Source organism: Lycorma delicatula, chromosome 10 (assembly GCF_047948215.1).
Source record: "Lycorma delicatula isolate Av1 chromosome 10, ASM4794821v1, whole genome shotgun sequence".
NCBI classification, from domain to species: Eukaryota; Metazoa; Arthropoda; class Insecta; order Hemiptera; family Fulgoridae; genus Lycorma; species Lycorma delicatula.
This window is the reverse complement of record NC_134464.1, coordinates 34,198,030-34,407,905: the sequence shown is the minus strand read 5'-3', so window position 1 is coordinate 34,407,905 and position 209,876 is coordinate 34,198,030. Positions and strand designations below refer to the sequence as shown.

Sequence of the window (209,876 nt, the reverse complement as noted above, 5' to 3'; positions counted from 1 at the left end):
CAGAAGAGTCTCTAAAGAAACCTGGTATAGTAAAAGCTATCTCAGATTCAGGTAAAGTTTAACAAATTAATAAATTAAACTATGAATATATTGCAGGCATTAATCAATTATTTCCAAATTTAAAAAAAACTTATTCAGTTTTTCGGGCTGCTTAAAGAAAGATGTACACTGCAAAGTGCATATTAAAATTCAATTTTTGAAAAATTTTTCAAGTTTGAATTTTATAATCAGATCTTTTGATGGCTGACTATAATTTTATGGACAAATAATTTTTCATATAATTTAAATTATGTAACAATAAATAGGCTACAAAAATTACTGAATACTAGACCAAAATCAAATTTTGGTAAGAAGTATTTTTAATAAGCTATTTTAATCTCCATTACATAAAAACTAAAATCATAACATGTTTAATTAAATATGTTACATTCCCTTAAAAAATCAAAAGGTGAGCATTAAAAATTAGACCCATTTTTAGTAACTTGACAGTTTCTATTGTGCTGAAATAAGCAAGCTTATTTGGTCCTTGAAAAAAGATATGATTGAAATCTGTGTTCACATTTTAGAATAACCACTCATTTTACAATATTTGATGAGATTTTGGAACTAGACGAAACTATGTATAAAATAATCATTTTTACCTTTTTTTCTAACATTTCTTAGTATGAATGGCTGATTCATACATAATTTAGAAGTCTCTAAGATACAATATGGTAGTAGGATATATAATCCAGTTTAGTTGAGACCTATTTCATTTCCTCTTACAAAATTTAAAAAGTGGTTTATATAAATGAAGTTGTATTTCATAAGTTAGCAGTCTTTTTAATTAAACACCAACAAAATAAAAATAGTGCCCATAGAAAGAAGTGAAGTACTGATAGCATTAAAAATTAAATGCCATTAATAGTCTTCATTTGTTCACCTACTTTAAAGAAAATAAATGAGTAAATTCCTTGTCACCGTGAAAAACTCAACAAATTTTCATACTTATGTATATTACACAAAATAGTCACTATTTTCAAGTAATGAGGGTTTAATAAAATTATCAGTTAATTACAGTAATGGGATTTTAAAGGGGAATATTTGTCATCTCTCATCTCATATTTTCCAAAAAAGGGGAAAAAACTGGTCAGGTAAAAAAAATAATAATTAATTAGTTTATCCAAAATCAGAACTTTTTTTATAGAGAGTGAAATTTTTTTCATATGATACCAACTTCAGGTAATATTACCTTAAAAATAATATTTATTGATACAGTTGCACACTGTGACGGTTAGTCAACCTTTTCTGAATTTAGAATAATCGCATGAAAACTTTTTTATTCCAGTTTAAAATTATGTAATCAAATTTGTACAAAAAGAAAACCGAGTAATTTTTGTTTAGTTTAATATTAACTATAGTTCTGAAAATTAGTTAATAATACTGTAAGTGAATTATTCATCTGTTTAACATGGCCTGTTGGTATGTATAATATATAGAATTATAATTATAATTTATAAAAGCCAATAATTGTTGGTAAGCGATTTTATAAATTATAATTATAATTCTATATAAGTTAATTATTGCCCATAACAACCAATCACAAAAAGCTAATTTATAGAATTCCTATTCAGTTTAGATAAAAATTTCATTTCTGTTTCTCAACATTAATTTTGCTATATTGTTTTAAAAAAAAAAACAGAAAATTTTTAATTAAAAAAAATAATGGTTTGCTAAATTTTTAAATTAAATAACAAAATACGTAGTGGCAGTTCTAAATCAAACAAAGGTATATTAATCCATCATAGCAGGTGGCTATTTAAAATATGCATTATTTGGTAATTCTTTTTTTACACAATTGATGAACATGTTTTATATTTCTGCAGTTTGCATATCTAATTTATGGATAATCTATTAATAGGAAGAATAAAATTATAAGAACTAATTTTTTTTTAATATCTCACAAATTTTCCATTCAAAATAAACAGTTTTATATTTAATGTAAAGAAAAAATTACCAGACTATATTTGTAGACAAACATTAGAATTATTAATAGAGCTTTATACAACTCTATAAAGGTCTTTCATCAACATTAAAGAGGATAACACTATTATTTAAATTATACACATTTATAAAATAATAACACAAAATAATAGAATAAATTCTGTCGTATCATACATAATCATGAGTTATGCACTCATTCTTGAACCTGATTCACCACCCTTAAGTTCTTGATAGTAACTGTATACTACTAAGAAAAGGTATGTTCTTATTGCTGAAAAAAAAAAAAAAAAAAAAATAGTAGAAAATTTATTAAATTTATTTTATTTTAATGTTGAAATGATTTGTAGTAATCTGTAACCTAAATTAAATTACACTTTGATGGTCAATCCTATTCACTCAGACACTGATTATGCAAGAGGTTTGTTTAAGTTTCTAGCAAGAGGTAAGTAGCATTAGTTATATTCATTTTATTGAAAGTAAGATGAAACATTATTAATATGTCACTTACACTTACACATATTCACATCAGTGCATTGATCCCAGAATTACCAAGGTTGAAAAAAGTGGCATTAATGAGTAAAAAATTTAACTTTGTGCTTATTATAATTTTTATTGTTTCGTTTATATATCAAAGTCATCATCATCATAAGTGGATGGATACCTTAAGGTCAAAAAATTAATCAATAGTATTACATTAAGGTCATGGGAAAACTTTAAAATAGTAAGAAAAACAGTTGAATTTGTTCATAAACAACAACTGGATTCTCCTAAATAATGTTAACTGCATAAGTGTTAACCTTATTCAGTGAGCAGCTTCTGTGTCATACAATTACAAAAATTTGAATTTTCATGAATAAGATATTGAAATCACTGACTTACCTGTGAATGAAATTTAATATATACATACAAACTTGAAAAATATTAACCAGAAAAAACCTTTACTATTTTTAATGCAGCTTTTACTACTTCTGAGCTAGTTAATAACATCAGAAATCTCATGATGGTCTTTCATAACAATTTACTAGGTAAAAGTCCTGACATAATTCCCTATGAACATTGACTGCATATGAATTTTGTTTAACTCTAAAGATTCTCTTTATTACATATGTTCTACTGTGCATGGAACGTAAAAAAAATCTCTTATTTTGGATTATATTGCCTCACAATACATAGCAAGCAACTGCAGTCAGTAATTTGTCTAATTTAGAATTATGCATACAATAGTCTTGAGAAAATACCTTCAACAAGACATAAATAAATAAAGTACATTAAAAAAGTTTACATTTAAAATCATTTAAGCAATTTCAAAAAGCAACTTTGTACAAAAAGTTCAGAAAGAGGTTAAACATTTTTATAGCTGATCAATATCAACTATGTCCAATAATTAATTTCTTTTACCAGGTCTTTGATATTACGTGCAACAGTCTTCTGATGCAAATAAAATCTGATATACTAATTGGTATTTATGATTAATTCCACTATAATTTTAGTTAACTTGTTCATATATATTCACATAAAATTTAGAGATAACAAGCAATGAAAACATATACATACACAAAACTTTACAGGTCATCTTGACCGCCATAGGGGAAAACACCTTCCCTCCAACCCCTCCTTTCTTAGCCCTCATGGGCTTTACTGGAAGTCATATTTGAAACCTTGGCTTTTGACATATTCCAGTCCACCTCAGCCAGGATGCCAAAATGCGAATGCCACAAGAGACATTCCCATCGGTGTACTACTATTTAATGAACTGAAAACAAAACATATTTTACCGAGTCTTAAATAAGACTGAAAGGACTTAACTCCAAAAAAAAAGAAACTGAACTACTTATCCGTAGAATCAACCATAATACACCACAATGATTTTAATTCACTTACGCTGGTCAAATTCAATATAATTGGATAGCTAAGTTGTCATGTACTGAGCCAAAAAAAAGGTCAATCAAGATAGTAATTATGCTATTAAAATCTATAATATGTTCCATATTTTCATGAAATATAAATAACATATGTATATAATTTTTATTTACCTTTTACAAATAACCTAATATGATATTACCCCACATCATCATGAGTCATAAAATGAGCACTAGGAAAGTTTTGCAATGCGATGGAATAGATCATCACAGGTGGTTACAAGTTAGCACATGTTTAGTTAGACAGGTTCCAATCTGCATTGTAACCACTCTAGTCACTGTCTCAGTGTCATTTGATTTTTAGTTGTTAGTAAAATGAGGTAGTGATGTCAATATGGTCAAAAATGAATTCCAGGCCAATTTGCATGTGAGTTAACTGTTGATCAGTGATAGAGGAAATGAATATTGTACTTTGAGAGATTGTTATCATCATACAATAATATTTAAGTGGTACTGTGTTTTTGAAAGAGGAAATTTTGCCATTGAGGATGCTCCAACATCAGATAGATCATCTTCATCTGTGACCGAGGGATACAATGCTGCAATATAAAAAGATGCTTGGGAAAGACAGACATGTGACCTACCACAAAATAGAGGTATCCTTGAGCATTAATGTACCAACAGTTTTTGCTATTCTACAGTATCACTTTTTCAAGTTGAAAGCTCTGTTAAATCCACATTCATTGTTATCCAGCATCCTTTGCAAAACTTTCCTAGTACTCTTTGTACAATACATAAGATTAAATAAGAATACATACATAAATATAAAATAAAATGTAAAACATAATACAAAATAATATCATAATCTTAAAAAAAAATATGAGTAATTAATAAAAAATAAAAAGAATGTAATATAAAGTACAGTAAATGTTCAAATATTGTACTCCTTCTGCCTAAAATGCAGTGTTTTAAAATTAATATTGGGGTTTTAAAGCTGTTAAAGTAATATTTCTCAAGTTTCATGTACATTAATTATACATGAAATGAAAGAGCAACAGAGAAGCTCTGTTTCCTGAACCTTCCGCTTGAAAACGCTAGTAGCAAAGATGGCGACCCTCTTTCCAGCAGAAAACATTCTGTATTTTGCAGTTTGTAAAGTGAGAATCTGTAATTACAATTCAACATGAGGCCATCTGAAGTTACGTTATGATGCCTGAATGACAATAATATTCAAATACGGTACTAACATTTTGAAACCATTGGCTTTATTTGTAAAGCGAAGAGTACAGGACGATCGAGTGTGTCTGAAGACAATGTTGAACATGTAAGAGTCTTTTGTGCGTAGTCCTAGGAAACCTTCCCTCAACTGCAATATGAACCACAGAACTTTATTTGAGAACAAGATGCCTCCTCATTGACATAATGCTGTACGTGATTGGTTGAATGAAATTCTCCCCCACTGATGGATTGGTCACAGAGGACTAGATATCAGGGCTTGTTTGTCATGGCCTCCATGTTAGCCCATCTGACCCTGTGCAATTGTTTTCTTTGGGAGTTTATAAAGGGTAAAATGTATGTGCCACTGTTACCAGCTAACCTCCCCGACTTGAGACACAGGATTGATGCAGCTGTCCCATCAATTACTCCAAACTTGCTGATTAAAGTATGCGATGAACTATCCTCTCGGCTGGCTGTGTGCCATGTGACAAATGCTGCTCACATTGAACACTTATAGGAAGAACTGTTTGAGTTGCTCTTTCATTTATGGTATAATTTTTCAATGTAAGTAAAACTTAATAAATATTATATAAAACCCCAATATTCATTTTGAAACATATAATAATAACACTAATAATATTACATAAACAAAAAGGTCTGGCCAAATTAGAGGGTTTACTTTTTTTTTTGTCTTCAGTCATTTGACTGGTTTGATGCAGCTCTCCAAGATTCCCTATCTAGTGCTAGTCGTTTCATTTCAGTATACCCTCTACATCCTACATCCCTAACAATTTGTTTTACATATTCCAAACGTGGCCTGCCTACACAATTTTTTCCTTCTACCTGTCCTTCCAATATTAAAGCGACTATTCCAGGATGCCTTAGTATGTCGCCTATAAGTCTGTCTCTTCTTTTAACTATATTTTTCCAAATGCTTCTTTCTTCATCTATTTGCCGCAATACCTCTTCATTTGTCAAAATCAGATCCACCGATCTGATTTTTAACATTCTCCTATAGCACCACATTTCAAAAGCTTCTAATCTTTTCTTCTCAGATACTCTGGTCGTCGAAGTTTCATATAAAAGCTACGCTCCAAAAATATACTTTCAAAAATCTTTTCCTGACCTTTAAATTAATTTTTGATGTAAACAAATTATATTTCTTACTGAAGCCTCGTTTAGCTTGTGCTATTCGGCATTTTATATCGTTCCTGCTTTGTCCGTCTTTAGTAATTCTACTTCCCACCAAATAACAAAATTCTTCTACCTCCATAATCTTTTCTCCTCCTATTTTCACATTCAGTGGTCCATCTTTGTTATTTCTATTACATTTCATTACTTTTGTTTTGTTCTTGTTTATTTTCATGCGATAGTTCTTGCATAGGACTTCATCTACGCCGTTCATTGTTTCTTCTAAATCCTTTTTACTCTCGGCTAGAATTACCTTAAATTTTTCTTAACTTTCCTGTATGCTCCGTCTATTTTACCAATGTTCATTTCTCTTTCCACTTCTGAACACTTTTCTTTAATCCACTCTTCTTTCGCCAGTTTGCACTTCCTGTTTATAGCATTTCTTAATTGCCGATAGTTCCTTTTACTTTCTTCATCACTAGCATTCTTATATTTTCTACGTTCATCCATCAGCTGCAATATATCGTCTGAAACCCAAGGTTTTCTACCAGTTCTCTTTATTCCGCCTAAGTTAGCTTCTGCTGATTTAAGAATTTCCTTTTTAACATTCTCCCATTCTTCTTCTACATTTTCTACCTTATCTTTTTTACTCAGACCTCTTGCGATGTCCTCCTCAAAAATCTTCTTTACCTCCTCTTCCTCAAGCTTCTCTAAATTCCACAGATTCATCTGACACCTTTTCTTCAGGTTTTTAATTAAACCCCAATCTACATTTCATTATCACCAAATTATGGTCGCTATCAATGTCTGCTCCAGGGTAAGTTTTGCAGTCAACGAGTTGATTTCTAAATCTTTGCTTAACCATGATATAATCTATCTGATACCTTGCAGTATCGCCTGGCTTTTTCCAAGTGTATATTCTTCTATTATGATTTTTAAATTGGGTGTTGGCAATTACTAAATTATACTTCGTGCAAAACTCTGTAAGTCGGTCCCCTCTTTCATTCCTTTTGCCCAGCCCGTATTCACCCAGGGTTTACTAACAAAGAAAAAATCTGTCATAAAAATTAGAAGATACAAGAAAGATAAAGTAATATCCTTGATTGATTGACTATAAATACATATGGCACAAAATATAAAAATATTCAAGCATAAAATTTAATATTCAGTATTATTATTTAATATGCACTAAAGACATCCTATGAAAAACAGAAAAATAAAAATTAAGTAACATATTTGTCATTAAAAAATTAATTGAAAAGTATAATCACATTGCACCTTTTCAATACCAACAAAAAAACTGATTTTTTAGATGTTAGGGAAAATTTTCTTTATATCACAATAAAATGATGACAGATGAATTAAAATTAGTAACGTTACATGCTTTTTTTATGAAACCACTCTACAATCCTTGCAGGTATGAAATCAATTAAACCGTTTTTCAATTGCCAGACCTTTTTTTAAAGGGAAAATTTCTCATGCTGTAAGAGATTTTGATAACATTTAAATGTGAATTTGACTCTGGCATCTTAAAATCAAAATATAATCATAAAATTGAATGATGAATGCGAATTTGATAATTAAAATATTTATTTATAAATAAATACTTTATTTAACTGAAAGGTCAGGTAAATGACTGCAGTTCACAGGGTCATTATCTAAAGACTTTACACTAAAGAAGTTCATTCTTCCTGGTTAGCAGGATTCTACAGAAAATTTAAAGAAAGTTTATTCTCTAAGTTCATGGCAAGATATAAGAAAATTAATTAATAAAATGTAATATTAATTGTTTAAAATAAACAATAGAAACTTTTTATTGTGAAAGAAATTTAATGACATAAAGATAGCTACACAAACAAAATTCTAAAACTGGTAGAAATCATCTTCGTGACACATATATCTCAGGAGTAGTATCACACACACTGGTCTGAAAACTAACGTCATCGTTTAGGAATCCTTCAAGAAGTCAGAACAAACTTTCAAGATATAAAAATGGATATTAGAAACATTTGTTAGGTGTCTGATAAATATGAATCACGTAGCCTAAATATTTTTTTAAATAACACTTATTCCTTAAAAATAATAATATACATCCCTATCACCAGACTACAGAACTGGTTTTGTGTAACAAAGTATATGCCTTTGGTGTACTAGAAAGAGCCTTAGTATGTTTTGCTTACCATTTTTAATATATTACCTACATGTTTATAAAATTTATTTTTTTTTAATAGAACTGTCACTCTGTCAATGAGTTTTAAAATAATGCTGATTAAAAAACATCAGCAATAAGTTGTGCAATTCTGGCTGCAGACAATTTCACCCTCAATAGCTTACTACTTAGGAGGAAAATTAAGTGGAACATTAAAGTATGTAAATGTACAAATAAAGAACTCTACTGGTGATCATTTGAAAAGTTACCACATTTATTATTCAATAGCTATCAGTCCCGTCATATTTCTGTTTGTTCCTGCAAACAGAAATATGACGGGAAATTCTTTATTTTTTTCGGGTTGTCAATTAATGGTAATTAAATGTTACTATTGCCAAGATTTTTGAGTTGAGGTAGATGTAGTGGGTGGGTTCCACTCCTTTGAAAATAATTTTAAAAAGGTTTCCCCCAAGAATTGTGTAGATGCCTGCAAACAGAAATATGATGGGACTAATAGCTGTTGAATAATAAATGTGGTAACTTTTCAAATGATCACCCGGCATTAAAAATTTATTCTTTTCTTTGAGTAAAATTTTAGACCCATGGTGATTGCATTTCCTACCTTAAACAGCAAAAAAGAAATACGGGTTTTTGCTTTCACTTCTTTATGGGATTTAGAATAAGATTAAACACCATCCAAAGCATTTTACATATCTCAATAACACTGTTTATGTGCAAATTTGAAAAACCAAAATTATACACTATGGAAACCCTTATCGCAAAATAAAAATTTGTTTGAAATTCATTCACTCTCTCAAGATACAAATAAATGAATATATAAAGAATATTTCACATATGCATATATATATATATTATATATATATATATATATCAGGCCTGTCCATAGCCTGTCCATACCAGAAACACACTAAAATAGGTAAAATGAGCTTGCAAGATATGTAAACTTTTTTTTCTCTTTGGTTCTCTGTGTTGTGTTTAAAATAACATATACAATAAACAGCCCTTTTTATCATGTGAACCAGTTTGAAAATTAGGCATAGGAAGAAAGTAAAAAAATCAGAGCAAGACATCAAAAACCCTTCAACCTTATGAGCACAAGTGTAAAAATTATTTTCACAAGCAGATGAATTAAATGCTCCACTGAGTAGATTAATTAATAAAGTTACAGCTCAGGAACAAATTATTAAGTAAGAAAAATATTAATGTAGTGAGTAATGGATGTTTAGAACGTTTTAAAGAAGAGGGGTGTATTCTTTTGAATTTTTGGAGAATGGGAAAATCTATTAAATATTTCTCTACTTCAATAATAAACATTCACTTTTCTTTAAATGAAATCAAACTACATATAAGTGACTTAGAATTTAAGTTACAAACTTGCCTAACCCTTTGAATTTTTCAATAATTTAAAGTTTTGATGAAATCTTCAATTTATTCATATAGTTATACTTGTTTAACTATATGAAGTTTCTAATAAAATAAATCATATGAAATGATACTTCATAAAATATAATTATATTAATAAAATGCCACTGACCCAAAGTTACTATTTGTTGCAAAAGAGCCAAATTAATTCCAATATTAAATATATAAACCAATAGTACAAGAACACTTAGGACCAAACCAATACCAGTGAGTATTAGCCAAGGTAGCATGTAACCTGGACGTTTCTGTAATAAACATAGAATAACACAATTATAATTTTCATAAAAATAAAATTATACGTAACAAAAAATGACTTAATATTAACACAATTTTACTTATTTATATAACACACATTTATTTTTATAGTATATATAAAACTTTAATATGTTATTAATATTAATACTACTTAATGGAGAATAATTATTTAAAATATTCAAAAATTATCTTGACCAAAGAATGCTTTTACTTATATAACTATATTAAAATTTATAATTTTCTGTATGTAAAATGATTATTTGCAACATCTTTGTAATACTGATTGTAATAAATGATTAGACCTATGGAAAGCTGGTTAAGATTTTGAAGAAGAATATCAACCTAAAGCAAAATCTTATTGTGATTCACACAGTAGATCTTACTAGATGTATTCTGTTGGGGTTTGTATTGGTAATTTGACTGTAGCTACATTTTTGTTATCTAGATAATCTTTCATCCTAAACAATCTCAGTATACAGGAATTACTATTGAATAGATTAACCTGTGTACAACACAGAATAAATTATAAAAAATTAGATTGTAGGATGATAAGAATAGATTCATATGTTTTATCAGTGGATAGAAATTCATTGTGTATCCTTAAATACATAAGAGGAGAATACCTAAAAGGAGGATTCTCTTACATAAACCCTCAGTACATCTTTTGAATAAGGTATTTTCACACTCATATCTTCCTCTGAACAGTAATGGAAGCTTGATTCAACTAAAAAAGACATCAAACCAAATCAGTTTCCACTGTGGTGGAATCATAAATTCCAGTATTGTTAATTATAGCCTCTCTTGTTGTTAGTAAAAGGTACTTACTCTATCATACTTTCTTGATTGCAGTATACCTTAGTGTTTAAAATTTCCTGGGTTCCTTGTCGCTAAACATAATTTAATTACTCGAGCCAATTTACAAAGAGATAATCACAATGGTATCAAATAATCTAGAAATGGTGACTGACTTGCAATAAATTTTCTTACTGCCTCAATCTGAATCTCACTTTAATCATTTCAAAAACATCGAGACAAAAATTCTTTTTGATTCAACTTATACATCATAATTTTAACTCTTTACAAATAATTTAAAATATGACTCGTAAAGAAACACCTAATGTAATTAATCACAATACAAATTAATTTCTCACCATAGAATTGGGTTAACAAAAAACATCAAGTTGATTTGCAACAATCATTATCTGATTTTTGCTTTATAAAAATTAACTAGAGCAATTAAAAAACAAGAAACTGAATATTAAAATCAGATGATTTGCATTTTAGCCGATTCATTTTAATTAAAGTATAAATATGTGAAATTAAACCATCTGGATCTACTCTGCTCACACATCATTCAGCAAGCAGACAATATTATTCTTACACCAAAAAGTCCACAGCATATTTTATATGTATGTATTATATATATATATATATATATATACAAACTGACAACTGACTGTTAATTTACCATATTTTTACATGGAAAAAGCAAATGAATGAAAAAATTTAAGGCTGGAGTAGCACTTTGGGATGAAAATTGCAAAAAAAAGCATTAAAATTTTCTATTCTTTTGTTTAAGATAACCATCGAGTAATAGCAATCAATAAAGCATACAGATTCATTACAGAAAAAGAAGTTTAGCTTTAAAAAATAGTATAAAACAATATAATGAAATTCTAATTAAATTAAATGTGAATAAAGGCGAATATGTAAAATGTTAAAAAAAAATGAAACACAATACCACCAGAAACTGCAGAATACTGTTATTTAGAAAAAAACAAGTATATAAAAACACATAAATTAACAGATTATAGTGCAAATTATTTTTTATGGACCAAAACATCTTGTGAACATGAAAATTAGAAAAAAACATGAGTAAAGCTTTTGAAAAATAATGTTTCAAAAGAATGTGTAAGGAATGAATGATAAATTATAAAAAGAAGAGGTTATAAAAAGAAAATGTAGAAAAAGATGTATTATAATGTAATAAAAAAGCGAGATTAGTAGGGCATTACAGTGACCAGGATTAGTGAATTTGGTTCGTGAAGGAAATTTAGTGATACGAACAGTAAAGGAAGATAAAGATTAGAATATATGAAATTTATGTGTTTAGTCTATAGAAAAAAGTAATCAGTGATATAATATTGTGGCAAAATATAAACTTGAAAGAAATATATCAAACCGATAAATGACTTATTTAAATATTTAAAATACTGCTTTAAATATGAAACAGTTAATACTTACTTTGTAAACACCGACAATAAAGAACACAACTATTAACAAGGAGAATACCAATATTATACCAACGACCACAATTACTGCTGCTGAAACTAAAAAAGAAAATAACAAAAATTATAAAAATGAAATTCCTATAATAACAAATAAAATAAATTAATATTTATAAAATAATTTTAATACTTGTATCCTAAGATGAACTCTTCTGTTTTATATACTTTAATAAAACCTTTTTTAATAAGAAAGAAACACTCCATTTACAATTATAGAAAACATGGTTTTACACCCTCTTCTGAGCTCTATAATTTCTGTAAAACACTTCTTTAGTTAATAATTTCAAAAAACTGGAATAATAATAATAATAATGCTTTATTTTCAATATTTCATTTTATAATATATAATTTGTAACATATAATAAGCACACATTCTACCACTTAATTTAAAAATCAACACCTGGAAAGTTAAAGTAGTAAAATAAAACAAAATATTACTATTAATGAAACAAAAAACACTGCTTAAGAGAATGAAGAGGTAAAATATTACTAACTGTAAGATTAGCACCATTATTATTGCTAATACTACCATGCTATAACAATTTTATAAGAAGAAACAATTTCCTTCATTTAAAATAAAAGAATCAAATTTATTTTAAATATCAAAATGTAATTTAAAAAACAAAAACTAACAAAATTGGAATAAATTTCAAAAAATAGCACAATGTGTTGTAAAAGTAAATATAATTATCAAGTATTCATTACTATTACACAATTTAATTTGGAACCGAGTGTATAAAAAATTAAGAAATTACATTTACTTTTATTTTTCATTCAAATTCACAAATTAAATTTACTTTTTAATCATACAATGTTAATACTTATTAAATTCAACTTCATTCATCTTAACTTAAAACAACTGAAACTCAGGCAGAAAGTAAATGTGAAACATCAACATCAATAAATAAAAGACACTTGTATTAATTTTCAAAATTGACACTCTTATTTTATATAAAAACACTATACAGCTATTTTGATTCGAATGGAATTGAACATGTATACTGTACATGTTACTGTAACATGTACATCTTCGCAGAAGGTACATATTCTCCTTTTCGTGTTTCAAAAATACTGATAGTTTTTTAATGTTAAAAATTTGTATTATTTTTTATTGTTACATTACTGAAGATGAAATGGAAAATATATAGTGTTTTTATATAAAATAAAGTGTCAATTTTGAAAATTTATAGGCTTTTTTATTTTTATAATAATTGGAAAATTAAACTCAAGATATTAAATTTTTTTTTTAAATATCAACATCAATATTGAAACTAAAAATGTGAAATACTGTTACACCTCCATACATAGCATTACAATAATTTTCAATTGAAATCCTAAAAAGTTGTTAGTTGAACTTCTGAACTAGTACCTATCTATAATGCCACGTATGTCTGCAATAGGCTGCCAGCTTATCCCATTCCTTTTTGTTCAAAAAGTGTATAAATAAATCACACAACAGCTAGACTGACCCTAGCCAATGACTGCTCCCCTCAGCAAGGACAAGGTATTGAACAACAAAATGAAAAATATCCTCTTGCTCTTCTGTATTACATAATAAATAGTACAAATTTATATCCACAACTCACAGCTTACAATTAAGATTGATTAGCTCACACCTTACTTTCATAATCCATTTACATTAAAGTGCAAATTAATCCAAACATAGATATTATTTAATAAAAAGTAACTTTATTTAGAATAAAAGTCATATAATATGGAAATATGTAGTAATTAATATGTCCTCCTTTATTCTTAATCACTTCATATACATTATTTGACATCGATTCAGCAAGTGTACTACACATTATTTTGACTTCATCATGAAACCATACGAATATTATTTCTTTAATAACGTAAATTTTTGTGATATATTTCATTTTTGAGAGCTGTTTTTTTGACTACTGCCGAAAAAATAGAATTTTTTTCCTGTGATATGTGGTTAATTGAAAAACACTAGTATCCAACAATCTAGTATTCAAATCCATATAAAAGTAGCCTTTATAAATAAATTTCTTCGATAGCTATTTCCCCATCAATCAAACTTTGTAACATATTTATCATCTTAGTTGAGAAACGATAATTTATTAAAAAAAAAAAGCTTTCCTAATGATTGAATCAAATATGATAGAAAAGTCTACAAAAAATTTTAAAACATTGTCTTTCTTTTTTGAGAACTTTAATTCAACATTTGCAAAATAACAAAATACTGTCGTACTAGAATATTCCTTCTGGAAGATGGTCTGAAACTCATTAAAAATATAATTTTCTTTCTTCTATAATTTTCTTTCTTTCATTAAAAACATAATTTCTCTAATAACTCACTTATTAATCTTTTTAACATCCACTCAGTAAATAGTTAAAACAATTATATATATCCATACTAGAGATATGTCTGTAATTTTACACTGTTTCAACTCATCCTTTCTTATGAAGTGGAAAAACGATGGAAAATTTAAAACTTTATGGAATTTTTCCTAATCTGTATGTATTATAAAAAAATCTAAATTTAAGAAAAAATATCAGGAGCATTCTTGTAAAATTCAGACAGGGTGAGATCTCCCCAGTGGCCTTATTATTTTTTTCTCCTTTAATATAACTTTTAATCCCTCCATCAGAAAATCTCAAACCACCAATGAATTTGATGGTATAAGAGCGAATATTAAAAAAAAAAAATTTCGCGAGTATTAATTGAATTACTTATCTGTTTACTTTTATTCTTAAATACGTGCAGGTTTTTTCAAAATCTCTAAGTATTTTTCGAGATAGCAAACGTGTCAAAAAAATCCGGCTGATAATAGGTTTGATCTCACATAAGACTTACACTGATTTCTTTTAATTTATATACATTTTCCGACGTAATCAAAATTTTTACGTCTACAGATTAAGAAACGATAACAATTCATTTCATAAATTAAAACATTTCTAAACAAACTACGGTTGTTTAATGTTATATTTATTTGCCCTTGGCTGGCCAGCCTGTCTGTCCATGCATCTATCATCACCACCTTCTGTACATTATCCTTGGTATTAAATTTTATAGGGTAATTTACGTTTATTTAAAACTTCATTATTACTATTCCAAAATACTTTGGAAATAACGCCACACATTCAATCTCTACTATATCTTCTTTTTCTATGCGAAATTTTAATTCAACTAGCTTGTGGTCAGAGTACAGTTCGAGGATAACCTTGAATCATTTACATACTCCAAGAACAAAGGCTGCTTCCCTTCAATTTACAGACGAACCCATCACACTTACAACGTCATTTCCCCCTCTACTTCACCAGGAGTCTATTAACAACAGCCTAGCACAAATGTTTACTTATATCCAGAACGATAATTCCAACGATATATACCAACGATAATTCTTGCGTATTACCTCGAGAGTCTTTTATCCTTCGTATAATATTTAAAGTGCCTAATCCAATTTTATCGAACTTTCCTGTTCATTTGCGATCTGCATATTTTTTCTTCCGTTACTACCCAAATTTAAAATTAAAATACCCAAATTTTGCAATTAAAAAAAAAATCATACAAAAAAATAAAAAATTCGAGTTTCGCTTGTCACCGTTAAGAACATCTCAACCCCGTAGGGGAAGACACCCGCCTAGTGACGTTCCGGTCGCCACACCACCATGCCCTGTACCGTTAAGAACAACCTTAATCTATCTTTTGAATTACTTATATTTACTAACTTTATTTTTTTCGTTAAACCTAAATGTCCTCTAAGTTCTAATAACAAGCCTCACTAGCCCTACTGAAATAAGAATTTTTACTTCCTGGCACCATTTTAAAATGAATTCATGGAAATATTTCTCTACAGATTACGTCCTCTTCTAAAACGTTTAAAAAATTTTAAAAATTAACCTCTTTAATTTTACTTTTTAACCCACAAACATTATTATTAGTAAAGAATTTTCACTACCAGATGCTTCAATATATTGAATAAGAATATCTATCTAGTAGAGCCGCGGGAAAATCATACACTAACTACGTGCACTTGGCGTTTATCACGAGTCTTTCAATTCGGTTCGAATAATTCATATTTAATAAAGTCTTCTGCTTTAATACACTGTTCTATGAAACGACCATTAACTTAATATCATTCGACCAAAAAATTTCACACCCTTCACCGAATTAAAATCGTAGGCGACGTACAAATTTACATTACCAACTTCCTTAATAATTTATTTCCGTAAAGTCAGCAATTTACTTCGTTTTTCTGATTTCTTTTGTGTAATCGCGATGTACTACAAATTTAGTATTCCACAGTTTTCGTATATCTTGAAAATCATGTCAATATTTCCGTCATGAGGCAAGTGCGCGATTATCCAAGTATTTAAAGTTTGTGCACACTTCAATATCACTCGCATTACCTACACATTAGCACAAAATTCTTTTACTTTCAACGCGCAATTGCCACCTTATCATCGTTCTGTATTTAAAAATAATATTGTAACTTAAAACAGGAAGTAGATAAATAAAATTAAAAGATAAGTATAACAGTTAATAACAAATAAATAAAAAAAAGACAAGATAAGACATTACGTCAAATAAATAGTACAGTCAATTTGTATTTTTATTTGAAAATCCTTACCTACCGATTGATGTTTTTTCGATATGTTAGGGGTAAAGAGGGAAGCTTAACTCCAAATTTTTAATATCCCCCTACCATAGATTTTTGAAAAACTCGAAATACTCAAAAAGTTTTTGAAATGCGTTTTTCTCTGAATCTATGCATTTTAGAGAAATGTTTTTCTCTAAACAAAAAATGTAGAGGACATTCTCCTCTACAATTAATGTCTTTGAAGTTATGCCGTATAATTTGAAATTGAAATACTAGGTGGCGCTGAAGTTGTAAAAAACGTGTTTTTTTCGGGGTTTTCACCGGTAAAAATTGTTTTTCGTCTGCATTGCATTTGGAAAAGTTGTTAATCTCAAATAACAGACAACTTTTATTTAAAAAATTTTCTTGTACGACTTACTGTTTTGGAGCTGTAGCTTATGAAAGTGTGAAAATGTTGTGAATCGGGCAAGTGTTCGAAACCGGTCTAGTTGTTTACAACGTTTTTTACAACTTCAGCGCCACCTAGTATTTCAATTTCAAATTATACGGCATAACTTCAAACACATTAATTGTAGAGGAGAATGTCCTCTACATTTTTTGTTTGAAAAACGTTTCCCTAAAATGCATAGATTCAGAGAAAAACGCATTTAAAAAACTTTTTGAGTATTTCGAGTTTTTAAAGAATCTATGGTAGGGGGATGCTAAAAATCTGGAGTTAAGCTTCCCTTATCACCCCTAACGCATGGACAAAAGATCAATCGGTAGGTAAGGATTTTCAAATACAGCCTATTTTGATGACAAATTGCTTGTACTAAAAGGGGAAGGCGTTAACTAAACGTTATATAAAGAGACTAACAGAAATTTAAAATTACCTGCACAATAAGTTTTGACAATGGAGTTGTTCCGAAACGCGTCAACATATAATAAAAGAATGAAGCTAAGAAAGGTAAACAGTACTAAACATAGAAATCATAGTGTTCTTATCAGAAAAGATAATTATTATCTTAATAAAACAATTCTGTACAGGTAACCTGAGTACACATGAAAAATCATTTGATAATTCTGCGCAGCTTTGATCTTTAAGTCAATTGAAGCGTGTGTGCACATTGACTGTTCAGGTGTTGGGCCAATCTCTATTTCAAACACTGTTGTACGAGGGCCGTTCAGAATGTTCTCGGCCTAACACAGAAATGGCAAAAGTATTACCAAATGACTATTGCCAAGTATATTTCATTAGATGGCGTTCAGTGAAGTTTCAGTGGCGTGCATTTTGATCTTACGTGATCGAATAAAGAAAACAAGTTTTTGATTCTGAAAAATGGAGTAAAATTGCGGGCAGGCTGGATCAGAAAAGCATTAGTTTAGCATCGCCTATTTAATTATTTGAGAAGGTATAATAAATACATTTATTTACGTAATTCATAACATTATTTATAGGTAACTTTCCGTTAATTTTTTTCCCCAAAATGAAATCATTTCCTATTCAAATTGTAATATTTTTTCATTTTGAAAAATTATTACATACCAATTGAACGGATGGAACGGAACACAAGAATGGCGGAAGTTTCAATATTTCTCTCTACAGATCGCAGAGCCTGGACAATGTCCCTTGCTGCTGTATCTTTCTATTATCGGGCGGATTTCATCGGTTATTTAGTGGCGGTTATAAATTTTAAGTTTTATTTATGGACGGATTTGGTAATTTGCGTTCCTATCCGAATGGACCAGCGTGAAATTTATTTACCGGTTCTGACAGTGAAAGACTAAGCTTTTGAGCCTAGTAATCCCGGCGTGATTCCCCTTCAGTCCATCCGCTCTTCTGTACCAACACTTATGGGCTAGCAGGAGTGCGCCTACCGGAGCCCTAGTTATTTAGAGAGAGAAATGCGCCCCGTTCTCCGGAGGGAGTCGCGTATGCTGACTAAATGAAAATGTGGTCTCTTCGTGGAACGGTGTGGGGTGTCGTCTAGCTTTTTATAGATTTAAAAAAATTTAATTGCGAAAACGGTCACTTACGCGGCCGGAAGTTTCGCGCGGTTTCCATTTATAGGTTACGCGATATGGAGGCTCCTAAGCCTGGTTTGTCATTTCTTGACTCTCGTACCGTCTCTTCACGGTGGTTCGTTTAATACGGCATGAGGCCGTTTTCTTATACTCTGTGAAGTACGGTTCTCTCGGCAGATGTCCCGGAGATGGCCGTGTTCGGACACGGCCGCTCTCCCGAACAGTCTGCGTGCCTGCGCCTCCCCCACCTCGGATACGGTGTGTAGTCCCGCATCGTAGCGAAGAGTAACGTTTCTGACGAACCACGGTGCTCAACCATATCGTCCGCAACGCTATGTTTTGGACGGCTTCTAATTTATTTTGAAGCGTGGAGTTCGACAAAGCTCCCCATGCCCGATAAGCATATGTTAGAATCGGCAGGACGTATAGCCGAAAAATGAGCAATTTGGTCACCAGTGGATATGGGCTGGCACTGTACAGTACTGGGTACAGTGAGGCCCTGACGGCCTTTGCCCTTTGGGTCACATATTTAGCATGTTCATACCAACTGAGGAGACCAATAACTATTAAAATCACGTAAAATCGATCCATATGGGAGGAAAATGATGACGCCATAGAATTTTATAAGTACCTATCTAACATGAAATTTGCCACGCCACTCTTACTTAGATATGGCAGACCCTAAACTTTCTGCGGGTCTTGTATGTAACCCACCGGGTTGGTCTAGTGGTGAACGCGTCTTCCCAAATCAGCTGATTTAGAAGTCGAGAGTTCTAGCGTTCAGGTCCAAGTAAAGTCAGTTATTTTTACACGGATTTGAATAGTAGATCGTGGATACCGATGTTCTTTGGTGGTTGGGTTTCAATTAACCACACATCTCAGGAATGGTCGAACTGAGACTGTACAAAACTAGACTTAATTTACACTTATACATATCATCCTCTGAAGTATTATCTGAACGGTAATTACCGGAGGCTAAACAGGAAAAAGAAAGGGTCTTGTATGTAGATCAGATTGGCTAAACAACGTAACCCGACATTAGTGCGTCACCGTAAATAAATTGTTTCCTGATAAATTAATTCTACTCATAAACCTAATGGGGTCCCATGAATTATATGACCACCACAATAAATATCTGTCCATGTTCGGTTATGAGATAACAAAATAAACAAAATATTTTTATTATAAAACCTATCAAACTTAACCTACGCTCGCTTCGCTCGCTAGTCAAGGTTAGCAAGCGAAGCGAGGGTAAGTTAAGTTTGGTTAGATTATATTTATACTTTTAGATTTACCCCCAAACTTAACCTACGCTCGCTAACCTTGACTAGCGAGCATAGGTTAAGTTTGGTAGGTTTTATAATTAATAAATAAATAAATATATATATTTAAAGTTACCTCAAAACCGAACATGGACAGATATTAATTAGATATTTATAGTGCTGGTCGTATAACCCATATGACCCGCCTGTTGTTTGTACGTGGGAATGCGGAAATGTAATTTTTGTAGCGTACGAAAAATGCCATGGCTGACTTAGATTTGAACCCGGGATCCTCGGGTGACGGGTGAAAGGCCAAAATGCTACCACTCCGCCATAGAGGTATTAAGATATCATAGATACAATCATCTGTCACCCACAGCTGGATGCACATAACTTCCTGACATCATGTTTTTATTTTTTATATAGGGAAAAAAGGACGAAAGAGTCGCGCTCTTTTTTTACATAAAACTAGTTTAATAATTTTTTATTTTCTAAAATTTTGTTACGGTTTAGATCAAGTTTTTTTTCACAGAATTTAATAGTTGTCAGTTCGAAGAATTATTTAATTATGTACGTTTTAAAAGATTGAGGTATGGGAATCTAGTCTTCACAACCATGAAATCTAACGTATAATCATATGGTACACCGTGTGTGTGTGTGTGTGTGTGTGTGTGTGTGTGTGTGTGTGTGTGTGTGTGTGTGTGTGTGTGTGTGTGTGTGTGTGTGTGTGTGTGCGCGCGCTAATGGATTCTCAGAGTTATCTTTTTTCCTCTTATATCTGATGAAGGTCATATTGACCTTCATCACATATCCTGGTTCGTAATAAGATACCAGATAAACTGTTGCAAACCTTTACAGTATTTCTTTTGTCTTGGTAGAAAAGATGGAATTCAAACACAAAATTGTTGACGGTAAATTCATATCTATACTTTTTATCAGTAATTTAGAAACTTGAGAATTACACATGATAAACAATATATGTACTGTAAGAATATTATGATGTTCTCATAATTACTGAATAAGATTAGTCTTTCAGACATATTTCAAGTTAAATAGATAAACATTGTCATTTTAAAAAGTAAATGATTAGGATTTATTACTTGAAATAAATTATCTGACATTTGTCATCTAAATAGTTATAAAATTATTATAATTATAATATATTATTATGTATAGATTATATAATTATATAGGAATACTATATAATTGTTGGTATCCTTCATAGTTACCAACTAACTAAGAATTAGTATTAAGTATCTAGCAGATCAATTTTTACGATATCATTAATAAAGAAATATAAATGAAAAGTAATATTTTTTTAGTAATGTAGGTACTACAGAGTAAGTTTTTTTTATAGTGAGGATACAATTAACGGAAAATTATCTAGAATTGTACCATGGCGTTCAAAAATCTCATTACTAAAAAAACATTCCACTAAAAAAAATCCAATGTCAATGAAATGAATGTTGAATGAAACAAACAAGTACAGTCACAAGAAAATCAGATCTTAAACATTTGTAACAAATAAAATTCATTATGGTAAAAGATATATCTGCTTAATGTAAAGATATATTTTTGCTGTTGGAAATATCACAATTAATTATTAATAGAATTTCTGATTATGAGTAGTAATACTTCATGAAAGAAGTATTCTTTAGTACATAAATTCTTCATATTCAATTCTAAAAAAAGAAAAAAAAAGTCATGTGTTAATGAATGAATACGTCATGTTATTTTATTAAAGGTGTTTTACAGAATGAACTGGTTATTATATTTCCCGTTTCTTTTAATTAACGGCTTTAAAATGATCAGGTAACATTTTAAAGCCTTCTAAAATAAAAAATTGTAAATTAAAATAATTTAATATTTTTGTCGAAGAATGTCGTAAATAAACCGAAAAAAGTTTACGGAGGATTAGAGCTAGCCAGTTTTTATATTAGTCAGCATGCTATTTCCAGATCAGTTCGATTCCCAGCAAGGATTTGACATTTTTTAGATATCAGTTTAATTTAATTAATAAAAAACTTCTTCATTCATCTCATCTTCCGTGTTAAATAACAAACTAATCATCTCAAGTCAAGTGTTTACCATTTTTATACGCTTTTATTTAACTCTCTCTTATTGTGTCTGGCGTTCTACAGCTGGATGATAAAAAATTTGCCGTCCATTTTTAACCTGCTCCACCATAAGCTAGCAAGCTCAAAATTTTCATACACATTCATTGTGAATGTCATACAATATGATGAAAAAACGGAAAAGATATCACGAATAAGTTTTTTTTTTTTTTTTTTAATAGAGTGTGTTGTCTGCAACATGCTTCTTTATTTATTGCTGGACAATGTGCGTAAAAGTCGCTTCCAAATCAGCGAAAAAGTTCCAAGGTAGTTCTTGGTATGTCAATCATGTGTTACGCTAAATTAAGCATATAACCTCAACCTGAGGTTGATAATTTCAATGTTAAAAAGTTCTCTAGACAGTCTATCTGAATTAAATTTTTACAGAATATTCGGTGGTGTAATTTGCAAATTATGTAAACGATCGCGTTCTTGTCTAGCTTCGCTTTGTTCCGTCGTTCTAATTGTTCTGCTGGACTTATTTGTGAGTGTTAAAAAGGATCACGTTAAAATCGACCGTTATGTAACAGTTTTGAATTTGAAGCTACTGTTTCTGATAAACGTTGTCTTTTTTCTTTCTTTTCCTATTTAGCCTCCGGGAATTACCGTTTAGATATTACTTCACAGGATGAATGAGGATAACCCACCGGGTTGGTCTAGTGGTGAACGCGTCTTCCCAAATCAGCTGATTTGGAAGTCGAGAGTTCCAGCGTTCAAGTCCTAGTAAAGCCAGCTATTTTTACACGGACTTGAATACTAGATCGTGGATACCTATGTTCTTTGGTGGTTGGGTTTCAATTAACCACACATCTCAGGAATGGTCGAACTGAGACTGTACAAAACTAGACTTAATTTACACTTATACATATCATCCTCATTCATACTCTGAAGTATTATCTGAAAGGTAATTACCGGAGACTAAACAGGAAAAAGAAAAGGAAAAGGATGATATGTATGAGTGTAAATGAAGTTTAGTCTTGTACAGTCTCAGTTCGACCATTCCTGAAATGTGTAGTTAATTGAAACCCAACCACCAAAGAAGAACACCGGTATCCACGATCTAGTATTCAAATCCGTGTGAAAATAACTGACTTTACTAGGACTTGAACGCTGGAACTCTCAAATTTCAAATCACATGATTTGGGAAGACGCGTTCACCATTAGACCAACCCGGTGGGTTGATAACAATTCGATTAAATATTAATTGTTTTTTTATTTATTGTTAATTCAAGTATTGTAAATTAGTACCAAATTAAGTAATAATTTTCTCATAATAATAAACCTAATAATTTTGACACAAAATTATAACATCACTTTTCTCCCATAACTCAACTATTTGTTAACCGATTTTAAAAAATAAAATGTCATTTTATTCAAAATAAAAGGCTTAATATTTTAACATAAAGTTTTATAAAACTAATATTTATGGAGATATAACGGATTGAAAAATAAACATGGTTGCCGTTTTATAATTTGCAAAGGTATTTAAGTCCTGTTTTTTTTTGTTTTTTTTTTATTTCACAACTTTATTACAAAGACGCTTATCAAATATTAATGTGATTCATCTATCCGAACTTGAGATATAGAATTTTATACAAAAATAATAAAATGGAGGACAGGGGGAGAACGAAGGAGAAATTGCCATTTTTCCTAAGGATATATTTTATTTAGTTTTACAAGTAGAACCCGAAAAAGTACCGGCAGCCCACCATCTTAGAAACATTCTGTATATAATAGAAAGACATATTTTACTTAAAAATAATACCTTTATTAATTTCTTGGGTTAACCCAGTGATTACCAAACTTTTCGCGGCGTTCTTTTTCAATTAAAATTTTTCCATGGCGCCCTACCCTTAGTAAAAGTATAACTACTCGTAAGTAAGAGATAAAAATAAATAAAACTCCTTCATGTTTTTTTTTTTTTTTTTTTTGCTTTGTTAACATTAAATTAATAATTCTAAATGTCTTGGTTCAATTATGAAGCTTTTACAATATTTTCGCGACGCCCCTGTGAAGAGGCCGCGGTTCCCAGGGCACCGCGACGCGTAGTTTCGGAATCACTGGGTTAAGCAATCAACTATACAAACTTATAAATTAAATACACAACGTTTCACTTAGAATTCTCTAAGCTTCCTCAGGTGACGTTACACATTTATACACACATCACACAAAATTCTCTTACGTACAAAGAATTTAACTGGTAAACCCATCCTAGATAACAATATTTTATCCCTACCCTTGTTGTAATAGATCCCCCTTCTCATGCCAGACATCTTATCTTTAGATAATTATCTCTTTATATAACCTGATTGCTATTTTCTGTGTATTAAAGTCTTTATTTTTTTCAAAAATTACAAACTTTTTTTTTGTAAACTAAATTTACAAAATAAATACGATTTTTTAAATTAAATTAACATAAATGTTGCTTAATCCGGCTATGTTCGTTCTATTGTTGACAGCGTTTGTATTTTTTGATATATATCACTTCTAGAGTGGTCCTTTTATATGTATTATGTTCTTTTATACGTATTTTTCTATATAAAACCATTTATATCGGGCGATGATAACGCATAGGCGTTTTTACCCTCCAAAAAAAAAAAACAAATTTCGTGCATTGAAATCGAACGAGTGTTCATGTTCTGTTGCATGTTTTATGAGCGCTGTCACTTCCTTTTTTCTATATTTATGGGCATCTATTCTTTTTTTAAGGTATTAAGATATTTGTCCGTTACAATCTTTACACGGAATGCTGTACACTACGTTGGCTTGTTGATTTTTTTCTATCGGCGATTTCAATTTAGAAAACATACTATTCATATTGTTGCAATTTGATGGGCTATTATGAAATCCTTTTGTTAACAATTTTTTAATATTTTCTGATAGATCTGCGACATATGGTAATCCAGCATAATTCTCACTCTTATTATTTTTATTAGGACGGTTGGTTGATATATTATTATAGTGTTTATTAACTGTATTTTTAAATATTTTATTTATGATATTTTCTTTATAAATTTCATCTACGCTAATGAAATCTACAAATGTAATGTCTTTCTTTCTGAAAGTTATCTAGGTTAAGGAAATAAATAATTTTCTTCACAAACTGAAACTATGTTAAGAGAAAGGTTTTTCATAATTCTTTACAATATTCATCAACAATTTCATTTTACAAATAAGAAAAAGCGTACAAACTCAAATAACTCACGATTGGATGGCATTACCAGAAGTACGTGTACATAAAAACTATTATTTAATTAAATTTCATATATAACCAATATTTGAAATAACAATTAAATATTTAAATAAATAAAAAAAAAAACAAGATAATAAACATAATTCTAAACAGTCGTTATGAACTAATGGAATTTAACCCTTATTGTCTATTATCACTAATTTTTCTTTGATTCATTTCGTAAATAAAACACTCACAAAAATTTAATTATGACAAAACATTTTTAAATCAACCATCAACCAAATGGAAATAATGGGATATATTTGAACAGTCAATCGTAGTTTAATAAGATATTGAAAACGTTATTCATTGAAAGAGTTATTTAATTTGTGTAGTTTCATTATTATAAATTAATTTTATAAATAAAACAATTTAATATTTCTTTTCCATTAAATTTAAATTACATTATTTTCTCTTTTTAGTGCGAATATTACAACCACTATTATATAATACATAACATTGGTTTATACGTTTTAAATAAAAGCATATTTAAAATCCATATATATACATTTTTTCTCTCTAGTAAATGATACATAAGGAATAAGATGCAAAAAGAAATAACCTTGTTACACTGGCAACGTTGTACAGTTTTTTTAGAATGAGCTTTATAAATTGAACGCAGTTAACGAAGAAAAAAAAAGTGTATTAGCGTTAATAATGTGTCCACATTTTTATCAACACTGTATATATTTAATCCAATACATTATAGCCCGCATCATATATGATATTTTTATCAAATTACAAATACAGACTATTGGTGAAAAAAAATTTCACGCGGGTTGTAAATAAATCATAAATCAATAGATTAGCTGTGCAGATGAATGCAGCTTTTGAGTGACATTTTTTATAGTATCTGTTCCTAGAAACGTAAGAGGCTCGGCTGATAAATTATGCACATATATGCGTAGCGTGAAAATGAAAAGAGATATTAGAATGAAATAAAAAGTGAATAAAAGTACAAAACCTTAGCTACAAAATGTAGTATTTATTTTTCAATATAATCCCCGTTTATACTGATACACTTTTCCCAATGTGTGACAAGTTTTTGCATTCCATCACTGAAAAATTCTGGCGCTCTTTTTCGGATCCAAGTGGCCACAGCTTCCTTCACCTCATCGTCAGTGGTGTATTTTCATCCCTCTTGAGATGAGGGAAGAAGTGGAAGTCGCACGGAGCCAAATCCGGCGAGTATGGCGGATGCGGAATAGGCTAAAACTTCAGCTTGCGGAGACCCATCAGAGTTTGAGCGGTACCCGTCGTGCACAGATTTTACGGTAACCCAATTCATCGATAACCTACTCGTTCTTTAGATGTGCCTAACTGAATAGCGATGCGTTGCTGGTTGATTCGCCGGTCACTTTGAAGCAAATCATCCACCTCCTTTCGATGCTTCTCGTCAGTAACAGAAACTGGTCGTTCGCTGCGAGGTGCGTCCTCAATTATCGCATTACCAATTTCACATTCGCGAAATTTCAATGCTCACCTATTCACATTACTCCTGTCAACAGTTTCACTACCATAAAGCGCTTTTAAACCATGAAAAATATTCATAGGATTCACATTTTCTTCTGTTAAAAGTTCGATCACTGTTTTAACCGTGTTGACATATCGGCCGAACTCGACTCCATTCTAACTGCTTCTGAAAACAAACCGGTAAACGGATTTCAACGCATTATTGCAGGTTTATAGAGGGGGATTTTATCTATCATGTGCTGCCACACCCAACTCGATAGTACCTTTTATCTCTGTGTAACACGCTAGTGTGCAAAATTTATCAGCCTGGCCACGAACTGTATTGGGTCAACTTTTTTCTCTATGTAACCTTGTTAATTGTAATTATGCCTTTCGTGTAGTAATAATACGTTTAATTTCTTGGGATCTAATAATGAATAATCAAGCGAATCTAATGCATTTAGCTAAATATTTTGAAAATCTGCTGAATTGCCCCGACCCTAAAAAACCTTTAACTTCCAGAAACAATCATAGAAACTCTCAAATTTTGCAACCACCCAACGCAGAGGAAATAAAAGAAATAATAAAATCTCTTAAAAATAAATAAAACATGTGGAGAAGACAGTATAGTTGCAGAAATGCTGAAATATGCAAACAATGAAGTGAGCGAAAAACTGAAAAAAAACTTTAAAGAAATCTTTACAGAAATAATTCCAGAAGATTGGAAAAACACTTTAATACATCCCCTCCACAAAAAAAGGAAATAAAACAAACATCTACAACTACAGAGAATTTCAATGTTATAAGTCCCATACAAAGTCTTATCCAAAATATTAAGTAAAATACAACAATAGAAAAAGAAATCAAAATATCAAGGTGTATTTAGACATGGAAGAAGTTGAACTGAGCAAATCTTTAATCTAAAACAAATTTTACAATATCAAAGAATTAAAAACGCAAAGTTAGTTACAATTTTTATAGATTTTAAGAAGGCCTACAACTCCATCCGCAGGGAATCTCTACTAAAAATCCTTGAAGAATTTAAAATAGATCCGAAGACAATAAAAATTATAAAAGAAACATTAACAAACACAAAATGAGAAGTGAAATTCTTAGGGGAACTTTCAAAATTAAAAATGAACTAAAGCAAGGAGATGGACTGTCTCCAATCCTCTTTAATTGTAACCTAGAAAATGTTGTAAGAGAATGGGAGAAAGAACTTAACAAAAAAGTGAACACTAAAACTAAATTCATAAATACAAACATTCTGGGCCTTCGCAGACGATATTACAATTTTCGCAGAAGATATAGACAAGGCTAAAATCAAAATTCAAAAACTAAGCGAATGTGCAAGCAAAATTGGTCTTCAAATTTCTTATTAAAAAATTAATTGGTTTTCCAATGATAAAGAGATCAGAACTCAAACCCTTAAAATTTCCGATAACAAAAAAATAAGTAAAGTTAAAAAATGTAAATATTTGGGAGAAATCATAACACCAAATATACCTGAAAAAAAAGAATGGGATAACGAATAGAATACAAAAAATGGAAACTGCCTATCATCTCACAAAGAATATTTACAATAAAATATCCGTCATATAACTGCAAATTGAGGCACTATAGAACTGTAGTCCTACGTGAAGCACTTTATGGGACAGAATGTTTGTAGGATTTTTCAGAAAAATAGCAAAAGAAAAAAAATTTTTTAAATGTTTATGGACCAAAATATGAAGATGGAATTTACAAATTGAAAAGTGAAAAAGATATTTACAAATATACAGAAAAAAAAGGGAATTTAATCCTGAAAATAAGTTTACAGCTTTTTGGACATTTATGCAGAATGAACAACCAAAGATTGACAAGCAATAAGTGTTCTGCCAAAAAGGCAAGTTTTCACATGGTTGCCCTCCATTCTGCTTGATTCTATGCCATCTGTTTCATTTTACAGCAACTTTCTTCCCTTTTTATATTGTCTACCAGCTTCATTTGTTCCCAACCTTTTGCTTTCTTCCCAGTTACAAATCCCTCCAACGCAATTACCAACAGGCAGTCACGTCTCAGCCAATGTCCCAACCAACTGCATTTTATTCTTTTTATTATTTAAACAAAACAAATATTTAATTTTTACATAAATAGAGCCACAAAGACAATGTGGTTTAAAGAAATAGAAACAGATCTAAAAATATTAAACATTTTTAAGGATTTGTGTAATACAGAAATAAATTTAGAAAAGTGGTTTGAGAATCTAAGTTTCCAGAGAGAGAAATAAGAAGGATATATTGGCTATATGACACATCATTTCTATGTAAACTTCAGCCAAAAAATTGGTAATGAAAATCATGCAACAATATCTCTACTTGTTTTCAAGATATTAATCAGTAAAAAACCCTTCTGACTTATGTATTTTTATTAATTTTTAATAATTAGATTTAAACCAATCAGGTAAAAATAAAAATCACTTTGCTTTTCTAGTAATGAAAACATATTTATTAACTTTTATACCTAATGTTAATAAAAAAGTGAAAGTTTTTATTAGTTGTTATTATCAATATTATTAATAGCAGAGAAGTAAAGTGAATTTTTGTTAATATATCTTATTTAATGTAATACTATAAAATAAAGATTGTAATAGAAAATTAGTAAATGTAAAATTTTCGTGAATTTTATTGTTTGTTCTTTTGTGATATCAAGGAGTTGTCCACAATACAACCTCAAGGAATAGGCTTTTTATAACTAATATCTTGAAAATATACAGATATCAATTCTTTCAATTAGTTTTAAAGGAAATGATGTGTTATGACTACAGTGCCACTTTAAAAAAATAAAGTAGAATCCAACAGATGGAAGCTATAATTTTAGAATAAGTTAGGAAATAGTATTAGAAATAGTAAGTCTGAAAATAGTAGAACCAAAATAGAAATAATATTGATCAGGATTCTCTAAATTAACAAGTGTAGAAAATAATAAAGGGAAAACTTCCTTTACATATACTAGGTACATAAATACATCATACATGTATTTATAAAATATGCAACATTACTTTTTTAACATGAATCAAATTATGTCTTCAATAATCCCCTTAAATTAAATTAAAAAAAATTGCAAATACAAACTTCAAAACTGTATAAAAACAAATTTAAAAGTTATACCAAACAAATTTATCACTGAACTCAATGTACTGTCATAGCCCTTTCACAAATCATCCTTAGTAGACATTCAGGAATATTCAAAGAGAGCTTTATAAATACTCTTGGAATTTGTAGGCAGCATGACACCTGTAGTGCCAGTTAGAGTGCAGTTCATCAAGAAAGTGTCAAGCTTGGCTTCAAGTGTTCATATGAATATATAATTTTTTTTATTACATCCATTTTATATATCTGATTTAAATCTAGAATTTGAAATTATTTATATAATAAGTTTGTATGTATCCTAATTTTTGGAAATTGGTAAGCTATTTTCTCAGAGGGTTTGTATGAATGTTTTTGTGATGAGTTTTTGTTTTATTTATATTTATTGATTTTGATTTTATTAATTTTGTTTAGGATAAGTCACTGGGTATACTGTTATACTGAAGTTTTGAAGAAAGCTTTTAAAAAAAATTGATCATAAAATTAAGTTTGGTATAATGCAAGAGTTGAAAGTTTGCCCCTCGCCAACTGCTCTGTCTAGTGTACTAGTTTGCTGTTTGCAAAACAGCAAACAAATGTGTCATGTTATTAGTAATCAGATGATGTAGTAATCTGGTTAAGTAGTACAACAAATCTATGCTCCGTCATAGTAAGCGAACAATTCAGTTGACACAGACAGGAGGGCAAGCAAACCTTCAGCTCACTTAGTGTATATCATTGTAAAAAATTATATTTTTAAGTGAAATAATTTACGTCTATTTTTAACATTGAAAACATTTTATATTTTTAAAACTCATTTACAGATTATAACATTTTTACTTTGTAAGAATTATTTAGCTTTTCTTTCTTTTTCCTGTTTACTCTCCGGTAATTACCTTTCAGATAATACTTCAGAGTATGTATGAGTGTAAATGAAGTCCAGTCTTGTATAGTCTCAATTCAACTATTCCTGAGATGTGTGGTTAATTGAAACCCAACTACCAAAGAACACCGGTATTCCACAATCTAGTACTCAAATCCGTGTAAAAATTACTGACTTTACTAGGACTTGAATGCTAGAACTCTCGACTTCCAAATCAGCTGATTTGCAAAGAATTATTTAGCTGACTTTACTTTACTTTACTTGACTATTTAATATGCAAAATTTTATTGTTTTTCTATATCATAGCATAACTATTCTGATAATTTTTATTTATGTCAGCATACATTCTTTTTCTAAACAAAAAGATTATACAGCAGATGCAGCAGTAGCAAAGAGAGATCACAAGTTAGTTATCTGACACCAAGAGACATCAAATGTGACAGAATAAATTTTAAGATAGAAAATAAAACTTTAAAATTTTCTAATATAGATTAAGCTTAGAATTAAACACATTTTTATCAGTAGGAAACAAACGTAATTGTTTTGAGTTAACTACATTCCCTGGTACACATTACTTTTATTAAAACATGTGTTACACATTTTTACTTTGTGTAGTGCATACAAAATGAAATACATGTAATGCTGAATGAACATTCCTAAACTCTTTCTGTTTATAATATACTGGTACAGCAACATAATTAGTAGGTTTGAGTAGGATATTGGTTTAAGTACTGCGCAATGCTATAATAAAAAAATTTAATAAAGCACTTCTTTTCACTTCAACAAAAGACAAATGTGGTTGTAGAAAAAAATCTGCCACAGGATCGTTTATAAATAAGAAAACCCATAACATCAGATTCAAATGGTGCTAAATACCTATAGACAGAAATGGAGGAAATCTTATGCTTTTTAATGACCATCTTTTATGACAAATATTTTTAACATGTAAAACACATGTCAAAATATCTTAATATGTTAATCTGTAACATATTAAGATAAAAGTTTGAATATTTTTGTTGTCAGGAATAATAAGCATCAAATTAAAATATGTCACAAACTTACGTCTGTCTAACTACCTAAACTTAAAACACGTACTACTATGCAAATTAATAGGGAAAAGCTACTTTTTTTCTCTAAACTGTAATGAGATTGCCAGTTATGTCTGACACCACCTTAAAATGGTTTTGTCAGCCTTGAGGTGGTGTAACTGTTCGACCTTGACAATAAGAATGTGTTAGACTGGTTTTAAAGTGGAACTAGTCACCTTAGCTTCAGTTGTGAGCCTTTGTGTGTGGCAGGTGAATGTTAGTTTTTGCACTCTGCGTAACATGTGGCTTTTGTAAGTTTAAAAATGAATATTACTCCAAGGAAGTGTGCTAAAATTACTGGTCTTAAAGATCAAACTTCTATGACAATGAGAGGTATAGCTTCTGCAATTGGTGTGGGCAAATCAAGTGCATCAAGAATTATGACAACATCAAGAATCCAGATCATCATATCCAAAAATAAGATGAAAATGTGTACGCAAACGTTAAACAACTCAAAGAACTGATAAAATTCTAACAAGAAATAGTAAAATTAATCCAAGGAAAACAAGCTCAGACTTTAAAAGAGATTTATTGGTAACTGCTTTTGATGTTAGTAGTTCAACAGTGCACCATAGGCTTCTGGAAGCTGGTTAGAAGGCAAGAAGACCAACAAAAAAAACAATTTTTAACTCCTAAAACGAAGAAAAAACATTTATCATGGGCCCAGAAATATAAATCATGGACTGTCGACAACTGTAAGGAGCTAAATTTTAGTAATGAAATTCATTTATTTGTGCAGGATTACAAAACAAATGTCGTGAGACAAGGAGCCAGTGAACCTTTGTGACCTGAGCATGTCCAACAATCTGTAAAACACCTTCTGAAACACATGTTTTAGGGGTTTTTCACAATAAATGGCACTGGAAACTTAATTCCTGTTCAAGATGTGATGAATTCCACCAAATACATAGATATATTACGATGTAGGATTATTCCATAATGCAAACTTTTGACGGGACATTTCAACATGACTTAAACCCTTGTCATAATTCAAAATTGGTCAAAACTTTCATGCTGGATAATCAAATTAATGTGGTTCAAATGTGCTTCCATGATAATGAGCGTGGACCATTCAAGAATATATGCACTAATCTAAAGGATTCAATGCCAAAACGTCTTCAAGAGGTCGTTTCTGCTAAAGGAGAATGTACTTTATCTATTACATGTATTTATCAGTGTATATAAAGGCAAAGAATGAATTTCCCTTTGTCCCAATTAATTTGCATAGTACAGTACACCTAAAAAAACACGTAAAAAAAAAGAAAAACGTTAACAAAATAGCACCATTTCATACAAGTACTATAAAAAAGGGAAACAATTTTTGAAAGAATAATTCATTCATATGCTGTTGAAGGCAAGGAACACTCAGTACAAATCCAACTGAAAATTTATGGACAATGTACATGTATAATTAAAATTACATTTTATTAAACAACAACTGTATTAAAAACTAATTTCCAAATTTATGCAAATACATCTGCAAATTATAGGTATTATATATATTTCTACTATTTTTAAGAATTTTTTTAATTTGGCTTTGTTAGGGGGACAAATTTAGAACTATTAATATCAATACAGAATAGTTTAAATAAAAAAGAAAATTTTGAGGCTAGTTTCTTCCTTGCATAAGCATACTTTTATGCTGTGTTGTTCATACATGTTTAAACTTAAAAAAATACAATAAACTAATTCTTATCTTACTTTATCAGTCAGATATTGTTATGACCAAGAATTGCCAAAAGTCTTTTTGAAAACTTTTTGAAAATTTTAAGTTGATTTTGAAATCATGTATTTATCACAATCAAGAGTTTACGATAAACATTTTTTTTACATATAATTAAAAATAATTGATATATAATTATGGCATAAGGAAAGTCACTGCCACACACAAACTGTGAAGCATTTTTTATGAGATGAGCATTCAGACATTATTTCAATTAATAAATAAATATTTTACTCGTGTAACATTTATATTAGTCAGACACAAATATAATTATATGATTATAATAAATTGGTAGTACATTTTCATAACTTACTATGTCTGAATTCAGGAGGTAAATCTTTGTTATCAGAGGAAACAGTAGTGAATATAATAATAACAATAACAAATATTAAAGATGCAATAGTTAAAAAAACCTGTCAACAAACAAAAAAATTAATTAATTTAATTAATTAAATAATTGCTTTAAATAAATAGATTTTTTCAGCTTGTCAGGTAAGTCCTGCATTTAATATTTTGTGAGGCCTGAGTAGAGCAGTAAACTGCTAGCATCTACTCTCAATTTTATATTCCATTAAAGCTGAAATATTTTTAATAATTTATAAAGTAGCTATTAGTAATTCTGTTAACTTTATAATAGGTGAGAGTTAACTTAACTAGTAATTTTCATTACTGGCATTCCAAGACATGTTAATTGACGCAAGGTATTTATTTAAAAAATCTTAATAGTTGAAACTATACTTTATAAATAAGTTTAATTAGATTACCAAATTCACATTACATTCAATTTTATTTTTGTCTTTGCTTTTTAATGTGTAGCTTTAGTTATCAGGGATGTTCTAGAACACAGTTTAATACCTTGTAATAAAAATCTACATTTTTCATAAAATGTTGTCAGAAATTTAGAGATAATTTTTAATTAATGTTCAAAAGTTTATATCACTCCTTTAAAGCAGAAATTCAGTATCCCATATTTCTGAAAATTTTGCAGCTTTGGAGTGAAATTAATGTTCCATTTTGTAATTGAGAAAACTAAGATATAAAAATAACCTTTTGATTAAAAAAAGGTTGCTGTATTAAAAAGAAATTAATTAGTTAATTAAGATACAGACAAATGTAATATTTATATATTAAATTCAACAGATCAAGTTGTATTTGTTTACCAGCATTCAACAGGATTTATTTTTTTTTAATATATGAGGAAAATGTAGATAATATATACTTCAATGTTGTGCAACACCACACCTCTTTCTCAATAATTGTTAATTTTTTTCCTATTTAACTTCAGGGAATAAAGTTGTATTTGTTTACCAGCATTCAACAGGATTTATTTTTTTTAATATATGAGGAAAATGTAGATTATATACTTCAATGTTGTGCAACACCACACCTCTTTCTCAATAATTGTTAATTTTTTTCCTATTTAACTTCCGGGAATCACCATCAGATATTACTTCAGAGGATGAATGAGGATGATATATTTGAGTATAAATGAAGTGTAATTTTGTACAGTCTCAGGACGACCATTTCTGAGATGTGTAGTTAATTGAAATCCAACCACCAAAGAACACCGGTATCCACAATCTAGTATTCAAATCCATATAAAAGTAACTGCCTTTACTAGGATTTGAATGTTGGAACTCTTAACTTCGAAATCAGTTGTTTGTGAAAATGCGTTCACCACAAGACCAACTTGGTGGGTTCAATAATTGTACTAATATAAATTTACTTTCCTGCAGACTATAAGTACATGCTTGTTATTTTGTTTTATTAGAATTAATACAAAATTTTTACACTTAATAATATGGTGTGTTTTGTTTTTTATTGTCACAAGTCTAAAAGTAATAAAACATACCTTAAAATTCTATAAATTTATAATGCTTTATAACTTTATCATTGAAATAAATTAATTATCTGGCTGCTACCACAATCTGTTGATGTATAATGAAACTATTGTTTCCACGCCATATTTCATTGACGTGTTTTTAATCTTGAAAATATGCATTTATTTCCCTAAAATTTTAATTTTATTAAACTTTTCCATCAACTCAAAATTATCAACTATAAAGTTTAGATGTATCTAATTATGTATAATCTTACTTGCTACAAGTGCTAAATAATTAAATAATAATTAGCACTTAATAATTGCGTAAGTACTAATCTAATGAGAGGTTTTAATTTTAGCCGGCGGCTAAAATTAAAAGTGTCCAAGGGAAACTAGGTGTGACTAGGGAAAAGATCCAGGTCTCCCGGGTCACTAAAACAAGGGACCACGGTGTCATCTTGGAAGTCATAAGTGACCGGCAGGTGAAGCAGCTGTTGGAACCCGACGTTCTGACAAGGAACGGACTGAAGGCTCAGCTGCTGGCCGAGCGGAGGCCGCAAATATTGGTATACGATATGCCAAGGGTGGAGGAGCCCGAAATCCTCAGGGCCGTGCATGGGCAAAATCCTACATTGGATATTCCGTCCGTCGAGGATTTCCTTCGGGAAACCAAGGTGGTCAGGCAGGTGGAGAGGAAGGAAGCCCCAAAGAGCCACTGGGTGTTGGAGACCTCGCCAAAGATAGGTCTTGGTGGCCCGTGGACGTGTGATTTTCGGGTGGATCTCATGTAGAGTCGTCGACCATATAAAGATCCCCCGGTGCTACAAGTTCGTTTCATAACTGTCTACATAATTAAAATAAATACCAAAATGTTTAAAAGTGTATATTTCAAGTGTTGTTTTTGAAAGATGTTAAGTAATATTCTCAGTTTTAGTTTTTTATTTCAATATCAACATACAATCAGTAAGTAGTTGAATAACAAATCGATAAATTCGATAATTAGCAATTATTTAACATTTTGTTACTTCTTGTAAATAAATAATCAGAGGTACTGTCCGCGGCTGCTAAGTGCGCTATAAGAGCCGAGCAGCTAGTAGGTTTGGCCGGCTACTACGTAAGATTTCATTTATTAACAAGGTACCCTACCGAAAAATAATGTAAATATAACGAAAATATGCATCATCACTAGATTTTAAGGAAAATATGCGATAACCGGTGAGAATGGGCTTAATATGCAAATGCATATAATCCGGTCTCTAGTCATTTCATTTATGAAATATAACATAACATTATGAATTATTTATATAAACCAATTATAAATATTTCAAGAAATTATTGTTATGCAACTATCATGATTATTTTTATATCGATTATAATTACGTATTTTGTTTCACGATTACAAAAATTTATTACATTAAAACTATTAGTTTCAGCTCTGCGGTTTGTGGCAAAAGAAAGAAAAAAATTATCAAGTCTTTTTTTTTATATTGTTTTGTTGCAGGTAGAGACAGAGTAGAGGGCACTGTGATCATTTTTTTTTTATAAAATGGCGTCAATCCAGGAGAATGCGCAATGTGTGTCATAGTATCACGAGTAGAAATTACCGATTAGTGTGCAGCGAATGTTAGAAGGGAATACGGACGACCAGCACCTGATATTAAGAGTATCGTGGCGTAGTATGCAAAGTTTAAGGAGAGTGGAAGTGTAGTTTACCTTCCGCGAACAGGACGGCCATCCGTTAGTGAAGAGAAGAAGGTTGAATTTGTGCAGCAAGCACTTCTACATAGTCCTTCTTTCCAAATCTACCCGTTGTTCATCTCGTGAACTAAGGATTCCGCGATCAACAGTGCACAAAATTTTACACAAGAAACTGAGGTTCGACGCGTATAAAGTTCAGATATTGTATCTGAAATGATATTGTATCTGATATTGTAATATCTAGAGCAAGATGACGACCCTCGTCGTGCCGCCATTGCGCCCGAGATTTTGCAACGGATTGATAACGCAAAATGAGTACCTGCAGCGTGTGTGTTTTTTAGACGAGGCTACTTTTCAGGGAAAGTAAACAGGCATAATGTGAGAATATGGGGCTCAAAAAATCCGTACTTTTTTTAGGAAAAAAATTAGAGATTCTCCTAAAGTGAATGTGCTGTGCGGTTTGATGCACAACATAATCATAGGTCCCTTCTTTTTCATCGAGCAATCAATAACAGGTAGCATTTACTAGGATGTGCTGCAACACTTTGCTATACCTCAACTAAATGACTTGCAACCTAGGGTGGTTTTCCAGCAGGATGGCGCACCACCACACTGGGAAGGATTACTAGTTCGAGACTTTCTGAATGAATCATTTTACGGCAGATGGAATGGGCGCGACGGTCCCACTCCCTGGCTATCAGGATCACCAGACATAACTTCTTAGACTTTTTCCTCTGGGATTATGTTAAGGAAAGAGTATATGCAACATCCGTAACCGATCTGGACACATTGAGACGGAGTATAATTGAAACTGTTGCTAGTGTTACCGAAGAAATGTTGACCAACATATGTCGTGAAATTGATTATCGGTTGGACATTCTACGAGCAACAAAAGGCGCACATGTTGAAGTTTATAGACATGGTAAAAAAACTGATGATTTTTTATTTCTTTTGCCACAAACCGCACAGCTGTAACTGTAATAGTTTTTTTGTAATATATTTGTTTATTCAAAGAACAACTTTACGGACACCCTTACTGTAACGCTGTTTATTTCTTATAGTCCTTTAACATGAAGTTTTCAATTGCGGTTGAAACACCTTCTAAAGGTTAATAACCGTCCAGAACTAAAATATTTTTAGGGGATTCCTAGCACAGCAGTAAGGTAACGATAACTTATGCATAATTTTATATTTATGTATAAAAATAGTTTCGTTATTATGATTTGTTTTCTACGTATAATTAAAGTCTAAAACTGTGACGACTAAGTACAGTGCAATTCTAATAAACCAGATGAAGGATTAAAACGATAGCAATTTTCAAAGTGTCAAGAAGCATTCTAATCGGAAGTGAAAACGAACAATTTTCTCCTTTATAATGACGCACTAATTTTATATAGTCGACCACAGATGCTAAACACGTGTGAACTGAGCGTTCCAATTATTTTATAATATACAGAAAAAATCGACGTCCGAGGCCACCGTACGTCTGGCGCATCCGTTTCAATCACGAGCCAAAAAGGTCTACGTCTAAAGGGGGCAAATCTATCGTTCAGTGTCTTGTAAAAATTACAAGACTTGTATATGTACTTTCCGTTAATTAACCCACCACCTGTTTGAAATCCTTTTCTCTTAATTGAAATCGTAATACTTTTTAATTAAAAAAAAAAAAAAAAATTATAAACTTTGCTATTAAATGTGAAATGTGTTTACGTAGGGAGAAAGCTCTAAAGCTACAGAAATTCATGTAATCAGCTATTTAATATTGCTCTGTCAGTTTTACGTTTCTGTTGAGGTTTGGAAGAATCTTACGATTTTCAGCGGTATTTGAATGTTCACCGTACTTGATAAACAAAATGTTCAAAGTGATTAACTGTAGAATGTTGGCATTTGGTCATGATGCGGTATGCTGTTATAAGTACGCCATTTATCGTACACAATTTTTGTTCCTCGGGTTTGATGATCGCAAATCGCAAATAATTTACATTAAGATATTAGCGACGAATTATTTTTACGTTTGCTTGTTTTTCTCTGAATACCCGTTGCTTAGCCGATACTTACCGAAATTATATATACAGAGTGTTTCTAAAATGGTGGGCTAGCTATACTTTTTCGAATTCTAGCTTGTAAAACTAAACAAAAAATATCCTTAGGAAAAATGGAAATTTTTCCTTCGTTTTCCCTCCCCCTGTCCATTTTGTTATTTTTATATAATAATTTATATCTCAACTTCGGATAGACGAATCACATTAATATTTGGTAAGCGTCTTGGTAATAAAGTTTTAAAATTAGCAAAATATCAGGACTTAAATACCTTCGCAAATTACACAATGGCGGCCATGTTTATTTTTCGATACGTTATCTTCATAAATATTATTAGTTTTACCAAAATGTATGTTATTTGCTAAAATATTAAGCCATTTATTTTGAAAAAAAAGACATTTTATTTTTTTAAATCTGTTAACAAATAGTCGAATTGGAGAAAATTGATGTAATTTTGTGTCATAATTATTATTAAATGATTACTTAATCTGGATAATAATTTATAAAACTAGAATTAACAATAAATAAAAATAATTAATATTTCATCGAACTGAACGTAAAGTGGTGGACATGAAAACAGATACGTAATTACATCGATTTTCTGCCGTAACTCGGCTATTTGTCAACCGATTTTAACAAATAAAATGTCATTTTGTTCAAAATAAAAGGCTTAATATTTTAACATAAAGTTTTATAAAACTAATATTTATAGAGATATAACGGATTGAAAAATAAACATGGCCGCCATTTTGTAACTTGCGAAGGTATTTGAAGTCCTGATTTTTTGATAATTTTACAACTTTGTTACCAAGAGACTAACCAAATATTAATGTAATTCGTCTATCAGAACTTGAGATAAGAATTATTATAAAAAAATAACAAAATGGAAGACAGAAGGAGAACGAAGGAGAAATTGCCATTTTTCATAAAAGTATTTTTTTGTTTAGTTTTACAAGTAGAATCCGAAAAAGTATAGCCAACCCATCATTTTAGAAACATTTTGTGTGTGTGTGTGTGTGTGTGTGTGTGTGTGTGTGTGTGTGTGTGTGTGTGTGTGTGTGTGTGTGTGTGTGTGTGTGTGTGTGTGTGTGTGTATTACATGAAGTAGCAATTCATTTAATTCGACGTCTTCACCCGGACCTCCAATAACCGCAGGTCACGTTAACAATTTAGACGTACAAACCATGTGTAAATAATTATTTCTGCTGTTTAATTGTATTAGAATGAAAACGAAGTTCTACTTTAAAAAATTTGATGGTTATCAGTTCAAAAAAATTTCAGCCGTACTGAACTATATGTTATAGTGTTACATATTTTATATTAGTGACATGTTATAGGTTATATCATGTCAGTTAGTCCGGAACAGTCGAACAGTTCGATTGTGTTGTGGAGAGATAACTTTGTGCTATTATCTGAGTTTAAAGTTTAATATTTACTTTAGTGATTATAAATAGAAATTTTATATTTGAAAATATGTTTTGCAGTGTATGTGCTAATTCTCTTAGAATCCAGCTACCTCAAATTGTTTACAGTGATTGTGCTTCAATATATCATGTCTCATGTGTTAATATGAGCAACGAGGATGTTAAGTCTTTAAAAGAGGGAAATAGAACCTGCGGATGTGAAAAATGTTCAAGAAAAAAAGGTTAACTATTACCTTGCAAAATGTGGATGAAAAAACATTAAATTGAAAGATGTATTTAATTTAATTAAGGATTTTAAAAGTGAAGTAAAAGAAATGGAGAGAAACTTGGGCGGTTCAATTGAATTTTATTACAAACAAACAGGCACAATTATTACGAAGTTAGATGATCAGGAGGCACAACTAAAGGAAAGTAACAAGAAAATTAAAGAGCTTACTACTAAAATGTTGTCACTTAAAAAGAAAAATTTGGAGCTTGAGGTTAAATGTGAAGATTTGGAACAGTACTCCAGAAGGAATGATACTGAAATACATGGAATACCGCAATCTAAAGATGAAAATTTGAATTCAATTATTGAAGACGTCGGTATGGCTCTTAATTTTCCCATTGAGAATAATATAATTTATATTTGTCATCGGGTGCAAAGAAGAAATACTGAAGGAAGAGCACCTATATTCTTGTGAGATTTGTGAGAGCTTCTGACAAGGATGAATTGATGAAGAAAAGAAAGATCAATAGAAATCTTTCCACGCGCCATATGGATAAGCAGGATGACATTCCGCTCTACATGAGTCTTAGTGTCGGAAGAAGAGTTTTTGGTAATACTAAGGCTATCAAAAAAAAAAGTTTTACAAATATCTCTGGATAAAAAATGGAAAAATATTGACTAGAAAAGACGAAGGAAGCCCTGTAATAGTGCTTAAGTCATTATAATATGTTGATTCTTTGTAGAATTATTTTGAGAAGAGAGGAGTTATATTTTTGTTTAAATATTTTTCTGACGGATAAGTTTGTGTTTTACATTGAATATTAAATAGTGATAAACATTTTTATTTAATTCATCAAAATATTAGTAATATAAGGAAAAATTTTGATTTATTAAGAAAGGTTTGGGCATACGATTATGAAAGGATTATTTTTGTTTTTATAATTGCAATAATAACTATAGGGCAGGTGGCACGTGGAGTAGTTGCATTTGTTCACAAAGAAATTGACTACAAGTCTATCAATTTGACATTATTATCTGCAGACGGATTAAGACTTGAATGTACGCATAGGAATTTTGATTATATTACTGTTTGTTTCTATCGTTTTAATTTTTATCCAGAAAGTATTTTTGTAGAGGAGGTTAATTCTTATTTACTGAATCTGTAATAATCTGTTTTTTGCTGGGTATATTAACTTGAATGTTTTGTCTGATAATTAACGACAGATAAATATAAATTTATGTTAAACAGCAACGGTCTACATTTGCTGACTAATGTTGTTACTCGCAGAGCTAGTGGAACGTGTATTGATCATTTAACTCTAAGAATTATAGATAAGCATATGTATAATGATTATTATTTTGTTTTAATGACGAATTAGATAATGGAATTACCGGTTACTTCACGGTTATTTAAACGTTGATAAAAGCATAATTGATAAAGTAATAAGAACTGATAAAAATGTAATTAAATCAAAAATAAATTTTACTAAACTCAAATTAGCTTTGCAGAATATAGAACGGAATAATTCATATAAACATACAAATGACGCTGCAAATTATTATTTTACACTTAATCTTTCTGACTGCGTTTCTACGGCGACTGCTTTTTATCATAGTTCTAATAAATATAAAATTTTGAAACCTTGGATAAATGTTAATTTAGTTAAAAAAATTGAAAAAAGGAATAGGAAGGTAAAGAATGAACCTCGGAATAATAGGTTGTTCCAGTATTATATTAAATACGCTAAATCTTTAGGTGACCAATTAAAAAGCATTGAACAGACGTATTTTAATAATAATATAGATAAATGTAAGGATATATGGGATATAATATCTGTGGAGGGGAGTATTTTAAGTGATAATTATTTTGAAATCCTACTGTTTTTATAAGTATTTTCTAGAAATACCACACAAAATTAAAGCGGAGCTAGACAACATAAATGATTCTGACGGAAGTGACTTTAGTAAATTTTTTAGGAAGGAGTCTCCTATGCTTTTTATCTGACTGATGCTAATGAATTACTTGATATCATAAGATCTACGAAAAATAAGAAATCGGTTGGATTAGGTGGGTTAGCAGTAAATATAATAAAAAATTGCCGGATATAATATGTCATCCTTTGGTCTATATATTTTAATTTAAGTACGGAATCAGAAGTATTCCCTTCTCAAATGTAGAAAACTATAGTAGTGCCTATTTTTAAAAGTAATGATAGGAAAATTTTATGTAACTATAGACCTATTGCGTTGTTGCCAATCCTTTCAACATTATTGGAGAAACTTATTAAAAAAAGGTTAGTAAACTATTTAGAAAATATATTTTTTTAGCGGGAATCAGTTTGGGTTTAGAAAGGGGAAAAGTACTGAAATGCATTATTGATCTTTTTATCTAATTTAATTCATAATAAAAACGATGGCAGCAGGACAGCAGGTGTACTCCTGGATTTTAAAAAGGCATTTCATGTAATTGAATGGGAGAAGTTATTAGAAAAGCTTTGGTCGGCTGGAATTAGAGGCGTGTGCAATAACATGTTTAAGTCTTATTTGAGTGGTAGATACCAACAAGTTACAGTCAATAATGTACTTAGTAGGGGGTGGGCGAAGTAATTTATGGGGTTCCCCAAGGATCTGTACTTGGACCGGTGCTGTTTTATTGTATATATTAATGATTTATGTAGAGGCTCTTTTCGAGGGCACATGATCACCTTTGCAGAAGATACGGCACTTTGTTACCTGTCACCCTCTCAATCTGAAATTAAAAATGACATGGAGGCTGATCTGAGGATCAAAAGATGGTGGCTTGTGAGGAATGGAATTTCATTAAATGTAAGTAAGACAAATTAAATGAACATCAATTTGCAAAGTACGGCAGAAAATGTTGGATGTATTAAATATCACTAATTGGGATGTAAGGTGGATACTGGTTGTTCATGTGAAGATATTTTACATGCTACATCTGTGAAATAGTTGGGCATTAATTTGGACAGTAGACCATCCTGGAATGTTCATATTACTAATCTCAAAAAGCAATTTCGTGTTTGTATAAATAAATTCTATTATTTAAAAAAAATATTGCCCTATTAAGAGTTCTGAAATCACCGTATTATGCTTTTGTACAGTCAAGGTTAAAGCATGGAGTGATACGTTGGGGTGGGGTGTTTTTAGATCTGTTTATATTGCTCAGAAGCATGTAGTAAGTATAATATTGGATATAAGTAGACGACATGAATCCTTTCCAGTATTCAAAGCTCTTAAGATCTTGCCACTGTGTCATATATATTTCTATAGAATACTAATGACGTATTCTGAAGGATAGTACTTGGTACTTTGGTTACGAGGCTTTTGCGGCAAGCGGATAGAGTAGTTCCTCCTAGGCCAAGAATTGAATTATTTAAACGTTTTTATTCATACTTAGATCAAAAATATTTAATCACTTACCAAGGAAATTTAAATCCATAGTAGACTCTAGGTTTTCACTATCAATTTATGATTGGTTGTTTTCAATTGAAGATGTAGAGAGTGTTTTTTAACTGATTGCCCTGTGATTGTGGGTGGAATCGACAACTGTAAAATGTTCATATTTTAATTTTTGTTATCATTATTTTTCTTTCAATTGTTTATCTAGGATTAATTTCATTTTTAATTTTATCACTGTATTCTTGTATTGTATTTATGATTCTGATTTAAGCTGATTTTAATATGTATGTATGTAAATATAATCTTGTGACTAGCTGAAATTTTAGAACTGCAAGACTTGTATCGTGTAATTATTTGTTATATCCACTTGGAAATTTACACTTGACCATTATTCAATAAACGGTTAGTTTATTATTTTGCTTATTGAAAAGTCATGGATGGTAACCTCCAATGAAATTATTATTATAGGAGGGTACCTAGTTCCACAAGATTATGTAAAAATTGTTTACTTTTATTATTTTATATTGTTTTGTTGTATGTCTACTAAGCTTATGTATTAAGAATTTATAACTGTAAGTAATTCTATTTTCATTTGTAATCTGTTTATTTTGTGGAATAAAGATTATTATTATTATTATTATATTATTACGCGACGATGTCAACATTTTTACGATAACGTGTACCGGATTAAACCTCTATTAGGTAGTAGATAAGATTTAAATTTGGGGCCCCATGAATAAGTTATGCGGAGAACTTCAAACATAATATTATGCATTATTAAAAATAAAATAGAAAAATATTTACTTTTTTTTAAATTTATTATTTTTATCTTTCCTGTATTACGGGCCCTAGACATTTGTCTTTATTGTTTATTTGTAAATCCGTCACTGATAACAACACTTATAATGAAATGGTGCTATTTAAAAGGTGCAAATAAAAATTTGGTTAGTTATTCTTTATAATATTATGGTTTTTACGTAATCAAAAACTCTAAAATTAAATCTCTACATAAATCTTTATTTATATATATATATATATATATATATATATATACACATAAATAAACATTTTATTTCCTGGCGAATACAGCTGGAATAACTATACTAAAGGGGTAAGTAAGATAATATCAGAAATGGGGTGTGGGTTTTTGCAAATCTTGATTCCTTAGGGTACAACTAGTTCATCTGGACCATTCGTTTTCAAAGTGGGCAATAACGCCCCCTTGTGGGCGCTGGAGGCTTTCAGGGGGGATTGGTAGAAGGCCACAGAAAATTGGTGTGTTTAGGCGGTCTAGAAAGGCAATAGCTGATTAAAAAAAAAAAGGCAAAAATTATGTTTTCCTGACATTTCAAGCTATAATTAAACACCTACTATAGTAGTTCAAAAAATTAGTATTAGTACAATTATATTTAATGATAAAAAATAATTGTGTTCAAACTACTTTAACTTTGCAACCAAGAGGCTTTAGAGAGAAGAATAAAAAAAATTAAAGCTTGAATACTCTACTTTGACAGTATACTTCAGATTTCAAAAATCATAAATTAAAAAAAAAAATCAGTGAGAAGTTTTAAAAATTTGAAAGTTTTCTTTGTGTTTGATTGAGCGCATGGGGAAAACGAAATTTTTAGTAAACTGCATTAAAATCGTGTAAAAGCTTAAGATTTTAATTTCTTTATTTGTATATCTCTTTCTGAAACGAAATATTCTACTTTAAAGAGAAAAGGCCACTTTTGTCTTTAAGGCTGCATATCCCCCAATCTAAGCAACGCATTGATACAAATAAATATGGATTATTATCCTTCAACAACGATGACTTGCTTGTTTACTGCTAACACTTCGAGAACCTCACGATGATTTCAAAGAACGATTCCAGAAAATTTTAAATATGGACATCCCAGACAGGGTGTTGGATCCTTTTTCAAACACAGCAGTCTCATCCCAGTTAGAGAACAACTTGAACTGACTGACTTGAACAACTAGAAATGATAACAAACGAAGAAATAAAAATAAAATTCAAGAATAGCTACCAAGAATTTTGGCTGCAAAAGCCAATCCCGCAACTGTAACCTAAATTATGGTCGATTGTTCAACAATTTATGATAGCATTCCTATCGTTGCATTCGTCTAAACGTGGATTTAGTGTTGTGGCAACGTTGCTAACCAAAAATAGAAATAGGCTGCATGTTACCGAACGCTGTGACTTACAGCTGTTTTTAAGTAAATTCGAACCTGATATAAACAAAGTAGTTAAAGCACATCAGATTCATCCTTCACATTAATGTAAGTGTAATTTTTCAATTGAAAGCTTTGTTTTAATTAATGTATTGTACACTTACTATATAGATACAATTGTAATTTTTTTGAAACCAATTTTAATAAAAATACTTCCAAATACCATTAGATACGCGTTAATTGCTCTCATTTAAAATGTAATTTTCAACTCAGAAATAGGAAATGCCATTTTAAAAAATAATTTCAATTGCTATTTTTAAAGCGCATCTTAAAAACAGCAATTGCACTTATTATTTTTAACAGATGGTAAGTTTAAAAATTTGGGGGCGCTAGAAAATATTTGAATCTCGATGTGGGCGGTGGGTGAAAAAGTTTGAGAGTCAATGATCTTGACCAAAAACTATATGTTTGTAGCTGCGATAAATAAAGTCAACATCTTTTTTCTAAATAAATAATCTATTATCAAACATAATTTTTTTTGTGATTAGGAAAAGTTATGAATATTGTCCAGTTTAATTTATCAACTGAATTTATTCTTTAAGCGTTACGTTAACAATTTTGAAGCTCGTATGACTGCCTGACTCCGTGACGCGAGTGTTTGCATCTCGGTCTTTCATTCGGAGGTCTCGGGTTCGAATCCCGATCTGGCATGGCATTTTTTCATACGCTACAACAAAATTGCCATCTCATCCTCTGAAAGTAATACCGCTTTAGCTACTGCTAAATATTATTATTTATAATAAGTAATATAAATAATGCTTTTTAGCAATTCCGCTGGTCCCAGAAGCTAAAAAAAAAAGCTCCTGTGGTTTAGATGTACTACTACTCAAATATATATATAAAATGAATGATCACCTATGAATTTAAATTCTTGTAATATTATTTAATAAGTGATTAATTGAATAATACCTTTTAATTTGGGTTAGGAAATCATATTTGTTACTTTTTATCTATATTCCCACTACTTCTAGATTCAAACCTCTTATTCCACTCCAAACTGATTTGTAAGCCTGTTGATTCCCCGGTTTATTTCCTAGAACACAGGTGTTTTTAGGTAAAAAATGGAGAGGTTTTGATGGATTTGTTCCTTATTCAATCAGGGGTACCTTAAGGAAGCGTTCTCGGACCCATCTTCTATGTTCTGTTTACGATTGACTTACCAATTACGGCAGGTACCACAGTTGCAACGTTTGCTGACGCAATTCTTGCTGTCCACGAAGATCCGGCCACTGCGTCTCGTTTTATTCATGATTATATCACTCTCCTCGAATCGTGACTTACATGTTGGAAGATACAAATAAAAGAAACAAAATCAAAGCACGTCACGTTCACCCTTCGTAGGGAACACTGTCCTCCTGTTTCTATCTTTAATTTTCCGACTTCGAGATCTCAGGAGTGTAAATATTTGGGTTTTGATCTTGACCGACGCCGTACTTGGGCTAAAAATATCAAATCTAAGCGAAAACAGTTGGATCTCAACTTTAAAAACATACACTAGCTTATAGGACATAGATCTTGGCTTTAAATGGAAAGTAAATTATTGATTTATAAATCAGTTTTGAAGCCTGTTTGGACTTACGGACTTGAATTGTGAGGTGCAGCGTACAATTCTAGTACTTTCTTTTTCCTGTTTAGCCTCCGGTAACTACAGTTTAGATAATACTTCAGAGGATGAATGAGGATGATATGTATGAGTGTGAATGAAGTGTAGTCTTGTACATTCTCAGTTCGACCATACCTGAGATGTGTGGTTAATTGAAACCCAACCACCAAAGAACACTGGTATCCACGATCTAGTATTCAAGTCCGTGTAACAATTCTAGTACTGAAATACTTCAACGCTACCAGACAAAAACACTGCGAAAAGTGCTTAACATACCCTGGTAGATAAGTAATAACCTCATATAAAATGATTTTAAATTGCGAACCGTTTTGGAAGGAAATCTCTCTGGCCAGCCTACGATATCAAAATCGTTTGGTTCGGCACCAAGATTATACGATTATAGTCTGTATACTTATGTGTGTCGCACTGCTTTTGACCTGCATCTCCGGATTAAGCAAACCTATTTTCTTCAAATTTGGCTCAAATATTTCCATATATTGATCAGAATCATTTTTTTTTCAAAATTTGTTAAGTGTAAATGCCTCTACCGAGGCATCTACATCGGTGGCATCCCAATGAGGCCAGACTTATTATTATGATATGTAAATAGTCGGAGGGCGATAGACGACTGCCGTTAAAGCCCATCAGGGCAATGATGGGGGGAGTGGTGTGGGGACCGGAACGTCACTAGGCGGGTGTCTTTCCCTACGGAGTTGGGATGTAGATACCGGTGATATTTGGTGTTTGGGTTTCAATTAACCACACATTTCAGCAATGGTCCGACCTGAGGCTGTAGAAGCTACTTCATTTATATTCATACATGTCATCCTCATTCATCCTCTAAAGTAAAGCCTTACGGTGGTTCCGGAGGCTAAATAAAAGAAAAGAAAAAGCTTTCTTTTGTGAAAAAAAGTTTTATAAAGAAAAAATATGGTGTTGTAGCAAAAATTTACATTTTTCAACTCGTAACCAGAGCACTTGGTCACGTACATTTTTTAATATTTTTTTGAAAAGTTATGAGGGATTGGAAAATTAAGAAAAAAATTATAATGCTTTTCTATAACGAAGAGGATTATTTAATTTTTTTTATAATTAAATGGATTTTCTATGAGATCATTATTGTACCACATTTATTTGATTGAGCGTTAAAATAAAGACAATTTTCTTCGATTATTAAAGGATTAAATTAGCATAATAAAACATCTTAATTCAAACTTAATGTTATTTTAAATTACTGTAATTACAAATAAATAGAGAAATCCATAAAAAAAATTTAACGACTTACTATGTTAAACCACGCAATAATTTTGGAACCAACTTCCAATGTGCATCCGCAACAACTTTCTTTTAAAATTGGTTCACCCATATTGTGCAAAGATCTGAAAAGAAAAAAAAACAATTGTGTAAAAAATTACTCTTTATATATTCTTAAAATTATTAGGGAATTATTACATCTGTTAATTAAGTGGTGTAGATTAAACACCAAATGATTAAACTTCATAATTTTTCTCTTTTGTTTTTTATTGCTTTAGCGCACATAAAGTACAGTACATTAAGTAAAAGAATCTCTAGTTGGTCAAAGTTGCTTTATCTGAGACTTAATAATATTTACTGTATATCCTGTACTTCTAACAAATAAAATGTCTGGATTACAATTTGGAGACTTATAATGCCGATGAAGAATAGGCTCATTAAAGAAGACAAATCTTCAGTGAATTTCATTATTAAGCCTGGCATAAAATTTTGTCTTTTGTTTAAAATGTAAAAATCTGAATATCGAATATGTCAATGACATCTATATAACTTTAATTTATATAACCTGCGTTTCTCAGGGTCATAATTTCTTCATAGGTCTGTCCATCTCCTTTCCTTAACAAACATAAATTCCCTTTGCATTCCTTTTTGTTTAATTTAACCTTTTAAATCTAGCCTGTTTACAGTTCGATTTCGGGTAAATTTATCAATTTTTTTTTACTCTCATCAAACAATTTTTAGTTATGTTATAGAAATATTTAGGAAATGCTAAAAATTTGCCAGAAGTTATAGTGTTCGAAAATATTCCCAAATCTTCCAGAATTTTAACCTTTTATAATGTTTGAAGGTTCTCAACCCGCACCTCACCCGTAGCGGTACCGGCAAGGATTTCCCAAGTTTGATTGAAATCGATCCTGCGGTTTAGGAGGAGAAGTGGAACAAACATTCATACGTACCCTCATAACCACATATATACTCACAATGGACTTTAATTTATATTAACATTAGATTTGATTATTAAATTTTATTTACAATTTATTTCTTTTTTTGTTATTACACCGAAAACATACTCTTAAATCCTTACGTATAGGCAGACTTTCATTTTAAAGAACATTTTGGAAATTTCAACTGAAATCTGTTCATTGTCAAACTTGAAAATTATTATGATTATCCCTATAATTAACAGATTTATTTACTTATTTGAGGGTTGTGTCAAGTAATAATAACAGTGTGATCAAACATATAATGTAAAAGTCCTTTATATAAATATTCCGTATAACTTAAGAAAAAACCCAAAAATCATAGTTTCCGATTTTTTTCTTTTACTGCTAGAATCGTTGTTAAATAAGTTTACTAGTCAGACATTATTTTTTCTTCATTAAGGATGTATGGACGAATGTCCAACATTCTGCTAGTTAATAGTAACTATAAAAGATTAAATTATAATTAATATAGTTGAGATTATTCTAAAATGGTACGACAAACCTGATAAATGTATTACAAGAAAAAAGCTGACAACACCGTTATAGGACTTACCCGTCACGCGGCTTTTTTCTGACGGCTAACACAAACAACACATAAACTTAATTAAAAATATATATAATTTTATTTAAATACAATATTTTTTTTGTTTACTTAATTCAATGATTCTAACTTTGCGCGGTTATGGCAGTACAAGCGGCTACTTTAAATACATAGCAGATGACTACAACAGTAGTCCGGCCGCTAAGTGGGATGTGGGGTGTGTATAAGGGGGAAGGTGGCTGGGTTAAGACCCCACATTGATTAGAAACAAATTTGTGGATCCAACGAAATGCTAATAAAAAGAACTGCAACGAAAAAGACCCACTGAAGTGCTTTCTACGTTTCAAAATTATTACTATTTTTTGGAGTGGGTGGTATTAATTTTGCAAAAAAATGTTTACACGTAAGATGTTTTTTAATAATTGTTCACAAAAATATCTAAAAAAAAAAAGGCAACGAAAATCACGCCTTCTATAACTCTTCAAAATTAAAACCATTTTTAAGGAAGAGGATAAATTTGGCAAACGTTTTTTTTTAATTTTTTTTTTTTTTTGTTTATTAATATTCACAAAATTATAAAAAATATATAACCTTAATTATGCAAAATCATTTTAGGCCTCAGATTAATAGTAGAGGAAAATTAAAGAAAAACAAACCAACATAATTGGCATTTGTAGACCTAGAAAAGGCATTCGTTAACGTAGACTGGAATAAAATGTTCAGCATTTTTAAAAAATTAGGGTTCAAATACAGAGATAGAAGAACAATTGCTAACATTTACAGGACCCAAACAGCAACAGTAATAATTGAAGAACATAGCCGTAATAAGAAAGGGAGTCCGACAAGGATATTGCCTATCCCCGTTACTTTTTAATCTTTACATAGAACTAAAGGTTAATGATGTTAAAGAACAATTTAGATTCGGAGTAACAGTACAAGTTGAAAAGATAAAGATGCTACGATTTGCTGATGATATAGTAATTCTAGCCGAGAGTAAAAAGGATTTAGAAAAAACAATGAATGGCATAGATGAAGTCCTACGCAAGAACTATCGCATGAAAATAAACAAGACAAAACAAAAGTAATGAAATGTAGTAGAAATAACAAAGATGGACCACTGAATGTGAAAATAGGAAGAGAAAAGATTATGGAGGTAGAAGAGTTTTATTATTTGGGAAGTAGAATTACTAAAGATAGACGAAGCAGGAGCGATATAAAATGCCGAATAGCACAGGCGAAACGAGCCTTCAGTCAGAAATATAATTTGTTTACACCAAAAATTAATTTAAATGTCATGAAAAGATTTTTCAAAGTATATGTTTGAAATGTTGCTTTACATGGAAGTGAAACGTGGACGATCGGAGTATCTGAGAAGAAAAGATTAGAAGCTTTTGAAATGTGGTGCTCTAGGAGAATGTTAAAAATCAGATGGGTGGATAAAGTGACAAATGAAGAGGTGTTGCGGCAAATACATGAAGAAAGAAGCATTTGCAAAAATATAGTTAAAAGAAGAGACAGACTTATAGGCCACATACTAAGGCATCCTGAATAATCGCTTTAATATTGGAAGGGCAGATAGAAGAAAAAAATTGTGTAGGCAGGCCACGTTTGGAATATGTAAAACAAATTTTTAGGGATGTAGGGGGTATACCGAAATGAAACGACTAGCACTAGATAGAGAATCTTGGAGAGCTGCATCAAACCAGTCAAATGACTGAAGACAAAAAAAAAATATGCAATATCTGGAGACGACTTCGTTTAACCCCCCCCCCCCCATCTGTATAATACCTATAACTCCCCACCATCTGACCTTTGGAATTGAAAATTTAATATCATCAATGTCAATCGGTCAAGTAGTTTTGGCGATTTACATGTCAACATACATACGTACGCACATTTTATCGCGTAAATTTCGATGAAATTTTTCGATTTTCTGGGATCCTTAGGGGTCAATTTGTCAAGATTCGGTGAAAACCAGATATGCTCAATTTTGACCGATCACCATACTCCTATATAACTATAGCTTCGCTATAGCTGCTACATAGACAGGAAAGTAAAAGAAGAAACAACGTAAACGCAAAATTAATAGCAAGAAAAGATTGATTAGCCTTTTTCCTGAATTTACTGAAATTGTTTTGAGCACAGTTATTACTTTGAATAAGTATTACTTTTATAAGTAATAAGTACTTCAAATGTAAATGTACTTTAAAATTAAATTTCAATTAAAGTGATTTTCGTTTTTTCAATCTTATAAGAATTGACTTACATACGAGGTTTTGAAACATCACTTTCATTGATAGTACTTTTTAAAACCTACTTAAGTAAAATAAAATTATAAATTATAAAAGCGGCATTTTTTTTTTCCCGTATTCAGAAATATCTGTACAAAATTTCATCAAAATTGGTTTATCCAGTCGGGTGGTGCAACAAACACGTACATACGAACAATACTCCCCACTTTTTTGTTTTTTGGAGTCCCCTGGATCATGAAAAGTCAAGAAATTAAAAAACCATACCCCATTTTTGACTGATTACCATACTTTCCTTCTTGCATCATAGATGCAGAGCTATAATGTCAGGAAGTAAAAATAAAGTTTTAAAAAATTCTTTACCGATTAATTAATGTAAAAACATACGTGTTAATTCGTGATTGATTCGAAAACAGTTTCTTACGTAAAAATGCTTATAAAAATTTGAAAAATTGTTAAGTTAGCTTTAATTCTTTTTTTTGCATAAGCTTCATTGATATCTGTGCAAAAAAAAAATACTAACAAATTATTTTTTTCATAAATAAATTAAATTTTTATCCTTTTTTTCAATAATTAAAAACTTCATTACAAATATAAGTAATTTGAAAAATATTATTTTATATCGTATAATTATTTTATCGTCAGATTAAATTACAGGAGTTTCAAATGTTAACAATGGATGAATACTTAGAAAGATATTACTTTATATCGCATATTATTTTGTCGTCAGATTGAATTACAAATGTTTCAGAAAGTAACAATGACTGAAATATTCTCACTTAGTAAGAACTATCCGATGGAATGCAGCAGTAATATAAATAACTTTGTTCTTACTCACACGTATACTACTGCGCGTAAACAGGCGCCGATGCGCGCGGGAACTACGCATAACTGTAATTTAATTTGCATGTACTAGTAGTTGAACCACAATTTTTGTTTCGTGAGTTATTTATTAAAACTTTTTTTTAACTTTGACTGGATATTTTTATGTACATCACAACGATATCTCAGAAACAGATCGTTCAATCGAGCTGAAACTTTAATTGCAGCTAAAACCAGTGTTAAAAAACTAAGACACAAATAAAAATTCAGATTTAAGTTTTAGGTCTAACTTGTATTATGTTATATTTTAGTATCGGTTCGCCCATATGTATTGAAATTCTAACCGTGGTTTAAATTATATTATTTTCATATTTCTTATATCTTTTCTTCGCTTTTATGTTTTGACTTCTTTACCTTAAATTTAAAAAAAATCGATAAACAAAAAGAATTATAAAAATGAATATAGAAAATAAGAATGTTTGTTTAAAAATCCAAATACAATAGAGATAAAAATTAAAAGGAAAATAAAAATAAATTACTCAAAAACAAATTTCTTCCGATCCAAAAAGTATGAAATTAGAAATTACTAACCCTAGAGGTATTAAAACACTAAGAATTTTAATCGACAAGAAATTGGGAATTTAACACATATATCACGTATACCGAAACTCAAAAGGGTAAATGTCTAATTAAAATAAGTGCAAGTGTAAAGAAATTAAAAAATGTTGATATTCCGAAAGAGATATATTTTTATTATTATTATATTTTGAATACAAAATATAAAAGTAATAATGATGACTATTAATGTTTATTAAGGAACAAGGAAAACAGTTTATAAAATGATGGAATGTTAATGCGTAGTTTCGGAAGATCAGCGTATACAGGATGGGCGTACACAAGGAATATATATATGCAATATAAAGTTGAATAATTTATAAAATAACAGACAGATAATTTTAGTTAATTATATTTGTGGTTTTTTTAAACCCAACAGGAATGTAGTATTTTAACAATAATTATTTTATCAGCAACAAAAGAACGTGCTGGCATATGCGTAAAACTGGCATTTTTAGAAACGGTTTTCTTTGTTCTTAATAAACTTTATTACGTTTTAACTGAGAAGATGGAAGAGTTGAATACAAATTTATAATATATTTACATTAATAATATTTGTATTATAAATCGTCTAAAAAGGAGATTTATGCTAAAAAAATAAATCGGGACCGCCCGTTATATATTGCTTCAGAGGATGAGATGAATGATTTTCAGCGTGTGTGAATATGCCACGTCTGACCGGGATTTGAACCCGGGACCTCCGGATGAAAGGCGGAGTCGCTACCACTCGCGCCAAGGAGGCTGGCTGAAAGAAAAAAAGTTTACGTTTATATTACATAACGGGTGTTAGATAAGATTAGCAAACTTAAATAACTTTTCAACTGTTTAACATATAAAAATTAAATTCAGCAAATGCTAATACCTCAAAACCATTTATTTTTCGGTATGATTCCATCTCTTAAAAAAAAGTTAAAATAGCTGACAAATATTAAATAGCTGACATTTTGATTATAATTAGATCGAAGTAGCTGATTATTTTTAAGTCAATTTTGTTTTTAATGTTTTTTTTAAAATGACATCTGACAACCCAACCTATCATTTCCATTTAAAACTTATGAGTTTTTCTCACAGGAGTCTCCAAACGGCTAGGATTAAGCCATTTCATATCGAAAGAACGTTTTGAGATAGAGGCATTAATTAAATTTTATTTTTCTATTTAATAGTTGAGCATTTATTTAAGAATTGCCGAATTTTTAACACCCGTTATATCAGCCTATATTAATTTTATTAAAAAATTATTTCTTTCTTGCTTTTTTTTGTGTTCTCCGATAAGTTTTTTTGATAGAGATTTCTAGGGAATGTTTTTTTTCAAAAAATTTATAAGAAACACAATTAAAATTTTGAAATTGTAGACCCAAAATCAGATAATGAAATAAAACAAATTATATAACTTATTATAAAAGAATACGTTGTAAAGAAGCAAAGATCTCTGCGAAAATATTCAATAGAAGTCACAAAAAAGCGAAACAATTTTTTAATCCATTTAAACAAAAAAAAGCTCACCGGGCTAGTCTAGGGGTTAACTGGACGTCGCAAATCAGTTGTTTAACAGCTGATTTTTGCAATCGAAGGTTCTGAGGTTAAAATCCTAATAAAAAATTATTGCTTTTTTTATGGATTTGAATGCTAGACATTGGATACCGGTGTACTTTTGTGGTTAAATTAACTACAGATCTCTAGAATGATAGGCCTGAGTCTGTACAAGATTATACCTCATTTACATGTCATATATATCATACTTAACTCATCGGACCACGGTGGATTACTTATTGTTAACTAATTGAACAGATTGCAACGTACATATTAAGAGAAAAAAAAAATTTAACAAAATTACTATGTTCTACTGCAAGGAACCAATTTGTTCAACTATTTATATACCAATATATTAATATTTTTTCGTCAACCAAAATAATTAAAATAACGCATATAAATTATTTATAAATTCAAACTTGCAAAGTAAAAATTAAAGTAATTATTCAGATATTTTTTTTTTTCAATTTACCCGGTTTTTAAATCGCATCATTTTTTATAAAAATAAGTGAAACAATTTGTTGTAAGTCTTAATCGAGAGAGTTTAAAATAACCATATAAAAATATATTATAAAATTATTATTTAATTTTTTTATTATATATATATATATATATATATATATATATATAATAAAAAATATATATATATAATTTTATATATATATATATATATATATATATATATATATATATAAAATTATAATTTTATTTTTATTCATTTATTTCATACAATATTTTTTTCAATTTTTATATTTTGTAGTAACAAAACTTTAAAAACTAAAATTAGTATTAGCGACGCGGGGAGGGTTACATACTTCCATTTTACCGTTTTTTTTTTTTGTTAATTACTATAAAAAAATATATATATATGTGTGTGTGTGTTTCAATAAAAGTAAAAAAAAAATAATTATTTTTTATCTTGAAAAAATTACTTAACTACATTTAGCAGAGTTGTTAAATTCGACGCAAACGTATAAAAACATTTTTCAGTTATTTTTTTGCGTGCGCGCGTGTGTGTATGTGTATAAAATATATATAAATAAACATATATATTTAATATAAAAAATATATAAAATCATGTCATTAGTGACAGTATAAAACTAGCGTTTCAAAAAATGTTTTCCTGGTCTTAAAGCATGTTTTAACTAACGGTGATGGAAGATTTGAAAACAAATTTATGTTATAATATTTCCATTATTAATGTTGCAATAAAAAGAACGAGATTTCTGAAAATAAAGGTTTTACGTAGTATTATAAATGAACGATATATATATTTTAACACCCAAACAAATTAAAGTAGCAAACTAAAATAATTTTTTACCAACCCTTAAGACACAACTTTAAAAAAGGATCACAATTACATATAAAATAAAATTTAAAATGTTATACTAACCAGAAAATAATGAATAATAAAAAGTTAATTAAACAAAAAGCAGTTTTTTTTGCAGTAAAGATTTTTAGCGTACTTAATTGTATAACAACGCCAAAAACATAACATCAACAATTTAACACAACAGTGCAATACGAGTATACAAGAGAAAATCACTTCGTTCAATGACGGCCTCGCTATGAACTTATTTCGAATAAAATGATGTTATAGTGAAGATTGGTGGGGGATCTGTGAATTACAACCGGTTGCTATAAGGAAAACTGACTTTTCAAGAAATAAGATAATATAGTTATTAATTTTAAAACTATTACAATAATAATAATAACGAACAATAGATAATAATAATAATAATAATAATAATAATAATAATAATAATAATAATAATAATAATAATAATAATAATAATAATAATAATAATAATAATAATAATAATAATAAAATGTAAATGTTTATTAATGGTGGATCCGGATTTTTTTTTGGGGGGGGTTTAAAACTTCCGGGTCCACCGTTAGGTATTAACTTCTGAGGATAAGATGAATGATTTGTAGCGTGCATGAAAAAATGCCATGCCTGACCCGTATTCGAACCCGGGACCACCTGATAAATGGCCGAGCACGCTACCACTTGCGCCACGGTGGCCGGCTGCTTTTATTTAATCGTTGATAACGGAAAAACTATCGGCTCAAAAATGAAAACTGTGGGAATTGGAATATTACTTATTTTTTTAATAATTATATTAAAAATTTAAAGCATAGGCGTAAAAAATAATTTAAAAAAAATTTTTAAACATGTCTTTAAAAATTAAAAAATAAATAAATAATAAAAAAAAATTCGTAATAAAAAATAAAAATTAATTTTGTTTTCAAGAAAATTACTTTTAAAAGAATGTTCCGTTTATGCATGAATCAAAAGAAAAGTGTGAAGCGCTCTGAAAAACAACGAATTTATAAGTAGAATGCGTTCCACGCTTTTCTTTGAGTCATGCATAAGTAGAAAATGTTTTATAACTAGTTTTCATGAAAGCATTTTTTTAAACTAATTTTATTGAAAACAAAATTAATTTTTACTTTTTAATACGAACTGTTACTTCCTTGTCAAAGTAAAGGAAGTATTGTGATCGCAAAAAATTTCGGTCTTCAGATTTCATCTCATTTTTTCCTTTTTTTAAACTTTTATTTACTTCCTTGCACGGATTGAAGGAAATATTATGATTGCGAGAAATTTCGGTTTTCATATTTCAAAGGAAATATCAATTTTGACCATCCGTGAATCCATTTTGACTAGTTTCGGCGTGACGTCTGTACGTACGTATGTATGTATAACTCAAAAACGATTAGCCATAGGATGTTGAAGTTTTGCATCTACCGATGTTGTAACATCTAATTGTGCATCTCCCTTTTTGATTGCGATCGAAATTAAAATTAAAATTTTAATTAATGAAATATTTGGATCTTAAAGGAAAGGCACATCGGTTCAAATCAAACTTCATCTCCTTTTGTTTTGTTTTTTTTTTAATTTAAATATATTGATTTAATAATTATTAATCCGTGATTGTAAAAATATTTTTACAATAAATAATAAATTCATTGATAATAAAAAAATAGATTTTCTGAAACATCTGATTATTTAATATTAATTGAAAATTATAAATTAGAATCGTATTATTTTTGGGCTTTATTACTGTTACTGTCTCACACAATTTCTAGCGGGCCATGGGGGATTCAGAGAATACCTTTTTCGGTTTAAGCTTGATCTCTCCGCTAGTTGTCCGGTGTGTGTAAACGAGGAAGAGACAGCATATCACGTCTTCCTTCGTTGCCACCGATTTGAGGATGCGAGAAGGGAAATATTGTACACCACAGATAGAAGGGTAATGTTCCTCCCTGAGGAACTGCAGCAGATCATGTTGTAAAGCACGGAAACTGGACGACGGTAGCAAGGTTTTCTAGGAAGATCATGGAGGAGTTGTACGTCTGGGAGTAGTCTCGCAGGGGTCGTCGTAGGGTGCCGCGGCAGACAGGTACACGGCTGAGAGCCTAGGGGGTTCCTCGTACGTGTGGAGTTCGCCTGGGTGCGATGAGGTCGTGGGCACTACGCTCCCGCGTCCGATGGTGACCCGTGAGGTAAGTATGCTGTAGTGTTTAATTGTCTGTGAGGTGTTTGTTTATGTGATTGGATGTGACCGATTTTGATGCGATGTGTGGAGTGTGCGGCATGAGGTATTCTTTCTGAGTGATGATTGGATGTCGCGAGATTTTAGTCCGATGTTTGTTATCTTGTGGGCGTGAGGTCTGTGTCTGTTGACTGTGGTGTCTGAATGTGTGTGAGGGCGTATTCCTCCCTTCCTGAAGTAATGCACACCAGCTGTACCAAGAAGGGTGCGTAGCCAGGGGTGAAGCTTTAGTCGGTAGTGCGCAGGAACACATATGCATTTAATAACATCTTGCGGAACTTTTTAGCGAGCCCGAAACTGCTCAGGCGACCGTAAATGGGGTTCCTCCATCTCGAAATAAGAAAAAAGAAAAAACTAGATGCTTATGTAGTTCACGACGACGGTTCCCCACAGTCCTGGACTCCTCGACAGAGATGGCCCGCCGGGGCGACCACCCTTTCATCGCTCAGACAGTTCGCCCTTCCCTACCGCGGAAGCACGCTCGTGGTCATCTTCACATCACCAACATCATAATGGTCACAGGTTTTTTTTTCCATCTAATGTCCTCTTCCACTGACCTCCTCTTACTAATTTTACTCTTCACTTACTCCTCACTTTCTGCCCCTGTTGGTCCCCTCCGAGCATAAAATTAATGACGTTAACTGAAGTAATTTGGTTTGTCTGGCATTTCTCTCACCACCACCCCATTCGGTCGCCCTAAAGCATAAAACCGAATGTCTGTGCCACACACGACTATTGTGCTTCAAAACGGTTTAGCGACCAATAGCCTAATTAGTTCATACAGCTTACCTAACTGCGAGAGCGGAATAAGCATGGTACCTTACACCACTCGCTTGCGTGTCCCACCGCTCACTTGTCATATATTACTAAAATGGGTAGGCCGTTTACAAACTAAAATGTATGTCTTGTCAATAAATTAAAATTTATTCCGTCAAGGACAGCAATTTTCTGCCACGCATAGGTCGCTGAATGCCAGAAAGTATCTGTCCATCACATTATAGCGCTTGGAAAAATATTTGACTGATGACCAGCCATTTCTAGAAGGTAGTTTCCTACAGCAAGCGGTAGGAGTTTTCTATCCCTTAAATTACTGATGCCGGTTGAAAAAAGCAACGGCATGAAGAAACTCCCATACGGTCCGACAATGCGGCTCTTGCCACATAGACTCGCCGTTTGTGAGTGGCCAATTTTCCCCTTCACCACTAAGTTTCAGAGTGGCCTGAGATCTGCCCCCCTCCAAGTGGAGTCGAACATCATGTGTTCGTTCGATTGGACCTTCCCGCAGATGCACAGCTCATCAGCTGCCAGGCGGAACCGAAACAAATATTGGTACAAATTTGCGTGGTTGGAGAGCAATTGGGCTCCGTTGCCCTTAAAAACGAACTAGAGGCGTACTATTCCCCCAAGTCCTGTATAAATCTATACAAGGACCTACCATTAGTCGTGGCGTGCCATTCTTGTTGCTATGCTACCATCGCGAGGCTGTAAAGCCTCCTCCGCAGGCGTGAGATGGGCAATGAACGAAATTTAGAACCTGTGGATTGCAATCACCGTTCCGCTCCGATATAGGCCCGACTCAAAACCGCATCCCAAATACCTCGGCCTCCTACCTCTTCGCAATTTCCACATGGCTCCCCGAACTTTCACCAATAATCGATTGGAAGAGCCTTTCCCAATACGGTGGTAACCTCGTGGGAGGATTTTAAAAATACACGTGCATACGATTAAGGCTCTGTGTTAGGCACTCCTTAAATTTTGAATAAGTGCTCGATTTCTTTCCAACCTATGCGCCCAAACGGACGCAGCATAAGGGGTCATACTTTCGAAGACACCTCGGTACACCATGTACAAATGACGGCCCGACAGCCCGAAATCCTTCTGAGTAATCCTCTTAAGCTTATGCATCACAGAGATGCCACTACTTGTCTAATGTGGTTGCTAAACAGCAACTTCTCATCAAACAAAACACCTGGTACTTATGAACTCTAACTCGGCTGATTACACAGCCTTTATACTTAATATGGGATTTACGACTGTACGATAATTTGTCTGCACCCTTGAGAAGCATACACTTCGTCTTGGGCACAGAAATCTTTAAATTTTGCATGTCCATCCAGCTTTCTGAGGTTGACAAAGCCGCCTGCGCCCGGTCTTTTAGCTGTGGTCGTGAATTACCACGAACTAACAGGGGATAGTCATCGGCGATAATCTGGGCCGTGACCACTTCTGGATTTCTCCAGTAAGTTCATTCCTCCTCACTACAACTTTTACATTCTCCCATCTCGAGCAATAAAATAATGTATTGTGTTGAGTAGTGTCCATCTCGCCGCAGTAGTAACATTCTGGATCGTTCTGAGCCTAAATCTGTTCAAGTAAGCACCAAACTCACCATGACCCGTGAGAAGCTGGGTCAAAAAGTAATCAACCTCCCCATGTCTCCTCAGGTTCCATGGCCTCAGGTCTCTTATCAGGCGCCATGACCACCTTCCCATTCTACTCTGGTCCTACCTTGTCTGTCACTCTTTTACCATCTCGTCGCGTGCTTCGCCTGGAGGCGTCCCCCGCCTTCGATCATACCTTTCTTTGGTGATTATCTGAGCTGGCGGTATGAGATATTTCTTGCACGATATTGCGATTCGCTCTGGCGTCGAAATACCAACTTCAGTAATTCTTAATTGCGCTTTGTTTTGGATATGAATATCCAATCTTGCCCGCTTCGCTTCTTCATTCGCTTTCTTTTCTTGGTAGTTTTGATGCGATTTCTCTAACCGTCTCTTTCGCCAAGTCGCTGTTTCTTTCTTCATCGTTATGTAGAATTTTGTCTGTTTCCTTTCCTATATGCTTACTGAGATTCGGTGTCTTTTTCGAAACTTCTTTTTTTAAAATAATTTCTGAGGAATTATATTATTCCATTTTTTATTTCCTTCACAGAACCGAGTCGTTTGAAATCATATTGAACAAATTATATTCTCTCACGTAATAAAATCTCTTCGAGAAGTGTTAATTTTACTTCTACCTTTTTGTGTGTGTGTGTGTGTTTTTTTTTTAATTGCATAAGTAATTTAAACTGACAAGTAAGTTTTTACTTTTGGTTGATTTAATTCTTTAGCAAACAAAAAAATATTTATATGCAGTTTTATTATGTATTAAAACCTGGAAAATCAGTTTCCATAATTATAAATGATACCAGTTATTTATGACTAAATTAGATGATTCTCTCTTTTTCTGTTTAGCCTCTGATACCACCGTAAAGTATTACTTCAGAGGATGATATGTATGAATATAAATGAAGCGTAATCTTGTACAGTCTCAGTCCTTTCCTAGTCCACCAGGCTGATCTAGTGGTTAACTCGTCATCGCAAATCAGCTGATTTCGAAGTCTAGATTTATAAGGTTCAAATCCTAATAAAAGCAGTTAATTTAATAAGGATTTTAATACTAGATTATGGATACCGGTATTCTTTGGTGGTTGGGTTTCAATTAACCACACATCTCAGGAATGGTCGACCTGAGACTGTATAAGACTACATTTCATTTATATTCATACATATCATCTACTGAAATAATATCTTACGGTGGTTCCGGAGACTAAACAGAAACGGTCCACCATTCCTGAGAATTGCGGTTAATTGAAATCCAACCACCAAAGAACACCGGTATCCATGATCTAGTATTCAAATCCGTAACAAAGATTACTGCCTTTCCTAGGATTTGAACCTGGAACTCTCGACTTTAAAATCAGCTGTTTTGCGATGACGAATTCACCACTAGATCAATCCAGTAAGTGATTAGCATACATAAATTTTAGAAGGTAAATTTTTATTAATTATATTACAACGCTTCAACAACCACCTGATCTACTCCAGCTGAATCGACAGTCAAAATCAATCGGATCGATAAATCGATAAATGTATCGATACAATTTATCGATTTAACAATTAAAGTAAAATTTCACTGACGTCGGGAAATACCTTTAAATTAAATTTGCAAGATTTGAGGACACGATTGAACAATTGTAATTAAAGAAATGTAAATGTAATAAATAATAAAAACTTCGTATTTTACGACGATAGAAATTTAAGTAAGATTTAAGTAGGATTAAAGGAATATATTTCTTTAAGAATTTTTAAACAAATTTCTGTACTGAAAAGAGATTAACGTAAATTTACATAATTTTTTTTATCCTAATCTTATTTATTTGTTTAATTATTTTAATTTTTTCAGAAAAATCCGACCCAGAATTATACATCAATTGCTGGAGATCTAAAACAAACTCAGAGAAATAGAATGAAAGAAAAACTGTGCAGATAAAAACTTAAAATTTGACTTAAAACAAGTAAACTTTGATTTCGACTTGTAATTTTACTATTCCAACATAAATTTTTAAAAATAAAACATGAAAAAACAACAATAACAATTACAGCGATCTATACGAGTTTTGTTACACGAGTATTCTAGGGTTATTCCCATATATTTTTGAAAATATCAAAATTAATCTTAAGGGCTTCAGTTTTTTGTAATTGTCACTCTAAAAAATGAAAATTATTAAAACTAACTCTTGTACTTCAATACAAATTTACATAGGTAAATTTCAATTAAAGCGGTTTTCGTTTTGTCGTTATTATAAGAAGAAAAATTAAATACGACTTTTTGAAATATCACCTTTACTGATATCTTTTAAAACCTAAACCACGTACTTAAAAACCAAAAAATGTTAAAAAACTTTTTTAAAATCAACATTTTTTCTGCTTCCCCAACTGCAAAATTACTTTCCAAGAATTATTTTTTGATTTTTGCCTCTGTTTACTATGTTAAATGGAAGAAACTAAAAAAAAAACAATCCACTGAAAAATTGCAACCAATAAAGTTACCTAAAATTTCATTTTTGGTGGTTGGGGAGTGAATTATGTTAAAATTTTATTATATTATTTTCATGAAAAATTTATTATTCAAACTTCTAATAAAAGTTTGAATCAAAAAAAAGTTTTAATAGTTCCAAAAAAATGTTTTAAACTTTGATCGGCTTGCCAAAAGTATTTTTTGGGAACACTTGCATTACTACTATGCCTAGGAAGATATAAAATAAATACGATTAAAAAATATGCAATAAATAAATAGATAACAGTTTTCGATTTTTGAGAAAGAGAGAGTTTTGGGGAAAAATCTTTTTAAAAATGCTCAGTACGCGTGTACTTAGTTTAATATAAAGTGAGGTTATGTTACCGAAATTCTGATAAAATTTTCCCCAAATTAACTATCCCACCCTCTGGAAATATTGACCCCAATATTTTATCGACAAATTGCCCCATATACACAAGTCTCAGTACAAAATTTCATCAAAATTCGTTTATCCAGTCAAAAGTTATTAAAATTCAAACACACTAATACACGTACATACAAACGTACGAACATTACACCCCATGTTTTTGTTTTTTTGGGGTCCCTGGGTAATGAAATGTCGAGTCAAAAAAAATCATACATATTTTTTTGACTGATTTCCATACTTTGCTTCTTACAGAATGACATTAGAGCTATGATGCCAGTTAAGTAAAAAATAGATTTTTAAAAGATTACTTTGTTGATTGATTAATATACAAAAAAAACGTATTATTTCATGACTTATTCAAAAACAAAGTTTCTTTCATAATAATCACATATGAACGCCTAAAAGTATTACAACTGAACCATATTTATAAATAACTCGGTGGAAAAAGTTGTCGAGTGACTAGTGTGCCTAAACGGTGTTAAATCGTAGACTACATCATTGATACTAACTGTTTACAAGGAAGTTTAATTTTTCCTAGAAAAAAAAATAACCACAATAATAGCATTTAATTAATAGCCTTGACCTAGTGTTTTTAATCACTATGTTTACTGGGGAATGATCCAGATAAAATAAATAAGTTTATTTTAATTAACTAAATAAATTTTAAATTAAAAACATTGATATTTTTAAACTTTGATCGCCTCCCCCACTGCCAGTATTACCACCAAAGTACATTTTTTGGGGCTCGCTTGCACTATTAGAAAGACTAAACAAATTTTGCTTAAAAATATGCAGTAAATAAAAAGATAGCTTTTTTACTTCGTTGTGCGAAGTAAAGTAAGAATTGTGTTCGGGAAAAATTTCGGTTTTCAGATTTCAAAGGAAATATCCATTTTGACCATCTCTGAATCCATTTTACTAGTTTCGGCGTGACATCTGTACGTACGTGTATGTATATGTATGTACATATGTATCTTGCATAACTCAAAAACGATTAGCCGTGTGTTCATATCAGATTTTTTTTAGTTTCGGCGTGACATCTGTACGTACGTGTATGTATATGTATGTACATATGTATCTTGCATAACTCAAAAACGATTAGCCGTGTGTTCATATCAGATTTTTCAATTTTTGGGGAAGGGAAAAATTTTGGGGCAATTTTTTTTTTTTTTAATGATACGGTAGGCATGTATGCTTTTACTAAGCTTAATATTAAGTGAGGTTATGTTGAATATTTTGAAAAAAATGATCTCAAAGAATTTATGTGCCCCCACTCTCTGTAGATATTGACCCTAAAATTGTACCAACAAAATTCCACCATATACTTAAGTCTCTATACAAAATTTCATCAAAATCGGTTTATCTAGTGAAATGTTATTAAACTTCAAATACGCCAACATTTGTGCATACTACATACAACTTGAACTGTAGAGAAATGCCAAAAAAACCCATACCCTATTTTTAGAGTAATTACCATACTTTCCTTCTTGCAGTGTAGTCTTAGAGGTATGATGGCAGGAAAGTAAATGATAATCTTACAAAAAATTTTAAAATCAACCAGAATAAAATGTTTCCAGTTATCCTGCTTTAAAAAGAAAAGTATCAGAATTCAACAATAAATATAACAAATATATTTGAACGAGAGGGCTGCATCCTACGCACGCCTTTTTAATTCATAAACTAGTTTCATCTAGTAGTTTGGTTCTAATATTTTATTTTGCTTTCAAATTGTTATATTCATCAGTGCATTTTTGCACTGATGACTTCAGCAATATCAAAGTTATCACAAAACTCCCATCAGTTCCCAGAATGCACTTCTTTTGGAAAAAGTAGTGGATGTTTTAAAAATTATTTTATCTTTCTGTTACTCAGCAGAATGATAAACAGTGTTTAGATAAATACGTTAGAATTTATCATCTATATTATATATTATATAATAATGGACAGAAATAGTGCACTTATTCAGAATTGAAGGAGTGCCCGGCTACCACCGTATTGGGAAAGGCTCTCCCAGTCGATTTAGTGGTGAATGTTCGGGCGGCAATGCGGAAGTTGCGAAGAGGCAGGGAGGCCGAGGTCTTTGGGATGCAATTTCGAGCCGTGCCTCTACCGGAACGGATCAGGACTTGGGGGGATGGTATGCCTCTGCTTCGTTTTTAAGAGCAACATTATTCTGAGTACTCTCCAACCATGTAAATTTAAACCAATACTTATTTCGGTTCCGCCTGGCAGCTAATGAGCCGTGCGTCTGCAGGGAGGTTCAGTCGAACGAGCACATGATGTTCGACTGCCCAGCTCTTGGGGGGGCTAGAACTCAGGCCACCCTGGAACTTAGAGGTCAAGGGGAAAATTGGCCACTCACAAGCGGCGAGTCAATGTGCCGAGAGCCGCATTGTCGGACCGTGTGGGAGTCCTTGATGCGGTTGCTTTGTTCAACCGATATCAGTAGTTTGCCTAAGGGAAAAGACTCCTACCGTGCTGCTGTAGGAAGCTAACCGAGAATAATGGCTGGCTACTAGCCAGATTAAGGCTCCAAGCGCTTTGAAGGTGGACAGGTACTTTCTGGCATTCAGCAGCCTAGGCGTGGCAGCAAATTGCTGTCTTTGATGAGATAAATGTAATTATTGATAGTCATATATGTTTTAGTAGTTGACGGGGTGCGTTTACCCATTTTAGTGATATATGACAAGTGGGTGGTGGGAAACGCCGGCGAGTGGTGTATGATACCACGCTTATTGCGCTCACGCTTTTTGCGCTCACGCTTTTAGGTTAACTCTAGGAGCTAGTTAGGACACTGGTCCCTAAACTGTTTCGAGGCTCAGTAGCCGTTTGTGGCACAGAAATTCGGTCTTATGCTTTAGGGCGACCGAATTGGGTGTGGTGGGAGTAATGCCAAGCAAACCAAATGTAAGCATTTGAGCCCCGATTTAAATAAACCAAAAAAGTTTTAAAAAATCTGAATTTTTTATTTTTTTCTGCTCCTGCACTTTCAAAATCATCTTTAAAAGATTTTTTTTTAATTTTTTCATCGTTTAGTAAGTAAAATGGAAGAAACTAGAAAGATTTCACTGAATAATGTACAACCAATAAAAAGTTATCAAAGATTTCTTTTTTTGGGGTGAGGGGTTGTATTATGATAAAATTTTATTGTAATATCATATTTTATTGTAATTTCAGAGAATCGTTCTGGCGTTCATCACAAGTTTGGTCTTTTGATTTATGCCTGCTTTTTTTGATACAGATTTATAATTTTTTGTGCTTCAAATGTAAATTTTTTGTGTATTTTTATTATTTTATATAAAAATACCTAATAGTTTCATAAATAAATCTAACAATTTTTGCGATATGTGATGAATTAACTTTTAAATCTTAAAGAATATATATTACTCCTTCAACTAAAAAAAATCATATGAACTCTATTTTAAGTGCAAAAAAGGAAATCTGAAAACGTACTGGGCCTCTTTTTTTGCATTCTTATGCCATGAAGAGAGCCTAAAGATCACTTGGCAGACCTTTTCATGCCTTTTGATCACAAAAATCAAAGGCATCACAAGTAAATTCCAGAGATCTGTTATATATTCTAGTATTTTCTTCAGCCATAAAACCTATTTTTCACATAGTGAAAAGTTAGTGGTTTCAGATCCACCAGAATCATTAAGTTTAGAAGAAAATATTGTTGATGAAAAAGGCTATGATGATTTAGGAAATAATGATGGAAAAAATCCAGAGTTCTAAGATGGGAGAACCTTACAGAAGTACTCAACCAGAAGAACTTAATGATCTGGTTTGTGATCTTAATTTGTCTAAAATGCAGTCAGGTTTATTGGCTTCAAGGTTAAGAGGTTGGAACCTCCTTGAAAGTTGCACTAAAATATGTTTTCACCGTGTTAAGCAGCAAACATTTCAGCATCTGTTCTACTTATAAGATAGTACAGGATAGCGATGATATAATTTTTTAATGAATTTGCTAGAACAGCATCACAATCATATGGAATGGATTGTTCACAAATTTCTCTAGTTTGAAAGCTATCTTCATTCACCACGAAAATGAGAAACTATCAATACTTCTTGTTTATAAAAAATAAATGAAGGAGATATGTGACAGTATAAAATTCTTATTGACAATGGTACTGTATGAAAAGTAATCTTGTAATATATATGGAGACCTAAATGTGAAACTAATGAAGCTCAGTTGTACTAATAAATAGAGCGATAGAAAAATCAACTACACATAAATCCACCGCAGGAAAACATATCACATTGAAAATTACCACAGGAAAACTTATTACATTAAAAATAGTTATTAAAACACACTGAATAAAGACCGCTACAGGAAAAACACTATATTAAAGACCACTAAAATAAAAAAAAATAGAAGATTTTTGTAGATAAGTGTTATCAATTAAAAAAGAATCTTTATGCGAATTTGAATATTAGATTGTAGATATCAGAGTTCCTTGGTGGTTGAGTGTTAATTAACCACACATCTCACAAATGGTCGACCTGAGACTGTCTTCCTTTTAAAATAACTTCCTTTTAAACAGGAAGAAAGTACAAAATAAACAAATTATAAGATCTATAAATATTTAAAAAATAATAGAAGTATAATGACATAGCTATTACTACTCAACATGAATAATGACTCATTTAAAGCTACTGTAAGACAAATGAAAGAAAATCTACTTAGGAATAATATTTATAACTTACAAATTAAAAAGACCAAACATAATATTAAATAGTAAATTTCTCTTTCATTTTCCTGTATGGAAATAAAAAGCAAGTAATTCAACCAAAAATAAAAAGATGACACTTGATAGTTTAACATTTGTGCAGCCATTCAATAAACCATTTAAGAAAATTAATATACTTATCTCATTCCTTTTCTTTAAAGATAGAAATTTGTAAATATTTAATAATTTACTATAAGTACTCTTTAAAAAAAAAAAAAAATCTGAAAGAAATACATAACATCATTATTTTTGGATACGTTGTTTACAGTTAGAAGGAACGGTGTTTTTAGCAGTATTGTTGGCTTCATATATTTGTCAAGGCCTTTGAGTAACAAAATAAATTTTATATGTTTTTAAATGGCCAAAAAAAGAACTTACTGCTGTAAAAATCTCAGATATTTGCCACCTGTCCATCGTGTGGTTTTTGGACCCCAAAAATAAAACATTTTCAAAACCTTACGATTTAAAGGCAACTTTTTTTTAATGAAGGACACTCGGTAACAGTTCAATTTTTTTATCTAAGAACATCCAGTATCAAAGAGTTAAATGGTAAAAACAAGCCAGTTACCCTAAGCCATTCATTGTTTATTTTGGGCTCAAAATTTGAAAAACAAGAATATTTAAACGTAACATCAGTACACATTACAAGATTTCATTATGTAACAAACTGAATTTTGAGTACACTGTATGAAGTTCCGTAAGTAGTCTTTCCAAAAACTTTTTCTGACCCTCTGTACGATGTCAAAAATAAATGCTGCAGCTCATGGAAAAAGTGACAAAAATGGCTCTTTCACCTGTTAACGAGATAGAAATTAATCTATTACTAAAGAAAAACTTTTTTAAAAATATAAAAAATTATTTTTCGACCATTACAAGGTGGGTTCTTATCCTAAACGAAATATCATCAAAAATAGTAATGCACTGATCATTTGTTGAATTAAACTGGCATACCCCGTATTGTAATTGGTTAATTTTCCTATTCTGATTACATAGTGATGGAAGTAATCTAACGGCGATGAATGTTAAGAGTAATTTGCGGTATTGAAGGGTGAATGTGTGTTGTCATTGGTTTATTTTCCTATTCTTATTAGGTAGTTAATGAGTATTCTGTGAAGGCAGTGAATGGTACGAGTAATCTGCGGCATTGAACAGTGAATGTGTGTTTTCATTGGTTTTTTTTTTATTCTAATTAGATAATTTTGGAAATAATCTGTGAAGGCGGTTAAAGGTATTCCATTTTAATTTAACAAATTTTGGAAATTTTTATTACATCACTATTTTGATTTTGATGATTTTGTTTTATAAGATAACTATTCACCATGTAGTGGCCAAAAAGTATTTTTTTATATTTACAAAAAATCTTTTTCTTGATTAATAGACTATTTTATTACTTGCAACAGGTAAGAACAGTTAATTTCGTCACTTTTTTTGTGCTGTAGCATTCTTATATTACATCATACAAATATCCAAAAATGCTTCCTGAAAAGAGGCAAAATGGAACTTCATCGGAATCTACTCAAATATCATTTGGTTACACAACCAAATCGTGTAACGTTTACTGAATTTACATTTACAAATTGTTATTTTTTCATATTTTGGGCCCAAAACAAATAATGATTTGCTTTAAGTAACACGCCTCTTTTTTTAATGTTTTAACTCGGAGGTTCTAGCAGTACTAATAAAAAAAATGGACTGTTACACAGGATCTTTCATTAAAAAAATTCATAAGATTTTGAAAATTTCTAATATTTGGGCTCCAAAAACCATGTGGGATAGGTGGCAATGGTCTGAAATTTTTACAGAAGAATATTTACAACATAATAAAAACATGTCACTGTGTTTGACTTTACAGCAAACCAGAATCCGATACTGCTTCCATATCAATTTGCATAGTTTTGGTTCAGTGCGTGGAAAAATAGTAAAATTGCAAACAATCAAACTATAAATCTCTAAATAAAGAATCATGGGGGTAACCTTCCATGATTGGGGGGTAATCCATGTTATAATTGGGGGGTTGATATAATAATTGAAGTGTTTAACTTCACAAGACACAACGGTTACTACAAGGTGGGGCTACCAATTACTAAACATATGACTTCGAAGGGAGTCAAAACCTAGTAATCAAAGAATATGATAGAGAACCGTTAATACTAGAAATAAAATCGGCATCAGATACCAGACCCACTATTCACCAAAAATGATCTATTCAAAGAAGAAGACAATGTAATAACTAAAACAGAAATAGAAGCAAGGAAGACATGGGTTAAAACAATCCACTTCCCTCCCCTAAAATACGACTATTGTTATACACTAGACGATATAACAGACTTTATTATATTAAATACAAAGTCCCCAGGGCCTAAACAAAAAAACACAAAACATAAAAAGCAACACAGAACTCCGGTCAATAACACATACAGGAATGGATATAAAATCGGTAAGATTTGCATTTCAAAATAGATCAACATATCCAGGAATAGTAATAGGACAACCCAAAGTACCGGACGAAACTGGTACATGAAATTTCGATACCGATGTAAAATAACAACAAATTGCATCTTATGCATCATTTAAAATAAGATCATTGGAATTTGCAAGTATGTGGGGGTATTGAAACATCAAACACTTCAATTAAATAAAGTATCAGGAAATTCGTATAAAATAATATGTGCACCATTTGAAGTAAACTTAGATTAAACAATAAAAATTGTAAAATATAATATAAATATGTATATAGAATAAAAAATCAATTATGTAAAATTATAAAAATATATTTTAAACTGTTAAAAATAAAATATTGTATGTGACTATGTTAATAAATGTGTTCCAATAGAAATTAGTCTCTTATTTTCCATTTCCATTGATACGATAACAAACAACTTTGATGAGGGACATGTCAATTTACTATACATCGTCCGACTCAAGGTTGCTTGTTGTCAGTAATCTGACCGTGACCCTGTTGGATTTCATCCAAAAAGAGTAGTGGTAGTGAATAACCCTGAACGGGTTATCTGCTATCACATCTTTTTTTTGGTTGTGTTGTGTATCTATTAGACACAACTGTATTATAGTTACAACACAACCAGAATTTTTTTATTTATTAATATGAATCCTGATCAAAATAATATGGAATTTAAAAATCTCATGAAAAAATTTTAAAAAGACTTTCAAAACATTTTCACGAGTGTATCAATTGTTCAAGGTCATATGCAGTAACAGTTCATTAATATACAGAGTTGATCATAAAAGAATGGTGCGGTTTTGAACGTAGTTTAAATTAAAACAGAATAACTTACAGTTTATGATTTTTATTTTTCAAATTTGTCGTCTGAAACATTTTTTACATAATTAATCAATTTCAATATGTGCGCCTAAGTCGCTCGACAAATGTCCAAACGATACTCAACTTCTCTCCAAACGTTAGTTAACATTTCTTCGTTGTTGAAAATTAATAAAAGTTCAAGATTAGTTGGATGTTGAGATGAGTTACAATGACTATTATATACTGCTAATGAATTTTGAAAATTTTCATAACACATAAAAAAATATATGTGTGAAGCAAACTTGAAATCTTACGTATTTGTGAAGAGTATATTTTTCAAAAGTTTATTTATTGTGAATTGATGAATTCACAATAATTCACATGAATTCATGTGTTCCCTCTATGAATTATGAGACCTTGCTGATGGTGAGGGGGCTTGAGTGCTCAGTGACACAGAGTAGCAGGACTGTAGGTGCAACCATATTGGAGAGGTATCTGATTAAGAAATGATTCCCGAAAGAGGGCAGCAGTTCTTTCAGTAGTTGTTAAGGGCGTAGGTCAGGAGGATTTAAACAGCCATATCAAAATCACTCAATCTTCCGAGTACTGTGTAGCTGAAAGCAATGGAAAATGACGGCTGTTTTTTTCCAAGAAAATTTAGCTCTCTGCATTGTCATGTAACAAAGACGGATGCGCCTTCCATGGTAAAACATTCCAGAGGTAAACTAGTCCCTCGTTTGGATCTTCAGGTGGGGACTGCTAAGGAAGGGTCACCAGAAAATTAAAAAATAACATTCTACGAGTTAGAGCATGGAATGTTAGAAGTCTAAAAAAGGTTGGTAGGTTAAAAAATTTTAAGAGGGAAATTGATAGGTTAAATGTAGATGTAGTAGTAACTAGCGAGGTTCGGTGAGAAGAGGAAACCGACTTTTGGTCAGGTGATTTTAGAATAATTAACTTTGCGTCAAATAAAGGGCGGCCAGGAGTAGGTTTCATAATGAACAAGAAGATAGGGAAAAGAGTAGAGTACTTCAAACAGCTTAACGATAAAATCATTGTAATATGGATAAGATCAAAATCTAAGCCAATAATGATTGTCAACATCTATTTGCCTACAAGAGCCCATGATAATGATGATGATGATGAGGTTGAGTGCGTATTCAAAGAAAGTGACAAAGTAATTAAGCACATAAAAGGGGATGAAAATTTAATAAATAGTTGGAGTTTGGAATGCAAGCGTCGGAAAAGGTAAGGAAGGAAATATTGTGGGTCAATATGGGCTGGGCAAAAGGAATGAAAGAGGAGACCAACTTACTGAGTTTTGCATGAAGTATAATTTAGTAACTGCCAACAACCAGTTTAAAAATCATAACAGAAGAATATACATATGGAAAAAGCCTGGTGTTACTGCAAGGTATCGGAGAGATTATATCATGGTTAAACAAAGATTTAGAAATCAACTTCTTGATTGCAAAGCATATCCTGGAGCAGACATTGATAGTCAACATAATTTAGTGATAATGAAATGTAGATTGGGGTTTAAAAGTCTGATGAAAAGATGTCAGATGAATCGGTGGAATTTAGAGAAGCTTGAGAAAGAGGAGGTAAAGAAGATTTTTGAGAAAGACATCACAAGCGGTCTGAGTAAAAACGATAAGGTATAAAATGTAGAAGAAGAATGGGAGAATGTTAAAAAGGAAATTCTTAAATCAGCATAAGCGAACTTAGGTGGAACAAAGAGTACTGGTTGAAAACCTTAGATATCACAGGATTTATTGTAGCTGATGGATGAATGTAGAAAGTATAAGAATGATAGTGATGAAGAAGGTAAAAGGAACTCAACAATTAAGAAATACTATAAACAGGAAGTGCAAATTAGTGAAAGAAGAATGGATTAAAGAAAAGTGTTCAGAAGTGGAAAGAGAAATGATCATTGGTAAAACAGACAGAGCATACAGGAAAGTTAAGGAGAATTTTGTGATACAGAAATTAAAATGTTATATGGAGGAAATGAATTAGAAACTGGTGTTACAGAGGAAGAAGAACAGGTTGAAGAGGATGAAAAGGGAAATACAATACTGAGATCTGAATTTAATATAACATTAAAAGATTTTAATGACAGAAAGGCTCCTAGTATAGATGGGATACCAGCAGAATTATTGCGCAGTGCAGGTCAGGAAGCGATTGATAGATTACACAAACTGGTGTGTAATATTTACGAAAAAGCTTCCATCAGATTTTAAAAACAGTGTTATTGTCATGATACCAAAAAAGCAGACAATAAATGTGAAGAATACAGAACAATAAGCTTTACTATTCATGCATAAAGAATCTTACGTAGAATTATGTACAGAAGGATTGAGAGGGGAGTGGGAGAAGGGTTAGGAGATGACTAATTCGGTTTCAAGAAAAGTATAGGGACAAGGGAAGCAATTTTAGCGCTCAGATTAATAGTACAAAGAAGATTAGAAAAAAAACAAACCAACATAGGTACTTAGCATTTATAGACTTGGAAAAGGCATTTGAGAACGTTGACTGGAATAAAATGTTCAGCATTTTAAAAAATTTAGGGTTCAAGTACACAGATAGAAGAATAATTTCTAACATTTACACAAACCAAACTGCTACAGTAACAATCGAAGAACATAAGAAAGACGCTGTAATAAAAAAGGGAGTCCGACAAGGATGTTTCCTATCCCCTTTACTTATTAATCTTTACATAGAACTAGCAATTAATGATGTTAAAAAACACTTTAGATCCAGAGTAACAGTGCAAGATGAAAGATAAAGATGTTATGATTTGCTGAAGATATAGTAATTCTAGCTGAGAGTAAAAAAGATTTAGAAGAAACAATGAATTGAATGGATGAAGTCCTACGCAAAAACTACTGCATGAAAGTAAAGAAGAACAAATTGAAAGTAATGAAATATAGTAGAAATAATGTAGATGGGCCACTGAATGTAAAAATAGGAAGAGAAAAGATTATGCAGGTAGAAGAATTTTGTTACTTGGGAAGTAGAATTCCTAAAGATGGTTGAAGCTGGAGCGATATAAAAAGCCAAACAGCACAAGCGAACAAGCCTTCAGTCAGAAATATAATTTGTTTACATCAAAAATTAAATTAAATGTCAGGAAAAGATTTTTGAAAGTATATGTTTTGAGTGTAGCTTTATATGGAAGTGAAACTTGAACGATCGGAGTAGCTGAGAAGAAAAGATTAGAAACTTTTGAAATGTGGTGATATAGGAGAATGTTAAAATTCAGATGAGTGGATAAAATGACAAATGAAGAGTTGTTGCGGCAAATAGATGAAGAAAGAGGCATTTGGAAAAAAATAGATAAAAGAAGAAACAAACTTATAAGCCACATATTAAGGCATCCTAGATTAGTCGCTTTGATATTGGAGGGACAGGTATAAGGTAAAAATTGTATTTGCAGGCCACGTTTGGAATATGTAAAACAAATTGTTAGGGATGTAGGATGTAGGTGGTATAACGAGATGAAACAACTGACACTAGATAGGGATTCTTGGTAAGCTGCATCAAACCAGTCAAATGACTTGAAGAAAAAAAAAAGTTGATCATTATTAAATTATATTTATATTAAATTTTAAAATTCGATGATCATTTCAATTCCAACTGAATACATAAATAAGAAATGAATTAGAATCACTGGTTCTGCCCGTCTGTGGCCGAGAACCTCCTAGTAAATAATTTTTATTTTTAAAAATAAAATAATTTTCTTTTTTTACTTCCTTGTACAATGTAAAGGAAGCACTGTGATCACGAAAAATTTCTTTTTTTTCAAATTTCAACGGAAATATCCATTTTAACCATCTCTGAATACATTTTGTCTAGTTTCGGTGTAAGGTCTGTACGTACATACGTATCTCGCATAACTCAAAAACGATTAGCCATAGTATGTTGAATCTTTGGATTTAGGACTGCTGTAACATTAATTGTGCACCTTCCCTATTGATTGCAATCGACTAAACCAAAAGTGTCCAAAACCCCAAAAATTTGGATTTTTGACTTTTTCCTAACTGCAATAATAATCCATCAATGAGAGCTTTTAAACGGTTTATCATAAGTGGTAATTATTTTCATTGGTTCCAGAGTTACAGCCAAATAAAATTTTAATTAATGAAATATTTGGATCTTACAAGGGGATGTTACATCGGTTCGAATTCGATTTCCATTTTCTTCTTTTTAACTTTTTTTTTAATTTAAATATATTATTGATTTATTAATTAACTTCTGTTGTAAAAAATTTTTTACAGAAAACAATAATTAAATAATAATAAAAAAAATTGAAAAATTCAGAAGTTATTAGTAAAATAAAATTTTATGAATTTTTAAAAATGTGTATATGTAATTTAATAGACATTGTTACATACGTGTATATGTAATAGAGTTTCTGAAACATCTGATCATTTAATATTAATTGAAAATTATAATTTAGAATCTATTAATTTCGGTTTAAGTTTTTCAACATTAAAGTTAACTAGAATGACTGAAAAATAGATCCTCACAAGAACAACATATACATTGATGCATACATGCCCACTCTTAAATAAATTGCAAAAAATTCTTCTCTTTTTGTTCATTACTCCTCCGATATTGTCAGACAATATTCTTCCTAAGTCAGAGTCGATCATCATTTCGTTTATTTGTATTTTGTTGCCAAATCATTTAATCGTTCTTTCGTGTGATATAATTCTTCTGATCTTAGTTTGTGTACACGTACTCTGATTTTAAAATTTTCCCTCTCTTTAAATTCATCCTCCTCTTCGGTTTTAAAATTTTCTTCCTCTTCATATTCATCTTCTTGTCATTTTTTTGAGATATATTTCTTCATATTATGTTTCTTTTTCGTGTATGATTGTTCTTTTTTGATTTTTAATTATTCATCAAATAATCCAATAATAAAAACTGAATATTTTACACCGTAAGGTCGAAATTAACATTTGTAACCAGTATAAAGGAGTTTACTAAACGGAACAGTTTAATTATTATTAACTTTTATTTATACGACACACCAGAAATCTGAAACCTTTGTTAATCAGTAACTCAGGAAAATATGAAGAATAATACTGTTATAGTAATATGAGTAATAAAGGGACTTTTATTCTACCCTAATATTTCACGTAAGATTGTTGAATTAATAATTGAATAAATATTTGATGTTAATAAAATTAATATTTCAGCAATTGTGTTACTGTACACTTTATTAAAAAAATGGAGGATCGCATCTCACTTTCAAATGATATAGGATTAAATGAAGTGCAGCAAAAAATATGTATATGTAATTTAATAGGCGTACAAGGAAGTCATGTAGTATCTATACCAGATATTTTAATTAATTACGGCAGTATTTAATTCGAAATGAATGTTACAATTTTTAATAAAAATATGATCCGATAGTAGATTGAACCAAAATACTACCTCTAATTTCCTCTCGTGTAATACAAAAAATACCCTTTATGAATTCATTTAAAGCATTCATTCTCAAACTTTTTCGCCCACCGTCCATACAGAGAATCAAAACCTTTCTAGCGCCCCGAAAATTTTTAAACTTACCATCTGATGCGCTCTTAAAAACAACAATTGCAGTTATTCTTTTTAAAGACAAAAGTGGCCTTTTCTCTTTAAAGTGGAATATTTCGGTTCAGAAAAATCGTAGAGAAAAAAGAAATTAAAACTAAAGTCTTAAAGCTTTTAATACAATTTACTGAAAAAATTCGTTTCCCCCATGCGTTCGACCAAACACGAAGAAAAAATTTCAAATTTTTAAAACTTTTCTTCTTACCTATTTTTTTTTTAATTTGATGATTTTTGACATATGAAGTATACTTGTGGAAAGGTACTTTCTGGGATTCAGCGACCTATGCGTAGCAGTAAATTGCTGTTTAGACGAAGTCAATTTTTATTTATGGATGTCATGTAATTAATAATTTTTAGCAGTTGACGAGGTGCGGCTAACCATTTTAGTAAATATACGCGTATGGCAAGTGAGCGGTTGGGACACGTAAGCCGGTGGTGTATGGTACCGCCCTCAGGCCGCTCACGTTGTTAGATAAGCTCTCGGAGCTATTTAGGACAGCGGTCACTAGACTGTTTCGTGGCTCAGTAGCCGTTTGTGGCACAGACATTCGGTCTAATGCTTTAGGGCGACCGAATGGGGTGGTGGCGGGAGAAATGCCAAGAAAACCAATGTGAAGTATACTGTCAAAAAGTAGAGTATCAAGCTTTATTTTTTTCTTTATTCGTCTCTCTAAGCTTCTTGGTTGCAAACTTAAGTAGTTGAATACAATCATTTTTTATCATAAAATATAGGTGTCCCTTTATTTTATTTTTTTTTTGTACTCTTGGAGTAGGTATTTAATTTTAGTTTGAAATATCAGGAAAAAATATTTTTGCCTTTTTGTTTTATATTATCCATCGTCTTCTTAGACTGCCTGAACGCCTCCAATTTTCTGTGGCCCTTCTACCGCCTCCCCTGAAGGCCTCCGGCCTCCACAAGGGGGCGTTTTCGCCCGCTTTGAGAATGAATGATTAAGAGTAATCAAATTCTCATAATCAACCCATATTTGTTTTCAATATTAAAGCTCGTGTCAGTATTGGTATCACCCAAGAAAACGTACTCATTATCAGAAAAACTGCTCAAAAAAAAACTCCAGTTCATTTAAAAATAATCTTAGATTAAGATCAGGCGGTCTATAAATTGATAAAATTATGAAAGAATTACCACCTGCAATTAGGATTCCCAATGAAAATTCAAAAGATACACATAAGTATGCATTTTAGGAATAAACAGAATTTTTTCTTTATAAAACATAATTGAACCTCCACCCGATCTGTTTTCCCTTATTTTATAATATTTATGGTAATTTGGAATAGAAAATAAAGTTATTATGTTTACGTCTATTGATGTACTTCAGCTAGAATTATTACATCAAGGTCAGCTTTATTTAATAATAATTCTGACTCAAGTCAGTTTTTTAATTGACAATGTTTAGATAAACAATAATTACGAAGTTGTTATATTAATCGTCCAGTATATCCCAGTGAATTACAAAATACATCAACGCAATATCACTTCCTTAATAAATGAGTCATTCGCATTGCAACACACTGCAGCCGACAGTCGATGTGGAACAGTGTGCCTAAAAAAATATTACATAATAAACTTAAAATTTCAGGTAATTCCTCACAAAAATTTATTCTCACTTTACACTTAGTTTATTTATTTAATTATAATTATTATACTTTATATTTACTTTATACTTAATTTTAAACTAAACTTGTAACTTTTTAATTCCTCACAAAATTTGTTAATATAATAAAACCTACGAAAACAATATCTCAAACATTAACTACCATATTTTTAAATTAATTTAATAGGTAAAATATATAACTTGAACAAAACCTTACAACTTTAAAACGTTTTTCTATAATTTGCTATTTTGTTTAAAAAATTACGCCGCCAAATTATGATCTCTTCTCGATCAACGCTTACACTTTTTTAAATAATATAATAAATAAATTGAGAGGAGAGCGGAAGAAGTGTTAGGAGAAGACCAATTTTACAAAAAATGTAGATGACATTCTCCTCTACAATTAATGTCTTTGAAGTTATGCCGTATAATTTGAAATTGAAATACTAGGTGGCGCTGAAGTTGTAAAAAACGTGTTTTTTCACCGGAAAAAATTGTTTTTCGTCTGCATTGCATTTGGAAAAGTTGTTAATCTCAACAAAAAAAAAACAGACAACTTTTATTCAAACAATTTTCTTGTACGACTTAGCATTCCAGAGTTATAGCGGTACAATGGCAACGCAGCGGTCCTATTGTTACTGTAGCCGGAGAGATCGGCAATGTTCAGCGACTAGACAGATTGGTGCCCAATTCACAGGTCAATAATCTTAATAGTAATATTTTCACACTTTCACAAGCTACAGCTCCAAAACGTTACGTCGTACAAGAAAATTGTTTAAATAAAACTTGTCTGTTTTTTTGAGATTAACAACTTTTCCAAATGCAATACAGACGAAAAAAATTTTTTCCGGTGAAAAAACCGAAAAAACACGTCTTTTACAACTTACTGCATAACTTCAAAGACATTAATTGTAGAGGAGAATGTCATCTACATTTTTTGTTTGAAAAACTTTTCTCTAAAATGCATAGATTCAGAGAAAAACGCATTTCAAAAACTTTTTGAGTTTTTCAAAAATCTATGGGAGGGGGATGTTACAAATCTGGAGTTAAGCTTCCCTCATCACCCCTAATATATGGAAAAAAATCAATCGGTAGGTAAGGATTTTCAAATAAAAATACAAATTGACTGTACTAGAGGTGTTGCGGCAAATAGATGAAGAAAGAAGCATTTGGAAAAATATAGTTAAAAGAAGAGACAGACTTATAGGTCGCATGTTAAGGCATCCTGGAATAGTCGCTTTGATATTGGAGGGACAGGTAGATGGAAAAAATTGTGCAGGCAGGCAATGTTTGGAATATGTAAAACAAATTGTTAGGGATGTAGGATGTAGATGGTGGTATAACGAGATGAAACGACTGGCACTAGATAGGGAATCTTGGAGAGCTGCATCAAACCAGTCAAATTACTGAAGGCAAAAAAATAAATAAAAAAAATTTTAATAAATTAATAAAATAAATTTAATGTATAAAATCCATCGACAAAAGTAAGTAACTTGTTTAAAGTAGTGCATAAAATCTTTGGTAAATGTTTGTCACAATTTATCACTGCCAGCAACTTTTTTAAGGTTTGTATTTCATTTCGAAAAAAATAAATTATGTAGAGTCAATCCACTTAATTTTTGTCAAATTCATCCCATTTTCGTACCACAGGTTTTCCACGTTTTCTATTTTTAACAGGAGTTAATTCAGTTAATTCAGAACTAAGTTTCACTACTTCCTTTTTAACCAACGTAGGATTTTTCTCCAGCAGTTGATTGAATACGATTAAGACAATTTTTTTTTCACCACTTCGCAAATGTTTTCCTTTTCTGTGCTTATTAAAAGATGTTCCTGAATTATCAGCCACATCGATAAACTAATCGAACACACACATATACAGGCTAATCAAATCTCACAATAATCAGTAATAATCGCACAGTAAATAAATCTCACAATAATCACACAATAACCGAATATACACACACAGTCACGCGTACCAAAAAAAGTACTGAAACACAGAACTACAATTAAGAGAAAATTAAAAATATCTAGTATGGAATAATAGAATTTATACTGTTATTTTTAAGTCAGTGATAAACAACGAAATTTTGTTTTTAAACATCAGGTAGTTACAACAGCTCGGCGCGTACAGTAGTGTGCTGTATATACACGCACTACCACACTCGCAGTTTGTTTATTTCATACTAAAAATAAACAGATTATACATTCCACATGCGCCAGCCATAACTTTTCGTCAATGACTTCCACACTACACCATCCGATATTGTGTTCGATAACTTTACTAGCAAATTTACGCGGCCAACGATCTTCTTTTAAGTTTAATATCTTTATAATTCATTCTAAAAGTAAAATTAAATAAATTAATTTTGTCCGTTTCCAAGTATATTACATAATTAGGAGTGGACTGCGGCAAACAGAATAACTTTTTAATTTAAAAAAAACCTTACAAAAACTCTACTTCATCGAACACATAGACCTTAAACTAGGCACACACCTTAACCCTGTCTCCCGTATCTTACCACTGCCCTAGTTACCGTTTCAGAAACGTCCCATTTACTTTTCACCGGTGTTTCATAATTAGCCAAAAAACTGATCCACATATTATTTAAAACAAATTTGGCTACCGATACCCGTTCCCTTATGTGCTCTCCAAAAGACAACAAAGAAATGACATTAACGGCAAGTATTTGTATCTATTGACCACCTCGATTTGCTCATTTCCCCAACCATTTTTCATGTCTCGCTAACCGACCCCCTCTCCAGAAAATCATAATCTTTGTTTTCTCCATATTAATTATAATCCCCATTGTTCACAGTATTTTTTTGGATTGTTAATCATTATCTGAAGCGCTCTTGCGAGGACGCCACTAACGTTACATTATCAGAATACGACAATCCTGTTAAGATCATCGATCCAAACGCCCTCCCCGATGCAATCCATAAGATCATTGATAAACAATGAAATCAAAGCAGATGAAAATAAACATCCCTATTTTAAGCCATTAAATATACTAAACCCTTCGGTTAAACCCTCAGAACACCACACAAATACACGCGTATTTTTATATAATTCTCCCAATAACCTTGTAAAACTTGTAAGACAAACCCGTTTCATATAACTTATACAGAGGTACCGATCTATCGATGCTAACAAAGGCGGCACTAAAATCGACAAATAGGCAGTATACCTTAGCATTCCTATTTCTAAGTTTTAAATTAATTAAATTATGCAGATTAAATATATTGTCTATAGTAGAATAGGCTTTTCTAAAACCAGCTTGAGATTCATTTAAAATATTATTATCTCCTAGCCACTTTATTAGCCTGTTTAATAAAATACCCGAAAATAGTTTTGCTATTGTGTTAATAAATGAAATACCTCTGTAATTCTTAACATCCGGCAGTCTGCTTTTTATGGATCGGGAATATAATTCCTTCGGAAAAATTACTGGGCACTTGACCGGTCTCTAAAATATTATTATTAAAATATTTAACCAATATTTATTGAAATCCTTCGGTGCAGCTTTGTAAAATTCAAAGGGAACCACATCTATACCCGGGGATTTATTTTCTTTTGCTTTCTGTAAGACAGCATTTAATTCTACCTCATCGATTGGAGAGTCCAAAGTTTCGTCCGTTCAAAACGGTAAGGCACATGCGACTGGAACAACCCCCTCTTCCAACAGATAATAGACAACGAAATTGCTGCTCCCATTCACTTGCTCATTTAAAATATTATTTTATTATAATTTCCCCCATATATCTAAATACCCACTTTCTAAATATTTTAACTAGTTCCCAAAAGTCCCGTGAATCCTGAACTCTTAGAAATGTTTCCCTTACCCCTATAAAAATCCCATTACAAAAATTAGGGTTCAAATACAGAGATAGAAGAACAATTGCTAACATTTACAGGAACCAAAGATTAAAAAGTAACGGGGATAGGCAACCGTTACTTTTTAATCTTTACATGGAACTAACGGTTAATGATGTTAAAGAACAATTTAGATTCGGAGTAACAGTACAAGGTGAAAAGATAAAGATGCTACGATTTGCTGATGATATAGTAATTCTAGCCGAGAGTAAAAAGGATTTAGAAGAAACAACGAACGGCATAGATGAAGTCCTACGCAAGAACTATCGCATGAAAATAAACAAAACAAAAGTAATGAAATGTAGTAGAAATAACAAAGATGGACCACTGAATGTGAAAATAGGAGGAGAAAAGATTATGGAGGTAGAAGAATTTTTTTATTTGGGAAGTAGAATTACTAAAGATGGACGAAGCAGGAGCGATATAAAATGCCGAATAGCACAAACGAAACGAGCCTTCAGTCAGAAATATAATTTGTTTACATCAAAAATTAATTTAAATGTCAGGAAAAGATTTTTGAAAGTATATGTTTGGAGCGTCGCTTTATATGGAAGTGAAACTTGGACGATCGGAGTATCTGAGAAGAAAAGGTTAGAAGCTTTTGAAGTGTGGTGCTATAGGAGAATGTTAAAAATCAGATGGGTGGATAAAGTGACAAATGAAGAGGTATTGCGGCAAATAGATGAAGAAAGAAGCATTTGGAAAAATATAGTTAAAACAAGAGACAGACTTATAGGCCACATACTAAGGCATCCTGGAATAGTCGCTTTAATATTGGAAGGATAGGTAGAAGGTAAAAATTGTATATCCAGGCCACGTTTGGAATATGTAAAACAAAATTGTTAGGGATGTAGGATGTAGAGGGTATACCGAGATGAAACGACTAGCACTAGATAGGGAATCTTGGAGAGCTGCATCAAACCAGTCACATGACTGAAGACAAAAAAAAAACCCCCTATAAAAAATCAGATTTCCTTTTATTATAAACTATGATAATTCTTTCTCTCTTTCAAATAAATAAGGCGCATTTGTTCTGTATTAAGCTGTCTATATAAATTTAAACAAGCAAAACATTTTTTCCTAGCCTTAAGACAATCCAGTCAAACCATTTCTGCCAACCGGGTTCTGTAATGTTTCCTTTATTTGTCAGATTTCCTCCGGCTGCTTGATAAATCATACCTGCAGTTTTTTACCCATCCTCATCACCTTTCCCAGACAAAGTCGCGTCCCGTGTTAAATTTTCCAATACAAGCTTGTACCTCTCTGTCTCCGCCGCAGACAACATCAGCTTTAGTAAGAGAGGCGAAAAAGCAATTATCATTTTTAAATAGTCGCTGCCATTGTATTTTCGCCTCAATGAACAAGTGATTAGAGAAATCTGCGGAAAGAACTTGAAAATTGTTAACTGTACTTAACAACATAAATCTACAACCGAACTTCCCATGAAATCTAGAACTCCACTCTATGAAAATAAGTACCGCTTATGATATGTCGTTGAAAAGCTCTCAATGAGGGCTTATTAAGCAGTTAAAAAAATGTCCAAAATCCAAAGTTTTTTTTGGATTTTGGGATTTATTAGACACTTCTGGTTCGGTCGATTGGAATCAAAAGGGAGGTGCAAACTAGCTGTTACAACAGTCCTAAACACAAAATTTCAACATTCTACGGCTAATGGTTTTTGAGTTATGCAAGATACATACGTACTTACGTACATCCCAACCACGTAGGGGAAGACACCCACCCCCGTTGCTAGCCTTGATGGGCTTTAACGGAAGTCGTCTTTCGCCCTCTAACTTTTTACATCTCATTGTAGTAAGCCAGGCCTCGTTGGGATGCCACCGATATAAATGGCTCGGTAAACATTTACATCAGTGATTTATAAGTCGGCTTTTGCCTTCGCTGCAGGCCTACATCGTTCCCCTCTGAATTAGCCAACAGAGTTCGCGGAAGCACGAACCTCGCGCCTAGTTCTACACTTTACAGAGCGAATTTACCTACGTACGTACAAACGTCACGCCGAAATTAGTCAAAACGGATTTAGGAATGGTCAAAATGAATATTTCTGTTGAAATCTGAAAACAGACATTTTTCGCGATCATAACACTTCCTTTACTTCGTACAAGGAAGTAAAAAAGCAGCGGGCTTAGTTGTTTGTTATTCAATTTTGTGATTAATTGATCTAGAAATCGGCCAGATGATTAGAATTGAACATGAGAGTTCACAATGTAGTACGTATATTTCTTTCTTTTCCCAATTGTTTGTTTAAAGTCACATCAACGAGATAACAGCCATAAGCGACTGTTATAGAACTACAGAGTGATTTTTTAGTCCTGTTACCCAATTTTAAATGTAATTTAAGAAATTAAGGTGGAATAAAAAAATGTATTTGTTACTTACAAAAGAGATTTAATAAAAAGCTATTATTTACATAATTGTTAAAGAATATGCTCAAAATGCCCACCCCTTGCGGTTATACACGCACGGACTCTTTCCAGCATATTAGCAGAAACCTTTTTAAGAGTTGCATTGGAAATATTCGTGATTAAGTCTGTAATACTGACTTTAAGTTCATCAATAGTGTGAGGATTGTTTTTGAAGGTCTCGGACTTAATATAGCCCCACAAAAAGTAGTCAGGAGATGTGAGGTCTGGGGACCTTGGAGGCCATAAGCCCTTGCTTATTATTCGATCATCAAAGAACTCTTGCAGAAAATCCGTGGTTTCTCGAGACGTGTGGCATGAAGCGCAGTCTTGCTGAAACCAGCAATACCGTTCTTGAGGTTCCAGGAGGGACATAAATTGGCGCACAATATTCCTGTATACTCCACCACTTACTGTCTGTTCCAACTATACGCTGACGAGATATCCCACAGCACACATCAATTTTTTCAGGATGCAAAGATTTATCTTGTAAACCGTTAGGATTTTCAACCGCCCAAATTCGACAGTTTTGACTGTTCACATAACCATCGAGATGGATCCAAGCTTCATCACTAAAGAACACTGTGTATTAAACACAGTGTTTAATACAACATTTTAACGGAATCGAATTATTATTCGATTCCGTTATTTACGAGAGACCTAAACCAACGGCAATATTGCAATCGATTGTTTAAATCTGGAGGCTGAAGTTCTTGGACTAATCGTACGCGATACGGATACAATTTCAATTTTTTAGCAGCTTTCTGAACACTCGAATATGACAAACTAACTTGCGTGGAAAGTTTTCGTAAACTTTTCCGTGGAGAATTGAGCAATCTTGTTTACACATTCTCTAAAACGTCATCTGTCAAGCGATTTGGTCGACCACTACGTTTCTGTCGCAAACACTACCTGTCTCTCGAAATCGGTTTGCTAGCCTAGAAATTGGCATTTTTTCTGGCGGAGGAAAACCAACAAATTTAATTTGAAATGATTCTTTTACACTCGCGTAAGATTTCGTAGCAAAATATTGTTCAAGAATGAAAACTCGTTGTTCTATGGTAAAAGATATTCTGTTCGTAACACGACCTGAAACGGCACAAAAGTTTATACAGCTCAAGGAGAATCAACTCACACTGCCGTATCTATACCGGTTGAGTAGCGCTACCAACTTCATGTCACAAAACAAAATCTCTCTTTCTTAGAAAAAAATTACCAGACATTAATAATTGGGTAACAGGACTAAAAAAATCACTCTGTATAACAGTAAACTAATAAATAAAACTAATTGACCATAAATAATAATTAGATAATAAACACCCAACATTGGAACATGACCACTAGACTATTTTCACTGCACACACAGTATTCCGTAAGGGATCCACGGAAACAAAACCGCTAAATTATGTAAGTAAAATTTTTTTATATCACCAACCATTGGCCCAGGAGGGTGAAAAAATTGGGGGTTTGAAGACAAAAAATCATACCTCCCTTAATAGGCACAGTATGAATTAGTTTAAAGTGTTCATTAGTCCTCTCAACATTACCTAAAACTTATGTCTGAAACAATTTTTGATATGACCAATCCTTACGGCAAGGGATGATCAAAATATTGCTGGACTTGTAAGAAGATGAGGCTTGTTTTACGCTATACATGTGAAACTTTTTTTCACATGAAACTATTATCGTACTGAGTAAATTGGAAGTTTTTCTTAACTTTAAGGTGGAAAGATTTTTATCCCCTATTTAATAGCAGTGAAATCTTATCTCCGCCTTCCGGCGTGCCGAAAGGGGTTATTTGTTTATGTAACAACAAAAATCGTCGGAAACAGGAAATTACAAATCATAAGTTGATAAAGCTGTGTAAAAATAAAAATGACATAATATATTTTTAACATAATAAATAAGATTTATTTTTAAATGAAATACTCAACTACTAGTTCAAACTCTAAAATATCCAAATCCGTTTAATGTCTAATCAAATTTTCAGTTACTATTATAAATTTATATAAAAAACGTAACTGATTATTTTTCATTACTGTTATAGTCTTACTCAGCCAACCACTATGAACATTTTTTTTTCTGTAAATAACAATTCTGACTGAAATAGCTGTTGTAGACGAAAGTAGTAGTTCATAAATGGAAAACCATTAATATAAAAACGTTTAGATTTTACAAGAGTAATTAGAAAGATAAGTTAAATAATTAAACACACCACATTTTTAATTTTTATTCACGGTCTCGTATGGGCTTTTTAAACCAAATAAAAATTGAACCTATTCCAAGAAGAAAAAAATATAATTTTTAGGCCTTTTCTGTTTTCCCCCACAGTGGTTTTTGCGGAGAAACAGGAACAGGAAGTACATTTGTTAACCAAACATAACTTACACTCGCTAACCTCGTCTAATTAATATTAAATAGCGACGCTATTTAACGTTAATTAGATGAAGTTAGCGAGCGTAGGTTATGTTTAGTTAGTTAAGTTGATATACGTTGTCCATGAAAGGGAGGTGGACGCATAGTTTGATCATGCACATTGAGCCGTGGGCCGGGAGGAAGTTTGGCGAACTGGGATTCTGGCTGACACAATTCCTGACCCGCCATGACATTTTTCGTTCATACCTGCGTAAACGAAGACCCTTTCTGCCCCTACTGTCGGGAGTTAGACACGCGGAACACGTGATATTCCAATGCTCATGCTGGGATGAGGAACGCCGCGACTGTACTGCCGTAACTGGACATCTCGAGGTGGGGACCATGGATGGAACGACGTTACGCAGTTCGGTGGACTTCGACACTGTGACGGGGTTGTGTTGGGAATACTGCAAATGAAATATCGGGAAGAGAGGGAGTAAGGAACAGCTCCGTACGGAACTGCCATTCGCCCGTGCTTGTACGGGTGGTCGGTGGTGATTAAGTGCGGGGGTTCTCAAACCCCTGAACTAAAAGACAGAGTCCCGGCGGGGCCGTCCCCGTTAGAGGCAAAGCACAAAGGACCGAGTTCCGGTTGCTGGGTGATGGAGGCCGGGAACGGCATAGCCGGGCCTGCCGTTTCCCTCATCTGGCGACTAGAGGCAAAGACACCTCCCGGAACCGTGTTCATGCTTAATTGGGGGTCTGGTTCCGGGAGACAAGGGGAAGAAAAAAAAAGGTGATATACGTTAACCCACCAGGTTGGTTTAGTGATAAACGCATCTTCCGAAATCAACTGATTTGGAAGTCGCGAGTTCCAGAGTTTAAGTCCTAGTAAAGGTTTATATACCTTTATACGGATTTGAATACTAGATCGTAGATACCGGCGTTCTTTGGTGGTTAGGTTTCAAATAACCACACACATCTCAGGAATGGTCGAACTGGGACTGAACAAGACTACACTTCATTTACACTCATACATATCATCCTTATTAATCCTCTGAAGTAATACCTGAATGGTAACTCCCGGAGGATAAAGAGAAAAAAAAAAGTTGATATACGTACGATTCGTCAGTACACGGAGTCAACGTAATATAAAGTACTTTGTATTGTTTATTTTTCATTAATAAATGTACACTGAGTCTGTTCTGTTTCTCCCCAAAAACAATTGTTGAGTTTAAATAGTTATTCTTTAAAAAACCATTTTGGGGAGAAGTAGAAAAGATCCCGTTTTTTCCGTTCAGCCCTCAATACAATCTTTGAAATTTATTTCTTAATACGTACCTTGTACATTCATAATTAATTTAAAATCTGGTGTCGACGTCAAAAACTTGCATTGAAGGCGTAATGGAAAAATTACTTTTACATTTTCAGTGCAATAATTTTTTTTCTTTTTGGAATCTGTTAAATTTTTTTTTTATTATTATAATTTTATCGAAACGGGAATATTGATTGGCCAACAAAAAGAGACTTCTCGTAAGAGAAAATAACGTTCTTTTAAAATAAAACAGGATCATTTAAAACAACTTAAATATTAATGTGAAACGATGCATAGAATCTAAAATGTAGGAATACATGAAAGTGTAAGTTGTCAAAGGGGAACGTCGGCATGATTTGATCGGAATAATCTAAGGGAGAAAAATGCAGAAGCTTTCAAAAATTCAATATGAAAAAAAATATTTTTGTAGGTTGGAAGCGTTTTGATAAATTCAATGATTTCCCTGTCGTAATTACGACAACGTTTTGTAGACTCAATTATTATTATTATTTCTTAGATTTTTTTATTTTATTGCTGACCTTGATACTTTTATACACGTAATCTTAATGAGAAATAAAATTATATAGCATCGCTTGCAACAGGATATAAATCTTATGCCGTTGCTAGTGATGCTATATAATTTTACTTCTTCTTCCTTCAATATATACAAGTTTCTACCTGCATATGTACCGAGTTATAAGTACATTTATGAAATCCATTCACCAATAGAAATAAGAATAAAATATTATTTAGTGTTAGTATAATGACCCGGAAATGATTTTTAGTATATCCACACAGGTAATTTGCAAAGGTATAGTGTAGGTAAACGAAATTTTCAGATTTGTTCAGTTATGCTACTATTTATATAAAAATAATATATTCTTGTATGTATAAATATATGTGTATATAATAAAATATTCTATTTTAGTAGTAAATTAACTACTCTGTTCATTTTGTATTTAAATAATAATTAAATGTTTTGTTTTTAATTATAGTTATCACTAACGCTATAAAAATAAATAGCTCCGAAATAGTTTTAACTTAAATATTAATATATATAGTAAATTACCCATTTTAAGTAAAATTAAAATAATTTAGTTATTTATATATAAAAGCCTTTAAGTGAGAGTTAATAGGCTGACTAACGTTTCGTTTTTTACTGTACGAGCTCTTAGCTGAAACATTCATAATTTACATAAAAATTAAAGGGTCTTTTTAGTGTTAAGGCGCTTCGCACTCTCTTTTTATTTCTCGCGGATTTATATAAAATTTTTGTTTAACCCTCCAGGATCACAATCGGCTATTACTTCAGACGATGAGATGAATGATTTGTAGCGTGTGTAAAAATGCCATGCTCGACCGGGATTCGAACCCGGGACCTCCGGATTAAAGGCCGATACGCTACCACTCGCGCCACGGAGACCGGCATAAAATATCACGATACAATATCATTTAAATCATGAAATCAGATGATTAAATGGTGTTATAGATAAATAATATTTTTTAAATTATTTGTCGGTGATGACTTGTGCAATCGATAGTAAAGAGACGGTTGTGTGCCAACGGGTACGATATTTAGTTATCAGGTGGAAATATCGTAAAAGACTATGCAATTACGAAGGCTTGCGAAAGGGGCCTTGGCTGGTGCGCAGTCAACTTTCGATCGATAATATCGAAATTTTTTATATATACCTGTAGAAGGAGTACATAAGACGAAATTTTTCGCCGACGAATAAAATACGAGTCTTAATAGTATCATCGATTGTAAAAATTATTAACATGAGGTGGCTCCGATTTGCTATTGAAAAATTAAGAGGAAAATCGGAGAAGTAAACAAACCGTAAAGATAGAAGAATCGTGTTTAAGCCGGAGGAAAAATAACTTCAGCCGTGTGTAACCACAACAGTGAGTATTCGGTGATGTTTGCGGTCCTGTATTGTATGTTTGCGTACGGCTCAAACGCTGCAGAAGGTCATTCTGGAATGAATCGATCCTGGGGCACCACAATAGGTCGGTTATGTGGAAAGCATAAGGCGGCATAAAACGTATTCCAGGTTAAGAAAATTAGGCATCAGACGGTTAATTACGTATAAAATTTCATCGAACGCATGTCGGGTGCACGCACTGAAACGATCAAGTCGTTGTGGACTTCGGCCACAACGAGAAACCTTAAGGGATCCGTTCAATCAGATTGTTATTGGACTTTTATATGTGTGAATTTTTATAGCGGCATTGGTTGCATTACAGTAAATTTTGTAAGATATCAGAACAGAACATCATGTGCGCTATTAAGACCAAAACGTTCGCCTGCATAATAATGTTCAATTATTATTGATTAGTTAGTTTTATATTATTTAGGTCAGTTTTAGTTAGTTAAGTGCGAAGCTGTTTTTAAAAGTATTTATTATGTTATTTTTCTCCTTATGGCAGGTCTGCTTTGGATGATTTACTTAAAACTGGTAAGTGAAATTTTACATTTTGTTAATATTCTATTATTGTATGTTTTTTTGTGAAGTTACGGTGATGTTTCGTTAGTTGTTTAACAGTACGTTGTAAAACCATTATACGGGCAAGACGAATTACAAGAGCTAACACGAGAATTATTTTTTTTTTCAAGGTCCGATCGGTCACGAAATTAAAACCACGTGAAAATATTTTTTTTTTATTTGTAACAAGTACTTACATAGTTACGCTATTTCTCTACATAGTCGCCACTCCGATTTAGACATTTGTCGTAGCGTGATACCAACTTTCATACCAAAACTTGTTCAGTAAACGAATCACTCAATACAGATATTGTGAACCGACGATTTTCTCGAATTGCCTCATCCACTCGCTTCTGTACGTCCTGCTTTAAAGTTCCTGCACCATTGTCGCACTTTGCTGTCAGTCACTTAAGTTTCACCGTACACATTACTTATTCGTCGATGAATTCAGCTGCATCACACCCCTCAGCCTGAAGAAATCGAATTACCGCACGCACTTCACACTTGGCGGGATATGCTATTGTTGCAGACATGTTTACGTGCTAGCTGTGTGTTCACGACTAAACGAAGTGACGCGGCGTGATTAAAGACCATACTAGAGACGCTGCGCAACACATATGCGCAAAGGTTCATCCGATTTTTGCGCGGGTGTTTATGTCGCGACCGATCGGACCTTGAAAAAAATAACCCTCGTAGTTGTCATGTTTTACTAAAAACTCGCTATCTCCGGATGGAAAAATGCTAGTTTTGTGTTCGGATGGTCGTAGGTTCCAAACTCGGCGATATGTGGAAAAAACAATTCATAAATAATGCATAAAAAAAGAGAACGGGGAACATAACAGAAAAGTCCCAATACTAAAAACGTAAAGAAAATAATGTCAATAAATTATTTAAACGCTTAACGTTTGTCCAAATAGATTTAAATACTGTTGCTAACAAAACTCGTTTAATTTTAAATCTTAATATTATGTATACAAAAGTAATATGGTCGATGATAATAAAATAATTTTTATTTTAGCCTTATCAGTCAAATCTATTAATATTCTTTTTTCTAAACTGTAAAGTTATACGTCAAATAAAATGCAATGATTGTTAACTTTTCATAATTACAACATCGAAATCATTTAATTGCTCAGAGCACTTTCAATCTACTAAAAATTATCAGTTTTTCACTGTTACGGAAAAGGCCATTAATTGCGTTAGCACAATGGTTCTAAAAATGTAACGAAAGGATATTCATTATAACTGCAACTCACGACGGAAAGTATGAACGACTCACAGGATGACGAATTTATTAGATGATTATCAAATTTCCTTGTATAGATTTGTTAAAATATCAGACTTTATTTTAAACAAAAGCGATAATTACAATTTTTTTTTCAAAAGTAACATCTAGCAACTAAAGAATACTACAAAACAATTTGTTACAGGCAGAAGTAAACACTTTGAAGTTACAGTCTGAAGTAAATCTAACTAGTTTATTAGAATAAATGAGCTCTTCCAATTTACATACAAAACGGCTTTTTTCATCATAGTAATTTCATACATAACTATACGTTTGTTATATTTATATGACTTGTACTACATAATTTATTTTGAACAGTCAGGAATATATTATATATAAATAAGAGAATTGGTATAAGATTACTATTGTAATTTCTGGCCACCTTTTCTAACAACTATAATTTTTTTCTACTTGTTTTTAATTATGAGAGTTATTCAGTAATTACAATCAACTCTGGAACTAAAATGATTTACTTAATCGGTGCAACATTAACACGCTTGTCCCATCTCTGAATCAGCTTATTTATGCCTGCTGCAAAGAAATCATTGTCTTAATTGATGTCAGAGCTAATTTAGTACATTTTCTTTCATGTTGTTACGGCTATTAAACGTCCTTACCACGCAATGCTTCCTTGGGCAACCAAACAATCACAAATCTCATTTGTCACAAAGTCAGGATATTATGGGGATGAAGAAGTACGCCCGATGCAATTTGAAGATGGTTTCTTGAGTTACCTGAGCTGTGTGAAGCTGAATGATGCTTTTACACTTAGATCCAGGACGTTTTTTTCAACACTACTGGTTTCATTTCACTGATAAGCAACTCACAGTAGTATGCACTGTTTATTGCTTGCTAATCTTTTAGAAAAATTGACAAAACAGTTTCTTTGCATCCCAAAAGACAGTCATCATGATTTTTCCAGCTGATGGTGGGTTTGGAATTTTTTAACAGGTAAACTACTCAAGTGCTTCCCCTCAATGCTCTGTATTTTTGATTCTTGTTCATAATGTATACCTCATCACAGGATTATTGTCCTAAAAAGCATCACCTTCTTGTCGATACTGCTTCTCCAGCTCTGTGAAGTATTCTCTCCTTATGGTAATCTGTCAACTTCTTTGAAACCCATCTGACACTTGGTGATTAATTTATGAACTAACTGTACTGACATTTGTAATTTTTCTGCTGTAATCCGTCGGTCTTCTTGGATGTGAGAATCTACGAAAGTTTCAAGTGCTGCTGTTGAAACTTCAATTGGATATCCAAATCGGTGTTCATCAGTCGCTGAAGTTTGACCACCTTAAAATCTTTCTACAAACTTGTGCAGTTCATTGCCTTATTATTTGGTCATACAAGAGTAAATGTTTTTTTCCTTCAGAAAGCAAAAAACAGATCATTGCACACTGTTCAAATAATTTCCAATCTTCAAGAGGGCTTGCCATTGTAAAATGAGATTTTGAAGTTAAAAACAAAACATATTACTTAAACAACAATTGATCTCGTCATCAGAGGGGGTTATCTTTCAACTTACCTTCTAAAATTGTCAATCTTTTTTCTAGCTGTTTTGCCTCCACAGCCACTTATGTCTTAATTACTGAATCACTCTCATACATTCTTTTTACAAGATTACTACATCTAGAATCCTTCTCATTATGATAAACATATTGGAAAAATGACTAATGATTTTCTATAATAATTCAAAAATAAGAATTGTTAAGAAGTAACTTTGTATTGTGTTCATGCAGTCTGGATTATTTGAAAAGGCTACAGAAAGTTTATGTAGCTAGTAATTCAATGTTGTTTAATTACAGCAAAAAATTAATCTGTACGTAATAAAACCATTTTATTGGCTAATTTTATGGTTTACAGATTTGAGGCAGACGAACAATTAATTTAGAAAAGAGTACAAAATAATTTCTTTTAATGGCTTTTAAATGTAAAGAAATTAAGCCCAGGAAAGAAATGGATTAACTCATTTAGAATTGACAAGGGTAAGAGCTCTCTGAATCAGTAGTTCAAATTGTTATGGTTGTGTTGATACAAATATCCTATGATACGGATTTTTTAGATCGAAAAATTTTTCAAATACTAATGGTAATAGTTGTAGGAATAACTGGGTTGAGCAAGATCCTTTTCAAGAATATCAGATATGAAGGTCATTCAATAATTAGACAAATAGCTAATTTGTAAAAATGATTTATTAAATAAATACAATTCTTTTGATTGCTTTTCAATGTAATCACCCACCAACTTCTCTGCACTTCTCCAATCTTTTTATGAGTCTTCTTATCCCCTCAGCAAAGAATTCTTTACTTTGATCTCGAAGCCAGTTTTTTACTTTTTTCTTTACCTCTTCGTTGCCACTGAGCTTGATGCCATACAAAGCTTCTTTTATTGGATCAAACAGATAAAATCAAAAGGGGGGTAAGATCAGGGCTTTAAGGATGAGGCAGGAGCTCCCAACAGTTTCCAGTGTCAGTTATGCCGTATGAGGTCGAGCGTTGTCTTTAAGAAGCACACCTTCCTCTGCCATCCCAGACATTTCCTCTTCAATGCGGGCTTGACTTCATTCTCAATCATGGCCGAGTAGCACAGACTGCCTCCAAATAATCACAGAAAATTGGACCATGGACACTTCAAAAGGTGGTTAAAATGACCTTACCAGCCTATGGATGCATTTTGAATTTCTTACAGACAAGTAATTGAGGGTGTTTCGACTGCATGCTTTGATGCTTGGACTCCAGCTCAAAATGATGTGTCCAAGTTTCATTAGAGGATAAAATCTTGTCCAAAAATGCATCACTTTCATTATTGAAACATTTGTTGAATTTGGGCAAATGCAAAATCTCTCAGCTTTGTGATGAATGGTAAGTCTGAGCTCTCTGGGAATCCAATTTGGACCAATCTTACAGTAGTTCAGTTTGTTTTGAATGATTTGTGCCAACTTACTCAACATTTTTTAGCAATTTGTTCAACTGTAAATCGTCTGTCTTCTTGGATAAGTGAATCAATATGAGAATCTAACGCCGAGGTCAACATTGTTATTGGACGTCCGAAGCAATGCTCGTTAGTCAGGCTTTTACGGCCACTTTTAAACTTTTCCACCCAAGAATAAAAACTTGCACGGTTCGTGCAACTACTGTTGTATTGTTTGTTCATCTCAGAGAATATTTCTAATGGCTGTACACTTTCCAAAAGTAAAAATCGGATCACAGAATGCTGTTCTTCAAAAGCACTTTCTTCATACAGACACACCATCGTAACTAAGACTTTAGAGGTTATGTTTACGAAAATATTAATTGAACAGCTGACTAACACTCTTTGCAAGGTTGCCAACTAAACACTTAGAAAAGTTTCAAATACCAGAATTATGTGTTTCCTTCACTAAAAATGTTTGTTTAATTATTGAATGACCCTTGTAGTTGGATTTATGGAAAGGATTGAATGCTGAAAAAATAAATGTTAAGAAATTTAATGCGTTAGAATCTATAAAGGGTCACAAACATATATTTGTTTGGCTTATTGAAGTAAAATACTTATTCTAATTTGACTTGCATTTAAAATAAGAATGATAGTTCAGATCACTCGGCCTTATAATTAATTAACTCTGTTATTTATCTTTAGCACTTTGGGAACTGCTATAGATACGACATAAACAATGACTTGGTGCATTGAATTGTTAATGTCTAAAATTTACTCAAATGTGATAAAGGCTTTTTACTGTAAAATGCAATTAAGATGTCACTGAAGGCATTAAGGAGAAACTTTTTAATTTACTGTTCTGCTCTGTAAGTGATGATGCTAAGAAAGCTACCCTATACACTAATGCAGATTTAATTAAATTTATCCAACTATTTAAATTTTTATGGTTTTTGTTATAATTTAATAATTAAATCTTGTATGATAATTGATTTATTGTAAATATTATATATATATTTTTTTCTTTTAAGATCATGGCATTGATTTCTTTGGTCATTCTTCCCTGAAAGTGGAAATTTGTAGTGTATGAAAAATGCTGTCTGACCAGGATTTGAATCCAGGACCTAAGGTTAAAGGCTACGATGATACCACTCTACCATGGAGGATCGACGGAGTATTATTATTTTATTATTGAATATAGACCAGAAAAAATGTTATGGGAAGATAATGATCACTATTAACTTTTATTTGTATAAATTAGAATGTATATATTTTACTTTACTAAAGTAATAAGAAGTCTTCCTTAAATCTTTGATTCAGAATTCTTATTAATTTGGCTTTAAAGAATATTATTAATAATAGAAAGGATACTTTAATGTTTAAGAGTGACACATAGGTGACAGAAAGTTTTTACATAAGTAATAATCTAGCAATTTTAAAATTAAATTATGTTTATCGATACAAAATTAAAGCTCAATACATGCCATTTGAATGTAATTATGGTCACCTAATTTATGAAAAATAATGTCCTTGAGGTGACATCCATCAATTTGAATGCAGTTCTCAATTCTCTTCTCGAAATACTTCATCACATGGGCATACTTCATCACATCATTTCTCTGGAGAAATGAGATTAGCTGGGAGATCTTGGAGGCCGTGGAACATTGCCAAAATGTGACATGATATGTCTAGGAAACACAATCAAAGAACTGCCACTGAATCATCTGCGATGATTCAATGATCAGAACATGAACCAAACATTTTTAAAGTAATTCTTTGTCTTTGTAGTTCCGGCCTGAAGAACGTTTGAAGCATGTGAGTGTATAGAGCTGAATTAACAATGACATTAACGCCATTTTCCTCAAAAAAAATAGTCCAATAATGCCAAAAGTTCCACACCTCCACTGTTATTGAAATGGCGTCTTGTGAGGAGCAGAACTATCCCCACCATGACATTCTTCGACCACCGTGCTCTCAGTACTATGCAGTTCAAAACCATCCATTTCCCATATGTCACATGTCACCTGTAACATCTGTTCCAGTCTTTGCTATTGCCATGACACATTTAAAGCAGATAGGGTACAAGAATTTCTTTCACAGACAGTGATTACGTTTACTTTGTAGCTGGCCTTTGTGGTAAAGAATAAAATTGTCACAGTATTTTAATAGTCTTGGTATACTCATGTACAACTGTATATGGGGTTCATTGAAGATGGCATCAGGAAATTCCTTCACTCCTCATCTTCCTTAGTAAAACCTAGATGCTTTTTATTCTTGAAGTAGCAATGTTATTATTAGCAGCGACTTCATCATGTCAGGTCACTTACAATCATTATGATAATTGTACCTAACATACATACAGATTTAAAACGTAAAGAAAAATTTAACCTTCACCATGTGGGACCAAGTATGTATTTAACTGTACTGATAGTATTGGGTGAAATTTAGAATCTCTCGCTCATTAAATGCTCAAGCTAATACAACTTTTGAAATTATTCAAATTTAATTTTTTTTTTCACTTAAAAAGAAGACAATTCAAGCTTTCAAAAACATATTTAAATTTACAGAGTGATTAAGTACAAAGACTAAAATGGATTTATATTTGGCTATCTTGATTAGCAAAGTTGCAATTTTGATGTAAGCCTATCTATTAATCAGGTAGGACTAAAAACCAGAGGTTGGCTTTTTTCTTGTAGGAAGCTCGGTTAAAAAAATAGAACTGTCATGTTTCAACCTATTTCCTACTTAACACCTTGAAGTTGAATTACCAAACAAATGGTCAATTTCAAAGTCAAAAAACTTGAAACTGAGATAAAAAATCTCAAACTATTATTGATTCATTTGATTTAAATGTTCCGATTTTAAAATTATGCGAGTCGATAATAAATGATCCAATATGCATCCCAGTCTTTTTATGTTCTTTGCATATGTAAAGCATCTGATATACCAATGCTACCTTCTCTAAAGGTAATGATTTTCATCGTACAGATGGTCTTTAGTGTACAGGGCAATTAGTCACATTTAGGGCTGAATAAAAATTACACTTTAAAGAACTTAATATTCTGATATGCAATTCCACTGAAGAAGGCAACCAATTCATTCCTCACATTCACTGTTATGGAATGTTTGTTATTTCTAACAATAACCATGCCATTCTTTGGGGTCACTGGCAGTTGACAACCAGTAATTAAAGATTTAGTCCTAACAAAAATATTTCCGAAGTTAAATCTTTTAAATTTTGATTTTCAATAATTAAGTGGTCAGATTTCAAAGAACATTTTCAGAAAGTTAATTTTGCTCTTGATATAATAGAATGACCAGATTTTATGCTAGGGAATTTTCACATGCTCCAATATGAATCCCTGAAAGCAATGCAAGAAAAACTCCAATCGCTAAGGGTATGCAAGCCCTGATAGTTGTTCCACACCAGCTTTAATCTATTCAGTACTCTTACCGAAACTACAATTATATGACTACTACATAATACGCATATTCTATATTATGTACAAGTGCAGTATCTAGCTGTTATGCTTTTAAAAACTAATCTGTATAGATATGAGCTATATTTTTATTTAAATACTACTAACTGTTATAAATATTTTTAACTGCAATCAAACGGATATTGATAAAATGGTTTTACTGAGTTTTTGATAGCATTCATGAACAACTGTACATTTTGTTAGTATGTTTATTATTATGTGTATTATTACATTGCATAAATAATAATGACTGCTTCAAATCATATTTTAGAATTGAAAGATGAAGGTTATGACAAACTTCAAATTAATATTTATCATAAATTCTACTGCAGGCTGGATTGGAAATAACAAGCTGAAATGCACAAGTACCCATATCTATAAATATGTTATGGGTAAATGATTTTACAACAAAATCTGCAAAATTAAAACTACTGAAGTTAATCAATTTCCTAAATACTTAAGTTAATCGATTATTAAAAAATCTCTTTATGTATTTGTATTTTTTGAAGTAACAAATACTGGTATGGCTTTTAATAAAAAAACTCATCCTACAGGTATAACTTTTTATTTATTTAAACTTTATAAAAGCTTTTCATTAATAAAGATAAAAATAACTTGCCACTGCAGCCTCTCACTCTGATACTCAAGATGGCCGGCATGTGTTTCGGTCTGCAAAGATTTTGTGCACTTACAAAGGTATAACAGCAAACACTCTTGTATAAATGCAATACATTCTAGTCTTATCTCATCTGTATTAAACACAAGACTAGTAATTTCTGCTATTTCATTTAACTCTCCTCAATGTGAACCATGAAATGTAATGAAATCATGAAACACTTGATGTCTTAATCTATTTTAAGAACAGAACTATTAAGTATATTACTTATTATTGTGGAGAATCCAGCATTAGCTATATTGGTATCCCAAAACTCTACATCAATGACTAAATATGCAATTTTGCCAAACAAATTAAGTACAGGATAACTGGTAAGCAATTATCTAGGTGCACAATAATTCTAAAATAGTCTAGAGTACAAAAGCACAAATACTCCTATGAGCTCCACGAATAATAAAACCATTCCAACCTCTTATGTTCCCCGCACAGTGGCGGGCTTTCCTCCACCACACCAACACACTATGTATTATCTGAGGCTCTGATCACAGATTTACACTACCTCCAACTTAAGGAAGAATTATTAGTTCTTTATTTCAGTTTAACAGGCATCTACAAACCATTAATGGCTTTTTTGTATTTTTAATCTTGTAAATGCTTTAAATATCTTCCATCTAAAATAATGCCTAGATTAAAAAAAAAATCCAAAAGCTTGGAAATGATATCAATCAACCTTAGACCTATGCTGTCACAGGCATAAATGAAATATGAGGGTGGTCCAAAGATTAATGAGACTAATTTTCACAAGGAAATTTAAAGTGTTCAAAGTACCCTGTCCTGCATTCATATTACCCATATGTGTTGAATACTTTCTGTGTTCACTTCAAACTGATTGTTGTAGTCATTGAGTATTACTGATTGTTTATGTAACGTGTATTGGGTAATCGCCTGACATGGAAAATATATCGAATGGTATTACAATCAGTTTGATCTCTGCTTAAAAAAAACAGCTTCTGAAATATACAAAATGTTGAATGAAGCATTCAATGAGTATGTTGTGTTGTTATGTGCAACATATTTTCATGACATTAAGCATTTTTGGCTGGATGAGAGAGCATGGAAGACAGTGAGTGCGGGTTGTCCGAGCACGTAGATTAACAATGTTTGGTGAACAAGCAAGTGTCAACATTTTCAACAGTTTAAAAGATTGTCCATATTGGTATGGGGGAACTGCTACACATTTCAAAAAGCAGTACACACAATATTCTGAGTGAGTGGATGCATATGAAACGTGTTGTGTTGGGTTTTAAGGCTCTTTATGACCAAATGGAGTACTTTATTAGTAAAGAATTGTTGGCTTGTTATAAGAAAGAAGGAACACACATTTTGCATAATAATGAGTCTTGGATATATGAGCCTGAGATGAAACAAAAAGCTCTTTGTGAAGTCAACCTCTTCATCATCCCTGAAAAAAGCAAAAGCTGTATGCATTGCAGGTAAAGTCATAATGATGATATTTTTTTATTCATTTACCAACATCAGGTACTTACAGGGTCAGACTGAAAATGCTCTCTGGCACATTAATAAGCTAAAGATAATGCAAACTCATTTCACTCCCTTAAAAAAAAATTGAAGATTTTTTGTTGCATCAAGATAATACTTATCCCCGTATCGTTCAGATAGTCTGCAAATTTTTGAAAATAAAAAAATTAAAATGGATCCTCACCCACAATACAACTCACATCTAACTCAGTGTGATAGCTGGCTGTACCCAATGAGAAGAAGGATCCGAAGAGAGGAAAATCTGAGACAAATCTGTAGGTTGTAAAAGCCGTAGAGGGGATATTCAAGGAGCTTTTGAAAGATGACTTAGATTTCGTCTTTAAAAAGTGGATCAAGCACTACAAGTAGTGTGTTGCACTTGATTTAGAATAGTTTTTCAAACTACAGCTGTTGCCACATTACTTTTTGAAACACCCTCACATTCACAAAACATTACAAACTGATTAGTAAAAGTATGAGAATTTTGCTCAAGAATTGTAAACCCATTTTATAAATTTCATGTTGAACACAAATTTTATCAAATTTGACGACAGTAAACAGAAAATTAGTCTAGTAAACACGATCTGGTAAACACGAAATTACACTTGTCTATTATTAAACAATTATATAGTTAAAAATGATAAATAAGGTAAATCTTTATGATAGGAGTTCTCGGATAACGCTAAAAATAATAACACAAGTAAAAGGTTAATTAGAACTGTACAATTAACAATTTTTGTATTGATCAGTTGAGAATTTGAAAAAACTAGTATAAATGAACAGCTAATGTTTAGAATAATTTATTACTGTCATAATAATAGACAATAATTCTATAATAAATAATTGTTTCTTAATTAGTTTTTAAACTGATTTAATAAATAAATAAATATATACATATGTATACCAGTTAGATCTAACAATCACTCACTAATCCCAATTAACACGCATAAAAGCTAATAAAATATATATTATATATATAACTTAATCTTTTAATTATTTAGTAAGAAAATTAGTAATTAAAAACAGAATGAAAGATTTCTTACCACATATTGGTTACAGGAAATAACTTATATCTACATATACAGTAATAGTAGTAGTAGTAGTAGTATTAATAGTAGTAGTAATAGAGAGTGAACAAAGATTGCACTTTGGTGAAGTATTATAATCCTTTTTTTTTTTACATCTTCTTAATTTTCTATATTAGTCCACATAAATTTTAACAATGAATTTATTTTTACTCCATCGAGTTTGGTGGTTGCTGCTGAGGATTATTCACTGATGCGTCTTGTACAATATTAGCTACTACTGGTCGAACACTTCCAGGATTAATTATTCGTGCAAAAACTTGTTGCCGTCCTGCACCTAAAACAGTAAAGACAAGAACTATAAAAATGTGAACACAACACACTTCACAGAACAAGTAAACGAAATGCAAATAATTCCAAGCAAAATACAAAATTGTAGCATGATTAAAACTTCAATGAATTCAGCTCGACTTAGAATCAAGATGTTACTGCATGGTCTTTCCACAAAGCAAAGAATGTTAATATGAAGTTCTTGTGAAGGTGACCACCCACCAACTGTATATGTCTAGTTTCTTGTTAGATTAGTTCAGTCTGAACAAAGTTCAGCAGGATTAATTATATTATGATTATTTTCTTAACAATTTAGAATCTGTGAAAAAATACAAAACCCAAATTTTGATCTGAATTCAAATTCTGGTTTTTAAATATTAGAAAATTTTGCCTAGTAGGAATTGAAGCAAAATAAATTTGCTTGAAATGAAGAGGGACAGGGTTAAGAATAAATAAAGTGTAAAAAAAAGAAGTACATTATCATGTTAACAAAGAAATGCTCTTCTAATTGAACTGATATAGTCAACAAGAAATACAATTCCCTGTTGATGGATTACACAGCTCATCCTCCAGATTTCAGAAGCAGTACTACATAAAATTATGGATTACTACATAACTACATAAAAACTTTTATGGATACAAAAAAAAAGTGTTTTTGCTAATACAAGGTGTGGTTCAAAAGTAAAGGCTAATGAAATATAAATAGCGATTGGCAACACTGATTGGTTTGCACACGCAGTAGCTCTAAGTCGTCTGTTGGGTATGTAACTTTCACACTGTCATCAGCTCAACTGTTGTTTGCCTTTGAGTGTGTTAAAATGAGTACAGTAATAACAAATCTGGCCAGCTGTGAAGTTTGATTAGTGGTTAGATTTTTAAATGCAAGAGGACAATATGCTGTTGAAATTTACCGTGAATTGTATGAAACATATGGACTTACTGCAATAAGTGAAGTAATGGTGTTATGAGCTTAAGGAAGGCCATTCAAATGTTCATGATGAACAGAAAAGTGGCATGCCTACTAATGCAAAAATGAGAGAAAATTGTTGCTTTACGATTAGCAATCTTTCGCTAGAATTTCCAGAAGTTTCAAAGATAACATTATTGAGAATCATGACTGACACTCTGTATTGTAAACTGTGTGCCAAAAATGTTGACAAGTGCTCACATAGATCAAAGAATGACATGTGCATATGCTTTTCTTGACTGCTTTTAAGCACGAGGGAAACAAAGTTTTCCCACATTGTCACTGATGATGAAACGTGAACTTTGTATGTCAACGCCGAGACAAAACAACAATCCATATGGTGGCGACAGAGGGGTTCACCAAAACTGAAAAAATTCAAATAAGCCCAATCTCAAAGGAAAATCATGGCAGCTGTATTGTGGGACGAAAAGACTGTGCTTTTGATTAATTTCATGTAACCAAGAATATCCATCAAATCATAAGTATATTGTGACACACTTTCTAAACTGTGTCATGCCATTCAAAACCAACTACGGGAAATGCTAAGATCAGGACTGTTATTCTTAATGATAAGGCACGTCCACTCACGACTGTATGCACAACAGAAACAATTCAAAAATTTGGATGGGAAATTTTTGACCATCACTCTTACAATCTTGATCTTGCATCCACTGACAACCATCTCTTCCTACATCTCAAAAACTGGCATGGGTTTCAACAATTCGAGGAAAGTGAAGAGTTGAAAATCTTATGTATAAGTGGCTACAATTCCAGGTGGCAGAATTTTATGCAGTGGGTTTGAAGAAGTTTGTTTCATGATATCAAAAGAGTGTTTGGAACAAAATGGTGATTATATAAAAAAATAAATTATACGTAAGTATTTGAAACCACTAATAATTTTTTCATTTTTTCAACTGTTCACATTTTGTTACTGATTGGTCATTAATTTTGAACTGCATCTCAAGAAAATTGAACTGCGTATCTGAAGAAAATTTGAAAAAAAAAAGATGATTGGGAAAACTTTTTTTCTGTTCAGTTATAAGTGGGGATGATAGACTTATTAATTATACTGATACTGAAGATAAAACACCAACATCATTAAATTGATGAAGTACACACCAATTAATGGAATCGTATCATTTAGGAACTCCTTTAAAACTAAGAAAGCCAGCATATTTTGAGCACATGGAAAGTGATGATGAATGTTTTTTGGACCAGACGAGCCTCTTATTGACTATTAAGCCTAGTTGAAAACCAACAGAATCACAAACTACTGTAAAAAAGTCTAACCAGCTCTATTTCATTAAATGAAACAAAACAATGCTCTTCTCATGCTGCATTGTTTTCTTTTACTAAGACATAAATCTAAAACTGAACTACTGCATCCCAGGTTACCTATAACCTGGGATAAGAGAACTCCAAGGTTATCTCACAGCATACAGCTTTTGGTCTAGTCTCTCTCTAGTGATTTCAATTTGTTTTCAAAACTAAAAGAATTTTTAGCAGACATTCTCAGTTTAAACAGGATGTCAAAACAGATATGATTAAGTTGCTGACAAAAAGCAGAGTTAAATTTTTATTATAATGGGAGAAAAAATTAATTTACTTTATATGTGTTTAAATTTAAACATTGACCATGTTTGAAATATAAATAATTTTGTTATAAATATATGAGAGGTTACCCCTAAAGTAAAGACTGTTTCATTGTAAAAAAATTTATTCTGAATACTTTATAAATATTTTTTTATTTCTCTTAAACTACATACCTTATACTACTTTTCTATATAATCACCACATGAATTAAGACATTTATCGTAGCAATACACCAGCTTCAATATTACCCTCATATTCTTCTGCTGCCAGTCCATTTAGCCATTGATTAACACCAGTCTTAAGTTCATTGTCATCCATGAACTGCTTACCACTCAAAAATTCTTTCAATTTCCCAAACAAATAGTAATCAGGAGCTAAGTCCGGACTATATGGAAGGTGATCGTAAATTTCCCGTCCAAATATTTTCAGTAAATCACATGTCGGACCCGCAACATGTTTATGTGCATTATTGTGCAGCAGGACAATGCTATTGGTCAGCTGCTGATTTTGAATGGTGTGCCATAAACTTAGGTAGTTTCACAGCAGGCTTCTGCATTCGTTCCACGTGGCATGAAATCAATCTGGCAGTATGCCAAACTGATCCAAAAGACCGTGGCCATCAGTTTGCATCCAAATGGCTGTGGCTTGACCTTTGTTGGTCTGGCTGATGATTGAGGATGACACCATCCACTTAACTGCCATTTTCTCTCTGGCATGTAATATGTTATCCATGTTTCATCGTCGGTAACAACTAAATTAAGGAACTCATCACCTTTTTCTGTGTAGTGTATCAAAAATTCCAAAGCAGATCCCATTTGAATTTTTTTGTGATGTTCCTTTAAGTAATGCGGCACCCAACGTGCACAAACCTTTCTGAAGCCTAAATGGTCATGAACAATGTGACCGATAACAGCTGTTGAAACATCAGGAAAAAGAAGAGCAGGTTGGAAATCGTTGAGTGACGATCTTTTCTGATTTCATCATCAATATGTTTCAACAAGTCCTTGGTGATTATCGAGGGCCTCCCTGAATGTTCTTCATTGTACAAATTAATTTTTATTTCTAAACCTTTCACACCATTTTTGGACATTTCTTTCATTCATTATATTATCACCATACACAGTAAACAACTGCCTATGAATTTCAGCCAGCTTAACGTTTTGATGGTTTAAAAAACATGACTTCATGTATTTCACAGTCGGCAGCAACATCAGTTTTCCTATTCATTTTATAATGTGATAACTCACACAAAATCAAAGATACTACAACATGACAACTTATAACACAGGTTTGCAAATCTTAAGGAGAGAAATTTTCCAGCAGTCTTTACTTTAGAGATATCCCTCATAAATAAATATGTTTAATAATCACTAGTTTTAAATTTAACACATAAAATATACTTTCAATTTTAGATGACTCTCATACATGTATTTTTACATCACCATACATACGGTGAACCTTTAAGCATTTAGAAGTAGAAAATTCTTCTGTGTCTAATTCATTTTAGATGATGATTCAAGTAATCAAAGGCTTCTGATTAAATATAGCTGGATAGTATCACATTCTTCCTCCTACAAATAAAGGAGGTAGAGCTTTCTTTGGGCATGTTACATGCACCACATTATGTGGGTGGCATATCTGCTAAACCAGTCATTGAATAAAAGTTCAAAACTTTTGAGTCTAAATGGAGAATGGATATCAGATTAAGACTTAAAAGTTAAACGAATGATACAGGGAAAATGGTGCAATGAAGTACTACACTATGACTAATTTGATACTATCAATGCAAGATGAGGAAACATTTTGCTTCATCTGCCACGAGCAAAGATAACTGTAAAAAAATTAGTAGAGTTAGTTAATTAGAGTAGATAACAACTGATGTTTCATAGGAAAAATATAATTATAAATTGTACTCATTAAATAAAATATGTTCACATTTGTATCTTTATAATGAAGTACAAAAGCTAGAAATCTAAATATTAGAGGTTTTGAAAATTATATTGATATCTAGACTACCAAGTATAAATTTGTTATTCTAATATTTGTGAACAAATTGAATACAGAATAGTAGATAAAACAAAATCCTTTATTAAAAGAAAAAAAACTTTACTTTTTGTATTCATCATCGATATAAGAATATTTTGTCATTCCGTGTTAAATCAACAAGGACCACAACCTGGGATTTTTATGAAATTTGGTATGAATTAACTGTTGATAGAGTTCTGAAAAAATACTGACTTTCAGATCTCTATCATAAACAGTTTCCTTTTTTAGCCCTTCAAATTTTCTGAAAAATGGCAAATTTTGACTTGCGGCAGTAATGTTAGGTAAACATAATTTTGTTATTTATTAAGGTAGAATGATAAACTTAATCTCATTTTAAAGCTTATTTGATGGTCTTTCATATGATATACAACCTAAGTTTACATAAATTTTAATTCAAGGTCACCACCTTTGACCTTAAATTTCCGGAAAAACATTCTTCAATTTTTTTAATAAAAACCGTATGTTATTCGTCATTATACTATAAAGCAGTTGAGAACATTTGAAACTGGGACTGATTTAGGATAGAAAATAAATTGTGTTCAATGTTTTAGTAAAATTTACTTTTTTAAAGATTTCTAATTAGTTTTATAACAAGATTGCAATTAATATTAATTAAGTCAAAATGAGGTTAAAAAAGGTATTTTATGCTTAAAAGTGAAATTAAGTTAATGATTTTAAGTAAAACAATAAATCTCATGCATTTTTAAGCGACCTAAAAAACTCAAGTGTAAATCATAATTATGTATAAAATATAATTCTCACTTTTCCTAATACACTCATATAAGACTCACTTTTCCTAATACAAGAAACTACAATAATATAAATAATAATTGTACAATTAATAATTAAAATATAATAATGCAAGTCTTTTTAAATAATTACAGTTATGGTTTTTATGATTGGACACTTTTACAGTCTTAAAATCTTACAAAATCAATATACAATATTCTTTTTATACAATATACAAAAAGTAAGGCAATAAAAATTTCAAACTAGTTATATACATTCTTAAATTAACTGTTTCATTCCAGTAGCTGTTATTTTAAATAAATATCTTAATTTGTATTAATTTTAACAATAGCCTGGTAAAATACATAAACAGCATTTATGTATTGATTAATGCTAATTTACTGATTTTGGGAATATTAATAAATTAAAATTTTTGTAAAAATATTTTTTTCTAAATTTCATCCCCACCTCTAAAAATGGTTTTAATTTTGAAGACTTATAGAAGGTAGTATAACAAGGGATAATTTTCATTGCATTTTTTTACTTTTTAAGGTAAATGTCAACAGCGGTGACCTTGAAATAAAGATTTATATAAACATAAGCTTGTTGTATATTATATGAAAAGAGCATCAAATAAGTTTTAAAATAAGTCCAGTTTATTATTCTAGCTTTATAAATAACAAAGTTATATTGGCCTAACACTATTGCCGCACATCAAAGTTTACAATTTTCCAGCAAATTTGAAAGGCTCTAAAAACTAAATTGTTAATGAGAGATTTGAAATTCAGTATTTTCACATAACTCTATCAACTGCTAATTCATATCAAATCTTATGAAAATACCAATTAGTCAGGTTGTGAATGGCTATCCACCTTGTTGATTTGGCACGGAATTATCAGTGCTTACATTGTACAAGATGTAACTAAGATAAATAGAGAAATCATTTATTTGTTAAAAGATGGCTAGGTCTGATCACAAAACTGTAAATAATTAACAATAAGAAACAGAATAAGAACATAAAAAGATAAAATTTTCTTGGTAACATTGGTACATTTTAGCCAAAATGAGGTATAAAACGATTAATTTACAATGCTTCAAAAAGAATCTGAGTCTGGTTTAACTAGTAAGTAGTGCAGTTTGTGTATTCTTATTCTAGCACTGTATAATTTCATTTACTTCAATGTTTGTACATCAAACATTTTTATTAAATTTTGCAAGCAGTTAGTTGTAAGATCGACTGGCAACATTCTAAAATGGTGACTGGTGGTAAAACTATAAATTAAAAATATTAACAAATAATTATTAAAATTTATATTATTGAGTATTGTGTGTGTGTGAGTGTGTGTGTAAGAAAGAGAAAGAATGAGAGAATGAGAGGGGGAGTATCTAAGTCTTCCTGTCTACAAGTTGACATCTGCACTTCGAACTCTTGGCATTAAATCCAATGACTTGTGTACTACCTATGATTACATTTAGTAAAGTAAAACTAAAATTTAATATGTTCGATAAAAAAAAAATTATAACAAAATAAAACACTAATACCTTTACTTGATCCTGTTGTTTGTGCTAATGGTATAACTTTTAAACCTTGTAATGTTTTTATATTTAATGTTCCACCTTGAAATCCTTGTGGCAACAATATCTGTTGCGTGCCTTGTTGTAAAACTGTCAATGTACCAGCAGGTGTTGGAGTAGTTCCCCTTAAACCTTGTGGTGCTAATAATACTGTCTGGCCACTGGAACCAGCCTGTGATGCTAATATTACATTCTGGAATTAAAAAAAAATACATATATATCTACAATATGAACAGAAATAAAAAAAAAACAAAACTAATCAAATTTCACAATAAAGTGAACATATCACTCAAAACCAACATGTTTCTGGGGATAATAAAATAAGACTTAAGTTTTTAATATAGCCCATTCCTGATTTATATTTACCTCACATTGTTTTAACTCTTTTCTTCAGTTCAGAGCTCAAAAAGGAAAGTCTTTTGATTTAACACTTGTACAATTTTTACTTTATGGTCAGGTCCAAGTAATATAAGCTAACTTCTTGTTATTCTACTTTTTGGCTGTTCAACTTCACTACAAAAAATGAGATTACGGTTGTATATTTTTGCTATTATGAATTATACACAGCACTGTTTAATAATTAATACTTTCATTGCTGATCATGTGAATAATACAAAGTTGTAACTTTTATGTTTCTTTAAGCGATTTGAGGTATGCAGATAAACTACGTTGCTTTCTAATTCAGCTTAGCATGTAGAAGATATATATATATATTTATATATATATATATATATATATACACTTACTTATACCATTTCCTTTTTAATTGGTTTCAGTTTTCCCTGAAACCTTTTTTTAAAATTATCTTCTAATATGAACATATCTATTCTTGTCAAAATAATCATTTTATATTATTTTTACTGAATAATATTTTCTTATAGGGTGAATTTTCATCTCCTTTCCATAAAATACCACTTAGGCTTAAATTATCTTTATTTAATTACTGTTTGGTTTCATTATAATAAAATGTGTTTGACTTTGTGCCACCTAGATTTATTTTTATACTTTTTGTGTTACTTTCTGTAAACAAGAGACTAAATTTTAAGTATTTTTAATTTCAGCCTCTAATATAATTATAAATTGTTATTTTCTTTTTCAATTAGAATAACAAGTTACGAGGCCATTTTTAAAGAAAGGGTCATTTGCATATATTAAAAAAACAAATTGGAGCTCATTTTTAAAGAAAGGATCATTTGCATATATTAAACACAATTTGGAATGGAATTTGGAGCTGTGTTTTGACTTTGACTGTCATTGTGTCAGCTCCAAGCTGTTGAGTAAATCAGATGTTATTCTTCAGTAACATTTCATTAATTATAATGATTATCAATCCTGCTAACTGCAAACTGCCATCAGTGATTTGCCTTTTAAGTGAAAAAAATATTTGTCCAACTAAGTTCTAGGTTTGAATTCTCGCCAGGTTTGGCATTTTTTATATGCTGCTTCACACCATATCCTAATGTACAAGTTTTGAGCTTATGCAATGAAGTAAAAATGTTTTTTTATATTAATATTGGGATCTATAAACAGTGAATGTAGCTTTGAAATTTTGCATATACTTTTCAAAATCTACATACACACATACCTTACACATTTTCTTTTTAGACTGTATCTAGCTGGATAGGGATGGGGGAGAAACTTTGAAGTACAGAATTAGTCTGTAAACATACCATAGTAGGTTTAGTACTGTTAAACTGTTTGCCTTAAAGATTTAACAGGTACATATAAAATTAAACTCATCACAACTTAACCAAACAGCAGCAATTAATTTAATAATAAAAAAGTTGAAATTCATACCTGTGCCTGTAATGATTGTGGTTTACTAGCTAATAAAACCGGTTTACCACCGATATGAGTAAGATTGATTCCTCCCATTCTAATATTACTGCCAGTTGTGGTACCCTGCTGCTGTTGCTGTTGCTGCTGCTGCTGCTGTTGTAGCCCTTTTGTCGTTTGAACTGTTTGCAATTGAGCTGCAGTAGTCCCACCTACTGTAGCAGTTGTACTGCAAACTGTTGTGGCCTATGAAAGTGTGAATTTTAGAAAACATTTAAAAATAGTTACAGTCAAATAAGTATTACTTTGAAAATCTAATAAGTTTTAACTTCTGCATGTTTCTATCTTCTCATTAATTTTTTACTATTCCTAAGAAAAGGACATAAAAGTTCCTCAAACATATAGGAAGTTTTCTATAAGCTTCTTTTTGCAACTCTCTGGAATTCTGATCGAGTCCTGAGGACCCGAAATGAGGTAAGCAGATGCCTGCTGAAATGATTTGATTACTGAAAACTTCTCTCAAAGAGTTCATGACTGTCTGGCTGTATGTTCTATGCTGGTAATTTTGCTGTAAAAATGATACTAATTTCATATAAATTTTATGGAGAAATTTACTATGAATGGATATTTTTTATGAAAACTGTCAAGCTGATAATGATGATTTTATTTTGAGGCAAAGTCAATTTGGAAAAGCACAGATGAAGCTGAAGTAAACAAAGATGGGTGCACTAAGATGGATAAGAGGTAAAATGGAAAAACACAAGATAGGTCCTATCGGTTAAAAGCTTCAAGAACATAAACAGAGATAGTTAGAGCATGTGAAGCAAAGGAATACATCCTGACCCCGTAGGGAAAGACACCCGCCATGCGACAGTTGCGGTTGCCATACCACTCCCACTGTTCCTAGCCCTAATGGGCTTTACTGGAAATCATCTTAAAACCTTGACAAAGGCATCTCTCAGTCTTGTTCTTGCCTCAGTTGGAATGCCACATGTGACATTCCCATCGATGTATTACTATCCCAAAAAAAAGCACAACTAAACTAAAGACAAAACACATCTTACATTAGTCTCAAACAAGACTGAGTAATGAAAATAAGGAAAGGAACTGAAATCCACTACCTAACTGAAGGTAAAAGAAAAGTTCAACATGCAATTACAATAAAAACTTACCAATTACGAAACAAACAAAAGAAGAATGCAGGAAAGCCCAGGCGGCACCCTAAATGCCTGTGGCAATCCATTCTTTTACCAAATAGTTCCCAACTACTATCCATTCGGCCTGGTTTCATCAACTGACACGGAGATCCAGTGCCGACCTGATAATATCAAGCCAACAGATAGTCTCGGTGTGTATCAATACTCAGCATATTGTTTATGCCAAGAGCATCAAAAAATTGTCTTAACTCTTTAACCTTAGGAGTAATCTTACCCCGAATATTCAAACCACTACTCTTTGGATTAACAAAAAATTCTATCAGAGAATCAAATTTTTCCTCAAACACTCTCATTAAAGGAATTGTACTGCCAACCTATCCGTTTTATTAAACTCATCAATCAGTTTCAACACTAGACATTGTGAAATCCTAGAAGTCCTCAGTGTGACCTTCTCCTCCCCTGGGGAGGCAGAGGAATCTTCACGTTTAGCTTTAGTAATAGCCTGTGAAGTCTTACATCACCTGGACCTGCCTGCCCAACTCTTCCCTTCAGTATCTGACCTTATTTTTCACTTATGGAAACAAAAAAAAAAGAACTTGACTAAATGAAGTAACTAGTTTGTTTAAAAACTTATGTAAACAATAAACAACCAGTAGCAACACCGCTGACAAAGTTATCTATCAATAGTAAGCCACCCAGTATAAACACGATGGTTGCTGCCGTTTACAACACCAACTAAAACAAACTCAAAATATAATAAAAATAATAATAATAAATGCCAGGGACTGAACAAGTACAGAATAATATAACTAACAACAAAAATAATAAAAAAATAGCAGTACACCCCCTTGAAAGTGGTATAAATAAATAAAATCGCTACAAAGATAGCTAGATAGTCAGTGATGCTACCTACGCAACTAAATATATTAATATTAGTAATAATATTCTAAGAAAAGCCCTTATTAACACAATAACAAAGAAATCCAAACCGTAATGATCAGTGATAAAAAATAAACTATAAATAGCTAAAAGTAATATAATATATGAGCGAGTTAACGAAGCCTACATAGACACAACCTCCCTCACTCGGACTGTGTGTTGAACTTCAGCAAAGTACAGAGTACAATGGAAACAATTATTGAAATTAGAGAGAAAAGAATACGAGAATGACCAAAATTAAGAAAAGATAATGTAGCAGAGAAAGTGAGAGAGGAAGACTGAAGATGTGAGGAAAGCTCTAACACAACAGAGTAGAGGAAAATTAACATAGAAATGCAAACCCTATATGACCGTTAAGACAAAAGTAAGGAAGAAAGAATTAACATAAACAGGGCAAATATATACCATGGATTAGGCAGATGAGTCAACATTTTCCATTAGTTTCAGATAATGATTTTTATTAACTGAAGCATTTATATTTTTTCAAGCATACCTTTTTCACTATATGCAAAGATCAAGAATTACAAATATATAATTATTGATGTCAGTTAAATGTAAAACTTTGTAAATTAGTATAAACCAGAATATTAAGTACCTTTGTTGTTAAAAAAAATTTTTTTACAACTTAATTTCCAACTTGACAGGATGCTACTCACTTAGACCTCAAAGAAATATTTAAAAATGCACAGTAAAATTAGCACACTTTAATCTAAAATTATTATTCTAATCACTTTTCATACATAATATAAATAACCTTAAATGAAGACAAACAAAATTAAAAAAAAAATACCACAATAATGAATAATCTACTAAACATAAAAGAATACTTACTTGTGAAACAGCATTAGCTTGGATTACTCTTGGCTGAGCCATAGTGACAACAGTATATTGAGGAGGCAAACCAGGTTTGCTAGAAGCTGTTGCTACCCTTAAAGCACCTTTAAACAACAATAACAGAAACAAAATTATTCGTGATCATATTAAAGGGGTGATAGAAACTATCAATTCTTCTACCATAATGTCAAAATAAAATATGAATAATTAAACTGAATACAATTCCACTTATCCAGATCAATTTCATATACAAGACTAGAAGTCGCTTACTTATCTGAAAAAATGCGATTTTATTAAAATTGGTGTACTGCTGAAACTTTTTTGGAAGAGTTAAAATTTGTTATTCCTTATAAATATACTACTATTATGTATAGTTTTGAAAAATTCAAATTTTAAAAAATGTTAAATTAAATATGTTAATTTTTTAAATGTTAAATGTACAAATATTTAGAGTTCTAGATAAATACAACATAAATAAAAAAAAATTACACAAATAATTTTTGAGAAATTAGCTTTCAATTTTATACCTTTAAGAAATATCAGGTAAAGTCAGGAGCGAAATATGAATAAACAGGTCACATAATATGGTACAACAAAAATAATCAGCTCATACTTAAAATAACATTTTTATTTTTAAACATTCTCTATTAACAATGATAAACTTATCCTGTCAGTGCCCAAAAATCTATTACACAAAAATCTTACTGCTGCATTAGCCATACTATAGCAAACAACTAAATATTTGCTAACCAAGTGAGTTTTTTTAGTGCACCTAACGAGGGAAATTAACTTGAGGTTTTAAGGTAATGTCAAACTTTTTTCTATCCCTAATTCATTTTTTTCCTAAGCTGTATGAGAGGATAAACTAAGCTGAATGAAATCATGAATTGTTGTAAAGGAGCAACACTTTTCTAGTTTGTAGGCCTGGATGCTTTTTTCAAATAATTGCTAAAAACTTCAACAGAATTTTACAATACGGTCAAATTATCAGTTCACTTCTGGAAATGGGTTACTGACACATTTTGAAATCTCTAAACACTTATTACAAGCATAACCTTATCAGTTAAAAGAAAAACTAATTTCTTGCAAGAAAGTAAGGAACATGTTACAATTGTATTGAGTCATGCTTTGATTTGGATTGGGGAGTGGTAAAGTGGTAAACTCAACAATTACCAGTAGACATCTGTAAGTTATCTTCTTCATTAGCAAAACAAAAGTAAGCTAAACCATAAGCACATTACTGAAGTTGCTACACTGTCTATTATTATCACCTCTCATCTTGAATAATCAATTCCACCTGACATATTGTTGGTTCTGTTGTAATCTGAGCAGGATGACAGAGTTGGATCTTGTCAAGTTTTGAACATGCTTATGGATTTACTGATTTAGTTGTGAACTGTTTTAAGTAACAAATACTTCATTTCAGTGTAAACAGGAGATGACATTTTCTTATAGATATTATTTAGAGGAGTCACTTTTGCTAAAAAAGAATCACGCATCAAATTACTCTTCTAATGCTACCTATTGGTCATTAGAAGCACCTGTAGAAACTGTCACAGCACAGGGCCATGAATAACACTAATCTCATATTTAGAAAAAGGAATAGAGAATAAAAGAAGGGTAATAAATCAACCTGCAGGACTGCTTGTAATTTAGCAATTTACAGTTTTGTTGACATCCAGTGGGCAGACAAAAAATTTATATTTATACTAACCTTGAGGTAAAGTTCCATGTTGTTTTTGATGAGCAAGTAAACTTTCCATAGAAAGTACAGGCTGCCCTTGAGCATTAGTAACAACTTTTGCTACCATAGGAGTTTGTTGTGTTTTGATTAAACTTGTACCACCAGCAGACAGAACAGTCTGTCCTCCAACTGCAATAATATAATGCAATCAAAAATTATTTAGTCACAACTAATTTGTATTTTCATAAAGATGGAATAATAATTATCTTGTGTATTTATACTCAGCTTAAACAACTCTGACCAATCAATGGTTATTTAAAATAGATGAGGTCAAGACAGAAAAAACAACTCAATTTGAAATAATTAATTTCATTTCTTTCTGATTTTGTTACATAAAAACCTTATGTTATTGAGCTGGATTGGTAATCATTTAAAGTACAAAAATAAATATATAAAGAAAAATAAAATTAATACTAATTTAGTGGATGTAAGAGTAAACTCGTGATGCTGAGTCATTAACTGTTAACATAAATTTTTGTTATTAACAATTACAAATATTGGAAAAGCATCCCCCCTACTGTAGTTTTTCCACATAAGGAAAAAAATATGTTGAATGAATTAATCTCACTTTTCTTGATAATTAACCTTAATAATCAGAAAAAAATATTTTTTTTATAAATATATGTAACTGTTGGCAAAATGTAAATCTTGTTGATTTTTTTTTATGAAATGAAATGATTTAAAATACTGAATTTATTATTGTGGTTGAGCAACAGCCAATCTATTACACAGAAATTATTAAGACATTTTATAAAACTTGATAATTTCTTTTTGTGATGAAATAGTAAAATTCATAGAAATATGTCTGTTTTACAATACTTTGTAAAGTATTATAAATACTTTACAGTAATACAAAAAGTACTACTTTAGTACATTAAGTACAAAACATGATCAAAAGAGGAAAATGAATGCAATATATCAAAATAAACATATAATATATCAAATACATAAAAAAAATAATGATATTATTTCCTGGCTACATATCCAGTACGGCAGTGATTAAAAGCTAAGACAAACTAAAAAAAACCTATTACACCTTACGTTACATAAAGAAATATAAACACCACTAACTTACCACTGGACACAACTCTAGGTTGTGTTAATAAACTTGCAGATGTAACTAACCGTTGACCTTGTTGTTGCTGTTGCAATTGTTGTAACTGAGCCAATGTTAGCTGTTGAGCTTGAGCAACTGCAACCTGTGACTGAAATAAAATAATCACATGTACGTATATTTTGAGTCATTTCAAATACAGAAGAAAGGTTATTAAACTTTAAAAGTTTTACTATAAGCAAAGAGAACACAAACTCTGGATTATGCTTATAATCTAATAAGTATTTGATGCTCCAAAACCTAACGAATATCATTTTTTCAAGGATATCCTCTTTCATGAACTTATCTTGTTAATAGTTCAGTAACTAGCATAGGTATTCATTTTTACATACACTTTCCAAGGACTGATGAGTTCACAGCAAAACTGAAGATGACATATCATTTTAGGATAGGCAGGAAAGCTAACAATATTTTATTATCTCCAAAAACAAGCATTTTAACAAAAAAAAATTAAGAAATCTCTTTATACATTATAAAATTTCCTTTAATATAGTAACTGCAGAACAGAAGCTGATAGATAGGCTTTTTATATATGCCCATCGTAAAACTTATGGCCTTTATATATGGCCGTTTTGTAAAACCTAATTAAACAATATATTTTTGGAATTTCTTTCGAAAATAAGCTCTCTAAATAAAAAATTCTCATAATAAAGATATGACCTTTGTAACTTAGCTTTAATTCCATTACTATACATAAAAAAATTGGCCCAAGCTCTAATCAAAAACTCCCAAAGGTAAATTTTTTAAATTTCAGCCCAAAAATTAAATCATAGATAAATGGTATACATTGTTTTCTTTTGCTTATTCATACAAAAAGTACCGAACACTACACAGTAGAACGTAGCTATCAGAAAAAAAGCGGTGTGCAATTAAAAAAAAACTTAAAACAAAATTAACACAAACTCAGTATGTAAACTAATAAATTAGGGTGTTATTAAAATGACAATACATGAATACATTTTTATAGCCAAATTTGTATATTACAATTACAGGTACATCATTTACATTTGTTTTTTTTTACGTAATGTCCACAGTTATGTGCAACATATTGTGCTTGCAATATGAATGGAAGGTTACGTGTATGTAAACATACATGATCACATTGTCTGTTTTGGAACAGGAAAGTACATGATTGACGTTATGTAATGTTATGTAATGTCAGTTGTGTACAAAATCATAACTTCTACTATTGTTAAACAAATTTTTATATTAAAAAAATTATAGAGTTTAATCTGCACATCATGGTTAATTTTAATTATTGCCTGTTTATTTTTTTAAGTCACATTAATCTGATAGAAAAGGGCAGAAGAAGGTCAACTATTAACATTTACTTAACCATCTCATGCGCGTTGAAATATTTTGAAAAGAAAACAATGTTTAATTGTGAATTTGAGAAATAGGCAGAATTATTTTAATGCATTTGACAATCACACTGTCTACAGTTTACATAATACACTAGCAATGTTCAATAATATTGCATTTATAGAAATCATTCAAGTAATGATAATAAGAAATTTTGTATTTTTAAATTAGAAACACAATGCTCATGAAAGCATTCCGAATCCGTCTTTATAGCATTGGTAACTTATCTTTGTTGTAATCAAAAAATAATCCCATTAAATAAAAAACTTTTAAACATAAAATACTATGTATTATAAAACTTATAACTTAAGTCTTATATGACTTTTCTGTAATATAAGTAAGTAGTATGTGCATTATAACATTTTGGCTGTCTAACCTTTGTCTGTTGTTGTGCAGAAACAGCAACTTTTTGTTGATCACCTTGCTGTTTAATTAAAACCATTTGTTGAGTTTCTTGCTGTTTTTGCTGTTGTTTCTGTTGTTGTTGTTGTTTCAAAAGCAACATCTGCTGCAGTTGTTGCTGTGTTATTTGAGTTTCAGTCGCGCCAATTATTTGTTGTTGTTTAACAAATATCATTGGTTGTATTTGAGCTTTTTGTTGATCGACTTGTTGCTGTGATGTCTGAACAGTTTGTTGTTGCTGTGGCTGTGATAACTGTTGTTGCTGTTGTGTTTGCTGTTTTACAACAAACATTGGTTGCTGTGTTTTTCCTGTAAAAAAAAAAAAACAATAATAAACATGAATATATATATATACTTACATATGAGGTCTGTAAATAAAGTAATGAGACTGGTTCAGAAAAACTTTTTATTTACAATCCAATTATACATGGACTCTCTAACCTTCAAAATAGTTCCCTTGGGAAGCCACGCAACACTTCAAATGGTTTTCCCACTCTTTATAGCAATGTTGGAACTCAGAAACCGGAATATCCTTCAGACAGTCGGTTACATTTTTAAAAATGTTTTCTACTGTTCCAAAATGGTATCTTTTGAGGTGTTTTTTTAAAAGTCGGGAACAGGAAAAAGTTTCAGGGACCTAAGTCAGGTGAATAAAGTGGTTGAGGAGTTACAGGAATGTTTTTATTTGCCAAAAACTCATTAATTGATAGTGCAGTGTGACAAGGTGCACTTTCATAATGCAGCATCCAGTTGCCTTTGATGACTGGTCTCACATGGGCAACTGTTTTCTGCAGTCTTTCAAGAATTTCTTGGTAAACATATTGATTTACAGTCCTGTATGCAAAAACTCCTTATGGACAATGCCATTACTATAGAAGAAACAAATTAGCATGGTTTTGATTTGCTTATTTTTGGGATGTGATGAGTTTGAAGTATGCTACTTCTTGCTCTACTGTTTTGTTTCTGCATCATACTCAAATATCCAAGATTCATCACCAGTAGTAATAACATGTTTTTAGAAAATCAGGATCAGTTTCAATTTGGCCTAGAAGATAACGGCACACTTCCACCCAGTTGTTTTTCTGTTCAACAGTGAGGTTTTTTGGGACCAATTTTGCACAAACGTTTTTCATGTCCAATTCATTTGTCAAAATTTGATGGACTGTGGTATAGTTCAATTCAATTATTCTGCAATGTTTCTGACAGTTAATCGCCGGTCGTACCGTATCAAGTCTCTGATTTGCTCAACATCGTCATCACTTTGTGACATTAATGGTCTTCCTGAACGTGGATTGTCCGCAACTGATTCCCGTCCATCTGAAAATGCTTTAAACTACTTAAAAACTTGGGCTTGAGACAGAGCATCACCTCCATACGCCCTTTTCAATTTTGAAAAGTTTCAGTAGCATTCTCATAGAGTTTAACACAAAACTTGATTACATAACATTGCTCATAATTATTATCACTCATTTTTGTAACGCATAACAAAAACTCGTTTCACGAAAAGTTTGTTTACGTCTCACATGGCAACAATACACAAAATATTAATACCTAATATAAACTAGCTGTTCAATAACCATTTGTTTACTAGTAACTTTACATTAATGCCACTTTGACTGTCAAAAACTAAGTTTCATTACTTTATTTACAGACCTCATATAAAATTTTTAGTCTTATACCTTAGACAACTTTATTTCTTTGAAAAATACCTACAAACAGTTAGTTTAAGAATTCTAATGACATGGATAAACCAACCAAAAAAAATAAGAATGAAGTAGTTCTTAACATTATGTAAGTAATAAAAAAAAACGGGGTAATTTCAATAAATTTAATAACCGAGATAAAAAAAAATTCATCACAGATACAAACAATTTAAAATGAAAAGTGCATCAGGTTAATATTTGACTATTATGTTTTATCTGTACATTTCTGGGTTGGTGCATTTATTAATATATATTTTGTTAATATAAGAGTAATCTTTTGTATTATATGTTTGCTTTTGAAGTAAAAAAGGAATCATTTTTCCTGTTTTAGAATCTGTTACTACAAGGTAACCTTCTTTTAAACAAACTTATTCACGATTACATTAAATACTATACTGACCAAAACCGAACACAGATAGAAATGACACCTAACAGTAATACCGGGGGGGGGGGGGTTCAAAAAGTAATGATAAAAACGCTCTACAGAAAAAATATTCATTATCTTCCAAATCTATATGCTCTTTTACAAAGTAACACCCCTCAGTTCTAATCCACTTTTCCCCGTTCCTGCCACTTTTTAAATATGAATGCCAGATCATCTTTCTCAAGCTCTTTGGAGCGCACCTCCACAGCTTTGATAAGCTCATGATTAACTCTTGAATTTCTGTCCCCTGAGCGGAAACTTGACTTTGGAGAACAGCCAGAAGTCATAAGGGGCCAAATCTGGATCCTAGTGGGTGGAGTACAGTTGTGATTCTGTGAGAATTCAAGAAATCAGGTAGTGTGAGCAACACGGGGCCGCGCACTGTCATGATGCAGTAAAATTTTGTCAATGTTCTTGTGCGGCTGTCTTTTCTTAAAATGATGTAATATCATGATTAAAAAACGATTTGTAATAATCTGCAATGACTGTTTGGCCTTGAGAAACAGCATGTTAGTACAAAAACCCTTGGAATAAAAGAAGATTATCATCATAACCTTACCGGTGCTGTGACTCATCTTTGCTTTTTTTCAGAGGTGGCGACTGCACCCTTTTGCATTCAAAACTTTGTTGTTTCAGCTCCGGGTTGTACTTATACATCCAAGATTCATCTATGATTGTGATTAGATTCATTTCTTCCTTTGCTTCCCTACCAAACCACAATTTCTCACACACAGAGACACAATGTTACATTTGCTCGATATGAGCAGCGCGCCACGTGTTACACAGCAAAATCGTGCAAAATTAAAAATGCACTGCCAACTGAAATGTCTAGACATGCAGTGAGTTGCTGCTATGATAGTGGCAGCTGTATTCTTTACAACCTTGGTGTGAGACATTGAAAAGCAAACCCCCCCCCCCAATACAGCTCATCGGCGATGCTCTCTGTATCCTCCTTGAACACTTTACACCACTTAAAGCAGGTTATCTTTTCATGACTTCTTCACCATATATATACCATAGTTAATAATTCATATGTGTCTTTTCATTTCTTCCACAGTTTCACTAAATCTTTCACATTACAACAGTTGCTCTAATTTTTTATCCATGGTGGACATGGTAGGCGAATATCTATCACACGTTATGTGAATCATCACATACATCCACTCACTGCACCGATCAACTTGAAACTGATTGTTAAAGATAGCTAAAAGAATGGGCTACATGAAAGTATGTAGTATTACCACCCTTTGCAACACATTTTCCCTCAGGGTCTCTATTATCATTACTTTTTGAACATCCCTCATACAAGCAATAAAATTAACTTCTGTAAATAACTTCAGAGAAACTAGAAACCTATACAATAATATAACTACACCATACATGTTTTATATACATATATCAATGCCATAAATTAAAAGTACTTGAGCAATACGAAATTTGCAAATGCAATATATACTACGAATAAGTTGAAACCAGATAAAATATACTGTTTGATCATGTACTTAAAATACTTTTAAACAATTTCAATACACAAACACCATTAATATATTGCATCAGTTTTCTTTTAAGATCTACAGATATACATTTGTAGTTTCTTAATCTTTTGTTGAATTCTATATTCTTGAAATATTTTTTATAAAGAAAAATTAGAAGTATCTAACACTGTGATAACATTTGAGTAGTTTTAAACTGTATAAAACTATGTGCAATCTTCCTACTGTAATTCTAAGTTTAAAAGTACATAATAAATTCATCATAATTTTTTATAAAAAAAAACACTAAGACCACCTGAGCGTGGTAATGGGGAGGGAGCCTTCCGAAGAGACCGACATTTTTTCCAGTCGTCTGTGGGCAAGTGGAGAGTAAGCACGTTGATTTCCATGAATCTCTGTTAAGAAGTGTCATCGTGATCCGAGATGGATAAAAATCTTAGCAGCAATACGCCATCAAATTCTGCGTATTTGGCCTTGAGAAACAGCATGTTAGTACAAAAACCCTTGGAATAAAAGAAGATTATCATAACCTTACAGGTGCTCAGAATGATTGAACACAGAATTGATTGAATGATGAACACAGACCCTCAGAATGATTAAGGACGCCTACGGGGGTGCTGCCATGAGCTGCTCAACAGTGTTCAAGTGGCATAAGCTGTTCCAGGAGGGGTGGGAGCTTGTCGAAGACGACCAGTGCGCCGGTCAACTTCAAGGATAGATGAAAATGTGGCCAAAGTGAAGGTGTCCAAAGTTCGTACCTCCTGGATAGATTGTGAATGCCAGTTTTTACATGAACGTGCTTAACAGGTTGCGCAAACATGTCCACCGCATGCTGCCAGACATTGCCGATTCTTGGAAGCTTCACACACAACGCGCCATGCCACATGGCGCTGCTGCTGAGGGACTTTCTGGCCAAGCACAAGGTTGCCTCACCCCCCCTACAGCCCAGATCTGTGGCACCGCCGGACTTCTTCCTCTTTCCTTGGCTCAAGCGGGACCTCAAGGGAAACCGATACAGCTCGGTAGATGTTCAAGGGGCATGACGGCATCTCTGAAGGGGGATCCCAGAAAGCGAGTTCCAGAAGGCGTACGCGCAGTGGAAATCGCGTTATACGCATTGTGTCGAAGCACAAGGGTGCTATTTCGAGGACTACTAAGGATTTGCACAGATTAGTTCAATAAAAAATTTTTAACTAATTCAGTCCAACTACTTTTTGATCCTACCTCTGTATATATATTCTAGAACATCCCAAAAAAACTGTAGAGATGTGTTTTTTTTTTACAAAGGGTTGAATTCTTGATTTCTTGGATTGTAAAAAATTGAAATGCTGGTATTAGATTCTTTCTTTTTTGGGGGTCATAACAGCTTGTAAATGACAATCACAAAGTTCACTTCATAAGTTGTTAAAAATTCAATCACTGCATTTTGTTTTTCATATATGCTCACAAAGCCAAAGTCAAGGCATGAGTCAGGTGTCAGGGAGACAATTCCTGTCTCCTTGGCACCGACTACTGATGAAAAATTAGGAATGAAATTCAAAAAGACTTGACGTGTTTATAGTGAGAGTATGTAGAGTGGCTACAACACAACTATGTTGTATGTCTTGTTTTCCTGTTATCTGTGACAATATATTACTTATCCAACATCCCTCATATTAAGTCATTCAACTTAAGTATCTGATAACATAGGAGGCTATATAGAGGGTAAAAACTGTGCAAGTGACGAAAAAGATTAGCATACATGAATAAGAAAAGTCAGATTGAAGTAAGGTAAGGTAAGGAGTAAATGTTTTGAGATTAAAAGAATGATGCAGAATAGGAAAGATTGGAGAACAGCACCTAAGCAGTCAAATAATAAGTAATGACAAAAAAGATGATAAAAAATGAACAAGAATTTGGTATTTCGGTAAATGCCAATAAAAATACAGGGGAAAAGCCTACCAGTTTTCTGTTCTGTGAGCAACTGTTGCTGTTTAGCTAAAAATAATTGTTGTAACTGTTGCTGCTGTATAGTGGCTTGTTCTAACTGTTGTTTCACTAAAATCTGCTGCAACTGTTTTTGTTGTTTAGCACTCAGCTGCTGATCTGTCATCAACTGCTGCTGATTTATGACTATCATTTGTGGTTGAGATCCACCTGACGATTGGTCACCGCTTGATTGTTTCATAACAATCAACTGCTGTGCCGGCTGTTGCTGTGGTTGGGATTGCGGTTGCTGTTGTTGTTGTTGCTGCTGCTGCTGTTGTTTCTGTTCATTCATCAACTGTTGTTTGATCAGCATCATCTGCTGCTGAGTTACTTGAGCTGTACTTGTAACCGCTCGAACTGAAAAGTAAAATAAAACCTCATAAATTTATGTTAACATCAAATTGTTATTCTTACTATTTAAAGTTTCATGCAAATAATAATAACATGAGTACACAAAGGTTCTAAAAGGACTGCTGAAATTCTGAATTATTGTTTTTGTATTTCAATTACTGCTTTACTCCAAAGAAGTTTAAAACAAAATTTCTGTAATTTTACTACAGATAAATTTCATTAAGTGTAATAAAATAAAAACCATTCACCTCAAAACTCTTGAATGGCTAAGCATTATTTAAAGTATAGCTAAAAAGTGACTATTCAATGAAATATGAAGCAACCAGTAGCATTTTAAAAACTATTGTTAGTTCATCCAACCTTCATTTGCCCTTGTTAAATATATCACTACACTATTATAGATCAAAAAAACATCTAGTTACAGTTCAGTTGCAATTTTTGCCATTTATTCTTCTGCTATTATGTTAATTCATGGTAAAATGTTATGAGAATGGAGGAGTTTTGAAACAAAAATATAACATTTAAGTTACTATGTTTAATCAATGGTAAATGATTATTACAGCTGATTGTGTCCCAGATTCAGACCAACAGTTTATAAATCAATGGTGTTAATTTCATCTCAACTATCCAGTAAACCAACAACATTAATACTAACATCAAACTATATATAGTTATTCTGTAACTTGATTTTTAATCTTGGTCTTTGGGATTATGAACACTTGCAGTAACAGTTGATCAGTGATATTAATATATGATTCAAATGAAGGATTATAACAGAGTTATATACTGGGTTTCTGTCCTCTAATATCACAACAAAATTATATATCTATTGCACATGTATACATTTTGGCCAAGAATGTTTAGTTACAGGATGAAAATACTAGTAGTTGTAATAACTCTACCAAAAGAATGATATATTTAGCTTACATACATTCCTATATTCTTATGTTGTGCTGGGGGAAATTCTGTTGAATTAAACAGAATTTTGAAAATACGTAACCGGGCAGTTAAAATGAATCTAAGTATTTCTTTATTGACAATATGTGTGTTTAGCTTCATCTAAAAGTTGGCAGTAGTACACAGAATTCACTGTACAACATTCATGGAGAAAATCAACTTGCAAAATACCTTTGAAATAAAAAAATACTGTGGCCAGAACCTATCCAGCTGACAGTAGAGTTTTGGCTTTAATGGGTGCAGTTTCTCCCTTTTTTCATCACTACATACTTGTCTGTTTTGATTCTGAGATGTAATGATGCACCCAAGTTTCGTTGCAGGCCACGATTTGATGCAAAAAAATTCTCCTTTAGTTTGAAACAAATGCTGGCACGCCACTAGACGATAGAGCTTCTAACCTTCGGTGAGAAGATGAGGAATCCCATTGTGGTGCTACATTTTTAAATCCATGATCGCCAGTAATGATTGCCTGAGCTCTGCTATAGCTTATTCCAATCTCAGAAGCTATTTCTGCAATTGTTAACAGACAGTTGTCCTTGATACAGCAATCAACCATGATAAAAGTTTTCAACAGTAGCACTTGTCCTTGGGTCACATTAGTGACCTTCATTTTCAATTAGTTGTCGTCCTTCTGAAGAATGCTTTTGACAATCACACACTTGAGTCTTTTTAAGTGTATTGTCACTGAAGTCTTATCAAAATTTCAGATGATTTCACACCTTCTGCCGTAAGTAATTTAATAATATGTTGCACAACGCACGACAATACCGCCTGCTCTGACATTGTGATACTGACTAGAATAAAGTAGCAAGCTGGCTTTCTAAAAATAAGATCTCCTCCACACATCTTATGTGCAATACTGAGAAGCCACGCCCCTTTCCATTAGCAGTGAGTCAACAAAAACAAAAATTCCAGTTTATATTTGATTCACCTTCATAGTAATGTAAATTAGCTTTTGTTTCCATCCACTTCACTGAGTTATTTCTTAATACTGATTTTATGTATTTACTAATTAAAAAACTTTTGGGGTAAATTTGGATACGATACTAAAAATATTAATAATTGAATCCATTAGGTGATATCACTTTCAATTTCGTTTAAAATACTACTCTAAATTATGAAATTATTTAAAATTTACTGAACACGTATTTAGTAAAAAAAAAAAAAAGCCAGAAAAGAATAACATTATCATTTATATATTACACCACACCTGGGTTCGTAACGCCTTAGGTATATTTTTGAAACATTTTGGGATATATTTAGAAAAAAGAAAACATGAAGATGAATATATTGAAGTCTCATGAAAATCATGAATAGACGAATATTACATATAATTTTTTAAACATACCTCCTGATTGAGATGTTACAACTTTTACAAGTGACTTGGCTGGTGTGGTTACAGCTTTAGCAATACCTTGACTAACTGGAGTTGATGATACTACTGAGCCAATAGCAACTTTATTTAACTGCTGTAAAAAATAATAAGTAATTATAAAAAATTTTATAAATCATGCACAAATAAATGTATAACCATTAGTATAACAATTTAAAAAAAAATTTTTTAAGACAAAAGATTTTTGTCTTATCTGTGGTCACACTTTTTATATTATTATTAAACTAACTTTTTTTTATTTCTCCATCAATTAGGTCAAATAGTTCTAATTGTAAAATAAAAATTTTACCAATAGAATTTATTTCTGTTTGTAACAAATCTTTTTTGACACATTTGAAACACTTTCCTACTGTTCATGTTTTATTAGCAGCTATAATCTCTTGTAAACCAATACTTTTATTTATTTTTTTAATGAAGTGATGGGAATTAAAAAAACTGTTTCATCTTCAGTACTTTCATTTACATAAGAGCATATACAATTAAAACAAACTGTAATATATTTTATCATTCAAGTACATTATCCAGTTTGTATAAGATCATTTGTAAATTCAAAGGCGCCGTTAAGTACTGCTACCTAGCAAAACAATTTGTAAACCCACCTTTTTGGGGGAAAAGTGACATAGTCGAGTCCTGGGATTCATCAAATGGAAGAGAAAAGGTTGTCTAACAAAATTTGAAGTATATTTTGAAAGTATACTTTATTAAAATTCTAACTGAACTGAAATATGTTTTCATGCTTACTTTTCCCCCATTTTCATTTCACTTTTAGGTTAGGTCATGTTTAGAATTGCTAACATAATTCGTTGATTTCATCAATTTTCACTGTTCAGTTCTGTGGACTCCGCAGAAGTTCTAACAAACTTGTTGATCACTGTGCTACATGGCAGTCTATGTTTTTACCAAGTTCAGTTGACAGACCACATTGTATAAACACAAAGATCTTTTGATCGAATATGAAGACAGAAGAAGGGCAAAACACAGCTGAGACAGATTGATTAAATTGGTATGCTTCTTGTTGAATGTTTTTTTACAGTGTGCTTAATTAGAAAGTGCATCACCTATCTTAAGTAACTAAGTACTGCTGTACTGCTGTATCTTCAATCAGTCTACGTTGTAATCAGCAAATTTAGTTGTAGATTTTATTACTTAACTGAAACAACAATGATGTGAAAGAATATTCAGCAGTATTCCTTCATACTAAGTAATTGTATGTTTGAAGAATTTGCAAAGCAATACAAAAAGGATGTACCATACAGACTACGTTTTAAAATGATATTTAAAATAATTATATAAATTTATATTTATTAATTTATATAAATTGTAAAATAATTAAAAATATATATCTTTAAAAATGAAGAAAGTCTTTAGGTACATTATTCTTTGCTAGGATAATGTTTTTAACTTCTGGCTATTGACGATAAAGGCCAGTTAAGTAGCTCTTTATTTTCAGATTCCAAAGAAATATTAACTCATCAATGTAAAATATTCATTAAAAAAACAAAACCTTATTCAAAATTACATAATAGTTATAATTAAAAGAACTTTCAGATACTTACAGCTTGATTTTGGGCTTGTTCTAAGAGTGAAGTAGCCTCTTTACCAGCCTTTAGTGTTTTAATTCGTGTAGTCCCCGCTTGTGTAGCAAGTTTTAACTGATCAGGAAGCCTTCTTACTGCAGATAAAACTGTTGTCGCAGCCGATGTGGTTATTGTGGTAGTTGTTACTATTGATGAACTTGTTACAGCTACTGAAGAAACAGCAATTTTAGTCTGAGCATCGGTAATTCGGCGGACACCACCCATAACATTACTAGCTTGACCTTCTGGTAACCTGAGAAGTTTTTATTACGATAAAATATAAAACAGATCAAAAAACTACTTACCATGAGTAAAAAAATTGGATATTAATTATTTTATATATTTTGGCCAAAAATGAACAATTGAAGTAAACTACCATAATAAAATGGAAATAAATTAATTAATTAGAGAAAGAAATTCTACCTTTATAAATAATACTTTTATGAAAGCACCTAGAAAAAAGAATGTTGCTCATAAATTATTAATTTTTCATTACATGACTGTCATCATTATTTATGGAAGTCAGGATGATTTAATTCAATAAACTATTGTGCATATGACAGCTTTTGCTTCTAGATACATAACAGTTTTAATAATGTGCCTAAACTCTAGTGTTTAATTATTGATGAGCAAACTGAAAAATTTAGAATTTTTTTTTATTTGAAATAATTACTAATTAAATTCATACAACTGAGTGTCTCATAACTTTGTACCAACTACAGATAAAAGACTGGACCAAAATTATGAGAGAAATGAAGACCCTTAAAATTTTGTTAAAAATAAATAACATTTGTATTTAAAACATCCTTCTGATAATATCAGGTTAAACAATTTGAATGCCTGGATTAACATAATCTTTTTTTTTCCTGTTTAGCCTCTGGTAACTACTGTTCAGATAATACTTCAAAGGATGATATGTATGAGTGTAAATGAAGTGTAGTCTTGTACAGTCTCAGTTTGGCCGTTCCTGAGATGTGTGGTTAATTGAAACCCAACCACCAAAGAACACTGTATTCAAAATCTAGTATTCAAATCCGTGTAAAAACAACTGGCTTTACTAGGACTTGAACGCTGAAACTCTCGACTTCCAAATCAGCTGATTTGGGAAGATGCGTTCACCACTAGACCAACCAGGTGGGTTTGGATGAGCACGATCTGGATAAATGCAACTATACTGAATAAAGAAAAGACTGGTGCTAATAACTTAGAATTGAAAAAAAAATTAACATATTTATGCAAACATGACACAGTTCTAAATGGTGTTGCTAACAAATAAATGCACTGAGTGAAACATCACACAGCAAAGGTGAGCTAGAATTTGCACAATAAAATATGGCTACTTTTAAAAGCGAACACACTGGCAACATAAAATTCCAGACAAAATATTCATTAATATTTATTATCAGCTAAATAAAGAGCAGTTAATTAATCATTTAGAGATTGCTAAATGACTCCTGCTATACTGTTGTAATTTGTATGGTATACACATTTACAGCATTAAGGCATAAGTTCTCCATCTCTATACATGAATATGGACAAAGGCTTTGAAAAATTAAGAAATATATTTTGTTTTTAGCAAATTTGTTTTTTGTGTTTAAAAAAACAAGTTATAAAAAACTGTAAAGTTGAGATATTACTTCAAGGTCTATACAACTCAGCCTAAAAGGACATATATTCCCTTGTTGATTCTTTTGTCCAGTTGTATGTTCTTAACAAACAGCACCTGGCCTATCAAATTACAATTCTAAGCTGAGAAGATATTCCAAACATTACATTCCGCTGGTTCTGGAGTACGCATGTACCAGAAGTAATACCTATTGTGTCATGGAGTGTGAGCACAATCCACAAACCAGTTTAAAATATGTGAGCTGAAAGTTTGCCTCTTGCCAACTGCTGTGTCAAGTGTACTAGTTATATAAAAAATATGCATTGCCTGCTCATATTCATTTCTTTTTATTTCCAATGTTTTATATATTATTATAAGCAATATAAATTTATTAACTCCATGTAATTTATTTTTGTCCTTGTTTTTATTTCACTTATGTTACTTTAACTGCAAATAAATGCAAAAGCATAAAAATATTAATTTTGATTTATTGTAATGGAGAAACTGTTAGTCTAAAGGTGTTGCTAAATCATCATCGCTGAAATCGTCTTTCATTGTAGACGAATAATCACAGTCTTCATTACTCCTTTCTCATAAATTGGTAAATTCTTCTTCAACTGAATGTTCTCTCTTCACATATTCATCTTCTAGTTTTTTCAGATTCTCACATATCAATGACCAGTATTTCTCTGTTATATTAGAAATTCTTTCTTCATGAAGCATAATAGCTGCATTTTACTTGAACGTGATATTTCTTTGGGTCAGATCCTTTTTATGTTTGCCCATATCATTTCGTTAGGGTTTAGATCCAGGTGGTATGATGGCAGGTGAATAGCTGTGTGACCATGAGCTTCCAGAAAGTTTGTGCAGCTAACTGGTCTGTAATGTTCCAGTCTAAGCATTTTAGGATGAAACTGTATTTGGTTCTCCTGTAACCAAGATACCACTATTTCTAATTTCTTAGATTTTGTGGTAGGTGCCTTATCATATTATAATGGTATGCAGGATTATCCAGCACTACAATCGATTGCAGGGATAAATTTGGATCCATAGGGGATAGTTTGTTTTCCATCCATTTCATGAAATTTTCAGAGTTTATGTTGTCATGATAATCCCCACTTGATGTGCTATGTCTATGTGCTTCCCTATGTCAGCAGAACATTGTTTATGTATCCCATTGTGCTGCCAATGTGCAAGATTATTGCTTGATCTCCTTTAGATATAGGATGATGTATGCCCTGATTAGAATTGTTCTACCACGTTTTGTTATGAGAAGATAAAATGTATATTTCATCTACACAAATAATGTAATGTTTTTCTTCTCTGTAACGTTTAATACATATTTTTTTATTGTCATATTTTATCATTTTTGATGAGAATATTTCTATTACTTTTTTTTTGTTTTCTCAGTCAAAATCCTCAGGATTTCAAAATTTACCTGGTGCTCCATAAAGCACCCTGAAAACTAGTAGCCTCTTTCAGTTTATTATAAATATGTTTAGCTGTAGAAGCACTTTTTCTTATAAATAAAAATCATAAACAATTCACTAGACTAAACATTCATCAAAACTGTCTAAATCAGTAATTCTGTTTTCCCATTTATATTTTTTGGTGGTTTGAAATGAGCATTCACCCTCCTACATACCATTCTTTTCTTTTCTAATTTTTTTAACAGTTCTAGCTAAAACCCTGTATGCAACAGCAGTTCTCAATACACTTTTTCACAGGAATAGAATAAATGGTATGCTTGGAACCTCCTGTTCTTGGAACTGTTTGGCCTCTCTTTCCATATAATTTCAAGAGCTTGACTGTGGCAAGTTTTTCCTCTCTTAAGTTTTGATGTAAAACCTCCATAATTTATCAGAGAACAATAAGAATTTGCAAGAAAATAAATATTCACTAAAATTAAAATAAAACTACAAAAATATTACACGCAGGATAATGCACTCAACAAATGAAAAACCAAAACACAGATGAGTATAAACAAATTTACTTTACACAGCAAATACTACTTTACAATTAAACTGTAACAACAAGAAGATTCTTAATGTGTTTGCATTTTATATACAAATTTGTTATATTAGTAGTAATCAGATCATGTCATCTGGTTAGATAATACAACAAACCCTGTTTGCCCGTTCTGCCTAAGCCAGCCAACAGTTTGGTTGATAAAAATAGGGGCAAAGCTCATTTAGTAAACAGCAAAGAACACCTAAAAATTTTCAAATGGTGCCTGAATACACCATGTCTGGTTAGAACACTTTCTGCCTGAAACCTTCCTAAAACTTAGCTCTTGTATTTTAAGAAAAAATTTAGATCTTTATAAAAGGGTTCATCAATGTACAACCTGTAAAAGTTTGTTTGGTTACTGAATTTTTGACTGTTTTGTAATTTTCTGATTACTTTAAATGAAGAAGCTGAAGTTCTTTAATTAAAGTATTTTATTTATTTTTTTTAAAATATTAAATATTTTCCAAAATAAGTTGTTCTTCAGCGCGTTATGACTGATTTTTACAATACTACAGATCATTTACTGAATTGAATTCAGTAAGTCTTTTACCTCAATTCTATTTTTTTATGAAGAATATGTAATACTATAAAAAGTTTTGAGTTTTTAACAAGTGATATAAAAAAAAAAGTTTCCTAAGAAAGCAATAATGCTTCCAATGCTTCAACAAGAAGAGATAAAAGAACAGAATTCTGTTTTACTAATACAATATCGATAATGTTGCCCTGATTCTTAATGTTGATGTTATAATATTAGTAGAATCATTAACTTTTTTTTTTTGTGTAAATTATTTACGAAAATATTTAGTATTTAGCAAAAGAAATATATATCATTTTATTCAAATGGATTATCACTAAATACCAGTTACAATAAAATATTAATTTACTTCTCACTTGTAGTTTTGATTTCAGTTTAAATAATAATCAGTTTATAAACTGTAATTGTAATACATATCATATTTGAAATGAAAAGAATAATTACGATATGATTCCAGTTACATCTCTTAAGTTAAACAGCTAGATGTGTGTTTTTCCTTTTTTCTACTGTCATATAAAGAAATTTATTAATTTCCATCCCGTTCTTCTCTTATAACACTATTTTATGTATACTCTTCTTTTTGTTATACAAAATGTATTTGTCTTCCTTCAATTAACATCAAATTGTATTTTACGTTTGGGATACATTTGTGTGTCAGAATACTACATTTAAATTCATTAAATAACATATGTAGACAAATATAAATACGAAGCAGTAAACTGAAGTTTACTACATACATTTCATTCAACAAGTGGCACAGTCTAAAATATTGTAATGTACAAACAGGGATCCACAGTCTAATATCTTGTCACTGAAAAATTATATTGTAATAATGGCATACTAAGATTTAATTGGTATGTGGAAAAAGCATTCAGTACTTCTATATATTTGAGGCACTCCGATATCATTATCATTTTTTTTTTTCCATATAAATTATCAGACAAAAAGCTATACTAAAGCAAACTATAGAAAACATATATTTTATATATTCATCAGTAGAAGTCAATAAAAAGATTCTTCGAGGCACAAAAGTGCTAAATAATTATCAACGCTGGTTGAAAATGACATATCCAATAAATAGTTAACATAAAAAAAAAACAACCAAAAAACAAATTACCTTCTAACTGGAGCAAGTGTTTGTGCAGACTGTTTTACTCCTTTAACAGATTTAACTGTTTGCAATGCTTTTTGTCTATTAGGTTTACCAAGTATTGTTTTAACTTCATTATCAGTAGACTTCTGTGCAGCAAGAGATGCTTTTTTAGCAGCAGCAAGTGTAGCAGCTGTAATTAATGATTTTTGCACTGTGCTTGTCGGTAACCTCTGTGTGGCAATTGGTTTAGTTTGACTTAAGAGTTTATCATCAGTGACTGATACAATATTTGCATCTGAAACCACCGATTGGATACCAGTGCCACTTGTAACAACGGCAGATGCAGCCTATAACATAAACAAAACTTAATGCACATTACAAATGCATACACAAAATATATATATATGAAATTGATTTCTAGCTTTTATTGCTTTTATTTTCTCTTTGATGTTTTATACTGAGAGATCTTTGCTTCATTGTAACACTATTTCATTTATAAAATATATCATTTTTTAATTTTATTGTAACATTAAACAGATTTGTACATAAATTATTAACACATTTACTATTACAATTTTATCCATTTATTTAATCCACCAACTTAAATAATTTTGTTTTCATCAGTTTTAACAATAAGGAGTTATAATAAATAGATAAATATTATACAAATTAAAAAAAAAAAACCATAATGGCCAAAAAGGAAGAACAACTTGAACCCTGTAAATTACTCACAAGAACCTCAACAAATGTGTTTTCCTTATTGACCAAAATCATGCCTAACAACTGTTTAGTCATCAAACTTCATTCATTTTCATATGTAAATGCAGTTTTATTTCACTGTTTTCATAAAAAATTAATTACTGAAATAATCTGTCAAAAATACTTCTCATAAAACTATGTTTCTAATTTACATACAAATAAGAGCCTCCAACTGGTTAAAGTAATTGATAGTCTTGTTGGAGGCCTGAACAGAAAAGCAGTAACTGTAGCCGTTTTTCTAGATGTGGCTAAAGCCTTTGACAAAGTTTGGTATAGCGCCTTGCTATATAAACTCATGCATACAACAATTCCCTGTCGCTATGTCAAACTGTACGGTCTTATTTACTAGACTCGACAATTTGTTGTACGCCTAAGGGGTACAATCTCCTCCACCAGAGTCATAGCCACTGGAGTCCCCCAAGGAGCAGTGCTTTCACCATTCTTGTACACGGCCTATGTCAACAATATGTGGTTGTCGGAAGGAGTCAGAATAGCTCTATTTGCAGACGACACAGCATATCTTATGAATCCAGAAGTGTAGACTATGCGAGATCGAGAGACTCCAAATGGATTTAGTAGGGTCGTAGCTCAATATGTGGAGAATCAAGGTCAACTGTGAAAAATCAGTGGCCGTGATGTTCACATACAAGACACGTGCTCCAACCAGGCAGCTGGAAATCTCAGGAGAGAAAATTCCCTTTGGGAAAACATTCAAGTACCTTGGAGTAGTCCTGGATATACGACTTACCTTAGGAGAACATGTTAAATACGTGACCCAAAGGGCAAAAGCCGTCAGGGCCTCACTATACCCAGTACTGAACAGTGCCACCCCATAGCCACTGGTGACCAAACTACACATTTTTCAGCTATACATCCTGCCGATTCTAATATATGCTTACCCGGCATGGAGAGCTTTGTTGAACTCCACGCTTCAAAAGAAATTAGAAGCTGTCCAAAACATAGCATTGCGGATGATATTTGGAGCACTTTGATTCATCAGCAACGCCACTCTTCACCACGATGCAGAACTACAAACCATATCTGAGGTGGGGGTGGCACAGGTGCGCACAGGGCTGTTCGGGAGAGCAGCCGTATCCAAACATGGCCATCTTCAGGGCATCTGCTGAGAGGACCTTACTCAACAGGGTGTAAGAAACCAGCTGCATGCTGTATAAGACGAACCACTGTAAAGAGGCGGTACAGGGGTCAAAAAAATGACAAACCAGGCTTAGGAGCCTCTATATAGTGAAACCTATAAATAGAAATCATGTGAAAATTACGGCCATGAAATTGACCATTTTCACAATCAAATTTTGTCAAAACTATACAACACTCCACACCATCCCACAAATGAACAGTATGTATATATTTTTTTTCAGACTCAAACTGGGGATCCTAGGACTTAACCAACTCAAAAGTGAAGAAGAAACCCCATCTCAAATTTGGCCAAGAAATGGGACAAGGTAAGTAAATATCCACAATTACACATTGGCCACAAAGTGATCCAAATAGCAAGTGATGCTGTTTTGGCACATTAAAGTGCGCTTTTTTAAAAACGATTCGTGATGTTACAATCCCAGTAGGTACCCCAAAGAAAAAATAATAATATACGCCGGGCTACATGCAACTCCACTCACAGGATAGTTTGTTGTAACCCCCAAGTCTAGGGAAACTATTGCCTTTTCCCTTCCTTTCCTACAAAAAAATAAAATAAAACCCTTTTAGTTTGCAATGCGATGCCCTCTGGAGAAGGGGGGTGCATTGCTCCCTCCAAATAACTAGGGCCCTGGTAGATGTATTTCTGCTAGCCCATAAGGTGCTAGTACCGAAAGGACTTCAGCAGACAGACTGAAGGGGAATCATGCCAGCAGTATGAGACTCAAAAGCATAGTCTCCCATGGTCAGACCCAGTAAAAAAATTCCATGCTGGTCCATACAGATAGGAACGCAAATTACCAAATCCATCATTAAATACAACTTGCCACTGCAACTAAATAACCTGTGAAACCCACCCGATAATAGAAAGATACAGCAGCAAGGGACATTGTCTAGGCTCTGCTATCTGTAGCGAGAAATATTGAAACTCCCATCATTCTTGGGTTCCGTTCCATACAAATAAGGAAGACCAGATTATAGAAATAAAGTCAGAATCAAACAGAATTAAAAAAAGAAATACAAAACTAATAAAATGAGAGGTTAGATAATTATGGATTTATAAAAACAAATCTTTAAATATATTGACAAGAAATTGGCAATTTCTGCAATGAATCTAATAGGGGGAAAAAGGAATTTTAACAGAGATAAAAGTATGTTAAAATAAAATTAATTTTATTAATGTAAATGTTAAAACATTAAAGTAAAACAGCATACACACAATCATTTAAAAAAAGTGAAATAGTGAAGTTTTTAAAAAGTACAAAATTCTACAAAAAACCTTATAGTTTCTATAGTTTATAGAAACTATAAAGTGAATATTAAATCTTGAGTAATATGAGCTCATCACATATATCCATGTCGTCCATTGAATATAGAATAGTACAGTGATCACTTGGATATGCATGAATATAATGCAACAAGACTTTCTATCATTTAATGATTAGTTTTAATACTTATCTATTAAAGTATTATCTTATCTAATAATAAACTTTCTCTTTAAAATTTTGGGTTTCACTGATCGGTATGAGGTGCAACTCAGCTAAAATGAATCAACTAAACAAACAGACTATGACAGTTAATGAACCTACATACTAAGATATGGATAATCTAAGCAGCCAAGAAAATTGAATCATACGAAAAAATACATATAAAAATAAGATTTATGTTTTGTTTATTATTTTTTAGTATGGGGACAAAATTTTTTTTAATCTTTTAAACAAAAAACAAAACAATCTCAAACTTAATTAATATAACCATACCGAGTATATAGTTTGGTGGGATAGATTATACTGCTGCATGCCTAACAAAATTTTGTGATGGCCAATTTATTCTTAAAAAAAAAACTTGCATTGCACTAAATGATGGTAAAAAAAGTAGCTATTTTTGTTGGAGTAAATGAGCTGGTCAATGGGAAATCAATGAAAAGTATTGTGATGTTCGATTCCAAGATAAAAATTCTTCAATTTCTGAGGGATTTCAGGCGGGATGAGTGCCTGCCCGCTAAAGTGTGCATTGAGCTTTCTTCTGGGGAGAGATTGTTTTATTCTACAATATTATTTTTTCTACAAGGGTAGATAATTCTTTATTATCTCCAATTTATTTTTTCATTTTAAATTCCTTCTTTATTTTTTATGTAGATTAGGATCAGAATTTTACCAAAAAATATTTATCCACTAAGAATTTAATTATAGGATAATTTTTTTCCATACCATGAATGCTTGGAACTAAAAAGGCAGAAGTAAATCCTTGATATGACTTGAGGGGCTACCTGCAATCAACCTGGGGCACTGCACAATACACCTCATGGCTGAAGTTCCCATTTGGTAATATTGGGTTTTCCTAATTCTTCTAAAATTCAAATGCTAACAAATTTAGAATAAATGTTATGTATGCAACTAACATATGTCAGGAAATACAAATTCCAGTCACTGATGTAATAATAGAAATGAAGGTTCTTAAAGGTAAAATTATGGCACTATGAAAATTATGAGGTAAATGAGAGTATAGGAAGGAAATCTTATAATACAGAATACACATCCATCAGTTGACAGACTAATTTCAGCCTATATGTAATTTATAATATAAGTAAATAAAAGAGTTGAAAAAATTATTACCTGAATTCGAGCAGCAGCAGCCTTTGCAGACTTTGAAGGCGCTTTCCCTGTAGCCGTAGTACCCTCTGATTTTCCCTGGATCTGAAAGTTTTAATTTAAAAAAAATTCTTTTTATGCAAAATAGAATTGATATTCTTAATTAAGCTGATTAAAAATCCTATGATACCATGAACACATTAAGGTGAACAGATTGAATGATACAAGGGTCGTTCAATAAGTCCTTAGAAAAAGATAGATAAACAAATTATTTTGTGTAGATTTTTTTTATTTTTCAACGTAATTTCCTTTTAACTCTACACATTTCCAAGCATTTTCTTTTTTTTAAGCCATCCAAAAAGTAAGATTTTGAAAGGTCTTCAAAATAAGCATCTGTTTGGGCGATGATAGTTTGACATGACCGTTGCTCATCAAGCCATTTTTTCAAGTTTGGAAATAAAAAAAGAAAATATCACTGGGAGTCAAATCCGCTGAATATGGTGAATGTTGTAATAATGTGAATTTTAATTCCATAATTTTGGCCATCGAAACTGTGCAGGTGTGCACCAGTGCATTGTCTTTATGGAAGAGGATCTTTTTTTCTCACATAAGTCTTTTTTCCTTGATTTCTTCGTTCAATCGGTCCAATAACGATGCATAATACTCTCCAGTTATTGTTTTTCTTTTCTCAAACTAATCAGTGTAGATGATAACGTGTGCATCCCAAAAAATCGTGGCCATCATCTTGCCGGCCGATTTCACATTCTTCGTCTTCTTCGGAGCCTGTTTGCCTTCAAAAACCCACTGTTTTGACTGTTCCTTTGTGTCTGAAGTATAATAGTGTATCAATGTCTTTTCCACAGTTATGTACTGACGCAGAAGCTCATCAGGATTGGGACGGAAAAGCACCAAAACAGCCTCAGTTAACCACACAATTGTGTTTATTCTCCACTGAGAGCAAACATAGCATCAATCTTGCTGAAATATTTTTCACACCCAATTTTTCATGCAAAATTGAAAACACTGTACCTTGCGATACAGCTGTGGCCTGAACTATTTTGCACATTTTGATTCGTCAATCGTTTGTGTCTTTTTTTTTCGTTGATCATTTTTGTGGATATCACTTTCAGTGGATATCCCGAACGATGTTCATCTTTTGTGGATGTATGGCCATGTTTAAACATATTTATCCGACTGTAAACAGCTGCAAACACAGGAGCAGATGTGCCATGAAACTTCATCCAACTCAGCTTTGATCTCTTTCGGTGTTAAGCCTTTTAAATATAAGTGTTTAATCACCACTCGAAACTCACTTTTTTCCATTTTTTCTAAATAAACAATAGCTTGTTGCTTCAATCGACCATGACAATGAAACCATGTGATGGATACAGCTGAAATTATACCTGCACTCTTGTGACAAATGATGCTTACAAAAAGCAAACTATTTTTGATACTATGAGCGCCATCTCTTGGAATTTCTACGGACTTATTGAACAATCCTCATACAAATATCTAGCAGCATTTTCTTCAATGTAAATGAAAAGCTGAGACTTTAATACTACATTTGCTCTGTGCATGTAAGTGTATACCTGTTCATTAGACAGGATACGTTTTTGGCTTTTTAAATGGTATTATCAGCTGCAACAAACCTCCTAAGCAGCATTAGAGATGTAGAAAACTGATATTTATGGTAATAGCGAGACCTTTTACCCTACAGAGTATGCACTAACAAATGTCTGGCAATAAACAAAATATTCAAAAACAATTACATTCTGACTGTAATACAAATATCAGGTTGCAAAATGTAAAGAAAATCTATAAAAATATTCTAACTATTGTTGTAAGAATTAAACTAAAATGTAATTTTTAAATTTAAGCATCCTGGCAGCCTGCAAATATTATACTAAAAACAGATCACTCAAAAAACTAAACAATATCTTAATCAGAATAAAAAATAAACAGGTGTATTTCACTTCAAAGTTTTAATAATAAAATCATACAACAGTAAATCTCTATTTTATTAATCACCCATGCAAATTCCACAGTTGTTCCAGAGTTGAAATTGTTATGTATAATATAAAAATAATTGATAATTTAAAATGAAAAAAGTGAGAACCTCTCCTACTTTCTTTTGTAGTTGGTTGAGAACATATACAATAATGATTTAACATATATTAAAAATGTATGAATAAAATGAATTTTGTGTATACCAAAATGAGTACATACTGGTGATCCAGCTGCAGGAGCAGCAGCACTTTTATTTCTCTGAGTTTTTCTTGTACTTTTTGGTTTTCCAGCTTTTTGATGCTTTTGGTGTATCCTCTCTGAAATAAAAAATCTGGTTTTAGAAATTTAATACTGTTTTTTTCCCTTCATAATATTAAAATGTTTCTTGAGATTTGAATACTTTTAAAAATGGTTCAAGCATTTGGAAAAATATAGTTAAAAGAAGAGACAGACTTATATGCCACATACTAAGGCATCCTGGAATAGTCGCTTTAATATTGGAAGGACAGGTAGAAGGAAAAAATTGTGTAGGCAGGACACGTTTGGAATATGTAAAACAAATTGTTAGGGATGTATGTAGAGGGTATACTGAAATGAAACGACTAGCACTAGATAGGGAATCTTGGAGAGCTGCATCAAACCAGTCAAATGACTGAAGACAAAAAAAAAATGGTTCTACAATATAATAAATAAAAGGAAGAATATTGAAAAAATAAAAATAAAATTGCAATATCAAAACCACTTTCGAACAGAAAAACTAATAAATAAAATGAAATTATAAACTTTTTCTGCCAGATTTTTTTTTGTTTTAAAAAAAATTTAATTTCTTGCATTTTATTTCTTTTAAATTCATTTTACATTCAACAATTTTTTAGAATTTAATTATTTAAAATTTTTATGTAATTTTAATTGTTTACTGACAATCTAACAAGGTAAGTGTTTATGCTAAATCTAAAAAAAGTTTGTTTTTGTATTAAATTTTCTGAGATTTAAGACAATTTTTTCAGATAATATTTGTTAGCTTGATGCCAAATAAATTAATAAATATTTAGGAAAAGAAACAAATAAACCCCAAATTTAGCACTAATTTGTACTCCAAGAATTTCAGAAGTTGCATTTTACTTCTGAAAGAGAATCAATGCAATATTTTTCCTAGCAGAATTATAGTTCCAACTAAAAAAACACAAAAAAAAAAATGTTTAAAGACTTAGGTTAAATATAAACTTTTCTTTTCATTGTACCCAGTAGAATATCTCCCTGAGATTACTTCCATTATTTTGTTACTCAACTGTATGCAATCTCTCAAAAAAAGAAAAAAAAGGCCAACACTGGACAATATACTGCACCTAGCGTACTTGGTGAACTACGAGAATTGTTTTCATTTAGATATATTCAGTTGCACCTTTTTCATATTCCTCTTTTACACACTTAGATATTAAATGTTAGTTTAAGTATAACAATAGAAGAATGACTGTTAACATTTACAGGAACTAAACTGCTACAGTAATAACTGAAGATCATATTGAAGAAGCCATAATAAAAAAGGGAATCTGACAAGGATGTTCCCTATCCCCGTTACTTTTTAATCTTTACATAGAACTGGCAGTTAATGATGTTAAAGAACAATTTAGATCCGTTGTAAAACTTCAAAGTGAAAAGATAAAGATTTTACAATTTGCTGATGATATAATAATTCTAGCTAAGAGTAAAAAAAAATTTTGAAGAAATAATTAATGGCATGGATTACACAAGAACTACCGCATGAAAATAAACAAGAACAAAACGAAAGTAATGAGATGCAGTAGAAATAATGTATATGGACCAGCGAATATAAAAACAGGGAGAGAAAAGATTATGGAGGTAGAAAAATTTTGTTATTTGGGATGTAGAATTACTAAAGATGGATGAAACAGGAGCGATATAAAATGCCGAACAGCACAGGTGAAACAAGCTTTCAGTCTGAAATATTATCTGCTTACATCAAAAACTAATTTAAACGCCAGGAAAACATTTTTGAAAGTAAATGATTGAAGCATAAATTTATATGAAAGAGAAACTTGGACAATCAAAACACATGAGAAGAAAAATTAGAAGCTTTTGAAATATGGTGCTATAGGAGAATGTTAAAAATCAGATGGGTGGATAAAGTGTCAAATGAAGAGGTGTTGCAGCAAATTGATGAAGAAAGAAGCATTTGGAAAAATATAGTTAAAAGAAGAGACAAACTTACAGGCCACATATTAAGGTATCCTGGAATAGATGTTTGATATTGGAGGGACAGGCAGGCAACGTTTGGAATATGTTAAACAAATTGTTAGGGATGTTTTATAGGGGATATACAGAAATGAAATGACTGGCATTAGATAGGAAATCTTGAAGAGCTGCATCAAACCAGTTTAAATGACTGAAGACAAAAAAAAGTATAACAAACATATGTTCATAAATAAGCAAATCTGAAAACTTTTCATTTCAATCCCTGCTTTCTGAATTTTAGAAAACTGTTGAATAAGTATTAGTCAGTCAACCCTACTCCCTTCCAATTTAACCCAACAACACATTAAATATTAAAAAAAATAATAATTTATAGTGGATGCCTAGGAAACTAAACTTAGAAATTCCAATTTCATTAATTCATAATTAACTAATTAGGCAGCAAACATTATGGTATAATCATATATAATAGGAAATAATTGCAATAAATTTATTCTGCAATTTATTCTGCAATTGCAATAAATTTATAACAGCAAGGAAGATATTTGGCAACATATAAAATTATTATTTAACTTTATGCACAATTTGCTTGTCTGGCAAAATTACGTGTTCCGTAACATTTAATAATTTTTATTTTTGTCTGCTCTAATATGTTTAGAGAAATTAATATAATAGAGTATGTAATATGTAGAGTACGATGATTGTTCATCAGTATTATAAATAAGCAGTATTAATATAAATTATGTAAGCTACTATATAGATAAGGTACAAAGAAGTGACATTCCTAAGTACACGAATAACAGAAATTATACTTTCATTATTAACAGGAAAATATGAACAATTATAATTTAGTAGTAACAAACATATAAAAATAAGTACTTATAAATTAGAATAAGTATAACATACCAAATTCATCTTCAGTGCGTCCTCTGTGCAGATAAATCCAAATTTTTCTCTTGGTGTCATACTTTACACATGGATCAACTTCATAATGTAATCTATCAAGAGCTCCACTAACAACTGAATTCAGATCACTGTCAGGTGCTTGTGGAGTTAAATACTGAGAATCTCTTAGCAATGTACAAATATCTGATCGTGTTCCTTGACCATTAGGCAACCTGGCTGTAGCATCCCTTACTGAAGAAGAATTACAGGAAAAAATTAGAAATAAAAAACTCAAATAAATGCAGATCAACATAACTGACAGAAAATAAAACAGAAATTCTAAAATATAATTATCTAAGCCCACTATAAAAAGTTAAGTTAATAGAATTAGATCTCTGATAATATAAGTGGGATACTTTTAACAAACTGTAATAGACAAATAACTTTTAATCAAGATACTACATCAACAATGTTTCATAAAATTTTCTGTTTTAAAATAATTGCGCACATATCAGCACATTCTAAAATGTTTTTAACCAGTTGAAACATATTGCATGTGTATGATTGATACTAAGGAGTACCTTTTGTTTTCACAAAGCAAAACTTAATTGTACACTCCTTATTTCAACATTTTATACAATTCTCTCTTTTTTAAATTTTTTTACTGTTACTTTTTAAGAAATTATTTTGATTATAAACTTTCCCAATAATGGGAAAGTTTAGTCTGTAAAAAAAATCTAAAACATTAGCTTTTTTAAGTTTTATGACTTTTAACAAACATTAAAAGTTAAAAAAAAATTATTTATATAAATTGTATACAATGTGTGAAAACATTTTTTTTCTCACTGCTCCAAGTCCAAAAAATCTATTTTTGTTAGACAGACAATTTGTGCATATGTTTGTATGTTGACCTGTATTTGGTCTTATAATTCTGGACCCATTGACCAATCTTCTTCAAAACTTGGTAGATAGGTATTTACTTTGGGGAAAGAATGTATTAAACTTTTGAAAAAATTGAAAAAAAGAGGGATATGTTCATGATAAAATAAAATTTCAAATCTTTACTATAACAAAAAAGTTTTTCTCAAAATTTGAATTTTTTTTTTGCTAAAAGTAAATCAAAAATTACTAAAATTTTTTATTTAATATTCTTCACACACTCCCCAAAATTACATGTTTCTATTTTTTAGCTATATCTTGCTTTAGAAAAAGGAATTAATGGGAGTTTTTTGTATCTATATTTTCTACACCAACAGGCCTTTAAACCACTAAAATGTTTTTTTTTAATTCTCTAAAAATCTATTTTAAATCTATATCCTTCTTGTAAGTTACCCACTGCATTTAAAATGTAAAAATTAATTTTTTTATATCCCTTAGTCTATTCTTGAAAAAAAAAAGATTAGTAAAAAATGTTATGCCCTTTCTAGAAAACTAAAAATTTATTTAGAATTATGGCTGTACTTTATTTTTAAAAAGATTTTTTAAAATTTATTATTACAACTTAGGAATTTTTTTTATTGTTTTTCAATAAAAAGGAATCATTTTATCATAAAAATACAAATGGAGCTTAAAATTACTGAACAGAAAAAAAATTTCTAGTGTATCCAGAAATTTGTGCAATTCACTGCTGATTTTTAAATGAAATTTCTTTTGTTGACAGATGAAATAAAGTTGTTAATTAATGCAGCTAATTTGTTGGTGAATTAATTCTAGTTACATTGTATCTTTTTTTCTCTCTTTAAAGAGTATAATTCATCTACCTATTCTTTTAATAAATACAAATCATTAATACTTTTACATCACTAATACATAGTTAGTGATATAGTTATATGATCTCATATAGTTCTCATGAATCAGTTTCTGATGAAATAACACTAAAAAATCATTTTAACATTATAAAAAGAAAGAATAAAAGGTAAGTAATTAAAATTTATTCAAATTTTTTTTTTTTTATATTTACAAAAGATATCTCTAAAGTAAAGATCTATGGGAAATTTCTCTCCTTAAGGTTGGCAAACCTGTGTTGTTCATGGCCATGGTAGTAATGTACACAATGCAATGTTGGTAAGTTGTTGTGTTCTAGCATTTTTGATTACGTGTGAGTTATTATGTTATAAAATGAATAGGAAAATCGATGTTGCCACCGATTGTGAAATACATGGAGTCATACATTTTTAAACTATCAAAATGTTAAGCCAGCTAAAATTCATAGGCTGTTGGTTGCTGGGTATGGTGATAGTGCAATGAATGAAAGGAATGTCTGAAAATGGTGTGAAAGGTTTAGAAATAACAGAATTAATGTGCACGATGAAGCATATTAGGGGAGCCCCTTAATAATTACTGAGGACTTGTTGAAATGTATCGATGATGAAATCAGAAAATATCATCGCTCAACGATTTCCTACCTGGCCCTTCTTTTTGCTGTTTCAAGAGCTGTAATCTTTCGCATTCTTCATGACCATTTAGGCTTCAGAAAGGTTTGTGCACGTTGGGTGCCGCACATCTTAAAAATGTCAATAAATCCAAATGGAATCTGCTTTGGAATTTTTTATATGCTACACAGAAGAAGGTGATGAGTTCCTTAATTCAACTGTTATCAGCGACAAACATGAATTTGTAATAAACACCAGAGAAAAAATGGCATTGAAGTGAATGGCATCATCCTCAATCACCAACCAGACCAACAAACGTCAAGCCGCAGCCATTTGGATGCAAACTGATGGCCACAGTCTTTTGGGATCAAAAATCAAAAAATTATTGCCTGATAGATTTCATGCTACGTGGAACGACTATAAATGCAGGAGCCTACTGTGAATCTCTATGTAAATTATGATGCACTACTCAAAATCAGCAATGTGGGCGCCTGACTGATGGTGTCATCCTGCTGCACGATAATGCACGTCCATTTTTGCGGATCCGACACATGATTTACTGAGAACATTTGGATGGGAAATTTATGATTACCCACCATATAGTCCGGACTTAGCTTCTTCTGATTAACATTTGTTTGGAAAATTGAAAGAATTTTTGAGTGGTAAGCAATTCGCAGGCGACAATGAAAATTAAAATGCTGTTAATCAGAGGCTAAATGGACTGGCAGCAGAAGAATACAAGGGTATATTGAAGCTGGTGTATAATTACGATAAATGTCAATTCAAGTGGCGATTGTATAGAGTAGTAATATAAGGTATATAGTTTAAGAAAAATAAAAAATATTTGTAGTTTTCAGAATAAATTTTTTACAATGAAACAGTCTTAACTTTAGAGATAATCTCCTGTAGATATATCAATGTAAATATACCGATATTATATATGTGTGTCAGTCAATAACTAAAGAGTACAATAAGATTAAGATACGGTAAAATAGAAGTTTTAAACAAAGTAACAACAATTTATTACAACGTTATGAAATAAATTAAGAAAACTGAAACGTATACATACCAAGAGCAAGAATAGTGACGTAATTCGGTCGACCATCTGTCAATAAAGAATGGCCTCTCGGTTTTATTTGTCCAACTGCTTGATAATACATGCCCTTAACTGGACCTACAACTGACTCATAACCATGCATGCGATATGTGAATGCTTTGTGTGGATTTTCATAACGGAGGCGTTCCTGTAACATAAAATTATGCTAGAGCTTAGATTAAATTAGATATAAGCTATCAATAACAAAGTAACCTACATCTTGTATTAAATAAGATATTAAGAAAAACTATATTTTTAAATAAACCTAAAATTAACAAAAATTAAAATAAACATAATAAACAAATTAAAATAAATGATGTCACGATATGTGTTTTTTGTATTATGACTTAAATTATTGTTTCATGGTTAACAACTGATTAACAGAGTTAAAAATATATACTGAGTATATAAACATAAATCAGAGCATTGTGTTTCAACAATTTTCAAAATCTAAATTAAAATGTTTAATTTAATCCTATTTTTCATGGAGTTCGTTAGAACTTCGTCAGCAAGAGTCTGCAGACGGTGAAGTCAATGAACTACATTTACAGTTCTAAATATGAACTAACCTTAAAGTGAAATGAAACTGGGGAAAAAATAAATGTGAAAACATTATATTTCAGTTCAATTAGATTTGTAATAAAGAATACTTTCAAAAAACCTCAAATTTTATTAATGTTTTTTTCCATTTGGTGAACCAAATATGTCGAATATGCCATTTTATTAATTTTGTTAATGTGACTTTATGAATCACGCTGCTAAGTAGCAGAACCCTACTTACAACCCTACACTGCCTACTAGGCAGTGTACAAAAACCTGATAATGTTCTTGAAATAATAAAATTTAAAGGAAACTATACTACAGCTTGTTCTAATAGTAAATGTTCTATGTAAATGAAAATACTGAAGATGAAACAATTGTTTTAATTCCCATCACTTTAAAAAAAAAAATAAAAATATTAGTTAACAGATTATATTATGTAGTTTTATTAAAAAAGGAATAAATAAAACAAATATAAATTCGATTGGTAAAATCAAATTTAACAAAAATCGAGAGTTACACTTACTAACTAAGTGCACTAATAAGTGCAATATACATTATGGATCTTCGATTCATGAAGGTCATTATACTAGTTTCATTAAAAAAGGAAAAACATGGTATGATGTGAATGATATGACTATCAACAAAAAAACTGGCCATGAAATTAAAAAAATGTATATTTGTTAGCTATAGAAAGACAATAAATTTTAATAAATAAATCATTAAAAAAAAAGGAAGAATAATCTAACAAAACGCAATGATATCCAAAAGGTTATAATGAAATTGTAAACCGTACGCTAAGAGTCTTGCAGATATAATTTCTTCCGCTCAAAAATTAAACATTTTTGTAATATAAATAACACTGTTTTTAGCAAAATTACACAGAGGTCAAAAAAAAGTTAAGATAATACACATTTCTATTACCAAAATCTGTTATTAATTTAGAATTTTGTTTAAAAAAAGTATATGTTAAATATATGTAATAGACAATAGATATACAATAAACAGACAATAAAAAATGTTTAAGCATTCCATATAATAAGCAAAAAATAGAAATTTGTTACAAAACTTTTACCAGGCCGATTTCATTTATATAAAAAAAAAACTTTGTTTAATAAATGAAATCAGGCCAGTAAGAGTTTTGTAACAAATTTTTCTATTTTTTGTACTGAATGCTTCATTTACTATCTATTTATTATATATATTTAATATGTATTTTTTTAAAACAAAATTCTAAATTAATAACAGATTTTAATAATAGAAATCTAGTGTCTTACATTTTTAGATATCAGTGTCATTTTGTTAAAAAGTTTTTATTTATATTGCAAAAATTTTTGTTTTTTGAGCAGAAGAAATGAAATCTGTGAGACTTTTACTGAAGTATGGTTTACAATTTCATTGTAATTTTTTTTGGATTAATTTTAATTAAATTAAAAAAAATAAATAAATAAATAAAATAAATTTTGTTCCTCTATTATTACTGGTACAACTACTAGTAGGAATCAATAAACATACCTGTTCTCTAAATGTTTCTCTTTCTTCAGGGGTTGAAGGAGTTACAACCCAAGATGTAGGACATCTAGGAGGCGGAGGTGAAGCAGCTAAAAGACGATCATGTTCAGATTCCTCTTCTTTAACTGGATGTGATCCCATTTCGTCTCGGCGGTCAAGCCATAATCGACACAGTGGTGTTAGATGAGTATCTGTGTCTCTTCCAGCACCAATCCATTGGTACATCTTTAATGCTGGTTTATAATCCAGATATGGAACAAATTCTTCTGGTTGCCATTCTGAAATTTATTAATTGATATCTAATGAAAAACTTCACTAATTATGAAAATATAAGATCTAAGAAACAATGCTGTCTTTGATTCTATTCACTATTCTTTACTATTTTTCTTATGTTTTACTTTACAAGAGCTTTTAAAATATACTACAGTTTCCTTAAATGATATATATTTTTTTAGATTAATTCAATTTAAAAATAAAAATGGAATAAAATTTAACTGGATGTAATCAGTCACATTTGACTGATTAAAATTCTAAGGGTTTTATTATACAACAATAAAAAAAATAATTTTATTTATAAAATTTATTAATAAAATAAGGTTTATTAATAAAATAAGTCTTGGTGAATGTTAAAAATTAACAATTAAATCTATTCAATTTTCATTTGAAATCTATTCTCTTTTCAAATTATAGTTTCTTATCAATTATATTATCAGCTTCTATTACAAATAATTTTTTGACTGCAGCATTTTAATAGTCTATACTATTATTAATTTCTAATGTTAAGATACGAGGGATACTTCTAAAGTAAAGACCGCTGGAAAATTTCTCTCCTTATGGCGAACCTGCGTCATGCATTTCCATGCTAGTAATGTATACAATTCATTGCTGTCTGTAAGTTTTTGCCTTGTAGTATCTTTGATTATGTGTGAATTATTACATTATAAAATGAATAGGAAAATCGATGTAGCTGCTGACTGTGAAATACATAGTGATACGTTTTTTAAATCATCAAAACATTAAGCCGGCTAAAATTCAGAGGCAGTTGGTTGCTGTGTACAGTGATAATTTAATGAATGAAAGAAACGTCTGAAAATGGCATGAAAGATTTACAGATAACAGAATTAATGTGCATGATGAAGAACCTTCAGGGAGGCCTTCGAAAATTACCAAGGACTTGTTGAAATGCGTCGATGATAAAACCAAAAAAGATTGTTGCTCAACGATTTCTGACCTGGCCCTTCATTTTCCTATTTCAAGAGCTGTTATCGATCGCCATGACCATTTAGACTTCAGAAAAGTTTGTGCACGTTCGGTGTCACATGTCTTAACGGAACATAAAAAAAAATCCGAATGGGTTCTACTTTGGAATTTTTTATCCGCTACACAGAAAAAGGTGATGAGTTCCTTCATTTGATTGTTACTGTCAATGAAACATGAATTTTATATTACATGCCAGAGAGAAACTGGCATTTAAGTGAATGGCATCATCCTCAATTACCAACAGACCAACAATGGTCAAGCCACAGTCATTTGGATGCAAACTGATGGCCACAGTCTTCTGGGATCAGTTTGGGATAATTCCGATTGATTTCATGCCATGTGGAATGACTATAAATGCAGAAGCCTTCTGCGAAACTCTACATAAGTTATGGTGCGCCATCAAAATCGACGACATGGGCAGCTGACCAACGGCATCGCCCTGCTGCACAGTAATGCATGTCCAACATGTAATAACATGTTGTGGGTCCAACATGTGATTTACTGAGAACATTTGGATGGGAAATTTACGATCACCCACCATATAGTCTGCACTTAGCTCCTTCTGATTACCATTTGTTTGGGAAATTGAAAGAATTTTTGAGTGGTAAGCAATTCGTGGGTAACAATGAACTTAAAAATGCTGTTAATCAGTTGCTAAATGGAGTAGCAGCAGAAGAATACCAGGGTATATTGAAGCTGGTGTATTGCTACGATAAAGTCTTAATTCATGTGGTGATTATATAGAGAAGTTACTACTTTTCTATATAATCACCATATACTTATCATATACCTATCATACCTTATACTTAAGGTATGTAGTTTAAGAGAAATAAAAAATATTTAAAGTTTTCAGAATAATTTTTTTTTACAATGAATGGTCTTTACTTTAGAGATAATTTCTTTTTTTGTTTTTTTTTTTTCATCTGGGTAAATAGATTTTTATTAATTGTATTTGTAGGCTTATTTTCATCAAAAACCATAACTTGAAATTTTTGCAGCATACTCTTTGACAGTACTTAAACCACTAAAAAAAACAAGTTTTTTAAGTTACCTTTAATAATTCGTTAATTTTTTTAGCAGTAGAATGGTTATCATTAAATTCAAAATTAAAATCCATTATGATGGATTAGTTAAAAGTTAATTAAAGTAAGCTATGATGGTGAAATAAAAGGATAAAGTATACAGAAAAAACAGGATGGAATTGCAACAAAGTCAACACGCTACAAAACTAAAACAATGAATTATGAACATTTTACAAATATTTATAAAAATATCTCTCAGTATAGCATACCAGTATATTCACCAGCAAGAAATGCAAGAGCAGAAGTTAACCATGAATGTATATCAGCAACCGCAAGAGAATACCAATCATTAAGAGGTGATATAGGACTTTCTGCCCATGCTTTTACTCTATCCTCTAACTGAGGTAATGACATACGATGATCAGGTGTTGAGCAAATTATGTCACGTAATAATGAAAAAAAACTAGCATGAGTTTCTTGCATTAATTCAAGTCTTGGTCTGAAATAAAGAAAAATTATTAATTAACAGAAGGCAGATATATAAATATATAAACAGATTACAGACTAACTAGGTAATCCCAAGACCATGACTGTCCAGTAAAATCGCATAGAAATTTTTTTTCTTTATACTATTCATAGTGCTTTCTAAAGTATAAGTACCTTTTATCTTACTGTTTTACAAAAAAATAAGCTCATTATATGTAAAAGTATATATTATGATAGTTTTCAGTTAAAAGAAAAATCCTGACTGAACAACAGGTAATTCTAATTTCATATTAGTCATTTCACAGGTAAGTATCTGATGAAAAGAAAACTTTATCTAAAAATTTATATATTACGAAACAAAATTTGAAAAATTTTCAAATTAATCTGTAAATTGAAGCATAAATTTTCTCTCGAATCTGATTCATTATTTCTGTTAAAATAATTGATATTACTCAAGTGAACTATACAGCAAGTATTCATTGAATACAAAAAGTGATTGTAAGAAATAATTTTAAAATCCCCACATTTTTTCAAGCATTCAACAAATTTTACTGAAACAGTACTGAGCCAAACTATTCCTGAAGGACAGAAGTTATTAGAGAGTGGTGGTGCTCTACTATGTCAGTCAAAATTCACCTTTATGGTTTTCTCCCTTAAAGGAAACTCTTACTCCTTAATAAATATATAATTTCCCATGATGACTTGCAAGAGAAATAGAGGAAAACATCTCTTCATTGTCCTCATCCTACTCCATCTTTTTTTCTATTCTCATTTCATTTCACTATGATCAACCATTTAATCTTGTTTAATCTTATGTCCTCCTCACCTAAATATAACTTCTTTCATTCTATAAATACTTATGCCTGAACTGCTTTAAATTTTTCCAATTCTCTCTAGCAAACTATCCAATTCCAGACAATCTCAACACTTTACTGCATATACTTCTTCTCCACAATCCCTCAATGTCTTTCTAATAATGATACAGTATCATTATTATTTAATTTGAATTTCGATTCCAACAATGAATACAGAAAAGATACTGCCAATCCTACACAACCAATCAATCCTTAACTCTATTACAAAATAATTAAGATAAAACAAACTGATCTAGTAATTAACTGTTACAATGAGCAATTAATGAGGAGAAGAAGAAATTATAAAATCATCCAATTTGACTTACTTTATATCATCGATAGTGATATCAGAATCATCTAAATCTACAGGTAGATCCATCATATCAATGCCATCTAGATCAGAAATTGTTGCAGGTATCATATGTCTGCTAACTGTAAAAAGAGTTCAATACATTATTTTAATTAATATACTTTAAAAATGTAGTCTAATATACAACAGAGATGGAAATGGTTCAATTTTTGTTATAGCATTATTCTATTATTTTATTTTTGAAGACAACAAATGATATTACTTATAACAATTAGCTATAATTAAATGGTAACAGCAAAGCAGACAATGGGAACTAGTTTGTTAGTGGTGGATTTAGCCACAGACATCCTTATTTTATTCTCCAGTCTGATAATCCTAAGCATTTCAGGTTTGTCGAACCATCAGTTTGAAATGATGCAGTTATAAATCTTACCTGAGACCCACACAGCAAGTTATGACCAAATAAGTTTAACTTACGTACGGCTACATACATAAAAGCATATATAAAAGATAATATTCCTCCATCCATCTCAAAGTAACAGTTCCATGTTATTATATCTGCTACGAGAAAGAATAGATAAATGTATTCACATATATTAACAAATGTGACACACTCTGTACTGAGCTGAATAAATTATAAATAAAAATCAGTTACACCTAAAGTATCGTTTAACATCTAAAGAAAAGGTTTATTTATTTCTAATACATTTTAAAATTTAACAACAGAAGTAGAATTTCACTAATGTTTCAGTCAGTTTCATCAGGTAATAGAAACTTGTAACATTCTTTTAAAGAATGAAATAAGGTAGAACGTTTAGATCAACCAGTTTTATTTCTCTTTGCTTTTAATGTAAGATTATTGTAATTTACAAACAATAATCAATGTCCTATAATGGTCAATAGGAAAAAAGATGATATTGACACGACTTTCTTGTGAGTTTTCATTCATACTATTAGCAAAGAGGTATATCATACCATGTACAAGAGAAGTTATTTTGCATGATGTCTTTCATGTACTAATTATTTCATTTTTGATATAATACATTTTCGAGCAACAAAATGTAATAATGAGAAACAATAATCACTAAGTGGCATACTTAACGAATATAAGAAGAACATTATCTTATTCACCATCTGTGACAATATGAATGGAATCCCAAAAGTATATTAGCTAGACAATTAAAACTTTATAATGTTGATTATAATGTTATTTATCCTAATGATATTGCAACAGAGGACTACAAAAAATAACTGTAAACAATACCTGGAGGAGGCTGTGGTTTTGGTTTAGCTTTGGGTAATGGTGCCGGTGGTGGAGGGGGAAGAAGATTTGAAGTTTGATCATCCTGAGGTTCCAGTTTTACAATCCTTCTTGTGGTAAGCATTACACCCCCTGATTTATTGCTTCTAGGTGAACTGCTAAAACAAACAGAATAAAAAATTTAACAAAAAATTATTAAAAATATAAGATAATATACATCTGCTTTACTGAATTCCTATTATACTATCTATAGGCACTGGTAGTCTCAATAAAACTTCTTTATGAATTTCTATCCTTTAATCTTTTTAATTTCTATAAGATTGTTTCTCCTTTTGCCTAAAATCACTTATCTTGACAATATATATATATATATATATATATATATATATATATATAAATAAAATTATAACTTATAGACTTAAACAACCACAAACTGCTTAAATAATATAAACTAATATATTTTCAATTCTTCTTTACATTTTAAAAAGTTGGTGCCTTACTGAATCTTTTAAAATTAAAAAAAAGGAAATTGACAAAGTACTGAAAACTGATTATTTTTAATTTGAAATCATTATTTGTTTTAAAGCTATTATTAGTTTCTATTTAAAATATGAATAGGTCTATAAAAAAATGCTGTTGACAAAGAAGTACTGTAAAAGTATTCTACAATATTCTAACATGTATTGTGAAGTAAAGAGGTGGAATGTTGGAGCATGTTCTTTCATCCAAGTTTTACAACTATTTTGCTTGAAGTTTTATTTGAAAATACTTGTACGGCATCAGGCTATATATCATTCTAATATAATAAATACTATGCAACAGTGACCAAAAAAAGAAGAAAATTATCTTCAAATTATCCGAAGAAAACTTATTTAAAAAAATTTTCCTTCTGAAGTTATTATAAAAAATTATATCAGGACCAACAGAGAAACTTTCTACATGAAATTAGTTCAATTGATGCAGAATAAGGCTTGACATATGTTATACTAGAAAGTACATATCCAATCAAGAATCACTCTCTTTTTGTAAACCAGTTAAAAACAAATAATGCTAATATAATAAAAAAATACTCATGATCATTATCTAACACATTTTTAAATATAAATTTATATAATAATATAAACAATACTTTAAACTGTAATTTCAGTAATGAAATGATTAATTTAATGATTAATGATCGTATATATGATCTTATAAATTGGTTAATCTTAACTATCAATTAATATAAATTTTTACTGAAGTAAAAAACAGCTGATAAGTTTAAATCTGATTTATTTCTTTCTGGTTTATTAAATCTTCATAATTTGTATAAGGTCAGATTAATAAAAATTATTCAATAAAAAAATAAAATTAAATTAACGAGGTATAATCAAAACATATCCAACCTTATTTTTCACTGCGGTAACCAGTTGTGTGCAAAGGGGATTATGGCAAAATGTGACCTTGATTCGTACTGGCTGTATCTAATTCAGTGTCTTGCTACTATTGTAGCCATCGCTGCTTAGCAGCTGTAGAAGTAAAACAAGTGATACAGCGCCTGACATATTTTTGTTGCTGTTCAAAATGACTGAATGAATTGAGAAGAGTATCTGTATTAAAGTTTGTCAGAAACTTGGTGGTAGCTAGGCAAGTAGAGGCAATAAGGAAAATTTAAATAACTTTTGGGGATAAAGCTATGGGTGTTACACAGATTAAAAGGTGGTATCAATGTTTCCCTAGATGGGTGAATGTCTGTCAAATGTGATGACCTTCCACCAGCAAAAATCCCGAAAAATCAAACAAGATCGACAGATGGTGATAAAAGATTGATTGTCAGAAAGCTTGAAGATGAAGTGTAGGAATTTCACTATTCCCATGGAGACAGATTCGAATGGAAGATCTCAGAATGTGATACATAGTAGAAAAATTTGTCCCAAAACTTCTAACCCATGAACAAAAAGAAAGTCAACTACAAGTTGTGCAAGATATGCTGAGATGTGCCAATAGTGATTCAGATTTCATAAAAAAAAAAAATAACTGGAGATGAAACATGGATCTCTAGGCATAAGCCTAGGAAAGGCGTAATCATACCACTGGAAAATTCCAACTTCTCCACAGTAAAAAAAAGCCAAGCAATCACCAAGCAATGTGAGTCATGGTGACAGTCTTTTTTGATTATCAAGACGTGGTTCATCACAAGCATGCTTCTCAAGGACAAACAATCAAGAAAGAGACCACTACATAAGTCTTCTTTGTCGGCCAAGAGATGCTGTTCGACAAAGAAACCACAGCTTAGGGAAAATTATGATTGCAGAATTCATCAGAACAATGCTCCAGCTCATCATCTCATATAAATAGATTCTTGGAAAAAAACAGGATTGAATGACTTTATCAGACTCCTTGCATTACCAGACACGTGTCCCTGCGATTTTTAGCACTTTCTGAAACTTCAAATTTCACTTAAAAGAAGGAGACTGAAGACAAATAATAAATAAAAAGAAATGTGACAAGGAATTATGGTGTTCCTTAGAAATGGCTTTAAAAAATGTCTCCAACAATTGACACATCACTGGGATAAGTGTGCTACATCAAAAGTGGTCTAATTTGAGGGGGACAAATAATTGAATTAAATAACGCAAGTATTTTTGGTTTTATGAGCCAAGGTCGGATACTTTTTGATCACATCTCATACAACATATAGATTAACATTTATAATATTATTATTATTATTATTGAAGATAATTTCCAAAATGGTTGTTGTGTAATCCAGTTTCTTTCTTTAAAATTATTAATTGAATTTTTTTCCCCCCCAAAACATCATTGCATTTTTTTTTTTACTAACTACCTTAAAGATGATAATGAGGATGGTGTAGCTGGTGTACTAGTAATTTTCCTGTTAGTAGTAGGTGTATGTTGAAAATGAAGATTGTCATCTCCTTCAATATCAACCTTCTCACCATCCCCTTCACCATCATCATCATCACCCACACCACCATCTGAATCTGAACTGTGTTCTTCTAATTCCTCTGCCTGTAAAACAATATGCACAAAAATGAAATTCTGTTCATTATTATTGAAAAATTAACTTTCATAAGGAATAACAGACTAACCTTGTCTACACAATAATATATTTGGCAAAGTTTAAAAATGAAATATTCAACTCCTGTTTATGAGCTGCTTTACCTTGAAGTATAATTATTTATTCTTACTAAAAAGAAAAAAAGATTCATCTGGTCTTTGCTAACTTAACTTGTTATGCATTATAATTAAATAACTGAAATATATCATGTTATATAATAACTCCATGGCTTTCTGTCTGCAAAGCACGTAGTTGTTTAGATAAGAGGACTACTTAAATGAAGAATTATTTAATTATTTCTAGCATTTAGATACCATAACTAATGGTATTATCAGTAACTGACAATCTTAATTTGAAGGGGCATTCAAAAACTCTCTTAAAATTTTGCACTTTATATAAAATGGTTAAAAAACCAATCTTTAAATATATTTCAATGAATTATCACAGTGAAGCTGAATTATGCATAAGGTATGCTAAGGTGAGTTTGTTCATGATCCCATCTAAAGGAAATGGCTGTTATGATGTTTTGACCAGCCATTTGGATTGCCAATTGAACCACCCATTGTCATTCGAAACTTGTGATTTCCAATGGCAATTGCACATAACAAAATGCAGTCTTCTTCTTTACTCAGCTTGGTATGTACAAACATTAACCTCCATTTTTTTTTGTTTTTGGGGTTATGGGTCATGAAACACTGAAAAATGAAAAAAAAATCCATACTCCATTTTTGACTACTTGATTACCATAATTTCTTTCTTATAACATAATTCTAGAGCTATGATGTCAGGAAAGTAAAAATTACAAAAATTGGGATAAGTGCATCCATCAATATTGCAAACAAACAGTTCTTTTAAGGAGATAAACCAGAGTAGAATAACATTAATAATTCAATAAATATTTTTTAAAATAGTCTGTTTTATTACAGACAGCCCTTGTACAAGATAAAAGTAATCAAGAAATACAAAAAACTGGGGCGTGCAACAGATAACTGGCAATGTCTTATACATTATATATGCCAGATTAAAAATTACTACAGAACAAAAAGAATAATAAAATTAAACCAAAAATGAGATTAGAATTTACTTATGTTACTTATAAAAACTCAAAAATAGATAATGAAACAAATATAAACATTCATTTTTTCTGATAGCTAAAAACAAAAATCTGAAAGACTACTGTGATTAATAGTGCAAGTGAACATGAACTTAAATTACAGTGAGATAAACAAAGCCGTGTGTGTGTATGTGTGCAAATATAATGCGTATACAACACAACACAATAATACTGTTCGAGAGAGATGAAATACTGTATTCATTCTCTAATTTTTTGGGAGGAAATCTTAACTTCACAAACAGAGACTTTAGTGTTACCATAGTTTTGGTAGCTCTGGACAAAAAAGTAGTTCCTGAGTCTGTTCAAATACAAGGTATGTTTTGTTTATCAAAATTTATAAATTGATGTACAGGGTGAAGATGGGATGCTAGACTGGCGGGGAAGTGTGAGGTATATTAACACACATGCTATATATATGCATACACTGTACAGTGAATATATCTGTCAGTTTTATTATCCAATTCTTTAAAAAAATATTTTCAGGTTTTAATACTTTCATTTCTTTATTTTATCAAAGATTAAAAGTAGTAAAGACTTAAGTCAACTATGGTATAATAGTTCGACATCAAAATATTGATTTGATATGATTATTATAAACGTTCTGGTTTCTGGCTGCATTTCGGCAACATTTTTTACCTTAAAATAACTCAGTAGTTTTTAAAATGCATTTGCAGTCCTGCTTCCAAAATTTAAGTAACAGTTAAGAAAACATTTTCTTAGCAATTTTTTTATTATACTGTACACAGTATACTGACACATCTTCTGCAACCTTTTGTGATTTTTTTTCACGCATCAACCCAATCAGTTTTTTTTATACTTAACAATACATTAACAAGGAGCAAGTAAAGCAGCTTTAAGTGATTAAAACATGAATTAGATGCTGATTTAATCACTTGTTAAAGAATATATCAACGCATCAATTTAGAAAAAAAATTTCAGTTACAGAGATAATAATATGGCAAGTTAAATTAGATTAGGAAATAACAGTTTATTACCACCTTCTATGCAATATGCTTACGTATATGGGTTTAACTGCTGCATTAATCCCATGTATGGTTTTACAACCATCAGTTCAGGAAGTAGTATTCTAGAGATTTAAGGCAGCGAAGAAAGATAAAATAAAAATAATACCAAAACTCAAAGCCAAATTTAATACTTTGGTATCCACAAATAGATAATCAAAGTTGAAGAATATTGGGTGTAGTATCAATGCATGCTACTAGCATTTATTATTTTCAAGTTACTGTAACAACTATCGTCACAAAAATTTTAAATGTTTAAATTTAAACTAAGAATCAAGAGATTGTGATTACAAGTTACACAACACATGATATGTTTAATTCATCAAAGGGTTGGAAAACTATAAAAGGTGAATTAAAAATGTACAAAAATAATAATCTTTCTCTTAAGTGAATTTCCAAATACAGACAGAACTTCCGTACCAAGAAATTTTGTAATTTTAAAAATAAAATACTAAAGATGGCTGAAAAATCAATTTTTTCTTTTAAATTTAAAGGGTAATAAATTTAAAGTATAAAATTAACCTAGAATTTATATTTTTGACTTTTCATATGTTAGTATGTATTATATTAGCATAGAATAAATAAATAAAAATAACAAGACTGAATCATAGACATACCATGGTATTTACACTAGGCACAGGTTTTGTTTTTGCTTTTTTTACAGTTACTTTTGATTCTCTAACTGGTGTCTGTTTTTTACTTAACTGACACCTTGATAAAACATCACTCAATGTGATACCTCTCGTAAGAAGATCAGGATGTTCCTAAAACATAACATATAATTACCAGACTACAGATTCTATTAAATTAGTTACAAAAATTACTTTTTTTAAAAAGTTGTACAAGTGTTAAGTAACATAAAGTATAACATATGTTTGAAAAAAGCTTCTAGTTTGTTTTATTTATTTGGATCAAGAAAAAAACACTAGGTATAAGGTCTCAAAATATGGTCATGTTTGATACCAGCATAGCTACACAGACTTCACCAAAGAAATAAAACTTTTCTACACTTATTGCTGCAGAATGAAATATTTTATCTATCTCTTTAAAAAAAATTACAGTACAACTATAAATGAAAATGTCACATACAGTGCAAACAGCTCAATTTTACAGTCAAAACATCATAAATCAAAGGTTGCAAAACACCTAAAACACACTGAAGCACCAGTTTAATCAAATCCTTTCATAAACTTTATCAATCAAATCATCCATTCCTGACGGCTAGCCACTCATTACGTTCTTCATCATTCATTTGCTCTTCTTGAAATGAATGGCACCAGACTTTCTTTAGTGTTATTCATAATATTCAGCCTATAAACATTACAGATTTGCCTATAAATTTCAGCTGCAGAATTGTTTTTGCCATCAAAAATTGGATTACTTTTCATACTTCACACTTGACTGGAACACACATAGTAGCGCTCATTATAAATGGATGAATATAAGCACAACTGACGACAAAATGACTAAACTACTGATTAAAATAACTTAACTATGTAAGTGCTTTCCGTTTACATTGGGTATGTAGGTGCAATTCAAAACAGGCCTTACTTTCAAAACTCACCTTGCTTCATAATAATAGAAAAAAAAAACACAAAAAGGGCTTACTACTGTACAGAATGAATAGATAAGTATAATTATTCCTGAAATCACTGAAAAGATATTAATTAATAAGCTAATCACAAGCAGAAAAATTAGAATGAGGAAGCAGTCAATCCAAGAATATTACAATAAAATTTTTTTTTAGTGTTTCTCTAAGTGTGATACAATTTCTTGAATTCCTTTTTTGCATATATTACAGAATGGTAAATACAATTTTTCTATCACCCTTAGTTTTAAATAAATTGTTTCAAAAAAAAATTAAGGGAAAATATAGTTAAAATCTGTAAAATTTACAATTTAGCATGGCCATACCTGTGTTAGAATGACTTTGCTGATGCTTTTCTTTTATAAACAGCCTCAAGCACATCCTGATTTAATGTCCAACAGTAATCAGTTAGAATATTAGTATTCCATTTCCCTTTATAATGGCTTTCATCACCAAAATGTCTTGGTAGAAATGTTCTCTGCGTTCGTCACTTACTTCTCCAAGTTTGTCCGCAAAAATATCCAGATGTGACTGGAGGAAATGTATCTTCAAAGACATATTACATCCCATAGCTCTGTATGAAGTAAGAAGTTGATAAACAATATTGAGGTAATTGTCGGATTTTTGTTTGCCGAAAAAATTTTTGCAAACATCTTTAAATGAAGCCCAACTTTCTACATTATTTAACACTGAGTTACATACATCATCTTTAACTAACTGTATTATTTAAGGACCAACAAATCCTTCTTTAATTTTTCCTTCACTTACATTTAGAAATGTCTGCCTGATGTACAAAAATCCAGGACTATCCTTCTTCACTGTTTTACAAAATTTTTCATTAGTCCAAACTTGATATGGAGAGAAGGTAAAAATATTTTTTTTTGGGTTCAACTAACGGCTCATGAATATATTTCCCATTTGAAGTAGTGTCTCTTGCCATTCTTTGGTAACATAATGTTTATTCCTTGCTTGGCTATATATGTTCCAACTTTTTTTTATAATTTATTTTTTTAAGAACGTCTTTCATCACATCATATGTCTCTTTCAAATTAATACCATAAGCGATTGGTGTCGATGGATATTTGTTACCGTAGTGTAGTAGAACCACTTTCAAACTATACTTGGATGAATCTATGAAAAGGCACCAGTCCTCAGGTTTATAAACTTATCCTAAGTGCAACATAAACTCATCAATATTTATGCAATAAACCAAATTATTTTCATCAATAAAATACTGAGAAAGTTCTTTCTGTAGGCTTCGAAAGCCCAAAACTTATATTTTATATTTTTTTGAAGTAAATTCCAACCTTGCAGTCTTGATCCTAACAGTTCAGCTTGATTAAACGTAAATTTTATATTTAAATAATTTAATATTAATATTTATATTATTATATTTTATTTTTTTATTCTTTTTACAAATTTAAATTCCTAACTACGATTTTTAATTCACCTTGTGATATAAGATGTGGTGGCTTATTGGAAGATAATTCAAAATCAAAATCATTGTTATCTCTTCAGTACTGCCTGATTCTTCATCACTGCTTTCGAAACATACATTCATAGGAGGCTCAGGAACTGGAATAATTTCACTATGAAGTACAGGCCTGATTGCAGATTGCAATGAAGTATATTTTACAGTATGTTTAGATTTTTAAAAAATTCCAGATAACTTGTTAAACAAAAGTAACAATCGGTTACATGATCCTTTGGTCCATGCCAAACCATAGGTACACCAAATGACAAAACCTGTGTACCTTTCAGACATACTCTTAAATATATAGAAAAATTAGTGCATACTAGACGAGGAGCCCATGTCTTATCCTGATCACCAATTTTACACTGAAAGTACAAATGATGTACTTTTTTAATTAAAGGTGTAATATGCTTTTTTTTTTCATTTGATTTTATGGTAAACTCACCACATACATAACAAAAGGCATTATTTTTATTTTTTTTACAAATTTAAATTCCTAACCACGATTTTTAATTCACCTTGTGATATAAGACGTGGTGGCTTATTGGAAGATAATTCAAAATCAAAATCATTGTTATCTCTTCAGTACTGCCTGATTCTTCATCACTGCTTTCGAAACATACATTCATAGGAGGCTCAGGAACTGGAATAATTTCACTATGAAGTACAGGCCTGATTGCAGATTGCAATGAAGTATATTTTACAGTATGTTTAGATTTTTAAAAAATTCCAGATAACTTGTTAAACAAAAGTAACAATCGGTTACATGATCCTTTGGTCCATGCCAAACCATAGGTACACCAAATGACAAAACCTGTGTACCTTTCAGACATACTCTTAAATATATAGAAAAATTAGTGCATACTAGACGAGGAGCCCATGTCTTATCCTGATCACCAATTTTACACTGAAAGTACAAATGATGTGCTTTTTTAATTAAAGGTGTAATATGCTTTTTTTTTCATTTGATTTTATGGTAAACTCACCACATACATAACAAAAGGCATCCACAACATTTATACATTTTCGAGGCATTACGACACTCCACTGTTAACATTAAGACAGCAATAAGACGAACAAAATTAATTCATTCCTAAATCCAGTGGTTAATGCAAATAACACAGCTGTGTTTTCAGTACGTGTTTTGACCTGCAGATATGATTAATCTTGTCCATGAAGGCTCACTCTTCAGTATTAGATATGATTATAACATGTGACCATGACATGATTTAATTCTTTGTTTAGTATTGTTTATTTATAGCTTATAAACTATGTTAACAAAGTTAAACAATAATGAGCTAAAAAAATACAATGTAGGAGCTTAAAGTGCTAACTATTCATTGAAAAATTAAAAAAAAAATCCTTTAATTAAAAAATTTCCAAAAATGGTAGGTGATAGAAAGATTCTGAGTTTACAATCAAAAAAACAGATTAAAATCATGTATTCATGTTAGGAAACAAAATTATTTATCAGTGTAATTTTATAATAGTAGAGTGTTTTAATACATACTTTCTTTTAGCATAACTCTAAAGTTAAAACAATGTTATAAAACATGTTTAAAATTTGATGATTCCCAATACAATGCCTTAACTTCTCAATTACAGCAATTATAATTCCATGATTTCCTATCCAACCAACTCTCAAGAAAAGAGAAATTAAAAGATTTTGATGGGTTGGATGTAGAGTAAAAAGTAAGTCATAGAAGAGATTCATATTAGTAAAGTGTAGTCTTTCCTTTTTTACTTCCTTGAAGGAAATATTGTGATAAGAAATTTTGGTTTTCAGATTTCAACGGAAATATCAATTTTGACTAGTTTCAGCGTGACGTCTGTATGTATACATATATCTTGCATAACCCAAAAACAATTAGCCGTAGGATGATGAAATTTTGGATTTAGGACTGTTGTAACATCTAGTTGTGCACCTCTCCTCTTTTGATTGCAATTGACTGGGCCAAAAGTGTCCAAAAAAGCCGCACTGCAGTTTTCTTAACTGCAGTAATAAGCTCTTATTAAGAGCTTTTCAATGATATATCATAAGAACTTATTTTCATTGGTTCCAGAGTTATAGCCAAATTAAAATTTTAATTAATGAAATATTTGGTTCTTACAAGAGGAAGGCACATCGGTTCGAATTAACTTCATTACCTTTTTTTTTTTAATTTTAAATATATTGATTTATTAATAATAAATTAAAATATTTACTGAAAAAACAATTTACAATAAATAATAATTCCAAAACAAAAAAAAAATCAGGGGTAATTAGTGAAATAAAATTTTATGTACTTCTCATTTACAAAAAATGTGTGTATGTAATTTAGTAGGCGCACAAGGAAGTCATGTGTCCACATCAAATTTTTTTTAATATGGGCATTGAATTCAGAAAATATTTCTAGAAACTTAAGAATGAGTGTAGCTTTACCTGTTTTTAAGGGTTGCAGTAGATTTGAAGTTACAGGCCAATTAAAATTTATTAGTGGTTCAATAATCGTTGAATTTCTGACTTCTGAAATTCTTGTAACAAACTAACTTCTTCAATAAAAATCAATTTGGTTTTGTTAAAGGAAAGAATATTGATGAAGATACTTGGGTAAAATATTTGATTAGCTGGCCTCTGTGGAACGAGTGGTAGCATCTTGGCCTTTCATCCGGAGTTCCTGGGTTTGAATCCCAGTCAGGCGTGGGATTTTCAGACATGTTACAAATCATCCATCTCATCCTCTGAAGCAACACCTAACAGGGGTTCCGGAGGTTAAAAAAAAAAACTGATTAAAAATTTTTTATTATAAGGCTGTATGTAAGCTTGTTCCTCAATGTGTGAAGTCTTTCATACAGTTGATGTTTTTTAAAGTAACTGTGAATGGATGGAATAAAGGTGTTTGTAATACTTTGTATACGTGATGGATGTTTGGAGAACAGAGACAAGATGGTTTACAATGTAAATAGTCATTTAAGGGTCTATTCACCAAGGGATTCACTAAAGATCAATTCTTGGCCTGAATCTCTTTCTCATTTATGTAAATCACATGCGAATGATTTAAGAGACAAAATAACTATGTTTTCTGAGGATGTGGATTTTCCTATATCACCTATACAGCTCCCACTTGTCTGAAATCAGGAACGATAATAAAATAAATCTAAGAAAAATCTGTTAATGGTTAGTAAGAAAATAACACTCTTCTTAACTTGAAAAATTTTTTTTTAAACTAAAAGAAAATTTTGGGCTCAACTAACCTTTGTAAAAATATTAAATATCACAGTAGTGATGTGATGCTATAATGCCTTGTTCTTGCAACTGTGTTCCTCATCAATACTATACAATATTTATTTGTTCTAACTGTATTGTTAGTTCCAGGTATTTTGTTGTCTCAAACAAAATGGTAACCAGGGATAGTTCATAAGAGCATTAAACCATACTAGTTCAGCCACAACATATTTTCGACATTAAAACTGTTGTAATGATTTTTTGCTTACTTCTTTATTATTGATGAGTACATGGTAAACTGGAGGTACCTGAACTCCTGGTAATAAAAAATAAATAAACTACTAGTTTTTTTGCATTTTCGCATTTTGTTTCCTACAATTCAAACTACCACTGATAGTATTAGGTTTTGTTGTACTAAAGCATAAAAAAATGAGTAACTGTATTTCTTTGTCCTCTCTTGTGAGAGTTATGCTGCTCCCACAGTCAGACGTACTTGACATTATTACAATACACTCCATATAATTTTTATTAGTCTGCATTTCACAAAACCTTTATTATGTATCGCAGATTGAGAAAAATATTCTACCCATTTACAGCAAAATAATTTATAATATTTTCAAATAAATTTTCTTAAATGTATATTTACAACATAAGAACACATAGCAATAATAGCAAGACTTCTTATTGATCAGAAAAATAAAATGTATTCACCGAAGAACAAATGTCTAATAGTTGATACTAATGCAGTCAATGCTTTCTGCAATGTTGTATTAATATGAACTTTTAATTAAATTAATAATAATAGAAGTAATTACAATAAGTTCAATTAAATAAAATTAAAAATATGAAAAGTATCACATAAAACTATATGCTATGTAAATGAATCATAAATTACTAACTTTAATTGTAACAAGTCACATAGCATAATGTTTATTCATGGAAGCAATCAAGACATATTAATTCTCAGTTAATTAAACAACTGCTTTATACAGTAACTTAAAAATTAATTTCTATATTAAGTTTATTCATTATCCAATTTACAACCTGTTAAAATAATATCTTGGGATATTAAACCAAGAGTTGATGTAATTAATTAATTAATTAATATATCCTTACTTGATGCTTCTGTATACTTCAGATATTGTAATTAAACTTGGCTGCTAAACAAACCTTTCAGTAAAATAAATTTATTTCTACTTTTGACGTTTTTAATTTTCATGTGGCACGGTGTAACCGGGAACACAATATTTTATCTTTACATATAAAATCTATTACATAATTTTCAATAATATATTAATAGTCAAGAATTACTTAACAATATAATTTAAAAACATTTAACAGCAGCAAACATGTTAATTATCAAGAGGCTTAGGAAACGTTTGAACTGATCATAAAAAATCCAGACCCATATCGAGAAAAGAACTCAGAACCATTGTATTACTAATGAAAAATTATCACCGTTTCTATGTGACAATATATTATAAATTAAATAAAACAATAACAACAAATAACCTCTCCACTTAATCGTCGTTTCCTGTGCCGTACTAGCATATCTTTATATGCCTCCTCACTGATATCATATGGATTATGAGAAGGAGTGACACGATGTTCTAAATCTAAACCAGATGGTTTTGAAGAAAGGGTGGAAGTAACTGGTCGAAGATCAGGACTAAGAGATTGTTCAAGATATGCTAACTGTCTTCTCTGTTTTTTATTTAATCCTGAAGGAGGTCCTTCTAAAAATAAAAAAATAAATATATATATATTTATATATAATTACAAGTAACATATTTTACATTTTAAACATTTTCTTAGGCCTTATATAACTCTTATCTGGGCAGAATGTGCTACATCACCATGTTATGGCCAGATACATTATTACAAGAACAACTATCAAGAGGAATTTGTACAGGCAACTTCTGAAATACAATGTTGAAATAATTGTAATAACCACTTTAAAGTCAGAAAAATTCTCTTTTCAGATTAGAAATTGATCTATAAAAATTTTTTTGGTAGAATTTAATTTATGTTCATAATGCCTAAATTATAAGTACAGTGCATTTGGAAAGTATCTGTGTACTGTAATAATGAAATAGTGATAAACCTTTCTAAATTTTTACTTTGTATTTTTATTTCATTGTTTTATAGAAATAGATATTATGATAACTGGAATGGTTTATAAAAGGTGTTAAAAATGAGTTCCTTCAAAATCAATACAACACTGCACATGTTTCAATTTATTCTCAAATACTTAACAGGGTTCCCACCGAATTTTAAGATTAGTTTTCCTGACCAATTTAGTAAAACTTTCCTGTTTCTCACAATGTTATGCTACTGCTGTTTACTTCACAAAAAGGAAACGGTCAACCCTCCCTAAATCGAACCTCCTCAATTCAAAGAACTCCCTAAATCAAATGAATATTTACTTTGTCCCCTTGAAAAATCCACTTTAAATCAAATTAAATCATGTCCTTTACTTGAAGATTTTGAGGACTTGATCAATGAATTACAAAAAATGTTAAAACTCTCTACAGAAAAAGAGTTGTGCGTGAAATTATAGCAGGTACAGAAGATGCAGGAAAACATGTATAATTATGTTACAGGCTGTACGTTTCGCTGACAAAGCATGAAGAAACGTCTGCCCAGAAACAATTGTTAATTGCTTCAAAATTTGTGGATTTTCACCCGGAAAAAACCAAGATTAATTTGTAGACATTTCCTTAATTTCAGAAGAAGAATAGTGTAATTTATAACTTTAACATTAGTATAGACTAAATTTCATTTGACTTGTTTATACATTTTGATGATGATATTGCAGTTAGTGCCATTCCAACCAATGATGATATCATCTAATCTGTGTCACATTCAACCACTGATAAGGATTCTGATGAAGAAGGTGAAACGGAACAAGTAAAAATGACAATTACAGCAAAATACGCGATATCAGCAATAAATAACCTTTGAAAGTTTGAAATAGAAGGTGGTGTGTATTTAGTGCGTTAGTGAAAATTGAAAATGCCCTTGATTTTCAAATTTGCCAGAAGAAAACTAAAAAAAAAAAAAATGCAGAATTTTTTTCAAGAAATAATTGAAAGTATTGTACTGTATTTCATTTTTTTTTAAATTTCTAAATACTTGACATATTTTGTCTTTTCTAACAAAATTTAGTAATGTAATACATTATTACAGAAATTTTTGTTAGATTATGATATTTTTCTGTTCAATTTTTGAGTTTCATTATTTTACCTCTCTGAATAGAAAACTCCTCCCTAAATTGAAAAAAAAAATGTTGAGCCTTGAGATTCGAATTAAAAAAGTTTGACTGCACAGAGTATTTTTTTGCAGCCTCCAAACACCATTCCCATAACTGTCCAAATCACACCTTTTTTATGGTTTAGTATTACCTTGATTTTTAAAGTTAATTTTTAAAAATATAATTTAAAATTAGGCTCTTTTTTGTTACAAATTATTTCAGTAAATTACACTGCATAGTAAAAAAAAAAAAAAAACCAATATCTAACAAGTTTATTGTGTAAAAATGAATATTGTGGTAACTAAAAGTAACAAAGATAAGACATAAAAACTAACTAAAGCAATTTTTAAAAATAATTAGCTTGTAAGATTGTTTAAAAATTTTTCAGAAAAACTAGCTTACGTTATTTTACAAAGTAAACAAAAAAAAAATGTAATAACTTGGTTTGCATAAAGATAAACGAAACAGACTTCAATAAAACAAAGAATATATATATATATGATCACAACTTAAAGGAAAACTAAAATCACTGTGACTATAAGTAATGCAGATAAGAAAATTAGAACAGTATATCTTATTTTGTAAAAAAACAAACGTTATTAACATTTATTTGAAAAATATTTTGTCATTATTATTCTAGTATGGACAAAGCAGGAGCGATATAAAATTCCGAACAGCACAAGCGAAACGAGCCTTTAGTCAGAAATATAATTTGTTTACATCAAAAATTAATTTAAATGTCAGGAAAAAATTTTTGAAAGTATATGTATGGAGTGTCGCTTTATATGGAAGTGAAGCTTGGACAATCGGAGTATCTGAGAAGAAAAGATTAGAAGCTTTTGAAATGTGGTGCTATATGAGAATGTTAAAAATCAGATGGGTGGATAAAGTGACAAATGAAGAGGTATTGCGGCAAATAGATGAAGAAAGAAGCATTTGGAAAAATATAGTTAAAAGAAGAGACAGACTTATAGAACATACTAAGGCATCCTGGAATAGTCGCTTTAATATTGGAAGGACAGGTAGAAGGAAAAAATTGTGTGGGCAGGCCACGTTTAGAATATGTAAAACAAAATTGTTAGGGATGTAGGATGTAGAGGGTACACTGAAATGAAACGACTAGCACTAGATAGAGAATCTTGGAGAGCTGCATCAAACCAGTCAAATGACTGAAGACAAAAAAAAAATTATTCTAATGTATAAAAAAAAATAATAATAATATGAGATCTCATTATATACATATTATTATGTACATATAAAAAACACGGAAACTTTTCTTCAATATCTTTAGGTTCCTAATGGTTTGTCCTTTTCTAAAAGTTAAATTTTAGCGGCCATCTGTTTTGACAAGGTTGTAGCCTTCAACTTTTCCCTTTCTTCCTCCATGTCTTTAACTTCTGCTAGTATTTTCTTTTCTGTTATTCTTAAGAAAAGTCTTTTCTTTTTTCTGACATTCTTCATATTGTCTTCTACAGCTTCTCATGGCAGAAGATCCAGGCAAAGAACACCCAAATATATCAAAAACACCATTCTCACAACTGTTGGTCAAACCAGCTGATGTACTGGAATGTCTAATGCACATGTCATTATTGCGGTTTCTAACTAGAAACCGCAATAATGATAAACTTAATTGCAATAGAACACACATGATAAACATATCATGTGTGTTCTATTGTGATACACTGCTTACTTGTTTTGCTGCTCTCCATACTGATCATACGAGAACCAAACCCTTCAAAATGATTCGTTCCCCAAAGACATTTCATAAAAAAAATCATTGACCTGTTAGCTGTGTGCACTGTGGCGCCAATCAACTAACCATGATTAATTTCTACATCTGTAAACTAATAGTATTTGTTAAAAAGACAGCACAACAATAACTATTAATTGTACTTTTAAAAAAAGATCGGACCCACAATGCGTGTTCTACTCACACTAACCTGGACCCCAATTTTTGCTAAGTGTAATTCTGCGGGTTAGTTGTTGACCACAGTCATGTATTTTGTGAATTAATATACCCTACCAGATAAACCACGTTTCATCTGTATAAAAAGGATACCAATGGAATTTTGGTCAATAAAATGTTTAATTAAACCATTGACAATAATTTAGTCTTTTGGCATGATCTGCAGGTTTCAGTTCTTGAAAAAACATTACTTTGTAGAGGAAACATTTCGGTTCTATTCTAACCGCTTTACGTGTATTACCATGTGTGATATCTTCCAACTGTGCTAACTTACACATTGACTTTTGGCTGTAGTATCTAAAATATCAAGCAGTTTCTGTTCTGTGATGGTTTTCCACTTTGATCAACATCTTCAATGGAGCCTGTGGTCCAAAATTTTTCAATAATAGTTTGAACTGCATTGCGGTGAGGAATAGGCATATTTGAAAACTCTTCACATTACCTGTGCTTCACATCATCAGTATACTGTACCTTCACAAAAGACACATTCAATGAGAAAAATCAGTTCATCTACTGAAACAGCCATTATGTTTCTTCTTGCAACTATTGTTTCTGATAAATGAAACTAAGTTCTTCAATCTCAACTCAACAAACAATTTCTTAGTTATTACTGAGCAATGCCCAATAAACCCACAGGGTAACCAACCTAATGCTGAAAGAACAGAATGCACCACACAATTTTAAAGCATACTGCACACAGACTTTCCAAATGCACTATATATTAAGATTACGGAATTTCACTTAATAAAGCTAAGTTTTAAACTCAACTAAATTATATTACAAACCATATATTAATACAAAAGATAATAACATGCAAACAAAAGTTAGGTTCATATGAGTCATTCAATAATTAAACAAAAAAATGATTGTAGAAAAATTATTATTTATTCAATGACAATGAAATTAACACCACTTTCAACATTTTGTCACTTGTCCCATCTTTCATGAGCTCTATCATTCCAGTAATAAAGGATTGTTCACCTTGAAGTCTGAACCATTCTTGTACCGCATTCTTGACATTATTGCTGAACTGATGCCAACAAAAAACTCTTTTGAGAGGAACAAACAAAAAGAAATCTGATGGTGCGAAATTGGGACTGTAAGAGGATAAGGCACCACCATCCAATCCAATTATTGAACAGCTTCCCTTTTTTCTTTAGAGCAGTATGAGAGTGGGTGTATCATGCAGAAGAATTATGGCTTGTTAGAATCAGAATGTTTCCTTCTTATTGCAGGTTTTACTTTATTTTCTAGCAATTCACAATAATACTCACTATTGATTTCATGATGTTCTTTCAAATAATAACAATAAAAATAAATTAGGGCTTTAAGTTCCAAAAACCATTAGCATCACTTTACCGGCTGAGGCTTAAGTTTGGAATCTTTTCCTGGGGGCAAATTCGAATGTTTCCATTCCATATTCAATGTTTGGATTCTGGCTCAAAATTATGTATCCAAGTTTTATCAAAAATTATTATGATTTAAACAGCCATTACCTTCCAGCCAAATTCAGCTTATCATGGATAATGGAATATATTGTCCCAATACTTGATCACCAAATTTCAATAATTTTCTAAATTTTTATTCATCTGTCCTGGCAAATAATATCATTAATGTGATTTTGCAAATTATCAGTCAAAATGTCCATCAGTCTGACATTATGTCGGAAATCGATGACATTTATTCAGCCCAATTTAACAGTTCAACTTACAATAATTTGCATGGGTAATACAGAGTGAATTTCAGCTGGTTTTATATATTTTTAAACTCTAAAAATTTTATCACAGGATGCTGTTCTTCCACGGTACATATTTCAAGCAGATCAAGATTTTTGAAATAAACAAAAAAGGTTATAGTAAAGGAAATTGCTTTTGAACAACTGATATTTTCTACGTCAGTGCTGTTGCTATGAACGTCAGACAGTGTCAATTTATTTTATTAAACAGTCTTTAATAGAGGTACACTTGGTTCATATAAATTGCTAAGTTCACTTGAGATCAAAGTAAGGAAAACTAGGACAGCAAATAAATGGAAGGAACAGATCTCACTTTGATATCAATCTGATCTTATAATAGGAAATTAAAACTTTAAATGAAACTGAAATTAACACTGGCTGTTATAATTTCTCACAAATTATCATTACTGAATAATTCTTGAAACTCATAAAAGATAAAAGAAAGGAGATTAATATAATGGATTGATTTATATATCTTTGTACAGATAGAAAAAACACAATAACTACATCAAACTTAAAAAAAAGAAAAGAATTTACTTAGCATAAGCAAAATTAAACAGATTAAAATAAGAAAATTCTAAAAATAAATTGACAAACATCAGCATGACAGTTAACAGATCTAGTATTAATAGACTTAAACACATTTTTTTTTAAACTTAATTTACAAACCTGGATAATTTTCATCTTCTGAACTCAATTCTGATTCACCAACTTCTTCTCTTACAGCTGTAAGTTCTTGAAAATACCTTCGCCTAACTCTTTGCTGCACAGCAGATGGCCGAGGTGCAGGAACTGGTATTTTTTCTGATCGCGGTATTGTACCTGGGCCACCACGTGAAGCAGATTCTAAAATTTTATGTCTTGAAATAAGTATAGATTTCAAGAGATGATAGTAATATCGTCTCTGGTGTTGTCTGAAACATAAAAAATGAAAAACCAAAACCAGTTCACCATGTTTTATCACATTACAAACAAGACACATTTTTTTTTTAAATTAATATCCTATGCAAATAAAATAATTAACATTATTGTTAAATAAATAACATTTGGACACATATGCTTTGCGTTGAGTCTTAAAGAATATTTGCAAGGACTACGGTAAACATATCTTGATTTCTTAGAACTGAAAATATGGCCTAGATTGATGAAATTCCGTTTTTTTTTTCATAAAGTAAAAGCAAACAGAGCAATCATTTTATATTGATTGATTGTTTTTTTTTCTTTATTAATAACTATATTAAAAAATACCACAGGATAAATCACTGATCACAGGATACAACCTGCAACGTTTAGTAATGGATAAGTTTTTTAAATCATGAGCTGATTTCTAGCAGAGATTTCTTCATTCCAAACTCTTTATGCTTATTCAACCAGTGTTTGTCCAGACAGTGATTTTTTTTAAAATGTAAAATTTGATATTAGTGCGCTGTTCAATGGCTAACATCTTTCACTGTGACATATATAATATTAAACAAACAACTTTAGCGTTTTTGTATGATGTGACTATATTATGATATCATGAGTTAACTGCTATTTTAAACTATATGAGACAATTCTGGGAACTTTTTGAACCTACCTTATATACATACAAATATAAATCACCAACGAAATAAACAACAAATACACACTATGCCAAATTTTCTCTGTTATTTTATAAAGATACGTAAAAAAAAAAATATTTATACATCGTTTTATATAAATTGGGATTGAGCATCAGGTTTCATTTATATTGTTTAAGTGTTTATATATACAATGTGTTGATAATTTTTATTTCTGTATATATAAGGTAGGTTCAAAATGCTCCTGGAATTATCCAATACTGTTTAAAATAGCAGTTACAGGAAATTGTTTTTTTCAGTAAAAATATTCAAAAATGAATGAATAAGATCAGCATGTGTCAATTTAAATTTTCTCTTAATGGATACTATTTTTTCTAATTAACAGATTTTTTACTTTTGCTTTCTTTCTATGAATTCATCAGTATGATAAATGGATAAATGGATAAATGATGACACAAGCAAAACTTCAATTTGGGTTTTTTATTTTTTTCCTCCTAGTATTATATTTAAATGAGTTAAACATACATTATTAAGATAATATTATTTTTCCATTTAAAGAATTAAACTAAAATTAAACAGATTTTTGTGATTTAAACCAGAATAAATGATTAAACTTAATTTTTATATTGAAAAATAAATGTGAGAAAAAACAAAACAAATTTCTTACTTGTACTGTCGATGATGGGCTTTTTTAAGAAGAACTCTCATTCTACTGATATCAGGCCGATAATAACCAGCCTGTAATTTTTTATGAAATTCTGTTAACGGACTTCCAAATCTTAAGTTTTCTCTGTTAAAAAATTTCTGCAATGTAATTTCTTTTTCTTGTAAATCATTTTCTGGAAATGATGGTAGGTATTGCTTCATGAAAAAAAAAAAATAGAAAAGTTAATTCTTAAAGATTTATTTACCAATAATTACTTAAACTTTAGAATGATCTATTATACTTGGAATCTATTATATTTAGAATGATCTATACTTAAACTTAGAATGATCTATTGCATACGATAAAAAATTTAAGATTGTAAGATTGTGGAGGTTAATATGTCATCAACATTAAAAATCCATGAATTTTGGCTATAAACTAAAATTAGTATAATTATAATTAAGAATAAGTATAATTTTAACTATGATAAATACTTGTAGTAGACTACTACAAGTACTTATCAGAGTTCTACAACAAAAAAAAGAAATTTTTTATGAAGAAATTTTCATGAATAATTTTTTTACAGATTTTTAACTAGACAGACAGTTATTAATGACAAACTACATAATAAACTGAATATACAAGATAATGCCTTCTTAACATAAGATTTAAAATAATCAACAAACATTTTTATTCAAGCTTGGTTTTGCATATTTTCATCAGTTGTATAAAAATATAATAAAAAAATTAATTTTTTAAATGAATAATTATTTTTTTAACAAAAAGGCTGAAATAAAATAAGAAAATTTAAGCAAAAATTCTTCATAAATAATTTTTCATAACATTGAGGTTCTGCCCCATCCTCTTTGTTACTGCCTGGCCATCCAGGTGATACAGAATATTAATTTATACATTTCTTTCTGTCGAGTCAGCAACATATTTATAAAAATAAAATCTTCTATTTAACTAAAACATAGTTTTTTTTTTTTAATTCAAAGGATCTGGGTTCAAATGCTGGCTAAGCTTAGAATTTTCCAATTACCACAAAATTCATCTACCTTTAAATGGCAAGGTGGACTGTAACTGGACATCTGCCTATAATAACCAAAACAAATACAGAAATACAAAAATCAATATTTATTTCTTTTAACTACTTGCAACTATACCTATTTGTATGTTATTAATACACTACACATTCTCTGGCAGAGTATGTAAATAAATATATATACATTTTTAAAACTTTATGTATATAAAATTTAAGATTTACTGATGTATGCTAAATATACAGTAAAAATATTTAAAAAGTATATTTAAAAATACTTTTAATTAGATTTCAATCTTGTCTTTAATTAATAAGTACCTTGTACTCAATTAACAATTAAGGCAGTGTCTACATGAAAACCAATCAAATAAAAATAAACATGAGTTGTAACTACGAGGGTCGTTCAATAAGTTCTTAGAAAATCCAAGAAATGGGGCTCGTAGTATCAAAAATGGTTTGCTTTTAGTAAGCATTATTTGTTGCTAGAGTGCAGTTAAAGTTTCAGCTGTATCCATCATGTGGTTTTATTATCATAGTCGATTGATTCAACACACTACTACTGTTTATTTAGAAAAATAGAATAAAGTGAGTTTCAAGTGGTGATTAAACACTTATATTTAAAAGGCTTAACACCAAAAGAGATCAAAGCTGACTTGGATGAAATTCATGGAACATCTGCTCCTGTATTTGCAACTGTTTACAATTGGGTAAATGAGTTTAAACGTGGCTGTATATCCACAACAGATGAACATCATTCGGAACTTCCACTGGAAGTGACCACCCCCGAAATGATTGACAAAATTCACGATATGGTTTTGAGTGAACCAAAATGCACAAAATAGTTGAGGCTATAGGTATATCGCAAGGTATAGTGTTTTCAATTTTACACAAAAAATAGGTGTGAAATTTTTTTTTTGGAAAGGTGGGTGCCGTGTTTGCTCTCAGTGGAGAACAAATGCAATTGTGTGGTTGACTCAGAGGCTGTTTTGCCGCTTTTCTGTCACAATCCTGATAAGTTTCTGCGTTGATACATAACTGTGGACGAAACATGGATACATTACTACACTCCAGAGACAAAGGAACAGTCAAAACAGTGGATTTTTCAAGGGTAACGAGCTCCAAATAAGGAGAAGACAGTGAAATCGGTCGGCAAAGTGATGGCCATGGTTTTTTGGGATGCAACTGCTATTATCATCTACACTGATTACTTCGGAAAAGGACAAACAATAACTGGAGATTATTATGCGTCGTTATTGCACCAGCTGAGCAAAGAAATCAAGAAAAACATCCTCATTTGTAAAAGAAAAATATCCTATTCTATCAAGACAATGCACGGATGCACACCTGCACAGTTTCGATGGCCAAAATTACTGAATTAATAATAATAATAATAAATAATAAATGGATGTACAAAGCATTTTCTAGCAGTTAGTTTCAATAAGCTTTACTTAGATTCGGCATCATTAGTATTCCTATCAACAAATTAACCTATAGTCTTGATTATTGTTGTATTAATGTTTTTGAATTACATCAAGAAAAAAGGATTTCTATAGTTGTAATTATCTCAAATGAGGTGAAAAATATCAGAGTATGAATTTAAAACAAACTAGATTTTAAACCTGCGTGCACAGGTATGTTTATTTTTATTTATTATAATTTAAAAATAAAAAAAGTAATACGTAGGAAAAAACCAATAACATTGGCTCACACTCAAGAGAAACTTCTTGGAACTTTGTCTAGTTCCAGAAAAAAATAAACATACAAAGATTATTGACTACAAAAAAACTGAACATTTTTTTTTTAATTAGACATAAATAATAAACATTTTTTAGGTCAATAAAATGAAATGAATTAGCTTATTAACTTGCAAAAATTTGTACTCTTAGCCAAAAAATAAACTGAAATAAAAAAAAATTAATTTAATTACCATTAAAAGTTGCCGGTTAGCTTCAGATAAATTGTTCCATAAATCTAATGACATAAATTCTTTAAAAATCTCTTGTGATTCACATAGAGCCTGAGGTAGAATAACTGTTTGCCCTTCAAGCATAACTTCTTCCATTCTATCAGCCTCTTCAGAATCTTCTGAACAGCTAGACCCTGATTCGCCATCAGAAGATGAAGATGCAGTTGACATGTTACTACTCCAACATAAACCAGGCTCCATCATGCCTTGGCAGCCTAATTAAAAAGAATAAAAAACCTTAAACATAACAGCATTTTCCTATAAAAAAAAATTATTTTAATTCTACTGTAAGCCAGAACAAAATTTTGTCATCACTAATTCTTTCCATCGGTATAGATACAAAAGTAGCAGATTGTTATACATTTTTGTATAAAACTGGTTAAATAAAATCAACTGATTCCAAAATTTTGTGATAATGTACAGATAAACAGATTAACATCATACCTAAGACACAAATTAAAAGTAAAACTGAAACCAGAATAAAAGAGCATTTGGATTTTTAAAGACCAAACCAGAGAAACTGGTTATAATCTAATCTTGCCTGAAAACTGGTCACAAATTTAGTTTATTAGAAACAAAAGTTAAAAAAAATTCTTTGTAATAAATAGACATTACATAAATAGTCAACTTACTTTATCAAAAAGGATGCAGAAACTTCATTGATGAATACCAAAAGGGGATCAACATTTAAAAGCCTTTTATAATTTTTAAATTCATTAAAAATCTTTTAAAAGTTCTTTCTTTTCATAAAACAGTTATCCCCACTCTTAATGTTTGTTCGTAGGAGGGGATATCTGTTCGATCAGTTTAAGGTTCATGCTATCCCTCTTTCCTGAGATAACCCAAGGGCATCCATTAGGTCATAGAGGCCAGTCTGTTTGAAGATTCAGTAGTCTGGCTGTTTTAAAGATGACTGTATGCTTTTAACTGCAATTGTTTAAAACAATACTTCTTCGTGTGGTCAACACTTAATATTTTTTATTTATAAACAGCGGCAGAAATACTCATTTCGTATTGTTTTAAAAGTGTCTATCACTTATTTGTTATTACTTCTTTTGTTACCATTTCTCTTCCTCAATATCTAGGATAATGACTGTTTAACAATTGACAAAAGTGGCCATCTACATTTAGATTTAACAATTTTTTTTGTAAGTAGTTTATGAATACTTTCTTGTTTGCAAATTTATCTCAATAACTAATCATCATAACTCTTTTACTGCGTTGTGTAAAATATTAATATTTGAATATAACGTTAGTACCTGCAACCAATTTTCACAATATTAAACAAAATTATATACAGCTAAACCTCACTGTTACTTGATTTAATTTATGCTGATTTTTTACTAAAATGAATTTATGTCTGTGCTAGTAAATAATATGCAGGTAAATTTTGAAAAAATATGAATCCCTAAAAATATCACAAAAGATAATTGAATGTCACTGCGTACCATAATGTACAGTATTAATTCCCTTCATCCAACAATAAAAATTTAACTCTTAACATCACATTTTCAACATAGGTAAACCCTGAAATAGTGCAGTTAGAAATAGAAAATTAATTTATCTACAACATTCACCTGCAAAATCTTTTTTTTTCACAATCACGCTTTATCATTTTACTCATAACAATTGTTTTATCATTTGTTATGATTCTGTAAAACAAATATGCTTTTCAGTCATTTAGAAATTTTACGCTATTTAAGTAAATTTATCTTCAATGTTAATAATAATAAATTAACTATGGTAGTACAATTCTCATTTAAATATTAATTTTTTATATTTTTCAACCAGGAACAACTTATATTATTTCACATTTAAATTTAGATTTTTTCTTTGACTTTTTTAATTTTGAAACACATTAGATATAATTCAGATGTGCCTAATATTTCATTGGTCAGATTTTGAAAATTATAACAATCTGAAGAATATTAACTCCAAATTACAGCTAATAATTTAAAATCAATCTAAAAATATTATATCTATAATACTATCTTCATGAATGAATATGTACAAAGATATACATGAACTCACTGAAGGGAACACACTACAATAATCCTTAAACTACTTCTACATTTTACAAAATTAGCAGTTCCTTTGAAAGCAAGAAAAGTTTATACTTTTACGATAAAAAATCTAATTTTCTAAAAATAATAAAGATAAAACTAATATACTTTTGATTTGATGAAATTTGCCTGCTTAGAAATTCCTTGGCAGTAAATTAATCTTTCAAAGGAGTACGTTGCTGCGTTAATATTTTCTTAGTATAAATATGCACATTCATAAAATTATAATACATACATGCATAGATAACCAAAATCTTGTAAAGTATCCTCTAATGCTTACTGTTGTGAGATAGTTCAGTTTCTTTCAACATTTTTAATGGTTTTTTTATTTTCAGCAACGTTCAATTAATTTTTATCACTATTATAATAAATTTTAAAGTTATTAGGTTGGTTTGTTTCATTAGGTTATTATTAATTTATCATGGATGAAAATAATACAACCCACTGGGTTGGTCTAGGGGTGGGTCTTCCCAAATCAGCTGAATTGGAAGTCGAAAGTTCCAGCGTTCATAAAGTCCTAGTAATGGCAGTTACTTTTATACGGATTTGAATACTAGATCGTGGATACGGGTGTTCTTTGATGGTTGGGTTTCAATTAACCACACATCTCAGGAATAGTCAAACTGAGATTGTACAAGACTACACTTCATTTACACTCATACATATCATCCTCATTCATCTTCTGACGTAATACCTGAACGGTAATTCCTGGAGGCTAAACAAGAAAAAAAAACACTAGCAATGGAAGAAAAAAGGCCATCTTGAAAATCTTTTGTCACTGATTTCAGTGATTTACAATTCTTATACATATTATTAAATTCCATAACTAAAAAAGGTTGTAGCTACCTAAAATGAGATAAAAGTAACTTGCTGACTTTGGTATGCACATTAACAAGATAAGAAGTTAATCCACATCAGGATTATTATGAAAAATGAGGAATAAATTGGTTTCCTATTTTCTACTTCACCGAATTGAACACAGTGAGGCATATAAGGCCACTGAAATGCAGGAGATATTCAGACCTTTAGTTCAAAGAAGGATTGCCAGTATAATCTAAGCTAATATTCTTAATGAAAGTAACTTGGATTAATGGCTCTTATACTTCAGATGTTTATGTGCATCCAAGCCATAAAACAGTGTACAAAAAAAAAAAGATTTGATGGTTTGGCTATGTTTTGTGCAGCAACAACCAACCAATGGCAAAAACTGCAATCCGTTTGAGTCCAGAAGGATGACAGTCAAATAGGCTATCTAAAATGCGTTGGCTAGATAGTATAAATGAGGACTTGTGCAATGTCAATGTCCAGCCAGAGGAAGTGGCAAACTGAAGAAAATGGTGATCCTGTTATATAACAGCAGGTGAAAACCATGCTAAAAAAACTTTTCTCCAGTATTCTTTAAATTTCAAATTTGAATTGAGCATCAGATTATGGGTTTTCTGTTTATAACTGCATTTAATTGTGCAGACTAAAAATGTTGAAATTTGAAGAAATGAAATAAAACGTTTTTATTTAGTAAATTTTTGAAGGTGGTTTTATTAATGTTTTAAAAAAATTATTTTAATTTATGAAAAAATTACTCGCTTAAAATAATTTTTCAATCTTTACAAATTATGGCAGGTTTTTTTAATGGCAAAAAACAATGAAAATTTACAATCAGGCAAAATTTATTAATTTTATAATGTATACTTGAGTCAAAAATTATTCTTAAAATGACAATTTATTCTTATATATCTACAATTTATATCTTATTACTTAAAAATCAATAAATGATTTTATTATTATTAAAGTATTCATAACTACACATAAAATTACTCATTCACAATTATTATTTACTGTTATTACTATAAAGGATAATTAATCAGTTTTACTGCTTGTTACAAAAACGTTTATCACATTGATATACTAAATGATTTATTGCAATTTATAAATACACAATTTTAACTTCACAACTATTTAGAAATATACTGAACAATTACAAAATACTAACAATAAATCATAATACTTAATTTTCACTAATTTCTATGGATTTTTTTCATGTTGTCTGGGGATATTTTACTGGTTTACTTACAACTTATCAGGCTGAAAATATATACATCTTTCTTAAATTTTAACAAATAATCTCAAAACTTATTTAGAAAGTCAGGAACAATTTATTTTAGTTATTTTAATGTCATTTAATCAATTAAACAACTTTTTTTTTTAACTTAATCTCCAACTACATACTTTTCCCAATGCTCTACTAAATTTTTACAACAGCAGCAAAGAATTGTTTGTCTAGAAATTTCAGCCAGTTCTGTAGACTATGTCCTCGATTTATGTCTACTTATTATGACACTCAACGTGTAATGACATAGGTAAACTACAAAAATATGACTAAGTCACAAGGGAATGGAATGTCTGTTGCTATCTTCAAGCGTACTAGCAATAATACAAATAAAATATGCTACAGAAAATCTCTTCTTACTTATTTTTGGTTATGCTCAAAAAGTGCATTTTTACATTTTTATTTTTTCTTTGAGTATATTGACATCAAGCTCAAATTTATATTATTTTATACACAAAAGTTGAAAAATAAAAATGATAACGCCAGATTCTTCTCTCACTCTTTTTAAATCACAGCTAGCCTTTCTTCACCTTTTCTTATTAATACTACTCAACTTCAAATATATATATATATATATATATATAAAAAATGAATGTTTGTCTGTCTGTATGTCTCTTATGCCTTCCTAAACCATTCATCCGATTGCGATGAAACTTTGGCGAGTTGTTGTGGGCACGCCTGCGAATGTTTCTGAATTAGTTTGGACCCGCTAGGTGGCACTGGGGTTGATGTATTTCAAAAAATTGTATTTATGGTCCGATTTGGCTCATATTCAGGATATACATTAGTTATGTGAAAGACAAATTTTTGCAAAAAACTATAACCGCTAGGTGATGAAAATATTTACGAAACAAACAAATATAAAGACTTTCTTCTTCTACATATATATATATAGAAGGTAAAGTTCGTATGTATGTCCGCTGTAAACTAAAAACTGCTCAACCGATTTACATGCCGGAAAAAGAGAAAAATCAGAAAAGGTAAATATGGGAAAAGAGAAGAAGGGAAATAGGTAAAAGGGGAAAAGGGAAATAGAGACAAGAGGGAAAAAAGAAATAAAGTGAAAGGTTAAATTTTGTGATGTTCCATAATGTTCATTCTTTTAATGTTTTATCAAATTTTCAATTGTGTTCATTAAATATATATATATATATATAGCGAAGCATTGCCGGGTCTGCTAGACCCGGCATATGACTTGTAGATAACTATAAATAAACTACATAAATTTATTTCTACATATGCCTTGTAGTCTTATAGAGTAAATTTCAGACCAATTTTCCTTAAAATATTAAACATTTTATTTCATTTTACATCAAATGCCTCTTCCAGATTTAAAAATGCCATGTAGGAATTTTAATCTTTGAAAATTAGTCTGGTCAGAAAAAATGATCTCTTTTATTCATGTTCAATTTCGAAGAATTTACTGGCTTCCTAAATCTAAATCAATCAATAGTTCAACTCTTTAATGCTTCTTTTAACTCTCCTGCTTCTATTCACTCTCTTTATGGGTTCTTAATTACTGAACAGTACACTGACTATTTTACTATATTCTTGATAAAATATGGATAAATTGAAATACAATTTTGTAATGACTTGATTCAAAAAGGGCTACAGTACCATAAATAACTTTATAACAAATTTATTATTATTTTTTTTAGAAAACATATAAATATTGATCAAAAAGCAATCATATTGTAGAAAATATATGACATTTTTTTCAATTTTGCCTTATCATGAGTTTTCATTCCTGGGCATTGGGATGTCCAATGTTAACAGTGTCAAATTCATAGCCCATATTTTTATAAATACACACTGATAAGGTTTTTTTATTACTAAGATTTAACTAATTTAAAATATACTGCAACATTTGATAACATGGCTATTAAAGTATTAGCAGAAATTAATAAAAAATGTTCTAAATTAACTGTGGTGAAAAATTTATTTTACATGTACATACATTTTACATTAACCAGTATATTATAGAGATATTTGGAACATCTTTACTGATGAGGTAATCATGGTAAGAAATTTCCCAATCAGATTTACTCAAAAGTAGATTTTGACATAAAAATGGTGGATACAAAAATATAAAATTAATACATGAAATATGTAGGATGAAAGTATGTTTACTCTGTAAATTAGTTTACAATCAAATTTGATAATATTATAAGACAGACTTAATATGTGTTGTTTATGTAGTCCCACAGCGACAAAGGTTATTAAAAACAAAAATAAATATAACTGTCTAAATTTGGATGGTAAACTACTATAACTAGATATTATAAGCCAATTATAGTAAAAATGCAATAAAAAACATACATTATGTTATGAAAGAACTTTAGTATTTACATTGACATTTAATATTTTCAACTTCTATTCTACTTTAAACATATACTTAGTTTTGATAGATAACATTTATTGAATAGTTATGATTAATAATAAAAATTAAGTGAGTTTGTAGTTTTAAGACCTTTACTAACAAACGGTAAGGTTAGCTACCTGTATTTGTACTATCAGTATTTTTTCTAATCAGAACAACAAACTTCTAGACAAATCGTATGGATATTTTTCTATCTAGTAAAAATATGTAGTATTAACAACTTACTTAAAAACGATAATCCTGTTACAACAATAACCATTTTTAAACCTATTTAGGCAATTACAGAAGTACACTTGTTTCAATATACCTGTTGTCCGAGGTTATAAGATAACCTATGAAATTTTAAATAAGTAACAAAATACAAAGTAATACACATTGAACACTTCCTTATCAATAGCTTTAAACTGACTCTGTACTTTTTAAAACGTATTTGAGAAGTAACAGAATACGCAAACCAAATTTACGAAATACATTCAAATAATTCAGTTTGTTAACCGGTAACTAGCGTATTAGCCATAGAAAAATACTGATAAACGTATGCAAGTAGGTTTAAAAATTATAAATTAACTTACCTTGACAGATAAATAAGTTAAGTTTTGTCTAAATTCAGCATCCACCTGCGTTGAGTAACACGCTCTGCAATGCAGATAATATACGCTCTAACAACGGAGGACATAGCGGACGGAACAAGAACCATGATGATTGTTATGAGCGAGAAACATTAGGTAAATCAATGCTGCCAAATTTTATAAATTTTTTATTTTAGTAATTTTATTTTTAAAATCCGCTAAAAGTGGTAAAATTTATTATGTAAAACGCTCTAATTAAGATAGCAAATGAATAATCTACATTGGTCAATGCAGAACCAAATATTTTAATTGTAAAAGTAATAGGTATATTAAGAAAGATTTCAGAGGAATTCAATATACAGGTTAATATAATTAGATACAATAAAATAAAAGAAGTCGATAACAGAATAACGAAGCGACAGTTAAGCTTCTGTGAATTGAGATTTATTACTAAATTTTAAATAGATAATTAACATTTAAGAATGAAATTTTGGAATAATTCCGTATCTTAGCTGAATTTTTTAATGCTATTTTTATCATAAGAAATATGACAGGCATATTTTTATGTTTTAGCTCTTTCATATTATGTAATCTCAAACAGAGAAGAGAAATCTAGATTCGCCAGTGTACGGGTCGTTTCCCTGTCACGTTTTCGACGTTAGGTGGTGTTAAAAAAGGCGATATGGCTTTGAATCTCGTCGTTAAAGTACATCCTGTGGTGTTATTTCAAATTGTAGATGCTTATGAAAGAAGAAATGCTGATGCTGACCGAGTTATGGGAACCTTATTAGGTGTTTATGCCATTTTTTCTTGTGTGTAACATATATTTAGGTTATGTTAAACGTTTTGTGATATCATTTGTAAAGAGATATTACTAATTAATAATTATATTCATTTCTTTTTTTAATATGTTCTACAGCTTTTTGCCAGTTAAAATACCAGTTAGTTTCATTTGGTGGTTAAAATTATTTTCAACAGGCTAGTATTTGCGAAGGTTGCTCCAAGTTTTAAAGTAATCAAATGTAGTACATTATTAAGAGGTATTTACAAGCTTTTACACATATTGTCCACAGCTCGTCTTTTTATTTCTACGCGAGTAGAAATGAATTTCACATTTAAACGATATTGAAGGAAGATAATTAAAGTGTATATGATTGTAAATGTACTAATACAAGGTAATGCTATATACATTGTCTTGCAATGTTGTTATATGTAACTAATACATATAATTTCAGATAAGTTGCTTTTTTGTTATAGTGAGTGAAACATATGCAATTAGCTGAAACACCAAATGTTATGCTATTGTGACACGTGGAGAACTATTTAATGTATGTGTAAATCATGAGCACAACCACAGTAGAACATTCTTTAATGGAATTAAGTGAAGAATAAAAAGTTTTACACCTTTGTCAGCGTATTGTATAATATTTCTAAACAATTTTTTTTTCTTCAAATTATCTAGTTGTATATAAATTGCAAGTTTTTTATTCATAAATAAAAAGGCATTAATACAATTCATGTATTTGTTGTTTTACTACGATTAATTTTAATATTCCATTAATCTGTTAACTTTGATAGTTTGTTCTAATATTCAAAGTGTATCGATAACAATATATTCAAACTATTTATCAAATGTAAATAATTTTGATTTTCTAATGCATTTTTAGATAGTAGTAAAATTAATTAAGATTAATAGACTGACTGTAAACAGTAAAGTTATCTGTTTTCTATAATATATTTACAAAAAACAGATCTTATTAAGAGAGATTTTTAGTAGAAATTAGTTTTTCTGGTAATTTTTAGGGTTTTATTTCTTGATGAAAACTGATTAATATAGTAACGATTAAGAAAACATTAAAATTTAGTTTTGAGACCAAATTTTGAATAAATCTTTAATTTTTAACAATGGTGTGCGATTATTATGAGATGAAATAAATAGAGAAATCACTAATTTTAAATGATAAACAAAATTATGATTTTTTTTTTTTGTTAAGTGAAAAGTTTGTGATGTACTATTGTGAATGTGTTTTTAAGTTATGAAAAAATTCAGTTATACATGTATTATTATTTTTTCAGGAACTGCAGATAAAGGAGTTGTGGAAGTGACAAATTGTTTCTGTGTACCTCATAAGGAATATGAAGAAATGGTAAGACATATCCTTTTTTTTAAGTATTTTGTAAAATAACATTATATTGCAGGCTCTGATTAATTACTATATTAATTATATATTTGATTTTTTTATATATATATTATGTCCACCCAGTTTGTTTGGTGTTCCCAGTTTACATTAATTGAGAAACCATTCGCAATAATTAAGATATTTCAGTTTGTTTTTTATTTTAAATTGATACAGTATATGGTTTCAAATTTAATTCATAAATATTTGTACTTTACTCACTTGTTATGATAACTTATGTATGTATAAATACATAAGTATCATATGCAGTAGCAGAAATTCTTTGAATTTGACTATGGCCCTTGAGTCCTAACAAAAGGTTACTCATTTCATTTTCTGTTTGAACTAACTCCATTGTATTTTTAAACTAAATGCGGTCAAGCTTTCACTATAGCAATTCTTTCTTTATTTAAATAAGGTATTTTAGAAAAACATAACTGCAAGGAACAAAATTATACTCCACTGAGATATGAAGAGTTTACAACTCACAACAGGAGATGAGAGTAGCAACATAAGCAACCAATATTTTCACTACTAGTATCAACGTTAAAGGTGACCTCAAATAACTGCAGTTTAAGCTGGCTCAGTTTGTTATAAGTTGCTCACCTGGTATGTTCACAGTGAGGTAATTTCTTGTACATTTTTATTAGTTCCTATTAACTTACTACTTTTCCCATTCATTTTCTTACACTTTTTTTTAAATCTGCTTCTTTAGCATAAATTTTTGAAAATGGAAGCTGTGTGATCTTTGTTAAAGTGCTTAACAGAGTTAAAGCAAAAGCAGTAAGTTATAGCAATTTTTGCAAAATAGTTCTTTTTATTCTGCTAAGAAGGAATATGTTGAGCTATTTGTTTAATGTTTCAGAAAATCGCCATCATTAATGTCTGCTGATGCTAGAGTGAAAAACAAAGATTAGAATAAAGATGTGTTATGGCATGAGTTTTTAAAATATTACATTAAATTTTATTTGTTTTGTCATTGAAAAATTTGAGTTTTACATGTTTTTCATCACTGAATCACATAAAGAAAAATATAACTAAACTTATATTCTTCAATAAAATATTTTTATTGAAAAAGGTTAAATGAATGAATTATTAGAAGAAAAATACCAGCCACTGAAACTAAGAAAAACTGAATTAGAAGCCAATCTGTTGACTATTAAAATTATGTTAAAAGATTACCTTGTAAGATGTATTGTGTTTATATGAGTGATTTAAATTAATTTTACCATTTGATTCCTACCTTGGTGATGACATTTTTTTCATCAATTCTAATTCCTTTACAGTTATGTAAAATTCGTTGATATTAATTTTAAGTTCTATTCTAGGTTGAGGCTGAATTGAATTATGCCGCAGATTTATTTGATATGAATATGAAAGTTAATAAACAAGAAGCAATTGTTGGTTGGTGGGCAACTGGTAATGAAGTTACCAGTCATTCATCTGTAATTCATGAATATTATGCCCGTGAATGCCCTAACCCAGTACATATGACTCTGGATACTACTCTTCAAGGTGGCCATATGGGAATTAAAGCATACCTTAAGTATGATAATTTTAAATTTATTTTTATTTATTTATTTATTATATTTTTAAACATATTAGCCGCTGTATTTATCTAATTAAAATGAAAAGTAAAGGTTTTTGTTTATATGAAAATATGAAGATTTGCCTGTTAATCTAGTTTATGTGAAATTCTTCATCTAAATATTATTACTTTATTATTATTAAAGGAATTTCTGTAAATTTTTATGAAGTAACAACTGTGGAAGTTTTGTAGCAGATATTTTGTAGCTTTAGATGAGATTGTCAACAAAGAGTATAATACTTTTATTTAAAAATTATTGAAAGCTTTACATTATTTTTAAATGCATCTAAGAATGTTTAAAGTGAATATAATACATAGTACCTTGATTTCTGAATGTCTGTATTATATGAGTAAGTGTAATATATGTTATATGCCGTAATTTGAGATTGAATGTTTCAGTTATTAACCTTGACTGTATTGATAAGGTAGTGAGTGTTGATTACTGCTTCATTATGACCAACTGCAACTATTCTCATTTTGCTACTGCTTCATCACTGTTAATATATACACACACACTCTACATGTACTGGTCTTTGGGAGGATTCATACATTTTTAGTTTGTCTATATACTTTACAAAATTTTGTCATAGTCACAACGAGCAAGTAAAGGAAACATGTTTTGTTATCCATACAAGAAGAACTGAAAGATATTATTAAACATAAACATTGGGTGGATAGAATTTTTAAAAACATATATGCTTATAATTAGTTATAAGGAAAATGACTGTTAGGAATTGAAAGAGTTATAAACAGAAATTGGAAATGAGTTTCCCAAGGCTATCAGTAAGTTGTCATGTAAACATGAAAGTGATGTAAAGGGGGAACACGGAAAATCATCAACTTATTTTTATTGTGTAAATAAGAATCCCAACTGTAACTTACTAATCAGTTCTACAAGTTAATTAGAATTTTTTGATCATTTTAAAGATGAATAAATTCACTGCACGTCAAGGTCATAATTGAATGAATCATATGGTTTAAGATAACTGATTACAATTGGTGAGATTCCTTTGAGAGGTTGCAGAGTGCACTGCATAAATAATTGTGAATATTTGAGTTCTCAGTAAGTGTAAATTACAATGGCACTTTTAAACTGTAATACTAGCAATAAAATGTTTGATTCTATAGAAGAAAGGTCAAATGGTTGCACACCAAGCAGAGAGGTATAATTTTAGTCTGCTTAAATACAATAGATGACCATAAACTTACATTGTCCATTGATCCGTTTAGTCAATGGACAATTGCGAATTCAACAGCCAAGTGCTTTTATTAATGATAATGTAAAAATCCTTATGATATATACCTATAAGTTCATCAACTGATTTGTGTTTATTTACAATATAGTTTCATGAAACATTTGTTCAACATGTGAAATGATATGGAAATATATGCTGGATTTAACAAATGAAGATGTCCATTCAGAGTCCAAAAGAAATTAATACTTAAGCTGTAATTAACTGTTTGATGTAATTTAGAAGGATGTGAGGCAGCTGACATTTTTTAAAACCTGAGATAATATTGTAGCCAAACAATGAAAGTTTGACTTCCAGAAATAAAGAATCCCTTGCTAGTACTCTACCAGTTGTGGCTTGGCAGTAATCTACCATTTATAAAGAATCTAACTGGAAAAGATAGTAATGATTGTGTAAATAGTGATAAACAGAATGAATGAATGAATGACTGGTGATGGTATGTTAAATTAGAGTCAAAGTATAAATCTCTAGTGGTGATGAACAAAATGTTATGAGGATTGCATGTAAAATCGGTTAATGATTTCTCATTAGATGGCCTGAATGTCTGTAAAACTCATTATTATACATTAAACTTTGCCTCTTTGTATTTTGTTGTTTAGATGGCAATATATTATTACATGGAAGAAGCAAGGAATCACAACAGTAGAAAAAACTGTAAAGGGTTTTGTTTTTAATTCTTTTAACATTAAAAAATGTATTTTATTTTCCACAGCGTGAAACTGTATTATATTTTTGATTATTTTTAAAATTCAAAAATGTTAATTAAAATTAAGTATTGTACTGAGTATGCGATGTACGCATATTTCAGTTTCTTGTTTAAAAACCTGTACATAATTTAAAACATAATTTTAAAAAAAAGCCCAAAATTGTATTCGTCTGATTTATGTAATATTAAACATATAAAAGTGTAAATACCATATAATTTAGGAAAATGTTACTTCATTTATTTTCAATACTAAACAACTGTGGCTACCTTATTATCCAAGGTAAGTTCAGTCCATATTAGCTTGGAAACCAAGTGTTCACTATGTATATCTTAAATTATTAAAACATTGTTATTTAATTTTGAGTTATTTTATCATTTATTTTCCACCAAGACGTGTTTATTTAAGTAGTGATACTTACCTCTCTTTATTGCTTCCACCATTTAAAATCCAGTACAGAGTCAAATCTCTTCATTAAAAAAAATGTTTTTAGATTTAACTCTTAATCAAATTGAAACAGATGTTCAGAGAAAATCTTCAAATACAAGTAATAATAATTAATATCTACAACAAAAAACTCAAACCATTGTTGTTTGAGTTTTCAACAGCATGATTGCAGGCTTTGCAAACATATAGGTTTAGATAAAACAAGGAGCAAATTACTACTTTAAGAGCTACCTCTTCCTTCCTCTTTTTGTACTGAATTTGACTTATTGAGCTCTTCAACGAAGTTGATTATAGAAAGCTTAGCAACTACCAATTACAGTATAATCTTATTATATTTGCAATGTGAAAGCGCTGTTTCCAGGTACACTAGCCATTACTGACTGAAAATTATTGATGAGGTACTTCCAGTATATCCCATGTTTACTTTGTTTTTTCTAAACTCTCATACTTTTAATTTTAGTGTAGCCATAATTATATAAATTTAATATTTATAAAATATTCCATACAAAGAGCATCTGTCAGATGGCAATTTGGTGAGTAAGTGCTAACAGTCTGCATACTTCTAGTACACTTTACTGGTCTCAATTTTGAAATGGAAAATTTTCTGAAAAATCACTATATGTTTATCATTTCATCTAACAGCAAGGAATCTTACTGCAAAAATTAAATTTGATCATAATTGCGTTTTCAAACACAAACAAACATAATACCAGAAAGGTAATTAAACAGGACCTGTTTCATTTGATCAGTAATAGAAACTGCTAAGGGGAGAATCAATGTGAAAAATGCTTGTAGATAAAATGCTTAGAAAACTTATAAATTACTAAAATGAAAATGAAATTAAAGTGTACATAAATTTGAATTCACAGACTTACTGTGAAAAAGTTACTGTCAAAAAATTATCACAACTGTAGTGTGAATTTATTAAAATACATAGTTGTTTCAAATATTCTCTTTTTTATTACCGATCGTTTTTAAATAAAAATAACATTTTTTTTATGCAGGAGAATGTAAAAAAATAACTGTAAAATAAAGAATTTGCAAAATAATACAGAAATTCTAGAAATAAATGATAACAATAAACTCTTAGATCTATTTGAAAATGATTAAATTATAAAGTCTTTTATAGATTAGGCAAAAATCACAAAAAAGTGTTGGAAGATTATAGCTTGTAGCTAAGAAATTAGAGAGTAGAGACATAGTGATATGCCTTATCACATTATTTTAAATCTAACATTATTCAGGCAAAATAATTTTTATTCAGGCATGGTTGATTATAAAAAAAAGAATGATTAGTTTTGACTAAAACTAATCATTCTTTTTTTTTACTGACTTATTTTTTTAATTGAGAAAGATGATGTAACAGAGATTTTTTTATAGTGTTCCAATGGGTGTTCCTGGAGGTAAATCAGGCTGTATGTTCACACCGATTGCTGTAGAGGTGACCTGTTACGAATCTGAAGTTGTAGGAAGTAAGTTAAGAATTTATTAATTAAAATAAACAAGATTTTGTTTATTTAAAATAAAACTTTAGATTGTGATGATTAAAATTATCATTTTTATTTAGATTTATTTTTATGCGTGGTAAAATTTCATTAAGATGACCAGCCAAATTTTCTCATAATTTTATATAGATGGTTGTCTTTTAGAGCATGATGACCTGGTGATAGCTTTACTTATTTCAATCTAATACTGAGTGTGGAGAATTTTTAAGTTGTATTAAAGGAAAATGCTTTTAGTTTAATAATTTCTTCCGGAAAGGTAAGAATTCATAGTCTAGTCAAGCTTGACATTTTCACTTGCCACAAATTTCATTTCTTGTTTTACTATTGAAAAAAATAAATTTAATTGGGGACCATCCTATAATATGAATATAATATATTCATATGATATAATATGAATATGAATAGTAAATAAAGTTAGAATAAAGACCAGAAAATTTATTAAAATAAGTGTTTTAAAAATACTATAATAAAAAAAACTTTTAACAGATTGACAAAAAGTTACATTAAACATATAGTTTTATGACCTTTAAAAGTCTACAGTATATTAAAATTCCTAGTAATTCAACAGTAATATCTTCTATTATGTGGTTATTTAAAACAGTTTTTATATCAAAAAATAAATCAACCTCCTTATTTATTATTTTTTGATTACAACCTTTTTTTTCTTTTTTTACATAATTTAGAGAGATTCGTCCCTTTCTTCCTACTTAGTTGAATTTATACCACATAATTCAAAGTGGAATCGTGACATTTCTTTGTAAAAATCATATTCTTTCTTGTTCAGACTCTTTTTTTATTAAATTCTGTATTGATGTTAACTCCTACCTGTTAACCCAGAGTAACACTTTCAATCTATTCGTTTCATCTTTTACCAGTTGATGTACATGATTAAATCAGGGTTATGCTTTTTTTTGTATATTCCACCACCCAGTGTTAATCTCGAAATTACTGATGTTGAATTGAACTATTTTATAAAGTTATGTTTCAGTATTATGAAAAAAAATGAAAAATTTTAATCCCAATCAGCTTGAAAAGTTTTGTTCTGGAACAATATTTCAGTTAAAATAAAAGTTTAATTCTGAAACTCAGTATTTAATCCTTATTTTTTAATTCTATCCCGCTGTAAACAAAGTAACACCATGAAAAATATTCTAATTTTACTAATTTTGACAAATGGTAGCACATGAATAAGAGCATGCTTAAACCACGCAGTAGAGCTACTCATATTCCAGAACTAGAATTACAGTCATTAGACTCGCTGTACAAATGACATAGCAGATGCCACTTGTTAGTTAACTATTGTTAGTTAGTGGGAGTGAGTCATTTTTGAAATGCTGTGGCTCTACCTCCACGATTTCAATTTGTTTTCACGCGGATTAAACTAGGAAAGATTTTTATAAAAATCAAGTGGTAGAGGTTGGATTAAAAATTGTTTACCTTAGAGATAATATAGTCTTCAGTAATAAAATGATTGACATCAAAATGTCTTCTCAGAAGTACTTTAGTTATTTCCAGAACTGGTCGCCTCAGTGATGTGGTCACCATTAGAACTTTCATTGCATAATATGAGTAAATATATGAATTTTCTGTATTAATGGTCTAGTTGATGATTTTACAAGATTTTTACTTATTTTATAAATTCTGAGATTATAATTATCAAATCTATTACAGTTTTTAACGACATTCCTTTTTATGTATTTATAAGTCCGATCTGAAATGATTTCATTTTTGTGATCATCCCATTTAAAAGAAAAGTTAATACAGTAACTTAATTGATATCATTAGAAATGCAACACTATAAACCACATGTGTTGTAATCTTTGCTTAGTTTATTTATTATTTTTTCTTATACCAGGTAAGCAACTTAAATTTGAACTACAGACTAAACACAGTTGTGAGACATGCAACATTGTATGAATGAAATGAGCAAATGAAAACATAAATTTAAATTAAATTCTTCAGAATTAAAAATTTAGAAAACATAAATACTAATTACTACAACACTTTAATATAACTCAATGTCAATTGTAATGATAAACATTCTAGCTAGCACTTTTACTGACTGATGATGTGGGATCCCATGCAATTATTTTATTGTAAGTGTTTATGGAAAAAATCGTAACTGAAAAACTATTGGTCCTGGAAGGATGAAACAAAAAGCAATCTAACCACATTTTCTCAAGGTAAAAGATTGGTCCAGTTGATTATTTACTTATCTCTTTTCTTTTTATGAGAAAATTACCAATAAAGTTGAACATGAAGCTCTAAAACATCAGCTGTGTGTGGTCTGGCATAAACCACTCATTTTCTAATAGAAACCCTTTTGCAAGAAGCTGAGGAACAAAATTATTATGCAGCATGTTTAGATAATGTTCACTGTTCACTGACTGTTCAAAAAAGAATGACCCTATTATCCCATGACTTGTGGTAGTGGTCCATATTGTAATTCTTGGGAGCGTGATGCACCTTTTCATGAAGCCCAAAAACACATTTTGTTTATTAACAACTCCGTCTAGGTGAAAATGTGCTTCTTCTGAAAACCAAACATTGTTTAACAATATATCTTGGTTCAGAGCCCATTCAGCAAATGCCATTCTTTGATGTTGGTTGTCAACCGTTAATTTATGTAACACTGTTATTTTGTTACAGATACAGATGCAGATAAGTTTTTAAAATTCGCTGCACAGATGGCCTAGAAATCCCAAGTTTTGTTGCTGCTTTATAACTTAAAGGCTTAATTTTCTTCGGGCTCTTGACTTGACTCCTAGGGCCTTAATCATTACTTAATGTTAACAGCATTCTATAAAACTTTACCAATGTTAAGTAATCTGCAGAAACTGATTTATTAGATATAGCTTTGAAGATTGGAATTTTACCTTATATCATATCTTTCAATTTCCTGTATTCTACTTCTTGAGACATTCATTAGATTATAGATCCATCTGATTGTAAAAATTTAGTTCTTGTCCTGGTCAAAACCCAGGTGGATATTACTAAATAATTTGTATAGATATTTAAAATGTCAGTTACAGGATTTTTTTAATTATTTTTTTATTCTGAAAAGGTACAGAGTCCATCAGTTGAGAAAGGTGCAATTTTGACCAAGTATATATTACTATTCTAATGAATAATGCATGCAATCACTAGGGCTCTACTTAATCTGTGATCTGGCATTGTTATATGTCATTACGCTAAATGGAAAAAAAAACTTGACAAAATGATTATGTGTAGTGAATGCGGGCAGTGTATGGCAATTATCTATTTAATTTTTAGCAGTTTAGGAACACATTGTACACTAAGCAGTAAGGAAACCCTTGAACTTGAGAAGAACAGAAATTAAATATCCAGGGCTGGTTATTTAATTTCTGTTCATATTTTAAAGTAGGAGATTCAAGATCATTGTGCAACAGTGAGAATAATTTCTGTTGTTTTCATGTTAGCTGAGAGACAATTCGCTGAATCTTGGAAGATTAGATAAGAATAAGAAGATTGTCACTTCCAAAGGATGCTGCATTCCTTATCACATGATTAGAGAATCATGATGACCGTTTGTAGTACATTAAAAACATCTTTTAAAATACTCATAAAAATAAAACATTCCTGAATTTTTGGCAAGTAGTGGAAACTTGTGGCTGTTGTTACAATCCTACAACTAAACATTATGTTTTTCTCAACATGACAAAATGTCTTAAAATTCTTTTAGATTTTTCTGGTATACCTACAAAGGAGACTTCATCATTTCCAACCAATTATTCGTACCGGGTAGATGATTTCTTCTTGACAACAAGGCACTGGCCAACCATGCAGTTGTCCAAAAATATTTAATCCAGAAATAAGTATGTGTGTGCTTTCAATCATTCACCGTTGTTTCTGGATTCCTTTCTATAATTATTCCCTGTTTCCAAAATTAAATGTAACATTAAAATTAAATATACTGTTTTTACAGTGAAACAACCAAAGTTATGTTTTTAGTTATACCAAAAGAAAAGTTGAAAAGGTTATTTAACCACAACATATGCAAACTCATACAGAAGAAATAAACTTTGTAACATATTTGAGGTAATATCTTTCTTATTATTTAATAGTTACTGTTTCTAGAAAAATTGTTAAAAGGAAAAAAGATTCTGATTTATCCAATTAATTATTTGTTAAAATTTTATTTATAGTCAGATTGTGTCAGAAGACAATTGGTGTTGGATCAAAGAAAACAGTCGAACCAATGACAGATTTAAATCAAATTGCTGAAGCTGCTGGGAAATTAACTGGTTTGTTAGATCAAGTTCTTGCTTATGTTGAAGATGTTTTAGCTGGAAGAACACAACCAGATAATGCTGTAGGACGAGCGCTTCTTGATATGGTTCATAGTGTACCAAAGATGACACCTGAACAGTTTGAAAATATGTTTAACTCTAATATTAAGGTAAATAAAATTTTCTTAATTTATAATTTTTTTATAAAATTGAATTACCTATTTTGTTACTTTATAGATTATTTTAGAAAATGTTGAATTATCTAATTTAAAAACGTCTTGCACCTTCTTTTTTTATGTATTTCAGGAACAATTTATTGTTATTAGTTGCGATTATAATAAATCACATTATGGAATGTGAAGATAATACGAAGTACTGACAGTACATATTTGCATTTATGACATAAAATTCTTAAAATATACAATTGAACAAGTTTATGGAATCACTTCCAAAATCATTTCTGTTGTTATTGCGTATTTCAAAAATTTTAAATTAATGTAATTAAGTTGAATTTTACAAAAACAATAGCAAGTAATGGCTAAGTTCAGTTGTAATGCAAGTAATTAGTTTATTATTTGTGATGGTTGAATACTAACCATGAACATTCTGATTTTGAATAATCTTTAGCAGTCAAATACGTAAACAGAATTGTGATGATACTGAGTGTGATTTTTGACATACAGATTCCAGTCATGAATGATTGAGTCAGCTGCTATTTACCTGTACGTTAAGAAAATAATAAAGTAACTCCAAAAATTAAATTAAAATAAAAAATAAATTTCTCTTGAATTTTTTAAAAATCTGTTATTTGTTATAACACTTCTTTTTTTTTTTGTTTTAATTCTTTAAAAAATATATATATTTAATAACTAGGTATTAATAAAAAATCTGTGTGAATATGTGACTAAATAAAAACAAGTACAAATTTTAAGTATAAAACTAAGAGTAAAAGTTTGGGAAGTTAAATATTCAAAGTTGGTTAACATTAAAAGTTAAAAAAATTTGATTTTTGACTGTGGTATTTGCTCCATCACTTGACTAGTTATAAGAAAATATGAATTTAATTACGTTTTAATAAACAATGTTAATTTTACAAAAAAATAATATCCTCTTAATTTTTCCATTCTAATGTTAGACTTAATTAAAGACATTCATAATTTTAAAAAAAATAAAAAAGTATTTTATTTAAAAGTAAAGTTCTTAAGAGCTCAGAAAAAATGAAAAATAAGTGGAATTTGGAGAAGAGTTTTGTTATTTTAATAATAAAGGAAAAACATTTGACTAAAAATATAACCACTTGGTGCTCACTACAGTCAATAACATTGACTAGTGATATGAATTGATGTAGGATATAAAATTGTATTTTTGTAGATATGGAAAGTTATTCACGATGTAAAAAATGAATATAAATAATAATCATATTTTTTCATGTAGTGAATTTTAAAGGTCTTTTTTCACTGCAGCTTTTAAACATTCCAGATCAATTTTCTATTTCGAAAAAAAAAAGTAAAACCTTATAATGTTAAAATGTTAAATGAAAGCTTATTTATATATATATATATATATATAATATTCTGATTCTGTGTTTTCTGTTGCAGGACCTTCTAATGGTTGTGACATTATGTCAGTTAACTAAAATTCAGTTACAGCTTAATGAGAAGTTAACATTATTGACGTCATTGTAAAAATATTGAAGTATAAGAAGTCATTTGTTGTTATCAATTTACTGTAATTTTTAATAAATAATCTGGATGAATCAATATTTGTTTGGACGTTTATTACAGTTTAGTTGTAAAACTTATTAATATATATTTGTCTCGTATTAGTAAGAGGGGAGGATAAAATAAATAAATAAGTAGCTCCTGGAAAGTCTTAAAAGGGTTTTCCCTAATTCATAGGATAAGTATAGATATGTGATCAACAAACTGAAATAAAACAAGTATATATGATTATAAGTTGTATAAATTTTATATGAATATATTCTGCATTATCTAAGTATCTCGGAAACAATTTTATTGATTTTAATGAATTATTTACAAATCAATTTTAGGTATGCTGTTGAAGGTTTCCAGCAGATATTAATCATCTCCAATCCATATTGCTGCATTGATTACCCTAAAATTCATGACAGTTTTCATAAAATTTAAAATTTCGTGATTGTGTGATGTATTTTTTTCAGAATTTATCTGGGGAACTGATTTTCATGTATAACTTGCATATCAATTCGTTTACAATCTGTTGAAGATTTTTGTATCAATCGTATCTAAATCATGATTGCAATTTTACCAACTGGGATATGTCCAGAATTCCTCACAGGATCTGAAATTCCAAGTAGATTTCTTTTATTGATACCTTTTTGTTATAAATTATACAATTAACCCTTTTCACACCTTCTGTTTCCCTGTGTGCATATACAGTTTTATTTTTTTATTTTTATAGATTTACAAATAATTGGATTTACTATACAGTCATTCACTAGGTTAGCAGAGAGAAAGTGTCTAGTAAAACTGAATGTCACTGCATTTTGGTAAGCTTGAATGTTTGTGTACAACTTTTTCTCAGGAAAGAAGGCGGCTACAAGAAATCATTTTTCTCCCACTTTTTATAGTAAGCCCATATCGCAGGATGATTGCTGTTCTTGAGAATAAGTATTATTTTTGGGTATGACTTGTGTCATTCATGTACGACTATTATGGTTATGCACTTAATTAACACAACAGTTGGATTAGAATATTTCAATTTTATTTTCACGTATAGAGTTTTATATCTATCAAAAAATTGTTATATTTATAATTTTGTTATCTAATGAACATGATTAATGATCTGGTTCTTTAAAATTCATTTTTGGAAAGGAGAATGATGAGTTTACAATTCCAATATCTTAATGATTATTGTTGCCAATATTATATTATTATACGTTAGTAGAAATAAACAATTTATTATTCTTAAAAGTTGTACTATCAGGAGGAATAGACTAACTAAATTGTTTATTTATTCACTTAGATATTTCCATATGCCATACAATTCTGAGATAAAATTTTTGATGTAAGAAACCTCTCTTTTTTCATGAGTGGCTTTTGAATCTGTCAGAAAATTTAAATTTTGCTGTGTAAGTTTCAGCTGATCATTATGCAGTTGTTGATCAGTTTCAGTAAAGAAAGAAATGGTGCACCATAATATTAAAACCTCTATAATCCCAAGAGATTGTAATTTACAGGATGTCTGCTTTCTTCTGGTTAGGGTTAGTTACTGTGACTTTTCACAGCCTTTCTCGCTCCCCTTTTCTATTCCTTGAGTTCTCTATGGATGAAACAATTAGGTCCATGGCTACAGACAAAATAAAGCTGCCTTTTAAAATACAAATACGTGCATTTATCATAATAAAATTGTCTAATGTTAAAAACACAAGTGTGTGCTAATATGGATAAATGGATATACTGTACTTAATGAATAATCCATTTTGAAATATTTAAATTTTTATTGATAAAGAAATAGTATCAATATAATAAAAGTCAAAGTGTTATTTAGATTATGTGTGTATCAATAAAAAACATAAATCATCATTAAAATTAATTTTATAGTATTGTAATCATACTTCTATGTTAAGGTAAAAACATCCCTTTTATCTTAATGTGTATTTTACAAACAAATGAATTGCTTATGCAGGCGATTAGATTTAATAACATTAGTTATACAAATAAAATTAGTATGGTTAACATAATCTGTGTAGCAAATAATGAAAATTATAAATTTTAATTATAATGTTTGTTAATTGTAACTTCAATTAATAGTATAATTACAAAGTAATTACGTTATTATGTTAATAATTAGTACAAAGTTAAAAGTTTTTAAAAGAAAAGTTAGTCTTTTTTTTACAAAGGGTAAAAAATTATAATCTACATCTGGTATAATGAATCTTAAAAAGTTTTTTGGTTAAAAACTTTTTTATAAGTTACAGTAAGATTAATCTTTTAAACTTCAAATTGACGTATTTAATATCTTCAAAGTAATCACTAATTATATCCTATTTTCTACAGCTGTGTTACTTGGTTAACATTATATTAAAAAAAGAGAATTAGTTTTTCTTAATCAGAATGTTGCAATAATTTTATTAATATATATTATATTACACTTAAATCAAATATTAGTATTTTATATATTAATTTATTTAGATTTAAGTTTTTATAGTCCATTTTTTTCTGTACGTTAAATAACTATATATATAATATAATTTTTTTTCAGCCCTCTGCAAAGTACAGAATTACAGAACACTCTTACATTTACTTTTTTATGTTCAAAATGTTTTGAAGCCTAAGCCCGTCTTCAGTGATTTTTTTTTAACAATTATGCAAATCTGTTTGCATTTACACATTAAATCTTATCTTTTTACTTTTATTTTGTAAAAAATATGAAAAATTAAATTTTATTAATGACAGTTTTTATATATATATATACCTGTATGTATATATACATACAGGTGTTCAACTTAAAAGAGACCCCATCACTTAGTTTAGTGTATAAGTAATAGTTTATTGGCAAACACTTACATAGTAATCTACAGAAGGTGTTGAAAATGATGTCCATCTACTTCAATGTACTTGTCAACATGTTTGATCATGTTCCTGGGTACTCTTGTATCTGTACTCTGCTTATTTCTTGGATGGCACTGGTAATGTTTGTTTTCAATTACTGTTGGGTACTGGTTTGCTTGGCATTTCTCCCATCACCATCCTCTTCGGTCGCACAAAAGCATAAGACCGAAGGTCTGTGCCACAAACAGCTACTGAGCCTCGAAACAGATTAGCGACCAGTGTCCTAAATAGCTCCTAGAGCTCACCTAACAGCATGAGCAGACTAAGCGCAGTGCCATACACCACCAGCTTATGTGTCCCAACCGTTCACTTGTCATATATTTACTAAAATGGGTAGGCACATACTGTAGGGTATGTGGATTGCTCCTATAAACAATTTATTTTTAGTAATCCCAAAGAAAGAAGTCTGGACTAGTTAGAACAGGGGATTCTGATGGTTGCAATCCTTTAGAAATGATTCTGATTCTTCCACCCAAAAAATTCTGTACATCTGCAAAGTAGAGCGAGCTGTCCTGTTGCAACCAGCAGTCATAATCATCCTCTTGCAGTAAGGCTATGGACTGTTAGTTAATTTGTACATCCACAGTTTATTAAAAAAATAAGGGTCCTATTATTCATTGCCTTGAAACTCCACACCACATGCTTATTTTTTGTGGGTATAGGAGAGATTCAAAGAAAATGTGTGGGTTTTCAGTACCCCAGGTCTAGAAGTTCTGACTATTAAAACACACCCATCCAAGGTGAAACCACACTTCATCTGTGAAAAACATCTGAACTAAAATGCCAATGTTGCCTCTAATGAAGTTCTTGAACCATTGACAGCAGTGAATCCTTTTAGCATAATCAGCATTAGCTCATGGAAAACCTGCATTCAATATGGGTAACAATTCAGCATTATCCTCACTGCAGTGTGGGCTGAATCTAGTGAAATGTCTTTTTCCCAGTGTAGTTTCCGGAAAGATTTATGAGACCTTGTAACGGCCACAGTACAACCTGCATTGTTAAAACAGACCTGTGTCAGGCATGTTTCTGGTCTAACACCGAACCTGTTTCAGAAAATTTTTTAACTAACTTCTGAATAACACTTTTCACTGGTGTTTCCTTTTCAAATTTATCTCTTTCACAGACACACAACTTAAGATTATATATAAATAAGTTTCCATCACAAACAGACGCTCTTCAACAGTTAACAGCATTTTAACAAACACATAGTTTGCAACCTAGTTCAAAAGCCAGTGCTTGGCACAGACGCAATACTCAGATGTGCAGGAAGTAAACAGTCCTCCCACCCCAGCTCATTATATCAACATCTTCCACATTATTTTTCTCATTTAATATAAACTAATGAGTGATGGCGCAACTTTTAAGTTTTATATATATTGCTACTACATATATGCCTAATTTAATATCAGCGGGCGATAACGGTAGCAACGATGTAGCGGGGCACACAGTATACAGACGTGCGGATATAAGCATAACTCCCACCACGCAGATGACCACACAGTTCTCCACCATAGCGACGCTGCAGCCCCAACCACTCAGACTCCCAATAAAAGAACGTGCACGAGAGTGAATTGGCAATTCGTTGTCGACTACCACTTGGAGAAGACCAACAAGAAGAAGTTCCCTGGGCGGCTCAACGTGGGACCTACTTACTTTTAACCCATTGACAAAACTGCAGTCACATGTCATGGTAAACCAAGCTGGAGGTGCTGGACTTTCTGAACATTAAAGAATGTAGTCTGTGAGAGCTTGTATTTCCCTTCATACTGTACTTTATAGAATGTTATGTCGTGTAGAAATCCTTTACATGCTCATTGAAGGACTAAGCTGTACCACCTGAAGAATGTTTTACATTTCATCATCATGTACTAGTTGACATTCAGATGAAACATGAGCACTGAGAAGTTCTCACTATGATAGATATTAAATATATTCACTATGAAGATATTAAAAATTCTACAAAATACTTTACGGTTTGGAACTAAAAGCAGCTGTTTTTAATTTTTACAGATTCATAAAATGTTTCTCTTAAGTTTTGTTCTGTTATGTTTTAAATAATAAAGTTGATTTTTTTTTAAAGACTATTACATCAATTTTCTCAGAATTAAATTCTCTACAAATTTGGATAATACAATTTATGCATTTATTATTGAATAAAAGTTTTGTACTTCAAACTTCTAAAAATGTATTTTTTGTCACTGAATTTTTCTGTTTTACAATGGATATAATGAAAACTGCGGTAGGTACAGTTTTGGACCTGTTTTATTAATTTTCTCAGGTAAAAAATATAAGAAGCCGCCAAGTTTACCCCTATATAATGTCTTGATATTTTTAGTATGACCTCATTTCATCGGCGGGAACTGAAATCCTGGGGAAATTTTTTGCTAGCCGTAACTCGATATAAAGAGTTTTCGGATATATGTTTGTATGAACATATTTCCTTATTTCAAGCACTAGAATCAGTTGCCAAATTATTTCCCTCCCCTCCTGAATCACTGAATATGCAAAGTACATCACGAAGTTCTGCTGGGACTTTCATAGTGTATCCTACTCATGAAAATAACGGATAAAGTTCATATAAACATATATGTCCTAAAATGCTTTTACGGGGCATGTAAAAAATGCGAGGCTAGGCCAGGATAGCAGTGTCATCCGCGAACGTGGCGACGATGCAATCATCCAGGGCCGGAATGTCCCCAGCGAATATGGAACACAACACAGGGCCCAGCACAGAGCTCTGAGGGACACCCGACCCAATCACAAAGAATCTTGAAAACTCGTCATTACATTTCACCTGAGAAAAACGTCCCGCAAGATTAGGAGGTATGGTTGAGGAAGTTGTAGCTTTAACTTGTAGTGCAAGCCAGGTACCCATACCTTACCAAAGGTGTACTGAATGTCTAAGAACGCCGCCGAGCAGAATTTCCGCTCCTCCAGACACCCACAAATAACTCTATGGGATTGTTCGATTGTGGAATGGTCACACCTGAACCCAAACTCGAGGTCCGGAATTATCCGCTTACTCTCCAACACTGGCCGAAGCCTGTGCAGTAGTAGCTTCTCAAACAATTTAGATAAGACCGGTAGTAGGCTAATTGGTCAGTAAGAAGAAACTTCCTGTGCAGGCTTCCCTGGTTTCAAAATTATCACCTTCCATTTCGCTGGGAAGTAAGACGTCCGCAGAACAGCATTAAACAGATTCCTGATGTCTCGAAGGAGTAGCATGACAAGCATTTTGTGCGTCACTAAGTCAAAGCCCGGGGCCTTCCTTGGTTAACTAATTTCAGTATTTCCCTTGCAGAGATTGGTTTAACCGGAGATTGATTGACATTGGGCTCTCAAGGAAGTCGTTAACATCCACATCACCGGAGCCCTCTTCATCGTGGGGTCGGAACGTTACCTCTAAGTATGAGGCAAACAGATCGACCTTCTTTTTGTCAATCCTTGCCCATGATCTTGTACGCCTCTGGAGGGCGGGGAGTGTTCCTAGTAATCGTTACGGTCCCTTCGTAGCCTTCCATAAGGAGCATCCGTCCCCATTCAGGTGGGAAAGATTTCCTATGTACTCCTTGAATGTCTCGTCCCTGATAGTCCTCAACAACCTCCGCGCCGCCCTATTAAGAAGAGTCCTGTCTTCTGGCCTTCTCAAACGCTGCCAATTCCGCCGAAGACGTTGCTTTGAGACAATTAGTTCTGTCACTCCCTCAGGTAGGTATTGTCTCTGGCTAAGTGTAAATCTTCAGGTGTACACCGCCATACTCCCTCCTGCATTACCGACGTCAAAAGGTACGTCGCGTAACCAATATCCCCAGGGTTATCGTGTGGAAACGGGTCAGTCAGTTTCTCTTCGATCCAGTCCTGGTAAGAAACCCAATCCGTTCGTCTCGTATGAAGAATAGGCTCCCTTTTCTTTTTATCACCGTCGTGCTCAATGTAAGTAGAACGAGCGAGTGGTCCGACGATGAATGATAGTTATTCTCCACCAGGGTGTATGCAGATGATATACCCGAGGTGGCAGAAAACTCAAGCAAATCCGGGATCTTCGTCAGGTCCTTGGTCAGTACGTCAGCTGGAATCCCGATATCACGTTCAGGCGCAGATTCTGGCACACCTCCTCAGCAATATACCCCTGCTGGTTGTCAACCGGGAACCCCACATTGTGTCTTTCGCGTTCCAGTCTCCTCCGACAATAAATATAGAACCCAGAATCGCAAAGTAATTGGAAAACAACTCGTCAGTTACAGTATGGCGTGGAGGGCAGAACACCGCGGACAGCCTAATAGGCCCCAACCAGTCTGAAATTTCAACTGCGGTGCCTGAATCTGGCCAGTGCAGAAGCCCGGGAATTTGGTGATGCCGCAGAGAACTCCGAATCAGAATCGCGGTTCTTCCATGGGCCCTCCCATATGGGTGATTCTTCACATACACAGAATAACCTTGAAGCCTGCGGTAGTTCCGGTTAGTAAAGTGCATTTCCGATATCAAAATTACGTCCAGGGAATTGGAAACGCCCATAACCCCTAGCTCCTCACGCCTAGAAAGTAGGCTGTTAATGTTCCATGCAGTGATTCGTAGAAATTTGGACAAAACAGATTTTGGACAACATCTGAGTGAGCAAGGCTATCAGACTCCCAATCTGCTGAACCAGGAAGTCTATACTTGATGAAAGCCTGTCCACGCTGCCCTCACTAGCACGCCCAGCTTCCACAGCATACGTTTTATGAAGAGATACAGGTTTCGCGTTGACTGTTCTCGGCACCCCACGACCCAACGAAGGGAAGTTTTTATCATCAAGCGCGACGACGGCTACCTTGCAGCTAGCGGGTTCGAGTTTCGGAGCAAGCTGCGGGTTCCAATTCTCCTTCCGCCTACGCTGCCTCTCCAATATATCTTGATACACTCTGCAGCCTCTGTAGGCGTAGGTTGCAGGAGTGCTCCTGTCCTTGCTGGGACAGTCAGCTGTCCGATGGCCCTCTCAACATTTCATGAAAAGAAAGAAATGCCTTATACAATTGTTCTTAGTGTACCCATATTACTGAAACCTCATACACTGCACGAAGCCTGTAGGCTTCCGTGGCGTCTCGAATGACACTGCAATTGTCAATATACTCCAATTCAAAGAAGGTCTTATTGCTTTCCTGTGGCTCCAGGCTCACAAAGAAAGTCGATGTGGGCTCCTTATCTATCCTGTGGCGTGCTTTCATGGTGGGCATTCGGATGAAGTCCTTCATCCGATGCCCGTGGCCTTCAATTTCGTCCTTTATCATCCCCAGGGGAATAGAGTGGTGCAGGTTTCTGATTACAACACGAAAGGCTCGTTGGTTCTTTCTTGTAAAAGTATATCCTATCAGACAGTGCTCCTGAACAACATGTATAATCTTCTTGTACGCCTCGATGTCCCTAGAAATTATTTTCAGCTGCTTACCTCCATCCAGTCGATTGCTGTAATCACTCTTGCACACGGCCGCTTCCAGCAGCTCGTACAGCTTCAGCACATCGTTTATTCCGTAAAGCACAATCGGGGGAGTCTTGACTGGCTCAGGTCGGTTCACAACATCCGTATCCTCTAATGGAAGGCCCTAAAACCTATTCGATAGCGGTAAGTCGTCATTGCTAGGACTACGATTCACTGCTTTACTCCTTGGCACAGGTATCGTTCTCCACTGACTAGTAATAGGCTGAGACTCCATGGTTACACTATCGTTATCACTCGAAGCACCTGAAATATTGTTCTCCAAGTCACCTCTAATAAGCTTCTTGCGTGCAGCCCTCCTCGGGTCCCTATCCAACGATGGTAGCGGACCACGATTCCTGGACGGTACATGACAACCTACAATATCAGATGGCCCCTCGTCTGCCGAAGGTAGCTGATCCATATCGTGCAAGAACTAAGCGTTCATTAGCATTTCCGAAACTAGAAACCATAAAAAGTAAACAAAGAAATAAGCAAAAAAGTAAACAAACAAACAAAGAACACTCCTTAGCAACGGAGCGGTGGAAAGAAAAGATCCTCCAAGATTATAACTGAAAAGAAAAAAAGTAATAAAACTTATACGTAATAAGAATTAACTTCCAAAACGCAATCGCAGATAGAAAACATAACTCAATGTAACACAAAAATAAATTTTAGGTAGAATACACAAAAACACATAGGTGGAAGTGATAAAAAAAAGCTCCTAGTTATAGGCAAATCAAAAATCGTAGATGTTTCCGTGGCTTTTCCTTGCTTGTGAACTACAATTCAAAAATAGAAATGTGTGGATGACATCGATTTGTTTCTCAGGTTTTGATTAAATGGAATAAAAATTTAATCAGTCGGAAAATAAAAATAGCTTTAATTTTAGATAGTTATACAGTTCATAATCAGCGAGCTATAATTTAAAAAAAGCACAGAATTTTTTTTATCATCGAATACAACGGCTTTAATACGGCCTTAGATCAGGAAATTATAAAAAATCCTGAAAGTTTTACATAGAAAAAAAGATAAGGAGCGTAGTAATTCAAGTAATAACTGAAGCCGGGCGTGAGAAGATTGCGAATGATATAGCGAAAAAGATTACACTTCTAGAGGCTATTAATGTGTTATGAAAAGTTTGAAACGTTTAAAAATTGAAACCAATCAAAACTGCTCAAAAAAGCTGGTATTTTGAATTCGATGACGTGCCGATAAGTTCAAACGAAGTTGTGGATGACGAAATTAATCAATGGATCTGTATTACAGAGAACATACCTGTTTATGCTCCTATTAGTGATGATGAAATTGTGTCAGAAATTATGAATGACGGCTGGCTGGAAGAGGACGAGATTGAAGAAGCAGAGGAAGTACAGCCGCAAGCACATCGTTAAAACAATACATAACCGATGCGCTGTCAGTCTACGGAAAAATGTGGAATTACCCGGTGGAAGACCAGAATGTTCTGTGATTTTTATAAAGTGGAAAATGATACCTTGGAACAGTTTAAAAATGATTACTGCAAATGAAGAAGCAATTACATGGAATTACAGAATAACTGAAATTTGTGTAGTCTATATGTGAGTTACAGATTTGTTTTTTCTTAATTCATTG

At 31.0% G+C, this 209,876-nt stretch overlaps 3 protein-coding genes, 1 long non-coding RNA gene and 1 pseudogene across 9 annotated transcripts; 2 read left to right on the top strand and 3 right to left on the bottom strand.

The window, feature by feature from the left end:
• Positions 1 to 1,911: 1,911 nt before the first annotated feature.
• LOC142330973 (uncharacterized) lies at positions 1,912 to 57,779 on the bottom strand. Its single transcript, XM_075376461.1, has 6 exons — positions 57,591 to 57,779; positions 49,489 to 49,582; positions 34,073 to 34,172; positions 12,283 to 12,368; positions 9,896 to 10,028; positions 1,912 to 2,254 (listed from the first exon to the last, which is right to left on the bottom strand). The coding sequence occupies exons 2-6, from the start codon at positions 49,567 to 49,569 to the stop codon at positions 2,169 to 2,171; spliced, it is 486 nt and encodes a 161-aa protein (XP_075232576.1). The 5' UTR covers positions 49,570 to 49,582; positions 57,591 to 57,779; the 3' UTR covers positions 1,912 to 2,168.
• Positions 46,564 to 100,874, top strand: LOC142330974 (uncharacterized). Of its 2 annotated transcripts, none has more exons than XR_012757861.1 (3): positions 46,564 to 46,648; positions 92,630 to 92,658; positions 97,918 to 100,874. It is a non-coding gene; the product is annotated as an uncharacterized LOC142330974 (long non-coding RNA). The 2 variants fall into 2 exon arrangements; XR_012757860.1 differs by lacking the exon at positions 46,564 to 46,648 and adding an exon at positions 80,094 to 80,220.
• LOC142330971 (uncharacterized) lies at positions 80,094 to 186,427 on the bottom strand. 5 transcript variants are annotated; one of them, XM_075376456.1, is made up of 27 exons: positions 186,295 to 186,427; positions 179,134 to 179,387; positions 176,186 to 176,379; positions 174,629 to 174,873; positions 168,518 to 168,741; positions 161,356 to 161,502; positions 158,369 to 158,553; positions 155,548 to 155,702; positions 154,300 to 154,405; positions 152,903 to 153,132; positions 150,355 to 150,629; positions 148,273 to 148,447; positions 144,853 to 145,083; positions 141,955 to 142,052; positions 139,753 to 139,833; positions 135,248 to 135,570; positions 129,959 to 130,232; positions 128,358 to 128,478; positions 125,675 to 126,058; positions 120,088 to 120,422; positions 118,311 to 118,440; positions 117,206 to 117,364; positions 115,489 to 115,595; positions 112,583 to 112,807; positions 110,753 to 110,978; positions 103,564 to 103,882; positions 80,094 to 80,184 (listed from the first exon to the last, which is right to left on the bottom strand). In XM_075376456.1, the coding sequence occupies exons 2-26, from the start codon at positions 179,374 to 179,376 to the stop codon at positions 103,755 to 103,757; spliced, it is 5,001 nt and encodes a 1,666-aa protein (XP_075232571.1). In that variant the 5' UTR covers positions 179,377 to 179,387; positions 186,295 to 186,427; the 3' UTR covers positions 80,094 to 80,184; positions 103,564 to 103,754. The 5 variants fall into 5 exon arrangements, with proteins under 5 accessions (XP_075232571.1, XP_075232570.1, XP_075232569.1 ...); XM_075376455.1 differs by lacking the exon at positions 80,094 to 80,184 and adding an exon at positions 81,771 to 82,090; XM_075376454.1 differs by lacking the exon at positions 80,094 to 80,184 and adding an exon at positions 96,148 to 97,414.
• LOC142331608 (uncharacterized) lies at positions 82,414 to 83,074 on the bottom strand (annotated as a pseudogene).
• eIF3f1 (eukaryotic translation initiation factor 3 subunit f1) lies at positions 180,181 to 199,977 on the top strand. Its single transcript, XM_075376459.1, has 7 exons — positions 180,181 to 180,320; positions 186,865 to 187,082; positions 188,368 to 188,438; positions 189,797 to 190,014; positions 193,841 to 193,932; positions 198,132 to 198,385; positions 199,814 to 199,977. Exons 2-7 carry the CDS (start codon positions 186,974 to 186,976, stop codon positions 199,898 to 199,900), a joined length of 831 nt encoding a protein of 276 aa, XP_075232574.1. The 5' UTR covers positions 180,181 to 180,320; positions 186,865 to 186,973; the 3' UTR covers positions 199,901 to 199,977.
• Positions 199,978 to 209,876: the final 9,899 nt, after the last annotated feature.

Excerpts from the sequence above, each read along its gene's own strand:
- LOC142330973 (XM_075376461.1), bottom strand. The coding sequence starts at position 49,569 with ATGGGTGAACCAATTTTAAAAGAAAGTTGTTGCGGATGCACATTGGAA. Across the intron at positions 12,369-34,072 it reads ACCTCCTGAATTCAGACATA|TTTCAGCAGCAGTAATTGTG; the intron begins GTAAGTTATGAA and ends TTTCTTTTTTAG. Across the intron at positions 10,029-12,282 it reads TTATTGTCGGTGTTTACAAA|AAACGTCCAGGTTACATGCT; the intron begins GTAAGTATTAAC and ends TGTTTATTACAG.
- LOC142330971 (XM_075376456.1), bottom strand. The coding sequence starts at position 179,376 with ATGATGGAGCCTGGTTTATGTTGGAGTAGTAACATGTCAACTGCATCT. Across the intron at positions 135,571-139,752 it reads CTGCTGCTGCTCGAATTCAG|GCTGCATCTGCCGTTGTTAC; the intron begins GTAATAATTTTT and ends TTTATGTTATAG. Across the intron at positions 128,479-129,958 it reads AACAAGCCCAAAATCAAGCT|CAGTTAAATAAAGTTGCTAT; the intron begins GTAAGTATCTGA and ends TATTTTTTACAG.
- eIF3f1 (XM_075376459.1), top strand. The coding sequence starts at position 186,974 with ATGGCTTTGAATCTCGTCGTTAAAGTACATCCTGTGGTGTTATTTCAA. Across the intron at positions 187,083-188,367 it reads AGTTATGGGAACCTTATTAG|GAACTGCAGATAAAGGAGTT; the intron begins GTGTTTATGCCA and ends TTATTTTTTCAG. Across the intron at positions 188,439-189,796 it reads ATAAGGAATATGAAGAAATG|GTTGAGGCTGAATTGAATTA; the intron begins GTAAGACATATC and ends GTTCTATTCTAG.